Below are 288,358 nucleotides of genomic sequence, written 5' to 3' on the forward strand. Positions count from 1 at the left end.
CCTGGAGTGCTTAAAAACTATGTACAGAGATCTGAAGGATATTCTCTGCTTTATTGGAAGCCAGTGCAATTCTCATGGCACTGGAAGAAGATGACCTCCTTAGACAAATCAGATCCAACTTTGCGGCTGATGCCTAAACATTGCGAAATCTCTTTAGTTGAAATTCGGGTACTCAAAGTAGCAGTTCATTACAATAGTTGAGCCTGCTAAGAATCACGCTTCTCACAATCAGAGTCTTAACATATGGAGGCAACATTTGTAGAAGCTTCCTTAAACCTCCTAAAAGGGCAAAATAAGTGTTTTCGTGGCTCTCTAAGGTTAGCTTGTTGTCAACGACAACTCCTAAATTGTGCACTGTTTCTGATTGTTCTACTTCTGTTTCTTTAGTCAGTGGCCAGATATTTGAGGGGAGTTTCATGAGGTTTTTGAGGCTGGGCAACATAGAAATTCAGTATTATCCCCATTGATTTTTAATGAGTTACAATCTAGCCAATCTATAATATCACTATTGCAATTTTGAAAAGCAACCAAAGCATCGGTTTGTTACTTTCGATGGACAGGATCAGTTGGGTATCCTCAGTGTAGTTAGCCACCTTGATGTTACGTGACTTGATGAGAGTTATCAAGGGCCTCATATAGATGTTAGAAAGGATCTGACTAGGAGCTGATCCCTGTGGAGCTCCATGCTCAATGATTTTAAAGTCAGAGGAGTAGGGAAGCATCGAGACCACCTGGCAGTCATCTGACAAAAAGGAACTCATCCACTTAAGTACTGTCCTACTGATCCCTGGCCTGTGTTGCCAGTAGAATCTTGTTGTTCACCGCATTGAAAACAGCTGAGAGGTCCAACAGTATCAGCACTGCTGCCTGGCCACTGTCTACCCTCACCTGGAGCTCATCCATGGCCCGGAGCAGAGCAGATTCCGTACCGTGACCTGGTCTGAACCCGAACTGCTTCTCCTCCAGGAGATTTTGTTCTTCCAGATAGCAAGATTTTTACAGAAAATGGCAAAAGTGATACAGGTCTTTAGCTACTACGGACCAGGGGGTCGTCTGAGAGTTTCTTCAGTAAGGAGGTCATTATGGCCTTTTTCCAGGTTCGGGGAACCATACCAACTTCCAGAGTTTGAGTAGAAATGTTCAATATTGAAGGAAAAAATGATTCTGCCATATCCTTCCAGAATCTACGTGATAACAGGTATAGGGGTGGCGCAGATGTAGAAGACAATACTAGAGATCTGAAACTCTCATTAGTCTATGGTTAAAAAACTTCCAGCTCACTAACGTGGCTGGCATTAATATCAGCGGGATTAGAACTTGTTGTTCGAGGGGTAGTCCCTTTGTTTTTGATAATCTTTTTGATCTTGCTATCAAAAAGTCTGCATGATTGCCACATACAGCCTGAGAGAGTTCTATTACTTGCTTTGTACACTTTGGGTTAGTCAGTTCATGCATAATCTCAAAGGCCTTTTTAGCACTGGTAGGGCCTCCAAGAATTGCATTCCCATAATAATTGGATTTTGCCTTACAGACCTCCTACTTATCATCATTGAGTGCATTTTTTAGACATTTGTCCTCCTCTGAGCAGGACCTACTCCACTGTCTTTTCAATTTCTTGCAGGCTTGTTTGGAAGTTTTTTGGTGCAGTATAATATAAAGGGCATGGACGTCATTTACGGGTCGCCAGGGGTCACAGCTGCGACCCCTGGCTTGCCCCTCGCAGCCCCTGGAACTGCCTTTGTGACCCCTGGCCTTAGAGGTGGCAAAATCGGTGCCAAAAACACAGTGACAGCTCTTCCTTTTGGCCGTCAGTTGGGGCTTCATTCTCTTTGTTTCATCTCAATTTGTTTATTACACTAATAGTGAATAATATTTCATCATTCACTATTAGTGGAGTAGAAATATGGAGTACTATTAGCTGGAATGACCTTCCCTGGCAGCTGAGGTATGTAAAAAAAAAATATTTTAAATGTATGTTGCATGCATGCTTGTGTGTGTGTGTTTACGTTTGAGACAGAGTGTCAGTGTGAATGTGTATGTAACCATGTGTGTGGGAGTGAAATTGAAGGTCAAAAGGCATGTGATGTGACTTCAGCTACCCCTGGCATTTTGGTGAACTGACGTTCATGACCGCAGGGCTGAGGGTCTTTGCTGTAGTTTCATGTTTTTCAGGGGAATTTCTCTTGCAAATATTTTGCCAATAATATCCACTATAACTTTATAATTATCTTTTACGGCTCTACTAGAGTCACATTTTGTCTCTAGATCAAACAGTTTTCCTGTTGTTGATATAATTAATTTATGTAATGCCCTCCCTATCTCCCCTTGTTCAGTTCTATACTCTGAACATTTAACTTCTTGATATTAATGTGGAAGACCACTGATGCGTGGTCAGTCCAGCACATGGTTAAAATATTGTCCACTGCTATTAGTTCCCCCCGGACAAAAATGAGGTCCAAGGTGTAACCACCTTGGTGAGGGGCGCGATGCACTAACTGTCGGAGTCCTAGGATTTTTCCATAATTCTGATTCCCTGAAGGGGAGTGATAAGCCCGCCACACCCTGTCCACATATTAAAATCCCCTAAAATGGAAAAAATGGAATGAGTTAAGGTTAGATTGGAAATTTTTTCAATGAGTGCATTACATTTATACAGCACAACCACTGTTTCACAAGAAGAGTTTTGGAGCTATACGAATAGAAAGTGCAGATCTAACTCATCTCCTGAAACAAGAAAGTCTTCATTTGAGCCCTGTACACAATTTCTTGGTGACAAAGTGAAGCTGATCCGGTATAGAATTCCAAATGCAAGGTGCCAGAAAGGGAAACAATCTGCCCCCTGCTCTGGCTTTGTGCACTTTAGGAATGCATAACAGATTTTGATTGACAGAATGTAATACCCAAGCAGGAAGCAATTTATTTTTTGAATTTTTCCTGAATATACTGGGGGTTGTTATTATGATAATCCCAGTGTGTAATAATAAGTGCATTGAATTTGATTCTCAACTTGACCAGTTACTAATGCAATAGTTTCCGAATTTGCATTCTGAACGTGCTGGAGCTGGTTAACTAACTCCCTGAGAGCCTTGAGATAAAGTACATTGGCATAATTTAAGTCTAGTTGTGATAAACGCATGCACAATGTCTTTGAGGGTAGACAATGGAAGATATTTCAAGGTCTTTTTTAGAGTTTTTAGAAGTTAAAAGCAAGTGGCTGCCGTGGCCTGAACCTGAGGGGTAAATTATAAGGCCGTCTATAAATGAACCCCCTAGATTCTCATCGACTGATGTAGGGATGAGAGACTGGCCCTAGCTCGGTGGGCTATAGTCTCATGGAATCTAAGGGACAGGATGCACAAAAGTCTAAGATTTCCAATGTATCCAAATTTATATAAAGAAAACTACAGTGCATCCAGCCGGCAACTGCAGACACACGTCCTTGAAGATTATCGACCAAGGTGACATCAATCTGTTGGAGCCACAACATGAGCTGTGTGTCAGCTGGATAGGTAACGATGTTAAAACCCCAGCCTTGGATGATAAGCGCCATATAGATGTGAAACAATGTTGGACTTAATGACCACCAGATACTATAATCGAAGCACCAAGTACATCAGGCATACAAACATGAGCCCGCAGCAAGAACACAAGACCCTAAAACCTGATACACAACTGACTGTCAACCTCTCTGACTATGAGCTCTCCCCTATAGATCACCAAATCCTCAACCGAGGTCTGTCCTTTTGCCCCACTAACTCTTGGAACATTACTCAAACCAAAATTGACTTTTTTAAATTCATACGCCACCTTAAACTTAAATCATTTTTTTCCACCATCCCTTCTTCCTTTCTCTCCCATCCACTTCCCCCTCCACATAACACAAGTTATCTTTCAATCCAAGACCTTGAAGATATTGGTCTCCTACATAATCTGTCCAATACTGACGAACCTGACTTATCTCTTTCTCAGATAGCACAAGATCTAGACTTAGATACTAACAAATCTGATCCTTCTGATCTACGACCCAAATCCACTTTTACCCCTACCCTGCCGGCAGGGAACTCCATTGACCTTTTTTCGACAGCAGTACTAAGGGACCTGGACCGAGAGTATAAACACTATTGTGATAAACGCAAATATGTTCAATCCAACATTACTAAAGATCAATCATAAGCTCTCAAACTATTGAGCAACAACAACCAAATTGTCATCAAAGAAGCTGGCAAGGGCGGAAATATAGTTGTCCTCAATACCCATGACTATTTGCAGGAAGCCTACCGGCAGTTACAGGATAAGAAGTGCTATAAATTACTGTCACACAACCCAACACCTGAAATTCAACTGAGACTATCTGATCTTTTGGAACATTGGCACTCTCTTGAAATCTTGTCTAGCCAGAAAAAAAATAAATGCTCTTTACTTACAATTTCCTACCATTCCCACTCTATACCTTCTTCCCAAAATACATAAAAAAGGCCATCCACCTAAAGGTAGACCAATAATATCAGGTATCAACTCTATTTGTTCACAACTGGGCACCCTAATTGATAAGGAATTACAGCCTTTCATGACAAACTTGCCCTCTTTTGTCAGAGACACAAAAGATTTTCTACATAAGCTACAAAACATCGATTGGCAGTCTGATTATCTCCTGGTTACTATTGATGTTGTCAGTCTTTACACTTCTATAAAACACAGTGACGGCTTAGAAGCTGTTAGAAGATGCCTATCAACTAAGTCTGTTAAATATCTGGAACGTAACCTGATGATCATGGAAATGTTGCAATTCTGCTTAGAAAATAATTATTTCCGCGTGATGGTAACTTTTACTTACAACTTCAAGGTACTGCGATGGGAGCTAAATTTGCACCTCCATACGCCTGTATATTGATGGGTGCAGTAGAAAGTTACTGGCTATGGAATGACCTAACTGAACACTTGACTCAACATTTCATATTTTGGGGACGTTACATTGATGATATTTTACTGATCTCGCAAGGTCAGAAGGACCTTCTTAACCAATTTCTACAATCATTAGTCCCTAATAGATGGGGCATGGACCTTACCTACCAAATTTCTAACTCACTTGTAGAATATTTGGATCTTCTGATCTTTATTGAAGATGATAAGTTAAAGACAAAATTATTTCGCAAAATGACAGCAGCAAACTCAATCTTACATGCCACCAGCTGTCACCCTCCCAGCACTATCCGGAATATTCCCCAGGGAGAATACAAAAGAGCTAGACTAAATTGTTCCACTACACTTGACTATGACAACATTTCCACTCAAATGACTGAGAGATTATCCGACAGGGGGTATAATCGTCAATCACTCAACATCATCAAGGACAAATTACTTGGAATGGACCGTAACAAGCTATTAAATAAATCTCAAACAGTCACCATGAAACCTGTCATTCGGTTCATTACTGAATTCCACAATGGTTACCATAGAATTCGGAAACTTCTACGCAAACACTGGCACTTTCTACAAAACAATCCCTCTATCAACCAACATATAACCAACTTTCCCCAAATTGGCCTCAGACGGGCTCCCAATTTAAGAGACAAACTCTGCTCTTCATTTTTTTACAACCAGCCTTCAACCACATTTCTTCCTCCGCAACCTAAGGGCTTTTTCACTTGTAGCAAATGCTCAATTTGCAAATGGGGCCTTTAAAAAACTTCAACCACCACTATCAATGACCAATGTTTTTTCATCAAAGACTTTATAATTGCGAAAGTTCGAATGTTATTTATGCAATATGGTGTCCATGTCATCGAGCCTACATAGGCAGCACCACTCGCCCACTTAAAATACGAATCCAGGAACACTATCGTAACATTTTAAAACTTGAAACGAAAGCCCCATTGGTAGAAATTTTTTCGGAATTCCACCCTCATGAACGCTTCTTCACATTCTGTGGCCTCCGACGGATTAGACCAACCCCCTGAGGGGGCAACATCTCTTTACGTCTACGCAAGGAGGAAAGTAGACTTATCATCCGTTTTGACACTGTGAATAATGGACTAAATAAATACTATGAGTGGCACTACTGGCTATTGTAAAAACAGAGATATCTTATGACAGTCATCTGTAATTCTTTGGAAACTATGTACCAAGTTTGTCTGAAAATTTTGCTAATCCTATTTCTCATATCTGATTCTCTCTTCCTTTGGACTAATGTGTCAGGAATCCATTACACTTATACCTTATTCTGTATGCCTTTTTTTACCTACAGTTGTTATCTGTAAAATATGTTCCCCACGCTATACAAAGCCAGTACCAAGTATCACCAATATGGCTTTCTTTTAACCATAATACATTTTTTCTTTTCCTTTATAAATAACTCTCCTTTTTAAAGTTATCTAAGCCCCTTGGACCATTAAATAGACGGGCGCCCTCTCTGGGTACTCCCAAGATGGCGCCGTCTTTTTCCTGCTCTAGCGAGAGCTTAAGTCCTTTCTCCCTGTCCATACCCATCAACTTACATCGAGGTAGGACAAAAGGCAAATGATCCCCAGTCGCGTATACCTCATTTCGAACATAGTACTGCAGGTGATGGATTGGAATATTTTTACCGCACCTCCATCCCAAATATAAACGGGTGAGTGCATCTGTAGCGTTTCTTCTATTAGAAGGCTTAGTTATACTGCCCAGTAACTTTTAGTCACAATCCTTTTCTTGAGTTTCTAAAGAATCTAATATACCTAAATATAGATTTAACTCCGGAATAGCCGATTACGATGATGTAATTTTCTTGGTTATATAACCCCTAGGGCAATTTCTTTTGCCTTTTTCAACAGTTATTGAGTAATGTTATCATAGGATATGTTGTTATACATGCAATACATTACAGGATGTGATATATACAGTAATATTTGTGTTTCCAGATCAATAGCTGATCTAATATTTATATGACCGACTGTTTAACAATTTCCTCAACATTGCCTACTACAGATGGTATGTCTTTGACGCCTCTTGTGTATAGTCACAATCTTTATTTCTTAAATATTTTTCCTTCTCACCATACCATTATAGTGTTTTTTTACTTGCATGTCTCTTTTATATTCCAGATATCTCAAGTTACTCGCTCAAAATGGTGGCTGGTTTTCTCTTTAAGTATCCACATGGATACTGGCTAATATGTTTACCACTATCACATTTTGTTATTTTTCTTGTTATATTCGAATCGCTCATGAAGTTCTCTCATCATCTTCTTGATCACCTGACACAGGCCTATTCTTAATTTCTTTTTTGGAGCTGAGAAATAAATCTTTGGGACAGCATGACCGCCTTTTTAGACCTCGCATCTCTCTTGCATAAATTCTTGGGTTTTCCTTGCACAACTCATTTGCACAACTTTTTGGCTTCCCGTTAACTTCTATAACATACTTATACCAGACCTTATTATACTATCTAGTCTTATGTCATTTCTTTTTCTCCCCAGCCTTGAGAAAGCCCTGGCCTACGCGCCTTTTGGGTCAAAACACGTGTTGGCTGGCCTACTTTACATTTCCTTGGACTTATGAGTATCTACACTTCGTTTATGCTTTTTTGCCTCTCTCAAATAATAAAACTGATCTTGGAGCAACACTGACATTGATGCAAGTTTTGTTTAATGTAAACCCTTTGTCCTTATAAAGGACCCGGAGAAGAATAATCATACCTATCTAGTGGGCACCTCACCGCCATTTGACTTACGTTTTGTTGTTGGAGGACCAGGGTCCATTGTCTTCTGGTGAAGTCCCAACGCAACTATAAGGCATTTATCAGGGAGTCTTGTGGTTTTCTCGACCCTCTTTTTTTGTTCTTTGAGTTTGGACTTAATAACAAGCCTTGAGGGACCACACAGTGAATTTCTCTAAACTGAGGTGAATGGTTGCAAAAAAATGCTTGATGTCTGTATGAGAGATGGTATCGGAGCTAATTCCAGGCACTGCCCACTATCCCAGCCTTCTCCAATTTCTGCAGCTAAATTTTGAGGCACACTGTATCAAATGCGGCAAATAAATTGAGTAGAATGACCACAGTTTTTCTTCCCAGGTCCAGGTTATATCTAATATATTCTGGGACGACTCTTTGCTAATTCCAGAGCGGAAGCCAGACTGTGACACATAATGTTGTTCCTTTCAATGTGCCTGAATATCTGGTCATTGACAAGAGTTTCCAGCATTCTCCCCAGCAAAGGTAGTAGTGAGATAGGCCTATAGTTTCTCACAATTAGGGGTCAGCATTGTTTTTTTTCAAAAGTAGCACTACTGATGTCTTTTTCCAGGCAATTGGCACAAAGACCAGTTCACGGATATATTAAAGAGGGCATTAATCTGCCGATTGATGGTGGTAATTGCTAGAGTCAAGATAGGAGACAGCAAGCATCAAGGGGAACCCAGATTTAACTTTTTGAATAATTAAATCAGATTCAGCAAAAGTAATCCTCTCGAAGGATGCAAGTGTGGAACCCTCTTTTTCAAGCCTAAGGTCAGGGTTCAACCTAAAGAGGTGGTAATCTGAGCCTTCTGGAAGTTGATTACATTTTTTCTACTTTATAGGCTAGCAGCTCGGAGACAGGGATACTCTGCTCATTGGCCTCAGGATTCAGAAACGACTTACCCGTTTTAAAAATTGTTCATGCTGCATTCTCCAAAGCAGCGATTTGTTTGGCAAATACATTTTTTCGTTTTTTTAATGTTTTTGCAGCACCGCTTAAGAGCAGCTTTATAAACCTTTTTATTTTCAGTATCATAATTCAACCACCATAATCTTTCAAACTGTTTAAATCTGTGTTTTTTCAGACTGGGTGAGAACCATATTTCAGAGGGCATCTTTTGTTTCTTGTGCCTTTTTAGGGGGTACGAGATTGTCTAAACCTTGCAATAGGGTTGAAGTGAATTTCTGCTTCATATGTCCCCCTCAGGCACGTTTACCACAATATAAGAACACATCCGCATCAAGCTTGAATCAGGGATAGAATGCCAAGGTCTGTGGATTCCCACTGGCCTAGCTGTGTTGATCAGAGAATCAGCACAGGTCAAATGGAGGTGACTAAAAATGATCAGTCCAAGCTTATGGGAGGAGATGTCCAGTAACGAGAGGACGATAGTTATAGAAAATGAAGTCGAGAGTATTTCCACCTTTATGAATGACACTTTTGACAATTTGTTTCAAATTTAAGTATGCAATTGCTTCCTTGAACTGCGCAGCCAATCTACAGTTAGAGTCCTGCATATGCATTAAAAATGCACCCACTACACTAAAATTGGAGTATTGTAAATAAAATGGCGCAATTATGTTAGCAAACATTTCCAGGAACTTGGGAGATGATTTGGCGTAGGGGGTTATCACACCAAAAAGAGAGGAGTTGTCAGAAATTTGAGCAGAAAAGACAAGTCCCTCAGCTAATTCAAAGCCCCACACTTTTGTTGTACAGCATGAACATTTAGGCGGTCATTCTGACCTCCGCCGCCCGCCATGCGGTCACCGCCATTTGCCCGCTCCGCGGTCAAAAAGACCGCGGAGGCCATTCTGGCTTTCCCGCTGGGCCGGCGGGCGCCCGCCAAAGGAGCGCCCGCCGGCCCAGCGGGAAAGGCCCTGCAACATAGAAGCCGGCTCCGAATGGAGCCGGCGGTGTTGCAGGGATGTGACGGGTGCTGTTCCACCCGTCGCGATTTTCACTGTCTGCTATGCAGACAGTGAAAATCATGCTGGGGCCCTGTTAGGGGGCCCCTGCACTGCCCATGCCAGTGGCATGGGCAGTGCAGGGGCCCCCAGGGGCCCCATGACACCCGTTCCCGCCATCCTGTTCCTGGCGGTAAAAACCGGCAGAAACAGGGTGGCGGGAAGGGGGTCGGAATCTCCATGAGATTCAGCCCAGACAGGGGAAATCCGGCGGGAAACCGCCGGATCCCCTTTTCTGACCGCGGCTTTACCGCAGCGGTCAGAATGGGCAGGGAAGCACCGCCAGCCTGTTGGCGGTGCTTCCGTGGTCCTCCACCCTGGCGGTCGATGACCGCCAGGGTTGGAATGACCCCCTTAGACTGGTAAATTATAGCAACCCCCCACCGGTCCCTCCCACCTGATCCAGATGGGAGATAGAGTAGCTCTCGGTTATCTCCAAGGCAATATGTGGGCCGGAGCTGGCGTGTAGGCACTTTTCAGTTAATAATACAGCATCCTAACATTGTCAAGTAACATGTCCAAGATTTTCATTTCATGTTTAGGTAGGGATCTAACAATAATTAAACAAGTTCTTAGCTCAGGTCTGCCTTTATTAGGCTTCCCAGAAAGTGACAGGGTAACTCAAATTAGGTTCCTTTAGAACGAACTTGAAAAGACATGCCCTGTTTTGAAATAAGTGCGTTGCTGAATCACACCGACCTTGAGGGAGAGAGGCAATAAATCACCACAGCCGGCGGGTGAAGAGCTATCAGCATCCCCTTGCCATAGATTAACCTCAATGGCTTAGCTGGAGGAAAAGGGGCAGCATACCTCTCGCTGATGGATGCAGATGGGCTTGCCATTGGTGCACCAGTGGCATGCCTTCGCTGATCCCGACATTAAATGGGCAGGGAAATTCTACTTGCCTCACCCAGACTGCAACCACTAGAGCCAACCTTTCTTAAAATGGCATCGCAGTATGGAGCAACAGGTAACAAATGCTATAAAAAAACTACCAAACTACAAATTAGTCCCCTGTCCCTCTGGACCCAATACCAACAAATTTCAGTTTGAAAAACAAACAGGTTAAAATTAAAAACAATTTAAATGCAAAATATTCAAAATGTCTACTTTCATGCCGCTACTTTTATGCCACTGTGTTCACTTTCATGCCTACTGGCATTTTTTTCCCTCTGTTTTGATTCTGCAGCACACGTATAAAGAGGGAAAAAGCCTCAGGAGATTGTTTTTGTTCAGAAAGATGGTCCTTTCTGCACATCAACAACCCTGCCTGTAACGCAGACATCCTTGCAACATGGTTCGAGAGTGCCTTTGTTGGCGCTAGGCAGCAGTCTGTGTGCCAGCACAGGCAGAGAGCAGGAATGCACCATAACTTGATAGATATGCACATTCCTTCCCTCTCCCTTTCATGCAGTGCAGCAAGGTATTTTGCTGTGTTGCGTGAAATAATGATAAATATGGGCCTCAATGCCCCGCAGGGCATGCTGTCTTGTTTGCAGGGTTGTTGACTGTAACTACGCATGCCAATACCACGCATGCCTTTACAACGCGGTCATTACAAAACAGGCGTCTTTACTATGCATGCCTTTACCACACAAACTTTTACCACACTTATGCCATTACTACACATGCCTTTAAAATACAAATGTAAGTATTTTACAGGTACGTACAAACCACAGGCCTCTGGGTGCTTTGCTGGATTAGCGTCAGAATTTTTGCAAAGCGCCAGACTAGAATTAAAAATTCTGTTGCTAGTCCCCTAACTACTGCCATGCTGCACCTTATTGTAAGTACGGTGCACACATGGTGGCGTTAGGGGGGCGCTAAGGGGCGCAGGAAAAGTGGCGTTGCCCTGTGTGCAGTGCCATTTTTCTTAAATATGCTCCCAAAGCTTACAGGGACGTTAAAGTTAGGTTCAGAATTTACACGTTCAAAACCATAGAAATTCTGCTATGATAGTGACAGTTACTTCAAGTAACTATAACTCATGCCCTCAAGTAACTTTAGCGTGCATCCTCGCCATGCACAGTTTTCTCATCAATATTTGTACTGCAAATGTGACAGTGATATTATCAAAGATGGCAAAGAAGACATTATGAGTGATGTAATATCTCGGGTAATTAGCAGTGCATGACAAGGGCATGAGTTATATTTATCTTAGGGCAGGAATTATAGTTACATATATGTATATATATATATATATATATATATATATATATATACTGGAAGATGCAGGATCACAAGAAAACAACAGCCAGCCAGGGCAAAAATCTGGATCTCAAAGGATACAAAGAGCCACAAGAAAATGTGATATCCAAGAAAGAAGTGACTCAAACAGATGATCTACACTAAAGAACAAAAATATATTTCTACTACAACGTTTCAGCTTCCGCCTTCCTCAGGTAGTACAAGATAGTTTGCTCAGTGGCTGCATAGCTGACACTGGTGGATTTTCAAAAAGCATCATGAGTGAAGATTCCAATTGGAATGTGGAATCAATGCAGTCCTGAGAACTCTTCAGATATGCAGAAATCAAGTGGTATTGTCAGTGATGTTCAGTCCATCTGGTGAGGAAATTCGATTTTTAATACGATCGTATCGACCCGCCATTTTGTGGCCCGCCGCCATTTTATGTTGCCTTCACTCAGGCAGCACAGCGAACAAAGTCCATTCTGCCTTTTCTGCTTATTCTGCAACATGGTGTTCAAAACAGTCTTCTGCCTCTATCTTTACAAGGCTGGTATTAAGGTCTGACCGAGTACACTAATCCCTGTCTGGTTTTCTAATCCTTGTTTCAACTATCTGTAGGCTCACACTATTCTCCGCCGATCTTATCTTATCGTCTGGCCTTCGCTGTCCTTTGCTAGTATTCTCTCATTTCACAACTGTCCTCCAAACGCACACAAACTTATCGCACCACATGCAACTTCGTTGTGGATCGGTTAATGAATTAGTTCAAGGGAGGGGTGACAAACACAGCTGGAGGGGAGGCAACCTTAAGTCACTTGATACTTTGTTCTGTCTTGTTTTCCGACATTTCTATTGACTCTGTTCTATCTTTACATCATTCTTACTGGCTCCTTTCTATGTGTTCTGGGAGTGTATGTAGTTAATAAATGTTTTTATACGGTATATAAGATTGTGCGCCACAAAGTAAAGTGGCAGTCTCCTGAGAACATACCTTGTGTACTTCTTGGACAACTGTACTAGCTGCAGCTAATTAAATCTGATCTTTTACGCCTGACAGAGTGTCCCGTGTCTCTGTTAGTTGAGGCAGGTGAATCCAAGGAGATTTTAGGCGTACCCTGCGCCGCCAGGCCCAAAAGGTTCTGGTTCTTCAACTGGCGCCCAACGTGGGGCGGCTTCAGCGGTACCGGTTCTGCCTGAAGGTCGTGAGGAACCCCGCAAGAAAATTCTGGAGGAATCGCGAGCCACGTCAAGCGACCCCTGTATGTCGAAGTGGTCCGAAGGTCTTTTTCAGCGCGGTTACTCCTTCCTGACGGCTACTGACGACTGCTGCCCTGACTGCCGCCCTGCCTTGGCCCTTTCTTTGATGATGTATGGTAAAGCGAGACGATAGACGGGCCTCTGTTGGTGTAAGAAGACATCCTTAGTTAAGTATTTGGTGGGTCGCGCCCACAAATTTTGGTCTTTGTTTTGTCCTTAGGTCCTTAGATTTGGCCATTGCAGTGGCCAAAGCCGAGGGGTAAGTGCATTTGTGCTGTGTAAACTGAAAGTTTTACCCCCTTGATGTTTGTGAACAGCCAGTAAAAATCGTGAGATGTCTGGTCTGACTAAGTTTGGAAAACTTTGTTGCTTTGGTTGTAATAGGGACTCCCAGCTTGAGGACTCCTGTCCGATTCCTTCGGTTGGAACTCCCACATATGAGCTCTATTCTAAACATGGTGTTGGTCCTATTGCCTTTAATAAGACATGGACCCGATATACAAAGAAAGATGGTGTTTTAAAATGGCCAGAAAATGGTAGTTTCGAAACTGATGTGCTAGATAATTTAGAAGCAACGTTATTTAAAAGAAAAGCCCGGCCGGTAATGTTTGACTCTTTTCGCCTTTGGCGTAAGGAAGCCAAACAGAGAGAAATTAAACAAGCGAAACGAGATAGGAAAACACAGGGAATGACGATTATACAGGCTGCTCAGCAATTCAAAGATGATGAAATAGATAATGCAATGGAAATTTCAGACAGACAGCATCGAATGGCAATAGATAAATGCTATCCGACGTTGCCTATCTCTTCCCTTGATAAAAGAAAAGATTTTGAGGAAGATTCCTTAATGTCCCACTTATTGAAATTGCCTCCGCCCTATGTACAAGGTGCTAATGCACCCCCGATGTTACAGCCTGTTCAGCCGCCAGTTGTGCTTCCGCCTGCTCCAGCTTTTCCACATTTGCCTCCTCAAGTATTGCCTATGCCAGCTTTGCCTTTAACTCCTTTGCCTTCTGCTCCTTTGGCAATTCCTAATGCTCCTTTAGTTAATTCACCTAATACCTTGTCCCCTATCCTTATGTCAAATTCTCCATCTACGCGTAAGCGATTTACCGATACTGTCTCTGGTCTCTTATCACCTTTCTTTGAAGCTTTAAATGTGTCTCCAGCTTTTTCTCGAAGACAGTCTCGTAGTCAATTCCCAGACTCCGAAGAGCGAGAAAAATTGGACTCACTTGCTTGTAGATGGATCAAGAAGGGTCCCCAATATAGTACGTCTGATATTATGTCCACCTTTCTGCAATGGAATGCACCTACGCAGAGATATGTTTTTAAAGTTATGTGCGATACTCTCGCTAAAGAATGGGAGGATATGAATTTGGGTTCGGTCCCACAGGATCTGTTAGATGTTCAGGCTGACTTTGACAAAGGACTTATTGTGGGTCCTAAGGTTGAAAACGCTGTCAGAACACTTATTTCTTTCAGATCCCTATTGTTCTCACAGACTTTTCCTGATTCTGATCCTTCAGTTAGGACAGCACTGAAAAACTATCCCATGAGAGAGGTTTCTCCAATATGGAAGGAAGAAGTTGCAGCAGCAGGTGCTAATCCAGCTATTCCTGCGCATTTTCAGCGCATATGGATACATGTCCCCTGGAAAAGGTCTGAAGTTTTAGCACTTAAACAGTCACTACCAGATTCACGCAAAAATCCTGCTGGTTACTATAAAGAGTTGTCGCAAACAGTTGATGCATGTACTATGAATTTAGCAGATATTGACATGTTGATGGGAAATGTAGTTCCACAGACAATATGGGCTAAAATTCGTAGAGAGGATCACGCTCAAGAATTAGGCGGCGATTGGAACGCTATTATTGCCGCAGATAGAGGTCAAGTAGGTGGTGCAAAGCCCGACGCTTTGATCTCAGAACTCCCTGGTAGGATTATTACATTAATGAAAACAATGATGCCTGCTTTGAGAGTTAATTGGGATAAGCTAGCAGCATGTAAACAAAAGAAAGATGAAAGTGTTTCCGATTTCTTTACCCGATTTGAGGAGACATTCATTGATCACAGTGGTCAAGACATGGCTACAGAAGGGGGACAGCGATTATTTGTGGATAAGTTCGTATATAACTTGCTTCCTGAACTATCACACAAGCTAAAAGACTCCGAGAGTTCATGGGCAGTTTCTTCTTCCGCCCAGATATGGGCTACTGCACAATATTATGAAAATAGAGACAAAGAAGAAAGGGAAAAACAAGAGAAAAAGACGAAAGAATTAAAAACTAAAGTTCTCTTGCAACAGGCTTATCCTCCTCGTTATGTTCAGCCTCAGTTTCAACAGCCTCCGCAGTTTCAGAGGTTGTATCAAAAGCCTGAACCATTCATTCCAAGACCTTTGCTAGGTCCCAATCAATGTGCTTATTGTAGGGAGGAAGGTCATTTTAAGAACAATTGTCCGGCATTGTTGCAGCGTAATGGAGCAACATCTGCTTCACGAGGTCGTGGTGGTCTTCAGTCAGCAAATAGAGGTAGAGGTCGAGGTGTGTTAACCCAAGGGCAGCGTTCTTTTGTTCCTCCAAATTCCGGAAATTACTTTGACCAGCAAAATGTTAGGTCTACACAGTATTACAGTGAGGATCAGTATATTGAAGGAGGGAATGAAAGTCTTCATTTTGAATAGGACAGCCATGGACAAAGTAAGGGGGTTACGTCAATTCCAGTGGATCAGAATGGACCTTATGTTAATGTCACTACAATGGGTGTTTCAGAGCCATTTCTTTTAGATACTGGTGCCATGAGAAGCTCTATCATTCATTCTAAACTCCCTGGCGCACCTTTGTCTGGCTTAACGAATGTATCTGTAGGATTTTCTGGCGCCCCTGTTCGCAATCCAGTTTCTTGCCCTTTGCCTGTTTCAATAGGCCCTTATGATTTAGAAGCTCCGCTTCTTCTGACGAATGGTTGTGGTGAAAATCTGTTGGGTTTAGATCTATTAAAAAGAATGCATGCTACGATATATTGTTCACCTTCTGGTGTATACCTCACTCTAGGACAGAAAATGACTAGTCCAATGTACTTATCAAAAGATCAATTCCCACCTGAATTGCTTTCTCTTCCCGAAACGCTTTGGGCTACGGGTCCGAATGACGTTGGTTGTCTTGAGATCCCACCTTATGTTGTTACTCTTAAGCCCAATGCTGAAATGCCACGTATTCCGCAATACAGAATCTCTACTGAAGGTGAGAAAGCACTTCTGGAAATTGTCCATGATTTGATTCAGAAGGGTGTGGTTGAGGAAACGAGAGGAAATATATGTAACAGTCCTGTTCTTCCGGTTCTTAAACGCACTGATCCTTCTCAGCCTCCTGTTTATCGTTTTGTAATTGATCTTCGGGAGGTAAACAAGATTGTCGTACCGCAGTTTCCTGTAGTCCCAGATATCACTGCTCTGTTGACGATGATACCTTCTACAGCGACTTGGTTTTCAGTTATCGATTTAAAGAACGCTTTCTTTAGTATTCCCATCGCCGAAGAGAGTAGAGATATTTTTGGTTTTTCCCTCGGAGGCCGAAGCTTCCGGTTTAAACGCGCACCTCAAGGTTATTGTGAAAGTCCCTCTGTTTACAGTCAAGCTCTAAAATGTCATCTTGATGCCTTTTCCTTACCGTCCGGTGCCGCTCTCATTCAGTACATGGATGACTTATTAGTTGCCGCTGATTCAGAGGAGATTTGCAAAAACGTGACCGTTGCACTGTTGCGTCATTTGTTTGATCTGAATCACAAGGTTTCTCCTTCTAAATTACAATATGTCTGTCGCGAGGTGACTTATTTGGGTCATCTCTTGTCAAAGGAGGGACGACGATTGACCCCCGAACGAATTCAGGCAATTGCACAAATGTCAGTGCCATCCACACAAAGAGAGGTACGTGCCTTTTTGGGCATTACTTCTTATTGTAGACAGTGGATTCCGAGTTTCTCTTTATTGGCTAAACCACTGTTGGCGCTAACTTTAAAAGATACGCCTCAGCCTCTTCCGTGGACTGACGAGTGTCAGAAGAGTTTTACTGATTTGCGTATTGCTTTGTGTTCTGCTCCTGTATTGGGTACTCCTGATTACAGTAAGCCCTTTACGCTCTATGTCCACGAAAGAGAGGGTTGTGCATTGTCAGTCTTAACGCAGCGTTTTGGAGATCAACAGCAACCATGCGCATATTTCTCAGCTACGTTAGATCCAGTAGCTAAAGCATTGCCTAGTTGTCTTAAGGCGACAGCGGCAGCAGCAATTTCTATCCGACAGTCTGCTGGAGTAGTGCTAGATAATACTCTCATTGTTATGGTGCCACATGCAGTGGATACTTTACTAAATAGGACAAAAACGCAGCATCTTACGAGTGCTCGGTTGTCCGGATATGAGCTGACGCTTTTGGCTAGTCACATACACATCAAACGATGTAATACCCTGAATCCAGCTACTTTGTTGCCTCTTCCAGAAGAGAGAGATGTCTCTGAACAGCATGATTGTTTTCTCCGTACTGAAGAAGAGACTAAGGGTAGAATTGACCTAAAAGACACGCCATTGGTGAATCCAGATGGAACACTATGGGTAGATGGTTCTTGTTTCAAGCTCCCGAATGGAGATACAGTTTCAGCCTACGCTATTACTACTTTGCATACGATTGTGGAGACAGCACGCATTAGACATAATTCAGCTCAGGCAGCTGAATTGATAGCCTTAACTAGAGCGTGTGTGTTATCCGAAGGAAAAAGAGTAAACGTGTACACTGATAGCCAATACGCTTTTGGTGTAGCGTTTAACTTTGGGCGTTTATGGAAGGAAAGAGGATTCTTTACTTCCCATGGTACTAAGATACAACATGGTCAATTAGTGACTGAACTTCTTGAGTCACTTACAATGCCTACTCAGATAGCGATCGTGAAGTGTAGTGCACACAAAAAGATTGTGGACGATGTTGGTCGAGGAAATGCATTTGCAGATGAGGTAGCGAAAAAGACAGCCAGAGACAACACAAGTCGAATGTATGTTGCAGGTCCCGCAAACTGCGTAAGAGAAAAGGGAATGTGTGAAGATACAGTAGAGAGTGTGAAATCAATTCAAGGAGAGGCTACGGAGAATGAGTTGAGAAAGTGGAAGGAAAGTACAGGAATGTTAGATGAGATGGGATGTTGGGTTGAATTATCAGAACATCAACGTTGGCTGTTACCAGATGCTTATGTACTACCTGTAGTTACTATGGCACATGGTCCAGCTCACCTAAGTGCAAAAGGAATATGTAAACTTCTGGCTCCAGTGTGGCAAAATGAGGGGATCCCAAAGTGTGCAAATAATGTAGTAAAACATTGTATTGTTTGCTTGATGTACAATCCGGGAAAGGGAACCCCAACTCCAGCAGGTCATTTTGCTCCTCCAACATATCCATTTGAGGTGTTGCAGATCGATTATATTCACATGGAACGATGCAACAACCTCAAATATGTTCTGGTGGTAGTATGTGCTTTTTCTAGATGGGTAGAAGCCTACCCTCTGAAGGACAATACTGCTTTATCAACTGCCAAAATACTTTTGAAAGAATTCTTCCCTAGGTTTGGTTTGCCGCGCATTGTCTGGAGTGACAATGGGAGCGAATTTGTGGGTCAAGTCATGCAAAAAGTTTGTGCAGGTCTTGGCATAAAACAGAAGTTCCACGCGGCGAATCACCCACAGTCGGCTGGTTTAGTAGAATGCTACAATGGAACCTTGAAGCTTAAAATTGCTAAGGTGCAAGCTAGCACAGGACTTAATTGGCCTGATGCTTTACCATTGGCTCTTCTGTCCATCAGAACAGCAGTACACTCTCGTTTGGGGCTTAGCCCTTACGAAGTGATATTTGGTCGCCCAGCTAATGTATGGGGAGTTCCTCGCCCTAAGAAATACTCAGACTTGCCATACCCGATGTTGATTGACTACTTGCATGACCTTACAACTAAATTGCGTGTTCTTCATCAACAGGTTCAGAGTGCTCTACCAGAGGCTTCTACAGACCCAGGTCATTCCATCCGACCAGGTGACTGGGTCTGCACGAAAAATTTCCAACGACAGAGAAATTTGGAGCCCAGATGGAGAGAGCCACGCCTGGTTCTTTTGACCACAAGAACAGCAGTTAAAGTCGAAGGAAAGAAAAACTGGGTGCATGCCGTGCACTGCAAGAAAGTGCCTTTGCCCTTGCCTTTCGATCAGTGGGTCCGTAGAGGCATCAGTGACTCTGAAAGTGAGAAAGTTCCGCAATTTGTACCATTCAGTGATGCGCGTCTAATTGGAACACTTTCTGAGAAAGAGGACGACGACATCCTTCAAGAAGCAATACCATCGCATCGACGCTTGAACACGACAAATCCAGGAACATTGTTTCAAAACCAGACTGCCTCTGGACAGGAACGCTATAATTTGAGACCAAGACCAAAGAACTTGTAACTTTCTCTCCTATGTAGTACTCTATCCCGGTTGCAGGGTCACGGTAGGAGTCTTAGTCACGACCTGAGTAAGTGGCAATAGACCTGCAGGACCTCACAGTGTCATAGGACGGTAGATAATCGTGACTACAGTGATTGAGGAAGATTGCCGTGAGCATCCACTTAGAAAGATGGAGGCTACATTAAATAAAAGAGAAAGTAAAAATGTAAAGAATAATTGTAAAGAAATATGTAGTCGTTGTAGTATTGCTCTATGCGTCATTATATTGTCGTGTATTCTTTTGGCATCTGTAAATTGGATCATTATTACTCTGCAGCAAAAAGTTGTCTCTTCTCCTACCTCTACATCTTCTTCTACTATCTCTCCGCACCTATTTCACACTCTTCCCCAGCATGAACTCATTAGAAGAACTGAATACTTTAACAATTCCTTCGTCCAGTTGTTACATCAACATCAGTTAGTGATCAATACAACTGACTGTTGGGTGTGTGGACTCATACCACATACGGTAGAAAAAGGAATGCCATATTTAGTTCTTCCATTCTCCTATGAAGGTTCCGCTTGGGCTTATTTTGTCATTTTCAATAATGCATATCAAAGTAAAATTAAACAACCTGTCAATTCACATAGTGTTGGTTCAGATTTCAGTCATAGTTTATTGATAAAGGGAATGGTAGCTATGGCTAAAATCATGGAAAAAAGTGAAGCTTCCATAGATGAAAGAAAAGCATATACCAATTGGAACATAACTAATTACATTTCCAGCCTCAATGATAAGGTTGAGCAAGGAAAATCTCCTCCGATACGGGTCATACCCCAACAAGGAAATTTCTGTCTGCAAATAAATGGAAGAACTCCAAACACCGGACAAAGAGAAAGTTTATGTTCCCATACATATGTTTATTCAGCCCTGAATTCACCGCCGTTAGTACCATCTCAAGGTACATACTTCGTTTGCCACGATAGGGCTTATACATGGTTGCCAGCTGATTTTTCTGGTACTTGTTATATAGCCTTTCTTCTAGCCCCTACATACACCGCTCCTGCGAACCATCATAAAAATAGATATGGCAGAGGGATTGTGGATTCGAAAGACACAGCAGGACAAGAGGGAGGAGATTTCCTCAAAGGATTTCTTCCCTTCTGGGGTCCAATGGCCAACAGCAGAAATATAAGGCAATTGGTTCGTGTCGTAGAAACCACCATAGACATCACTGTAGGAGCTTTAAGTAACATTACAGCTGAACTACAGGCTGATCGTCTTATGACCTTGCAGAACCGTGTTGCCTTAGACTTTGTTCTTGCGGACCGTGGTGGAGTATGCAAATTGATCAGATCAAGTTGCTGTATTTTCATACCTAATGACGCTCCGACAGTATACCAAGCTATCTCTAAGTTACACATAATCTCCGAGTCGATTCATCAGGACGAAGGAGATTGGTCCTTTTCAGAGTGGTTTTGGGGATTACTGTCCAAATGGGGTTGGAAGGTATTGACATTCTTTGGAGTAATTGTAGCTTTTATATTCTCTTGTTGTCTTTGTATGCACTGCGGTCCTGCCGTCTGCAACCTATGTGCTACTGCATGTATTCCCAAACCCAAGTCACAAAGAGCAGAGAATATCAAAATGATGGTACAGCAACAGCTTGATGACCTCATGGCCATAGACATCGACTCAGATTAACATGAGTTTGTGTATCTTGCCTGAGTTCTGGCAAAAGGAGGGTCTGAGGAAATTCGATTTTTAATACGATCGTATCGACCCGCCATTTTGTGGCCCGCCGCCATTTTATGTTGCCTTCACTCAGGCAGCACAGCGAACGAAGTCCATTCTGCCTTTTCTGCTTATTCTGCAACATGGTGTTCAAAACAGTCTTCTGCCTCTATCTTTACAAGGCTGGTATTAAGGTCTGACCGAGTACACTAATCCCTGTCTGGTTTTCTAATCCTTGTTTCAACTATCTGTAGGCTCACACTATTCTCCACCGATCTTATCTTATCGTCTGGCCTTCGCTGTCCTTTGCTAGTATTCTCTCATTTCACAACTGTCCTCCAAACGCACACAAACTTATCGCACCACATGCAACTTCGTTGTGGATCGGTTAATGAATTAGTTCAAGGGAGGGGTGACAAACACAGCTGGAGGGGAGGCAACCTTAAGTCACTTGATACTTTGTTCTGTCTTGTTTTCCGACATTTCTATTGACTCTGTTCTATCTTTACATCATTCTTACTGGCTCCTTTCTATGTGTTCTGGGAGTGTATGTAGTTAATAAATGTTTTTATACGGTATATAAGATTGTGCGCCACAAAGTAAAGTGGCAGTCTCCTGAGAACATACCTTGTGTACTTCTTGGACAACTGTACTAGCTGCAGCTAATTAAATCTGATCTTTTACGCCTGACAGAGTGTCCCGTGTCTCTGTTAGTTGAGGCAGGTGAATCCAAGGAGATTTTAGGCGTACCCTGCGCCGCCAGGCCCAAAAGGTTCTGGTTCTTCACTGGATACAGTGATTTTAAACGGTACATCCAGAAATTTTATCTGATGTCCAGTAGTTCTTCCTTTAAAACATGATCCACAGGGAAAATCTTCAAATCTGATAGTAAATGGTCCACAAGGTTAAAATGGTTGGCTACAGGCTGGTCAAGTTTCTTGTTAATTATAATGCAGACAGTAAAACATGAAACCAAACAAAGATAATGTAGGAAACACTGTGTCCATAATGGTGTAACAGTGGCTATGATGAAGACAAACTCCCAACCACCTTTTACTTCGAAAACAAGAAGCATCTGTTGCAGGGTGGACCATAGCTGGATCCCAGTGGAGAACCCTAGTCAGCACACCACACTATATCCCCATACCCAACATTTATTGACTATTTTGGAAAACGAGCTCCCACTCATACTGTTGCATGGTCACCTACATAAACACACCCTTCAGAATTTGTGGGAGATACCACATATTGTTAAGACTCTGTCGTCCCATTTCTAGGGGGGCGCTGTAAGGGGACTGTCAGAAGCTTGGGAATCACCTTCAACACTTATCTAGAGTCCCTTGCTGACTCCTGTTTGTTTCTCTTTTCTCCATGGTACACTTGTATAGTACTACATTTGCTTCCTGGGACTGAAAATCCCATAATGCACAGCCTGGTAGTCAGGAAAGCCCGGATTCTGTTTCCTATTGTTTTCTATGGGAGAAGTCCAGTTGCCCCTTTTCACCGGATCCTCTCCTCCAGGACTTGCAAGTGTCTGAAACTACATACACCTGAAACCTCTCCTGTGCAGCCCAGCTTGGAACTGCTTATAAGCAGCCATTTCCTCAAGATCCCCGTCTTGAATTGGAGTTCGATTCCTTTGTGTTACAGACCCCTTGTCAGATGGTGTTCCAGTTTTGTTCCTGTGCTGTCCCAGCTTGATCCTGTTTCCTGTTTCTCTGCCCTGCTCCTGATTGATCCAGCCAGAGTCTGCCCCCTATCTCTTAGCCTTGTACCTGTTTGTTTCTTCCAGAGCCTGCTCCCTGTTTCTCTGCCCTGCTCCTGCCTTGTTTCAGCCTGAACCTGCTCTCTGTTTCCCACTCCTGTTTACTACTCATTCCTACTCCCTGTATTCCAGCCCTGTCCTTGCCTGTTCCAGCCAGAGCCTGCTCTCAGTTTCCCAGTCCTGTCTCTGTTTGTCCCAGCCAGAAGTTTGCACCCTGTTTTCAAGTCCTAGTCCCGCCTTTGCTTCAGCCTGAGCCTGTTCCTAGTTCTTGCCTGTGCCTCTTAGTTTGTTCCCTTCTGTTTCTGTTTCTTCTTGGTTATTTGTGTCTAGTAAGTGTTCTATCAGTCTTCACCAGTGTATAAGTGTCCTGCTTTGTTCTGGGGTTGGCTCCTGGTTTCCAGGAGGCAATTCCAGCCCCCATCCTTGTCCAGTGTTATACGTTGTCTTTCGTGCCTAACAGTGACAGTGTGCTATTGCTGTTTTTTCAGGAATCGCCACTGTGTTTCCAGTTGGACCCACAAGAGCGTGTCTTGTGTATGGAAGTACTTTCCTTGTCTGTGCTCTAGGGTCCAGAGACAGAATCACTTCGGCTGCCTCCTTTCTATGGGGCTGGCAGGGTGACTATCTGTAAGAGCAAACTGCACAGAGGCATTGACATTCCCTGTCACTGTGGGAGGTTCTGCGCCTTACTCTGTGTACAACCCCAGCGTGTTTGTCCATTAGTAATCTGTTTCCTGTTTGTTCAAACACAAGGGTTGCTCTGCTTTTACTTTCCTGTGCCTGTTCATAGCTGTCCTTTCCGTGTATGCCTTTAGCTGCTCTTCTTCCCCAGTATACTACCGCTTTAGAATATTCAGTGACCTCAAGGGGTGTCCCAACCAGAGTCCTGATCAGACCCGTCTGAAACCGTGACACCTATATATTATGGTCAGCCTTTGTTACTTCAGAGAATGTCTGCCTGATGTCTGAGAGGTAGGTTGTCATTTTCTCACCTGGAGTCCCTCCAAGATGAGCAAGACCTGTTGCGATGTTTCGCTAGGTCTTTGCAGTCTTGATCCATTTGTGACTCTAGGAGTCTGTGTCAATGCACGGAGGGGTATGAGGTTTGAAATTAATCCTTTCATCTGGCCACTGAAATATTTCCTCAGGTAAATCAAGGAGTAGCGTCTGTGAATGATACAGCATCCTGAGTTTCACAGGATATAGGAGCATATGTATCTAATGTTTAGCTCACTGAGGCTCTTCTTGGCAGCCTTGAAGGACTGACGTTGTTGTTGCACCAGTCGGGTGTAATCTGGGAAAATCATTATGGCATGTGATTGATACATTCTCTTATACTGTGTTCGGGCATATTTAAGGAAGGCATCTCTGTCCATATAGTTCAAAAGTTTTGCTATGACTGGTCTGAACCTGGCCCCCGGGGAGAGGCATTGCACTAGTTCCTCATGGGCTCTCTCAATTTCAAAGCTGGTGGAGAGGCTCCCTGGCAGTAGTAGATCTCAGAGCCATTGGTCAAGGAAACGTTCCATTGATGAACCCACTCACCCCTCTGGAAATCTGACAAATTGCAAGTTGTTATGGTGCACCTTTCCCTTTGCATCTTTCACTCATGTTTCCAATTTCCTTTTCACTGAGGTAACTTTAGCTACAGTTTGCTGCAAGGATGTGACTGAATCTTCCACGTTGAGACCCTGGCCTCTGTCTCTGTAATACTTTCCACTGCATTCCTAAGATATTGGTGGGGCAGTAAAACCTCTGAGCCCACTGTGCCTATCTTAGAGTCTAGGACATCTCAGAACTGAATAATAACAGCCAAGAGAGTGGTGTTGTCTGGAACTGAAAGATCATGTCCATCAGCCCCCAGCTGTGTCGGGTGCCCCCTGGTATTTATCAAGGGTACTCTGCTTGGCACCAGGCAGCATTTTGGGGGTCATTCTGACCCTGGCGGTAATTACCGCCATGGCGGAGGTCGGCGGTAGCACCGCCAACAGACTGGCGGTGCACCGCTGGGCATTCTAACCGCGGCGGTTCAGCCGCGGCCAGAAACGGAAAGTCGGCGGTGTACCGCCGACTTCCCGCTGCCCTTGAGAATCCTCCATGGCGGCGGAGCGCGCTCCGCCGCCATGGGGATTCTGACACCCCCTACCGCCATCCTGTTCCTGGCGGGTCTCCCGCCAGGAACAGGATGGCGGTAGGGGGTGCCGCGGGGCCCCTGGGTGCCCCTGCAGTGCCCATGCCAAGAGGGCCCCATGAAGAATTTCAGTGTCTGCTTTGCAGACACTGAAATTCGCGACGGGTGCAACTGCACCCGTCGCACCTTCCCACTCCGCCGGCTCCATTCTGAGCCGGCGTCCTCGTGGGAAGGGTGTTTCCCGCTGGGCTGGTGGGCGGACTTTCGGCGGTCGCCCGCCAGCCCAGTGGGAAACCCAGAATGACCGCCACGGTCTTTTGACTGCGGTACGGTCTTCTGGCGGTTCCCGCTTGGCGGGCGGCTACCGCCGCCCGCCAAGCTTAGAATCACCCCCTTTGTCTCTTGCCATAGTGCACAATTAGGTTAAGGCATCGCCTTCTTCACAGTGCATCTGGTGCTTCCACTGACCCGCCCAACCCCCACCTTAGTTTTGTGGGGTGGCACGTGCAGTCAGAATGTCAGGTCTCTTGTAGAGGGAGGTAGATGGATGATTGAATGGTCCGCACACTGCCGCAAACTGCACCAGATCCTGGTTTGGCCGTATCTGCAACAGGTATGTCTGCCCCTCAGCGTTGCCCCCTAATAGGGTCTTGTGTTGCAGGAATCCAGATGCCCGGGGAAACCCCCGCCATTTCCTCACCACCGCCTTCAAGGGCCCCACTGTCCACTTGTTCCTTTGTCTGATGCCTCATATGTGCCCTCAGAAGACCACGCATTCGCTGTGTAGTGTGTTCACCCACTGTCTGCCGCTGCGCAGATGTGGTGTATCAAGTAGGCCCCCCAATTTATCTTCTCTGGCTTACTTGGGTGGGGACAGCACCGCAAAATCGTGGGGGACTATCTGCCTGTATTCATGCCAGCATCCCTCTATTGCCAATTTGATGCGGCAGGCATGGCTGCGCATACCCGTGCCCAGATCAGGCCGCCACCCCCAAACATCTGATGGGCAGGTGGGTAATTGCAAGACTACTGGCCCCTATGCGGCCTAGGCCCATGCACACCACTGGCTTTGCTGTCGAGGCATCTCCACACATGGTCTGGCCCTGGCCTCACCTTCTGCATGTGGTCAGACGCCGCTGGCAACAAAGAACTCCAGGTGGCCCCCTAGCACTGCTCCCACTGTGCTCGTTTGTGGACCCCGGGTCACCACCTGTGCATGGGCCCTCCACGTTTCACTGGACCTTATGTGTCTTCCTCAGGGTATGTCATGGGCAAGTGTCCTCTCCGCGTGCCCGTCTACCGCAATCTCTGCAGGCCACTGTCTTCCCCCTGGGGCGTTCGAGTCCCCAGAAAAGAGCACTGTAGATACCCCCAAAACTATGGCGCAAATGATGATGCCACCACTGCCTGGCTGTGAATGTGTCGTGTAGGCTCTCAATATTCTAATGAGACTACAGAATTTTGAGCGGCAGAATCGCCTGCGGTGTGGGAGAATGAGTCTTACCCACTACAGGTTACGCCTGACGCCCTAATCCGGGTTCTGCTCTGGCTAACTAGCAGTGCCTCATCTCTACCCAAGGGCAGGGATGATTGGGCAGCCGAGCGCATGACATAGTTGAATTCTTAGGGAAATCGTGGTCACTCAGGTCTCATCCGTTTCTCTCAGTTACATTAGTCTCACATACACAATGAGAAACAGAGGCAGTATATGTTTCAATAAGGTTTTAATGAAGCAATTGCATCTTAGATAGCAAAGCATGTACTGCAATATCTAGGACGATACAGCATGACAAGATTAGAATTGTGACAAGGAGAGTGAAGCATAGAAATAGCGCTACCATGTTGTCACTAGAGTCAATAGACTAATTCCTACCTAGGCTATAATAACGCACAGCATGTTAAGCTCTAATTTTGCCCTTCAGGTTCCCCTGGGAAGATATCTTCCCCCATACCTGAGCAAAGGCCTTAAGTCTGCATAAGCAGCTGTAGCGAAGCGTTCAACAATCAGCATACAGTCATGGTTCTCTGGCTTTAATCTCCCTCTACCTTGTAAGGGACAAGGAAGTGTTTTATAATAAATAATAAACAAAGCTGAATAAAATATATCTAGGAGAAAGTGCACAGTGGCAGGCCTAGTGTGCTAAAAAAACATGCATGAAGGTGTTACTAAAATGGCTACACAACACCCTCCCCTTGTCGGTTGAAGGTGGTTCAAAAGCCTAAGTATATGTAAAAGCTACTAAAACTCAACCTAAGATATATATGTAAAAAATGTCAATAATGACAAGTTAAAAGGACACATGAGCATATATAAAAGGACAATTTAAAATGGTACCGTGGCGTAAAAAGGGCCGAATTTCAAGAGTCAGTCATTTTGAAAATTTCCAATTGGATCCGGGACAATGGAGGACAGGAAATCTTCCACTTCGGCAGGTGTTAAAGTTGGAAAGGCATCTCCGAGAAGGACCAAGGAACAGTTGTGTTCCATAGCCCGACCCTCAGCTGAGGCAGCAGCGTTCCTTGGTGTGCCCAGTAATGAGTTCAAAGCTGCATCCTCTAGGAAGGGCAGCTCATTAGCAGCTTTCCGTAGCAAACGCACCCTCAACGCGCATATCCGGTAATAAACCCTCAGCAAGAACATCAACAGATCAGCGTCTAATGAAAGCAAGCGCTGCGTAAAAAGGCAAACTTTCAGTGCATGTTCGAACGAGCACCAGAGGCACCAAAACACAGGCTGCACACAATGCAAAACCGGTCTGAATGACAGAGACCAGTCACACTCCAGTTCCTCCAGGAGTGTTGCTCCAAAGTACTGCATCATGCGTTCATGACACAGCTGCACTGGTGGAGCGCTTCATTCCTCCTTGTTGCGGTGGGACAGCCATTGTGCAGAAAAAGTAGCAACAGCAAGATGCAAACTGTTATAGCCAAAGTTATTGAAAATCCCCAGAAAATACTGGAAAATATTGAGTGAATGGCTGATGGTATTAAACCGAATATGAATGTGTGAACAAAACCAGAATCAACAGCCTTAAAGAAATTTTTGATTCCAGTAATACTGGACGCAATAAATATTCGGCCCACGAATTCACCAAAGTGTCTCGGAAAGTTGGTACTTAAAAGGGACTGTATCTCTGCTGATGACCTTGCCACCTGAAGTGCATAGGTCTTGCGTGCAGATGTGAGAGCCACATGTTTTTGAAACAATAAAGCTTTGAGCCTGCTCAACTTGCCAAAATTCACATTAGAAGTAGCAATATGGGGCCAGATGTCAGCTACCTCTTTTAGTCTAGTGGGAGGAAACAGTACGTTCCCGCAGCGTGTAACAATCTTGGAGACCGAAACAACATACATTTTTACGGTTTGCATCCCACAACACAGCTGCCATTTGAAAGCACCTGGAACGTAGGTCTAATCAAGGGGACTGGAACTCCCTTCAGATAACAAGCCAAGTTTGCTGCCAACGCACTACATGCCCCGTTCAAGGACAGCTGTTTACAAACCATTGAATGGCTGACAGAAGTCTCGCATTCACTACCGCTAAGACAGGATTCTTTCATGTCACTGAGACATTTGTATGAGAAGGGTAGCTCCCACACCTCATGGATGTAACTATCTCCCAGCCTTTCATATCTGCCTACCGGAATGTGTTTTAAACAGGACATGAATTGAAGTGTGGAAATAGGCAGATTAATGACCCCGTGTATTAACCACTCAGCAGATGGTATTTCAGCTACAGTAAAATTTTTCGATGTTTAGCATGACATAAGTTGCTTCTTTATTAGCCATTAGTTGCTGTTGTCACGTTAAATTAAATGTAGAAAATATGTCCCTTGCGCTAAAATGTAGCCAGAGAACATGACCAGCCTTCAGTGTTTGAAGTGTCCAACCCAACTGCATAACAGACCTTAGTTGACTCTTTCCATGGTGTAATGAAGACATATAGCTCTGTATTATGTCTATTCAGAAGAGACAATGTTATTTAAGGGGCATATCCAGTCGGACAGGGTACCAATCCCATTACCTGCAACAGCTAATGCCTTCTGTAAATTTTCCTGGTCTATTTGCCTCAACCGGACAGTAGCTTCTTGTTGGGAAAGCTTCCAAATTTCATTATATACATCATATAAGAAGCACTTTCCGTGTAGTTTTCTGGGGCCTAACAGGAAGTCCCGTAAATCAGTGTTATTAGACAGGAGACTGAGGTGTTCTCTAACCGCATTTACTGAGGAACTCTTTAACCGTTGCTGGCATAGTTTCCCTACACTGTATGTTGTTACTATACCCGCATGTTCGGCTGATATAAAGTGAGGGTCTGGCCTACTAGTTCTAAAACCCCTGTGGAGTTTATAAAATGTTTATGACACCCATTGGTATCTATTTGCCACAATAACCTCCCGCCAGGACGTGACAGTGAAACATTAAACGTGTCATTTGGACCCATTCATCGAGCTGATCTTTAGTTGCATTGATATATTTTAGCCATTTATGAAATTTTGCAGGGGCAGGAATACTGGGCGTGTTCAATTCCTTAATCTTTGCTAAGCCTAAACAACTTGTTTGTTGTACAGTTTCATTTAATAATATCATTTGAATAGGTATCAGGCATGCTCTAAACAAAGCTTCCTTACCCCGTATTTGCCAATGTCTAGTTTCCCACACACTTTTTAAGTCAATCGACTTCAGCCAATATTCATAGCCTTCTATAGTCAACCAAAAAACAAAGGAATCCAAATAAATACATTTTGTATTTGTTAATAATATACGTACATTTTCTATCGGTGGCAATTTAAAATAATATGACTCAACATTTTCAAAATCGTGCCCTGAAAAAAAAGCAAACTGTTCAGAGTGTGTTTTAGAGCTCCCTTGTGGTGGAGTTGGATAATGTTCTCATTGTGTGTAATTAAAAACAGTCTTTGGGGTACTTGCTCTGTGGATGAAGTGGTGCCCATAATAATTATAGCAAAACATATCACCATAATTCTCTCTAGAATGGTAAACATCTTTGTTTTCAAATACAGTGCAATACTGCAATTCGGTCATCATAGAATCAACTGTTTTCACATCCCAATCATCAGAAACAACTCGAGGTATTATTATACAGTTCATTGAAAGTTTAAACACATATGGTATTTGAATGACCTCTGTCGGGCCATATATATCAAATGTTACTTTATTCCCAAACAATCCCATCAGGAATTGGTATGGCACAAAAATTTGTATATTCACAAAAGATAAGTCTCCACAGACCTTGTGGGAAGAATAATGTGGTTTTAGGACCTCATCCACCAGTTCAACGGTCGATTTGTGAGGAAGAAAATGACCATGTATTAGTAAAAAGAATGTTATAACAAACCCTATCCAAAGCAGGAAAGCCAGTACAGTCAAGGAAAGACACAGATACTTCCATGGAAGAATAAAGTAAGTTGTTTTAAGCCAATTTATCAGTTTACGTGTTTTTTTACAGTTCAGGTGTTGAAGAGGCCAATGAGTCCGAAACGTTGTCTTTTATGTCGGCAAAGTATCCAGAAGCAGTTAGTGCAATAGCTGGAACCGTGTTTGTAGGTGGAGTGGGTGCTTCCCGTGGTGGTTCAGAACAAATTATGCCATCCGTCTGTGCTGAAGTTGTGTCAAATCGATCAGTTATTTCTGTATTGTTTGATGTCATTGGAACCAATGCAAGATCATTTTCCACCCTCCCCAAGCACGGAGAGGTGTCAGTGCTGTTGCTTACAACTTGTAGAGGCACTTCTTGACCAGTAGTGAGAGGGATTCGGGAACTACTGGCTATTCCTTTTGGTTGGGTGTGCAGGATCGGCCACATGGTGTAACTTGACATTGTTGATAGATACAAAGCGGTTTTCTTTAGCACCAGCCAATAGTGGTAGAATGACAGTTCTGGTACAGTGTTTTCTCAAAACTGGGACCGGTGCAAAATAGGAAAGACCAAACTCCTTTTTCACAGCAACCTTTTCACGTACTAGATCCCCCTCTTTAGGAATCCAGCCTGTAGACATTACAGGTACATTCTTAATTCCTGTTGAGGCAGCACTGGAAGAAGCGTTGTCATGACAGAACTGTTGCAATTCCTGTAAGACAGTGACACGTTCATTTATGTCAAAGGGTGTTTCTGCGGCCTCCACACCAGGACCATCAAGATCTGGAACATACAATTGAGTTCCGAACAGGCACTCATGTGAAGTACGACCCCATGGGGACTTTCTAGGCAGACTGTTAAGTGCTCTCTGGACTACATACAGGTGATTAAGCCAACTACGACCCGTACCTAAGTCTCTGGCTGTTAAGAAGTGCTTTCAATCACAGCTTAGTCGCTCCACAACACTATTTCCCTCAGGATGAAATGGAGACGAGTACTGAAGTTGGACCCCTAACAAAGCCATGGAGTCCCTGAATGCCCTTGAGGTGAAAGCAGTGCCTTGGTCTGAGTGGAAAGCCGCAACTGCATATGTACTGTTAAAGAATCGCAAATCTTTAATAACAGTCCGAGTGTCAGCTGAGCGTTGTGGCCACACCCATAGAAATCTGGAGCAGGAGTCAACAGCAACTAAGATGTATTTGTATGCATTGGCTGGTGTTATAGGACCACAATGGTCCAAGTACAGACATTGTAATGGTTTGTTTGAAATAAGGATGGATGTCTGCGGTAGGCATTTAGCAGTGCAAACTTTAATTTGTTGGCAGATGTCACCACAAAGGACATACTGCTTGGCCTCTTTGTTTAGGCATGACAACCAAAAACGGGCTTGTAACAATGATATTGTAGCTGCCACACCAGCATGGGCCGATGCTGCCCCCTCATGCGCTGCTTTAATCAACTCTGATCCTATGTCTTTGTTGGGAATTTCTCGAACCCCTACACCTGGTATCTTAACCTCAGCATTTAAGCAGCCTCCCATTCAGTAGGAATATTTAGCAGGAAATGCTTTTGGGTAGGACATACCTTCAGCCATACCTTTCATGGCCACCCATATGTCCTTGTCCGGTTTCGCACCTAAGCGGGTTACTGCAGCAACAGTGTCCGTAGGTACTACTGATTTTGCGGCTTCATCAGCTAATGTGTTTCCAGCAACGTGTATTCCAACACGCTGGTGTCCAAGTGAATGTACAACATGGACATTTGGTAGCGTTTCCTTCAGATCCGCTACTTTCCCCAACAGTAATCTTTGTTTAATGGTGTCCCCCTTAGAATCTCTGAACCCATTCTGGTGCCACTAATGCAGGTATTCATTGAAGGACAGGACACAGTAGTACGAATCACAGACAATCAGTGTTAGTTGTGCAGGAGCCATGTGTTCCAGTGCCATCACCAGAGCCTTTAGCTCTGCTAGTTGTGCTGTGCAATCTCATAGGGTTTGCGTGAACGTATGTTGGAGACAAAATTTATTATCCTCCATATAGCAGGTTACGACTCCGCAAGCAGCGGAGTATTGATACTTTGTGCCAATTGCAGGTTGCGCTGAGCCATCGGTGTATATGACTCTTTGATACTGATCAATAGGCAGTGTATTTGCAAGAACTGGGTATTCTAGTTCATATTGCAAAAATTCTTGAGTTTGTAGTTTTGGGTAAAAAATGTAGTCTACATCAGTGGCTGTCAAAGACGTGGCCCATTGTATCCGAAGTGGATGTAATGCTTTAGGGTTTGGAACGCTGGCTTTGGTGAAAGCCTCAAGGGCTGGATTTGGAGAGACGACAATAATGCGCTTGCCTTGGGCTAGAGGTCTTTCTTTAATGACAGCCATCTGTACAGCAGTGAGAATTTTCGCAGTGGGAGCAAAGCGTTGTTCTGCTGCTGAGTACAAATGTGCTTTGTATGCAATCTGGACAGTCTCAACCTCATTGAAAGTTATATAGGTGAAACCGATGGCATCAGCAATTACTCTGATGACCAGATGTGTTTTGTTGTCCCTTGTGTGTAAATGTTGTGCTGCAAGCATGTCTGTTTGCAAATATCTGAGGATGCGTGTGTGTTCGACTGTGCAATATTTACTTGAAAAGTCAGGACGTATTAAGTCATATAAAGGTTTTATGCGTGATGCACAATCAGGAATGTAAGTTCTGCCAAAATTTAGGAAACCCAATAGAGATTGTGGTTTTTTATTTGTATTTGGAGGTTGTAATTGTGCGCATTTTTCCAAGAATTGTGGCGCCAGGCTCTTTCCTTCACTCAATAGCTCATATCCCAGAAACAGGACGCTAAGGAAGGCTATATATTTTTTTTTTAATTGAATTTGTAGCCGAACTCGGCAAATCCCACAACAATGCTGGCTACCCGTCTTAAATGTTGTAGTAATTAATCATCCGTGAGCTAGATTTCATCTACATAGGAGAAGCTTCAGGGTCAATGTCATGCAAGATTGAAGTCACACAAGCCACGAACAGTCCTGGACTGTTCTTGTACCCCTGGAGTAAATGACAGAATTTTTTCTGGGAGCCTAGTGCGCTGAAACTTGTTAAGTCTCTACTCTCAGGCACTATATTTTGGCAGAAGAAACCACTGGAAATGTCCAGTGTTGTTTTGTCATTTTTACGCACTATGTTGTTCATCAGTGCTGTGCTATGTGAGTTTTTTATAGCATATGTCCGTGTATGACTGTTTAAGTGTATGCAATCTAAGACTATTCTGTATGAATGGTCTGGTTTAGCTACTGGGAATAAAGGATTATTCATTGGAGAGATGTAAGGTTCAATTACGCCCTGGTACTCCAGTTGTGTGAGAATTTCTCTCACGGGTGCTTTAGCATCATGTTTTATTGGAAATTTTTGGACAGTCGTGGTTCTCTGGCTGGAATCTCCTTCTAACGTGTAAGGGACAAGGAAGTGTTTTTATAATAAAACAGCCCATGTTCTAAGAAAATGTCCCTAAGCAAGGATGTGTGTTTTTCTATGAATACCAGAGACAAAACGTTTACCACGTTCACCAGCAATCTATCTTACTGCAGCCTTAAAAGAAGCACAGAGTGAACAAGAATGTCTTGTTTGAGAACGTAGTGCTGGCCTAAGCAAAAACACCTAGATAGAGGAAAATAAAACTAGACCGCAGAAGTGGTTATTGTTAAAATAATAAACAAAGCTGAATAAAATATATTAGGTTAAAGTGCACAGTGTCAGGCCTGATGTGCTAAAATAATGTGCATGAAACTCTAACTAAAATGGCTACACGACAAATGCTGCATATTTTATTAGGTATTTGGTAGCCTCACAAAGCTGTTCCAAAATGTGGGAACCATGATCTGTGTTCAGGCCGAAAAATAAGCATTTTTGATAAAACCTTCAAACTAGGGTCTAGGACTGAAGGAAAGCTATCAGGGGCACAAATTGTACCAAGCGCAAATATAAGAACAGTGAGTTTAAACTTGTTGAAATTACACCCACATGGGCCAAGTCCTGTTTCAAATTAGATGTTACTTCCTGGGAAGGACCTCCCGGCTGTAAGCATTAAAAGAGTGGGAAACTCATTTCATGCATACACTAAAGCTGATTCACACCATCTATCAATCCAGAGAAAAGAATCAATACCCAAGGCAGAAGGCATCTAAGAGGAAAAAGGCTTGAGCAACTTTTAGAATAAACTGTGTGGTACCACCAAAGATTCATAACACAACAACTGTATTTATAAACATGAACTATTTTGCTGCAATCAAAATCATTCACCAGTCTATTAAAACCTGCCTCTGAATCGCTTATATCTCAACTCTTCCCAAGTCATGTCCCACAACTGACTTTTTTAACTGGAAAACAAATTTCTATCCAAAATCCTTTTTATCACATTTAACTGATATCCTGCCCGTTCTAAAATAATCTTCTCTGCAGCCATTAACTCCAGTTCATTTCCACCTTCTTTTTTACCACTTCTTTCTGCAAATCCTTGAAACCATACAAAACCTGACCCTGCATCTTTGTCCCAAGTCAAGTCCCACATCTACCTTTTATTGAAAAACTAATTTCTATCCTAAATCCATCTTCTCACATTTTAGTCCACTCATATCTTGTCCATTCTAAAACATCCTCCTCTGCAGCTATTAATCCTAGTTAATTTCCAGCCTCTTTTTTCCCATTTCTTTCTAACAATTTGTAATTGGGTTGTTGGTTGACTGGGGTGTAACCCCAATCAAGCAACAGCCACAATCCCTTACAGGGTGAACCCCCAAAAAATCACTAAATTAACATGTGCGTAACACTGGGTTGCTTGGCACAAAAAACATTCAAGCTCAATTTAGAGGTAATGTGTAAAGTATTTATGCATTTATGCAGCAAACAAACATCAGGTGAAAACGCAACACAAAAAAAAAAAAACAATTAAGAAAAATAGAATTTGACACAAAAATGAGAAAACTCCAATCAGTAGAATCGATTTTAGTGAAAACTACTGCATAAAAGATCAAGGAGCTAGCCATGTATATTAGTCATGCAAGACCAGGCCAAAGTTGAAAGTTAAGGAAGACATTGATGAGCGCGGATCGGACACAAGAAGTGGCTTGTGACTAGTCAGCACTTACCTTCGGACATAGAAAAAATATTCAAAAATTTTTCTGAGAAGGTAAAGTTCAGCGGGGCAAGGCTGGGGGAGGTGTCCAAGGAGAGAGCGTCATCATCAGATGGCCGTAGGTTGAAGCCACAGTGAAGATTTCTATGTTCTGACTTAGTCATCTAAATGGAAGTCGAAAATCTGCAGCAGGACGAGGCAGAGGGCTATAGCGAAAGACAGTCCCACAAGGTCGGACACACTTTTGGCGAAGGACCACTGAAATGGGTTTGCTGAAAAGAATGTAGCGGGAGAAGCCACAAAGTCAACCGGCAATGTACCTCTGGCAGGTAGAAGAATAGGTTGGTCCCAGTCTCCCCCTGGTTCTCAAAGCAGTTTTTAGCAGCCTTTAAATTTTGACTATCTGGGCACATGAAGCAACACTTCCAAGTGTTCAGTACTGCAGAGGCACCACTTGGAGGATCAGGACTCGCTCAGGTTTGGTCCAAGTGCAGGTTCATGATGAAGGAAGCCTTTTGTATCCCTGTGGCTCTGAACAGGAGGCCAGAAAACTAGCCCTGGTGAGTCGCTCTAGCGGTCTTGGGACAGTTGAAGATCCAGGCCTAGTCACCAGACAGAAGGTAGCAGAGCAGCTGGAATAACAGGGCAGCAATCCAGCAGGGCAGCAGCCTTCAAGAGCAGCATTCCTTCAAGCAGCACAGCAGTATTTCCGGGCAGAGCATCCACAAGTCCAGAAGTGCACTAAACCTGGTACCCTGGTTCTGAAAGGTGGGAGAAGCTTCTAGACAGTGACTTGGAAGTGCATGGAATTTCCTGCCTCCCCTACCTTGGCTTCAAGCTTGCGAAATAACAATGTGGGCCTGTTAGACCCTTTGTGTGAAGGCAGACCACAGGCTATTTTGTTGTAAGTGGAGCTCTATTCCACCCATGCTGCCAGTAGATAGCCTATTTAAGCATGCCTGATCCCTCTATTATGTGACTCACTGTTACACCCAGTCATGTGACCCAGGCCAGGCACAAAAGGGCTAAGGGCAGAAAAATGCAAATTTTCTAAAAGTGGAATTTTTTTAAATCGTGATCAAAAACCTGACTTTACCACTAAATAGTGTTTTTCACCACAGTTCAAAAGACACCAAATGTGACAATGCTACTTGATTCTAATTGGACATTACAGCTTATGAAATATAATAAGGAATCTCCAATGTTATCCTATGGGTGGGTAGGCCTCACTGTAGGTAAAACAAATTTAGGAGTTTCTCACTACCAGGACATGTACAACTTAAAAGTACATGTCCAACCTTTTAATTTCACAGCACCCTTCCCTATGGGCTACCTAGGGCCTGCCTTAGGGTGGCATCTGTAATACAAGAGAAATGTAAGGCTTGGCGAAAGGATTTGAATGCTAAGTCAACATGGCTGTCTATAACTGCATTCAGGCTGCAGTGGCAGGCCTGGGACATGTTTTACGGTGCTACTTAAGTGGGAGGCACAATACGTGCTGCAGTCCCACTGTTAGCACTTAATCTACAGGCCCTGGTTAAATGGTATACCACTCTACCAAGAACTTACACGTAAATTAAAAATGCCAATTGAGCATAAGCCAATTTAACCATGTTTAAAGGAGAGGGTACAAACACTTTAGAACTGGCTGGCAGTGGTAAAGTGCAAAGAGTCCTAAAGCCAACAAAAATGAATTCAGCAAAAAGTGGAAAGAAAAAGGCAAACAGTTTGGGGGTGACCATGCAGAGAGAGCCAGGTCCAACAAAATCTTTGAAAACATTCTTTTTTAAACTCTCCTCATTCACTGACACCCACTACTCTTCCCAATTGTTGGCATAGTTGCACAGTGTTCTTGGCTGCATATGTCATCTACTGGAAAGTCTTTTTAGTTTCTCCAAGGCTCAGTCTTGGCCCTGCTGCTCTTAAAAATCTAAAAAATATTCTCTGGTTATCCCTACTACGCTGATGACTTCCAAACTTTTGCTATCCTCCTACACTGATCCCAATTTTCATGACAATCTTGTTCTGTCTTTCCCCATTCAGCCTCTGAATCTCTGCTCACACATCTGAATCCTACATCAATATCAAATGTGTTTTACCACTCCTTCCCACTGAGTTTGTCCCATTCATCTTCTTTTCTTCCTCACACTTTCTTTTTGATCCTTCATCCCACAATTTAGAAGTTATTTTGGATTCCTCTGTTGTTTCTCACTCCATGTCTTAAGTTGCTAGTACCTGGCAGATTCAGTGTTACAACATTGGTTGAATTAGTTTTCTCTTTATTTTTGATGATACAAACACCTTTACTTCTAGCCTTATCTTTTCCTATCTTGACTAGGATTCTCCTTTGTCATGGGCCTTCTAACTTAACCTGCCACCCTTCTTTCTATTTGTAACAAGTAAGTTACTTACCTTCAGTATTGCTCTATCTGGTGATTTTTTGTTCAGGTACTTTAAAATGGGAACTTCTGAAAAGACCAAACAATAACTTGAATAATGAAATTAGAAGAGTTCTTGTTCATATGGAAGGCTCAAAAACAAGCTGCAAGTAACATCATAATACAAATTAATATGGTGATACCTTATTCGCTCTGCAGCTGATGCAGATAATTGCATACGCACGTAGCAATTGTTTTCATCCATAGTGTCAATGTACTCATAAAGCAATTTATAATACACATTTGTTAAAAGATCTCCTGTAGAAGTATCTACATGCAACTATTTCTCACTCAGTGAATGCATACTATCACCAGTACGTTCTGTAATCATAGGTGCATCTGAAGACCTAATATTCCCAGGTAAGCTCTATCATATGAACAAAACAATCATTACTATAATGGTCACAACTAACACTTGTGCTACATATACCATTTTTATTTCTAGGTTCTATGGCTTCTCTCAATTCATACCGTCAACAGCGATAAGCTCATTTTAGACTCTTTCTTGTGCGAAACAGCACCAAGCAACTGTCCTTGCAACAAAGTTCAAATGTTAATTGCAATCTCTGTTAGTCTTCCTTGAGCCTGTTACGTGTTCTTCTAAATGACAACCCTACGATGAATGCCGCAGATTCTGACCTCGGTACTCTTCTATATTCTCTACAAAGTTTATCAAATGTCTCTAGTAAATGCACGGTTCAAATCCACTAATAATCACATCCAGGATATCATCTCTAAGTATGCTTAGTGGCAATGCAATTTCAAAGTTCAGTTCGGTCACAAATTTCTTTTCAAGGAGGTTCAACTAGATTCAAATTATTACAAAAGATTCCAAATTCTCTCTCCCAGTCATTGGCAGCAAAGTTTGTCCATTCAGGCGAGGAGTACCTTCAATAGCGTACCCTTGTTCTATTTAATCTCCAAACTACTGGCCCTTCACTATCACTTTCACTTTAGCCATACTCTTCAGTCTGCTCTGAAATTGTTTGTGGAACTAGTACATCAGGCACAGTCTGTTCTCCTTGCCACTGGTCTCCAGGCACAACTTGTTTTACTATAGAACTAGCTTGTTTGTCAGCATCTGAGTTTTGTACAGTCAGCCTCTTTGGAGGCGACCCTTCTGTACCAACTTCACCTGATGACTCACTCAGACCACCCTTCATGTGCTCTCCCGGTCAGTTGCTCGTTCTCAACGCCTTGACCAACCTGCTCTCTTCATCTCACTGTAACCAGCCCTTCAGGAACATGTGCTGTTGCATCACCAAAAGAACATAGGACTCGAAGTGTGTGCTGCATGACCCCAACTAGGGAGACCTCCACACTTTACAGCTGTCTTTGTGAGCAATATGTAGGAGGCTGGCCTGGCTTATAGTGGGTACCTTGTGGTACTTACACCCTGTGCCAGGTCCAGGTATCCCTTATTAGTAGAATAGAGGTGTTTCTAGCAGCTTAGGCTGATAGAAGGTAGCTATGGCAAAGCAGCTTAGGCTGAACTAGGAGACATGCAAAGATCCTACTATACCACTTATATCATATAGCACAATATCATAAGAAAACACAATACTCAGAGTTACTAAAAATAAAGGTACTTTATTTTAGTGACAATATGCCAAAGGTATCTCAGAGAATACCCTCACTAGGAGGTAAGTAATATACACAAGTTATATGTACACAAACCCAAAACAGGTAAGTAACAGTAGGAAAAGTAGTGCAAACAATGTAGAATCACAATAGGATGCAATAGGTGAACATAGGTCTAGGGGCAACACAAACCATATACTCCAAAAGTGGAATACGAATTACGAATGGACCCCAGACCTATGGAAGATTGTAGAGGGTCACTGGGACTGTGAGAAAACAGTAAGGGTGTCCTAAATACCCCACCCCAAGACCCTAGAAAGTCAGAGTAATGTTACCCTACTGCCCCGGAAAGACACAATAGTTGTGATAGGGGGATTCTGCAAGAACCACAAGCACCAGCAAAACACTGAAGACGGATTCCTGGACCTGAGGACCTGAAAAGGAAGGGGACCAAGTCCAAGAGTCACAATAGTGTCCAGGGGGTGCAGGAGCCCAGGAAACCCCGGATAAAAGTGCAAAAGGGCTGCCTCTGGGTGGAAAATGCCAAAGATTCTGCAACAAGGTAAAGGGCTAGGAACTTCTCCTTTGGATGGAAGATGTCCGACGACGTGCTGGATGTTGCAGAAGTGTTTCCACACAGAAATACAGCAAACAAGCCGTGCTAGCTGCAAGGGTCGTGGTAGAGGTTTTTGGGTGCTGCTGGGGACCAGGAAGGACCAGGATGTCGCCCCTTGGAGGAGGAGACAGAGGGGGCACTCAGCAACTCAGAGAGCCCCCGCAGAAGCAGGCAGCACCCACAAAAGTACCGGAGCAGGCACTTGGAAGTTCTGTGAACTCAGAGTCACAAAAGGAGGGTCCCACGATGTTGGAGTCCGACTCAGCGGGTTGAGCATGGCAGGACGGAGTGCTGGGGACCCAGGCTAGGCTGTGCACAAAGGAATCCTTGGAGAAGTGCACAGAAGCCGGACCAGCTACAAATCACGCAGTACACAGGTTTGCTGTCTGACGTGGGGAGGCAAGGACTTACCTCCACCAAATTTGGACAGAAGGGCCACTGGACTGTGGGAGACACTTGGACACAGCTCCTGTGTTCCAGGGACCAAGCTCGCCAGGATGAGAGGGGACCCAGAGGACCGGTGATGCAGTCTTTTGGTGCCTGCGTTAGCAGGGGGAAGATTCCATCGACCAACGGGAGATTTCTTCTAGGCTTTCATTGCAGGGTGAAGGTAGACAGCCCTCAGAGCATGCACCACCAGGAAACAGTCGAGAAATCCGGCAGGATGAGGCGCTACAATGTTGCTGGTAGTCATCTTGCTACTTTGTTACAGTTTTGCAGGCGTCCTGGAGCAGTCAGCGGTTGATCCTTGGCAGAAGTCAGAGAGGGAAGTGCAGAGGAACTCTGGTGAGCTCTTGCATTCGTTATCTGAAGAATACCCCAGAGGAGACACCCTAAATAGCCAGAAAAGGAGGTTTGGCTACCAAGAAAGGAGGTTTGGCTACCAAGAGAGGTAAGAACCTATCAGAAGGGGTCTCTGACGTCACCTGCTGGCACTGGCCGCTCAGAGCAGTCCAGTGTGCCCCCAACACCTCTGAATCCAAGATGGCAGAGGTCTGGGACACACTGGAGGAGCTCTGGGCACCTCCCCTAGGAGGTACTGGTCAGGGGAGTGGTCACTCGCCTTTCCTTTGTCCAGTTTCGAGCCAGAGCACGGCTGGGGGACCCATGAACCGGTGTAGACTGGCTTATGCAGAGATGGGCACCATCTGTGCCCATCAAAGCATTTCCAGAGGCTGGGGGAGGCTACTCCTCCCCAGCCCTTCACACCTATTTCCAAAGGGAGAGGGTGTAACACCCTCTCTCAGAGGAAATCATTTGTTCTGCCTTCCTGGGCCGGGGCTGCCCAGACCCCAGGGGGGCAGAAACCTGTCTAGGGGTTGGCAGCAGCAGCAGCTGCAGTGGAAACCCCAGAAAGGCAGTTTGGCAGTACCCGGGTTCTGTGCTAGAGTCCCGGGGGATCATGGAATTGTCGCCCCAATACCAGAATGGTATTGGGGTGACAATTCCATGATCTTAGACATGTTACATGGACATGTTCGGAGTTGCCATGGTGACGATACACATAGGTAGTGACCTATGTGCAATGCACGCGTGTTTAAGGGTGCACCTGCACTCACAAAGTTTGGGGAATTTGCCCTGAACGATGTGGGGGCACCTTGGCTAGTGCCCAGGTGCCCACACACTAAGTAACTTGGCACCCAACCTTCACCAAGTGAGGGTTAGACATATAGGTGACTTATAAGTTACCTATGTGCAGTGAAAAATGGCTGTGAAATAACGTGGACGTTATTTCACTCAGGCTGCAGTGGCAGGTCTGTGTAAGAATTGCCTGAGCTCTCTATGGGTGGCAAAAGAAATGCTGCAGCCCATAGGGATCTCCTGGAACCCCAATACCCTGGGTACCTAAGTACCATATACAAGGGAATTATATGGGTGCACCAGTGTGCCAATGAGAATTGGTAAAATTAGTCACTAGCATGCAGTGACAATTTTAGAAAGCAGAGAGAGCATAACACTGAGGCTCTGGTTAGCAGAGCCTCAGTGATACAGTTAGGCACCACACAGGGAACACATACAGGGCATACACTATGAGCAGAGGGGTCCTGCCTAGCAGGATCCCAGTGACACAAGGGCAAAAACAAAAATACATACAGTGAAAATGGGGGTAACATGCCAGGCAAGATGGTACTTTCCTGGACAATACCACCTGCAATGGATTCTTCCACCGTGGCTCCAAGCACATCTTGCGCATGTACTTCTTCACCATAACCCAGTCTTCGGGACTGAGGTCATGGCACTGCTCTTGGTGCAGCTGAGCTGTAGCCTCTCCAACCTGATTAGACACAGAACAAATCACATCAGCTCTAGTCCTTTGCAGTAATCAAGAACCATGTCATCCGTAATGTTCACAAGCGCATGTGCAAGCACAACTGATAATCTCATGGCTCTTCCCATGATGATTTCATGGGGAGACAGTCTCATTTTCCTATCTGGAGTACTGCAAAGACTCATCAACATAAGAGGCAATGCATCATGCCATTTCAAAGAAGTGGAAGCACACACCTTAGCCAGCCTGTATTTCAGCATCCCATTGACCTGTTCAACCAGACCTGAAGCCTCAGGTCGTTACCTGCAATGTAGTCTTTGCCCCACTTACAATGCAGCACACAATAATTTCAGGACCCATTATTAAAATGAGTTCCAAGGTCTGTCTCCAAGGAAGTCAGGAATCAAAAAAGTGGAACTAGTCTCTTAACAATAACTTTGCTGAGACTGTTACTTCTGTTAGTTGGAAAAGCTTTGACCCAACATGAGAAAATGCCTACAATCACTAAGACATACCTCAGTCCATTGTATATAGGCAGCTCAATGAAGTCTAACTGCATCCTGTTTAAGGGACCTCCCAATCTCCCTATACGACTCAGTATTACTGCAGTTTGTTTGCTTACATACATATGTTGACATGTAACACATCTGTCATGTAAAGCTTCTGCCATCAGCCTAAACCTAGGATTAAACCATGTCTGTCGAAACAATCTCACTATTGCATTGCATCCTACATGAGCTAGACCATGGTTATGTCGCACCACAGGTGGTAATGAGCTATCTGGCAAAACAGGTCTTCCATCATTTGAAACCCAGATGTCATCCTCCTCTCTTTTGAGACATGCTGCTCTAATCTAACCCTGCTATTCAGCTTCTGGCACTTCTTACTGCAACCTTTTAACTTCTTCCCATGTGTCTCCTGCAGTTAGCACGAAATTATAATTTGCCTCATCTTCCTTTATTTTGATATTCACCATTGAAAGTACAAGCATTTAAGGCACGATATCTGGCAACTTAATCTGTGAAGGTATTTCCAACAGACACATTGGCCGTCATTATGCTTCGGCGGTCAAAACAGTTGACCGCCGAAGTCACGCCGGCCAGGGGACCGCCATATTATGACTCCCGGCAGCTCTCCGTCATAAATTGGGCAGAGAGCCGCCAGAGAGCCATAGTGGCGGTCTACTGGAGGTCGTTCCCCTGGCACCGCCACTTCATCACCACACCGCCCGCTGTCTTATAACTTTGTAATCGGCGTGGCAGTGTTGTGGCGACAGGGGGGGTGCAGTGGAGCAGGCCCCATGGACACCATTCCCTTCCAGACGACCACCGCGAGCAGGTAAGGCGATCATCTGACAGGGGCGGGGTGAGAATGGGGGTGTGAGTGTGTGTGAATGGAGGGGAGGGTGTTTGTATGCGTGTGTGTGCATGTATCTGTGTGAATGTGTGAATGCGTGTCAGCATGCGCGGGAGGTGTCATGGACACGTGTATGTGTGTGAATGTGTCTGCGTGGATGTGTTCGCGTGTGTGTGGTGTTTGCATACGTGGATGGGGGCAGGGGTATGTACAGGGTTCGGGGCGGGGAGGATGGTGTCTACGGGGTTCGGGGATGGGAGTGGGGCTGTGGCTCTTTCGGGGGGTGGGAGAGTCACATACTGGCGACAGGAATGTTAATTCCTGTTTCCAGTATCCTTTCCGCCCGGGACTGCCTGACGGGGTGCCATGAGGCAATCCCTGGTGGAAAGGATACTCTTAATACAGTTGTCAGTATAAGGTAGACCACAGGGCCGAAGGTGGTACACCTTTGGGCCGGTGCTCCCACCGCCCTGGCGGTACAGACGATGAACTGGCTGCTTTGCAGCCCATTCACCGCCGTGGTCATAATTTTGCTTTCCTGCTCCACCACCCTGTTGGCGGTGTTACCGCCAGCGTGGCGGAGCAGGACCACCAAACTCATAATGGACATCATAGTCTCTTCCCTTGAGGTGTGCGGAGCATTTCACAACCACAGTCTGGGCAGGCAATTGTACTGCCTTCTGCAAATTGCACATTCTCTCACCATTTCCGATTGGAGAACTAGAGGAGGTCATAAACCCACTTTGCGACCATAACTGTCCGTAGTCATGGACAACACCAAAGATATACTGAATATCGGTGAAAATGGTTACCGTCAGCTGGTCTGAAACACAGCATGCTCTTGTAAGGGCAATCAATTCAGCCACTTGTGCCAAAAATACTCCTTGAAGCCAGGAAGCTTTGGCCACACCTGAGACATTATGGACTGCATATGCAGCTCTCAGGTTTTCTTCATGGTCTCTTAAGAACCATTGACAAACATCACATAATATGATTCAGAAAGCGGCACATCTTGTATGTCAGATCTTTTGAGAGTTATATTCGGGACTGCCAAAATAATCTGTTCTTACCGTGTCAACCAACTGCTTGCGAGATGCAGAGTCTTGGTTCGAGTCAACATAATTTCTATAGAGTAGGACCAAAAACATTCAAGGGATAACCCATAATAATGCTTTTGCACTGTTTGGTGCTGACACCCATGGTGACAACTGCTTTAAGACAGCTGGGCAAAGCAGAAGTTACTGGGTCAAGTGTAGCTGAAAAATAGGTGACAGGCCTGTGAGTGTTTCCATGTCACTGTGCTACCACTGAGAGAATGCAACCCTTCCTCTCACTGCAGTACAAAGTAAAACATTTGCTATTATCAGGTATTCCCAGTGCTGGGGAATGACAGAGACTTTCCTCAGCTCTGAGAAGCACACATGCAGATGTCATCCAATGGTACCGGATCTCGCACATCCTTGTGTGTCAGCCTCTTTAAAGGCTTGGCCACGAGGGAAAAGTTGAGAACCCAATGACAACAGTATCCCCCCCACAATTCCAAAGAAAATTCTGATTTGTTTCTGAGTGGTTGGCTGATTCATTCAAAATTGCTAACATTCTCTCTTGTGACACCTTTGTTGCATCTTTCTCAATATGATGTCCAAGGTATAAGACTTCCCTCTTACAGTACTGCTATTTGCTTGGGGATACTTTATGTCCATTCTCAGCTATGTGCTTCAACAGGGCAATTGTGTCTTGTCTGCAAACTTCTCATGGATTTGACACCACCAATAGGTCGTCACTACACTGAATCAAGACGGAGTGGTAGGGGATTTCTAGGGTCTCAAGTTTCTTTTTCAGAATCTGATTAAAAATGTATGGGCTCTCAGTATACCCCTGAGGGACTCGGCACCATGCCAATATACAACTGTCAAACCAAAACGCGAAGAGGAACCGACTTTCCTCATGCAACAGTATCCAGAAGAATGCTTGCCAAAGGTCGATGACAGTGAACCACCCCGCCTCACATTGAATCTGAAACAAATAAACAGCTGGATTGGGTACCAGAGGACAAGAAGGAACTACAATCCCATTTATCTTTCTCAGGTCCTGGATAATGCAGTATTTTCAACTGGGCTTCTGTAGTCCCATGATGGGAGAGTTACATGGACTCCCTATAACCTCTTTAAATATTTCTTGCTCAACCATGAAGTTGATCAATGAAGTAATCCCAGCAATGATTTCAGGTGTCAGATTGTATTGTGGGATTCTCTGATACTCAGCATTTGGCTTCACAATTATCCATACAGGTTCCACGCCTTTGATGAGACCTATGTATTTTCCTGAAGTCCCAGACTTCAGGTATCACTGTGTTCTCAGATCTGCAGGTAAATCATCACTTGCCAGCATGGGGTACAGTTTGACATATGGAGTTTGAGTCACAATTTTGAACACAACATCCTCGTCATGATTCTGTAGTTCTATGCCTCTTGGAGTGCAATAGATGGAGCAATTCAATTTACATAAGAGATTGCATTCAAGCAGACTCACAGGACTAGAATCACACACCACAAATCAATGAGTCTCTTCAAATGACCCTATTTTAACAAGTACAGCTTCTGTGGCTAGGCTAGTCAATTGTTTATTGGCAACTCCTAGAAAGCGGATTCTTTTTCCGCGAGTGGTAGATTGGGAATCTCTGCTGTTCTCACAGTAGAGTGGGTAGCACCTGTGTTAATTAAAAATGACACTGCACGGCCATTCACTTCACCATCCATGAATGGACCACTCCGGTCTACCTCTGAGGATGCACCAAGTACCCATTCCTCCTCCCCCTCAGGCACAGTGATTGTGAAAATTCAGAACTGTAATCATCATCTGCTGGTATCATGGAGTACTGTTGAAAAAGGTAGTAGTTTGCATTTCAGATCTGATTCTGATTGGACCTAGGAACATTTGCACTTTGTTGGGGCATCAGGGCTTGTGGAACCTGCATCAATTGGCCTTGGGGCACATTAAAATTGTGCCTTCGCCGTCCTGAGACTACAAAGATCCACCATCCTGTGTCTGATTCTTATTTCCCATATTATTCGGATTAAAAGAACATTCCCTTTTACAGTGGCCTATTTTGCCACACACATGACATTGATTAGTCTTTTTCAAAGTCAACACATCTACTCCTGTACTCAGGTCTATTGGAACACTTCATCCTCTTCCCTGCAGTTGCAATCCATTACCTCCTCGCATCATCAGAACTCCCTGCTGATACACTCCCTGCGTAGCACCAATATTCTCTATGAACTGTGGATTCTGACTCCTTTGTGTAGCTTTTATCTGTGCCACCATCAACTTTTCCTTCAATTTCTTGTGTTTCATCTCCAGTTCATTACTACAGTATTTCACATTTCTCAGAAATTCATCAATCCGTTTGCTTAACAACAAATCAAATGCTTCTGAATCACTGTATTAACTTCAGATTTCCATTCATGTACAAATACGAACACAACATGTCCTGCGTCTTTCACCTCAATAGTTTCTGTGGCGCTATACTGTTTGAACGCCTGTAACAACCTCTCATAGTAGGAATGTACTAACTCTTTAGACTCTTGTGTCGTTCTGTCAATCTTGACCCAATCAATATCTTTAGGGTACACTTTTAATTTGAAAAATAAAAACCGCCTAATACCTCTTCATCACTATACGAGATGGAGCGTTCATTTCTGGATTTCTCATGGGTTCTTTGTCAAGCCAATCCATAGGCACTTTGCACTCAAATCATAAATAACTTGGAACAACAATGTCAAACAAGGTGTTCGAATCCTCCCATAAAACTTTTAAAACCTTCACAAATTGTTCAACGTGCATGTAGTATTCCTCAGGTTTCTCTCTCAACTTTGGGAAATCATTTGTGAATGACGCAATATCACTCCTACTTCACGGTACATGAATATAACCCTCACCAGGAACTTCTCTCATAGGACGAATTTGGATATCTTTCTCATCCTCATATGCTCCAATCAGAGGCAGATCTAACCTTACTTTTGTTTGATTCCTTCTTTTTGACCATCTTTCTTCCTTTCTATCCAGTTCATTCCATTTTCAAATGTAGTCAATCAGTTCCTCAATCTGCAATTTCATTCCTGAAGGTCTCATGTGAGAAACAACTTGATAATTTTGGGTCCAGACGGTGGAGTCTTTCCTCCTCATGAGAAGGATGTGGTGGAGCATAGAAAGTAGGCCGGGTGATGGACTGGCTGAGATGAAAAGACTTAACCACCTTTGGAAGGAAGGAAGCTTTAGTGCGCAACACCACTTTGTCAGGGTCGACGTTGATAGTGGGCACTATCGACATCAGGAGCATCGACAATCGATCCTGCGCCGAGGAAGGTCTCAAGGGTGGGACCGGCGCAGGTGCACATCTGTGAGGGTATCCGGAGGGGACCTCGGTGGCCGGAACCAAAGCTGCTGGCGCGGAACCCAAAGACCCCTTAACCGAACCCTTTGGGCCTCAAGGCGCTGTATCGGGGTCGGTCCGCCAAAAGATGAGGCGCATGGCCTCATAGAACTCTTTAAGTTGGGCGGGGGGTCACTCTGGCTCCGGTAAACTCGGGAAGCGCGGAGCGGACCCAGACAGAGGCTCCGAGGAAAGAGGCCTTGAGCGTCAACGCTCCTCCCGCGTTGCGTCAGCCGAACGATGGGGTGAAGTCAGAGAGCGATGGGACCTCTTCGACTTCTTCTTTTTCTTACCTGCACCAAAAGATTTCGAAGACGATGAGTGGTGATGGCTCCGCTCTCGACCTTCATCTCGATCAAGACCGGGTCTTACGTGGAGTCGAGTGCCGGGCTGCCATGAGTTTGAGGGACCGCTCCCTCAAGGCCTTTGGGTGCACCGCCCAGCACTTGGAGCACAACTTCAGGTCGTTGTCCCGCTCGAGACACCACAAACAAACCTGATGTGGATCTGTCCCCGACATCATGCAGTAACAGTCATCGCACGGCTTGAAACCGGTCTTCGGGGACATCCTCGAAGCACCAAATATCTCACTCGAAAACTAGACAAAACGGTCGAAGTCGCTCAAAAAGAGACCAGGGAAGCTCTCTCCAGATCAGCATGGGGCACCAAAAGAAAAGAACTGACGTCACTGTGCGACAGCGGCGTCAATATACTACTCCCTATGACATCACGGCGACTACGACGCCAACGATGCCCGCAGAGTCGACCAACACCATCTACTGACGTGCAAGGGTATTGCTCAAAGAAAAATCTCCGGATCCAGTCTTACGCCTGGGGGAAATTCTAAGGTAAGGAATCTGCAATTAGAAGTCTCTATCAAATATATTGATTCACGTCCCTCTCAATCCTTTCAGGATGCAGCGAATAGATGTAGTGAGAGAGTGGGCCTGTCAGAGCAACAACCTGACTACATGAAACAGAAGAAAGACTCACCACGATCTTCAGCCAAAAAAGAAGACAAGGCCACACAACAAATGCCACAGTTTAATAAGAAAAAGGTGGGAGCACTGTCAATTAGAAATGCAAGTAAACTTGAGAACATTGCTTAAGAACAAGACGTGGGCTATGACGCTGCTGGACAGCGTAGCTGAAACCACAATATGTCGCCTGAGTCTGAAAGATCATCTGGATGCGACAGCAATTAGCAACCTTATTGCAGTCAAGCTTGCAGACAGGTACGTTCTCCCACCTGAGAGGGTTTATGATTTAAATATCCAAATTGGGCGAGGCATAGAGTGCACCATTAGTGTGATATTCTGGGATGTGCTTAGTTGTGACATCCTATTGGCCGAAAGGGACTGGCCACCTGAGCATTTCCATAAGCTCCCACATAGGGAAGATTTTGCCTTCTTTATCTGATCCTGTCCCAGAGGTGGTAAAACAAGCCTACGCTGTCAATTGGGCTTTGGCGCAGGCATTTGCACTATACTGCAACCATGTAGGTTGGGATAAGGATTCTGCTTACCATGTAATACTGATTAGGTCTACACCCCAGCCTCAGCCACAATATCCTGTTAAACATGAAGCCAAAGCTCCACTGAGGAAGATCCTCACTCAGCTCGAGTACCAGGGTGTAACTGAGCCCTGACTCTGCAATGAATAACCTGTTATTCCCCATTGCAAAATGCAACCATTCATACAGAATAGTCTTACTTACAGACATCTAAAGTCATACACGCACACACACAATACAAAATTCACACAGCACAGCACTAATTAACAACATAGTGCGTAAAAAGTATTTAAAACCTTGAATATCTCCAACGTTTTTTTCTGCCAAATCTTAGCACATGAACTGAGTGCATTCTCATTTGGCTCACAAAAATGCTTCTGTTGTCTGTCCCAAGGCTACAAGAACAGCCCAGGGCTGTTCTCAACCCCTGTAAAATAAATATCATAAATAAATATTATAAGATATTGATCCTGAGGCGTTGTCCTATGTGGTTTTATTGGGATAAGGAGATAGCTTGGCCTTCTGGCTTGCAGGCCTGTGTCCCATTCACCTAGTGGCTTTTAACCTACTTAGCCTGCTCTGTTTTAGCACATTTATTTACTCTCTCAAACATTCAAATGAAACCTCGGCCATCAGATCTCACTCCAATTGATACAGTTCCTCCCTGTGCACTTGAGATTCACTATACCGGCCTCCCACATTCACTCAGAAGAAAGTCCCTTTCTGATGGTACTGTCGACAACATCTCAAAACCAGTACCACAACACAGCAGAACAACAGAACAACAGAACAACACAGTGTTTTCTACACTTTTCTCATATACTGGGATCATAGGCCATGACAGACCCAATAATATCTCAACTTCTTTGCAATTGGTACCACATTCACTCAACAACTTGGAAATGTATCCGCAAAACATTTCCCAATCATTTCAAAACACCACAACCTCAGCATAAACAATTCCCTATTAATACTCACACATCCACTGAGTTGTAACGAGGATGGAACTCTATGAATCTTCTGATCAAAGCATAGGCTTAGAATTTTGGTTTTGACAATTTCATAATGGAACACCCTAACTCCCTATCTCCCTGAGGAAACCATCCTCTGGAACACCCTGACTCCCTCTCTCCCTGAGGGAACCAGACTTCTGTTACCACCAGATTTGATGGCACATTTATATGCTCTTCGCTTGAGGCGGCAGGTCTTTTATTCCCTGCATAAGGGTTAACTAGAAAGTTAGGTAACAACTCAACCATCAACAATGTGCAGTGTAGCCAATTTGGCCACACAACAAAGACCCAAATCAGAAAAAAATCACAAAAAAAGCTGAAGGGTTTTATTACAAATTAACACTTAGGTTGATGTAAACAAATCTCAAAAACATTTTGGGAACATACATAATAACTATAGGGTAGCCAAATCTCCTGAAGAAATTCAAACGTGTTAGCATAAGGCATAACAAAAATTTGGTTTCAGCGATACAAAACATCAGAACAAGATTTGATGCTCAGAAAACAATTGCCTGTCTTCCCTCTCAAATTGGTCCAAGTTAAAAGCATCTAACTAAATCAATCTATAAAGAGTAGGGAAGATCCCAAAAGTCAAAAAGCTTATGGCAAAAACAAATCTAGAAATCCATAGGGATGAAAAATAGCAAAGGAAGTTGAAGGTGCCAGCATTTCAGAAGCTCAACCACGAGTCTTCTTAAAGAGAGTTAAGTGTAAGCCTAAGCCACACTCAGCAAAGCATGGAGATAAAAGGGAAAGTCAGAGGTCTGTACCTCTCAAAGTCCATGGGAAAGTGCCCTAAAATCAATCTATGAAAACACTAGTTAATACCACACAATTCCGTTAGTTGACACCCTCAATCAGACCATTACAAGTTCCTTTGTATTCTCCTGTCCATGGTGTAACCTGCAACATTAGCATTCTATCCCAGAATGTTGCTGTCCTTGGTCCTCTAGACATTGATTGCATTATATACGAATAAGGGACAGTCATCTTGCACTTTGGGTCTGATTTAGAGTTTGGCTGAGGGGTTTACTCTGTCACAAATGTGAACAATAGCCCGTCTGCAACATTATGATCACGTTATAGTCTATGGAGATCGTAGTAACCTGTCCACCAGACTCTAAATTAGGCTCTTAGTGTCTATATGTTCTTTTTTCAAGGTTCTTTTCTCAGACTCTCTATGAGTAAAACAATAGGACATCTATTTGCAAACTAGCATGTCATGTGAATGCACCTGCAGCAAAATAACGTTAGCAGAAAATGAAGAATAATTTCTCATGTTAAAGAAATTCTGACCCAGTAATGTCAAACTTAAACATTATTCACTAATTCACATTTAATTTCATATTATACTGTGCACATATTAATTTCTACAATTTTGTGTCAGTTACATTAATTCACATGAGATTTCATGTTACAGTAAAAAATAAGTGCAACCATTGTAAATACATGAGTCTAAGTATGGTGAAGAAATACATTTCCAACATAAAACTATAAAACTTTGGAGCACACCTTACATAAATTGTTATAGTTTCTAGTACTATTACACTCAAATACACAAGGATGGTTATGAAAATCAATCAAGTCTTTATATATCACGTAAGGTGTTAAGGCACACCATATAAAGTTTTCCTAACACTAAAGTGAATGCACTTCATTAATGAATTTGAATGCATCACTTTATATTAGTATAATCTTAAAACACAATATATATGGTATGGCATGGTTACAAATAGGACATAATTGTAGTATCAGGGGTCACAGCAAAATCTCTGTTGCTTCACTTATATCCAGCCACACTGAGCAAGGTACAGTGAGGGCCAAATCAGTCTCGTCCATGAGGCAGCAGGCGTAAAAAAACAGAGAACAGGACTTCCTTCTCTTTGTGCAGATGAAGCCACAATGTGGTGGTGCATGAGTGTAGTGGGCCTTCAGGAGCCTTACTCCAAGGCTCCAAGTTGGTTCAAGGCTACCCAAAAAAAAAGCAGAGAACCCCTGCGGAAAACTGAGGGTGCCACAACAGTGGTATCTCTAAAGGAGTAAATTTCAGCTCAAAGTAATGGGTGGCTACAAACAGCACAGAGACCTCCAGAGGAGAAATAACCAGGCCAGCGCTCGTGATGTGTACTCCTACCCAGAAACACTTGAGTACTGGGTGGCCCAGGCAGATGCACTTCAGAACGTTTTTTGTGCATCGATGAAGCCAGGGTACTTCAAAGCCCAAGTTGACTGTGCTACCATAAATTAATAAAAGCTCTGCCAGCCTGTAGCAGCAGCAGCGGATCACCATGCAGGTCGAAGCAAGGCAGCCCACGCCAGGCTTTGCCTCTCTCATGCAGTATTCAGCAATGTAGAGCACGGCCTGGTCACCCCAACCCCTCCCAGCCCGATGAAGACACTAAGAGGTAAGTTATGAATGGGTTATAGTGGACTGGGATAGGCCAGTAAGGTCGCCAGCTATCCAACAGAATCATGTTTTAATATTTTACAAAGCCCCAGACACGATAACCCGGATTTTGTATAAAATGTTCAACATTCATTTTTGACACTGCTTTTCTGCCCTGGTTGACTGTGCTTTATCAGCCACTGACTATTGAAGCAGCTCTAGAACATATTTTAAAATATTTTATTCTTATGTATGTTGTTGTAAATATGCACTGATAAAAGGAAAAAATACTGGCATTTGGTCATTTTTACGTTTTATCCTGCAACTTAAAAGGGGCCTACATCCCGCCCCACCTTGGTTTCCTTGCTTTTATTGTTTCCTATTTTGGCCACTTTTCACTTTTCCTCCGTTTCTATTGGCTGTCACACTATTTTCTTGCATTTACCAATGCTTGTTCCAAGTGTTTTACTCTTATCAGTGTCCCGAGGTCCAAGTACTGTGTTCCTTCGCTTCGTTTCCAACCAAACGTCCCACACGAGACACCCCTGCAGCCGTGTTTGACTTTTTCTACATGAATAAGTGTCATTAAATGTGTCTGTGCAGCGCACAGAAGCGGCAGCTGCGCCCTGCTACATAGCAGAACGGAGCAAGTGTCCGGGACAGTCACTGAATGTTGTGCCTCACACCGGGGCTCAATGACATCGCAACAGCGCTCATCAGTGTCCCCGTGGCACGAGCAGGCCCCCACTCTATTGCTCCCTTTTGTTGCAAGGACAGCACTTATGTTTTTTATTTCCTTTGCTTTCTTGCTTTGTTTCTTGCTTGCTAATTATTCTACCCCTTGGAATATATCAGCTGCTACCCACGCCTTTTCAAGGCTAACAAAGGCAGTGTGGTGCAGTGGCCGTCTGCCTTCGGTCAGTGAGAGGGCATCGGAGCTTCTGAACTGCTCTGGGTGAGTCTCAGGTTGCAGTCGCTGTAAATTACCCGCCACCAAGGCCTAATCTGGTTCATTCATGCCTCGAAGCCACTCAGTTCCCTCCCGCACCTTCTGGACAGATCAGTTTACCTGCTCTCCTGGGAATATAGACATTATCTGACCCATCCTCGTGTGACGACAAAACACGCTGCCGGCAAGAACACCACCTGAGAGCAGCCTGCCTAGCCCAGCACAGAGAGTAAGCATCCCTGCCTAAACTTACTTTTATTTCGGATTAAAGCACATGCAAAAATGTATTCTATGGTATTGGACAATAGATTATCTTGAGTAATTAACAGAGTAGTCATTAAGCAACAATGGGGCTTCATATATGACCAGAACACTACTAGACATATTAGTAAAGCGATTGCCATGCTTGCTGGCGCCAGTACCTTGGGATATTGGGTGGTAAAACTCTGCCTGATGCTGAAAAAGTATTCAACCGAGTATCATGGAGATACTTAAGCCAGATTTGTTTCTCAAAAAAAATATATACAGAGCAAATAAGTTCTTTACATCTCCCAGAGCATGAACAGTTACCACGGGCCAGATCTCAAATATTATGAATACCACTCGGGGAAACAGGGAGGACTGTCTCATTTCCTCACTGCGTTTTGCAATCTATCTATAGCCGGTTGATTTGAATGTGTTAAGGACTAAGCCATCTGTATACATAAATGATGTAGCTGCCTATTCTCTAAAGCTCTATAGTTCTTGGAAATAATAAAAACTACAGCTGAACAAATTCGCATTTGTTAAACCGGTCAGCCTTTAGGTGGTCTCCCCGGATCCTTTTGCCTGCTTGCCTCCCATTTTGCTGAGTTCATTTTGTTGACCTTAGGACTCCGTGCACTTTACTCCTGCTGACCAGTGCTCACTTTCCTCAACATGGTTTGATTTGTATATATCTAATTGGCATATTTAATTTACTTATAAGTCCCTAGTAAAGTGTACAGAGACCTCACAGAGTAAACATTCTTGGGCACAAAAGCACCAATGTAGAATATTTTGTACTTACTAATCACCTGCCTGTCGGTTAGAAGATCTGTAAATATTATGTTTTGCTGTAATCTATCTATACTCAATGAGTATAGATGGACACCGTAAGGCCTGAAGGTTGAATACACAGTACCAGTAGTCGAAGCTGCAACTTGTAGGTTGCATCAAGGGTTCAGCAGTAGGTGCAGGACCCACCAGGTTTCTTACGATTCAAACAATTTTCCAAGCAAGGTAAAACAGATGAATGAGACTAATGAAACGTTTTATTATGGTGCAACTGTCTCCATTATACAACTATCCAGAGACTTGCACCATCTTAGCACTACACACAAAGTGCAACAATACCCACTCAAATACTGCTTGTTTTATTGACTTGGGCATGAAACTTCTAGCATGCAGATACCACACATGTGCCTGCAGTTTAAGCATTAACTCGCTAAGCTGTCGTACATGCAGTTATGACATGCACATGCTCAAGAGGAAGTCTCAAAGAATATGCCAATGGTAAAACATTTTGGGGGTCATTACAATATTGGCGGTAAAAGCCACTTACCGCCGTGCAGAAGACCGCCAACACACCGCCGCAGCTGCAGAATTCCGCCACGGTCATTATGACCCACAGCTTGGAATCCGCCAAAATCCAGTCACCCACACAAGTCCGCCACACCAAAGGTCAGTGATAAACTGGCGATAACAAAACCTCCACCGTCACGCCCACACTATCACGACACACGAATACACGCAGCGGTCTCTCAACCGCGGTATTCCATTGGCTTTACACACCGCCGCGCTCAAAATACACACAAATTTACAAAACACTACCACATTGGACAATTCAAAATACACACACCTGATACACATACACACATCCCTCCCACACATCCAATACAATATAAAACACACACCCACAAACCCTTACGTCAACAATTGTAACTGAAGGCCAGAGAGAGACACCACAAGAAACAACACTAGCATCCACAGGCACTCAACACCATCACTCACACAACATCCAAGCACCTCACACAACACACCTCTAAATATCACCCCACACATCACTACACACCCCACCCCACACATCACCCACACCACCCCATGGCACCACAAAGACACCCCAGGTTCTCTGAGGAGGAGCTCAGGGTCATGGTGACCCATGTCCCTGTGATTGATTAGGGAACTCCAAGTGCACAGCGTAGTGCAAGGGGCTTCTGTGTCTGTAGTGTCCACCAACAGTAGCGGTACTGCATGCACTCAACATGTCTTTCTTCTGTCTCCCCCCCCCCACTTTTTGTGGTCTCCCTGTTCTTGTGTGCATTATCATCATCAGGCGGAGGAGCAGTGGCACCACAGCAGGAGGGAGCTGCATCCCACATGGCCATGGAGGGCGATACAACGGAGTCTGAATTCACCAGTGGGAAGTGGGTGAGGGGAGCTCCACGGCGGGGACAGGAGCTGAGACCAGCGATACAGACTCCTCTCTCTGTGCCCACCGCATCTACAGGTACAGCCGCCACCCCCCCCCTACCAGGATCGCCCTCCCAGCAGCCCCTCAGCGTGTGTCCCGTGCCCGCTCACCCAGGAGGGTGTGCATCTCCTTCGCCCCAGGCACCTCAGCCCCTGCCCCTGTCACCCCTGCTGCCCTCAGTGAGGAGGCCATTGACTGCCTCAGGTCCCTAACTGTTGGGCAGTCTACCATTTTGAATGCCATCCAGGGTGTAGAGAGGCAGTTGCAACAAACCAATGCATACCTGGAGGGCATTCATTCTGGTGAGGCAGCCCATCGGCGAGCTTTTCAGACTCTGGCCTCAGCACTGATGGCAGCCATTGTCCCTGTCTCTAGCCTCCCCCCTTCAAATTCCTCCACCCAGACCCAAACCCCTGTACCTCAGCCTATCCCAAGCACACCATCAAACCAGCATGCACACACATCAACACACAAGGGAAGCTCTGGCAAACATAAGCACCACACATCTCACAGGCACTCACGCATCCATCATACACATGCAAACACACCAACATCCACTGCCTCCACTGTGTCCCCCTCCTCCAGGTCTCCCTCCTCCCTCCCTGTCTCTTTTCCACTCACACCTGCATGCACTACATCCTCAGCCACTACGTCCATCAGCAGCACACCCACCACCACACCCCGCTCACGTGCACTCACCACCCCCACTACCATTCACACATCTTGTGTCCTGTACCAGTGTGACTGTGAGCCCTCCTCCCAAACTACACAAACGCAGCCACACACCCACCCAACAGCCATCCACCTCACGACAGCCTCCAGCCCATGCACCTTCACCCAAAGTCAGCAACCGTACACCTCCTACAACCACTACCTCTTCCTCCACTCCAAACCCCCTCCATCTACCCGTCCCAGTGTTCCCAAAAAACGTTTACTGTCCAACCATGACCTCTTTCCCTCACCTGCCCCACCCCTTCAGTCTCCTAGGGCACGCCTCTCCAGGTCCCAACCCAGCACCTCAGCCACAACATCTGCGGAACGAGTGGTGCCAGTAGGAACTGGCTTCTGGAGTGCGCCAGGCAGCAGGGCAGCCAGTGTGGCAAGGAGCCAGAGCACGGACAGTCCCCCACCTGTAAAGCACAAAAAGTTGCCCAGTGCCCGGCGGGAGAGAGGAAAGAAATCAGCCACCAAAGCCGCTCCCAGGGGTACAGTTGGGAGTGTGGAGACAGCTGCGCCACCATCCAAGGTGGGAAAGGGGCACAATAAAACCGGCAAGTCTGGGAAAATCTGCACAGCGGACAAGACCGCCACCAGCACCGCTGCCCAGGACACCGACGCCACCAGCACCGCTGCCCAGGACACCACCGCCACCAGAACCGCTGCCCAGGACACCGCCGCCACCAGCACTGCTGCCCAGGACACCACCGTCACCAGCACCGCTGCCCAGGACAACGCCGCCACCAGCACCGCAGGCCAGTGAGCGCCAAAGATTCTGACGCTACTGCGGCCGCCACAAACTGGATGAAGCACTCTGGGCACAAAGCCCCCTCCAGAACCAGTGGAGAAAGACATCCACTACCTCAGTCCTTGGCAGGATGAAACACTCTGGGCACAAAGCCCCCTCCAGAACCAGTGGAGAGATACATCCACTACCTCAGTCCTTGGCAGGATGAAGCACTCTGGGCACAAAGCCCCCTCCAGAACCAGTGGAGAAAGACATCCACTACCTCAGTCCTTGGCAGGATGAAGCACTCTGGGCACAAAGCCTCCTCCAGAACCAGTGGAGTATCACATCCACTACCTCAGTCCTTGGCAGGATGAAGCACTCTGGCCACAAAGCCCCCTCCAGAACCAGTGGAGATTGACATCCACTACCTCAGTCCTTGGAAGGATGAAGCACTCTGGGCACAAAGCCCCTTCCAGAAACCAGTGGAGAATGTTATCCACTTGAGAGACTGTAGCTTTGCACTCCCCAGGATTGAACAGGGGCAACCCACCCACTGTAGAGACTTGAGAGACTGTGGCTTTGCACTCCCCAGGATTGAACAGTGGGCATGGAGCCCCCTCGTGGATCTGGCATTGTGCACTCGTCCAGCTGAGGTGCCCCCCCCCCCTTCCCTTCCCCCTGAGGTGCCTGTTTTATTTCTATCTGATGCCCCAGCAGTGTTCTCTCCGTCTTCTTCGGGTATTGAGTGTGGGCTTCGCCCATGCCTTTTGGGCCCAGTGGTCCACGGACTATGATCCTTGGACTTGTATTCTTGGTGTATATATTTGTTTATAGTGTGAATATCTTTATATATGTATATATTTTTGATTACTGTCTTTGGATATATTACAATCATTCGACTCATTTCCTTTTGTCCTTGCATTCTTCCAGGGGGGTTTGGGGTGGTGTAACTGTAAAGTATCATGATGTATTAGTGTGTGTGTGTTGTCGTAGGTGAGGGTGGGGGTGGGAGTGTTGCGTGTTGCTTGTGTGTGTCACAGTTTTTTCCCTACCCCCTCCCCTGTGTCGTAGGTGCAGTACTCACTGTGGTCTTCGCCACCGGCGTTCGTGCTCCTGGTAGAGGAGCAGGAAGATAAAGGCTGGAAGAATCTGATGTTCCGGTTCCATGGCCTCCTGGTTCCTCGTGGGATGTGTAGAGGTGAGCGTTTCCCCTTCCAAGTCCTGTTTCTGCCATGTTTTTTTTGCTGTGAATCCGCCCCTGAAAAGGTGGCGGATTGGCCTGTTGTAATTCAGTGGGCGGTACATTGTCCTCTGCTTGTCTGTTGGCGGTTACCGCCACGGTGTTTGTTTGTACCTCCTTGGCGGTCGGAGTGTTAAAGTGGCTGTCTATGTTGGCGGGTTCCGCCACGATCGTAATTCCATTTTTTTTTTCGCCAGCCTGTTGGCGGTTTTACCGCCGCTTGAACACCGACCGCCAGGGTTGTAATGACCACCTTTATGTTTTGCAGTTCAATAGGTGGATAATACTCGTAAAGTGTCTCTTGGTTACGTTAGAACTCTCTGAGGAAATGGAGAACCAAAAATGCAGAAGGGCAGATTTATTAACTTTTAGCACAACGCAGTGTAACACTTGTAATACTGCATTTATGGATGCTGTAGGAAATCTCCCAAGTAATGGGTCCATCAGGTGGTTGCATAGCTATTCCAGGATTGTGTCGACGCTTCCCTCAGCTCATAGAATAAAAACATGAATAAGAATGGGATGATTAAAATGTGTGTGTAGCATCTATCAAATGACACTTGTCAAACACCGAGAAAACTGATACGTATTTGTCAGTTTGCCATAGCACGCAATGTGTCATCCATTTAATAATTGACAACCATTTTGTAAATGTTGATCGTGTTAGCTGCTTTACCGGTTATTGAGTTGTTCACATTTTTTGAGGAAATGTAACAAAATGTTAGTTTTAAATGATTTCAGGAAGCAGTGATATTGTTGGAAAGGGACTTGGTTATGTTTTGCTAACTCTGCCTCTGAGACTCATATATGCTGGGAAGTCTACTTCATGGCTCTGGAGTTGAACCTTCGCTAATGAAATACATGTGCAGTTAGCTATAGATTGTGCTTTCGAATTTTCGTCAAGGTCAACTCAGTCTTTCACATTTCCAAAGCAAATGAATTGGGTGTCATTTAACCGAGTAATAATAGCTCCTGCTACAAACAGCGCTTAGACACTGCAGAAGTATGGCATAAAGCGCTAGATACATTTTGAATCAAGCAAAGATTGATTTAACTTAGCGTCCGTTTGCTGCAATTGAGTTAGTATTTCTTCTTTTTTTTCATTTTTAAGGTATTGGATGGGAGGCTTTACATGAGCACCAGATACTTTACACAAGTTCAGACTGATTTTTATTTTAGGGGAGATTAAGTGATCTGCCCAGAATCACAAGATGTTGAGGCAATGCAAAACTAGAACCTGCTTCTCAGGTTCCAAAGTCGGCATCTGTGCCCGTAGGTCGACATCCTTTCCACTCTCACCCATTTCTCCATTCAGACGGGGCACAATGTGTTTTTTCAAAAAGGTGCCTCAAAGTTTTTTAAAAATATAATGCGGCTATCCTTGACTGCATCACAGCTCTTTTATTTAGTTTTAGCTAAGTTGCACAGCGGCATGCGAATAGATCTCGCATAGGCGAGAACTACTGGCTTTGCGAATGCTTGTTCTGTATCTATTATGAGAAAAAGGTGAAAAAGCATCCTCAAAGGTCGGCTAAAATAACACCTAACGGGAAGGTACAACTGCTGGCAAAATGCGGTTTGAAAGGGCGGAGATAAGCAAACCTTGTTGCAATAATAAATAAATAACAAACAGATCCTTCATTTATGTATTGTTAGAAATCTAAATACTATACTTAATGGTGACTTAAAGTTGCCTCTCACGTAGCAATGTAAAATAAGAAAGGATTAGCCATTCTCAGAACAAAGAAAGCATCGCGGGGAGGAAGATGTTTTTCCTACTCTGCATGCAAATGGTGGAATGCGATGCTCAAACACCACAGAGCACAGCCAAACGTCTTATTATTTAGAAAATAACTGAAAACTTGGCTTTTCCCACTTTCCTCAATTAACTTTTTCTGTCACCTTTCTCTTTAAGGTTTTTGCCTGACAATAGCGCATCCACGCACTTTATAAAAAAAATATTATTATTATTATTACTATTACTAGCATTGGCAAAGTCAATACATCTCAGAGTGCAGGGGGAGAGGAATACCTGATGGAGATTTTGCTCGAAAACACACGCATCCTGCATGGCAAAGTAAAAGGAAGTTCTTGAAAAGTAAACACTGGAAGCAGAGAAGGCAACCAATCAAAAGAGAAGTAAAGAAGCAATGTCCCATGGAAGCGACAAAGACAAAATTGACAAGCTGTGACATAAATAAGAAGCAGGTAAATGAGAATTACAAGGAAAGGTAACTATAGTAAGCATTCGGCGGAGTCCGAGCTGCAATATGTTACATAAAAGACAGAGCATATGCTGTCACGTAGGCTTCGACTTAAAAACTGCTTTTGGAGCTACACTTATTATGCCTTGGCGCCCTCTGGTGCCAAAGCAGTATAAGTACAGTGAAAATCTGTGCTTTCTGGTTTCAACTGACAAGCAGGTTTTGTATTGTATTGGGAGTATATTTGGTTGCAAATGGTTTTATCGTATGATGAAACAACACAGTCCATTATGTCAAGACTGGCTTTCAGGCTGTACTTGGCCAGATTTTGACGGTTATGTACGGGTTGGGCAAAGGGAGAGTGGAAATCCTCAGGGAGACCAGGCAAGATCCTAATCATCACTCCCCAGAACCGGCGAGTGTGAAGCAGTCAGAGGCATGCAGCATTAAATTAGTGGAGGGTCAAACTGGCGAGAGGAAATCTCTTATGCCTAGAGCAACAAGTAGTTTTGGACTTCCTACTCAGAGCAGCTAAGAGGAAGATATTAAGGTTCACCGTGCTCACCCAAGCCAAAACTCTCTGAAATTAGATGTTGCATCAGGAATTATGGGTCGCCTGCAGCAGGTATTTGGCCCAGAGAAATCGGTTGGTTAACAGGTGGTGCAGACCACATTTTGGAGCAACTCATCACAAGAGCTTCAGCCATCTCTCCATTAAACTAAATTAAGGGCTCAGCGATTGATGGCTAAGCTCCAAATCTGAGTGGGCAAGTTTGTCCTTGATGTGGGCAACTCTACATCAGTGACTTCTACGGCAACCGCAAAAGATGCACCCATTTCAGTAGATGGCCCCAATTCTAACTCGGGTATAGATTCCAACCCATTGGCATTTGTACGACCGGGGATGAGGCCAGCATTAGTATAAAGATGGGGAGTAAATTGTCCAGACTCTCTAAGGACCTGAAACTTGTCAGAACCGAAAATGGCTTCCAACCTCAGTGCTGGCATTGTGATGAGGGAACAGCAGGTGAATCCTCCCTCGCCACCATCTGAGTTTTAGTTAGCACATTCTAATATCTTTCAGAAATCTGCTCCAGATCTGAGACAAAAATCAGGACTGAGTCTGGAACTTTCTGCCTCCTTTTAAGTGTTCTCTATAATATACTTGAATGTGTCCACTGCATATCCTCTCTGGCTCGTGTTTAGGTAGTCACCGCTCCCTCTTTCAAAATATTTACTATCCAATTCTTCTCCCTTTGGTGCTTCTTACTTTGAACCTTTCACTCAAAACTCAGGAAACCTCTGAATGCTCTCTCTTCTTATGTTTATGCTGTATCTAATTTGGGAGCCTTTCACTCTTCTAAAAAACAAATAATTTTTCTCTCACCTTTCTGGGAAACTTCCATCCAGTTTGTTTTCTATAGTTTTTTTGGGCAATGTAAAGGTTTTGCCTCTACATTAAGTACTGGTTTGTCTAGACAGGTTGCAAATGTCCCTAAGGGAAAACCGTCAAAAAGGGCCTTGTATGGCTCAGATAAGAAGAAAGAGGAAGACAATAAAAGGAGATCAGTAAAAAAAAACAAAAAAACTGATGTGCGCCTCTTGTCTTAGTTTATGGGTCCTCGTTGTACTTTACAGCACTTCATGGTGAAACCTGAAGAACAATTTATTTACCTTGTCACACTGTTTCTGCTGGATACTTTTATTCACCTGTGGATCCTTCACCATAAAATATCGCCCAGGTGCAAGACTAGATCCAGAGAATTTTCTAGTGATACTCCAGTGTGCAGAAAGGCATACAACTCCTTCCTGTCTAACATCCAACCCAGTAACGATGGACCAGAGCTGCATATGAACACCACCCAAAAACTCTAACATCAGTTTCTGATCTTTTCCATTTCTACTTCCTCATACTTCGAAAGACAATGCCCGGAGACTGTGAGCTTATCTTTAGCTAGGAACCTTTTTAGATGTTAAAGAAAGGCCACTCCACAGAACAGAGAGGGGAAAGGGCAGTGAGAAATACGCGGTTAGATAGAGTATACCCCGTAAAGAGCATTAACAGTGGTAAGTTAACACTCATGGATACTTTTAAATGTAGAAGCCTCACCTTAGAATAGATACCAAAGAAGTACTTCCCAAAGGTGGATGGTCTGAGGAGAGGGCTCAAAAAAACTCTTGCATACTAAGCAGGCAAAGTGTCTTTCCAGATGGACAGGTTTGTCAACTATCCACTAGGAGAGGGTCTTATGCACAGCCATCCCTTTTTTCGTTTCAGAAAACCTCACAAAAAGTAGATTGATTACACATGGACCATTGAGTGAACAATGTAAAAATTCAAGGGGTTCAACCGACGGAGCCTCTCCCCTTTCAAGGGGTGAGGGAAAGCAAAGAAAGTAGAGTGACCGACTACCTGAAAGGGAAGGGAGTCACAACCATACTCAAAAATATTTTTTCAGCACCAGTTTTTAAGGAAAGACGATGTATGGAAGAAGGTGTACGGTCAGACTAAACATGCTTGCAATTCATGTGATGAGCTAACATAACGACAGTGAGGAAGACACACAGCGATTACCATGCAGAAGGGGAAAATGAGTCTAAACAATCACAACTGGTGACCTGAACAAGGACGGTTGATCCAGAAAACGTAGAAAGGTCAAAGGGCAGAAAAATAACCTTTTACAGTTCCCACCACAAGGCCCTGCTGGGCTAACAACAGGAAAAAAACAAAATAATCTCCAACGGCTTTAATTGTAAGGGGGCAGTGTCCTCGGCACTACCCCAGGTCACAAGCTTGTTCCAGTGGCCCGTGGAGCTGGATTTCTTGTAAGGGTGTTTGGCAGCAAGAATGACATCCGCCACTTCAAATGGCAAGTCCAATCAGTACATTTCTGCTGCTCAGTCTCCACACATGTAGACGTGAGCTGTGGAGGTTCAGCTCAGGAGCGCGGCCCGTGGCTGAGATAAGAGGTGCTTCCGAGGTGGCAGCCCGTTTAGGGGGCAGAGTTTGATGCTCACAAGTTTCAGGTACCAGCTCTCTTTGGGAAATCAGGGCAATTAAATGACTTGGGCTCAGTTGCTCTTGAACTTTTTTAGAATTCAGAGCATGATAGGGAGCAGCAGGAAGGTATTCAGGAGTCCCTCTGTTTATTCCAGCTATAATAGGTCGCTCGACGAGGGCTCTAAGTGGAAACTCCAGTAGCAAAACTGTCGATAATGTATGTCCCTGAATGTGACAAATAGATCAAGCTAGGGCTCTCCTGCCTGGTCGCACACACCCTGCACCACCTCGGGATGCAGACTGGTGATCCGTCAGACGATGCCTTCTCAGTACTTATGCTCTGCGACCAGGAAGATATTCTGTTGTTCCAGTCACCTCTGCAATTGCAGGGCCTCCTGCCACATGGCCGAGGACCCCACTCCAGCCGACTTGGTGGCAGTGTTGTCCATGAGAACCTGTACTATCATGCCATTTATGGACGGCAGGAAAGCCTTCAGGACCAAACGGTTGGCCTGCAGCTCCAGTAGGATGATGTAGAGTTGGCCCTCTGGCTATAGACCAGAGGCCCCTGATCTTTACACCCTCCAAATGACACTACCCCTCAACTAAGAAGCAATGCATCTTTCGCAGTTGTCAGCTTAGGGTGAGGAAAGGACAGTGGGCTGCAGTAGGCCACATAGTGATCGGTCAATCACCACTGCAGATCTTGGGCAGCCTTCCTCGACATATATGGGCTTGGAAAGGTGGCCTTGATGCTGAACCCACTGGGTTTCACCATATGCCACCTGGTGTGGTTGACAAGGAGGCCCACAAGGCTAAGAAGCCCAGAAGCCTCACTGCTACCTTCACTGGGATCCAGGATCAAGCGTGATATATAATGATAATTGCACAAATGTCCCAGACTCGCAGTGGGGAAAAAAGGCCTTCAATGCCACCTTGCCCAAAACTGCCCAAGTGGAAGCCCTTTGAGGGTAACCGGTGGGACTTCGGCTCATTTATAGTGAACCCCAACAAGTTCTGTCATCATCCAGAGGTGGTCTACTACTGACGTCCACAAACCTTCCTTTCGCAGCCTGGGTAAGAGAATACAGAAACTGGAAATCTCTAAAGCTGGTTATGGACCTCTGCCTTCACTTTTATGAACACTCAAGGGTTGTAAACAATTCTGAAAGTAAGCACAGCAAATAAACCTGGTCCAATTCGAACTGGATGTAATGCCTTGGACAATGCTGGGTCGAAATATAAAATGCACATCCTGCAAGTCCAAGGACATCATCCAGTGTCCTATGTCCTGAGAAGAAAGGATCTGGGCAACATGAGTATTTGAATTTCTCCTTCCGCAGTAAGGCATTCAGGAGTTAAAGGTCGATAATAGGCTGAAGCCCCTAACCCCCTATTTTTCGTTTCGGGATGAGGAAGTAACATGAAAACAACTAATTTCTCTCCAAATCCAGTACCTATTTGATGGGCACTTTGAACAGTAAGATGGACAGATGCTTCTCCAAAATTGCATCTGGTGCGAGAGGAATGTGGGGTGGGAAGGAAAAGAAAAGGAGGCTGTAGGAAAGTACCACTGTTGGCATGGTTATCCCACACTTTTTGCCTAGTGTTGATGCCAACTTTGATTGAAAGTGTGCTTGGATCCTGCTAACCAGGCCCCAGCACCAGTGTTCTTTCCCAAAAACTGTACCTTTGTTTCCACAATTGGCACAGCCCTGGCACACAGTTAAGTCCCTTGTAAAAGGTACCCATGGTACCAAGGGCCCTGTGGTCAGGGAAGGTCTCGAAGGGCTGCAGCATGTATTATGCCACCCTAGGGGACCCCTCACTCAGCACATGCACACTGCCTTGCAGCTTGTGTGTGCTGGTGGGGAGAAAAAGACTAAGTCGAAATGGCACTCCCCTCAGGGTGCCATGCCCGCAAACCACTGCCTGTGGCTTAAGTAAGTCACCCCTCTAGCAGGCCTTACAGCCCTAAGGCAGGGTGCACTATACCACAGGTGAGGGCACAGCTGCATGAGCAATATGCCCCTACAGTGTCTAAGTCCATTCTTAGACATTGTAAGTGCAGTGTAGCCATATTGAGTATATGGTCTGGGAATTTGTCATTAGGAACTCCAGAGCTCCATAATGGCTTCACTGAATACTGAAAAATTTGGTATCAAACTTCTCAGCACAATAAACCCACAGTGATGCCAGTGTGAGATTTATTGAAAAATGCAGACAGACAGCCTCTTAGAGATGCCACCTGTATGTTAGCCAAACTGCTAGTGTAGGACTGACATGTCTGTGCCAGCCTGCCACTTTCAGACAAGTTTGCGACCACATGGGGCGAGTGCCTTTGTGCACTCTGGTGTCAGAAACACAGCCTGTCCTTGGTGGAGATGCTTCACACCTCCCCCATACAATAACTAACACCTGGTGGTGAGCCTCACAGGCTCAAGCCTTGGGTTACTGTGCCCCAGGGTACTCCAGCTAGTGGAGATGCCCGCCCCAAGAACAAAGCCCAACTTTTGGCAGCAAGTCCGGCGGTAAAATTAGGGAAAACAGGGAGGGGTGACCACCCCAGCCAGGACCACCCCTAAGGTGTACAGAGTCGAGGTGACCCCCCTCCCTGCAGAATCCTCCATCTTGGTTTGGAGGGCAGGGACCAATAGGGATAGGAATGTGTCCCTTCCCCAAAGGGAGTAGGCACAACGAGGGTGTAGCCACCCTCAGGGACAGTAGCCAGTGGCTACTGCCCACTGACCCCCTAACACACCCCTAAATCTAGGATTTAAGGGCCTCCCTGAACCCAGCTCACCAGATTCCTGGCAACCTACAAGAATGACTGCTAAGCTGAAACCCCCTACAGAGAAGAAGGAAGACGACAACTGCTTTGGCCCCAGCCCTACCGGCCTGTTTGCTGCTTCAAAGAACCTGCAAAAAGACCAGAGAAGCGTCCAGCGGGCCCAGAGACCTCTGCCAACTCCAGAGGACTGCCCTGCACCCAAAAGGACCAAGAACTCCTGAGGACACCGGCTCTGTCTGAAGAAACCTATAACTAAGGACTCCCACCTCACTCCAGATGCGTGAGTCTTGACCCCCGTGCACCTGACACCCATGGCCCAAGTCCAGGTGGTCCACCCAGCAAGAGAGGATCCCTAGGCGACTGCTAGCAAGTGCCCACCCTGGGTTGACTTCTCCACCCCTCCACAACAAAGCCTGCAGAGGGTATCCAGAGGACCACCCTGACCGCGAACCTCCGGACGAAGATTTCAAACGCCTAAGGAACACACTGCACCCGCAGCCCCCCAGGCCTTGGAGAAACCGACCCCCCTGTGCCTCATCATCCAGCAGGCGGCGCTTCTCCCTGCCCCACCGGTGGTGTGCTCGAGACACCCCCCTGGACCTCACCTGCAGCCTCTGAGGTCTCCTCAAAGACTAGCATTGGAAACCCGGCGTCCTGTTTGCACCCTGCACCCAGCCGCCCTGTGCTGCTTAGGGTGTGTGTTTGGAGCCTACTTGTGGCCCCTCCAGTGCTTTTCCAATTCCCCCGTGGTCTGCCCTCCGAGTCGCAGGTACTTACCTGCTGGCTAACCGAATTCGGAGTACCCCGTCTCCATAGGAGCCCAGGTTAATTTTGCTCAACTTTGACCTCTGCACCCGGCTGGCCCTGTGTTGCTGGCGGTGGGTGTTTGGGCCTAACTTGAACCCTAATCAGTGGACTTCCTAAAACCCAGAGACTGAAACTGTAAGTGTTGTACTTACCTGCAAACCAAAGTAACATTTCTTCTCCCTCCCAGGAACTGTTTCTGAAATTTGCAGTGTCCATTTTTAAAATAGCTTATTGCCAATAATTCAAAATCTGCATTACGTACCTATTTCAAATAAAGTACTGTTGATACCTGTGTGAAATACGAATCTTTTCGGGTACTTAACTGTAATCTGAATCTTGTGGTTCTAGAAATAAATTAAGAAAATATATTTTTACGATATAAAAACCATTGGTCTGGAGTTTAGTCATTGAGTGTGTGCTTCTTCTATTTTCTGTGTGTGTACAACAAATGCGTTGCACTATCCTCTGATAAGCCTAACTGCTCGACCACACTACCACAAAAAAGAGCATTAGTATTATCTACATTGGCTTCTGTTAAGCCTCTGGGGAACCCCTAGACTCTGTACACCCTATATCTCACTTTGATATAGTATATACAGAGCCAGCTTCCTACAGAGGCCATGCCCCCCCTAGGACAATTTGTAAGACACATTAAAGACTGCCCAGCCAGTAAGAAATCTGGGCCCTGCCTCCCTGAACCAATGAGGACAAGTTAAAGAGGATTGGTGGCTTTTGTTGCAGAGGAGGAGTTGGAGAACTGGTGCCCCTGTTGGCCTGTGCCATGTCTCCTAGTGCCTTATCCTCAGCCCCAAAAGAAAGACCTACATCTCCTACATTAATGGCTGGGATGGCTATCATTGTCTGTAGGCCAGGCCGCCTGGAGTAAGCCCTAAATTAGAAAAACTCATGGAATTTTACTTTTCAGGTCTCAACAGCTCGAATGAATATGCTGTGGCCCTACTGGCTTTAAACTGCTCCAGTGCAGTGTCTGCCTTCTCTCCAAAGAGATGAGGCCCATCAAAGAGTAAGTCCATCAGTGATACGTGCACATTACCAGAAAATCCTGATATCCTCATCCAGACTTGTCTGTGTGACAAAACACTGGTACAGACATCTCTGCCAATGTAATCTCTGGTATCTATCCCTGCATGGATGATGTACTATGTTGCACCCTTCCCATCATGTATTGTCTGAGCAGAAGAGGCCCTCTGGTACTCCGGGACTGCTGGCAAGATCTTGCTGTCCATGTCCCATAGGCCACGTGTACATTGGACTAACATATTTAATTTATGAACCACAGAGCCTGGCTGACAGAAGAAAACATTTGCTTCCCAAAAGCATCAATTCTTTTGGATGCTCTATCCGGCAGACTGGTCGGAAATCAGTTAAGAGTCACCTTCCTGACTGAAGCCTGTACAATCAAACTTTCCAGAGAAGTGTGCATGTGATTAAATCTGGATCAATAGGTGCAGGTCTGTGTTGCCTGGAATTTGCTGATTAACAAGCAGGCAAAAACACGTTTTCAGCCAACAGGGTATCAAGGCATCCGTGAGGATGTCCATGAATGGAAGCAATGGAAGCAGTATCTTGGTTTGCACCCTGTGCTGTCACAAGATCAGAGTCGGAAGCAAAAGTAAATGGAGCCTCTGCTAACAGCTGAGTCATAGGAGAGGCACTGAATTAGATTCAAATTGCATAAGGACTGGTTGCACTTTAGTGTTTTGATAGTGCAACATTGGTTGAGCTCCGACTTATGTCTGTTCATAGACCGACACAGATTTTGGCACGGGTCGTTTATCGGCGCAGGTGGAGTCAGTATTGATTTTGGGGTGACAGGAACCATGTGGATCTCTGGCCCAGAGTGTAAATAAGTATTGGACTTAGTACAGGTCCGGTAATAACTCCCACATCGACAGATTGCATCGAGGAGGACAAATCAACGGTAGCTCAACTGGAGGCCAATGTGGCTGCAGGGGACCTACAAGGGGCACCAGAGCGAGATGGAAGCACACTAAAATGTGCAGTTTGGCCTCCCTGAAGGCCTCGATTTGGTATGGGATAGAGAAAGGCTGAGGGAATTCTGGACACGGCAGCTGAGGTATAAGATCTGTGGCCTTGGGCTTCGAAGGAGTGACTCAAATCCTGACGCCTTAGTATCTTCTCTTTGGAACTAGTGTTGACAGGGTGCGCTTGAGTCCTTCTTTGTGCTTGCATTTGGACTTCAACTTACCTCAAGATTTTGACTAAGAAGTGGCGCGGTCGCTGGGACAGCCTCGTGACCGGGCCATGTGTGCAGATGGACGATATACTGCTTAGCATCTCGTTCTTCAATTGCCTTTTAGATGGGAAACATAGTTCCATAGCACAATGTATAAATGTTCTTTGAGTCATGAGAAGTTGACAAAGGGGGGATTGAAGCTCTGCATCTGTGTTGAAATACCTGGAAAGAAAGGAACGGACATTAGTGCTCAGAAGAGGCGCATATATGCATCTCTGCTCCCTCACACCCAGGGCAGTGATGAGGCAGTGTGGTGCCATACAATGCCACCGACCGGGACATGGTAGCATTATAGAAAATTCTCTGGATACAGTCTGGCACCTTGGGGTGAATCTAAGGGGAGGAATGTGTGGTTAGAAGTACCAATCAAAACAAGGCCCTACAGAGAATGGGAGCTCAGCAGTTCCCAGCACTTAATAGGATAAAAACTAAAACACCCAGAAAGCAACATGCCTCATAATGGGAACCTTACACTTGCTACTGTAGAGAAGGCTGAATAAGGCCAAAAAGGCATTTTGGAACCTGTACTAGTGGACAATTTCAAGGTCGAATGAGTGTTCAGGAGCAAGCTCCCCTGAGCCAAGCAGAAAGGTATAATTGGTGGCAGCCCAGTTCAAGGCTGCTACAGCACCCTGGTTAAGTACCTTGTGTAAAGCCCCAGAAATAAGTGACCCAGGGAAGTGCCCCATTCTAAGGCCTCAAGACATTGTGGACCTAAGTTTAGTGCAGAAGCAACAGGGATTCTTGGATAGAATCCTGGTGAGGGAGCAGAGAGCGAACATAATCAAACTAGCCCAGGCACTGCAGGGAGTAATTTCTGATGCAGCATGAGACAAACAGAGAAGTGGCATTCTGAATTTCTTTCTGGCAAGTAGGAACTTTGAGAGGAAGTTGTAGTATGACCCTTGAAAAAAATAAAATCAGACACATGGAGACCGATGCCTATGCAAGGGAAGTGAAGTGGTCACAGGACCGAAAAGTAGACTCAAGTCACTGCTGGCATATTTTGCAGACAAATTAGAAAGCCAGAAGACCCAAAAGGCTGGCAAAATGAACACAGCTAAAGGGTCCTAAGTGGAAAGGAGGATAATGAACATTTGGCAACAATATTTCCTCGCTTCGTGGGCAGGTGGTACTCGGGCATAGTGAGTTTCAAGGTAAAAATACACTATTTTAGGGTTGGGCAAAATATTTGCAGTCTCTTTAACCTACCCTATTGTAACAAAAAGTAAAGAAAAAACAACACGTAGGAGGCCAAAAGTCTGAGATGCGTTTAATGAAAAAAAAGCAAGCAGCCAAGCAAAACCACTGGTGACAAATGTCAATTCAACAGACAAGAGCATCCACTCAAAATCCAGTTGAAGGATATAATGCTGAATTCTATTCAATGTACAACGGTTTAGACCCACTTTACTCCCAAAACAAGTACACAGGAACATGTGACAGTAACTGTTACTTCAATGAAACCAGTAGGAGGCAAGATATTCTCAAGAGAAGAATGTAAGCTGTCCTTCAGGTTCTGATAAAAGATGCAAAAAATGCTGCTGAATTTACTACTCTCTGAAAAGCACTCATTTCATCACATACAGGAAGTGAGGCTATGATTTACTAGCAGAAGCAGAAAATGTGCAAGTGTACAACACACAATAAAGTGGCTTCTGGGCCTAAAAGAATCATAAAACCTAGCATGCATATAAAGGCTACTGATCACTTCAGATTAATACGAGAACAATAATCAAATCTTGATTATGCCATAGCCCAGTGTACATTAAGGCATACACGTGTAAAGAAGCATTGGCATTAAGACAACTAGTATATGAGGTTCTGCTTTTTCACTATGCGCCTGGAGCAAAGGGGACTTAACACAGTCACTGTTCCTTTATCCAGGAAGTGGCAGTAAGAAGTTTGCTTATCTACATTATAAAAAAAAAGTCTGAAAAATATCTGTTTAACATATGTCACCAAAACCACGCAAGGTAAGCTTAATATATTTGGTGAAACCTTTGTTGATTCAACTGTGAGGGAATGTATTACCAATGCTCATGCTTGCCATATATTATTATGAGTGGACTCTTTGCACAGATTCATCATATCACCCTGTAAAGTAAGACATAAAAGGACACAGATTTATTTTTGACTCCAGTTAAGACCACAGTCTCACTCAGGGCCTCCTTCATTTTCATATGGCATTAAATTGATGTGTTGAATACAAATGACTCATACAGTAAGTACATCAAACTGCAGTGGAGGGATTGCATTAAAGATTAAGCATGCTACTGCGAAACAATCCTAATGTTTTAACGTGGACATCCATCAGTGTTATACGTTTGCTCCAGTGTGCGCTTACTGCAGCCTTATTTTTCAGATTTCCGGTTTGGGACCTGTAATTGAAACGGGCCACCGTGAGGGTCTCCCATTCAACTTCAAATGGCCATGAACTCTCTGCACCTTTGTTACTGTAAGGGAGAAAGGCACAAAATGGTACAAACAAGCAAAAGGGCTTAAAAAACTAAATGAATGAACCATTAAAGTCAAACCACGAAAACATTTTCTTTATTAAAGTGCGCTCTTATAAAGACTAATCCAACAGCATCGGTTGGGGTTTGTGCAAAACTTCGAAAAAAGGGAAAAGGGAAGGGCTGACTCAAGGAAAATTGCCTGTGCATCCACCAGTAGACAAAACAATTTTACAAAATTAGGACTACTAAAACTATATATTATGAATCCTCAAAAACAACAGCACTGCTTTCACCTCACTGTAAACTCCCATACCCTTCCATTCTAGTGAAATTGTTTTACTAAATGTTTTGGTGTGGAAGCTTTCACATACAAATGAACAGCAACAGCTCTCAAAATGAAGGAAGGAAACAGAGTTAAAGTTTCCATATTAAATGAAGGACACCCCAAGTAGCATTTCCTGTGTATCGGTAGTGACTACACTGGATGCAGGAGCATTACAGTGGCTTCATCACACACCTCTGCACCACTGAAGGCCATGCTGAACCCTACAGGACACACTGTGCACCTTTACTATGTCTTTTTTTTTATTCTTTTAGTACAGGTGAGTTGTTCATTTCTGCTAAAGAATCGGGAGGACAGGGGAAGAAAGGAAGAGGTTTTACTTTGGGATAGTAATGGAGAAGAATGTTTGACTCCATTACAGTCAGAGAAACTGTTAGATCATCACTATGGTTTAAGAACTTTACAACACAATATGAAATAAACCACTTTATAGTCTGGAACACAAACATAAAACCATACAATTGAGTCAATTACTTCAGGAGTACCTGAGAGCATAACCAATCTTTGGTATTGGAAAGTTGTCTATGGTTTTAGGACCATTTACTTTTGTTGATCATCCTCTGAGGAGTACAATACTTTTAACACTATGTTAAGCATGCGGGCAGGACTTGACAGTTAAAACAGCTTTTTAGGGGGTGATAATTTATTTTTGGGGACATAATGACACATTTAGAATAAGCAACAGCAACAATGATTAGGATGCCTAAAGAAATGTGCTGTCCTCGCTTTCTAGCTATCCCTATGTGGCAGTCTAAGGGTGAGGGTGAACTGAATGGTGTACTTCCCAGGCCTCCCTGGTTGCTTTTCTTTTGCTCTGTTTCAGCTTGAGGTCTTCTATCTTCCCTCTAAGGTGGATGCCTTCTCTGTATTTGGGGCTCCTCTTCGACATGTTTGTGCAAAATGCAGTCTTCTGTTAAATGCATATATGGAAGACAGACCACAAGGAATGTCTATCATCTGAAAAGCCTCCTTTCTCCTACGGGAAGGAAACTTCACAAATGGATGAATGCATGATGAAAAAAAGGGGAAAAAACAACATAAAATTAAGTAAAACTAGACGGAAACGCTTCATTAACTCAAGAGACTGAGTAAAATGTAAAAAATGTAGTTCTGAGAATAAATTCTCTCAAAACAGTGACAATACCCTAACAGTGTTCCACAGAAGCTATGACGCAACTGACAGTACAAGGTCTGCTGGAATATAGAAACACATAAGTCCTTCAAAGAGCTGTGAACATCTTCGGTCTTGTTTACAAGGTTACCATCTCGATTCATTTTCCTTTTTTTAAATTCATGTTTTCTTGTTTTCCCTGGACTGTGAGGTCACATTTTATGCTGCACTGTTGCTCTGTGTGGACTTCCCTTTTAAATTTTATTCCAAAGACTACACAAAAATTCAGAACATACAGCCTCAGAGAGGTAATTGCATTTTTGTCTGTGTCCGATAATGGCAGATGAACACTTAGGTTTGTTGGGTTCATAAACGTGACGAATAACCTGTCAGGCGTACTACTTGTGCATAGGCTATAATGCCCATATAATGATGCACATTAGATATCCATCACTTTTGTGACAGAGTAACCCATCCTCCAAACTCTAAATAAGGCCCTCAGCAGTTTCACTTGTGTAGGAGTATTCTGGGTTCCCCACATTCAGGCAGCTATGTTCTAACATTTGAAACTGCCAGTGGAGTTCCTATGTTACACAGGTGTGAGCTTTATACGGTAAGATTTCAGATAACCTTAAAGTCATAGGTCTTCAGCAACATACCCTTCAGGTGATACTATTCATTCAAAAAGGTTTTGGTTTATGGCCAGAGTCAGAAATATCCAATTCATTGAAAAGACAACATTTTACAATGCTATACCACAAGGGCATAGGAGTAACGTTACATTGCTAAGTCGGCAATTAGTACCACTAAGTGGCACAACATAAGACACCTGTAACAATAATTCTACAGCACCGGTATCTTTCATAGATTCACATTCTCAAATCATTCCATGCCAGATGATTAGAAATGCTTAAAGAATGTGAACCTATAAAAGAGCCAGTGATGGAGGACATCACATTAATAAACACAGTAGTAGTGTTACACTCAAGGGTACAGGGATGAGTTGACATTCAGGGCCACAACGTTACCCTAACACTACAGAAACAGAGGTCATTTTACAAACAGAAAGAAATAATAATTTAAGGTCTTCGTGCTTTGAAAATTAGTCAGGGAAGTTCCATAACTTTGCACAGCACAAGAGATCTAGGGCCAGATGTAGCAAAACTAGGTTTTGCGACTCGGAAATTGCGACTCGGAGCGACTCGCAATTTCCGAGTCGCAAAACCATATGCAGAATGGTGTCTCAGACACCTTCTGCGAGTCGCTATGGGGTCGCAAAGACCCACCTCATTAATGTTAATGAGGTGGGTCGCATATTGCGAGTCCCTGCACTCACAGGGATGGTGGCCTGCTGAAGTCAGCAGACCTCCATGTCTGCGACTGCTTTTTAAATAAAGCAGGTTTTTTTTTTTTTTTTTGCAGCCCGTTTTCCTTAAAGGAAAACAAGTTGCAAAATAAAATAAAAAATTACGAAACCTTTTGGTTTCGGTTTTTCAGAGTAGGCAGTGGTCCATTGGACTACTGCCTGCTCTGAAAAACCCTTTTTGGCAACATTCACAAAGGGGAAGGGGTCCCATTGGGACCCACTCCCTTTTGCGAATGGGTTACCACCAGTGTGACACTGGTGGTAACTGCGAATTGCTTTGCGACCGCATTTGCGGTCGCAAAGCAATTTAGCATAGCTAATTGTGAATGAGCATCGCAAACGGCATTTTGCATGGCGCAAACTGCGACTTTCGCAGTTTGCACCATGCAAAATGCTTGCTACATCTGGCCCCTAGTAACTTAATAGTTTGATGTCTGATTAGTCACAGACGTCTCTGAGTATACCATTATCATTCATTATGTGATAAACAATTGTATGAAGTTACTAGTAAGTGATAAACCTTCTTTCTGAAAAGCCAGTTCTATATACTGTCACAGACATTTAATGGCCATTTGGGAATGTAAAATATGACAGCCATCATTTTTCAAATATTTTAGAAAGATATGGTCATTTCATAACCATAAGTGCAATAACTTTAAAGTCTAAGAGATCCGACAAAGTTGTTGTAAAACTTCAAGTCTAAAATGTGTTATCACAGCCAAATATACACTACTGTTACGCGTAGCCACATGTTGCAAAAATACAGTCTAAGATCCACAAAAGTGTACTGGGATGAACTCTTAAGTAGCAATTGGATTCTAACTTCACAATTGGGAGAACTTTTTCTGTCAGTGAACCAGTATCATAAGAGAATGACTGTGAATCAGCATGTAAACAGATCAGTGGTACATAGTTGTGTGGAAGCAGCCTATCGCTGTGGTTGAATCAAGGGCCACACAAACAATGCGGAAAGGACTTTCAATGGACACAGGTGTGCCACTGGTAAGGTGCCTAGGGCTCAGCTCCTTAAAACTACACCAGTGGCAGGACAGACAGGACCCCAAGGACAGACACAGCCTCAAGAATCTCAGCCCTTCAAAACTTAAGCTGTATTAGGTAACGGATGCGGCACTGGCTCTCTTTGTAGATGAGGTATTCACTCTGGTTGAAGTAAGAGTCCTTAAACTTCGGCACTGGGATTGGCTTCCCCTGAGGCACCACCACCTTCTTTCCATCCAGTTCAATCTCTTTATCATGTGCCGGGTCTGTAAGGAAAAAAGACAGAAAGCGTCACTCAAAAGTCCTTCTCTAATGACTTGAGATGCATTCTGCTTTTTATTTTTCCCTCCTGCTTGTGAGTTTGCGCAAGCAACTCTGTTGTCCTTGACAAACAATTATTTTATTGCCAATGCCCTTGCTGTTGCCAGAAGCAATCTGGTATCACAAAATGCCTGGGCCATATGGGGATACTAAGGTGTGGCTTGTTCTGAGAACCTGGTTGCCCTCCTTAAAAAAACAGGGTTCCCAACTAAACCTCCAGACAATGTTGTCTCTTGTCCCTCCACAATGCCAGTCATTAACAATTCCTCCATATTTTCATCCAAAGCACAGCCATCATAATCCCACGACCACACTATGCCCATAACAACAGAGCATTGCTCTATTTCATCTAGCAGTCCTTTCCCGGGGGAAAGCTGTACTCGTAATCCCAATGGGTCTGGTGACTCAAATTTCCAACCCATTGCAGGATACGAGAGTCATAACAGGGTCCCTAGAAATTTCACTACATGCCTTTCTTGCAGGTGGTTTACAACGTCAAGACATATCTCAAGATAGCTGCTGGGAAGGAACTTACCAGGTTCATTATGTCCTCGAGCAACTACGCTGTCAAATCCTTCGGGAGCTGCACGGAGCAAAAAGTCATCTCGGGTGATGTGATGCTCCTTTCCAAGAGCAACCTCATTTAGAAACATGATCCCAATTTGCTTGTTTGTGCACGCCACTGTAAAATAAAATGGAGAAAGGGAAAACAAGACAAGAGGAGTCGAGAAAAGAAGAACGAGAAAGTGGGCAAGCGATGGAAGGAAAGTGGATAAGAAACAGCAGGGTGGAGGGTGATAGAGGAATGCAAGGTAGAAAAAGAAAGTGTGAGAGAAAAAAGGAGGTGCATACAGGAGAAAAAGAGGAGTTAAGAGAACAGGAGACAGAAGAAAGGGAAGAAAAGAGTAGACAGGCAAAAGAAATAACTTGCATTAAATGTGTAGTGGTGCCATTGCTAATAACCACTCTGCCGGAATATGTTTGCAAACTTTATTATGATAAAGACCTCTGGGGTTCTTCCATCTTCAGCTACCTCTTGTCCCAGGCTCCAATATCTGCCCACATTTCCCAGGATAATTCTAGGACTAGAACCATATTACTTCCCTTCCCACATTCCAACATACCCCACACTACACATCCCTCGCTGAAATAATGAACAATAAACACAGTCCCACACAAGTTAGAAAGGTATGCATGCATATGAAGTTAAAAAACAATTAATACAGGTAATACCAAAACCAGAAAAAACATAAGTTCTATATGTCTTCTACAAATCCACAAGTGTCATAATCCTTCAACCACAAGGGCGGAGTTCTATACTGTTTTCCAGTTGAGTTATGTGACTCAGACTCTCCAGCCAATAAAGCTTTGCTAAAGTCAATGTTTTCCACATCACCACAAACTGCATCTACCTCTTCACCCTAACAGACAATCATCTCTTCAAGTACTGCTTATCTGCTCTGATTAGACCAAACATCCTGGAAGGACACCTCCGTACTTACATATTAGAAACGCCAAACTTTTGTTCCGACCACCCCCCACCATCTACCTCATTAGGGGTTTCTTCACAAACAGAAGCCAGTCGTTCTTCTCAAACTTCCAATCAGTTACAACAGTGCACCTTGCATCCAGTATTCCTGAGTTCTTACACTCCAAAAGTACACGGTTAAGATTCAACAATCTTAACATTAAACCCTTTTATCACTTAATCTGACTGCTTTCCCCAGAACATCTACAGCTTCCGTAGGGTAACAGATTTACTTCATCATGTACACTTCTAGTTCTATTCCTGGCATCGTCCACATCTATTTATCAGGTTTTAACAACATCCATGACTACTTTCAGTAAGAGGACTGCTTTATCTTGTAATCCCAAAAGGAGAGATACCAGTTGCTTAATGAGCACATACCCAGTAGGCCCACACAGATTTTCACATTTTTTTGTTCAACGCCCAATCCTTGTTGTCTTCAACTGCCAGCTCAATAAACCTTTTAAATGCAGCACTAATCTTCTGAATCATCTCTTTCTAGCTATCACTGTACAATGACGTGGTGCTAGATTTGATCCCAACACTTCCAAAGTATTGTTCATTGTGAACTGGACCCAGTTATCATTCAAGAAAACATTCAGCATGCACTCTTTCACGAAACCATGGTCCAAAAAAGATTAAACAAAATCTACAACAACTTTGTCACCACTTTGGCAATTGGCTAGTGCAAAAGAAGGTTAATTAATGCAAGGACACATTTCTGGGACATTCCAATTGGTCACAACATACCAAGGACCACATACCCTCATTAGTGCAAGGAATATCAAATTCACACATTGGAGGCTTTAAAGTTCTCCAAGAGTTATTGGTCATTAAACTTTGATTACACACTCTCCGGAACACTAAAACAACCTTTTGTCAAATTACTTCAATCTAGGAACACCAAAATGTCCTTTGTATCCCAGTTGAACAATGTTCATCCACAAGATTTCTGGTGCAAGCACTTTGCCTCCTCTCAAGAAAAATTAATTTTCCACTGTTAAGTCTTACCCCAAAATGGTGCCATGATACCTTCTATAGAATTTTTCAGCGACAAACCAACTCTCACATACTTCTTAATTATCTATATTATAGTGTCCGTATCCTACTCGTACATCCACACTTCCTTGCTTATAGCAGGAATCTCACGGACACGAACATAAACCACATGAAATTAATTCCAAAAGTTATCCATGCATTCTTTCAACTGTGTTGGTATTCTTGAAAGAAAATCAGCAACTATATTTTCTTTACAGAATGCATAAACCGCCTTCTAATAAAAATCTACTTTATGTTTAGTAAGTCATCTCAGTGGCTTTACAGTAGTGACTTTTGATGAGAGATAACCTCAAGGATTATTACAGAAGGTTAGATCACACCAATGATAACGGGGAGGTCTGCAAGTTGTGATTCCCTACAGTGTGTCTGGGGTGAACAGTCTGCAGTGATGGTGGAAAGAGGAGTCCACTATGCTGGGCTTGGCAACACCTCAACAGTAGAGGTCAGTGCTACTAAAGGGAGCAGAATCAAACCTACTTACTAGTGAAATGTTCTACAGGGTGGTACACCTCATGATGTGCTTGAACACGGACATATCCTGCAGCATGAACGCTTCTTTCCAGACACCACTTCTGCGAAGGGCTATTTTCTAGCACTGTAATTGGTATTGTAATCCAGAAATAAAGGCATGGGCCATAGCAAAACACTGCAAGGACTTCACTATTTTCTGTTCCTACTGTCATATAAATAAGCCATTTTTTAAAGATAAAGTTGGATGTGGTTTGTGTGCAGGATGAAGGGTGGAGTCTAATTAAGAAAAAAACACACGCCTATAAATCTCTAGCATCATCTTTCCTGCATTAACATGCTTTGTTTAATTCCACATCATCAGGCCCAGAACGCTTGCCACATTTTAACATAACGGTACAAAATGAATGGTTCAATCTCATTTATTCAGTTTCAGTTCCAGCCTATAATAGCACAGACCTTAAGCTCATGGCTGGAAGCCATATTCAGACTCTCTAGCAGAGACATAGATTCAATGTGCCTGCATCTATGGAAATTACCAAGCCTACAAGAATGGAGCTACTCACCTTTAAATATACTTACAATATTGCTACCCTTTAGCAACAGGTATGCTGTTAGTGGGCTGAGTAAAATGTGGAGGGAAACAGGTCTGTACGACACAGTGTACAGTATATGCCTCAGTAAACAGCATTCCTATTAGAGATGACTTAAACTAGATTTGGTGATTTATAAGACATTTCTGTTGAAGACCATTTCACTAGATCTTTTTAGCTATATTTCTCATTACTTTTTTAAACTATGTTCCTAAACATATTTCACTTCATTAAGTGTTTACTTCCATAATCTGTACCCTTCTGCAGAAAAACCTTGAAAAGGAAGCTTATCAAAGGAGGTGTTAAATACTGTATTGAAAGGCTGTTAATGGGCACGTTGTTATGTGTCTTGTGTCCTTGACTTAGGCAGAGAGTCCTGAGAAACCGATTCTCCTCCAGGTATTGCCTCACCATCCCGGCCTATGAAATTATGAAATATCCAGCACTGAGGACAAAAAAAGGCACTCAACATTAACAGCTGTACTTCAGCTTTACTCACGATGCATAGTTTCATATGTGGCCAGTCTTCCTGTCTAGTGAGGTGGTTAGAGAATGAGAATGAGAATGAAAATGTCACTTACCCAGTGTACATCTGTTCGTGGCATCAGTCGCAGTAGATTCGCATGTTTTGCAATAGCTCGCCATCTGGTGTTGGGCCGGAGTGTTACAAGTTGTTTTTCTTCGAAGAAGTCTTTCGAGTCACGGGACCGAGTGACTCCTCCTTTTGTCTCCATTGCGCATGGGCGTCGACTCCATCTTCGATTGTTTTTCCCCGCAGAGGGTGAGGTAGGAGTTGAATTGTAGTAATAGTGCCCATGCAATGGAGTGACTAAGTATGCACCTATTTAAGGTTGAGATGATACATATATAAATAGTTGAAGGTAACTTCCAAACTGCTACAGGCTCCCGGGGAGGCGGGTGGGCACATGCGAATCTACTGCGACTGATGCCACGAACAGATGTACACTGGGTAAGTGACATTTTCAGTTCGATGGCATCTGTCGCTGTAGATACGCATGTTTTGCATAGACTAGTAAGCAGTTATCTCCCCAAAAGCGGTGGATCAGCCTGTAGGAGTGGAAGTAGTCTGAAATAATGTTCTTAATACGGCTTGACCTACTGTGGCTTGTTGTGCGGATAACACGTCTACATAGTAGTGCTTGGTGAATGTGTGAGGCGTAGACCATGTGGCTGCCTTACACATTTCTTGCATTGGGATGTTTCCTAGAAAGGCCATGGTAGCACCTTTCGTTCTGGTTGAATGTGCCCTTGGTGTAATGGGCAGCTGTCGTTTAGCTTTAAGGTAGCAGATTTGGATGCATTTAACTATCCATCTGGCTATACCTTGTTTTGATATTGGGTTTCCTGCATGAGGTTTTTGAAATGCAATAAATAGTTGTTTAGTCTTTCTGATGTTTTTTGTTCTGTCAATGTAATACATCAATGCTCTTTTGACATCTAATGTATGTAGTGCCCTTTCAGCTACGGTATCTGGCTGTGGAAAGAACACTGGAAGTTCCACTGTTTGATTTAGATGGAACGGTGAAATAACCTTTGGCAAAAATTTAGGATTGGTCCTTAGGACGACCTTATTCTTGTGTAGTTGTATAAAAGGTTCTTGTATTGTAAACGCCTGAATCTCGCTTACTCTTCTTAGGGAAGTAATGGCGATGAGAAATGCCACCTTCCAGGTTAGGAACTGTATTTCGCAGGAGTGCATGGGTTCAAAAGGTGGACCCATAAGTCTAGTTAGGACAACATTTAGGTTCCATGAAGGAACAGGTGGTGTTCTTGGTGGTATAATTCTCCTAAGGCCCTCCATGAATGCTTTAATGACTGGTATCTTATATAGGGAAGTTGAATAGGTAGTCTGCAGGTATGCAGATATTGCTGCAAGGTGTATTTTAATGGAAGAGAAAGCCAGGTTAGATTTTTGTAAGTGAAGCAAGTAACCCACTACATGTTCTGGAGTTGTGTGTAATGGTTGTATTTGATTAATATGGCAGTAGCAAACAAACCTCTTCCATTTACTTGCATAGCAGTGCCTGGTGGATGGCCTTCTGGCTTGTTTTATGACTTCCATACATTCTTGGGTAAGTTGTAAGTGCCCGAATTCTAGGATTTCAGGAGCCAGATTGCTAGATTCAGCGATGCTGGATCTGGGTGTCTGATCTTTTGGTTGTGCTGTGTCAACAGATCTGGCCTGTTGGGCAATTTGATGCAGGGTACTACTGATAGGTCTAGCAGCGTTGTGTACCAGGGTTGCCTTGCCCAAGTTGGTGCTATTAATATGAGTTTGAGTTTGTTTTGACTGAGTTTGTTTACCAGGTAAGGAAGGAGAGGGAGAGGAGGAAAAGCGTAAGCAAATATCCCTGACCAGTTCATCCATAGGGCATTGCCTTGGGACTGTTTGTGTGGGTATCTGGATGCGAAGTTTTGGCATTTTGCGTTCTCCTTTGTTGCAAACAAGTCTATCTGAGGTGTTCCCCAGAGTTTGAAATAAGTGTTCAGAATTTGGGGGTGAATTTCCCATTCGTGGACCTGTTGGTGATCTCGAGAGAGATTGTCTGCGAGTTGATTTTGGATCCCTGGTATAAATTGTGCTATTAGGCGAATTTGGTTGTGAATTGCCCAACGCCAAATCTTTTGTGCTAGCAGGCTTAACTGCGTGGAGTGCGTCCCCCCTTGCTTGTTTAGATAATACATTGTTGTCATGTTGTCTGTTTTGACGAGAATGTATTTGTGAACTATTATTGGTTGGAAAGCTTTTAGTGCTTGAAAAACTGCTAGAAGTTCTAGGTGATTTATATGCAGTTTTGTTTGATGTACGTTCCATTGTCCTTGTATGCTGTGTTGATCGAGGTGTGCTCCCCACCCTGTCATGGAAGCATCTGTTGTTATTACGTATTGTGGCACTGGGTCTTGGAAAGGCCGCCCTTTGTTTAAATTTATGTTGTTCCACCACAGAATCGAGAGGTAAGTTTGGCGGTCTATTAACACCAGATCTAGAAGGTGACCCTGTGCTTGTGACCATTGTGATGCTAGGCACTGTTGTAAGGGCCTCATGTGCAGTCTTGCGTTTGGGACAATGGCTATGCATGAAGACATCATGCCTAGGAGTTGTAGTACCATCTTTGCTTGTATCCTTTGTGTTGGATACATGCGTTGTATGATGGTGTTGAAATTTCGAATTCTTTGTGGACTTGGAGTGGCTACTCCTTTTGATGTGTCTATTATGGCTCCCAGGTATTGTTGTACCTTGCGCGGCAGAATTTTGGATTTTGTGAAATTGACGGTGAACCCTAGTTTGAAGAGGGTTTGTATGATGTGATTTGTGTGATTTGAGCACTCTATTAACGAATGGGCCTTGATTAGCCAGTCGTCTAGATATGGGAACACATGTATTTGCTGCCTTCTTATGTGTGCAGCGACTACCGCTAGACATTTGGTAAAGACTCTTGGTGCGGTTGTTAATCCGAAAGGCAGTACCTTGAATTGGTAATGTATTCCCTTGAATACAAACCTTAGGTATTTCCTGTGCGATGGGTGTATTGGTATATGGAAATAAGCATCCTTGAGGTCTAAAGTTGCCATGTAGTCGTGTAGTTTTAGCAATGGCAATACTTCTTGTAGTGTGACCATGTGAAAGTGGTCTGATTTGATGAAAGTGTTCACTACTCTGAGGTCTAGGATTGGTCTCAGCGTTTTGTCCTTCTTTGGTATCAGAAAGTACAGTGAGTAAACTCCTGTGTTTATTTGTGTGTTTGGCACTAATTCGATTGCATTCTTTTGCAATAGTGCCTGCACTTCTATCTCCAGGAGATTGGAATGGTGTGTTGTCAAATTTTGTGCTTTTGGTGGTATGTTTGGAGGGAATTGTAGAAATTCTATGCAATAACCATGTTGGATAATTGCTAGAACCCAAGTGTCTGTAGTGATTTCCTCCCATGCTTTGTAATAATGACTTATTCTTCCCCCCACTGGTGTTGTGTGGAGGGGGTGAGTGACATGTGAGTCACTGTTTAGTAGTAGGGGTTTTGGGGCTCTGAAATCTTCCTCTATTTCTAGGGAATTGCCCTCCTCTATATTGTCCCCGAAAACCTCCTCTATACTGTCCCTGGTAACTGGACGGTGTTGCTTGTGAGGTGCTGGCTTGTGTGCTCTGACCCCGAAACCCCCCTCGAAAGGGTGTTTTACGGAATGTGCTGTAATTCCCTCTGCTCTGCGGGGAGTAGAGTGCGCCCATGGCTTTGGCAGTGTCCGTATCTTTTTTGAGTTTCTCAATCGCGGTGTCCACTTCTGGACCGAACAGTTCTTTTTCGTTAAAAGGCATATTGAGAACTGCTTGTTGAATCTCTGGTTTAAATCCAGACGTTCGGAGCCATGCATGCCTTCTGATAGTTACAGATGTATTAATTGTCCGTGCAGCTGTATCTGCAGCGTCCATGGAGGAGCGGATCTGGTTGTTGGAAATGGTCTGTCCCTCCTCAACCACTTGTTTTGCCCTATTTTGTAAGTCCTTAGGCAGATGTTCAATGAGATGTTGCATCTCGTCCCAGTGGGCTCTGTCATAGCGCGCAAGTAGTGCCTGGGAGTTCGCGATGCGCCACTGGTTTGCAACTTGTGCTGCGACTCTTTTACCAGCTGCATCGAACTTGCGGCTTTCTTTATCTGGGGGTGGTGCATCTCCAGATGTGTGAGAGTTGGCCCTTTTCCTAGCTGCTCCTACAACGACAGAGTCTGGTGGCAGCTGTGTAGTGATGAAAACCGGGTCTGTAGGAGGCGCCTTATACTTTTTTTCCACCCTTGGTGTGATTGCCCTACTTTTGACCGGCTCCTTAAAGATTTCTTTTGCGTGCCGGAGCATACCAGGGAGCATAGGCAGGCTTTGGTATGAGCTGTGGGTGGAGGAGAGTGTGTTGAATAAAAAATCATCCTCGACCTGTTCTGAGTGGAGGCTTACGTTGTGAAATTGTGCTGCTCTAGCCACCACTTGAGAATACGCGGTGCTGTCCTCTGGTGGAGATGGCTTCGTAGGGTATGCCTCCGGACTGTTATCTGACACTGGGGCGTCGTATAGGTCCCATGCGTCTTGATCTTGGTCACCCTGGCTTATGGTGGTGTGAGCTGGGGAGTGTGATGGAGTTCGTGCTGGTGAGACGTTAATCACGGGCGGAGGAGAGGGTGGTGGGGTAACTCTTTTCACCACTTTTGGTTGTGGTGTCTGTTCAGTTTGGAACTCCAACCTTCTCTTTCTTCTAATGGGGGGAAGGGTGCTTATTTTTCCTGTCCCCTGCTGTATGAAAATACGCTTTTGCGTATGGTCCACATCAGTTGATTGTAGCTCTTCCTCAAACCTATGCTTTTGCATTTGGGAGGTTAGCGAGTGCTCTTCTGTATAAGAGCCTGAAGCTGGGTCGCTTGCAGTTTGTTTCGGCACCGAAACCCTGTCTGCGTGTTTTTTCGGCTCCGAGGTGACTTTTTTCTTTTTCGGGGCCGAAACCTCTCGGCGTCGATCTTCTTCGGTGCCGCTGTCTCGGCGTCGAGCCGTGTCCACACCGGCATCTCGGTGTCGAGGCTTGTCTCCAGCACTTTCTCGGTCCCGAGAAGGCTGCGTGCCGGTGTCTCGACCGGAGTCGGACGATCTCGGCACTGTTTGGGCCTTTTTCGGTGCCGACGGTCGGTCACCGAATTTATGGGTGGAGCCATGGCCTGATGGCAGTGGCGTCCCCTGGGCCTTGTAAATGTTCCTCTGTGTGGTTTTCGACGTCTTACTCACGGTTTGTGTATCGTCGAATCCTTCGGAGTCCGATTCTTGGATCGAGAAGGTACCTTCCTCTTCCTGTTCCTCGAACTCTTGGTGGGCTGTCGGCACGGACGCCATCTGAAGTCTTCTGGCTCGACGGTCTCGGAGTGTCTTTCGGGACCGGAACGCACGACAGGCCTCGCAGGTGTCTTCACTGTGCTCAGGTGACAGGCACAGGTTACAGACCAAGTGTTGGTCTGTATAGGGGTATTTATTGTGGCATTTGGGGCAGAAACGGAACGGGATCCGTTCCATCGGCGTTCTTCAGCACGCGGTCGGGCCGACCAGGCCCCGACGGAGGATCGAAAAACTACCCCGAAGGGCACCGGAGCTCTTCGATCTTCGATGCGGTGTTGAATGTAAGTACGCCGATCCCGAACGCAACAATACCGACGAAAATCTTCCGAAATTAGCTAATTTTCCGTTCCGAAACTCGGAGCGACAGGAACACGTCCGAACCCGATGGCGGAAAAAAAACAATCGAAGATGGAGTCGACGCCCATGCGCAATGGAGACAAAAGGAGGAGTCACTCGGTCCCGTGACTCGAAAGACTTCTTCGAAGAAAAACAACTTGTAACACTCCGGCCCAACACCAGATGGCGAGCTATTGCAGAACATGCGTATCTACAGCGACAGATGCCATCGAACCTTTACTTATTAGCTAAGTAAATGGTTCAGTTAAAGGTGAGATAATTTTTTAAAAAACAGAAGGGGCTATCATCTCCCAGGGTCAAGAAACAATCCAACAGTTCTAACTCCTCAGTCTTAGGTGCTAGTCCAAAATTTATATTGGCTCTATTTACTACGTTATCCTAGGGGGCCAGGTCCAGGCCAGCTCAAAACTTCAACTGATTGGTAGCGGAAGCCGAATGATAGATTCTGGACCAAACTCTGATCTTTGGGTACCTTGGATGACCCTATCCAGTAAAGAATTTCTGGTTCTCCTGGTGTTCTTGGCTTACTATCTGGTCACGACCGTTCAAGCTGTGACACAGTCCACCAGTGTCGAGTGACCTAAGTCCAACCACCAGTTAAGGTCCTAGTGTTTGTAAGAGCCAAATAAACTGGTGAAGCAGTGCTCACTAGCTTTTCCTTCAGTGGCTCACGTCTCCGAATCCACTAGTTCTGCTCAAATTCTCCAATGATAGCGGCACCCACAGACACGAGTCACAAATTCAGTCAGTCTTTCTTTCAGGGCCAAGTGATACCTCAGGTATCCATAGGGCTAGGAAAATGTTTTAAGTGGTTTTCTAATTAGAACACTACACTTGGACATGTGAAGGACACCAGTCTTCTAGTCTTTTATGAGACTGAGGAAGGGGTACAAGCACCGTGCAGGTATGAGATGCATCTGGACATTACAGGCTCCCTACGCTCGGTAAAAGGAGGCACTGCTTCAACGCCATGACCCATGTAATGCTTTCAATGATTCCATCCTCCTACTCAGCTGTACTGTGGGCGCTTTGGCGATGCTAAGTACTCACAATTCAATGGTTTACCTAGTGGCCAGCAACACGATTGACCGGATAGCTGCTTGCGGTGCCTGCAGTTGCAGAAGAGTAGCTCCTCTACTCCAAGAGTGATCTTTCTTGGCGAAGTTGGTCCTAGCAATTGTCGATGGCAAGCAACCTGGCAGGGTTTTGTGCCATTCTTTGGTGTAGGTCTTCAGTTATCACTCACTTTGTCCTTCTTCCTCGGTTCCCAGTAGTCAAAGTCTTGACTTGATCTGCTTTCCTATTGTCAGGGGGTCCCCTAAATAATCAATTACGGGGTGTAACAAGTGGGCTACTTACCCTTGGGGTCACTACCACCCCTTAGAAGACCACTTCCTTTAGGGAATGGGCATCAACCTCTGCCAAAGTTCCTAATTCTACCACACAAGAGATTGGTGGAATTCTCCTTTTCATGTTCCCTTCAGGCTTCCCACCTTAGAGGTGTGGTAAGCATTTAAGTATAACACGCCTCCTGACTAGCTAATTTTTCCCACCTGTAGTGGTGCCAAATGGGCCACAGGGCAGGGGGCTGTCTTTCCCAGCTCAGGGATAGCTGGGGTCTGATATCAAAGGTGGCAGGGACTTTGAAGTCCCTGGTCTTGGTGTGCAGACTTACTAGCCATCCTGTTGGCGGAGATGATAACACCTCCTGACAGAGTAGGAATTGTTTCTGACCTCGGAGAGCAGGGGCTCTCACCTCCAGGGGGTCAGAAACATATCTGTGGTGACAGGCTGGATGATACCAGTCAGCCAGCACATTAGAGGACTAGTATGTTTTCAGCGGGCATCTCTGAGGTGCCCTTTGGGTGATTGTCATAATAAATCCAATACTGGCAAAACAATTGATTTATTAAGACGAGGTGTTTGATACCAAACACCATTATTTTCTGTGCACCCATCATGCAACTGGGTCACTCGTAATGACCAGCGTTCAGTACATGTTCTAAGGTGGCTGCCTGGTCACTCGAAATATCTAGTAATAGAACAAGACATCACAGGGGCATAGCTGCTCATGCACACATGCCCTCACATGTATTTTAATGCACCCTTCCTTAGGGCTCTCAAGGCCTACTGGAGGGGTGACGTACATATAATGCATGCAGTAACTTTGGCACGGCACATAATGAGTGTGCCATTTTGTGTTTTCACTCAGGGCTTGCACCCTGACACGCGGTCTGTGATATCAGGGCATATGAAATTTGTGTAGGGGTCCCTTAGCGTGGCATAGGATATGCTGCAGCCCTTAGGGACCCACTTAGGCCGTAGGTACCAGGGGTACCATTTACTAGGGACTTACAGGAGCACTAAAGTCCTGTGCCAATTGTGGAAAAATCTGACTCAAACATATCTTGTTTTAAGAAAAGAGCACTGACACGGAGGTCTGGTAACAGGCAACAGTGCACTGTCACAGTCGAAAACCAGCATCTAGTAGTTCTAAAGTGGGAGAGCATCTACAAAGGAGGCCAAATTCCTACTGCGACTCTAGCATTACAAGTTCTAGTTCTTGGGATTGATGGTGGTGCAAGAGAGGACCACCTGCTGTGAGTGAGTGAGAAATAGAGATGAACTCTCCCTCTTTACCTATGTGGCTACTACACAAAACATCATTTCCCAGACTAAATATTTTGGAAACAATTGAAGGGCCATAGTAACTCCAGCAGTCAGGAAGTTAAATTGGTAATGTGTTCCCCCACTTCTCACTATCCTTAGGTACTGGCGATGGGTCAGAAGTACTGGAATAAAGAAGTAGGTATCATTGAGTCTGAGTGTTGCTATGTAGTAACTGTAGAAACTGTGAGCACTTTTTAGAAGAACAACTATTTGTAACGCTCCAAACCCAACACTAAATTGGAAAGGTATGTACATTTATTCCAACCCTTGCACATCATGCTGATGTCAAAAATACACCCCACCCCCCAAAAAAAAAACGTTACTTCTTACATCTGTATATAAAGTCTGGGAACTCCAGGTTCTCCCTTGTCACAATAAATAAACAAACAAATAACAAACAACTAATCACTCGTCCCCCAAACAGACATCAAGACCACAAAATGATTTGTACCAATGTATATGAGGACTAAACAACACATCATTATTAAGTCAGAATACATATTGAATGAAATAAATAATAATGTAGCAATAGTGATGTGTTCAATTACTGTCAATGATAAGGCAATCTATAGTCTCACCACAGGTGTGGTCTGCAACGCAATCTGTCACATCATTTGTGAAGTCATAAGCAGTTCATCTGGTGGTAGAGGTCTGCTTTTCAAGACAGTAGTTGTGGTTTTTGCAGGTAACTGTACCTGGCCAACTTAAGACTGGGTCAGATTTATTACATATGGGATAAAGTACCCCCTGCCAAACTTTATAAGGATATTGCAAGTCACTGAGAAGTTCCATAACCATATAGAGGAATGAGGCCGAAGGTAATGGTAATGGAACTGGGGGTGCTTTATCCCTATAATACATAGTCACACCATCTCCTTTCCCACAAATCACTTAAAACTTTGGTGCATAGCTCTTTCATGTGAAAAGATAAACATGTTACCAAACATGAATGATAAAAACAAAACCTCTGGTGCAAATAAACACACCAAAGACCTGTTAGTTATTTGTTTCAAACAAATATTGGAAATAGTTCAATACAAGTCAGTTTTTAAAAGAAAAGTTGCACTAGCTAAGAATGTGTAGAGACATGCAGAAAGATTCTAACTTTTCTCTATCTAAGAGGTGCAAAAAATAAACATGTTCTCTCTGCTTGTCATGGTCAGTTACAAAAATAGAGCAGAAGAAAGAAAAGCAACATTTCATTTTTGTTCTTTAAACAGCTGCTTCAATTATGCTCCGTAACCTGTCCTATCACCTCGCTGCTGTCTCACGCGGCAGGCATTTTGATGTTAGAACTCAAATGTAATAACTTATAATAGTCTAGTTCTGTCGTCTTTTCTTTATAATCATCGACTGGGTGCGTCACAAGTCGCCGATTATAACAAAAACAGAGTCTGGCTTTTATTCAGGGATTACAGAATTCCATGTATTATACAGCCACAACTTCACTTAAAGAGTCTTTTCAAGGAAATTTAGGAGTATTTTTTTTAAGATACCTTAATGAGGTATGACCAGATGGAATCATAAATTATGCTTAATGAACAAGTTACTTACCTTCGGTAACAAGTTACCTGGTAGAAACAATGTCTAGTTGCAGCCTCCTTACCTTAGAATTTCACCCAGCCATCATTCTAGATCTGCAGATTTTTCTTGAGCAGTACCTCTGCACATCGCTAGGTGGCACTGATCAGCTCCGTGTCCGTCGTCGTCCGCACTGGATAGGACTTCCCGAGTCCCATATAGACACAGCCCTGGCATTCTGAGATCAGTTTCTTTTCACAAATTTTCATTGCAGAAGCGCAGAGCCATGAAGAACACTGACCACTGTTGCATCAAAACAAGGGCCCCGAAAGAGGTGTCCTTGACCCTAGTTCGCAAAGAGGAGAGGATGGGTGGGTCTGTAAGGAATCTGCAACTAGATAAGTGTCTCTAACTAAGATCATAGCAGAAAGTCCTGCAGGACCGAATGGGCAATGTACCCGTCCCTACGGACCCGACTGTCCAGGCAGAAGTGTTTTGCTAACTTTGTGCAGAGATGCACACGTTGCCACCTGACAGATATCAGGGACTGTAACACATTTTAATGCAAAGTACAAAACATATGGAGACGGTTCTCTTCTGCACTGCCCGACCTTTCTTCGCAAACACATAACCAACAAAAAGTTGATCATCCACCTGGAGCTCTTTGGTACGTTGAATGTACAACGCCAATGCTCTTTTTTTGTCCAGGCCGAGGGGGATACCTCCTCTTCGTTAGGAGGATGTGGGGTGTGTAAAAAGTAGGCAAGGTGATGTATTGCCTACATGGAAGGCCATAACCACCTTAGGCAGAGAAGGAGGCCCTAGTGTGAAGCACCACTTTGTCAGGATAGATGGAAAGGTAGGCTGATGTAATGGACACAAGGAAAGCTGTTTTTAAAGTGAGAAGCCTAAGAGGACAATTGTGGAGAGGCTTGAAAGGAGCACACATTAGAAACACATTCAAATCCCATTGGGGCACAATGAAAGGGGAAGGAAGAAATATATGAGTAGGGCATTTAAGGAACCTATTTACAATAGGAGACAAAGAAGGAAAGTTGATCAGGCAAACGTTAAAAAGCAGAAATGGCAGACAGATAACCTTTGAGAGTGCCCATAGCCGAGCCCTGCTGGACCAAGGAAAGAATAAACCACAGGACCTCAGATGGAGGGGTAAAAGGAGGGGGGCGGGGGAGGTCAGCAAACCTATCTGTGCACCATGCCACAAATGTCTTCCAACAGGCGTATACAGTTTTGGTGGGCAGACACCTGGCTGTCATGATTACATTACGGAATTCGGGCGGAAGGTCAAAAGCTGCCAACTGCTGCTTCTCAATCTCCACATAAGAAGGCAGAAACTGGACAGGTTCTGGTGGACAACCCTCCCTTGCTGCTGCAACACAAGGTCCTCTTAAAGGGGCAGTCTGACTGGAGGATTGATGGCCAAGCTCAGTAGCTCAGGATTCCGGACTCTTCGTGCCCAGTCCAGAGCTACAAGTATTACTTGGGTCTGGTTATTCTTGATCTTCTTGAGAACTCTGCGCAGAAGTGGTATGGGTGGAAAGGCATACAGGAAAAATTAGTTCCACTTGCGACAAAAAGCATCACAGAGTGACTGCCACCTTGGAAACTCCAACGACTATACTGCTGACATTACGCGTTCTCTGCGGAGGTGAACAGATACAACCAAGTCTCGCATCACTGCTTAAAGAGACCTTGGCCACATCCAGATGGAGACGTTATTTGTGAACGACTAAGCATTGTCGGCTGAGTTTTTTCGCTCTGGTGTTCAGAGACCCCACCGGATGTTGAACCACCAGGGAAATGCGCAGTTGTCCAACCATGTCCAAAGGTGCAAAGCCTCAATGAATGGAGGAGGTGCACCATAGTCTGGAGATGGGAGATGACAGCCTGGGTGAGCCTGCCTTCAACAGCTAGTCATCGAGATGGGGGAAGACTGAAAACACAGATCTGCGCAGATCAGCTGCGACCACCACCATCACCTTAGTGAACACCGAGAGGTGCTAGTAAGGCCCTAGGGGAGCAGGTGAACTGAAAGTTCTCATAGCCTACCATGAGCTGCAAGAAACATCTGTGGACAGGCAGGCCGGGGATATAGAAATAGGCGTCCTGCAAGTACAACGCTACCATTCAGTCTTCTGGGTCTAGGGCAGATCTAACCTGAGCCAGTGTGAGCATTTCGAACTTCTCCTTCTTGAGAAAAAGATTGAGGGTCTTAAGGTCTAGCATTGGGCAGAGGCCCTTCTCCTTTTTGGGTAGCAGAAAGTAGCGGTAATAGCAACCACAATCTACTTCTGGCACAGGAACCTTCTCTGTGGCTCTCTTGGCAAAAAAAGCTGTAGCTTCCTCTTCGAGAAATGCCAAGATAACCTCCGTAATCTGATTGTAGGAAGGTGGTATGGGTGGAGGGGCAGTCTTGAAGGGGAGGGGTTAGCCACTTCGGACTATCTGCAAAACCCAGCTGTCTGTCGTGATGGATTGCCAGTGGAGCGGATGATGGCGAATCCTGCCTCTGACTGGTCCCTGGTGGGGAAGAGTCAGATGCCAGAATAAGAAGGTTTGGAGGAAGCTACAGAGGAGGCGGCAGCGGAATGGCAAGACCGCTAGCTCCCTGATCCACGAGGACGGTGGATCCTACGTCCCCGCCCAAGCAGAAGCTGGGCAGCATTCGCAACACGATGTCTGGAGGGGAACAGACGCAGGTGGTCACCCCTGCTGTGCCCACGAAAGGGGCGAAAAGAAGACTGGGGGGTGCTGCTATGAGCCCAAAGACCTGGCTGTAGTACAAGAATCCTTGAAGCACTCGAGCATCGAGTCTGCTTTCTCTCTGAAGAGACGGGAGCCATCAAAGGGCATATCCTTGAAGTGCTCGAGCACAGAGTCTGCGTTCTCTCTGAAGAGATGGGTGCCATGAAACTGCATGTCTTTAAGCTTAGCTTGGACATCCCCCGAAAAGTCAGATGTCCTCAATCAAGTGTGGCATCTCAAGGCCATTGCTGAAGCAATCACTCTGCCCAGTGAATTGGTCGTGTCCAGTCCACATCAAATTGTCAACTCTGGTGCATCTCTCCCATCAGCAACTGCTTGGGAAAGTACAGCCTGGACCTCCTCTGGGATTTGTGACAGCACTTGCGCAACCGTATCCCACAGCATATTGGAAAAATGGCCCGAAAACCATGCAGTGTTCACAGAACGCAATGGCAGAATGGCAGAAAAAAACATCATCTTCCCAAATGTGTCCAGCCTTTTGAATTACCCATCTCGGCATGAGGAAGAAAACGTGCCCTGGGAAGTGGAGGGTTGGATGACCAAGCTCTCAGGGGTGGGGTGTTGAGCCAGGAACCTGGGTCACTCGGTAAAGGGTGATGGCAGCGGGCAATTGTCCTATTCGTAGGAGCTCCTGTGCTGGGTTTGGAGCAGGTACTCAGTAGGATGTCCGTAAGGACTTCATTAAACAGGAGCAGGGGTCTGAAGAGGAAGCCCCAGGCTGAAGCACCTCTGACAGGAGGTTAGTCCTGACTGCCACAAAGGCAATTCGAAGTCCAGGACCTCGACCAATCTCTGCACCATCACTAAATATGAAGCTCCCTCCTCCGTAGCCACTGTAGGGAGAGAGAGAGAGAGCATGCCAGTATATGTGGAAGTATCCAGTCCACTGGCTTCATCCGGGTTCGTACATAAGCCACTGTGTTTTGGAGCAGGTATTTTAAATGATCCAGCGACCCCTCCCATTCCTCACTGTAACCTAGTCCATAGGAATATAAGGCTCAGGATCCGCCATAGGGTGTATGGCCCCTGTCGGCGCCAGAGTTGGCGTTACACGACACCCATCCAGCTCCGTGTCAAGAGTCGGCAATGAGGATGGGGACAGCACCGCCTGGGGGCATGAGCGGCGCCGTGAGCATCGACATCAGTACTTGCATCGGGGAAGGTTGAATGTGTGTCCCTCATAGCCGAGGCTGAAGCCACCAGCATGGAACCCGAAGGGGCCCTTTTCAACTCCATCGGGCCCAAAGGCACACTAACAGAGTCAGACTGCCCAAAAATGATGCGCATTGCCTCATAAAACTCCTTAAGTTGGCCATGGTTTGCTCCAGCTCCCAAGATACTCAGAGAGGCGCAGAGTTGGCCCGGACAGGCCTCGATCAACTACGCTCCCTCATTTCGTGGGCCAAGGTGAAGTCGAATAACGTTTCGCTTTCTTTGTCTTCTTCTTATGCCTTGACTTACCCAATCTTCACGAGGACTTGGAGTGGGACGACGAAGAGGGGGGACTCTGCAAATGATCCAAGTCCTCCCTCTCGACTGAGATAGGGACTTAAGCAGAGCGAAGCGCCAGGCCACCATCAGCTTTAGACACCTCTCCTTGAAAGCCTTCAGATTCATGGCCAGGCACTCGGAGCACAACACTGGGTTGTGGTCGTGCTAAAGATATGAAAGGCACACAAGGTGCAGATCTGTCATGGACATCGCTCAATGGCAGGATCCACAGTGCTTGAACCCTGTCTTACGCGAAGACATAATCTACGCACCAGTAGTAGATGTACTCAAAAAAGCTTCAACAAAAGTTGAAAAACCCCCAGTCAAAAAGTGACTGAGAGGTAGTTCTTTCTTCGGATCTGCGTTGGCTGGTGCAAAAAGAAAGGAACTGACATCAGTGTGCCGGGGTAGCGACTATATGGGACCCACAAAGTCATATGCTACGCGGATGGTGCAGATGATAGAGCCGATCGATGCCACCTAACGGCACAAAGGGGTACTGCTCATGAAAAATCTCCGAATCCAGACTGACGCCTGGGGAAAATTATAAGGCAAGGAATCTGCAACTAGATGTCTCTTGCAGATAAAAAAAATTCAATTATTTTTCTTTATATGACGTTCAAATGCTATATAACCATCTCCCAAAGAGAACCTTGGTGACTGAACCCCAGACTACAGACATATACCAAGAAATGTTGCTATAGCTGCAAGCAAATTTTCCAAAGGCAGTTAAAATGGAAAATAGTAATTTTGCTCAGCCACCTATTATCAAACCAACACTCCCACTCTCCACACAATCTTCTCAGTAATTGACAGGGTGAAGCTTAGTTGGACACACCATGTGAGTGGCAAATTGTGGGTAGACTTATCAAATGGAGGCAAAATTATAAGTATATCCAACAAGTACGGATTAAAGGAAACTGGGACATAACCCTTACAATAGAGTTGCTTTTGCTGATGCTGTAAAATTATTATATAAGTTCTTTCTCAGACAGCTGCAAGTACAGATAAAACAGATAGACATCTCAAGCAGAGAAGGCAGTGGCACACTACAAACAAACACAATCACTGAAAAACTGTTCGACAACCTGACACTTCACCAAAATTCTACTGCGATTAAGCTAGGCATAATAGTGAAATTACCATATCCGGCTGACTTGCTGTTCTCTGAAGCAAAATAGATGCCTCTGCCCACACGGCCACCGGAATGTGGCATGATGCGCAGCCCACTCTTAAGAATAGCAGCCACTACTGCCACATTGGTTCCATGCCAAAGCAGGCGCCGATTGTCCAGATCATTGTGAGCTGCAAATCGACTGCCCTGGGAAGACAAACATAAGATATAATAGAAGAGTCTTTGCACAGCTATGAATAGTATGTGATAGCAGAATGTCACTCCTCAACCTAACATTAGACTTTAGTCACTAGCAAGAGTTACCAAGATGGCACAAGGGCCTGTTCAGGGTAAGAATCCAGTACAGAGACAAGATGACAAGGAGATTGATCCTGAGAAGACCAAGGCAGGTATAACATGAGACAGAGATTCGAAAAACAAGATTGACTTGAGTTGAAAGCGGAGTTTAGTACACTGTTCAGAAAAGGGTAGAAGTATGGTATGTTACAAACACCCTACAATTGGCCATTTTTTACTGAATTTGTAGTTCTAGGAGGATGCATGGTTTCCAAATACAGAGACAATAGTACTTTTCTAACCTTTTTCCTTTTCCAATATACACATGAATAAACTGCAAACTACCGGGAATGGATGTCGAACAGAGCTCATTAACAGTTTCTACAGTCTTTGAAGAAAGAACAACGATGCAGAATGTTGGGCACTGTGCTATTAAGAACAATGAGCTACCTGCAAACTGATTAGTGAGTAGGATGAGTCAAATATGGGGAAGGAAATGCGTAATAAAATATGCTATACTATTTAGCACTGCAATGTGCCAAGCACTGCAACTGGAATAATGGTGCCTGTAAGGAACCCCATGCTTCACTTTCAAGCCATACCAATAAAAATGTAAACGATAAATAAAACACACCTTTTTACAGAATAAAGCAGCAGTCTGAGATACTGCAAGCAAAGCATGACAAGCCAAGAGTATTGAGAAACAAGAAGGTCTCTCCTATTCTCTTCCACTGATTCACAAATTGAGACTTCTAGGTGAACTGGTCATCTATCCTGGTGGATGGAGGTGGTGTTGGGCTTTGATTTTATTGACCTCTGCTGCTATTACTAGTAATCATGTTTTTCCGGAACAGGATTAGCCTAGCTAAACTTAACTGTTGAAAAAAGATCGCAGTAGTCATTGGTTCTCCAGTTACTACTCAATCCCTGTGCCCCAAATAAGAATGATGAATTCTGCCAACTTTTCTTTTTAAAGAAAATATGTAACTACTAGCTAAACTACTCCAACTAACAGGAGGTACATTTTATAAAAAAAAGTATGCTGATGATGCCCAGCTGGTGTTTAAAGCCTATTTAAAAATCAGGCGGAGGACCCCCGGGAAGGATGGTGGAGTGCTAGCATCCAGTGAGTACTGCTTCGAACCCTGTGGAGAAACTAAGCCCAGACTGGCAACGTTGCAAGCCTCATACGTCTGGGCCCGTGAGAGGTCAATGGGTGTGTCTGCATGGAGAACTTGATGCAAACAGTATTGAAGTTCACTGGGTACCAAACCTGCATGGGTACCGGATGGCTGGCTAAATATAGGACAGTAGTGCTAGAGGACAGTGAGAAGTGAGGCAGACTCAGGAGGCACCAGCGAGCAGCACAAGGGAACCTGGACTCTCTCACAAAAGCCCCAATTAGGTAAGTGTGGGCCGGACTGCCCTCAAAAGCCTGGTGACAAAACAGTTTGCTGGACAGCCACCGGCCTGGTTCAAAATGCAGCATCTGACAAGGGAAGGTTGTGAAGCGGCATTCTGACAATTTCTTTTCCAGGGTATTAGAGCTTGGAGCTGCAATGGAATGGGCACGTCTTATGGAGCCTTCAAGATGGGTGAGGGTAGCAGGGGCCCACCTGCCTAACTTATATGGATACATAAGTCTACCACATGTAGGAGTCGAGTGGTTTGTGTAGCAGGCCCAGGAGCTACTGATGCATCACAGGGTGCGCAAGATGAGTGTCTCCTCTGTGAGCGCTGTGTGTCAGTGGAAGGCCGAGAGTGCTGTCTCTAGTGTCAACTGTCTTTTGTCCTGGGTGAGAGCTGAGAAAGACTGAACATACACAGCATAGAAGAGGACCTTGACGCTCATAAAGAAACTGCTGGGGTGTGGAGATGGAACCTGCGTCCCACTTCTGATAAGACAATAAAAACAATCTGTGCACCATTAACATCTTCACTGAGGTATCACTGGAATGACTGAAGTGCTTGGTCCCTCCCTAGAAGTATGGGAGGAAAGAGATGCAATGAGATCCTACAAAGCTGGAGCAATCACTGTAATACAAGGCTTTTCACCGTTCATCTGGCACACCACCACTTCCTTGTCGAAGCTGGACCTCATGAACACTGGGGCGCTCAGACTTGCCCACCTGCAAAAACAGATGAGAGCTAAAGGATGACCTCATGCCCAGAACTTATGGGCGCATGGGAGGCTGCACGATTGACAGATTCTGGAGGAAGTGTGACAAGGGCCTGGACCCTCGGGTGAATGTAGATATGACCTCATCAGATAACACCTCCACTCTGGGAATGATTATCTTTCATCAATTAATTCAGGCTTCCAAAAGCTTCACAAGGAGGAACTAGCAGGGCTGCGAGTAGAAATAACGCATATCCTCCAAGAAATGAAAGACCTGATCCATGAATCATAGGTTAGAGAACAAAGAATTCTGACTGGATTCAACTGGGACAATAAAACTATCCTTCCCCACTATGGTGACCTTATTAGAATCTCAAGTACAACTTATGAAAGAGAAATGTGAAGATCTCGAAAATAGGTCCAGGAGAGAGAATATTTGCATTACAACGTGAAAAACGAATATGAAAACAAAACAATATTTAGTGCTTCCTGGCAACGCTTTTCCAACAGAACCTCTAAGTACACCTACCAGCTTCCATTGCTATCTTCAGGGTGAACAGAGAAGGTAGACATTCAAAAGAAGCAGGAGCGCGAAACATGATTGCAAAAATGTCAGATCACAGACAAAAGGAAGAGATCATGGCCAAGTGTCAGACTAAGGGTGGTGCGTGATCTAGGGCCTGCCCCACGTATCTCAGTGGTTACCTTTCAGTCTCTCAAACCTACATGTGCCAAAACTAGATGTGGTAAAGCACATGACGCTGCTCCTGCAGCACATTGGTGGTTAGGCTACTGCGTTATTCATTAAACATATGCAATGGTGCCTTGTGTTGAAATACGTTTGGAAGATTGCCATACTAATCATCAGAGGGACGCATGAGACAAATGGAAAATGTCACTTACCCAGTGTATATCTGTTCGTGGCATGAGTCGCTGCAGATTCACATGCTTTGCACATCCCGCCATCTAGTGTTGGGCTCGGAGTGTTACAAGTTGTTTTTCTTCGAAGAAGTCTTTTCGAGTCACGAGATCGAGGGACTCCTCCCATTTCGGCTCCATTGTGCATGGGCGTCGACTCCATCTTAGATTGTTTTCCCCGCAGAGAGGGTGAGGTAGGAGTTGTGTATTATAGTAATAGTGCCCATGCAATGGAGTGAATATGTATGTACATAATGTATTTTAAAGTGATATATTTACAAATTTACAAATGCTCAAGATCAACTTCGAAACGGCTACAGGCTCCCGGGGAGGCGGGTGGGCGCATGTGAATCTGCAGGGACTCATGCCACGAACAGATGTACACTGGGTAAGTGACATTTTCCGTTCAATGGCATGTGTAGCTGCAGATACACATGCTTTGCATAGACTAGTAAGCAGTTATCTCCCCAAAAGCGGTGGTTCAGCCTGTAGGAGTTGAAGTTGTTTGAAACAATGTCCTTAATACTGCTTGGCCTACTGTGGCTTGTTGTGCTGTTAACACATCTACGCAGTAGTGTTTGGTAAACGTATGAGGCGTAGACCATGTGGCTGCCTTACATATTTCAGTCATTGGAATATTTCCTAGAAAGGCCATGGTAGCACCTTTCTTTCTAGTTGAGTGTGCCTTTGGTGTAATAGGCAGTTCTCTTTTTGCTTTGAGATAGCAAGTTTGAATGCATTTAACTATCCATCTAGCAATGCCTTGTTTTGAAATTGGATTTCCTGTATGAGGTTTTTGGAAAGCAATAAATAATTGTTTTGTTTTCCGAATTTGTTTTGTTCTGTCAATGTAGTACATTAACGCTCGCTTGATGTCTAATGTATGTAGTGCGCTTTTAGCTACAGAATCTGGCTTTGGGAAGAACACTGGTAGTTCTACTGTTTGATTTAAGTGGAACGGTGATATGACTTTTGGTAAGAATTTAGGATTTGTTCGCAAGACTACTTTATGCTTGTGTATCTGAATAAATGGTTCTTGTATGGTAAAGGCCTGTATCTCACTTACTCTTCTTAGAGATGTGATAGCAATTAGAAATGCAACTTTCCATGTTAAGTATTGCATTTCACATGAGTGCATAGGTTCGAAAGGTGGACCCATGAGTCGTGTTAAGACAATGTTGAGGTTCCACGAAGGAACTGGTGGTGTTCTTGGTGGTATAATTCTCTTTAGGCCTTCCATAAACGCTTTTATGACTGGTATCCTAAATAATGAAGTTGAGTGTGTAATTTGCAGATAAGCTGAAATTGCGGTAAGATGTATTTTAATGGATGGAAAAGCTAGCTTTGACTTTTGCAAATGTAGTAAGTAGCTTACAATTTCTTTAGCAGATGCGTGTAATGGCTGGATTTGATTATTATGGCAATAATAGACAAATCTTTTCCACTTATTTGCATAGCAATGTCTAGTGGTTGGTTTCCTAGCTTGTTTTATGACCTCCATACATTCCTGTGTAAGGTCTAAGTGTCTGAATTCTAAGACTTCAGGAGCCAAATTGCTAGATTCAGCGATGTTGGATTTGGGTGTCTGTTGTTTGTGTTGAGTTAACAGATCTGATCTGTTTGGTAGTTTGACATGAGGCACTACTGAGAGGTCTAGTAGTGTTGTGTACCAATGTTGTCTTGCCCAAGTTGGTGCTATTAGTATGAGTTTGAGTTTGTTTTGACTCAATTTGTTTACCAGATATACTGATCCTGTGGGTATCTGGATGCGAAGCTTTAGCATTTTGCGTTTTCTTTTGTTGCAAATAGGTCTATTTGTGGTGTTCCCCATCTTTGGAAGTAAGTGTTTAGTATTTGTGGGTGAATCTCCCATATGTGGATTTGTTGGTGATCCCGAGAGAGATTGTCTGCTAACTGATTCTGAATCCCTGGAATAAACTGTGCTATTAGGCGAATGTGGTTGTGAATCGCCCAATGCCATATTCTCTGTGCCAGGAGACACAACTGTGTCGAGTGTGTTCCTCCGTTTGTTCCGATAATACATTGTTGTCATGTTGTCTGTTTTGACAAGAATGTGCTTGTGGCTTATTATGGGTTGAAATGCTTTCAACGCTAGAAATACTGCCAGTAGTTCTAAGTGATTTATGTGAAACTGTTTTTGGTGAGTGTCCCATTGTCCCTGGATGCTGTGTTGATTGAGGTGTGCTCTCCACCCTGTCATGGAGGCATCTGTAGTTATTACGTATTGAGGCACTGGGTCTTGGAAAGGCCGCCCTTGGTTTAAATTTATATTGTTCCACCATAGAAGCGAGATGTATGTTTGGCGGTCTATCAACACTAGATATAGAAGTTGACCCTGTGACCATTGTGATGCTAGGCACTGTTGTAAGGGCCGCATGTGTAATCTGGCGTTTGGGACAATGGCTATGCATGAGGACATCATGCCTAGTAGTTTCATCACCATCTTGACCTGTATCTTCTGTTTTGGATACATGGCCTGTATTACTTTGTGAAATGCTTGTACCCTTTGTGGACTTGGAGTGGCAATCCCTTTTGTTGTGTTGATTGTCGCCCCTAAGTATTGCTGTGTCTGACAAGGCTGAAGGTGTGACTTTGTGTAATTGATTGAGAAACCTAGTTTGTGAAGGGTTTCTATGACGTACTTTGTGTGTTGTGAACACCGTTCTTGCGTGTTGGTTTTGATTAACCAATCGTCTAGGTACGGGAACACATGTATTTGCTGCCTTATGATATGTGCAGCTACCACGGCCAGGCATTTTGTGAAAACTCTTGGCGCAGTTGTTATTCCGAATGGCAACACCTTGAATTGGTAATGTACCCCTTGGAATACAAACCTTAAGTATTTTCTGTGTGAAGGATGTATCAGTATATGGAAATATGCATCCTTTAGGTCTAGTGTTGCCATGTAGTCTCGTTGTTTGAGCAGTGGGATTACGTCATGTAATGTCACCATGTGAAAGTGATCTGATTTGATGTAGGTATTTCATGTTCTGAGATCTAATATAGGTCTTAGAGTCTTGTCCTTTTTGGGTATGAGAAAATACAGAGAGTAAACTCCTGTTCCTTTTTGTTGAATTGGTACTAATTCTATTGCTCCTTTTTGTAGCAGCGCTTGGACCTCTAGTCCTAGAAGGTCCATGTGTTGTTTTGACATATTGTGTGTTTTCGGTGGGACGTTTGGAGGGAACTGGAAAAATTCTATGCAATAACCATGCTGGATAATTGCTAGGACCCAAGTGTCTGTTGTTATTTCCTCCCAATGTTTGTAAAATTCAGTTAGTCTCCCCCCCCCACAGGTGTTATGTGTTGGGGATTTGTGACGTGGAAGTCACTGCTTGTTTTGAGGAGTTTTAGGACTTTGGTACTTCCCTCTACTCTTTTTGAATTGTCCCCCTCTATATTGTCCACAAAAACTTCCCCGCTGATACTGGCTCTGATAAGTGGGCCTTGTTTGTGAGGTTGTGGGTTCTGTAGTTTGTCCTCGAAACCCCCCTCTAAACTGTGTTTTGCTAAATGTGCCTCTGCTCTGTGGGGAGTAGAGTGCGCCCATGGCTTTGGCCCTATCAGTGTCTTTTTTAAGTTTTTCGATAGCAGTGTCCACCTCCGGCCCAAACAACTGCTGTCTGTTAAAATTCATATTCAGCACGGCTTGTTGTATTTCCGGCTTGAATCCTGACGTACGCAACCATGCGTGTCTCCTAATGGTTACTGCTGTATTTACTGTCCTAGCAGCTGTATCTGCTGCATCCATTGCTGACAGTATCTGATTATTTGAGATACTTTGTCCTTCCTCCACCACCTGTTGTGCCCTTTTTTTAAACTCTTTGGGTAAGTGTTCAATGAAATGCTGCATTTCATCCCAATGAGCCCTGTCATATCTTGCCAGCAGTGCTTGCGAATTGGCAATGCGCCATTGGTTGGCCGCTTGTGCTGCAACCCTTTTCCCCGCAGCGTCAAATTTGCGACTCTCCTTGTCTGGAGGTGGTGCGTCTCCCGAGGTGTGAGAGTTTGCTCTCTTGCGAGCTGCCCCTACTACCACAGAGTCTGGTGTTAATTGCTGCGTAATATATACAGGGTCTGTTGGTGGTGGCTTGTACTTTTTCTCCACTCTTGGAGTAATGGCCCTGCCCTTCACGGGCTCCTGAAACACCTGTTTTGAGTGTTTTAACATTCCAGGTAGCATAGGTAAGCTTTGGTATTGGCTATGAGTGGAGGAGAGTGCGTTAAACCAAAAGTCATCCTCAATAGGTTCGGCGTGCAAGGTGACATTATGAAATGCTGCTTCTCTTGACACCACCTGTGTGTAGGCTGTACTGTCCTCAGGTGGCGACGGCCTCGTCGGGTAACAGTCTGGGCTGTTATCTGACACCGGCGCATCATAAAGATCCCATGCGTCGGGATCATCCTGACTCATTCCAGTATGAGTTGGGGATTGCATCAGTGGTGGAGTGGCTACCGGTGATGTGTGGGTTGATGGTGGTGGAGACGGTGGCGAAGTTGTTTGTTTTGCCACCTTTGCCTGTGGCTGCTTGTCCTTTTCTTGAAAGGCAAGTCTTCTTTTCATCCTAATTGGTGGAAGGGTACTTATCTTCCCTGTGTCCTTTTGGATGTGGAGCCTTCTTTGAGTGTAGTCTGGCTCCATTGACTCTAGTTCTTGTCCGAACTTATGTCCTTGCATTTGTGAGGACAGTCCCTGTTCCTCTGTGTAGGAACCTGATTTCGGTTCCGAGGCTGGATGTTTTTGGAATGGAAACCTTTTTGGTAGCCTTTTTCGGCTCCGACGACACTTTCTTTACTTTCGGCGTCCCGGTTTCTCGGTGCCGACTTTATTCGGTTCCGCCCTCTCGGTGCCGAACTTGCTCGGACCCGCTGTCTCGGGTCGAGGTTGCTGTGTGCCAGTATCTCGACCGGAGTCGGATGACTTCGACACATGCGTGCCCTTTTTCGGTGCCGATGATCGGTCACCTAATTTTCGGGTTAAGCCATGGCCTGTTGGCGGTGGCATCCCCTGGGCTTTTGTGGTCTTGTCGTGAGTTTTATGTGTCGACGTCTTACTCACGGTTTTAGGCGTTTCTTCGGGATCAAGCTCGTCCGAGTCAGATGCCTGGATGGAGAAGGTTTCTTCTTCCTACTCGAAGTGTCTTTGTCCTGTCGGCGCCGACGCCATTTGCAGTCTTCTTGCTCTTCGGTCTCTTAATGTCTTCCTCGACCGAAACGCTCGACAGGCTTCACAAGTATCTTCTCTGTGTTCTGGAGACAAACACAAGTTACAGACCAGATGCTGATCTGTATAAGGATACTTGTCGTGGCATTTGGGGCAGAAGCGGAATGGGGTCCGTTCCATCAGCCTTGAAGAGACACGTGGTCGGGCCGACCAGGCCCCGACGGGGGATCGAAAAAACCCCGAAGGGCCTCCGGAGCTCTTCAAAATCTCGGTGTCGATCTGTTGTAACTAACCCGATACCGAACGCAAACAATACCGTCAAATTTTCCGAGATTTTAACTATCTTTCCGAACCGAAACGCGGAGCGAAAAGGAACACGTCCGAACCCGATGGCGGAAAGAAAACAATCTAAGATGGAGTCGACGCCCATGCGCAATGGAGCCGAAATGGGAGGAGTCCCTCGATCTCGTGACTCGAAAAGACTTCTCGAAGAAAAACAACTTGTAACACTCCGAGCCCAACACTAGATGGCGGGATGTGCAAAGCATGTGTATCTGCAGCTACACATGCCATCGAACATATACATATATATGTTGTGCCTACACTCAGGTAGATGGGTATTATAGTAATTTACCTGAGTTTTACATGTTTATAGTGCCCTTTTTTCCTCTCCAGGCTGTTGTAGTCAAATAGACTACATCCCCAGCAGCAGCCATTTTGGGCGTGGCTGTCTTTTAAAACCTGCCACACCCTGCAATCTGTGTTCACTATTCCTTTGGAAGTCCCCAAGTTGGACCTCGCTTTCACTCCAGTTCTGCTTCCCTGGTCCATCTACTTCCTTTAGTGACTTCTTCTTCAGCAGGTCATCTGTTCCCAGGCTGACAAGACCTGGGATCCTGCCTTTGATCTCTCCAGATCCGCTCCCGATCGAACACACAAGTCCAGAGCAGGGCATGCTCTGCGCAGTAAGAGGAAAAAAACTATCTGTATTTTACAAAACTGAGTTTTCCGTATACGGTTGTATGGGTGTGTTGTGAGTGAAGGTAACATAAGATTTCAATAAAACTTGAAACGGAAAGAAGAATCCAGTGCACATTTTCTGTTTGTTTTGTGAGTGTATGACTCGTACGACGGCTTGTTTTTGATTTTTGTAGTTTGGTTTGGTTTCTTTTTGATCAATAGTGGCGCATAGAACATAAAACCAGGGCAAAAAGTATACTTCTGATACTAAAGTATAAGACAAGGTTGGAATTCTTACGGTTGATAATAAGCCAAACTCATGTACAGATTCAGTTGATTATGTAAAGTGTCTTTGCCTTAAAGTGCTTGGTCTAAAAGGAGAAAACTCCAAGCCTTAAGGAATTCTATAATCACACTTGACTAACTATGGTGTCAAGAGCGATGTCTGCTTTATTTGGTGTTTAACATTTTCTTTTACAGGTCTCCTTCCCGGCAGTCTCGTCCACTGATCCCTTCCCCCCACCTGGCTATACTAAGACTCTGCGTTATAAAGGCATTCAGAGTTGGAGTGCCTGGAGGTGGGCCCTTGTCGACATCACGTGCAGATCCTGAGGAAGAAGAGCTCAACCTTGACACCAAATAACATAGCCCTGCCAGTCTGAAGACAGCAAGGTTGGTCTGTATGACGGCCTTTTGGAAGCCACCCTGCAGCGTAGATGAGATTTCAAACCACTTCCGTCCAAAGTTAAACAACAGATGGTCAATACCCAAGGGGCTGCAGTCACATGGAAGGCCGCTTTTAAGTCAATTTACTATCCAGAGAAGGATTTGCAGATGCTCTGGATGACTCAAACGATAGGGGAAGAAAAGTTGGATGTGGCCAGTAGTGATGGGTTAAAGGGGTGCCCCAGGGTACACTCACAACCTCAACAAGCAATGAAACTGCAGAGACAAATAGGTGAACATTAAAGAAGCAGCATAATGTTCCTAAGAAAACCAACATACCCATATCTTTGCCTTGTGGTTAGCTTGTCCCAAGGAAGACCATGTTGGGTGCTGCATATGCTGGTAATCAGTGATTTAAAAAGGAGTGAGAGATCTTTGTTTACAGGCAAGCTAAGGGGGTGGTGAAATGTATGTTTACCTGTTTCATGGATCATGGTTTTGGGTTCTACGGAGCAGAATGAAAATGTCACTTACCCAGTGTACATCTGTTCGTGGCATCAGTCGCTGTAGATTCGCATGTTTTGCATAGCTCGCCATCTGGTGTTGGGTCGGAGTGTTACAAGTTGTTTTTCTTCGAAGAAGTCTTTCGAGTCACGGGACCGAGTGACTCCTCCTTTTGTCTCCATTGCGCATGGGCGTCGACTCCATCTTCGATTGTTTTTCCCCGCAGAGGGCGAGGTAGGAGTTGTATTGTAGTAATAGTGGCCATGCAATGGAGTGACTAAGTATGTACCTATTTAAGGTTAAAATAATATATATACAAATAGTTGAAGGTACCTTCCGAACTGCTACAGGCTCCCGGGGAGGCGGGTGGGCACATGCGAATCTACAGCGACTGATGCCACGAACAGATGTACACTGGGTAAGTGACATTTTCAGTTCGATGGCATCTGTCGCTGTAGATACGCATGTTTTGCATAGACTAGTAAGCAGTTATCTCCCCAAAGCGGTGGCTCAGCCTGTAGGAGTGGGAGTAGTCTGAAACAATGTTCTTAATACGGCTTGACCTACTGTGGCTTGTTGTGCGGATAACACGTCTACACAGTAGTGCTTGGTGAATGTGTGAGGCGTAGACCATGTGGCTGCCTTACATATTTCATGCATTGGGATGTTTCCTAGAAAGGCCATGGTAGCACCTTTCTTTCTGGTTGAGTGTGCCCTTGGTGTAATGGGCAGTTGTCGTTTAGCTTTAAGGTAGCAGATTTGGATGCATTTAACTATCCATCTGGCTATACCTTGTTTTGATATTGGGTTTCCTGCATGAGGTTTTTGGAATGCAATAAATAGCTGTTTAGTTTTCCTGATGCTCTTTGTTCTGTCAATGTAATACATTAATGCTCTTTTGACATCTAAAGTATGTAGTGCTCTCTCAGCTACGGAATCTGGCTGTGGGAAGAACACTGGAAGTTCCACTGTTTGATTTAGATGGAACGGTGAAATAACTTTTGGTAGAAATTTAGGATTAGTCCTTAGGACGACCTTATTTTTGTGTAGTTGTATAAAAGGTTCTTGTATTGTAAACGCCTGAATCTCGCTTACTCTTCTTAGAGAGGTAATGGCGATGAGAAATGCAACCTTCCATGTTAGGAACTGTATTTCGCAGGAGTGCATGGGTTCAAAAGGTGGACCCATAAGTCTAGTTAAGACAACATTGAGGTTCCATGAAGGAACAGGTGGTGTTCTTGGTGGAATAATTCTTTTAAGGCCCTCCATGAATGCTTTAATGACTGGTATCCTATATAGGGAAGTTGAATAGGTAGGCTGCAGGTATGCAGATATTGCTGCAAGGTGTATTTTAATGGAAGAGAAAGCTAGGTTAGATTTTTGTAAGTGAAGCAAGTAACCCACTACATGTTTTGGGGTTGCGTGTAATGGTTGGATTTGATTAATATGGCAGTAGCAAACAAACCTCTTCCATTTACTGGCATAGCAGTGCCTGGTGGATGGCCTTCTGGCTTGCTTTATGACTTCCATACATTCTTGGGTAAGTTGTAAGTGTCCGAATTCTAGGATTTCAGGAGCCAGATTGCTAGATTCAGCGATGCTGGATCTGGGTGTCTGATCTTTTGGTTGTGTTGTGTTAACAGATCCGGCCTGTTGGGCAGTTTGATGTGGGGTACTACTGATAGGTCTAGCAGCGTTGTGTACCAGGGTTGCCTTGCCCAAGTTGGTGCTATTAATATGAGTTTGAGTTTGTTTTGACTGAGTTTGTTTACCAGATAAGGAAGGAGAGGGAGAGGAGGAAAAGCGTAGGCAAATATCCCTGACCAGTTCATCCATTGGGCATTGCCGTGGGACTGCCTGTGTGGGTATCTGGATGCGAAGTTTTGGCATTTTGCGTTCTCTTTTGTCACAAACAAGTCTATTTGAGGTGTTCCCCAGAGCGTGAAGTAAGTGTTCAGAATTTGGGGGTGAATTTCCCATTCGTGGACCTGTTGGTGATCTCGAGAGAGATTGTCTGCGAGTTGATTCTGAATCCCTGGGATAAATTGTGCTATTAGGCGAATATTGTTGTGAATTGCCCAACGCCATATCTTTTGTGCCAGCAGGCTCAATTGCGTTGAGTGCGTTCCCCCTTGTTTGTTTAGATAATACATTGTTGTCATGTTGTCTGTTTTGACGAGAATGTATTTGTGAACTATTATTGGTTGAAAAGCCTTTAGTGCTTGAAAAACTGCTAGCAGTTCTAGGTGATTTATATGCAGTTTTGTTTGATGTACGTTCCATTGTCCTTGTATGCTGTGTTGATCGAGGTGTGCTCCCCACCCTGTCATGGAAGCATCTGTTGTTATTACGTATTGTGGCACTGGGTCTTGGAAAGGCCGCCCTTTGTTTAAATTTATATTGTTCCACCATAGAAGCGAGAGGTAAGTTTGGCGGTCTATTAACACCAGATCTAAAAGGTGACCCTGTGCTTGTGACCACTGTGATGCTAGGCACTGTTGTAAGGGCCTCATGTGCAGTCTTGCGTTTGGGACAATGGCTATGCATGAAGACATCATGCCTAGGAGTTGTAATATCATCTTTGCTTGTATTCTTTGTGTTGGATACATGCGTTGTATGATGTTGTTGAAATTTTGAATTCTTTGTGGACTTGGAGTGGCCACTCCTATTGTTGTGTTTATTATGGCTCCTAGGTATTGTTGTACCTTGCATGGCAGAATGTTGGATTTTGCGAAGTTGACTGTGAACCCTAGTTTGTAGAGGGTTTGTATGATTTGATTTGTGTGGTGTGGGCACGTTATTAACGAATGGGTCTTGATTAGCCAGTCGTCTAGATACGGGAATACATGTATTTGCTGCCTTCTGATGTGTGCAGCGACTACTGCTAGACATTTGGTAAAGACTCTTGGTGCGGTTGTTAAACCGAAAGGCAGTACCTTGAATTGGTAGTGTATTCCTTTGAATACAAACCTTAGGTATTTCCTGTGCGATGGATGTATTGGTATATGGAAATACGCGTCTTTGAGGTCTAATGTTGTCATGTAGTCATGTAGTTTCAGCAATGGTAACACTTCTTGTAGTGTGACCATGTGAAAGTGGTCTGATTTGATGTATGTTTTTAGTATTCTTAGGTCTAGGATTGGTCTTAGCGTTTTGTCCTTCTTTGGTATTAAGAAGTACAGTGAATAAACTCCTGTGTTTATTTGTGTGTTTGGTACTAACTCGATTGCATTCTTTTGCAATAGTGCTTGAACTTCTATCTCCAGGAGCTCGGAATGATGTTTTGATAACTTTTGTGCTCTCGGTGGTATGTTTGGAGGGAATTGTAGAAATTCTATGCAATAACCATTTTGGATAATTGCTAGAACCCAAGTGTCTGTAGTGATCTCCTCCCATGCTTTGTAATAATGACCTATTCTTCCCCCCACTGGTGTTGTGTGGAGGGGGTGAGTGACATGTGAGTCACTGCTTAGTTGTAGGGGTTTTGGGGCTTTGAAATTTTCCCCTATTCCTAGGGAATTGCCCTCCTCTATATTGGCCCCGAAAGCCTCCCCTGTACTGTCCCTGGTAACTGGATGTTGTTGCCTGTGAGGTACTGGCTTGTGTGGCCTGACCCCGAAACCCCCCTCTAAAGGGTGTTTTGCGGAAGGTGCTGTAATTTCCTCTGCTCTGCGGGGAGTAGAGTGCGCCCATGGCTTTAGCAGTGTCCGTGTCTTTTTTAAGTTTCTCAATCGCCGTGTCCACTTCTGGACCGAACAGTTCTTTTTCGTTGAATGGCATATTGAGAACTGCCTGCTGAATCTCTGGTTTAAACCCAGACGTTCGTAGCCATGCATGCCTTCTGATGGTCACAGATGTATTTATTGTTCTTGCAGCTGTGTCTGCTGCATCCATGGAGGAGCGTATCTGGTTGTTTGAAATGTTCTGTCCTTCATCAACCACTTGCTTTGCCCTCTTTTGTAGGTCTTTGGGTAGATGTTCAATGAGATGTTGCATCTCATCCCAATGGGCTCTGTCATAGCGCGCAAGTAGTGCCTGAGAGTTAGCGATGCGCCACTGGTTTGCAGCTTGTGCTGCGACTCTCTTTCCAGCTGCATCGAACTTGCGGCTTTCCTTATCTGGGGGTGGTGCATCCCCAGATGTGTGGGAGTTGGCCCTTTTCCTAGCTGCTCCTACAACGACAGAATCTGGTGGCAGCTGTGTAGTGATGAAAATAGGGTCTGTAGGAGGCGCTTTATACTTTTTTTCCACCCTTGGTGTGATTGCTCTACTTTTGACCGGCTCCTTAAAGATGTCTTTTGCGTGCCGAAGCATACCAGGGAGCATAGACAGGCTTTGGTAGGAGCTGTGGGTGGCGGAGAGGGTGTTGAATAGAAAGTCATCCTCGACTTGTTCTGAGTGGAGGCTTACATTGTGGAATTGTGCTGCTCTAGCCACCACCTGAGAATATGCAGTACTGTCTTCTGGTGGTGATGGCTTTGTAGGGTAAGCCTCCGGACTGTTATCTGACAAAGGGGCGTCGTATAAGTCCCATGCGTCCTGATCCTGGTCACCTTGGCTCATGGTGGTGTGAGCCGGGGAATGTGATGGAGTTTGTGCTGGTGAGACGTGAATTATAGGTGGAGGAGAGGGTGGTGGAGTAACCTTTTTCACCATTTTTGTTTGTGGTGTTTGGTCAGTTTGAAATTCCAGTCTTCTCTTTCTCCTAATAGGGGGAAGGGTGCTTATCTTTCCTGTCCCCTGCTGTATAAAAATACGTTTCTGCGTATGGTCTACATCGGTGGATTGCAGGTCTTCCTCAAACCTATGCTTTTGCATTTGGGAGGTCATTGATTGCTCTTCTGTATAAGAGCCTGAAACTGGGTCGGTTGCAGGTTGTTTTGGCACCGAAACCCTGTCTGCATCTTTTTTCGGCTCCGAGGTGACTTTTTTCTTTTTCGGAGTCGAAACATCTCGGCGTCGATCTTCGTCGGTGCCGCTGTCTCGGCGTTGAGCCGTGTCTACACCGCTATCTCGGTGTCGATGTATGTCTCCAGCACTTTCTCGGTCCCGAGAAGGCTGCGTGCCGGTGTCTCGACCGGAGTCGGACGGTCTCGGCACTGTTTGGGCCTTTTTCGGTGCCGACGGTCGGTCACCGAATTTATGGGTGGAGCCATGGCCTGGTGGCAGTGGCGTCCCCTGGGCCTTGACAATCTTCTTATGAGTGGTTTTCGACGTCTTACTCACGGTTCGTGGATCGTCAAATTCCTCGGAGTCCGATTCGTGTATCGAAAAGGTTTCTTCCTCTTCTTGTATCTCGAACTCTCGGTGGGCTGTCGGCGTGGACGCCATTTGAAGTCTTCTGGCTCGACGGTCTCGGAGTGTTTTTCGGGACCGGAACGCACGACAGGCCTCGCAAGTGTCTTCACTGTGCTCAGGTGACAGGCACAGGTTACAGACCAAGTGTTGGTCTGTATAGGGGTATTTGTTGTGGCATTTGGGACAGAAACGGAACGGGGTCTGTTCCATCGGCGTTCTTCTACACGCGGTCGGGCCGAGCAGAACCCGACGGGGGATCGAAAACTACCCCGAAGGGCTCCGGAGCTCTTCGATGCGGTGTTGATTCTAACTACGCCGATCCCGAACGCAACAATACCAACGAAAATCTTCCGAAATTTAGCTGTTTTTCCGTTCCGAAACTCGGAGCGACAGGAACACGTCCGAACCCGATGGCGGAAAAAAAACAATCGAAGATGGAGTCGACGCCCATGCGCAATGGAGACAAAAGGAGGAGTCACTCGGTCCCGTGACTCGAAAGACTTCTTCGAAGAAAAACAACTTGTAACACTCCGACCCAACACCAGATGGCGAGCTATGCAAAACATGCGTATCTACAGCGACAGATGCCATCGAACAGGGGCGTTACAGAAAGTGACGGCGTCTCTTTATGAGACTCTTTTGGTTACGTAACATTATGTTTTTTTGTTTAGGTCAAAGGGAGTTAAGTTAGTTTGCCTGAGGATTATGGGTGGTCTGAGGTGGAGGAGAGATGGACTCTGGTTTTGCCAGCCTAGGCATTGAAAAACAAGAAGGGGAGCAAGGTGGGGCACTGTAACTCCGTAAGCAACAGTCATTAGCTGCTGCATTCAAATTACAAACCATGAATGTCAAGGAGATTAATGCCACATATAAAAGACAGAAAATATGGCGAGACAGTATTTAACAAGACCCAGACATTGCTTTGCTTCATTAAATGCACAAGCTACCCACATAACCACTATAAATAAAACATGAAACATACTCTAGGCAGCTTTGAGCAATGGCAAATTCCAAAACCAAGGGGGAAGCAAAATTCTCAAAACACCTGTTGAGAGGAGAATTCAGGCAAGTGAAAAAGGATCCAGGCAGTCAATTTATCCGACCACAGCTCCAGGTGAGCATGATGACTCTCACGTTATGGAATGTTTCAGCCCTCACATTCATGAAGATTCCTTTGTAGCGGGGAGTCTAGGGACAACCCTTGGTGAATACAACAGGGGACATCATATTGGGAGGCGATTTTAATATGGTTTGTGAAATCTCCCACAGAAAGGAGATAGGGGCTGTGGCAGCTAAGATTCCCGGCACATGGCAAACCCTAGTAATTAAGATCATTCTTGCTATACCTACATCTACAGAACATACCACCAAAGAGGCAGAAAAGGGAGCAGCATTCATGGTTATCTACTCTGAATTATATACTGGGGTGGGGGGAGTAAGGGAGGGGGCAGATAATATTTGGCAATACCTTGAACAAGTTCAGCTCCCTGACAAACCTTACTCAGGTGTAAGGGATCTGGAGAGTCCGTTAGAACTAAGTGAGATCTAGAGGGCTTTGCACTAGCGTTTTATGAAGCCCTCAACTAAGTAAGCATCTAATAAACTAACTTAACAATTTTGCTAAGGGCATGATGCCTACAATGAAAGAGGAAGATTTTACTCTAATTCCGAAACCCATAGAAGATCTCATGGGCTGGGCCTCTTATAGGCCTGCAGCACTTTCAAATACAAATGTCAGGCTATACACTAGAATTTTGGCGTGCCGTTTTGACAACTGGATGGCGTACTTTCAGAATTCTGAAAAGGTGGGCTTTATCAAAGATATGCAGGGGGTCAGAACACTAATTGTGCGCTTAGTGGATAAACATAGCAGGAAAAAGGTCTCAATGGTACTTCTAAGGCTGTATGTCAAAAAGGCATTTGATAATTTGAGTTAGGCTTTAAGGCCTGTGTTCGGCTAAACTGTAGGAGATCACCCCCTTGCGGCTTACACCTTGTATGGGGCATAGTTGTCTACTCTCACCGCTTCTTTTTGCGCTGGTGTTTCACAGATAGGGACCATGCACTCAGTGCTCATTTCACCGTGGACGAGAGATGTTCAATCAAGCGAGCATGTTTTTAGACGCTTAGCAGGGGTGCTTTAATCTGTAACTTAGTGGAATCTTCCGGAATTGTTCAGGGTCTGATGTACTGGAAATGGATATGTCTTCCATTTTTTGTTGTTCTGAAGAGGCCGGTAATGAGAAGGCCGAAACGCAACGACATATATAATTGGATGAGTCAAGCTTAATTGGAATATGGAAATGAGATACATTCATAAGGCATTTGCGGACTGGAATATATGAGAGGACATTGGTCTATCTTATGGGATTGCAGTGGAAGACTACCTATTTAAAGGACTGCACTTGATTCAAAGGTGCAGTCTTTGGAAGGAAAATAGTAGTGGAATACTACACTTTATGTTTTAATATTTTTCAATGTAAAACTGTGTCTTGTGTTGAGATTTAAATGTATTTATGTGTTACTGAAAATATATCAAGACCTTGGAAGGTATCCAAAAGTGAGAGCATAGTAATTTTTTCCGGGTTAATATATGTGCTCTGTGATAGATAATGAAAATGTCACTTACCCAGTGTACATCTGTTCGTGGCATCAGTCGCAGTAGATTCGCATGTTCTGCAATAGCTCGCCATCTGGTGTTGGGCCGGAGTGTTACAAGTTGTTTTTCTTCGAAGAAGTCTTTCGAGTCACGGGACCGAGTGACTCCTCCTTTTGTCTCCATTGCGCATGGGCGTCGACTCCATCTTCGATTGTTTTTCCCCGCAGAGGGTGAGGTAGGAGTTGAATTGTAGTAATAGTGCCCATGCAATGGAGTGACTAAGTATGCACCTATTTAAGGTTGAGATGATACATATATAAATAATTGAAGGTAACTTCCAAACTGCTACAGGCTCCCGGGGAGGCGGGTGGGCACATGCGAATCTACTGCGACTGATGCCACGAACAGATGTACACTGGGTAAGTGACATTTTCAGTTCGATGGCATCTGTCGCTGTAGATACGCATGTTCTGCATAGACTAGTAAGCAGTTATTTCCCCAAAAGCGGTGGATCAGCCTGTAGGAGTGGAAGTAGTCTGAAATAATGTCCTTAATACGGCTTGACCTACTGTGGCTTGTTGTGCGGATAACACGTCTACACAGTAGTGCTTGGTGAATGTGTGAGGCGTAGACCATGTGGCTGCCTTACATATTTCTTGCATTGGGATGTTTCCTAGAAAGGCCATGGTAGCACCTTTCTTTCTGGTTGAGTGTGCCCTTGGTGTAATGGGCAGCTGTCGTTTAGCTTTAAGGTAGCAGATTTGGATGCATTTAACTATCCATCTGGCTATACCTTGCTTTGAAATTGGGTTTCCTGCGTGAGGTTTTTGAAATGCAATAAAGAGTTGTTTAGTCTTTCTGATGTTTTTTGTTCTGTCAATGTAATACATTAATGCTCTTTTGACATCTAATGTATGTAGTGCCCTTTCAGCTACGGTATCTGGCTGTGGAAAGAACACTGGAAGTTCCACTGTTTGATTTAGATGGAACGGTGAAATAACCTTTGGCAAAAATTTAGGATTGGTCCTTAGGACGACTTTATTTTTGTGTAGTTGTATAAAAGGTTCCTGTATAGTAAACGCCTGAATCTCGCTTACTCTTCTTAGGGAAGTAATGGCGATGAGAAATGCCACCTTCCAGGTTAGGAACTGTATGTCGCAGGAGTGCATGGGTTCAAAAGGTGGACCCATAAGTCTAGTTAGGACAACATTTAGGTTCCATGAAGGAACAGGTAGTGTTCTTGGTGGTATAATTCTCCTAAGGCCCTCCATGAATGCTTTAATGACTGGTATTTTATATAGGGAAGTTGAATAGGTAGTTTGCAGGTATGCAGATATTGCTGCAAGGTGAATCTTAATGGAAGAGAAAGCTAGGTTAGATTTTTGTAAGTGAAGCAAGTAACCCACTACATGTTCTGGAGTTGTGTGTAATGGTTGTATTTGATTAATATGGCAGTAGCAAACAAACCTCTTCCATTTACTTGCATAGCAGTGCCTGGTGGATGGCCTTCTTGCTTGTTTTATGACTTCCATACGTTCTTGGGTAAGTTGTAAGTGCCCGAATTCTAGGATTTCAGGAGCTAGATTGCTAGATTCAGCGATGCTGGATCTGGGTGTCTGATCTTTTGGTTGTGCTGTGTCAACAGATCTGGCCTGTTGGGCAATTTGATGCAGGGTACCACTGATAGGTCTAGCAGCGTTGTGTACCAGGGTTGCCTTGCCCAAGTTGGTGCTATCAATATGAGTTTGAGTTTGCTTTGACTGAGTTTGTTTACCAGGTAAGGAAGGAGAGGGAGAGGAGGAAAAGCGTAAGCAAATATCCCTGACCAGTTCATCCATAGGGCATTGCCTTGGGATTGTTTGTGTGGGTATCTGGATGCGAAGTTTTGGCATTTTGCGTTCTCCCTTGTCGCAAACAAGTCTATCTGAGGTGTTCCCCAGAGTTTGAAATAAGTGTTCAGAATTTGGGGGTGAATTTCCCATTCGTGGACCTGTTGGTGATCTCGAGAGAGATTGTCTGCGAGTTGATTTTGTATCCCTGGTATAAACTGTGCAATTAGGCGAATTTGGTTGTGAATTGCCCAATGCCAAATTTTTTGTGCTAGCAGGCTTAACTGCGTGGAGTGCGTCCCCCCCTGCTTGTTTAGATAATACATTGTTGTCATGTTGTCTGTTTTGACGAGAATGTATTTGTGAACTATTATTGGTTGGAAAGCTTTTAGTGCTTGAAAAACTGCTAGAAGTTCTAGGTGATTGATATGCAGTTTTGTTTGATGTACGTTCCATTGTCCTTGTATGCTGTGTTGATCGAGGTGTGCTCCCCACCCTGTCATGGAAGCATCTGTTGTTATTACGTATTGTGGCACTGGGTCTTGGAAAGGCCGCCCCTTGTTTAAATTTATGTTGTTCCACCACAGAAGCGAGAGGTAAGTTTGGCGGTCTATTAACACCAGATCTAGAAGGTGACCCTGTGCTTGAGACCACTGTGATGCTAGGCATTGTTGTAAGGGCCTCATGTGCAGTCTTGCGTTTGGGACAATGGCTATGCATGATGACATCATGCCTAGGAGTTGTAATACCATCTTTGCTTGTATCTTTTGTGTTGGATACATGCGTTGTATGATGGTGTTGAAATTTTGAATACTTTGTGGACTTGGAGTGGCTACTCCTTTTGATGTGTCTATTATGGCTCCCAGGTATTGTTGTACCTTGCGTGGCAGAATTTTGGATTTTGTGAAATTGACGGTGAACCCTAGTTTGAAGAGGGTTTGTATGATATGATTTGTGTGATTTGAGCACTCTATTAACGAATGGGCCTTGATTAGCCAGTCGTCTAGATATGGGAACACATGTATCTGCTGCCTTCTTATGTGTGCTGCGACTACCGCTAGACATTTGGTAAAGACTCTTGGTGCGGTTGTTAATCCGAAAGGCAGTACCTTGAATTGGTAATGTATTCCTTTGAATACAAACCTTAGGTATTTCCTGTGCGATGGGTGTATTGGTATATGGAAATAAGCATCCTTGAGGTCTAAAGTTGCCATGTAGTCGTGCAGTTTTAGCAATGGCAATACTTCTTGTAGTGTGACCATGTGGAAGTGGTCTGATTTGATGAAAGTGTTCACTACTCTGAGGTCTAGGATTGGTCTCAGTGTTTTGTCCTTCTTTGGTATCAGAAAGTACAGTGAGTAAACTCCTGTGTTTATTTGTGTGTTTGGCACTAATTCGATTGCATTCTTTTGCAATAGTGCCTGCACTTCTATCTCCAGGAGATTGGAATGGTGTGTTGTTAAATTTTGTGCTTTTGGTGGTATGTTTGGAGGGAATTGTAGAAATTCTATGCAATAACCATGTTGGATAATTGCTAGAACCCAAGTGTCTGTAGTGATTTCCTCCCATGCTTTGTAATAATGACCTATTCTTCCCCCCACTGGTGTTGTGTGGAGGGGGTGAGTGACCTGTGAGTCACTGTTTAGTAGTAGGGGCTTTGGGGCTTTGAAATCTTCCTCTATTTCTAGGGAATTGCCCTCCTCTATATTGTCCCCGAAAACCTCCTCTATACTGTCCCTGGTAACTGGACGGTGTGGCTTGTGAGGTGCTGGCTTGTGTGCTTTGACCTCGAAACCCCCCTCGAAAGGGCGTTTTACGGAATGTGCTGTAATTCCCTCTGCTCTGCGGGGAGTAGAGTGCGCCCATGGCTTTGGCAGTGTCCGTATCTTTTTTGAGTTTCTCAATCGCTGTGTCCACTTCTGGACCGAACAGTTCTTTTTCATTAAAAGGCATATTGAGAACTGCTTGTTGAATCTCTGGTTTAAATCCAGACGTTCGGAGCCATGCATGCCTTCTGATAGTTACAGATGTATTAATTGTCCGTGCAGCTGTATCTGCAGCGTCCATGGAGGAGCGGATCTGGTTGTTGGAAATGGTCTGTCCTTCCTCGACCACTTGCTTTGCCCTATTTTGTAAGTCCTTGGGCAGATGTTCAATGAGATGTTGCATCTCGTCCCAGTGGGCTCTGTCATAGCGCGCAAGTAGTGCCTGGGAGTTCGCGATGCGCCACTGGTTTGCAGCTTGTGCTGCGACTCTCTTACCAGCTGCATCGAACTTGCGGCTTTCTTTATCTGGGGGTGGTGCATCTCCAGATGTGTGGGAGTTGGCCCTTTTCCTAGCTGCTCCTACAACAACAGAGTCTGGTGGCAGCTGTGTAGTGATGAAAACCGGGTCCGTAGGAGGCGGCTTATACTTTTTTTCCACCCTTGGTGTGATTGCCCTACTTTTGACCGGCTCCTTAAATATGTCTTTTGCGTGCCGGAGCATACCAGGGAGCATAGGCAGGCTTTGGTATGAGCTGTGGGTGGAGGAGAGTGTGTTGAACAAGAAATCATCCTCGACCTGTTCTGAGTGGAGGCTTACATTGTGATATTGTGCTGCTCTAGCCACCACCTGAGAGTACGCGGTGCTGTCTTCTGGTGGAGATGGCTTTGTAGGGTATGCCTCCGGGCTGTTATCTGACACTGGGGCGTCGTATAGGTCCCATGCGTCCTGATCTTGGTCACCCTGGCTCATGGTGGTGTGAGCTGGGGAGTGTGATGGAGTTTGTGCTGGTGAAACGTCAATCACGGGCGGAGGAGAGGGTGGTGGTGTAACTCTTTTCACCACTTTTGGTTGTGGTGTTTGTTCCGTCTGGAACTCCAACCTCCTCTTTCTCCTAATGGGGGGGAAGGGTGCTTATTTTTCCTGTCCCCTGCTGAATGAAGATACGCTTTTGCGTATGGTCCACATCAGTTGCTTGTAGCTCTTCCTCAAACCTATGCTTCTGCATTTGGGAGGTTAGCGAGTGCTCTTCTGTATAAGAGCCTGAAGCTGGGTCGCTTGCAGTTTGTTTCGGCATCGAAACTTTGTCTGTGTGTTTTTTCGGCTCCGAGGTGACTTTTTTCCTTTTCGGGGCCGAAACCTCTCGGCGTCGATCTGTTTCGGTGCCGCTGTCTCGGCGTCGAGCCGTGTCCACACCGGCATCTCGGTGTCGAGGCTTGTCTCCAGCACTTTCTCGGTCCCGAGAAGGCTGCGTGCCGGTGTCTCGACCGGAGTCGGACGATCTCGGCACTGTTTGGGCCTTTTTCGGTGCCGACGGTCGGTCACCGAATGTATGGGTCGAGCCATGGCCTGGTGGCAGTGGCGTCCCCTGGGCCTTGTAAATGTTTCTCTGTGTGGTTTTCGACGTCTTACTCACGGTTTGTGTATCGTCGAATCCTTCGGAGTCTGAGTCTTGGATCGAGAAGGTACCTTCCTCTTCCTGTTCCTCGAACTCCCGTTGGGCTGTCGGTGCGGACGCCATCTGAAGTCTTCTGGCTCGACGGTCTCGGAGTGTTTTTCGGGACCGGAACGCACGACAGGCCTCGCAGGTGTCTTCGCTGTGCTCAGGTGACAGGCACAGGTTGCAGACCAAGTGTTGGTCTGTGTAGGGGTATTTATTGTGGCATTTGGGGCAGAAACGAAACGGGGTCCGTTCCATCGGCGTTCTTCAGCACGCGGTCGGGCCGACCAGGCCCCGACGGAGGATCGAAAAACTACCCCGAAGGGCACCGGAGCTCTTCGATCTTCGATGCGGTGTTGAATGTAAGTACGCCGATCCCGAACGCAACAATACCGACGAAAATCTTCCGAAATTAGCTAATTTTCCGTTCCGAAACTCGGAGCGACAGGAACACGTCCGAACCCGATGGCGGAAAAAAAACAATCGAAGATGGAGTCGACGCCCATGCGCAATGGAGACAAAAGGAGGAGTCACTCGGTCCCGTGACTCGAAAGACTTCTTCGAAGAAAAACAACTTGTAATACTCCGGCCCAACACCAGATGGCGAGCTATTGCAGAACATGCGTATCTACAGCGACAGATGCCATCGAACATCATATTTATAATTTGTCCCTACTATATGGTATTTCCATGTATATGGGAGGTCGAGCCCCTAGCGGATAGAAGTACGAGACAAGGTGAAATCAAAATGTTTAAATTTGGCCCGGATAAACATAAGATCTGCTTATACGCAGATGATGTTATGTCCTCACTGTCTGATGTGTTGTACTCATAGACTGCAACCCTGGAGGAACTTGGCAGGTTTGAGGCTGCCTCAGATTTAAAATTAGTAAGCACAAATTAAAGATGGTGGGACTGCAACTTTCACAGGAGGATCAGCAGCGGACTGGAGACTGCTATCCCGTCCTCTGGGTGAGACATTTGCTCAGGTATTTTGGAAACCAATTTAACCCAGAGTTGGACAGTGGCTGATTAGTTCTCTGTAAACAAATATAGAGGGACCTCAAACAATGGAGCTCAGAATCTATTTCGTGGGTGGGTGGATTCACTCTGATAAAAATAAAACTAATGCAGAGGATGCTATTTCTCGTCTAAGCACTGCAGGCCCCCATCCCTAATAAAGTTGCATGACATTCAAAGAAAGGTTGTTGATCTTGTTTGGGCAGGCTGTGGGCCTTGCATAAGTAAGAGGTTGCTGATGGGATCTCGTAAACGAGGAAACCTGAGAGGCCCCAACATCCTATACCATTACTAAACACCACATCTTAGGCTCACTGTAAAACGGACTGCTAAGGAGAGAGATAAGAAGCTAATGTTAGTGGATTGGGCGATGGCTGGGTTTCTGCTTTGGGATCTAGCCTGGTTGCCACTATTTCAAAGGCCAAAAATATGCATTTGCCTACCTCAATACAATTGTGCTAGAGATCTGGTACAGATTAACAAGAAAGGGATCGCTCACTTCCTTCCCCTTGCCTAATACCACAGAATTTATACCAGGAAAGCAAAAAGCACTTCTAACAAGATAGTGGGCGGCAAATTGTAGAGTTCTATCAGATTTTATTTTGCATCAACACATTAGAACGATTACAAAATGTAAATATTCATTCCAACCTGCAGGATACAGATAGGATGCAATACCTACAAATACGGCATAGGGCTGTGGATCCTCTGTATCTTAAAAACAGACCGACAGCCATGAAGGAGCTTACATCCATGGAGAAATTTGTCTGTATGCACCCAGGCAATAGAGGTATTAGGCATGTATAAACTGTTGGGAGATGCAGAGACTTATTCTCAATGACATTATTCAGTGCCGTGTGATGGTGCCCTACAGAGGGAGATTTCTGCCAGAGACTGGGCTCCAGAGCTGTGGAGGGATTTGCCCAAGAGCTTTTAAGTGGCTCTGAACAGGGATAGCATCTTACAAAGTTATGGTTCAATGAAACATGACTTATGAAATACTGTGAACAATCTATCTTAATGTAAACAGATGTTAGAGATGCCAAGCGGAGACTATGTTACACATTTGATTGAGCTGCTCAGTACTTAAGACTCTCAGGAAAACAGTCCTGTGCCATATTAAAGAGGTCTTGGGGTACCCAGTGCCTGAGGAGCCAGGGGAGATACTCCTGCATTTGGGAGCAGAATCTGAGGAGCAATTACATGTAAGCCATAAAACTATTTTTGGCACATGACAGCTGAAGACAAGGCACAGATCCCTCGCACTGGAAGAATCCTCCAGCACTGTACAATAGATACAATAGTTTCACAGACTTTAGCAGACTTTTGCACTACAAAAAAATACTTATGACAGACAACAAGATGGAAAATGCATTTAGTGAAAGGGGGATCTGCTGATCAGACACCTGTTGCAAGTTAAAAACACCCATAGCTCCAGTGTGGTTACGGGGCCTAAGACTCTTTGGGCCATGAACACTGTTCAGACAATGCAAAGGAAAGTGGCACCAATAACCACATGGCAGCCTATCATAAATCTATTGAAAAGATATACATAGTTTGTATCTGACCTTATACACTGAGCCAAGACTACAATGGGCTGGCTGGGGTGGAGAGGATGGGTTATGGGAGAGTTGACCGAGTGTAGTTGCGTTCTCAGATGTGCTTTTTATCTCCTACAAAGGGAGGGCACATAAGGTCATGATTCCTCTGTTATGTTTTCTCTCTTTTCTATTTGGTAAACGTCTGTAAAAAGGCATTAGTTAAAAAAATATAATAAAATAAAAAAAGTCAGGTAAAGGAAAATGGGTAGCTGACTGACAGAAATATGCTAGATTGACCTCACCATAATCTGGTGGTGGATTGATAATCAATTTGTTCCCAGAATTCCTAGCTACTATAAATTCCATTCATCGATTCTAATGGGCAAATACCTCTGCATAATGCTCTAATTTAATCAAAGCTACAATGCAGAAACCTTATTTACCTAATAGCTCTTGCCAAACTCTTCTACAAGCTTCAGCAAAATGCCACAGCCAGGTTCAATACTTTCCCCCATACAGTTAAGCATGAAATAGTATTCACTATGTGAACACTCACAATCGTATATGACAATAGTGCACAGCAATGTTTGGTTTGGGTGACCAAATTTGCAAGAGCAAACCGGAGAGGGGAATGACAGAACTGGGAGCAATTAAATATCTCAAAAGGCATGTTGCATCTTTTTCCCCACACTGTATATGAAACTGGTCAGTCATCCCACAGGTGTGCTATACCTTCATTAATTTGAGAACCAACAACTGGGGGGAAATCCCTTAAAACGTCTCTGCCTGTCTTAGTATACCTTATTGTGTTCAGTGGCAATTATATTTTACAGATAAGCCCTACTGGCAGTGGAGAGAGGGATGAGAATTTTGTGATGAGGATTCTAATAATATTATCTAAACAGGCAGAGCAAACCAAGAGATAACAGAACTGAGACCATCAAACACATATAAAATACTTACAAGGACCAATAATGCCATATAATGTGATCAAACTAGTGTGCTTTTGGGGTCAAAATTCTTATAAAACACAGTGCCAATTTATTTTGGGTTGTTGCAGTTCCTAAGTGCTTGTCACTGGCCACCTGACACATCCTAGAGAAGAGAGTATTTAAAATTAGTCACCCAGGCCTGAAGTGTCTCTAAACATATGAAGAACATGGATGTACAGGATAGAAGCAAAACTGAGAAAGTAAGTTCCCAATAAGTTGATGAGAAAAATCATTGCAGAGAAGACTTTGCTCAAACATTTCGGCTATTAAAGTTGTTCAGCACAGCTGACCCAACACCAAAGGAGAATGGCTTAAAATATGTAGCACCAATCAGGCTGTTGAATGTGAAATGGAGTATTGTGGTAAGTAATGGACAGGTTACTTACCTTTGGTAATACCTTATCTGGTAGAGACAATATCAAGTTGCAGATTCCTTACCTTAGAACCTGCCCCAGGCATCAGTATTGATCCAGGGATTTTTCTCGAGTAGTACCCCTGCGAGCAGTTAGGTGGCGTTGATTGGCGTCATCCGCAACCTGATATGACATTGCGGGTTCTATATAGGCGTAACCCGGCGCGCTGAAGTCAGTTTCTTTTCACAATTTTCCACGCCAGAAGCGCAGAGCCATGAAGAACACTGACCACTGGGGCATCACAACTAGGGCCCTGAAAGAGGAGTCCCTGTCCCAAGAAATCAGCTCCTAGAGTGGGGGTGATGGGTGGATCAGTAAGGAGTCTGCAACTAGATATTGTCTCTATCAGATAAAACTTTACCGAAGGTAAGTAACTTGCCCATCTGATAGAGACATCTGGTTGCAGATTCCTTACCTTAGAAGAGATACCCAAGCAATACCATTCCCAGAGGTGGTCCTGAGAACTAAGATCATACTAGAAAGTTGTGCAGGACCGAACAGGCAAAGTGCCCGTCCCTATGGACCTGACTGTAGAGGAAGTAGTGTTTGGTGAACATGCAGAGATGCCCACATTGCTGTCTGATAGATTTCAAGGACTGAAACTCTGCGTGCTAATGCAGTGGCCGTAGCTTTAGCTCTGGTAAAATGAGTGTGCAAACCTTCTGGGATTGCTTCATAGCCAGTGAGTAGAATATTTTAATGAAAAGAACGACCCATCTGGAGATGGTTCTCTTCTGCACTGCCCAACCTTTCTTCGCACCACATAACGAACAAAGAGTTGATCATCCACCCGGAACTCTTTGATACAATCAAGGTAGAAGGCCAACACTCTTTCTGGGTCCATGTGGTGGGGCCTCTGCTCTTCCTTAGAAGGATGGGGAAATACGTAAAAAGTAGGCAAGGTGATGGACTGGTCTACATGGAAGGGCATAATCAATTTCAACAAAAAGAACGCCCTAGTGCGAAGAACCACTTTGTCAGGCTAGATGAAAAGGTAGGGTGGCTTAGATGACAATGTCTGCAGCTAACACACCCTATGGGCAAATGTAATGGTCACATGGAAGCTGTTTTCAAAGTGAGAAGTTTGAGAGGACAACTGTGGAGAGGCACGAAAGAAGTGCACATTAGGAACATCAGAACCAAAATCAAATCCCATCAGGGCATAATGAATGGGGAAGGAGGAAACGTATGTGTAAGCCCTTTAAAGAACCTTTTTACAATAGGAGACTTAAACAAGGAAGGTTGATAAGGCAACAGTAAAAAAGCAGAAATGGCAGACAGATAACCTTTGACAGTGCCCATAGCAGAGCCCTGCTGGGACATAGAAAGGATAAACAACAGGACCTCAGAAAGAGGAGCAGAAAGGGGGTCAACAAACTTGTCTGTGTACTGTGCCACAAATTTCTTCCAATGACAGGTGTATAACATTTTGTGGAGGGACGCCTGGCTACCAAGGTTGCATTACAGACTTCGGACAGAAGATCAAAAGCTGTCATCTGCTGCTGCTCAATTTCCTTGCAAGAACGTGGAGGCTGGACAGGTTTGAGTGGAAAACCCTCCCCTGCTGCTGAGACAGAACATCCTCTCAAAAGGGAAGTCTGATCAGAGGGTCAATGCTCATGCTCAGTACCTCGGGATACCCGACTCTTCATGTCGAGTCCGGAGCCATTACCTAGGCCCGGTTGTTCTTGATCTTCTTGAGAACTCTGGGCAGAAGTGGTATGGACAGAAAGGTGTACAGGAGGCCTGAGTTCCACTCAAGGCAAAAGCGTCACCAAGAGATTGCCTCCTTGGAAACTCCAACACGCAATATTGCTGACATTGCACGTTTTCTGCAGAGGCAAACAGATCTAACCAAGGCTCTCCCCACTGCTGCGCCATCTCCGGATGGAGACACCATTTGTGATCAATTAAACATTGTCAGCTCAGTTTTTCCACTCTGGCGTTCAAAGAGCCCACCAAAGGTTGAATCACCAGGGAAATGCCCTGTTGTTCCAGCCACATCCAAAGGCACAGAGCTTCATGACAAAGGGTCCATGACCTCACCCCACCCTGCTTGATGCAGTACCACACAGTAGTGGTGTTGTCTGTGAACACTTGCACTACCTTACTTTTGAGAGAGGGAAGAAATGCTTTCAATGATAATCTGATTACTCAGAGCTCCAAAAGGTTGATGTGGAGTCTGGAATCAGCCAGAAACCAGACGCCTCTGATCTCTGCTTCTCCCAGGTGACTGCCCCATCCCAGGAATGACGCATCTGCCACTACTGCCAGATCCAGTTGGGGAAGGGAGAGGGATCTGCCTCTGACCCAATAGCAGTTTGCTAGCCACCACTGCAGGTCTAGTGCAGTCCCCTCTGAGATCTGGACCATGTCGGAGAGATTCCACTGATGCTGCGCTCACTAGAACTTCAGATCCAACTACAGAGCTCACATTTGCCACCTGGCATGTGTCACCAGCAGAATGAAGGACGCCATGAGGGCCAGCAGTCTCAGAGTCATTCTCAGAGAAATCCAGGATAGAGACTGAAACATGATTATCATAGCCTTAATATCCTGGACTCACCAGTCTGGAGTATAAGCCTGAAACTGCACTGTGCACAGAACAGCTCAGATGAAAGGGAGTGTCTGAGAGGGAGTCAGGTGTGACTTTGGCACATTTATAGTGAACCCCAGTGAATACAGGAGGTCCACAGTAGTCTGGAGGTGGGAGACGACAGCCTGGTGTGAGCCTGCCTTCAACAACCAGTCAAAGAGATAGGGGAAGACTGAAATCCCGGACCTCTGCAGATGAGCTGTGACCACCGGTATCACCTTGGTGAACACCTGAGCGGCGCCGATAAGGCCAAAGGGGAGCACAGTGAACTGAAAGTGCTTGTGGCCTACTGTGAACTGCAAGTAAGGACGAGGATATGGAAATACACGTCCTGCAAGTTCAGTGCTACAATCCAGTCTCCTGGGTCCAAAGCAGATAGAACCTGAGCCAGAGAGAGCATTTTTAATTTCTCCTTTATGAAAAAGAGATTGAGGGACCGAAGACCTAGGACACGGCAGAGATCCTTGTCCTTTTTAGGTACCAAAATGTAGCAGCAATATCAACCACGACCTACTTCTGGCACAGGAACCCTCTCCATGGCTCCCTGGTCCAAGAGAGCCGTAACTTCCTCTTGGAGAAGAGCTAAGTGATCCTCTGTCATCCAATCGTCTGATGGTGGCATGGATGGAGGGGTATTCTGGAAGGGGAGGGAGTCCCAAGGGCTTGAAGTTGGAGGCCAAGAGGGAGGGACTCTGCGACCGATCCCGAGACCTTCCTCTCAACCGTGATCAGGACTTGCGTGGAGTTGAGCACCGGGCCGCATCAGCTTTAGTGACAGTTTTCTCAAAGCCTTCAGATTCATGGCTTGGTACCTGGAGCATGACTTCAAGTGGCAGTCATCCTCCAGACACCAAAGGCACACAAGGTGTTAATCCGTAACGGACATCACAAGATGGCACGATTCACAGGGCTTGAACCCAGTCTTACACAGACATCTTCGATACACCAGAGTAGATATACTCAAAAAAAGCTTCAAAAAAAGACCAGTCAAAAAGTGACTAAGGGGTAGCTCTTTCTTCAGATCAGCACTGGCTGGCACAGCAAGAAAAGAACCGAAGTCATCACGACGGGGTAGCACCTATAAAGAACCCACTACACCATATCCAGTGCAGACGATGATGGACGCAGAGCCAATCAATGCCACCTAAAGGCGCAGAGGGGTACTGCTCGAGAAAACTCTCCGGATCCAGACTGATGCCTAGGGGACATTCTAAGGTAAGGAATATGCAACTAGATGTCTTTATCAGACATAGGTAATTTGTAGGATAATCACTGGATTAGCGATACCTAGATCTATATACCCAGGTTGGAACCTCGTAGTCTAGGATGATTATTCACTGTATGCCCATCCTTTCCCTCACATGGTATGCTGTCCAGGATATATTAAGCATTTACTTGACCTGGGCTGTAAGCAGTTCCAAAGGCTGAACATGGATCCTGTCCCCGGGTTCTTTTTGTGTATAGGGAATGTTGATTTGCAGCTTTATGTTAAATGAGGATGGTGGCCAACGATCATTAACAATCATGAAGTAGGGTACTGTTAAGCTATTTTGTATTTGCAGATTGCCAGCATCTATGGTGTTGTTGATGAAGGTCATATGAATTGGGCACTGGCTGAATAACTGCTGATTTAACTGCTGACAAAGCAACCAGTTGGTTGACAATTATAGGAGCAATCCACAAGGAGGGAGTCCTTGATGATGCCACCAATCACCACTGACTATGTTGTCAGTTGTATGAAAGTGATGGTCAGCTCTAGGTGCCATCAGTTGTGAGGTTGCCAATGAAAAGGCTGTTACCAATGCTATCACTTGTACAACTGACTTCTAGAAATCTACAGGAACAGGATGTGTGGCTAAGGAGATGCAGATGACATACACTGTCAGGCAGGTGACAAAGGCATCATTGCCAAGGTAGGTAACACTCTTGCAAAGACAGTTTTGCTTGAAGATGACAGGAGGACCATCATTAGTGAAGAAATAGACAGGAAAGATGCAGGTGATGTGAAAAACAACATTTCTGTGCCATTTTGGGTGACAAGCGCTAGTTAGTACTTTTCATGACTTGTCAGGAGTGGGCTTTCACAAAAGAAACAGTTTTTCTCTTTAAAGTTACTTTGGGAGGCACATCTTTAGAAAATGTGAAATCTAGCAATTCTACAGGGAGTGCAGAATTATTAGGCAAATGAGTATTTTGACCACATCATCCTCTTTATGCATGTTGTCTTACTCCAAGCTGTATAGGCTCGAAAGCCTACTACCAATTAAGCATATTAGGTGATGTGCATCTCTGTAATGAGAAGGGGTGTGGTCTAATGACATCAACACCCTATATCAGGTGTGCATAATTATTAGGCAACTTCCTTTCCTTTGGCATAATGGGTCAAAAGAAGGACTTGACAGGCTCAGAAAAGTCAAAAATAGTGAGATATCTTGCAGAGGGATGCAGCACTCTTAACATTGCAAAGCTTCTGAAGCGTGATCATCGAACAATCAAGCGTTTCATTCAAAATAGTCAACAGGGTGGCAAGAAGCGTGTGGAAAAACCAAGGCGCAAAATAACTGCCCATGAACTGAGAAAAGTCAAGCGTGCAGCTGCCACGATGCCACTTGCCACCAGTTTGGCCATATTTCAGAGCTGCAACATCACTGGAGTGCCCAAAAGCACAAGGTGTGCAATACTCAGAGACATGGCCAAGGTAAGAAAGGCTGAAAGACGACCACCACTGAACAAGACACACAAGCTGAAACGTCAAGACTGGGCCAAGAAATATCTCAAGACTGATTTTTCTAAGGTTTTATGGACTGATTAAATGAGAGTGAGTCTTGATGGGCCAGATGGATGGGCTCGTGGCTGGATTGGTAAAGGGCAGAGAGCTCCAGTCCGACTCAGACGCCAGCAAGGTGGAGGTGGAGTACTGGTTTGGGCTGGTATCATCAAAGATGAGCTTGTGGGGCCTTTTCGGGTTGAGGATGGAGTCAAGCTCAACTCCCAGTCCTACTGCCAGTTCCTGGAAGACACCTTCTTCAAGCAGTGGTACAGGAAGAAGTCTGCATCCTTCAAGAAAAACATGATTTTCATGCAGGACAATGCTCCATCACACGCGTCCAAGTACTCCACAGCGTGGCTGGCAAGAAAGGGTATAAAAGAAGGAAATCTAATGACATGGCCTCCTTGTTCACCTGATCTGAACCCCTTTGAGAACCTGTGGTCCATCATCAAATGTGAGATTTACAAGGAGGGAAAACAGTACACCTCTCTGAACAGTGTCTGGGAGGCTGTGGTTGCTGCTGCACGCAATGTTGATGGTGAACAGATCAAAACACTGACAGAATCCATGGATGGCAGGCTTTTGAGTGTCCTTGCAAAGAAAGGTGGCTATATTGGTCACTGATTTGTTTTTGTTTTGTTTTTGAATGTCAGAAATTTATATTTGTGAATGTTGAGATGTTATATTGGTTTCACTGGTAACAATAAATAATTGAAATGGGTATATATTTTTTTTTGTTAAGTTGCCTAATAATTATGCACAGTGAAAGTCACCTGCACACACAGATATCCCCCTAACATAGCTAAAACTAAAAACAAACTAAAAACTACTTCCAAAAATATTCAGCTTTGATATTAATGAGGTTTTTGGGTTCATTGAGAACATGGTTGTTGTTCAATAATAAAATTAATCCTCAAAAATACAACTTGCCTAATAATTCTGCACTCCCTGTAGATAGATGGTTTACTTTTTGTGCCTACACTTTAGAAAGAACTAAGGGGACACTTTGAATAGAATCATCCCTTGAAGAGGGGGCATCCACTGTTCCTAACCACCCTGAAGAAATAAAGACAGCCTCCTTCCCCTGTAATGCAGAGTCTAACATGAGACATTCTTGCAAATCTCACAGTGAAAAGCCTTTGCTTAGGTTACAAGCAGTACAGATGCTGATAGTGTGGATTGTTGCTAAATGTCTTTGTTTGGACACTTGTGGAACAGGCCATGAACTGAAATGTTTTCCTTCAAAAGGGGTGTTTGCCATGGTGAGGCAAAAAAAAATTCTTCTGGAGACAGGAAAGAACAAGAAACAGCTGACAGCAAGGTGTAGGTTAAGCTATGGAGGTCAAAACAAAAACAAGTTTTGATATAAAACGCTCTGAGAAAGGGATACAAGACAGTCTTTTCCAGGCCCTCCTCACACTCCACATTAAGAAGAAATCCAAGCTAAGTTGGCTACTTATGGTACAGGAGCACTCATCTCACTCACCCTTGGCTAAAGTTTGATTTGAGTAGTTCCATATGAGAGGCATGTACTACTGAACAAACAACACTGGTTTGTCAGGGGGTATGTTAATCGTGTTAACCAGGTATTCCAAGCCGGGAGACCAGGAACAACTACACCATGTGAAGCTATGAAAGAACCAATGATGGAGACTGATGAACTCTCTACGTTAGGCTTTTTACACAATGGCAAGCTGCAGCTGTCTGAATGCCCAGGCCCTTTTTTGTCTTTTAATCACTGCAAGGTAAATCAGGTGAAGATAAACATTTTTTGTAAATCTTTGCATACTGAAGATGGCAAATTAACTCAGAGTTTGCTTGCAATTAAAAAGATGGAACCAGGTCTTACCCTTGTCAGGAGGTTTCTTTGGGGACTCCTCTACATGTGATTATTTGATTCAACCCCTGACTTACAGTACTTTATTTGAACTAGTGGATTCAGTTTTGGCTTCTGAAGTTCCTTGAACAAAGTACTTTAAGACAACATTCAGTAAAGTTCTCCTCTTGTTGTATTGCAGTGTTCCCCAGCTCTTACCCAATGCTTCAACAGTGGTTCTTAAAGAGGCCTTCCTTTGACAAACCCTACTTGAATGGATTATTGTGACTGATAAATCAACTCCGACCGTTAGAGAACATACTGGATACAGAAGAGATATCACAGAAGTAAAATGACTCAACAAGGAAGGGACACGTACGTCTAAAATTGGTGGTACCGTAACAGAGGCAGCTTGCAGATCCCCGACTCACTTTGAAGTCGGCTTCAAATGACAACTGTTGCGAACTGAAGACAGACTAAAGAGTACTGGAAAGGACCAAACAAAATTGCTTCATATGTGATGCCAACATTAAAGTTCCTTATTCCAAGCAATGGATTAAGGAACACATCAATATGGTACAACAGAAGGAAAAGTGAATCATAATGTATCTCCCTCCAACATGAATACTGTCCTACCCACTACCACAACTGAGGTGGCAGTTATGCACATACATTGTTCAGTGTTTTTGAGTACTCTGTAGTGAGAACATGATTTGGAAAGGTTACCGGGCAACGCTGGCTTACCTCCATATCACGGTTCACCTTCCATATGTTCAGAATTTTGAGATTTCTGTAGGTAGGTCCAGTGGCATCCACATAAGTTTCAATAATCTGTAAGGTAACAGACGGGGATTTACTGTAAGATTACAACAAAAACAGAACAATTGGAATTGCATCTGTAACAGGTTTATGACACATATTGAGAAACACAACCAAAGGGAAAGAAAGAGCTGATTGGGTGACATACATCTCAGGATGATGTGGGAAGTATAGGTCTTACTGCTGCAGACACTTCACATCTTGAAATATTGCCATGGTGAACCAGGTGTTGAAAGATTAACACCATGTTTTAGAAAGCCATGAAGTAATAACAGTTATTGTCACTAGCATACCTTGAATTCTTCTGATGATGGAGGCACAAAAGAAAGGTCACATTTCAGAAGCATGTAGTCCTCATCCAAGGGATGAGGAACTTCCTGTTCCACCATTTCCTCTTCCTCCTTCTTAACTTTATTGGCTTGGAGACTTTGGGCAAGTTCAATATCAGCCAGTACCTACCAGAAAACAGATCACAAAATTGTTGCCACTGAAAGGAAGCAATGGAAAGGTGACGCGGCAAAGGGATTAAGTATGATGGTGATAAGTGAGCTGGAAGAGGTGGGCATGTGTTCCTGTTTCATATGTTGCCCTCGTGGAAGTGCTGTTAAGGATATGTTGCCTTGTGGATGTGCTGCGAGAGGTCTGTATACAGCAGAAGTTGTGTGTAGCTCTGTCACCTTATTTTAAGTGACTGCAGGGGTCAGAGGAGGGGTTTGTATTGTGTGCACACATACATTGAGTTCAGCCTTAAAATGTAAACATAGTTTGTGTGTGTGTGGTGCCCATCTGACATATAGTTAGGTGTATGGCACCATTTAGGTGACTTCACAGAGCTGTTAAGCACCTAGTGATGTTCAGTCAGGTATGCATGGGACCTTTTGGATCTGACCTGAAAGGCTTGTTAAACAATAAACAAGGGTGAGCTCAGTCTTCCTTGACTGTGCACTGAAGGGGTTTGCAATCCAACAATTTAGGTGTTGAACTTAGAATGTGTCATTTATTGTTGGAAGCCCTTAGTGTGTGAACACATGATGCACTGTGATTTAACTGCGGACAAAAACTAGTTGATTGACAATTATAGGAGCGATGCACAAGGAGGGAGTCGCTGATGATGCCACCAATCACCACTGTCGATGTTGTCAGTTATCTCAAAAGGGACTGCTAGCTCCTACACAACTATGAGAGTCAGTTCACCTAGACTCTCATAGTTGTGCAGTGACGTGTAGTATGAAGCATCTGTAAATATCTATGCATTATGCATTCCCCTGTGGAAGTGCAGTGAACTGGACTAAAACACCCCCAACAGATTTACTGTAAGGTATTTTTGTGTAGTCTAGTCCACATGTGCACCAGGGGATCTTTATGCTCCCGTAGTTATACAATACTCTGCCTAAAGCCACATGCCAATATATGCGCAGGGATTGTGGTTCAGCCTGTTCCAATGTTCATGTTTCGTTAAATAGCTGCCCTATTACTCTTTAATATCTGAAGCCAATCTCTCCAGGATGCCAGTTCGATTTTTGCTTATTTTTATCCCGTCCCCTTCAATTTATACTCACAAGCAGCATGTCCTTCTTGGCTTGGACGACTTCTGCTGTGTTAATGACAGGTGGCCTCGTGCGCCCAAAGTTATGAGGGACAATGGTGTAGAAGCGAGATGAGAGCTCCTCCAGATTCTTCTGGGGTGCATTGCTCTGAAGTGACCGTTCAATCTCCTCCAGAGCCTCAAAACCCTTGGCGATCTGTTGTTTACTTAACTTCCCCAAAGGCATTTTCTTCACATCTGAGGGGAAACAGTAAGAAAAGAAAGGACTTAAGCGAATAAGAATGTACCTTTTGAGATGAGTGGTAGGAGTAAGTGTTTAAACAGGTGGAGTATAAAAATACATTCACTGGAAAAACATCTTTGGAAAGCTCAACATTAAAAAACACATTTTAATTCTATGAACAAAAACTCGACTTCAGATTCATTTGGTAAACAGATGAAGCATTGCATATTCCAATTTTTATATCGTGAATTCAGCGTACTGGCATTTCTGTGGCTTTGTTACCTCAATTTTCGGCCTAAGGCCATGTCTGTGTCTGACAAGCTAGTCTTTCTTTTAATCCTTAGACCATAAAGTTCGGTAACAAGGTGAAAGCGTATTCTGTGCAGTTGAACAAAAACAAACATGACCAATTACTTTTAACAAGGTGATTTGCTCTTGCTGCCCAATTTTTCATCAACCCGCACACCAGCTGATACACAGAAGGTCTGACCTTCCTCTCATAAAGGGGGGAGGAAGCCTGCATGGCTAGCTAACCATTGTTGTTTCTGTAACCTCAAATGATGCTCTCCATTAACACTCTAAAACAGTAAACCAAAAACTGCAGCACTACAAGGAACACCACAAAGGGACAGGTTTAAGATAAAGGACGGAGACAGAATCATGTGTAGATTTCTTAGGATCTCAATTTCCTCGATTAATGTCCACACAGAGCACTGAAATAACAGGGCTTCTGACCTAGACCACTAACCAACCTAAGAAACATGTTACTCATAAGTAACAAGAGTTATGTGGCTTGAGACTATGCTGGATTCACATGATGTGCATTATTATTCTGCCTTCTATTGGCTGTTAAAATACATCTTTTATTTGCATGGTTTTCCCCAGGAAGAATGTTCCCGACTCCTGGTGATGTCAGCTGTTAACCAACAGTACTCGAAAGATAATCCAGCATTTTCGGATTTTTTCCTTGGTGTTTATGTGTGAAAACCGTATAGAGTTCTCCCTCTTTCTTTTTTTGTTGCAAGCTGCTTCACTTACCAAGGAGGCAGGAAGATAACATGTGAATCTAATATACCCTTAAGCCACAAAGCAAATGCTTTTTTAATACCTCTTTATTGAGTATTAACATAAAGCGTGAAAATCATAATCAAATATGTTCAAGCATCAACCAGTACCCTATTAAGAAGTAGAAACATACATAAATAATCTCAGTGAGAGGTGGAAAATGATGCAGCAGTTAGTATTAAGAAGGAAAACGTTACTTACCCAGTAAGCATCTGTTTGTGGCATGCATCGCTGTAGATTCACATGCTTAGCATTCTCCTGCCATCTAGTGTTGGGTCTGAAAGTGTGCCAGTTGTTTTTCTTCGAAGAAGTCTTTCGAGTCACGAGGAAAAGTGACTCCTCCTCTTAGTGATAATGCGCATGGGCATCAACTACACTGTTAAGATTGTTTTCCCAAAGGCGGGTGTGAATGGAGAGCAGATTAAGTGTAAGTAAAGAGATGTCCATGCAAATGAGAATGTAAATGAACTATTGTCCAGGGAGGAGGGTGGGTGCATGTGGTACTTCAGCACTACAAGCCACAAACAGATGCTTACCGGGTAAGACACATTTTCAGTTTGATGGCATGTGTGGCTGTAGATGCACCTGCTTTACATAGACTGTAAAATGGTGCCCTCCAAAACCGGTGGCTAATCTGTGGGTGTTGCAGTTGTTTGAAAAAGTGTGCGTTGCACTGCCTGACCGACATTAGCTTGTTGGAGAGTTAAAACAGCCACACGGTTATGTTTAGTAAAGGTGTGTGGTGTAGACCATGTATCTGCTTTACATAAATCAGTTATAGTAATATTGACTAGGAAAACCATTGGAGCCCCTATTTTGCTAGTAGAATGTGCTCTAGGAGGTGAAGGCAGTATTCCTTTGGCTTTAATATAAAATGTGTGTATACATTTAACTATCCACCTAGCAAGGCCTGATTCAGAAATGGGCTTTCATTTGTGAGGGGAGCTAACTGTATATCCGAGTGAAGTCATGGCAATGAAAAAAGCGACCTTCCACAATATAAACTTGAGGGAACAATTGTGTAATGGTTCAAACAGTGGACCCATAAGTTTTTTTAGAACAATGTTAAGATTCCATGCAGGGGCTGGTGGAATAACTCTCTTAAGATCTTCCATGAAGGCTTTAATGACTGGTACCTTAAACAAAGACAGATGCTGTATGATTTGAAGGTAGGTAGCCAATGCTACTAAATGTAAGATTATGGATGTGAATGCAAGGCCAGAGCGCTATAAATGTAAAAGGTAGCAAACAAGGTTTTGTGTGGTTGCTTTAAATGGGTTGACACCGTTATTATGACAGTAACAGTCAAATCTCTTCAATTTAGCTGCATAGCATGCTCTTGTAGTGGGTTTTCATGTTTCTTTAAGAATGGTCATACATTCAGGTCGAAGATTTAGGAATTCTACGACCTCAGGAGCCAAATTGCTAGGTTGAGTTCCTTGGGATTTGGGTGCCTGATTTCTCCATGGTTCTGAGTGAGAAGTTATGTGTTGAGGGGAACTTCTTGTAAGGAACTTCTGATAGTTCTAGTAGCGTTGTGAACCAGGGCTGTTGGGTCCATTTGGAAGCCGCTAGTATTATGGTGTAAGGTTTTTTTTCCAGAGCTTCTGAACCAGAAATGGAAGAAGAGAGAGAAGCAGAAAAACGTAGGCAAATATCCCTGACCAGTTTATCCATAGAGCACTGCCCTTGGGTTGGGGGTGTGGGAACTGGAGAGGAAGTTTGGGCATTCTGCATTTTCCGCAGTTGGAAACAGATCCATGTCTGGAAACCCCCACTTCTGGAAGTAAGGGAGTAGGACTCTTAGGTGGAGTTCCCACTCGTGGACCCTGGTGTTTGGTATCCCAAAGACCTTGGACTGTGAGATTCTGTAGATGAGCACCCCAACCAGTCTAGGATGCGTCCGATGTCAGTATGATATAGGAAACACGGTCAAGGAAAGGCCACCCTTTTAACAAGTTGTTTGTGTTCCACCACAGCAGTGTGGCTGTCCATTAACAATAGATTCTCTAACTGAACCTGTGACTGTGACTATTGTTGTACTAGACATTCCTGCAACGGATGCATTTGTAGTCGTAAGTTCGGCACTATGGCGATGCACAAGGCCATCATACCCAGAAGTCACATGACAGTTCTGACTGTGACTTGTTGATTGGCTTGGAAGCACGGTATTAGCATCTGAAAGTTGTGTATTTGTGCTGCATTGGGATAGGCTAATCCCATCTGTGTGTTTAGAATGGCCACTACATTCGGCTGGATCTGTAGAGGCTGAAGGTGAGATTTTTGGAAATTGATAGTGAAGCCTAGTTGATGGAGAAAGTCTGTGGGAGAGAGTGGGAGAGAGAGAGAGAGAGAGAGAGAGGGAGAGAGAGAGAGGGAGAGAGAGAGTGGGAGAGAGAGAGTGGGAGAGAGAGAGAGGGAGAGAGAGAGAGAGAGAGAGAGAGAGAGAGAGAGAGAGAGAGAGAGAGAGAGAGAGAGAGAGAGAAAGAGAGAGAGGGAGAGAGAGAGAGGGAGAGAGAGAGAGGGAGAGAGAGAGTGGGAGAGAGAGAGAGAGAGAGAGAGAGAGAGAGAGAGAGAGAGAGAGAGAGAGAGAGAGAGAGAGAGAGAGAGAGAGAGAGAGAGAGAGAGAGAGATGGCTTTGATAAGCCAGTCGTCAAGTTACGGAAACAATAGATGTGTTGTCTTAAGTGTGCAGCTACTACTGCTAGACATTTTGTAAATACCCTGGTAGCAGTTGTCACTCCAAGTGGAAGGATTTTGAAATGGTAATGCTCGCCTGCTTTCAGAAATATGAGGTATTTACGATGTGCTGGGTCTATAGGAAAGTTAAAATAGACATCCTTTAAATCCAGGGCTGAAAGGAAGTCGTCTTGTTGAAGATGTGGAATCACATCTTGAAGAGTGACCACTTGGATATGCTCTGACAGGATGTAGTGATTCAAGGGACGTAGATCTAAGAATGGTCTTAGAGATTCGTCCTTTTTAGGGATCAGGAAGTATAGATAGTTTACATGTAGGAAGGTGGCTCTTTATATAGTGGACCAAAATGAGGTACAACTGTGCAAAGAGTCCAAGCAATCCCCTGGTATCACAGAGACACAAATTACATCCCAAATGCTCTTTTTGGATAGTGTGGTCGAGGAATTAGGCAGATCAGAGGGTAGTGCTAAGCATGTAATACACACACTCAATACAGAAATCCAACACTAATTTATCAAAATAACTTTATGTAAACTTTGATACAAAGATCACTGGAATCAGGTGAGTACTTTTTGAGCTATGAATTTTTATGGTTTTCAAAAGTCTACAGTGCAATTTTTGGAGCTGTAATGTTATCCTATGAGGGAAACATATACTGCATACTGGTACTTAGCAATGACTTACAGGACCAGTCTTCTGGAGTTAAGGTAAGTACAAAGGAAGGTCGAAAACAGTACCAACAGGACACTTCAGGAGGCAAAGGGGCGTCTGGTCGCAGAGGCACTTTTCCCAATGTTATCCTGTGGGGGAAACACAGACACTACATTTGGGCACTAAGCAACAGCTTACAGGACTGTTCTTCTGGACCTGAGGTGAGTACAGGGCATTCGGACTGGATGACTGACCAGCCTGAGTTGCTGCAAGGGGTCCATTACCCCAGGTATAAGTGCAGGGAGCTTCTGGGTGGGGTCAGAGTCTGGGGACTTCGGTGAAGTGGCAGGACTATCCTCCTGGGCTCCAAACAGTCTTCTCCTGACTTGTTGGTCCCTCGAAGGTCTGATGACCAATGGGGCAGAGTTCCAGACTTTACAAGCAGTGCCTGTTGATGCAGGGAAGCAACTCCTCTGATCAAAAGGAGATTCTTCTGGAGATTGGAGAAGCACTGGCAGTTTTCCGGGTTTCTTGAAGTCTACACAGCAGCAGGATGAGTCTGATTCTCCGCAGGGGTCGGGTGCAGCAGGCAGGCTTGCAGGGTTGGCGCCATATCACTCTGAGGATCTGGTATCAGGGGGTCCCATAAATACTCAATTTATGGGGGTTAAGGGGAATAAAGGGTAGCAGCCAATGGGCTACTTACCCTTTGGTCACTACACCCCCTAGATGAGCACTTCCTTCTTGAAGTGGGAATCACCCTGTCCCAGAGTTCCTAATTCCACCACACTCAAGATGGTGGAATTCCTAATTTTGTGCTAACTTCTGGCTGGTTATCCTAGAGGTGTGTCCAACCTGCAAGTGCAACATGCCTCCTGTATAGCTAATTTTCCTGCTTGTCCAGGTGCCAAATGGGCCCTTGTCATTGGCATCCCCTCACCTCTTGAGGAAAGAGGGAAGCCAGATTCACATACCAAAGGCAGTGGGCTCTTTGAAGCTCCCTGCCTTAGAATTATAATTTGCAGATCATCCTGTTGGGAAGGGTGTGGAACAATCCTGCCAGAGCTTTGTTCCTGACCGCCCGAGGCTCTCACCCTTTGTGAGGGGTGGGATGGGGGGGAGGGGGGTTGTGATGTTAGAAAATCATCTGTGGTGGCAGGCTGGTTAGAACCAGTCAGTCACTACACTAGTAGTTGGTAGGCTTTGAATGGGCACCTCTAAGGTGCCCTCTGGGTGCATGTATAATAAATCCAACACTGTAATCAGTGTGGCTTTATTAATATGAGGTGTTTGATACCAAAAACCATTGGTTTCAGTGAAGACAGTTAAGCCATTACGTAGCCGTTTTGGCCAGTGCCAAGAACATACCTTAAGAAGGCTTCCCTGTACACTTGTACTGTTGGAAATTGGACTGGCCAGCACAGGGGAATATCTGCTCATGCAGATATGTCCTTACATATAATGTAATGCACACTGCCTTAAGGCTGTCAGGCCTGCTGTAGGGGTGACTTACAAATATTACATGCAGTGTTAGGAGATATGGCACACAAGTGTGACATGTTTTCACTTTGTTTAGAGCACCCTGTCACGCAGCCTGCAGTTGCAGACTGTATGAGTTTGGTGCTGGGTCCCTTAGAGTGGCACAAGCTATGCTGCAGCTCTTAGGGGGCCCTCTTTACTATCTATGCCCTAAGGACCAGAGGTACCATGTACTAGGGACTTACAGAGGTGCTCAAGGCCTGTTCACTTGGGGATCAAATTGTAGGAAAGAAGCACCTTTCTAACATAGTTACTCCCTACTTTTTTGCTGGTGTCAGTAGGTTTAGACTGTTGTACACTTGGATCCTGCTAACCAGGACCTCAGTGTCAGTGTTCTTGCCCCTAAATTTAGTCTGTAAGAAACCTTTCACCCCACAATTGGCATACCGATGCACCCATGTAAGTCCTTAGTAAGTGGTACTTTGATGCACAGGGCATTAGTACACCAGGTATAAGGTTTGCCTTATATCATGGTCACTGCGATTTGTCCCTATAAGTCACCCCTTAGGTAGGCCCTTCATACCAAGGGCAGGGTGCATGGTTCTCAGTTAGAGGCACCCCTGCATGAGCAGAGGTGCCCCTACAAACCCAAGACAAAATTTTCTGGGCTTTGTAAGTGCGGGGAAGCCATCTTAAGGTATGCAGTGGACACTGGTCGACACAAGATGTCCAACTACATAACGGCGTCACTGAACCTGGGCATTTTTGTTATCAAACATGCTGGAATCATGCAACTACACCAAATCCAGTGCTAGTTGCACAATACCATGCACTCTGGGGGTTCCCTCGGGGATTCCCAATGTCTGCCTATACAGCCTTGCAGGGTCTGCATGCCAGCGTGTGCGGCTGCTGACCAGACACTGTTCTCTCCTCCTCTTGCTGAGCCTAACTCAGGAAGAGGAAGGCAGACAAATGATTTCCTGAAGAGGAGAGGTATGACCACCTCTCTCTTAGAAGTAGGTGACACTGGGGGGCTGGGGTAGGTGTGTCTCTGAGCACCACCAGACTGCTTTGAAGGGCTCATTTGGTGCCCTCCATGCATAAACCTGTTTACTCCAGTGGAGGAGCCACTGGATCCGGCGCAAACCCACACAAAGGGCGTGGAAGTGACCACCCCCGTCCAGCTCCTCACCTAGGGAGGTGCACAAAGCTCTGTCAGGTGGCTACTTGATTCTGCCATCTTGGGAATAGGATGAGCAGGGGCCCCGGGGAGCATTTGACTGGTTAGTCTAGATGGGTGATGTCTCCAATAGGTGGTTCACTGCAGAAAGAGTCCAGCCCCCTTTTTAGGTTACTTAAGGGCTCACCTGAGGGTGGGACCCCAGATTCGCCTGCAAGCCTTCAAGATCTTCCTGCAAGTCTCCTCTGCAAGACACTTATGCAACCTGGACACTTGAACCACTGCTGTTCTTCGCTGGGACTGAGAGCAAGACTGTAACCAATAGGAGGGCTCCTACTGCAACTTTGTTTCCAGTTTCTGCAAGACTTTTGCAACTCTGTGGACGTGTATCCTACAGAGTCACAAGGACTCTGCCTGAACTTAGGAAAGCAAGAAAGAATCTCCATTGGAGTGAAGGAGTCACTCCTCTGCATCCACAGGCACCTCAAGGTAGATGACCGGTTTGTAGATCCTGCTGTCCCATACTCTTTAAGGTTCTACAATACAGGTGGTGGTTTTGTGGCTCTCCAGAGGTCTGACCTGTCTTCTTTGCATCCGAGACGTCTGTGGTCTCTTATTGGAGATGCTTGGCTGGACCCTCTGTGCACCATGTTTGTTTGTCATTGGCAAGGCTTGTTGGCTCTTCAGTGTCTGCTGACCGCTGACACCTCTGCAATCCGACGACTGGCGTGGAACAGCTCGTGGACAACTCCTGGGATCCTTCTGCATTGCCTGGACTCCACAACTGCATTTCTTCCACTACCGCCCAACAAGAAAGCATCTCCAAGAAGGGTGGGCATTGCCCCCTGCACTGCCTGGGCACCCCTGGGTGGTCTGGACTCTGTCCTCTCTTTCCTTAGGTCCTCTTCTCCCAAAATACACGCTTGGATTCCACTGACCTCATCAACGGGTCACGACAGCTGCTGGACACCTGAGGTCTACCACTGACTTCAACAGGAAGTTCCGACATAAATTCACCCCTATGCACCTGGGCTCCCTGGTGTTAGTACTCCACTTCCCTGGGTATCCATGAGTGGGGGCACTCTCGGACATCCCTTGTCCCAACAGGTTTCCTCTGGGTACTCTGGCAAGGGTCCCAAAATGAGAAAACTCCAACTGTGACTTCCTCATGTTATCCTATGTACAATGACCAGGGATTTCTACTCCACGCATGGGCGCTTGGTGAATCCTATCAAGGCCTCTAAAAATCTACTCGCCTAGTCAGTATGGCAAGTCATATTTTATCAGGTTGAGCTATTTTTATGACCTACTCGCCCCTTCTGGTGAGTTGACAAAGAACAGGTGTTCTGTTCAGTCAGAAAGTGGAGGAGCATTAAAGATGCATTTAAATCTTATTCTTGTCACATTTGCTCGGTGTTCAGAGACAGAGGACAAAAGTCAGTTTGTCTTACAATTAATTTTCCTTCGCACTGCAGAGTTCCAGGATTTTATCATGTTTTTCCTAACACACATTTAAACAGTTAAGTCTACTGTACAAACATTTCCAAAATATATTTCAGTAGTTGTGAAAGCCCATTGTTTGTACTTTTGTGTGATGAAAAAAACTATTTTAATAGGATGAAAACAAATCAGAACACTTTACTTGGTTATGTGTACAGAATAATTATGTTTTCTGAAACCCAATTTTCACATATTGTAAATACATTACATAGTCTTATCGGTAAAGCTGCAAGTTGGTGGGAAGGTTTTTGGCCATTTCTTGGAAATGTCCGGTCTATAAATCACAGTATGCAACCACATCATGCTTCAGTATGAAAATGTCACTTACCCAGTGTACATCTGTTCGTGGCATTAGTCGCTGCAGATTCACATGCTGTGCATAGTCCGCCGTCTGGTGTTGGGTCGGAGTGTTACAAGTTGTTTTTCTTCGGAGAAGTCTTTTCGAGTCACGAGACCGAGGGACTCCTCCCACTTCGGTTCCATTGCGCATGGGCGTCGACTCCATCTTAGATTGTTTTCCCCGCAGAGGGTGAGGTAGGAGTTGTGTATGCTAATAATAGTGCCCATGCAATGGAATAAATACGTATGTACAAAATTAAGGTTTAATGTAATATATTTACAAATGTACAGTACAAATGTTGAAGATCTACTTCTAAACGGCTACAGGCTCCCGGGGAGGAGGGTGGGCGCATGTGAATCTGCAGCGACTAATGCCACGAACAGATGTACACTGGGTAAGTGACATTTTCAGTTCGGTGGCATGTGTAGCTGCAGATACACATGCTGTGCATAGACTAGTAAGCAGTTATCTCCCCAAAAGCGGTGGTTCAGCCTGTAGGAGTTGAAGTAGTTTGAAATAAAGTTCTTAGTACGGCTTGACCTACTGTGGCCTGTTGTGCAGATAACATATCTACACAGTAGTGTTTAGTAAATGTATGAGGCGTAGACCATGTTGCTGCCTTACATATTTCGGTCATTGGAATATTTCCTAGAAAGGCCATAGTTGCACCTTTCTTTCTAGTTGAGTGTGCCTTTGGTGTAATAGGCAGTTCTCTCTTTGCTTTAAGATAGCAGGTTTGGATGCACTTTACTATCCATCTGGCGATACCTTGTTTTGAAATTAGATTTCCTGTATGAGGTTTTTGGAAGGCAATAAATAGTTGTTTTGTTTTCCTAATTTCTTTTGTCCTGTCAATGTAGTACATTAGCGCTCTCTTGATGTCTAATGTATGTAGTGCTCTTTCAGCTATTGAATCTGGCTGTGGGAAGAACACTGGTAATTCCACTGTTTGGTTTAAGTGGAAAGGTGAGATAACCTTTGGTAAGAATTTTGGATTTGTTCTTAGAACGACCTTATTTTTGTGTATTTGAATAAATGGTTCTTGTATGGTAAACGCCTGTATTTCACTTACTCTTCTTAGAGATGTGATGGCAATGAGAAATGCAACTTTCCACGTTAAGTATTGCATTTCACAAGAATGCATGGGTTCGAAAGGTGGACCCATGAGCCTTGTCAAGACAATGTTGAGGTTCCATGAAGGAACAGGTGGTGTCCTTGGTGGTATAATTCTCTTTAGGCCCTCCATAAACGCTTTAATGACAGGTATTCTAAATAGGGAAGTTGAATGAGTAATCTGCAGGTAAGCAGATATTGCTGCAAGATGTATTTTTATGGAAGAGAAAGCTAGATTTGATCTTTGTAGATGTAGTAAATATCCTACTACATCTTTTGGAGATGCATGCAATGGTTGGACTTGATTATTATGGCAGTAACAAACAAATCTTTTCCATTTACTTGCATAGCAGTGTCTAGTGGATGGCCTTCTAGCTTGTTTTATGACCTCCATACACTCTTGTGTGAGGTTCAAGTGTCCAAATTCGAGGATTTCAGGAGCCAAATTGCTAGATTCAGCGATGCTGGGTTTGGATGCCTGATCTGTTGTTTGTGTTGCGTTAACAGATCTGGCCTGTTGGGTAGTTTGACATGAGGTACTACTGACAGGTCTAGTAGTGTGGTATACCAAGGTTGTCTTGCCCATGTTGGTGCTATTAGTATGAGTTTGAGTTGGTTTTGACTCAATCTGTTTACTAGATATGGAAGGAGAGGGAGAGGGAGAGGGGGAAAAGCGTACGCAAATATCCCTGACCAATTCATCCATAGAGCATTGCCTTGAGATAGCCGGTGTGGGTACCTGGATGCGAAGTTTTGGCATTTTGAGTTTTCTTTTGTTGCAAATAGATCTATTTGAGGTGTTCCCCAAATTTGGAAGTAAGTGTTCAGGATTTGGGGGTGAATTTCCCCATTCGTGGACCTGTTGGTGATCCCGAGAGAGATTGTCTGCTAGCTGGTTCTGGATCCCTGGAATAAACTGTGCTATTAGGCGAATGTGGTTGTGAATTGCCCAATGCCATATTTTTTGTGTTAGGAGACACAACTGTGTCGAGTGTGTTCCCCCCTGTTTGTTTAAATAATACATTGTCGTCATGTTGTCTGTTTTGACAAGAATGTATTTGTGGGTTATCATTGGTTGGAATGCTTTCAACGCTAGAAATACTGCTAACAATTCTAGGTGATTTATATGAAACTTTCTTTGATGTACGTCCCATTGTCCTTGGATGCTGTGTTGATTGAGGTGTGCTCCCCACCCTGTCATGGAAGCATCTGTTGTTATCACGTATTGTGGCACTGGGTCTTGGAAAGGCCGCCCTTTGTTTAAATTTGTACTGTTCCACCATAGAAGCGAGATGTATGTTTGGCGGTCTATCAACACCAGATCTAGAAGGTGACCCTGTGCATGTGACCATTGTGACGCTAGGCACTGTTGTAAGGGCCGCATGTGCAGTCTTGCGTTTGGGACAATGGCTATGCATGAGGACATCATGCCTAGGAGTTTTAATACCATCTTTGCGTGTATCTTTTGTGTTGGATACATAGCTTGTATCACCCTGTGAAAATTTTGAACCCTTTGTGGACTTGGAGTGGCTATCCCTTTTGTTGTGTTGATTGTCGCTCCTAAGTATTGCTGTGTTTGACACGGCAGAAGGTGTGACTTTGCATAGTTGATGGAGAAACCCAGTTTGTAAAGGGCTTGTATAACATAATCTGTGTGGTGTAAACACCTTGTTAGCGAGTTGGTTTTGATTAACCAATCGTCTAGGTACGGGAACACGTGTATTTGCTGCCTCCTGATATGTGCAGCTACTACTGCTAGACATTTTGTAAAGACTCTTGGCACTGTCGTTATTCCGAATGGCAACACTTTGAATTGGTAATGTATTCCTTTGAATACGAACCTTAGGTATTTCCTGTGCGAGGGATGTATCGGTATATGGAAATACGCGTCTTTTAGATCGAACGTTGTCATGTAGTCTTGCTGTTTCAGTAGTGGTATTACGTCTTGTAACGTGACCATGTGAAAGTGGTCTGATTTGATGTAGGTGTTTAGTGTTCTGAGATCCAATATTGGTCTCAGACTTTTGTCCTTTTTCGGTATTAGAAAGTACAGTGAGTAAACTCCTGTGTTCTTTTGTGTTTTTGGTACTAATTCTATTGCGTCTTTTTGCAGTAATGCTTGAACTTCTAGTCCTAGAAGGTCTATATGCTGTTTTGACATATTGTGTGTTTTCGGTGGGACGTTTGGAGGGAGTTGGAGAAATTCTATGCAATAACCATGTTGGATAATTGCTAAGACCCAAGTGTCTGTTGTTATTTCCTCCCATGATTTGTGGAACTGGCTTAGTCTCCCCCCCACTGGTGTTGTGTGAAGGGGTTGTGTGACTTGTGAGTCACTGTTTATTTTGAGGGGTTTTGGGACCCTGAAACTTTCCCCGGTTTCTTGGGAATTGGCCCCCTTTGTATTGGCCTCGAAAGCCACCCCTTTGATATTGTCCCTGGTAGGTAGGTGGTCTTGTTTGTGAGGTGCTGGCTTCTGTGGCTTGACCTCGAAACCCTCCTCTATAAGTTGTTTTGCGAAAAGTGCCAAATGTGCCTCTGCCCTGCGGGGAATAGAGTACGCCCATGGCTTTGGCTGTGTCAGTGTCCTTCTTCAATTTTTCAATTGCAGTGTCCACTTCTGGGCCAAACAATTGCTGTTCATTGAACGGCATATTGAGCACTGCCTGTTGTATCTCAGGTTTGAAACCAGATGTGCGCAGCCATGCGTGCCTCCTTATTGTCACAGCAGTATTTATTGTTCTTGCGGCTGTATCTGCTGCATCCATAGAAGAACGTATTTGGTTGTTGGAGATATTATGCCCCTCTTCAACCACTTGTTTCGCTCGTTTCTGGAATTCTTTGGGGAGGTGCTCGATGAGATGTTGCATCTCGTCCCAATGGGCCCTGTCGTATCGCGCTAGGAGTGCTTGCGAGTTGGCGATGCGCCACTGATTTGCAGCTTGTGCCGCAACCCTTTTCCCAGCTGCATCAAACTTGCGGCTCTCCTTGTCCGGAGGTGGTGCGTCGCCTGATGTCTGCGAGTTGGCTCTTTTACGAGCTGCTCCTACGACTACTGAATCTGTTGTCAGTTGTCAGTTGTGATGTAATAAAAGCAGGGTCTGTGGGTGGTGCCTTGTATTTTTTCTCCACCCTTGGAGTTATTGCTCTGCTTTTAACAGGCTCCTTGAAAATCTGTTTAGCGTGCCTTAGCATTCCCGGGAGCATGGGAAGGCTTTGATAATGGCTGTGGGTGTAGGACAGGGTGTTAAAGAGGAAGTCATCCTCAATAGGCTCCGAATGTAGAGATACATTATGAAATTCGGCTGCCCTAGCTACCACCTGTGCATATGCTGTACTGTCCTCAGGTGGTGAGGGTTTAGTTGGGTACGACTCTGGGCTATTGTCCGATACTGGAGCATCATAGAGGTCCCATGCTGCCCGATCATCCTGGCTCATGGTGGTATGAGCTGGTGATGGTGGTGGAGTCTGTGCCGGTGATACATGAGTTGACTGGGGTGGAGAGGGTGGTGGAGTTGCCCTCTTTACCACCTTTGCTTGCGGTGGCTTGTCTTGTTGCTGGAAGTCAAGCTTCCTTTTCCTTCTGATTGGGGGAAGAGTGATGATTTTCCCTGTACCCCTTTGGATAAAGATCCGCTGTTGCGTGTGATCTACCTCTGTAGTTTGTAATTCCTCCTCAAATCTGTGTCTTTTTAGTTGGGAGGAAAGTGATTGTTCCTCTGAGTAGGAACTGGTTTTTGGTTCGGTTGGCGGGTGTTTTGGCACCGAAACCATGTCTTTAGTTGTTTTCGGCTCCGACGAGATCTTTCTCTTTTTCAGTGTCTTGGCCTCTCGGTGCCGACCATCTTCGGTGCCGCTATCTCTGTGCCGAGCAGCTTCGGTGCCGCTGTCTCTGTGTCGAGTAGCTTCGGTGCCGCTATCTCGGTGTCGAGCCTTTTCTGCACCACTCTCTCGGTCCCGAGAGTGTTGCGTGCCTGTGTCTCGACCTGAGTCGGACGACTTCGGCACCGGCTCGCCCTTTTTCGGTGCCGATGGACGGTCACCTACTTTATGGGTTATGCCATGGCCTGTTGGCAGTGGCGTCCCCTGGGCTTTGTCTGTTTTCTCGTGTGATCTTTCTTTCGACGTCTTACTCACGGTTGGTTGATCGTCGACGTCGAATTCTTCGGAATCCGAATCGCGGATGGAGAAAGTTTCTTCTTCTTCCTCCTCCTCGAATCCTTGTTGTCCTGTCAGCGTTGAAGCCATCTGCATCCTCCTGGCTCTTCGGTCCCTGAGTGTTTTTCTCGACCGAAACGCGCGACAGGCCTCACACGACTCTTCCTTGTGCTCGGGGGACAGGCACAAGTTACAGACCAAATGTTGGTCTGTATAAGGATATTTACTGTGGCATTTAGGACAGAATCGGAACGGGGTCCGTTCCATCAGTCTCGATGTTGCACGCGGTCGGGCCGACTAGGCCCCGACGGGGGATCGAAAATACCCCGAAGGGTTACCGGAGCTGTTTAAGGCTCGGTGTCGATTTGCCCTAACTATCCCGATACCGAACGAAACAATACCGACGAATTTTCCGTTGATTCTGACTAACTTTCCGACCCGAAACACGGAGCGAAAAGGAACACGTCCGAACCCGATGGCGGAAAAAAAACAATCTAAGATGGAGTCGACGCCCATGCGCAATGGAACCGAAGTGGGAGGAGTCCCTCGGTCTCGTGACTCGAAAAGACTTCTTCGAAGAAAAACAACTTGTAACACTCCGACCCAACACCAGACGGCGGACTATGCACAGCATGTGTATCTGCAGCAACACATGCCACCGAACATATATTTATTAAAAGTGAGTGTTTAGACATAAACTGAGCAACACTCCTGCCTTGATGGCAATGTTATTAGTAAACTAAGAGGCAAGTAATGGATCATGTGTTCTTCTCAAATATGAGGGTATACTCTCATATGTGACAATGAAGAAAAAGGAGACTCTATAAACTAAAATATTTGACTAGGACCACACAATTTGAGAACCGTTTACAGGTCAAGTACATTACAGTTATGGTCAAGTAGATTATTCAAGTTACTCGACCGCCAGGTCTAGTAACATTTTTATGATATTTCAAGGCCTGTAACTTATCTTTGGGGTTTTAGTACTTCCTCAACCCTAAGGGTCCTTGGGTGGTAGTTTGGTTGGTAGTGATTTTCACATTCCATGTTTTTTTAGTATATGGTTTGGTCCTCCCAATAGGGGCCCATATTGTTTTATGCTTTTACTCACCTGCTTCTAAGTATTTTTTTGTATGTCCATATCTCCGGTTAGGAGATACACCAAAGTTAGATTAGCGTGTGTGTTATAATAATTAATACATTATTTTTCTAACACTGGTGGGATTCTTTCATGTGTGTACATCACTGACTGACCTGTACGGTATTTGCAACTGCTTTACACCCTCCTGGATAAGCCTTAGCTGCTTTCCACAGCTACCCCTTTGACAGCTCTGCTTATCTAGAAAATCCTACACTTTCACTAAGAGTTGCTTGGACTCAGTACAAGGTGGCTTACCTATAGGTGTACACCATACACTGAGCCAGCCTCCTACACAAGTGACCAGTTGTCTTGCTTTGGGGAAGGAACATTGGCACGGGGGACCTGGTTAGCAGGAACCTAGCTCACTTCAGTCAAAGTTGCATCAAATATCAGGCCAAAAGTGGGGGGACGACTGCAACCAAAGTGCAAGATTCAACTCCTTGGCATTTGGATGCCTGATTTGACCATGGTTCTGAATGAGAAGGTCCAAGTCAAGGGGAAGCTTCTCATGAGGAACCACTGACAGTTCTAGCAGAGTGGTGAACCATGGCTCTCTGGCCCATGTGGGCCATCAGTATCTACGAGAGAGACATTTGCCTGAGTTGCAGATCAATATACAGAAGGAGAGGTGGAAAAGTGTAGGCAAATATCCCCGACCAGTTCAGCCATAGAGCATTGCCCTTGGATTAAGGATGTGGGAACCTGGAGGTGAAGTGCGGCCATTTTGCGTTTTCTTTTGTTGGGAATATGTCTGTATTTGGAAATCCCTACTTTTCGAAGTAGAGTAGTAGGACTCGAGGGTGGAGTTCCCACTCATGGACTTGTTGCTACATCCTGCTGAAGAGGTCGGCAAATTTGTTGTGTGTTAAATGTTGTGGCAAATGGATCAATGGCAAATTGCCTGTGAGAGACAACTGTAGAGAATGTGTCTCCCCACCCCAGTTTTTCCACATAATGCATGGTTATCATGTTGTCTGTGTGTATGAGGACTACTTTGTTGATTAGATGAATTATGAACACCCTGAGTGCTATCTGAACAGCTAGAAACTCTAGATAGTTAATGAGTAGAGTTTGATGTGTGTGATCCCAAGGACCGTGGACTGTGAGGTCCTGGAGATGAGCACCCCACCCAGTCAGAGAGGTGTGCTGCTGTGAGAATGATATGTAATACAGGGTCTAGGAAAGGTTGCCCCTTCAAAAGTTTGGTTTTGTTCCACCACTGCAGAGAGCGATAGGTGAGGCTGTCTACCAACACTAGATCCTTTAGACAACCCTATGCCTAGGACCACTAGCCTGATAGACATTCCTGCAAAGGACTCATGTGAAGACGGGAAAGTTTTACGATGGCAATGCAGGAAGCCATCATTCCTGGAAGCTCATGACACATTTTACTGTGAATCAGTGATTGGGCTGAAAATATGAGAGCTGCGTCCGAAAACGTTGTATCCTTGCTGCATTTGGGTATGCTATTTGCGACTGTGTGCCGAGAATGGACTCTAGATAGGGTTGTGCCTGAAGTGGATTTATGTGTGACTTTTGGAAACTGAATGTGAAACGTGATGAAGCAAGTCTATGATGACTTGAGTATGATGCAAACACTGTTTGAGGGTACTGGCTTTGATGGGCCAGTCATCTAGGTATGGGAAGACATGAATTTTCTGCCTGCGTAAGTGAGCTGCAACAACTGTGAGGAGATTTGTGAACACCCTTTGTGCTGTTGTGACCCCCAAAGGGAAGCACTCTGAATTGATTATGTTGTCCTGCTATCACAAACCTGAGGTATTTGCAATGTGCTGCGTGTATAGGAATGTGAAAGAAGGCATCCTTTAAAAATAGTGCTGATAAAAAGTCGCCTTGTAGAAGCAGTGGGATCACATCTTGAAGCATTACCCTGTGAAAATGTTCTTATATGATGTAATGATTTAAAGTTCTGAAATCTGGGATAGGTCTTGAGGAGGAGCCCTTTCTGTGAATGAGAAAGTAAACTGAATATACTCCTTTTCCGATGGTGTAAAGCAACTGGCTCTATTGCTCCTTTGGCTAGTAAAGTCTGCACTTCCTGCTTGAGGAGAATGACATGTTCCTCTGAAAGTCTGAGTGTGAGGGGGAACGTCTGGAGGTGTGGAATTGAGCTTCAGACAGTAACCATGTTGAAAAATATCCAAACACCTATTGGTCTGTTGTGATATTTTGCTAGTGATGGAAAAAGAGCCAAAGGCGTCCTCTTACAGGATTTTGATAATCGGAGGGAAAGTGAAGAGAGTCACTGCTTGGGACAGTGGAAGAGTTTCTAGGTGAGGTTGTTTTTCCTTGATCCCTACTGTTGTTTTCCCTATAGGAACCCTTGGAAAATCCTCTATGGAAGGAAAAATGAGGTTGGCCTTTGTGGTAGGATAATTAAGTCTCTGCTTCTCAGCAACATGCTTGTCAGAGGCATCTTCCTTCTCAGGAGATGGAGCATCATGAGCAGCTTGTGAGAGGTTTTGGAGGCTGTTTTATATTGTGGCCTACGAAAGGCAACACAAGAGGCAGGGGTTTGGAACACTCCCATGAACCTGGCCACTTTATTATCCTTCTTCTTCTCCTCCTCAAACACCTGAGCGACTTGCGGGCCAAAAAGGTGCTCTTTGTCAAATGGTACGTTTAACATTGTTTGCTGTACCTCCTATTTAAACCCGGAAATGCGCGGCCACGCATGCCTGCATAAGAGGACACTAGTGTCTATTGTAGATGTGTCCACTGAGTCCAACGTAGAACAAATACAATCCTGTGAAATTAGATGACCTTCACTAACAATGTCTTGTCCTCTTTTACCCGTGTTCCTCTAGAAAGTACTGGAGAAGCTCCTCCATTTCATCCTAGAGAGCACGATTGTTTCTAGCAAGCAGCCCTTGTGTATTGGCGATACACCAATGGTTGGCTGCCTGTGCAGCAACATGCTTGTCAGAGGCATCAATGAGCTGGCTCTCCTTCTCAGAAGGAGGAGCATCATGAGCAGCTTGTGAGTTTGCTCTTTTCTTGGTGTTAGAGACTACCAAAGAATCTGCAGTTATTGGACCTTTAATAAAAACTGGATCAGATGAAGAAGCCTTATGTTTCTTTACCAGACGCTGAGTTATTAAGTCGGCCTTAGCATGCTTCATCATGCCTTTAAGCAAGGGAAGATATTGTGTGGCTCTGTGAGATGTTGTCAGGGTTTGGGAAGATAATGTGTGGCTCTGTGAGATGTTGTCAGGGTTTCAAAAAGAAAGTCATCCTCAATTGGTTCTTTATGTAGGGGCACCTAATGTTATGTGACTGCACTCCCAAAAAGTTCCTGAAAGGAAGAAGTATTGTACGGTGGGTGATGGTCTAGCTGGATAGTCATCCAGGTCAGTATCTACATATGGATCACCATCATATTGAGACCAAAGGTCGGTGTCTGTGGGAAAAGGCACTTTATCATCTCCTTTATCTTGAGTGTCATGAAATGAGTGAGGTGAGTCCTGTGGCATGATGTCGAGAAGGTCACTTTGAGAGGGATTCGCTGAAGGAATAGGTGGAGGTAGTGGAATGACTAGTGGTGGTGATGGAGGCAGAGGTGGGTGAATATCAGCTGAGTCTTGCTTGGTAGGAGGCGTAGGTGTGTCAAGAGCCTCTTGAAAAGTAAGTTCTCGTTTGGAGGACGTAGTGACGACAGCTGTGACCAAGACTCGTCCCATTTGGGGCTGAATATGAAGCTGCTGCTTCATTTTGTGGAGGACAGGCTCGAGGGAAGTTGTCGGCTCCGTGGCTGTAGTTATTTTCACTCTTTTCGGCATTGAGATGGTCTTGACTTTCGGTGCAGAGGCGGGCAGTAATTTCTTCGGTGCCGAGTGTGATGCAGAAGCTTTCAGTGCTGAGACGGGTGGTGTTCGTCTTCGTATTAAAGCTGAAGACTTAGGTTTGCTTTTCGGAGCTGAGCTCAATGGCAGGGCGTCCAAATTTGTTTTTCGGTGCCTGCCATGGCCTGGAGGCAGTGGCGGCCAAGTAGCCTTCGCTTCTGTGCTGGGGAACTTTTTAGTCAGACCAGGGGGACTTTTAGTCACAGTTGGTTGAGCTGGAGGGATCTGTTGCATTTCGAGGATTGCATCGACCTCCAAGACCAAATCCTCTATCAGGCCTCTTCCTCGGCCGCTAAGGCCTCTTGAAGTTCCATTTCCTGTTCCAGGTTCGGTCATGGTGTCCTGGAGTCCAAAGATATCCGGCGAGTCCCTGATTTCCTGCCGCTGCGTTCTGCGACGACGGGCTCTATGATTTTGCAGGGTTTTTTTTTCAATCAAGACTGGCAGGGTTTTCAGTCCTCCTCTCTATGTTCCTGCAACAAGCAGAGGTTGCAGACCTGATGCTGGCCGGTCCGCTGGAACTTTGATTGGGACCTAGGACCGAAACAGAAAAGAATCAGTTCCAGGATTTCGTTCTCATGAAGATAGATGGAATTGAGAAAATAGCAGCTCAAAGGGACTGTATCGAAACAAGTCGATCCGATGGACAGTTTCTTTGGTCCCGGAAAGCAGACAGTGGGAAATACGCATGAGAAAGACAATACCAAAGGTATGGAAGGGTTCCCTAACGGAAGGGGCCTATAGATGGACTTGAACCAGAGCTTGGTAAACATAAGACCGGACCAGACGGTGGAAGAAAACAATCTAACAATGGAGTTGATGCCTGTGCGCATTACCAGCAAGAGGAGGAGTCACTATACCTCGTGATTCAAAAGACTTTTTGAAGAAAAACAACCTGCAATCAACCTTCCAAACCCAACACTAGATGGCAGACGTATGCAGAGCATGTTTATCTACAGCCCCACATGCCATCAAACATATAATTATTTTGAGCAGCCCCGCATATAGCCCTAATATAGTCAAAACAAGGACACTGTTGATTGTTACTGATGGCTTCGGGTATCAAAGCATTTCCGCTTTGCTGAGTAACACTTCCACTTAGAGGGTCTAATACGTTTGATGTCAGTGAGTCTTACTGACTCCACTAATGGCCGATGCCCGAAGTAAAATCTTTGTATTTACAAGAGACACTTCTGGAGCCAATGTCAAGATGGAGGACTAATGCACAGCACATGGTTAGATATAATAGATTCAGCATGCAGAAAAGTTACAAAGTAACCAACAAATGTTTTGTAATCAATGCAACAGTCAATACATTCCAACACCCATCCTACCATGAGAATACATGATGAAGGAGGAAACACTGCATCCCTCAAGGCTGGGCTGTAACCACAGCCATCACCATATGCAGAAAGCAAGTAGTAACAGAAAGTCAGGGAAGATTGACAAATGATAAGTCCGTAAAAGTAGATACTCAATTGTGGTGTTTATGATTTGAGTGGGCTCTTGACCGATGACCTCAGCCCACAAAACAGTAAAATATTAATGGAATATGTTATAATCTTGCTATCTTCTTCCATATATAATTTCTGCAAATTTTGTATGCTTTCATATATGCAGATGTTCATATATATATATATATGTGTGAACGTTTGTCATGTATTAATATTTAGGTATTAGAAATATGTAAAGGTACGTTGGTAAAAAGATTCTCATCACCATTTTTTCATGTGCAAGTTTAAAAAATAATTGCTAAGCATACATTATGAAGCAATGGCTACCATTTCAGACATTTATTTACAGTTGCCAGTAGAAGCCCCCTGTGTTCAGCCAGTTAGCACAATTAATATAGCGTGGGACTTGGACAGCTGAGAATGTGCTGGTGGTGGCCACAGATATATCACTGGAGAATGGTACAGGGATATTTGGGTAGCATTCATCATTATGGTAGAATAAAATGTAAGGTTTAGTAAACAGATTTTCTCTAATAATGGGAGCACTCTTGTTTATTTTTTTTCTACACCTTTGATAACTCTTCAATAATCATTACTATAATTGTTACAGACTGCTTTATACATGTCCACATTGTTTTCTCCAGAATTATGTTTTATCGCACTCACCACATAATCCATCATCTGCTACGAAATTTACCGATTTCGTCAAAAAGATGATTTTGTTTCTACATCGAACAGGTCAAAAACTACTATGAAAAAGGCAACATGATGGGGTCACCCAGTGGCAGACACCTTGCATGTATTAGCTGCTCACCTTTGTTTCTGATTGCTGTGTTCAGTTGTTAAATAGCTACCTAAAAGGTTACATGTTTGCTTAGATAGCTATAATGTATTTAAAATGTCAAAACACCAAATTAATGCTGCTAAAGAATGTGTCACATTATGCTAAATAATTAGTTTTTTCGTGTTGTATAATTTACTGAACAGACCACATAATTAGGCCCGTCTGTGAGCATAACTGCACTGACTCTACCTATATACCGAGATTAATGTATAATACATGCGTATGATACACCCTAAGTCTGACTTCTTGGAACATGTAATAGAGGCCATTAATATACAGATCCCTGGTAGCTCTCTGGGAGTTCTGCTGTATTCTTAGTCCTAGTGCATACGGCGTAATAGCTCAAAGAAGAGGCTAGTAAGAGCTAGCCTGTTCTCTACACTCCACAACCCATCGGAATCCCCAAGGATAGGCAGAATGATGAATCATCATCACTACTTTGCAAAACATTTAATCTCAACAACTACTGAACAGATTTACACCAAACAAACAAAAGCCCAATTTCTGACTAACGTTTTACTTTAATGCTAAGTTTGATGTAAAGCCATTCAGTGCTTATTATGATGGGCAATGTAAACTGCTGTAACTTAGGTGTTATGGTAGGGCACATCAGCGATCTGCATATGACTAGATAACAAACAAGGATAAGAACATGCTTGGAGCACTGTTGAAGACTGGGTAATGGACAATACGAACAAGTTCCTTACCTTCAGTAATGCTTTTTTTCTGGTGGTTAGAGTATATATCTGTGGGTTCCTCACCTTTGAATGTCCTAATGCACACCAGCATTCCATGGAAACTTCAACGAGGATGTCATAATGCCACTGCTCTGCATCCGAATCGCATTACCTCATCTAAGCCATAAGAAGCCCATGTCAGCATGCTGACGTACGTTTTTTTTACCCATTATTTTTTCATGCCTTCAGGCAAACGGATGAAACTAACAGCACAGATGCAAAAGCATATGGCAGACTTCAAACTAAAGACATATATATATATATTTGTAAAGAAAAAGAAAAAAAAAACAATGTACAAATTACTTTGCTTTTGTCATAGGAAGACAAGCAAAGGGGAAGTGGGAGTGTCAGTGAGAAATCCAAAGGTAAATAATGTATCTACCAGGAAAAGCGTTATCAGAGATAAGTATCTTATTAATCTGATGGATACATCTACCTTTGGATTCCTTACCTTTTTAATAGAATCCCCAAGCAGTCCTGCACTACGAGGTGGGTACCCGTCTGCTTTTACCAAAAGATCTCCCAAAACAGAACTTGCAAAGTGACCATCCCTCATCACTTCAGAGTCTAATCAATAGTTCTTTGCAAAAGTGTGGTGGGAGGCCCAAGATGCCGCTTTACAAATGTTAACTACAGGGACACCTTTAGATAAAGTAGAAGTAGAATACTTAGCTCTAGTAGAATGAGCTCTAATACCTTTAGGTGGTTCTTTGTTAGCCATGGTGTAACAGATCTTTATGCACAGAAAGATCGATCTGGACAATGTCCTCTTATGCACTGCTTTTCCTTTCAGCTGAACATCCAGCCAGAGATCACGAGCTCTATCCACATCAAAGCTCACAGACCTTTAAGGGTTCAAACGATGAACCCTTTCCTCCTCTTTAGATGAATGTGGAGGAAGATAGAAAGAAGGAATGGTGATAGACTGTCCCAAGTGGAAGGGAGTAGCCACTTTTGGTAGGAAAGCAACCCTGCTTCTCAATACCAACTTATCTGCTCAGAAAGTTGGAAGGGAGTTTTCAAACTTAATGCTTGCAATTCACGAACACGTCCAGTCGACATTATGACAACCAGAAAAATAGTTTTGAAAGTAAGTAGTCCCAAAGGGCAACTCTGTAAGGGTTTAAACGGAGTACACATAAGACAAGTTAGTACAAAATTAAGATCCCACTGAGGTATAATAAATGGGGTGTAGGGTATTTATTAGTAAGTCCCTTAATAAACCTTAACACTATAGTCAGCTTAAACAGAGAAGGTTGGTCAGGTAAACAAAGCAATGCCGAAAAGGCAGAGAAATATCCCTTAACCGTTGCAGCTGCACAACCTTGTTGCGCTAGGGGAAGCGCAAAACGTAAAATAGCAGACAAATGGGCTTTTAACGGGTCAACTGAATTTTCTTCACACCACTTTACAAACCTAGCCCATCTGCCAGCATAAACCGACTTGGTTAAGTGTCTTCTGGCAGATAAAATAACATCCAACGCATCAGCGGGAAGAGGAAAAGAAGTCAGGTTGACCTGTCCAGGCAAATAGGTGCAGACTCTGGCAGTGGGGGTGTAGAATCTGCCCCTGTGACTGCAAGAGGAGATCTGCCTTTTGAGGGAGACGGAGCAGAGGGCACAGTGAGAGGTGAAGAAGGTCTGTGTACCGCACCCTTCAAGGCCAATCCGGGGCTATTAATATGGCCTGGGCCTGGTCTTGGCGAATCTTCCTCAGAACCCAAACAATCAAGGGAATGGGGGGGGAGGGGAGGGAGAGACCCAGTACAACTGAAATGCGTTTCTCAGTGCTTCTTGCATCACATACTGGAGGCAGAAGAATGACAGACAGTGAGTGTTCTTGTGAATGGCAAAAAGGTCTGAGGCGTCCGCATAACCAGAAAATGTGAAGTACCACTTCCGGATGGACACACCACTCATGTTCAGCTGAAAAACATCAACTGAGACTGTCCGCGTGCACCTTCAGAACTCCAGCAAAGTGATTTGCTATGATGCAAAATCTTATGGTCCTGAGCCCAGGACCAGAGTTGTAGATCTTCTCTGCAGAGAAGATACGGTCCTACTCCTCCCAGTTTGTTGATGTACCACATCACAGTAGTATTGTCTGTTAAGACCTGCACTGACTGATCACATATGGAAGGAAGTAAGGCCTTGAGAGCCAGACGAATCACCTGCAATTCCAATAGGTTGATAAGAAACAATCTTTACTCTGGAGACCAAAGTCCTTGGATCTCCAGATCCCCCAAATGAGCTCCCCATCCTAGAGTGAAGGTATCCGTTATCACTGTGGCCACAAGTGGTAGAGGGTGAAGGGGCTTCAATTGAGACAGATTGCAAACACACCCCACCATCGAAGATCCACTTTTAGTGTTTCTGTAGATCTTGACCGATTCTTTGAAACGTGTCCCCCAGTGCTCCCTGCATTGGATACTGAAGGCAGAAGAATGACGGACAGTGGGTGTTCAGTTCAAACCACTGCCTTGCAGAGGCACCAATGGTGGGCCCTCATATGACAGCGTGAATGAGTGACTAACAGGAGAATGCAGGAGGCCATCAGACCTAGCAGGTGTAAGACCTTCAGGACTGGAACCATAACTCCATTGCAAAACATTAGAATCATAGACTGAATCTCCAGAATCCACTGAGGAGCGGCATAGGTTTGATTCACTGTAGTATCCAGTACTGCTCCTATGAAAGGGGTGCGCTGAGAGGGCTCTAGGTGAGATTTGGGCACGCTGATGGAAAAGACCAGGCTGAACAACAACTGCATCATCAACTGCAAGTGGTGCAACACCAACTCTGTAGTCGTGGCTTTAATCAGCCAACCGTCCACGTAAGGGAATACTGGTATTCCCCACCTTCTGAGATGTGCTGCAACCAAGGACATCACCTTCATGAAGACTTGAGGCACGGAAGTGAGTCCAAACGAAAGGATGCAAACTGATAATGTTGAGATGCCACTGTGAAACAGAGATACTTCCTGTGTGGGATTACAGAACGAGGATGCGAAAATACACATCATCAAATCGATAAAGACCATCCAGTCTTCCTTCTTCAGTGCATGTAGCACTTGTGCAAGGGTCAGCATCTTGAACTTTTCCTGTATGAGGAACCAGTTCAAAGTCCTGAGGTCTAGAATCAGCCACAAACAATCGACCTTTTTGGATGTACTGTGAATAGCATCCCTGACCCCGTTTCTGCTCTGGAATCAACTTTACAGCGCCCTTTTGAAGTAGGATTTAAACCTCCTGTTGGAGAAGCAGAAATGTTCTTAAAATAGGCCAACCATCCTCCCACTGGACAGGTATGCTCCAAGATGGTGGAATAAGGCTGCTTTCCTGTGAATTTGACGGGGGGAGAAGAAGATGATAGCTGATGGGCAGCTCGACGCTGTCCACCCTGGCCCTGCCGTCTATAACTCATACAGAGGGGATTGGAGGGCAGCTATTGCTATTATTGGTGCTATTGGCTCCTTCCACGAAAGGAAGCATTTAGGCCAAACCCTGGGAACCTTTGACACTGCCTATAATCTTTAGTCTGTGTTTGAAGACCCATAGATCTCACCATCGAGTTACTGTCCTTAAATCTCTTCAAGACAGAATCTGCTTTGGCAATAAACAGTCTAGAACAATCCAATGGCAAATCCATTAAGGGGGCTTGCACATCCAGTGAGAAACCAGAACCCCTTAGCCATGCGTGTGTCCTTGTAACAACTGAAGCCCCCCACTGGCCTAGCAACTGAATCAGCCATATCTAAGCCCAACTGAATGACTTGGAGGGCAGCTGCCTGAATGTCGTTAAGAAATTCTAAAAAATGTCCCTGAACTTCTTCAGGTAACTCTGGGACCACCGCCTTGGCTGATTCTATCAACACATGGATGTATCGTCTTAATAAACAGGGTGCATTGGTGGACTTCAGGGCCGTGCTACCAGAAGAAAACACCTTGTTTGAAGATTGCTCCACCCTCTTTAACTCTCTATCGGCTGGAGATGTTGGAAAAGACCTAGGAGTTAACTTTGGGAAACAGGATGCTTGCACCACTGACGCCAAAGTCTTTTGAAGATCGTCTTCCACTGGTGATGGTATCACCTTCCTTATAACTGGAGGGGGACAGGAATCATGGGCCATCAGCATAAATGGCAGGAAGGGTGCCTGCTGATACTGCTTTCATGTGGGTTACAGGCCTTTGGCCTCGAGGGTGATGCCAGAGCGACCACTGGAGATGGAGTCGCAGACAGCTCACCCCTGTCTTCATGAGTCTTCAGACCGGGGGACACTGACTTCAGAGAGTCAGCACTTGAAGAACGACACCAGGAACCATGATGTCGCTTCTTCTTGTGCTTCGTCTTAGTTGACTTCTAAGAGTGAGGAGACAGCGACGCCGATCGAGGACGAGACTTCCGACTTCCTTTTTTCTCCTTCCTTGCCTTGGCCATAAATAGCTGTGCCTCTCGTACTTTTACTCCTTGAGATTCATCTTCTGACATGAAGAACATGTGTCCACATTGTGGTCCGAGCTTAGACACCAAAGACAGTCATCGTGAAGATCCGTGATCGACATCTGACATTCCCTGCATGGCTCGAACAGTGACTTCCTCGGAGGAGGAACAACCTTGCAATAACATTGCGACAACATTGTTGCAACAACATTGCGATTTCTGGAAAGAATGTTGCAACACTCTTAACAATATGGAGAGCCTAAGAAAGAACAGTTACACATTGAAGGCACGGAAAAAAGGGAACTGAGGTCAGCACGCCAACAAGAGCTTCTACTGGCTCCTATGATGTCACACAGAATCGTAGGTAGAGCCGTGGCATTAATACGTCCTTGTCGATGTGGGAGAGCTGAAAAGAAAATTTTATGTGGAATGCTAGTCCACTGGGAAATTCAAAAAGGTGAGGAAGCCACAGGTAGATGTATCCATAAGAATGTAAAAATAACTGCACAGTTATGCAAGACCATATGCAGGACAACATTCAAAGAAGCACAAGATGCTACTTAAGACCAGACAAGGTATTTATTTTAACAAGTTTGTGGAGCTACAGAAGTGCGGCCAGGGGCCAACACAGCAGTAAGATTATGATGCCATAGAAGATTGGACAATGCATAGCATACTGAAAAGTTTATGTTAGAGAAGCACAACATTCTCTATTTTTTTCCAAAAAGACCATGGCTGCGAAATCACAAATGGTACGGATGGAAACAAAACACGTTGAAAGAAATTGTATCTACCACTATTATCATTACTTCAAAGCAAAGCCCACAGAAAATCATGTCTTTTCTCCAGTATATCCTTTTTTACACGTTGGCTGGTCCAGCAGCAATTAGTAAACTGTTTTTAACCGTGCAGGTCATGTATGATAAATAAGCATGTCTCAGAACCAAAGTGTGCTGTGGAATGTTTTCAAGAAATGTACTTTGCCAAATAACATTCCAAATAAGATTCTCATTTCAATTACAATTGCTGTTTTATTTTTTTTTTAAAGCATGAAGTATGAAAGCCTACTATTAGAAAATACCTCAACATAAATAACAAATACAATTAATTATAAATACTAACACCAAATATTATAAAATTAAAACAATTATACAGTTGCATTAATAATATATATATGTATATATATCTATATATATATATATATATATCAAACCAAGGCCCTTTCAGGCTTAGAGTGACGCATAAATTATGCAAAAAACAAAGGAGAACTCTGGGAAGTTCCCAATTTTAGGTGGAGAGCTGCTCTAGTAAGGAGCACATTGCAACACCAGCGACACTCTAGATTTCCTCACCTCAAATGTCTGCTTATATAGCAAAGTTTTTATGCATAGGATCAGCACAGTGCTATCCTTGCCGAGCTAGATAGTGACAAAGTATTTTGCCATTTGTACAGCAAAATCTTTAAGCATAGGATTGACATAGTGTCATCCTCGCCGAGCTGTAAAATGACAAAAGCCATTTACCACTCCAGGCACAGTATTACAGCTTTGGACTGGTCAAATACCGTCCAAGCCAACCTGGAATGAGTAAAGCAACCCCTGACACGTGTTTCGCTCTCATTAGAGCTCTTCAGAGGGATATAGCTTTGTCCAGACACAAGGGAGCACCAGTATAAGTAAACCAAGGCCCTTTCAGGATTAGAGTGACGCAAATTATGCAAAAAACAAAGGAGAACTCTGGGAAGTTCCCAATTTTAGGTGGCGAGCTGCTCTAGTAAGGAGCACCCTGCAACACCAGAGACACTCTAGATTTGCTCACCTCAAATGTCTGCTTATCTAGCAAAGTTTTTAAGCATAGGATCAGCACAGTGCTATCCTTGCCGAGCTAGATAGTGACAAAGTCTTTTGCCATTTGTACAGCAAAATCTTTAAGCATAGGATTGACATAGTATAAACTTCAAACTTAAATAATAAAATAATTTATATTAAACTAACAATTTAAAAATGAAAAATCAGCTAAAAGAAAAATGTAACTTGGAGGGGTCAAACTACTCCCACTCCAACCTCATCAACAGTAGGGAAGTGCTGGACTTTGGAGGGGTTAGATTTACTATTGCCACTCCAACTTAAGCAACAGTAGGAACAGTGTTTGACTTGGTGGGATGGGGGTATTGAATTTACTGTTCTCACTGCAAAATAAGAAACAGTTGAAAAAGTGTTGGACTTCAGAGGGACTAGATTTACTATTCCCACCCCAATGTAAGCAAGAGGAGGGAAAGTGTTGGCCTTTGGAGTGTTCATATTTACTACTCTTACTCCAACCTGAGCAACAGTAGGGAAAGTGTTCGACTTTGGAGGGGATAGAATTACTACTGCTACTCCAACATAAGGAACAATTGGGAAAGTGTTGGACTTTGGAAGGGTCAGACCAACTATTTCCACTCGAACATAGGCAACAGTATAGAAGATCTTAAACTTTAAAAATATAATTTTCTCCATCCTAAATTATTATAAAATGTAAGTTATTTCTATAAATGTATAAAAATAATTTTAAAATTATATCATTTATATACATTATTAAAAGCTCAAATCCTGAAATTTGAAATTAGCATATAGAATTACACATAAAATTATATTAAGATTGTATCAATTGAAATTGAGTTTTAAAAAATCGATTTAAGGTACTTTCCACCCTATTAACCTAAAATTCCAACAAACACAAAAAAACTACACTAACAAAAAAAATACACATCACTTAAAATTATAACTCTATAAAATCGTACAAAAAACACAATATAATTAATACTCAAATAATTAAAAAGCAAATCATTAGCATAATCTTTTACTTACAAATAATAAAAGCATTACCATATTTATAAAAGTATTTATTACACTTTAACAATTACGTTATCAAAATAGGTTAACTTATGAAAAATAATTATTTAAAAAATATTTTAAAAACTTAGCATTTAAGTCTCCTACAAATCCAAAAATGTGCCCAAAAAATAAAAAGTGTCAAATGTATTACCAAAATAACACACTAAAATTTTTTTACCGTGCTTAATAGTAAAATAACTTATAACAGAAAACTAGTAGAACTCAATTAAATACTTTAAAAATAGTATGCACAACTATATTTTAAAAACAAAGTATTAAAAGACTTAAAAAATATTCTTACCTTGTATAGTCAGTCATTCAACATTTTTGATATCATAATATTTTTTACATCGTGATATTTATGACTCATGATAAGTTTGCACCAATATTTTGGCAGAATACCCATGCGCACGTGTAGTGAAAATGTTAATAGTACAATTTCCTAATTTCACATCATGGTGTGTGTACAACATGCATACCTTGCTTCACAAGCTGGCCCAGAATCAATTCCTCTATACTCATGAAGTTAACATGTTTTTCACATTTTCCATTTCCTTTTTGCCTTTTAATGAGTTTTTTGCATAATATTTTTTCCTACGTCTCCTTCTTCAATTTAATTTTTAAAAAAAATAAAATTAATCACCTTGATAGCCTCTATGACACCCAAGTAATGGGCACTCCCTCCATTATATTTATGGTACCCACCTATGTGTGTATTATGACATCTAAGACCTTACTTGTGACTCGTGTGGCGCCGCATATCTGTGCATGTCTTACATTATTGAACACACTAGATCCTATTTATGTCCATGATTTTCAGTGCACATTAGTGTGAATATCGGTTATCCACACGTCTTCACCCAGAACCCTGAGTCTCACCTATATTCATGGTCTGCATGGCTTCCTTGAACATATCATTGCTGAAGATGAGGGAGACTAGGTCTTGTGTGGGTTTATCCAGGGTACAAGGTCGAACCTTCTTCTTAACTTTCTGCAGCTGCCCATCAACTGTGTCCACCTGAGGGAGCAAGGAAAAGTTTTAGGCACTCAAATACACATCAATGCCTGACGAATCTCATGTAGTTCTGAAGTGTGATGTATTTTTTGTCTAAATTACGTATATATATCAGGGGTGTAGAATTCCTATAGCCCAACACCCAGGACATATTGTTCAGGGTCAAGGAAAACAGTTGTTCATGTTGTCCTTGGAACAAGTAGGCCCAACCCCCAGCAGCACAAACCCATATTATTTGTATACATATGTTAACGCTGTTTGAACTTGTATTTATGGTTCCTTAATGCAAAGCCTTTTTTATTAGGGTGAGTGTTCTAAATAATTGTTGTAAGCACGGGCAGGGGGTCTAGTAAATAAAAAAGAAAAAAAGGGTGCGCACTTTTGAAAAGAGTAATAATATATGAGGCTACGCATAATGCTCCCAGAATGCTCTCGGATTAGATGCAAATGTTTACAGAAGCTTGTAAGCAAGATCAAGAGTATTTTTTGCTTTTAAGATAAAATATACAGAAAATAATGCTACTAGGAAAAATACGTTTTGCTAACATGCTGTGAAATTTTAGGTACCATTTTTATAAGCATCATTTAGTAAAATGTGTTGATGCATGCTAGTATTTCCCAAAAAATATTCATAATGGAAAATCAGTGTAACCAGTATAAACACAATTCTGGTATACGTGAAAATAAACGAGTATTGGCAAAGCCAACCAATCCCAACAATTGTGGTCAGTCTTTTGGTTTTGTCAATGTTTGTCTTGTTTTGGCATGGCATTTTAAAACGTTATTGTTGCGGAGACTGCCAGGCCATCACCACTGTAACAGACATTGGAAAACAACAAATATTTTTTGGTTTAAAAAAAGCACATGTTGCCACTGCAGTTCCTAGCACTGAACAAAACTATGTCTGCCAATATGCTCCTTGCAAAAAATCAGAATGCTATAAATCAATGTAAAGCCAGCCAAGAGATGGATAGAGGGAGAATAGCATTTTAAGAAAAACAAAACGTCTTGGTTAACGCCAGACCCAGTTAGGGGCTCAATTCTTAAGACAAAAAAGTGCATCCATGGCATATGTCTTTGCATTAGTGAGGGAATTTGGATTTCACAAATTCACAAGCATTTACAGAAGTAGACCAGGAAATCGTACTCTTACAAAATATTTGTGAACTATATTTTAGCATGAGAAATATGCACGTGTAGATTTGCTCATGGGAAAACCTATTGAGCATTTACAAGTTCACTTTCCCTCCAACCCCTTTTTTCACAACCCTGGAAGAACTTCTAATTCTGCCCTTGTCAGGAATACATTTCCAACCTTTATAAGTATGGGGAAAGATTAGTGAAGAGCTGATAAAAACCATTAAAAAATGCAAGCTAGTAGATTTGCACAGATTCAAGGGCATTCCAACCCTGGACTATTGCTTATTGCTTCCTCCAGCCCCAGTATGTAGATCTGCGGAAAGTTGCCGAAATTAGGAAATTGCTAGTATTCAAGCCCTACTATATTACTGGACCTGGCATATTCAGAGACACTATTATCAGACTTCTTATATAATGAGATTGCTGCCATAATTTGTTTCCACACTACATGGCACCAAAGGGGACAGGTAAATTTATGAAGCAACCTGTTCCATGAACAAGTACATATTTGAATAAATTCCACATCCCTGTATATATATATATATATATATATATATATATATATATATACATACATACATATACATACATACATACATACAAACACACACACACACTCACACACCTTATTAATGGCATTGCCCGGTATTTGTTTAAACAGTTTAATGCCAACCTTTTGGCAATCTGCCAGTGTCCTGCACAGATAGTCCTTTGATTAACCAGTCAAAGAACTAATTCTGATTCCACTCCTAAAACAACCTCTGACCAGCTGATACACGTATCCGAGTCAGACGAAACCAGGCTTAATAAAATATACTACAATGGCATTCACCAACAACCAATGGCACACTACCTTCATTAATTCTGGACCAAATGTCATGATGTATACCAGCCGAAGGAAGACACCACTTGTCAAGTTACCTCTCCCCGAAAGGACCCACAGCCATGACCTATTTTCACATTGAACAGTTTCTGCATCATGTACCCACACACACTGAAGGAAGTCACTATCTTTCATTAGTCCCTACAATTAAGTACTCACTGTCTTGCCCTGTGAGTTGACCACAATCCCCTTCTCCTGGCTGAGGACTTTAAAAGGTATTTGCACAAAAGCCGGGGAGAGGTTTTAGAAAACATTTGGGAGCCCCAGTGTGACTCACCTTGACAGAGACCTCCGCTGCTTCTTGCTCCTCTTCACCTCGCTGCACTTCAATCATCGTGTACTTCCCAGGATGCTCCACAAAATTTTCTCGGTCAGCCCAGTTATTCTTGGTTTTGTCCTTAAACTTCTTCTCAAAATCTTTCTTAGCAGCATCCAGAGAGTGAAAAGGCATCAGCTTTGACTGCCCAACCTCTCCCTGTGTAGCCAAGGAAAATGAAACAAATAGTGTCAAAAGACTACCAAGTACCCAACGTGCTGTAGTACATGCAAAATTAAACAAAGCCCAAAGCAATACAGATGCCCAAATCCCTGTGCGTGCTGATCCTGGTTTAGGGGAAGAGAACATTTCTTTATCATCAGTTAGTAGCATGTTCATATAGTTATGCACTTAAAGACTTGTAAATGCACAGAAGAGCTTTGAAAAATTATTTTATAGCAAACTACTTATGCTGATTGCTGTCTGGGTGCATTTCTCAGTCTCTTTAAAGGGGGTTAGTAGACAATTTGTAATGCAGAAGTGTCCTTAATAAAACACAACGTTTGTCTGAGGGAGCAATGTGTGCTGTAGACCGACAACTTTCAATATAAAGGACTAAAATAGAGATTACAATAACGTGTAGTGAACAGCCTCCCCTCCAGAAAGTTTTCAAACTTTCTAGCTCTGTGAAAGAGCCCTTGCAATGGTGGTGATTTTTTCTGCAATTAATTATACTAGGCATCAGTGCAGGTCTTTCCCTGTTTTAAAAATCTATTTTCGTAACAAGTCACTTTTTTCCTATAGTAGCGTTGCGAGTAGTTATAGAAAGCAAAGCTTATTACCAAGTTTTAATGGCATAGTGCTTATCAAACATATACTGTGCAAATATTCAGAGAACTGCATACATGGTAACAGTGATAGTTAATCTTCCCATTCAGATTCTCTGCATATAGGCCTGCCACCTTAGGTTAGGCATGGATGTTTGAAACGTGGGTTTCTTAGAAGAACCCCAAGTCACAAGACCTGCAGAGACTCGACTCTGTCCACAATGGAATAGCATACTGGCTCCATCTCAGATTGATTTCCTGTTCAAAGGGTGAGTGGTGTATGTGGAGTGGAGTGTCCAAGACAGTGTGCAGTGTACATAGTAAAAGATGTTAAAGTATATAGAGAACATCTGTAAACATTTCTTGCTTCCGGGGAGGAAAGTGAGTGCATGTGAATTTAAAGCACACATGCTACGAACAGATGATTGCAGGGTAAGGTTTTCCGTTCTGTGCATGTAATTGTAATTCTATAGCGATTACTACCCCAATGAGGCATCAAAGCGATTTTCGGCGAGTAGCAAGTTACTCTGGAACCCAAGAGGAATTAATGGTGGATTATTATAGGGAAATATAAGTACAGTATTTTTATTAGTATGAGTTAATTTGAGTGGAGGATATTTGAGTTTGTTAGTTGGATTGACTAGAGTAATGGAGGGATAGAAGAGGGAAGAAACCAGAAGTGATAATTGGGAGTGAATAGTCATAAGGTGAGGCTTGGGATGAGTAAAAGAGAATCTGTGGAAAGGGGTTAGGGAGATCATAGTAGTAGAAAGGGTTTTGGATGAGTCAAAGGTGAAATAAATGAGGGAGAATTTAGTAGGGTTGTTTGGAAGATCATAGTAGGAAACTGAGGTTCGGGGTAAGCTAGATGCAGTAGAGGAGGGAAGAGCTTAGGCAGGGTTATTTTGGAGAACAAAGTAGTAGTATGGGTTTTCTGTGGTTGTAGATACACATACTTTGTACAGACTAAAACAGTTCTGCTTCAAAGCAGTGGCTAGGGAGCATAGGATGAAGATGTTTGAAAAGGCTGAAGACAGCTGGGCCAACTAAAGCTTGCTGACTTTGAAGGACATCAACACAGTCATGTTTTGGGAAGGTATGTGGAATTGATCAAGTAATAATCTTACAGATGTCTATTTAAAAAAAGTTACCCAGAAAGGCTAAAGCTGCACCCTTTTAGTGTGCAGTGTGGACTCTACAGGGCACGGGTAGTGTGCACTTAGTCTTGGTATAGCAACTATGAATACACTTAACTAACCGCCTGGAAATACCAGCTTTAGAAATGGAGAGCCCTGGTGAAACTTGGCAAAGGTCACAAAAAGTGATAAAAAAGTTAAGTAGACTTTCAGAATCGGTTAGTCCTATGACTGTAGCAGATAAGAGCTCTCTTAACATGAAGAGCGGAAAGTACCTATTCTGTCACAGACTCTACTCGTGGGAAACAAAATACAGAAAGTTCAACGTTTTGATTCATGTAGAAGGGTGCAACATCCATAGGCAGTACTTTGGGGATGGTCAGAAGAACTACCCTGTGCTTGTGTACCTGAATGAAGGGTTCTTGTTCTGTCAAAGCCTGAAGCTAATACATCTATGGGAGGAAAGTGTGATCACGAAACCGACCTTCCAAGACAGGAACTGTAGTTGGCACAAGTGCATGGTCTAAAACAGGATACAGTGAGTGAGAACTACATTAAAGTTCCACGAAACTGCTGAGGGACTGTTTTGAAGGTATTACACTCTTTATGTCCTTCATAAAGGCTTTAATGATTGGTATCCTAAAACGGGAGAGTGCTATCTGGTTTAGAGGCACGCTGTGATTGCTATTAAGTGCAGGTGTATGGATGTGTAGGCAAGGTCTGCCTTGTACAAGAGTAGAGGGTAGGATGCACTATCATGTAAAGACAATTTAAGATGATCTTATTGGAAATGCATTAATGCTTGAACCTTTTCCACTTTGTGGTGTAAGTGGCACGAGTAGTAGGCTTAAGCGCTTCCAGCCGGATAACCACACATTCCTCAGAGAGGTTTAGATAACCATACTCTAAAACCTCAGTTGCTAAACTGCGAGCTTTGTTTTAGATTTGTGTGTCCGAGCTGGCCCTGACACTGAGTGAGAGGTCCGGTGTATGTGGGATCTTCTCGTGAGGGTTGACTGACATCTCCAGAAGCATGGAATATCAGGGTTGTCTGGCAAAAGTTAGCTCTACTAGGATAAGGGTCATGGACACCTCCTTCATCTTCCTCACCACAAAGGGAATGAGGGGGAAAAGCATAAAGGCATAGGCAATTACCACTGACCAGTTCATCCATAGTGCGGGAACCTGAAGGCAAAATTTGGGGGGTTTTGCTTCTCCTGGAGCAGCTAATAGGTCTTTTGTTGAGATCACACTCTGTTGGAATTACTTGTGGAGTACTTGAGGGTACATTTCCTACTAGTGGCCTTGGTGATGCACCCTGCTGAGCAGATCCACAAATTTGTTCTCTATTCCTGGTGAATGAATGTTCCACCAACAAGAGAAATGTTGTTGTGGATTGCCCAGTGCCAAACGTATTGTGCTAATGCAGAAATCTGTGGAGAATGTCTTCCCCTCTGCTTCTGAATATAGAACATCGCTGTCTTGTCTGTTGTTACTAGTACTGTCTTCCCAAGGGAAGAAAGAGCACTTTGCGGGCTAGCCTGATGGCTTGGACCTTTAGGTAGTTTATCTGGCATCCCTGGTGCTAAGGAGTCCAGAGGCCCTAAACTGTCAACTTGCCGAGGTGAGCTCCCAGCCCATGAGGCATCAGTTTTGAGGGTCACTAGCTCAAGGGGGTTTAGAAAAGGTCTAACAAACAAAAATGACTTGTTCTGCCAAAGCAGATAATGCAGGACCCTGCTTTGGTGGACAAAGCAAACACGGAATCCTTCTAATGCCCGTCCTCTTAAGTCCACTGCCTTGTGAGACATTCCTGTAGGGGGTGCATGTGCAATCAAGCATAAGGTACAACTACTATGCATGGATGGCATGTCTGAAATAAAGTCAGCAGTTATAGGAATGATTTAGCTTGATTTAGACTTGCCAGTTATTGCATGGAAAGACATGGCTCAGTCTGCTGTGGCTGGAAATGCAATTTCTTTGCACTGATCATGAAACCTAGATTGGAGACTACTTTTTGAGGTGCATTGCTGCTCCTCCAGATCAGCCAATCATCTAAGACATGAATAACATTTCTGTGTAGGGGCACTGCTACAACTGCTAGGCACTTTATGAATACTCTTGGAGCTGTACTGACTCCAAAAGGTACTACCTTGAATTGGTAGTATCAGCCACTTGACAGAAGTGAAGGAATTGATGGTGGGCTGGATGGAAGTGGGTGGGGAGAAGGCCGGGGGTCGGGTATGCATCCTTCAGATCCAGCACCGACATGAAGTCACCTTGGTACAGCAGAAGAATGACGTACTGCAGAAAGATTGCATGGAAGTGTTCGGAAAGGATAAATGTGTTCAAAGGCCAAAGGTGGGCCAGAGTGAGCTTTCGTTTTTGGGGATCTAAAGTCCAGGCAATTATCTCCTATGCCTTACTGCTGTACAGCTACCAGTTCAGTTGCGCCTATTTGGATGAGCAACTGAACCTTTTCCTCCAAAGATGAAGGTGAACGTGGTCTGAACGCCACTTGTGACAGAGGGTGAAACGTTGTGAGAGGGAATGTGAAATTCGAGGCAGTAAGCTTCCCACACAATGGAAATTACCCAGAGATCTCAGGTGGGACATTCTCTATGAGGTTAGAAGCACCTAAGCCTCCCTCCGACAGGTATTCGTTGGTTTTTTTTGGGGTGGGGTTGAAGGGAGAGGTACTTCAACACTGAAGGGTATGCTTAATTAGTTCTGCTGCACCTTGGGCCTATATCCTGACACTCTAAGCCAGTTGTGCCTGCAAAGGTGGATGCTGATATTGATGTCAGTCACTGCATTGAGGGCACACCTGATACTGGCATTACTATTAGTTTTGCCAACAATTCTTAGTTTTGTGACCAATTATTGTCCCCTTTTCCGGTGGGCCACTGGCAGGTGCTCTATGAACTCGTCCATCTCCTCCCAGAGGTAGGTATCTGTTGGAAACTGGGTTGTGGTTGCAGTAGTCCCCCCACTATTTGCCTGGTGTTTGATGCAACTCTGAATTAAGTGCACCGGGTTCCTGCTTAACAGGTCCCCAGTGCCAGTGTTACTTCTCCTAGAAGAAGATTCTTGGCCACAAGTAGCCAGGCCTTTAGCAGCTCTGTAAGACCCTAGTAAGTGATACCCCTGGTACCTAAGGCTTATGTACTAAACAGGGTCCCTAAGAGCTGCAGCATAACCTGTGCCTCTCCAAGGGACCCAGCGCCAAATTTGCGCAGTTTACCACTGCAGGCTGTGTGGCATGCTGCTCAAAAAAGTGAAAGCACAACACTGCACACTGTTTGTGTGCCAGGTCCCCTAAACACTGCCTGTAATATGTGTAAGTCACCCCTACAACAGGCCTTTCATCCCTAAGGCAGAATGCATTATCTTACAGGTGAGGACATATCTGCAATAGCAGATATGACTCTGCTATGTCTTTGTCGATTCTTAGGCATGTTAAGTGAGCAGGGGAAGCCATTTTAAGTACCTCTGCTGGACACTGGTCCTTATGTGTTCCCCAGGTACATGATGGCTTCACTGAAACTAGGGATGTTTGGTATCAAACATCACGTATTAATAATCCCTCACTGATTCCAGGGATGGATTTATTAATACATGCACCCAGAGGGCACCTTAGAGGTGCCATTAAAAATCTACCAACTGCTAGTGTGCCCACTGACTGTTTTTTACCAGCCTGCCCCCAAACAAACATGTCTCTGACCCCAAAGGAGAGAGCCCTTGCTCTCGGACGGTCATGAACAAAGCCTGCTCTGGCAGGGGTGTTACTTACTCCTTCCAGCAGGACGACCTGCAAAATTGCATTCCAAGGCAGGGGGCTTTAAAGAGTCACTGCCTTTGGTATGCGGATCTGGCTTCCCGCAGAGGTGAGGAGATGCCAACTCCCTGACCCAGGGCCCATTTGGCGCCTTGACAGGCGGGAAAATTAGGTATGGAGGAGGTGTGTTGCACTGCCAGGCTTGACACACTCCTAGGGTGATCAGCCTGACGTGAACACAACCTTAGAAATTCAACCATGTTGTCTGTGGTGGAATTAGGCATTCTGGGACAGGGTGATGCCAACTTCCCAAAGGAAGTGTTCATCTAGGGAGTGTAGACACCCCAAGGGTAAGTAGCCCATTGGCTACTACCCTTCACTCTCCTTAATGCCCCTAAATTCGGTTATTTTGGGTTGACCCCTGATACCAGGAAGACAGATCTTTGCTGGACACAAAAGAAGGAGTGGACAAAGAAGCCTGCTGACCCGAGAACCGAGGAGCACGATTGACTTGGTGCCAACTTGCCTGTTGTACCCGATCCTTGAAGAGCAAATGACCTGTCCTTTGCAGCCTCCAAGAACCTGGAAGAGCTGCCAGTGAAGTGCAAGACGAAATCCCTTAGAGCAGAGGAGTTGCTTCCCTGCATCTGCAGGCAACCAAAGAAAAACTGTTAGGAACCAGGACCGTCAAAACCCTGCACCAGACAGCAACACTGTACCCAAGCCTCCTAGCCTGAGCTGAAGTGGGCCAACTGTGTCAATGTGGTTCCCAGAACGTCCAGAGACAAAGCCCACCTTGAGTTTGCCCACAGTGGAGTTCCCAACAGCATTTGCAAAACTTTCTGAAGACCCCCCCTCAGCCACCTCCAGTGACGGAGACCCGACAGTCCCCTGCACCTGTATGCCCCACGACCGAGGAGAAGACAACCTCTGGTGTCCCTGAGACTCATGAGACCTGAGCCCACTTGTTGGTTTAGTCAGCAGGACCCCCAGTACACATCTGCAGGCCCCCCCTACAACGACCAGTGACGGAAACCCGACAGTCCAAGAAACCTCTTTACCCGGACACCCAGGACCGAGGTGAACAGGACTACTGGTGTCCCTATGTCAGGGCATCACAAGTCTTGAACTCCCCTGGTGGTTCACTCAGACTGGACTCTGAGTGTAACCTTGCAGCATCTTTGTGACCGGACCGATCCCCACTGACTTACACGGGGCACCCAACGCCGAACTGCACCACTGTGCCCAGCCATCCCAGTGCTGTAGGAAGTGACTTGCTAGTGTGGCCCAGGACCATGTCCTATACTTACGTTAAGTGCAGAAGATTGGTCCTGTAAGGTGCTGTGAAGTCACTTTTTGTTGTATATGTTTTCTCTCCAATAAGGTAACATTGCAGCTACAGAAAAATGCAACTTTTGCGAACTCTAAAAATCTATGGCGGTCATTACAACATTGGGGGTAAAAGCCGCTTACCGCCATGCAGAAGACCGCCAACACACCGCCACGCCAACAGAAATACGCCCACACTATCACGACACACGAATCCACGCGGCGGTCTCTCAACCGCGGTATTCCATTGGCGGTAAACACCGCCGCGCTCAAAATACACACACTTCTACAAAACACGCCCACATTGGACAATTCGAAATACACACACCTGATACACATACATACACCACTCCCACACACCCATTACAATATAAAACACAAACCCCCATATCACCCACAAACCCTTACGACCAGTATTACAGAGAGAAGGCCAGAGAGAGACACCACCATCCACAAACTAGCATCCACAGGCACACAACACCATCACCCAAACAACTTCCACGCACAAAACACCACACACCACTACATATCACCACACTTATCACCACACACACAACCCCACACATCACCTACACCACCCCATGGCACGGCAAAGACCGCCCAGGTTCTCCGAGGAGGAGCTCAGGGTCATGGTGGAGGAAATCGTCCGGGAAGAGCCACAGCTATTTGGAGCACAGGTGCAGCACACCTCAATTGCAAGGAAGATGGAGCAATGGCAAAGAATAGTCGACAGGGTCAACGCAGTGGGACAACACCCAAGAAATCGGGAGGACATCAGGAAGAGGTGGAACGACCTACGGGGGAAGGTGCGTTCCGTGATCTCAAGACACCACCAAGCGGTTCAGCGGACCGGAGGCGGACCCCCACCTCCTCACCCACAACTAACAACATGGAGGAGCAGGTCTTGGCGATTCTGCATCCTGAGGGCCTCGCAGGAGTCGGTGGAGGAATGGAGTCAAATCTTAACTATTACATCCCCCACCCCCTACTGCATGTTATCACATACCCCCACCCTCATCACTCCAACTCCTCACAAATGTACCAATATCACAAACCACACATCCCAACACCAAGCCCTGCATGCAACACCAACGCATGGACACCCATCACTAAAGCATGCCCACTGCACATACCCATACACCGTCAATCAGCTGTGTGTCCACCACTACAGGGAACCCAGGATAACCCCCCACTCCAACAACAACAGGGACCTGGGGGCAGTGGCAGTGGGCACACGGTCCAGGGGACGGAGGCCCAGGAACACAGGGGAACTGGGAGGGCTGCTGTGTAACAGGGGGCGGACAGGCCAAGGGAACCCACTCTCAACGAGGCCCTCTCCTCCATCATGGGACCATACCACCACTCCCAGGAGACGGTGGCAACGGTCCTGGCCAAGTTTCAGGAGACCCAGCGCATGCAGGAACAGTATTTGGGCTTCAGGGAGGAACTCAGAACCATCAGCTCCGCCCTGGGCACCATCGTAGGAGTGCTGAAGGAAATACTCAACACCAGGAGGGACACTGTGGCACTAAAAGGGGCCCCTGACACTAGGGTGGACGATGAACTGCCCACCACCTCCGCCGGCGCTAGTGGACAGGACGCCCTGCCACAGGACCACCACACCAGCACCCCACCCCCTGCAGACGGAGAACCACCCCGCAAACGGTCCCTGAGATCCAGGAACAAGACAGAGCACAATGCCAAGACCCCCGCCCAGAAATGAGACCACCCTGGTTGTCATCCCACTGTCCCACTTTGTTACCCTGTCCATATTGAAACTGCCCCAGCTCCACTTCCTATGGGCAATGCACCTGTGAGACTAATAGACTAGACTCTGCCATGGACACTCCTCCGCCATCACCCCTCACCATTTAACTTCCCCCTCCAATATTTTGTATTTAAATAAACACACGTATAGCACCAAAATATCTGGAGTCTGTCTGTGATTTGGAAATAGTGTATTTGCAATTACAGTGACAAAATGTTCTTGAAATAGTAATGTCAACATACCTATGTCACACAGCTCTAGTCCATGAGGAATCTAAGCAGATGACACACGTTGGGACCCACACCTGTGAAACCGTAAGGGAAAGTGACAACTCCGTGACCATACACTGGGTGAAGTCGACAGACAGGATAGAGGTAGAAGTGTAAAAGTGCATGTAGTAGGCAGGAATGTAATCTCACATGTGTTTCACTGGAAATATTGCTGAATGACTGCGTCCCTGTTGTCCATGTCTTCTTCCTCTGCTTCCTCCTCATCACTGTCCACAGGCTCCACAGCTGTCACAACACCGCCATCTGGACCATCCTCCTGCAGAAAAGGCACCTGTCATCACAAAGCCAAGTTGTGAAGCATACAGCAGGCCACGATGATCTGACACACCTTCTTTGGTGAGTAGAATAGGGATCCACCTGTCATATGGAGGCACCGGAACCTTGCCTTCAGGAGGCCGAAGGTCTGCTCGATCACCCTCCTAGTTCACCCATGGGCATCATTGTAGCGTTCCTCTGCCCTTATCCTGGGATTCCTCACTGGGGTCAGTAGCCATGACAGGTTGGGGTAACCAGAGTCCCCTAATAGCCACACACAGTGCCTCTGGAGTTGACCCATCACATAAGGGATACTGCTATTCCGCATGATGTAAGCGTCATACACTGAGCCAGGGAACATGGCATTCACATGGGAGATGTACTGGTCTGCCAAACATACCATCTGTACATTCATCGAATGATAACTCTTCTGGTTCCTGTACACCTGTTCACTCCTGCGGGGGGGTACCAATGCCACATGTGTCCCATCAATGGCACCTATGATGTTGGGGATATGTCCGAGGGCATAGAAGTCACCTTTCACTGTAGGCAAATCCTCCACCTGAGGGAAAACGATGTAGCTCCGCATGTGTTTCAGAAGGGCAGACAACACTCTGGACAATAGGTTGGAAAACATAGGCTGGGACATCCCTGATGCCATGGCCACTGTTGTTTGAAATGACCCACTTGCAAGGAAATGGAGCACTGATAGCACCTGCACTTGAGGGGGGATTCCTGTGGGATGGCGGATTGCTGACATCAGGTCTGTCTCCAACTGGGTACACAGTTCCTGGATTGTGGCACGGTCAAACCTGTAGGTGATTATCAAACCTCCATTGTCAACAGGTCCACCAGCGGTCGGTACACCGGAAGATTCCGCCATCTCCTCACATGTCCCAGCGGACGGTGCCTAGGAAGGACAACAGTGAGCACAGAGTCAAACAACTCTGAGGTATGTACCCACAGCTTACACAGAACACGAATCCTAAACCGAAAATTGCCCTGTATGAGTGTTGAGGCAAGGCCTAGGTATGTGTGACGCAGTTAAAAATAGAGCCATGTGGGCCCCTGAAATGGCGGCTGCCTGACCTGTAAAGTGGGACAATGGGATATGAGGTAACTGCGCTGGCGTTGTACACCGTCGCGGTAGGCGGTCGAAGACCGTGGCGCAATGCTGCATTGGTTAACATTGGACCCTATGGGTCCCAGGAGCCAATGACGATGTACGCCGGCGGTGATGGTACGCACCGCCGCGGACGTGACCGCCATTTTCTATCTGTTCAATCACTCAATACCTGATCTTCGACAGGAGAGGACCTACACTGCAAGTGCTGCTGTGACCTCGATCTGGAAGAGACAATGGCTCGTGCGTCTGGGGAAAGTGCCCCTGCCTTCACATCGGAGGAGTTGGAGAAGCTAGTCGATGGGGTCCTCCCCCAGTACACGCTACTCTACGGTCCTCCAGACCAACAGGTAAGTACACAGTGAGCATGCTGTATGGGCTATGCCTGTGTGGAGAGGGCTGGTTGTAAGAAGGAAGGGGGCAGAGTTCTGAGTGCATGAAAGACGGTGGGTGCATGTGCCACATTGCAAGGGTAGGGATGGGGGCCACTCACTTTGACGGCGCAGTGGGAAATGACTTCTCTTCTTCCCCTGTACATTTCATGTAGGTCAGCGCCCACCAGAAGAAGGATATTTGGCGTGCCATCACCAAGGAGGTCCGTACCCTGGGGGTCCACCACTGACAGAGCACCCACTGCAAGAAAAGATGGGAGGACATTCGCTGCTGGAGCAAGAAGACGGCGGAGGCTCAGCTGGGGATGGCCTCCCAACGTGGGAGGGGTGCCCGTCAAACCATGACCACCCTGATGTACCGAATCCTGGCGGTGGCCTACCCGGAGTTGGATGGGCGCTTGAGGGCATCACAGCAGACACAAGGGGGCGAGTACACTCTCATTCAGCTGACTTAGCGCGCAGTGGAGGGGTCTGGGTGGGGGAGGAGGGCTGTGGGTTTCCCTAGGCTAGGGCGAGTTCCGTAGGCTAGGCCCCTTTGTAAGGCATGGCCCTGTGGCCCCCCACCCCACCTCTGTAGATTGCCAAGTACAGCTATTCATGCACCTGTGTCATCTATATGTGCAGATGTCGTCCATAGCCTTGGAGGCCATTTCCCAGGAATTGCACTGTAGAGCCCAACAGCGAGACGTAGTGCAGGGGGCTGCTGTGTCTGTCTTGTCCACCAACTGTAGCGGTAAGCCATGCGCTCAACATGTCTTTCTTCTGTTCCCCCCCCCCTTTTTTGCAGTCTCCCTGTTCTTGTGTGCATTAGCATCATCAGGCGGAGGAGCATTGGCACCGGAGCACGAGGGAGCTGCATCCCACATGGCCATGGAGGGCCACACTACGGACTATGAATACACCAGTGGGACGGAGGGCGAGGGGAGCACCACGGTGGGGACAGGAGCTGAAACCAGCGACACGGACTTGTGGTGGCGGCAACATCTGTGCCCCCCACTACTACAGGTACAGCCCCCCTACCAGCACCGCCCTCCCAGCAGTCCCTCAGCATGTGCCCCGTGCCCGCTCACCCAGGAGGGTGGGCATCACCTTCGCCCCAGGCACCTCAGCCCCTGCCCCAGTCACCTCTGCTGCCCTCAGTGAGGAGGCCATTGACCTCCTCAGGTCCCTCACTGTTGGGCAGTCTACCATTTTGAATGCCATCCAGGGTGTAGAAAGGGAATTGCAACAAACAAATGCATTCCTGGAGGGCATTCATTCTGGTCAGGCTGCCCTTCATCGAACCTTTCAAACTCTAGCCTCAGCACTGATGGCAGCCATTGTCCCGGTGTCTAGCCTCCCCCCTCCTACTTCCTCCACCCAGACCCAATCCCCTGTACCTCTGCCTATCCCAAGCCCACCATCAGACCAGCCTGCACAGACCTCACCACACAAGGGAAGCTCAGGCAAACATAAGCACCACACATCCCACGGGCACTCATGCAAGCATCACACACATACAGACACACCAACATCCACTGCCTCCACTGTGTCCCCCTCCTCGTCGTCTCCCTCCTACCTCCCAGTCTCGTCTACACTCACACCTGCATGCACTACCACTACAGCCACTAAGTCCCGCGCCAGCACACCCACCGGCACACCCCATTCATGTGCAGTCACCACCCCACTACCATTCACACGTCCCGTGTCCTCTCCCAGTGTGTCTGACGCCCCCTCCCAAGATACACAAACGCAGGCACACACCCAACAGCCATCCACCTTACAACAGCCTCCAGCGCATGCACCTGCACCCAAAGCCACGAACCTTACACCTCCTACAACCACCACCTCTTCCTCCACTCCCAAACCCCCGCCAGCTACCCATCCCAGTGTCACCAAACAACTTTTCCTGTCCACCCTTAACCTATTTCACACCACCCCCGTCCAACTCATAGGTCCCGATCTAGCACCTCAGCCACAAAATCAACGGGACCAGTGGTACCTGTTGTCACAGGTATGTGGAGTGCACCTGCCACCAGGACAGCCAGTGTGGCACGGAGCCAGAGCACAGCCAGTCCCCCCCCCTGTGAAGCACCAGAAGTTGGCCAGTGCCCGGCGGGAGAGGGGGAAGACTCCAGCCACCCAAGCCGCTCACAAGGGTCCCGGGGGGAGTGTGGACTCAGCTGTGACTCCTCCCAAGGTGGGGAAGGGGCAGAAGAAACCCGTAATGTCTGGGAGGAGAAGACCGCCATCATCCCCGCTGCCCAGGAGGGCACCGCCAGCCCCACCGTCGCTGCCCAGGAGGGCCCCGCCAGCCCCACCGTCGCTGCCCAGGAGGGCCCCGCCAGCCCCACCGTCGCTGCCCAGGAGGGCCCCGCCAGCCCCACTGTCGCTGCCCAGGAGGGCCCCGCCAGCCCCATCGTTGCTGCCCAGGAGGGCCCGCCAGCCCCAGCATCGCTGCCCAGGAGGGCCCCGCCAGCCCCATCGTCGCTGCCCAGGAGGGCCCCGCCAGCCCCATCGTCGCTGCCCAGGAGGGCCCCGACATGAAGGACCGCCAGCCACAGCCCAGCTGGGCAATGAAGGACCGCCAAGTCAAGCACCGCTGAACAGGGCAAGGACCACCAAGTCAGGCACCGCTGAACAGGGCAAGCACCGTTGAACAGGGCAAGGACCGCCAAGTAAAGCACCGCTGAACAGGGCAAACACAGCTGAACAGGGCAAGGACCGCCAAGTCAGGCACCGCTGAACAGGGCAAGGACCGCCAAGTCAGGCACCGCTGAACAGGGCAAAGGACCGCCAAGTCAGGCACCGCTGAACAGGGCAAAGGACCGCCAAGTCAAGCACCGCTGAACAGGGCAAGCACTGCTGAACAGGGCAAGGACCGCCAAGTCAAGCACCGCTGAACAGGGCAAGGACCGCCAAGTCAAGCACCGCTAGCTCATGAGTGGCAGGGGCACTGACGCAACAGGGACCGTCACGGGGTGAGTGATGCACTCTGGGCACCAGTCCCCCTCCAGAACCAGTGGAGACATGCATCCACTACCTCTGTCCTGCACAGGGTGAAGCACTCTGGGCACCAGTCCACCTTCAGAACCAGTGGAGACATGCATCTACTTCCTCTGTCCTGCACAGGATGAAGCACTCTGGGCACCAGTCCCCCTCCAGAACCAGTGGAGACTGTTATCCACTTGAGAGACAGTGGCTTTGCACTCCCTAGGATGGAACAGTGGGCAAACCACCCACTGTAGAGACTTGAGAGACTGTGGCTTTGCACTCCCCAGGATGGAACAGTGGGCAACCCACTGTAGAGACTTGAGAGACTGTGGCTTTGCATTCCCCAGGATTAAACAGTGGGCAACCCACCCACGGTAGGGACTTGAGAGACTGTGGCTTTGCACTCCCCAGGATACATCTATGGGCATGAAGCCCCCTCGTGGATCTGACGTTGTGCACTCATCCGGCTGAGGTGCCCCCCTTCCCTTCCCCGAGGTGCCTGTTGTATTTCTATCTGATGCCCCAGCAGTGTTCTCTCTGTTTTGATCTGGTATCGTGTGTGGGCCTCGCCCACGCATTTTGGGCCCAGTGGTCCACGGACTATGAATGGTGCAATACCTGGACTACTAATCGTGGTGTATATTTTGTTAATAGTGTATATATGTATATTTTTGCATTCTGAATTTTGATATATTACAATGGTTACACTCATTTCCTTTTGTCTTTGCATTCTTCCGGTGGGCTTGGGGGGGGGGTGTAACTGTGATGTATAGATATGCATTGGTGTGTGTGTTGTAGTGGGTGTGGGTGTGGGTGGGGGTGTTGCGTGTGTGTCCCCGTTTTTTCCCTCCCCCCTCCCCTGTGTCGTAGGTGCAGTACTCACTGTGGTCTTCGCCGCCGCCATTGGTGCTCCTGGTACAGAAGCAGGAAGACTATTGCAGGAAAAATATGGAGTTCCGGCTCCATGGTGTCCTCCTTCCTCATGGAGTGGGTAGAGGTGAGCGTTTTTCATTCGAAATGCCTGTTTCCGCCGTGTTTTTATCCGCGGTGAATCCGCCCCGGAAAAGGTGGCGGATTGACCTGTCATAATAGTGTGGGCAATACATTGTCCTCCGCCTGTCTGTTGGCGGTTACCGCTGAGCTGTTTGTTTGTACTGCCGTGGCGGTCGGAGTGTTAAAGTGGCAGTCTTTGTTGGCGGTTTCCGCCACGGTCGTAATTGCTAAATTTTTACCACCGGCCTGTTGGCGGTCTTACCGCCGCTTTAACACCGTCCGCCAGGGTTGTAATGACCACCTATATCTCCAAAAGTGCTCACTTGATTCCAGTAATCCTGGTATCTAAATTTATATAAAAGAATGCCTTATTTTGATAAATTGTCTGATTTCTTTATTGAGTGTGTGTCTCATTTACTGCCTATGTGTGTGGATTACATGCTTAGCACTACCCTCTGATATCTCTAACTGCTCGTCCACACTACCACAAAAGACAGCTTTTCGGGTGTCATTTGTGCCTCTGTAATTCCTCTAGGGTTCACACACTGTCACCTCATTTGAGTCCACCAAATATAGAGCCAGTTTCCTACACTATAAAGGAGACCCACTGTAAGGAAATGCCTCCTTGGCATGGTTGCCCCCTGACTTTTTGCCTTTGCTGATGCTATGTTTACAATTGAAAGTGTGCTGAGGCCTGCTAACCAGGCCCCAGCACCAGTGTTCTTTCCCTAACCTGTACTTTTGTATCCACAATTGGCAGACCCTGGCATCCAGATAAGTCCCTTGTAACTGGTACTTCTAGTACCAAGGGCCCTGATGCCAAGGAAGGTCTCTAAGGGCTGCAGCATGTCTTATGCCACCCTGGAGACCTCTCACTCAGCACAGACACACTGCTTGCCAGCTTGTGTGTGCTAGTGAGGACAAAACGAGTAAGTCGACATGGCACTCCCCTCAGGGTGCCATGCCAGCCTCTCACTGCCTATGCAGTATAGGTAAGGCACCCCTCTAGCAGGCCTTACAGCCCTAAGGCAGGGTGCACTATACCATAGGTGAGGGTACCAGTGCATGAGCATGGTACCCCTACAGTGTCTAAACAAAACCTTAGACATTGTAAGTGCAGGGTAGCCATAAGAGTATATGGTCTGGGAGTCTGTCAAACACGAACTCCACAGCACCATAATGGCTACACTGAAAACTGGGAAGTTTGGTATCAAACTTCTCAGCACAATAAATGCACACTGATGCCAGTGTACATTTTATTGTAAAATACACCACAGAGGGCACCTTAGAGGTGCCCCCTGAAACTTAACCGACTGTCTGTGTAGGCTGACTAGTTCCAGCAGCCTGCCACACCAGAGACATGTTGCTGGCCCCATGGGGAGAGTGCCTTTGTCACTCTGAGGCCAGTAACAAAGCCTGCACTGGGTGGAGATGCTAACACCTCCCCCAGGCAGGAGCTGTAACACCTGGCGGTGAGCCTCAAAGGCTCACCCCTTTGTCACAGCCCAGCAGGGCACTCCAGCTTAGTGGAGTTGCCCGCCCCCTCCGGCCACGGCCCCCACTTTTGGCGGCAAGGCTGGAGGGAACAAAGAAAGCAACAAGGAGGAGTCACTGGCCAGTCAGGACAGCCCCTAAGGTGTCCTGAGCTGAGGTGACTCTGACTTTTAGAAATCCTCCATCTTGCAGATGGAGGATTCCCCCAATAGGGTTAGGATTGTGACCCCCTCCCCTTGGGAGGAGGCACAAAGAGGGTGTACCCACCCTCAGGGCTAGTAGCCATTGGCTACTAACCCCCCAGACCTAAACATTTAGTATTTAAGGGCTACCCTGAACCCTTGAAAATTAGATTCCTGCAACTACAAGAAGAAGGACTGCCTAGCTGAAAACCCCTGCAGAGGAAGACCAGAAGACGACAACTGCCTTGGCTCCAGAAACTCACCGGCCTGTCTCCTGCCTTCCAAAGATCCTGCTCCAGCGACGCCTTCCAAAGGGACCAGCGACCTCGACATCCTCGGAGGACTGCCCCTGCTTCGAAAAGACAAGAAACTCCCGAGGACAGTGGACCTGCTCCAAGAAAGGCTGCAACTTTGTTTCCAGCAGCCTTGAAAGAACCCTGCAAGCTCCCCGCAAGAAGCGTGAGACTTGCAACACTGCACCCGGCGACCCCGACTCGGCTGGTGGAGATCCAACACCTCAGGAGGGACCCCAGGACTACTCTGATACTGTGAGTACCAAAACCTGTCCCCCCTGAGCCCCCACAGCGCCGCCTGCAGAGGGAATCCCGAGGCTTCCCCTGACCGCGACTCTTTGAATCCAAAGTCCCGACGCCTGGGAGAGACCCTGCACCCGCAGCCCCCAGGACCTGAAGGACCGGACTTTCACTGGAGAAGTGACCCCCAGGAGTCCCTCTCCCTTGCCCAAGTGGAGGTTTCCCCGAGGAATCCCCCCCTTGCCTGCCTGCAGCGCTGAAGAGATCCCGAGATCTCTCATAGACTAACATTGCGAACCCGACACTTGTTTCTACACTGCACCCGGCCGCCCCCGTGCTGCTGAGGGTGAAATTTCTGTGTGGGCTTGTGTCCCCCCCGGTGCCCTACAAATCCCCCCTGGTCTGCCCTCCGAAGACGCGGGTACTTACCTGCAAGCAGACCGGAACCGGGGCACCCCCTCTCTCCATTCTAGCCTATGTGTTTTGGGCACCACTTTGAACTCTGCACCTGACCGGCCCTGAGCTGCTGGTGTGGTGACTTTGGGGTTGCTCTGAACCCCCAACGGTGGGCTACCTTGGACCAAGAACTGAACCCTGTAAGTGTCTTACTTACCTGGTAAACCTAACAAAAACTTACCTCCCCTAGGAACTGTGAAAATTTCACTAAGTGTCCACTTTTAAAACAGCTATTTGTCAATAACTTGAAAAGTATACATGCAATTTTTATGATTTAAAGTTCCTAAAGTACTTACCTGCAATACCTTTCGAATGAGATATTACATGTAGAAGTTGAACCTGTGGTTCTTAAAATAAACTAAGAAAAGATATTTTTCTATACAAAAACCTATTGGCTGGATTTGTCTCTGAGTGTGTGTACCTCATTTATTGCCTATGTGTATGTACAACAAATGCTTAACACTACTCCTTGGATAAGCCTACTGCTCGACCACACTACCACAAAATAGAGCATTAGTATTATCTATTTTTACCACTATTTTACCTCTAAGGGGAACCCTTGGACTCTGTGCATGCTATTCCTTACTTTGAAATAGCACATACAGAGCCAACTTCCTACACCCACCAATTTGGCAATACACCAATGTGTGGCGCCACAAGTGCTACTGACTTCCCTCCACATCTTAGACTCCTTGTTAGGTGGGGATGCGCCTCAAGTGGCCTCAGCAGAGGCCTTCTTACATGCAGTTTGCCTCAGCCTCTCAGCTTTGTGTGGCTTGGGAGTGACCTGTGCAACCTGAGCACAAATATGCAGCACCTTTGGCTTGAGAAACTCAAGCTCCTCTTCGGTGTCAGAGCGGTCAGAGAAGCGTACCTCAATATCTTCCCGATGCTTGGCAAGGTGGGTTTCCGGAGAGGCCTTGCTCTTCCCCCTGGGTGCTCGGCATATGAACAGGCCTGAGGTTGTCAGGCAACTACAACAGCAATTGCCTCTGCATGTTGTGGTGTGCCCACCGATGTTGAAAAATACAGAGGAAGGCAACACAAGGGTCGCAGGATGTCTTTACATACTGTAGACTTTGTTGTGGTCATCCCAGGGTTATTTTGCATTACACTTAGGACAGAAGTGGAATGGTGGTCCATTCATACCGTTATTCTTGGTGCATTCTCAAGAGTTTATAGTTAAAGTCTGAAGAAAATAGATGCATAGAGGCATCAAGGTCACCAGTCAATGGTTCAGGAAATCCACTGAAGCAAAAGGATGCCTCCCTCGATGCAATAGGTTATTTTCCCATGCAAGACTCAGAACTGAGTTGTTTTGACATGAAGCAAATCAAAGAATTCAAAACCCAGAGAAAGTAAACGCCTCGACTTTGGAACAGAGTATTAAACCATCCAAACCCAATTGAGGAAGAAACCAATCTGAGCTAGAGGCAATGTGCTGTTTAAATGAGGACAAAGAGCGGAGTCACTACCAATCTTGTGACTCGAACTTCTCTGAAGAAAAACAAGTTGCAAACATCCAACAATAGAGGCAATAAAGGGCAGGAGTATGCAAAGCAGTTGTGTATCAACAGTGACACATGCTAAATACACACACACGCAATTATATATTAATTCACTGAAAAAACAAATGTTCCAGTAACGTTATAGTTAGATTAGCTTTTCAGTGACAATGTAATGTTTGAAAAGTAAAAAACAACTGAATTTTGTCAGTTTTCTCATCAATGATTTCATTGGAAATGTTGCAGTGTTATTATCAATGTCATGAGTAATGCAACATGTGGGATAGCAGTGTATGGCGAAGGTGCGAGTTGTAATTGCTTTAGAAAACTATAACTGGGTTGAGATAACTATAACTGGTGAATTTCAGTGGTTTTGTACATCTAAAATGTTATGCAGTCACTGAAATTCTCTATAATGTTACTTTGTTTTTTTCAGCGTATGTCTAGGATTTTTAATATAAAGTAATATTTTGTTACCATACGAAATGCCAACATCCCGCAGGCAAAAACAACAACACGCTGAGCATGGTCAAAGGCCATGCTTGGCATGGAATTGGCCGGAGGGCCTGGTCTGCGGCCAGGCTCTGCATCTAACCCATTAGCACAGCCACTTCCTCAAGCCACTTTGGGCCCCAGGGACCACATCCTCCTAGGCTTTTTTTGTTTTAAAACAGGAGGGGGTGCGCGACCACCCTCTCCAAGCCACAAGGGGAACCAGGAGACCCAAAACCCAAGGCCTTTGAGGAGAGGGGGCGCATGGCCTCTCCCCAAGCCAACAGGGGCCACTAAGGGGGCCCATGCTCCGGGGCATTACTTAAATATGTGCGCTGGGCATGCAACCCCTCTCCCAGAGCCTTAACAGGATCCAAGAACCCCATCCCTGGGCTAAATTCCATAAAAAATGGCCCTCTAAGACCCCACCTCCAGGCTTAGGGGGTCAGGATAGCCCTATATTGCCCCGTTATGTCTTTTTTTCACCTTTTTCTTCAGACAGGGTCTTAAGGTGGCTGCCGCCGAATCCTGGTTGATGTGGTGGCAACCGATCGGATCTCTCCATGAGATCTCTAGGCTCTACAGGTACTCCGAGGGGGGAGATATACAAAGTGTTTGAGCATTAATTGCTCAAAAACTACTTAACAGATTTACACCAAATCACAAACAGCACTCTTTTGGGATCAAGGTCTAGCTTATTGTCAAACTTTGTGCAAATCTTGTTAGTGGTTTGGGCTTTAGATGACTAATGCTCCTGTGGAAAAAAATGAATGGGGAAAATGCGTTTTGGTACCCTCCTTTTTCTCTGCCCCTACTTAATGAATCCACTCAAAACTGTCCAGTTAGGAACTGAGGTGGAGGAACATTTTTTTGGAAAGTTTTGTGAAGATTCGTCAAACTGCGCCCAAGTATTTGGGAAATCAAAACCTGCTATTTCTATGGAAACATGGTCCTAACTATAACTACCCACTGGCAACCACCAGTGAAACTTCCATGATGTTCTGAGCAAAACTTCACAAAGTTTATGAAGTTGAGACCTTTTACCCTTTACATCAATATGCTTTCAGTGAACTAAATAGGTGATGCACTCACTATAGGGATCACAGAGAAATAGAGCCTGTGGTTAAAGCAGCAACTGAGGAAGCTGAATTAGTGCTACACACTACATAAGACTAACAGACTGAAAAACTGTATTGCACCCTTAATGATGGCATATGGCAAAGGAAGTCTTCAAATGTATGAAGGGATGGCACTCGACAGTGATGAAAGATAATATGCCCACAAACCACTGGCTGTGGTGGCAGATGGTGGAGGAAGCGATTTTTAGAGAGAAGGGATTTACTCACCCTGCAGCCTCATTAATTTCAGAAGTTACAGGTAGCCAAAAGGTTAATAGATGAAGTTGTCAATCGAAATAAGGGATGATACTTATTGCGTTCACTCGGGTTTCAGCATTTGCAGTGCTCCTTCCCCCTACCCAACAGTGTCAAGTGGTTGTAATCTTAGGTGCCTGGGCAGAAGAGTACTCACCACGCGTCCCCAGCGGTTCCAGCAACTGTGCAAACCTCCCTTCACAATGAGCTGGATGATGTAAAACTTGTTGTTGTTATGCCCAATGTTGGTCTGGTTCAGCATGCAGTCATAGTCCTCATACACCTGTAGAAAAGAGAGAGAGGAGTCATGGATACGTGATGTTGTAGATAGTGGCAGAAATCCTCACTGTGAAATCTAAAGGAGACAAGCAAAACAAGCAGGACAAAATACTGAGATCTTAACATTACCTCTTCTATGTTGGGATGTGTCTCTGCAGCCTCTACCTAGAATGGTACTAATATACAAACAGACTGTAAAATGCAGTAAGTGCTTCTTTTGAATGTTTCAAGTATTTTAAAAAACAACAATAAACAGCCCTGGGTCAGTGACTGAAAGCAGTTTCCACAGCCCAAATTATAAGAAATATTAAGATGTGCACAAAGTGCTGTTTATGTAAAAGAAAATGCATCTGTTGAGTTATCGTGAATGCCTCTGTAGCTCTAGTTCTGCTTGGGATTGTAAAACTCATTATGGGAAGGCCTGAATTTGCAAAGAACTTTGGCACACCCTTTGAACAGAGTATGTCCTCACCTGACATGTGAAATCAGTGCATAATAGAAGATGTGGAATTATATATTTTCGGTTAAATTCAGTGCCTGAAAAGTTATTTACTTGAATTCCGTGGTCATTGTCAATCATCAGAGGAGATTTTTTTTTTTTAATGGTGCTGTTCAGCGTGCAACTCTCTAAGTATCTCTAGTCAAGTTCCTTCTTGAGTCATATATACACATGTGGCTCAGTTAATCACAAAAAAACATCAACCTACAACAAACATCATGTGTTTACTGCAGCCAGACCACTGAAAATATCAGCAACTGGTAAGGAGTTCTGACAAACTGCTATCTTCACATCAGAACTGACAATACTCAACATTTAGGTCGTTCCATTCTAAAAACAGTAAAAAGGAACCAAAGAAAGTAACAACTGGTGACATCAGAGGATCACTCATTTTAACAAGGGGCGAAACCGTAGAGATCAGAGGATGTCACCACGTTTAGTTTGGATTTAAAACATTGTTATCTTACAGCTTCCAGATAACAGGAAGGATTAAGTATGCTGAAGATGAGCATAAGTGGTAGAAGAGGGTCTGAGAACTCTGCATCATATTGCCTCTCAGAGAAAAAACAAAGCCTCAAGTGCATTGTTTACCAAAACTCGCAACTCTCATTGGAATAGGAAGCTCTCCTCACAGGTGGGCTATTGAATTTATTTATACTGCAGTCCTTGGAAGGTTAAAGATGTGGATTTAGGGATCGAACAAGATGCCAGAGTGAAAGCACTTAGCCTTAAAGTTTTTCACTGAGTGCAAATTCTTCACACCTCCCACTAGTGTGCATCAATGCTGTGAGGTGAGTTAGAAGACAGTTCCCAATAAATTTTGGGATTTGTCTCTCCAGCAACCTCATAAGTACGAAGAAAGTGGATGTACTCTTTGTATGCTCTACTTTTATTACCCAGAGGAGAAAACGAGACACTACATGTACTTTCTGGTGTTCTGGCCCCTGATGTGGAGCCTCTACATATTATCTGGCTTTTTTAACTAAAATTGAAGTGGATATTCTCTAGCTCTCTTACATTTCAGTAGAGGGAAAATCTGTATGTAATCTCTTACATCCTTGGAGGTGGATAGACTCTACATGATCTGAACCCTCTTACCGTGGCCGTTGGAACCCTATTGATTCTCCAGTTCTTGTAGCCCTGAGGCATACACGAGCAACTATGTAGTATTTGGTCTTCTTATTTCTGTGGTGAAGGCAAACCTCTATATCCAGCTCCTTTACCTTTTGAAAAAGTGGAGGCTCTCACATCCCAGAAAAGGCAGAGGTGCTGGGTATATATATCATCTCTCTTACACCCAAGGAATTGGAGGGTCACTAATTATACTCTAGCTGTCTCATCTCTATAGGGAAGTGAAGACTCACAGCCTGGTCTCTAGTGCTCTTACTTGCCTGGAGCTGTGTAAGCTCTGCCTATTGTTTTGTTCCCTTGCCTCTCCAGGGAAGTGGAAACTCTCTCTCTCTCTCTCTCTCCATCCCCTTCTCCTAGCACTCTTACCTCTTTGGTAGAGAATGGACTTACAGCTATTCTCCGTCTTTCTGGGAAATGAAAGCTCTATACCTATTATTTTGTTGTTAGGATGAAGGTTTTACAGTTGTGAGGCTTTGTATTCTCTGGCTCTATGTATTCCCCAGCTCTCATACCTTTAGTGGAAATGGACACTCTCTGCCTAAGATATAGTTCTCTGACCTCTATGGAGATTAGGTGGCCATCTCCCCATCCTCTAATTCTTACTTATCCGGGGACTTTGAGATGCTTTATCTTTTCCCCAGCAATCCTACCTCCCTCTGTATATGGAGGCTCTCTCCCAATTCTATGGCTCTCTTATTTGTCATGGTAATTGAAGGCGTTCTGCCTACTAAGTCCCGCTTAACTCTCTTGGAAAAAGGGACTCGGTGCATACTGTGGCTCTCTCACTTCCCAGGGCAAAAGCTTAGGCATTGCCTCCATTCCACAGTCTATTTAAATATGCATCAGGTTCAGAAGGGCACATCTCAGACCCTACTGGCGACAATAAACCAGTTTTCCTCACGTAAGCAGGGCCCACATGTCTCACTCATCCTTTTCTTATTTACTGCCACTACTTCCAATGGCCAACTATAGTTTAGCTCTCAAAGGACTGTCCTTTCACTAGCCCTAGGAGGGACACACTATAACTGAGTGGGTTGTCTTTCACTTAACAGTAGGTGGGGTCCATATTATTTTTAGTGGGTTGCTATTTTGCTTTATTTTCTGAACGCTGTTTTACACTTGCCTCTGGTCGAGTCCTCAAAAGGTCCTGTTTGTGTATTACAACTGCTGAGTGGAGTGCATGCAACCTCACTTTGCACCTCCAAACCTTTGTGGATCCCACAAAGCTCTCAGGGGTCTGCAAATCTTCCTCCTGGAGTGGAAGCCTTAGGAAACCCTTATTGGAACATACCTCCTTCCGCTTTTGTTCATTCCAAAACAAGCAACATACAAGGAGTTAGTTTCTCCTCCTCAAGAAAAACATCTGCAAAACCACCACTTATAATCATGCCGACTCTATAATGGGAGATTCTTTTTTACTAGCACCTTACCTTCTTTAACCATTGTTTCTCCCTAAACTTTTATTTGTACTATCTTTTCACTTCACCATACCTCAGCCCCATTTCGATTTTACTTCCTACCCTGACTCAGTGGACCACTCCATGACTACCAACCAATTCCACCACTCAGACTTTAGGTCAAGTGGTTCCTCTTACTCTCATGAAATTGACAATGCAGTTAGAAGGCTGGAGGGTTCAACTAGAACGTGAAGTTACACAAAAAAAATAGAGTCGTTGAAAGACAGTCAAGAAAAACATAGAAAAAACATACAAGCGCAAAGTAAAAACCCAGCAACAGCAGAGGACCTGTACACAACTACTAAGGATGCCAATATGTTTCACTACTCAACACATTCTGGAAGAACCATGACAAACCAAACGAATACTTCAAAATAATTTCCTAACTTTGCGTCCCAGACGTCAACTTCTGGAACACAATCTCGAAAGAAATACAGATAAACAGCAATTGTCTTGACTTTTGAAGGGCAATAAAGACCTAGCTGTTTCCTAAAAGAAATTTCTAGTGGGTGCAACTTACAAGAGCCACTATACTCTGTGTAAACCAACTGTGATTCTACTCCTTCCACTTTCGCCATACATCATACAATATTGTGCCGCGTAATGCCTACAGTGTCATGATTGGAGAACACTTCTAAACCTCAACCACAACAGCCCTACGTGTCTCACATAAGCAATCCTCAACAAACATTCTTTCAACCTTGCATAACAAATGAAGTATACATAAATGTACCGCACCTCGGGGCTTGCAAGGGTAGGAAAGTGTTCTGTGAATGTCAAAAATAGGCCCTCACCTCTCCACCACTGAAAGGATATGCGGAGTCCACCTTTGCCTTCACAGCCTGCTTAGGGGCAGATTTCAGCGCTTCCAGGGCAGAGCGGAAGTTGTCTGGCTCCTCCTTTTTCACCTTTTTCACACTGTCGGGCACCTTGGCTTTGGTTGCCGTCTTCCGCTTCGGAGCCATTGTTTCGAACTGGAAAAGGAGGCTGACCTGTCATGGGCACAAATGGGAGGTTCTGGTCAGGGAAAGTCCAAATAAAAGAAAAGATTCTCAACGCCCCAAATATCGAACACACTGCTGATGAATCTTTAAATTAAATAGTAAAACTCCTGCAGAAAGGATTAAAGAACTGGAACACAGGGCTGTATGCAGGTTCAAACAGGTCCCCGGTCAGGAGGCACAAGTGCAGAGAAAGGGATAAAAGAATGAGATGCGATGACTAGAATGATGCCGCCTGAAAACAACACGCTCGCCATTGTCTGGCTGATACTTGAGCAGTTCCTAGCAACGCTTCAAATACCACCTGCACTGTATGTTATCACAGGCAACGCCACACTAATTACTGGTTTCCTAGTGATGGATTTTGTTTTTAGGTAGAAAAGTGGATTCTGAAGATAGATAAGGGAAGCCAGACCCATTCTGTCTGTCCACTACCTGCCTCTTGTTCAAGAACCAATGCCACTCGGTTTGATCTTTCCTTGCACATCAGTATCCCCTGGGCATCCTGCTGTAAACAATCCAAACGCACTTATGTGAATTATAGGCACAAACGTAGTACTTATAAATTCCTTTGGCATTTCAATTTGCTCATGCGAAAAAGGAGTTACAAAAGTCGAGTATGGTTTCTAGGCCTTCATTTGTAAACTCTTGTGAATTCATGAAAGCTTGAAATCTGTTCCAAAGCGAGGTCATTCAACTATGGGTGCACTTAGTTGACTTTCTCTAAGAATGGGCCTCCTATTTTGCCTTCAGTGGTTTTACACTGATTTCCTATCGGCAGCGAGGCTCATCACTGGCTCAAAAAAAAGAAAAAAAAGATCCTAGCTCCCCTGACCTCCATTTCTAAAATGGGCACCCTATGAGGCCAGGTTCCATCTCAAAATTGCCTGTATGACCCATAACGTGCTACACCACGACACCCCTTATCTGTCCCAGATATTGGCATTATCTGGTGAAAACAGAACCTCCAGAAAAACAAGTTCCTTACTATTTAAGCCACTAAAAAATTAAAAAAAGAACCTACAATTGATCCTTTTCCAGAACGGCCCCTAAAGCTTGGAACTCTCACTCAGACAACAGGTGCAGCCCTCCATCTTCAGAAAAAAAAGTAAAGCTTCTACCAGACAACATATTTCTCTCACATTGAGGCCATTCCTCTCTCTCCTCAAGCACAATGCTTATCTGCCTGTGTGAGGCTCCGTTTATCACGCCCGTCCACATCTCCGAGATCCATGCAGTGTGTCCGTTGCCCACCTCCTACCCACTGCCCTGACACTTGTCGGATTCTGCCGATGCCAGCATTTCGAATGACTATGTGTGTTGGTTCTGATCTTATTATTCTGACTTTATGTAACTTTTTGCACCATGATCTACTCCACTTACTTGTACATAACATATCGTTTAATTCTTAACATCCTTTCATTATTATTGTAGAGTGCTCGGTCACCTGAAACAGTTTTGTTTGGACTATATAAAACTTGTTAAATAAAATGAATACAAATATTTTTGTTTTAAAAAAGTTGCACCCTTCAAACACTTTCAAATAAAGGATGCCTTAAGAGAAATGTTATTTAAAGTTGTTCTCCAAAAACTGCACAATAGTTTAGCAAAACTGCCTTTCACCTTCAAACTTTTTTTTTCAAATTGCAAATATTATTTGGGTACAATTTTATTTCGGCAATGACAGCCAATCTAGCATCCATTCTTCTGTAGATATATGCATGCAATGTAGGGGTATTATTTGGGAAAATGATAAATAACCACAAATGGTTGCATTTTGCTTACAAATCTACATATACTGGTGCGGTAAGCCGAGCTTACGGCTCGCTGTTTTTTCCTACAACTCTTGCCCTAATAGATAAGGCTTTGCTTTTTATAAAATAAATGTACCATTTGGGACATCTTGTACATGTGGGTGTTTGTCTGACCAGCAGGCACTCCTCTTTCCCACAACCCTACTGCGGTGCCGTAAAATGACAGACAAAACGGTTGTGTTGCCACGAATTGGACCTACTTGTACAGTGAACAAACTATACATGAAAACGTGTTGTCCTTCATCCCAAACAGTACGTTCTGGGCATCAAGCGGTAGGAAGCCTACTCATCATCAAAGACTACATTCTTCATATGATTAGATCTAAATTTATGAATCTGTTCCTAAATAAACTTGTGGTTTATATTATACACCATTTTCACGGGCCATCAGTGGAAGGTCTCCAATCTTATTTCATCCTCATGGAGAAGTGTCCCCCAGACCATGACACAATATTGATGGAAAGGCCTGTGATGCCTTTCCTTGCGGTACTAAAGCAGTCAGTGTTTACTTGACAATATCCTGTCTGGAGCTGCCACTTACCCCTCTGACACAGGAAAACAGTACTATTTCTCTCCAACTGGATTACTCAATTTCTCGCGGACATTTGACTCTCCCTACCCAGTGAGGAAAACAGTCGAGAGATAGATGGCAGTAGAAACTCAGATACCTTATGCCACAGTAAATAACACTCAATACCTTCAATATCCAGTCAGTGCCTTAACCATAGACACACAAAGAAAAGAAGGTGCCTTTTAATCTCGCCACAAATCACAACAACATAGTTTCGCGGAGGATTCCCAGACTTAGGGCTGCAGGGAAAGGAGCAACATAGCAGTGAACCCAGTTTATTGAGAAATCTTTCCTACACACCCGTTCAGGCCTCATGTCCAGATGATGTAACAAGTACCGGTCAAGTAGGCCTTAACATATCATCTTGACGTGAGGAAGACAGGAAGCCAGAAACAGTCTACCTTATTTGAAAATTAAAATAGTACTCCAATCCTGGATAACAGCATCTTCCTGATGTTCTCACATTTTTCCAAGCAATGAAGCAGTCACAGGTCACATATGTTTATAGTGGTTTCAGGATTGTAGTTGGGAAAGTCAGTATCTGCCAAGGTTGCTTTGGGAAGCAGCAAACACAAAGGAAGTCGGTTTGAGTTTCATTCAGACAAGGGAAACTCTATCTAGTCTTTTCTCTACCAACCAAATAAATCAGTTTTCTGGGTGGAAAACCTTGGAATGAATGTGTGCCAGCTGCTATCTCAAAGATGGAGAAGGGCAAAATATACATATACAAACGTACACAACGACACTTTCCTCTGGGTTGCAGGTACAAAGGCCTGTGCCCATGAAATATAAATTAGCAGTGATTCTGCTAATAACAGCACGATCTAGGGTGAGGGGGCCTTTATTTGGGAACAGTGGTACACTTTAGTCATCAGAGACATCTCTGACAATAGCAAAGAAAGCAAAAGGAAGATGGAGTACCTCCGTCAGACTTAGGTGACTGTCAAATAGAACAAACAAGCACTGTCGACGCCAACATGGCTCACCCTTTCAACCTATTTGTTGTCTTTGCCAATGTTTTTTGTCAATGCCTTTCGGCATCAGAAAAAGTGAACATCGGCATGCAGAGCTGCTAAAATCTTGACAGCTGTTGGAAGCATACCCTGAAGCCATCAGCTATGGCTGCACATTCCTGATCCAAGGTTAGTCTACCCCCTTACGGATTGTAATACGTGATGATCAGCCGTTTACATATACATCTCTAAAGTGTGTGCATTAAGTGATTATGTAATCTTAGTATCCAGAAATCTGTCAATCATGATAGGCGGTGTCGATGTTTTTTAATTCAGCTCTGAGATCCTGTGAGGAACACTTAGGAAGGCTTTCAACCACTGACCCTTGTTTGCTGTGCGCTCCTGTGGGTGTGGTGCCTGTCTTTCAGCCAAGCACCTGTCAGCGTGCAGCCGTTGCTGCTCTTTCACACCAGCGTGCTTTCCACCAGGAAATACCACAGTGAGCCGAACAATACTTCAACCAGTCCAACCGAGTGCGCGCGTGCGACTAATAGCAAGAAAATATGCTTTTCGTATCGTTTTAGTTTCCGGATCAGAGACCCGAAACAGGTACTCGATTACTTATTTATGATATCCCGGGTCTGGTTCCTTAGTATATATTTCAGGGTCTTTCTTCGACAACTCTTTAGAGCATTGTTTACGTTTCATTCCCACAAACATTGCTTCAATAAGTGTTGTGAAAACACCACCCCAGTGTCAATCACAGAGAGTAAAACACCACAGAAACCAGGGCGGTGTGGGTGGCAACACCCACTAAGGTGTAGGTACACCTCACCCATGCCCCCTCCCCCGACATAAACGAGGTCTAGTTAGAAAACATGTCCCTTTTATCCCAGGAGGACTGAAACTCTGACAGGATGCAGGCCGGGTGATCGAGCACTTCCGTGCACACGCTTCGTCCATCGGTGCGTCCTAGCAGCTTACCCCAAGCCCAGTGCTTGAAATGGAAAAATTAAAGAGCAGGTACTCTGTCCAAGAGAACCTGCTTGTTTCTGAGAAGTGCTGGTACTCTCCAATTAAAAGTATTACGATTTTCTCGAGGTGTGCCGGTACTCCCCCTCTCAAAATAAAAAAGTGCCGGTACTCAGTACCGGACAGTACACCGGCCCATTTAAAGCACTGCCCATACCACGAACAGCGCATCTGCGAGGTTTCTTGACACACAGATGCCTCTGAGAGGTGGGCGGAGTTGGAGATGAGTCACTTGCACACTGGCTCATCCTCCTGTGCCCCACTTTCCAACATCTGGGAACTCCGATTAAACAGGCCTGAGTGCAGAATCAAACTATAGCTCTCCCCTCCTCCGGCACACACTTTATGGGACGGCATTTTCTTCAACAACAATGTGGAAAACTCGTGCACTTTAGTAACCCAACTGCTAAACCCCGAATAGGCCTTGCACTGGCACATTTGATCTAACAGACCGTCAAACCAAGGGAATGGAACAACAGGCAAAGCATTAGTAGTATGTGAAATGCGGATCGGAATGAGGCATGACTCACCTGTCTGAAGCGCCGTTACAATGACTCTTCCGCGCCAAGCCCTGGGAGCACTTCAGCTGCTGCCTGCGTCTGACAGGCCGATGGAGCCGCGGGAGACGGGAAGGCAGCTCGGCACAGTGTAATCAGGGCAAGTCTGTGCAAGCCTCTCTGCGGACGTCCCTCCTACCACCCTCGCTCCTCCTTCTCGGAACTAGGCAGCCTGACCTTCCTTCTCGTCTCCAGGCTCCACCTCCACTCTGTTCTTTTTCTACGTCCTGTCTTCTCGCTCGCAGCACGGTTTTCTCCCGTGTCTTCCTAGTGCCACCCCGGCGGAACTGTCCGCTCGCTGTTCAATACAAAAATACTTTATTGGCAACAGAAACCTAGCAGGCATTGCTGAAGTATACATGCGAGGCACCGTACTGGAATTGGAAAAAAAGACTCGAAATTAAATTGGTATTCAAAGTTTGACAACATAAAGCGGACGATAAACAAAGGCTGCATTTCAAAATAGTTTATGGGGTTAATCTGCCTGCTGCAGAGATATTCGTGTCACAGCAAATCTCACAGGATACTAATAATGATAAAATAGTGCTAGCGCGTCTGACCTTAATAAGTAAACTTACAAGTGGACGCGAATAGGTCGATTAACCTTTTGACTCGCAATTAAGATGTTCTTACTACAGTGCCAGTACATATCAATAACAAATACACAATAATCAATAATCATTAGCAATCAATAACTAATAATCAATGGAGTCCGTAATTGTCACACATCATGACCTTTTAGTCATGAATAACCACACGTTTTAGTAAAAGTTAGAATATTTATTTCCCTATATTAACAATGCTAAGGTCATGTAGATTAATCTCAAAATCAAATGAAACACATACAGAAACAATACAGGCTGTCCAAAGCGGCGGAAGAAACGTAATCTAATCAAAGCTTGAACTACAACACATTCTAAAGTTATGGTGCAAATCAATAACAAAGTCAACTGCGTCAAAGTAATTACGTACATTAAATTTAGCAGAGAAATTCATCAAACATTAATCCCTGTTATCATGATTTCATTAGTGAGGATCCCTAACTAACATCAGATTAGCATCAGCATGTTGGGCTTCATACAAAAAGATTTAGGGCCAGATGTATCAAACGGAATTGCATTCGCAAACGGTGCGATTCGCAGAAATCACCCGTTTGCGAATGCAAAAACGTGGTCTGCGATGCATGAAAGGCATTCGCAGGCCAAAAACAAGGAAGCGCAAAATTTGCGTTTTTTTGCGAAGCGACATGGTTTAGCGTATTACCTTGACTTCAAGTAACATACGTGTCACTAGGACATAGCAATACACATGAGTCAGACATGAGCCATTAACAGTGTCGCACTATTGTCATCATAGTTTACTGTAATTCTACATGTGAAGGTAGTCCCCTGTGGCCCTCAATGTCACTTTTTACAACCACGCATCCCACTTGAGTGCGCAGTGGCCTCGCCGGCACCTCTTGTTTCAGGCTCACAGGCAGTACTCTGCATGGCACTGCGACGCCTAGGATCCATCACGGGCACTACAAGACTGCTGAGGCTAGATGACCGCTCAGTATCCCCAACTCCCAGTTCGCTGGGTGGAGCACTGCGTGCTGTCAGCATAGAGTCCAGAACGTTGGTAATTTGCACCAATCCCTGGGCAACATCCCGACTGCTATGTGCTATCTCCACTTGTGCGGCCACAGCACGCCGTGATATCAGGGCAGTAGATGTAGCTAGACGATTTACAGATCTGCAAAAGCCACTGAACATATCCATGAATTGCCTTTCGTGCCTGCGGTGGCTGACTCGCTCATGCCTGATCTCAGTACAGAGTTCCTTAATTGCATTTGTCAGTTCCTTGGTGTTCTCCACAGCTGTTTGCTGTCCCTCATGCAGCTTGCAGATGTTTGTATTCAGACACTCCAACTGCTTGTGCAGCCCCCCCACATTGGCATTGTGTGACTGCAACTGCCTGTGCATTGCCCTCATGTTTTTGTTTTGCAAGCGCTGCACTTTGAGCATGGATGCTTCCAAGCCCCCAAAAAATGATGGGCCCTCACCTACATCTATTTGCTGTGTGCCTGCATCGTGAGGCCTCCTGCGGGGAGTTGAGTGGCGCTGGGGCAGAGACTGCTGCCTTCCGGTGGATCTAGCTTCTGGGGATGGAGTGTGGCCTTCATCACGCATGTCATCGGAGTCCTGGTTCAGATCGTGGAGAGGTAACACCCTTGCCCTGCGTCTGATTGGTGCTATACACAATGACTCGCTGGTGTTGGAGTCGGACAGAGGCTGTGTTTCTGCATCCCCCACATTGGCACATTCTGCTGCTGCTGGGCCTGAGCCATCTGCAACGACAATGTGCAGCATGTCATTTATGTATGTATCACCAAATGTGGCACAACGTTATTATATGTACACTTACATCGTATCACTATGTACTGGGTGTTTTGTTCTTCTGGGTGTCGCTCTACTACATTGCATTCTCTGTGCTATTTTCAGCTCTGGGTTGTGGACTACCACTCCCATAAGGCATTGTTTTGCCGCATGTAAGATGTGGAATGGACTACTTATCACAATGCTTTGCACTAATTGCTATTTTCTAAGGGGTATTTGTACATGCACATGTGGGGTTACGTTTCATTATTGGACTTACCTTTACTGGTGCTGGGTGTGCCGGACGTGTCAATGTCAGTGACCCCACTGACAGCTTCTGGAAGCAGTGTCGACTCCACCAGGTCTTCCATGGGGGTGGAGGGTGTCTGGGTGGATGGTCCGCCTCCTGTGCTTCTTTAGCCTGCTGGCCACTCTCTCCTTGGCACGGGAACGCAGGTCGTACCACCTCTTGCGTATTTCTTCCACTGAGCGCTGCGCAACCCCCACTGCGCAGATTTTGGTCTGGATGTCAGCCCAGAGTTTTCGCTTGTCACTCTCTGGTACCTGGAGTGAGCTCTTCCCAAATAGCCGGTCATGGCTCCTCACCACCTCCTCAGTGAGCACCTCCAGTTCTTGCTCACCGAATTTCAGCTTCCTCTTCCTCTCTCCCTTCTCCTTCCCATTACCAGCATTGGCCATGTTGTTATCAGGTCCTGGCTTGCTCACAAACTTGTTCCCTGGGGCTGGTCTGTGACTCTCTCTGACTGCTCCTGTGGGTGTGGTACCTGGAAACAGCCTGGGCTGACTCACTTCCTGCTTGGGATGTCATCAGGCTGTGCCAGGTGTCCGTTTTCGCAAATTGCGATTTTCAAATACCGAATCGCAAATATTTTTGAGATTCGGTATTTGGTCCTCGCAATTTGCATTAGCGATTTTTAAGAAATCGCTATTTCCGACTTGCAATTTTGTTACATGGCATTTTGCGACTCAGAAATAGCGATTTCTTAAAAATCGCTATTTCCGAATCGCAAAAGGCTTTTTTCAGACATCTGGCCCTTAGTAACACAAATTTGGAAAACATCTAACTATGGCTCTATCAAAACAATGCAGTTGTTACCTAGAAAGGAAAAGCAAATATGCATAATAATCAACAGTCTGGGTCATAATACCTATCCTCAATGTGGATCAGCAAGAAGAGTCAGTCTTCATCCTCAGGTCGTCAGTCGATCAGCAAGGCATCAGGATTCAGCATCAATGTTCAGAAAACGCAAAGTCTCTAAGCATTAAAGTTAAGCACGACTCTTGTCAAGACGCACAAGAAAATATTAGCCTTTCGGCCAGGAAGAAAAATGGGCAATGGGAAATGTCTGCTGTCTGTGCAGTCCCGTTAAGTCAAAACTAATAAAACTACTTCCCAAATCCCTATTGGTCAGTTAATCGCATGTTCACACGTTGTCCAATAAAACTAAAACTCCAAATCTATGAATTCTACTATTACTCCGTTCACATGTCGTTGATTGGTTTGTCTTGCAACGTCCTCATCATCCAGCTTGTCAGGTAACAATATTGTTGCAGCTTCCACTTCAGTCAGTATCTCCATTGTTCTCCTCCTGAGAAAGTCAGTCTCTCACTCATTACACACAAAATGTTACATTAATAGAAACAGCATCTTCTAACAGTCAGTTCTCATGAGAAAGGTTTCTCAGCTACGAGCACATAATGCAAAATGAAAAATCACAGTTTAACTCTCTAGGACAGCCATTTTATTAAAACATTAAGAAATACAGCTTTAACATGAGGCCTGGCAAACTAGGCCAAGACATTCGCTAAGCTAAGGCCTACAATAAATAAAGCTAGAGCATACTGCATAACCTTTAATATTACATTTTACTACATTAGTCAAACATATATTCAACATTTCACAATTTTAATTCATTAGTAAGTATCCTTTGTGAACTCTGGCGGCCACTCATCTTAATCACATTTTCAAATTCGTGCATTATTTTTCTACGTTATTACATTTTCTACACAAATCAGGTATTCAAAATACATGCACACTTGTTAATAATTTTTATTAAAACACCTGCACTAGCAATCCCTCCTCTGATGACTAAGTGTGTCATCACACTAACTACCACCCACACAATTATTGCACCAGCTAAAATTCTGTCAATTCAATCCCTTCATACTTTTGTTTCCCCTTTGAATTTTCCCTGTACAATTTTTCCCTTTTCTTTTCTTCCCTCTTCTGATTATTATTTGACTTTTTCAATTTAATTATTTTGCACAATTTATACAATCCCCATATTTCAATTAAGCAAACCACAACAATTAATATTATCTGCTATATTTTCAATAGAATCCCATTCCAACTGTTGCTGAGACAATTTCCCACTGAAGCAAAACCTTTGCCAATCTTTTCCCAAAAACCTGGTTCTTTCAATTTTTTTTAAAATCACCACTTTCATTAGTCAGATTAGTAAGTAGGCCTCTAATTTCTTTACTGTTATTAGGAATATTTAAACAACAATGCCTAGAATTAATCATTCTACAGACTCCACCATCCTTTGCTAACAGAATGTCTAAAGCAAGATGATTTTGAAGAGTCATAGCTCTATCAGCAGCTAACTCAGTATCTATCAGGAGTATGGCCCCTGAAAAGTTTGTCAGCATGTTATCCACAATAGTAGACAACTTTCAAATCTTTATCGAATTCAGAATGACTCCCACTGAAGGAATCACTGCTCCAATATACCTCCCACTATACCAGAAGATGATTCCCTCCTCTGTTTCTTATGGTGTAATTCAGTCACTTTTGGAAACTTCTTCAAATCCTCCATTTGATAAATCTTTGGGAAAAATATCTCCAAATAACATGTCCCATACCATCCTCTTGGGAGATGGTAATAAGCATTAAGACCACAGATGTAATAAATCTTAGGTATAGCAGGGTCCTGTCCATCCAACATAAACGTCGATTTACTCTTAAACAAAAACACATGCCTATATTCACTCGTTCCCACAAATAAAGTGTCAGTGCGCAATTTAGGCCTATATATACAAAGTTTCCCTACGTGTTGTGCATCTAAAGCTAATTTCCCTCGCGTTTTTATTGCACTATAAGCATAATCGTCCTGTGAGTTTTTTTCTCTAAGCCTTCTCTAAATTTTCCTTTAATGCCTTTCTCCTGTCATAAGTGTGATCTAAGAAGCTTTTCTCTAAAGGTGTAAGCAAGCATGTCAGATTACTTCTATGAACATAAGCTGTGCCAAACGTCAATGTTGGTTCAAATACACCTCTAACTATTACTATGTCATTATCCTTAGCTACTCTACTCCAATACCTAATTATAGGAACAAATGAGAACACAACATCATAATTTGAGTAAAAGTACTGTATGTACTCCTGGTTATAAAATCTTGTTAGTAGCAGACTACAACTTATTCCATAAGTTAGTGGTAAGCTATGGCAAGTAACTCCTTCCTCGACTGATGAAGGAATCTGCGTACACACATCACAATTCTTCACATCCATCGTCTCAACATACTCACTCAACAAATGATAGAAAACATTAGAAGAAAGTTCTCCTTGCTCATTAGTATCATTAGTATCGCTATGCGAATATTTCTCATCTAACCTAAACTTCTCTATTGCCGTTTGTGCAGTAGTTGTCTCAAAAGCAGAAGTATGGTTGGATTCATTCTCATCATGAACAGACATACCAACAATCAACACCACAAACAGTATCCCACACATAAGCGCCAAACCAATACGCATACATTTACAGCGCCTATTATTCCTACCCTGTTGACTAATGTTACTCATGATCTGCAAAGAATCAGAAAGCAGAAGAAAATTTAGAAAAACGTGCAACAAAAATCAAAATAGACAACTCTTCTTTTAGCGATTAATTACAGTTCTCAGTCTCGATTCCAGGATCCCTTGTCTAAAATCAGTTAGCAGCTTTGTCAAAATCAGTTTTTAAAAGTCAAATCAGGTTATCAATGTCTCTTCCGGTTACTTTCAACGGTCTCTTTTCCAAAATTTTATTGGATTGTTTCAACAGTTAAGTTCATCAGCTTCCTTTAAGGGTCAAAATACTGACCTGGAATGTCTGTATCAAAACAAAAAGACCAAAACTCTTTCTGCCATTCATTCGTAGTTGCATATGCCCATTCAGGACCCACGCATCTTCGACTTGCTATTCTGTTTCTTTTCAATTTTCGATCACCGTTCAGTTCTCCTTCCCTTAGATCCTCTCTCCTTGTGGTATCTATGTCTTTCTCTATGGTCACTTCTTTTCCTCTTTCTATTTGCGACTCCGGACACTTATCTCCTTTCAGTGAATCTTTTCTCAGTGTTCTCTTCAGTGTCAAACTTGAACCTTCTCCTTGTTCTGCGTTTTTTTTTTATCTTGACGGACCTGTAATTGGTGCAGGAGGAGTCAGATTACAGTGACTTTGATGCACCTCAACTCCTTTTCCCTCTGGGTCTGCAATTTCTCTGTTTGTCTCTCAAGATTGTCTGCTTCTGGGAAAGCCCTCCTCTGACTAGGCTCTCCTGCTGCCTCAATTGAGATAGGCTCTCCTTATCCTCCTGGAGGAATTCTCCTTCGTCTCTTACAGGAGTGAGTGAACCGTCCTTAACAGGTTCAGATCCGGCCTCGATTTCCCTTCGATCTCTTTCCGGCTCTGAGACTTGTTTCGCTGTTGTTGGTACTCTCAACAATTCTTCTTCCTCATGATCCAGTGGACATGCCACTCTCTTCGTGTGACTTGCATGAATCCATTTCGGAATTCCAGCACACTTCACAGCCGTGGTAGTTGTCAGAACTACCTGATAAGGTCCCTTCAACGAGGCTCCAAACACGTTTTCCTCATGTGTTTCCGGACCACAACCCAGTCTCCCGCTCTCAGATTGTGCCCTGGGTCATGGATCGGTGCAGCGTGGTGGCTTCAACCTGCTGAGCAAAAGAAGGAACCACATCAGCCAGACCTTTGCAGTAGTCCAACACCATGTCATCTGTAATGTTGGCAAGTGCATTTGCAGGCACCGCTGGTAACCTCATTGCTCTGCCCATAAGGATCTCATGCAGCGACAATCCTGTCTTACTGACAGGTGTGTTTCTCATTGACATCAACACCAAAGGCAATGTGTCAGGCCATTTCAAATTCATGGACACACACATCTTTGCAACTCTTGACTTCAAGGTACCATTCATCTGCTTCACTAGTCCTAATGCTTCAGGGCGGTAACTACAATGCAACTTCTTCTCTATGTTCAATGCTGCACACAGTAATTTAATTACTTCATTGTTGAAGTGACTTCCCATATCTGATTCTAAAGAGATAGGAAATCCAAAACGAGGTATCAGTTCCCTAAGCAGTAGTTTCACTACTGTGAGACTATCATTTCTCGTGTGGGGTAAGTTTTAATCCAGGGACTAAAGATGCAGACAATCACCAACACATATCTTAAACCTCCACACACAGGCATCTCAATAAAGTCCATCTTCATTCTGCTGAATGGACCTACCGCTCTTCCTATGTGGCTAAAATTAATCACTGTCCCCTTCCCTGCGTTTAGTTGTTGGCAAATGACACAACAATGGCAACTGCTTCAGCAGCATGTCTAAACTTTGGGTTGAACCAATCATGTTTGAACAACCGAATCATTGCATCCCTCCCAATATGTGCTTGACCATGATCGTACCTCGCCATTTGAGACAACAGGCTATTTGGCAAAACCAATTGACCCTCTTCTGAAATCCACAATTCATCTTGTCCTTGCACACTTTCATTTTGCTCCATGAACGTTTTTCCTCCCTGTCAACATTATTCTGAAACGTTTTCAATTCTTCCAAAGTGTCAGTTATTTTCAATGCATAGCTCGTACAAGTTTCATCTTCTTCAGGTAACAGTTCCCACTTGTCTTTGAACGACATACAGTTCAATGCACAAAACCTTGCGACTTGATCCGCATATCCATTTCTCAACGACACAAAGTCCTGCGTCTTCAGATGCATTTCACCACGGCAATCTTTTCAGGCATTTAAATAGCATGTAACAATTCTTTAATTCTCTCACCATTTATCACTGGTGAACCAGAAGAGGTCAGGAAACCTCTCTGTGACCACAACAGGCCAAAATCATGGACTATTCCAAATCCAGACTGGCTATCCGTATAGATTGTAACTTTCAGCTGAGCAGAAACATGGCACGCTGTATTAAGGGCTACCAGTTCCACTGCTTGAGCAGAATACACTCCTTGAAGCCAAGAAGCTTCCAAAGTACCAGTAATTGTGCACACAGCATATCCTGCTCCCAGCGTCCCTGTATTGTTTCTCAGACAAGAACCATCAACAAAGATAATTTGGTCATTTTCTTCCAATCGGGTATCTCTAATGTCAGGTCTCGGTTTTGTGCACAAGTCAGTTACTTCAAGACAATCATGCTCAACATCTTCCACTTTTTCAATTTCAACATTTTCACTTGGAAGTAAGGTTGCTGGGTTCAGCACTGTACATCTTTTCAATGACACATTTGGTGACCCTAATCCAATCAAATATTGCACCAATCAAATATTGTGTTTTCGTCCATGAAAGTAGAATCTCAATAGAGTGAGGGACCATTACAGTTAGGGGATGTCCCATCACAAAGCCTTCACATTGTGTAAGACTCTGACCAACTGCTGCAACTGTGCGTAAACGACCTGGAAAGGCTGCTGCAACTGGGTACAAAGTACCTGAAAAATATGCTACTGGGCGGTTTACACCTCCATGGACCTATGTCAAGACAATACAAAGAACATGCATCACGCTCATGACAGAACAATGTGAAAGGTTTCGTGTAATCAGGCATACTCAACGCTGGAGCCTTGCACAGACTCTCCATCAATTCAGTGAATGCTTTTATTTCAGCCTGGTCTAACACTATGGGATCAGTGACTTCCTTATGAGTCAGCTTCTGCAATGGTCTTGAAATGACTGAAAAATTTGGAATCCATTGGCGACAATAGCCTACCATCCCTAAAAACATCCTGACATCTCTCTGTGTAGTCAGAGGATTTATCTGCAATATGGTTGTAATCCTTTCTCTGGATATCTTTCTTGAGCCCTTCTCAATCTGGCTACCCAAATGTTTCACCACTTTTTTGACAGTACTGCAATTTAAGCGGAGACACTTTGTGACCATTCTTTCCCAAATGGTTCAACAGAGCAATCGTATCATACTTGCACTCGTCCCTTGTTTTGAACGCAATCAGCAAGTCATCAATGTACTGCACCAAGGTCGATTGGAAAGGCAATTCCAACGACTCCACATTCTTTTTCAAGATCTGATTAAACATTGAAGGTGACTCTGAAAACACTTGAGGAATTCTGCACCAGCAAAACACTTGATCCAGGAATTTGAAACAAAAGAGAAATTGACTATCCTCATGAAGAGGCACAGAAAAAAGGCTTGTGACAAATCGATGACAGTGAACCACTCAGCATCACATGGAATCTTAAACATTATCACAGCTGGATTTGGCACAACGGGACAACATTTGACCACAATCTCATTTATTTTTCTCAAATCCTGAACAATTTAAACTTTCCCACAGGACTTTTTCAAACCCATTATCAGTGAATTACATGGACTGCTCAATACTTCCTTCAGAACCCCTTGCTTTACAAAGTCTGCAATTATCTGAGCTACTTTCATAAGGACATCTTGCGGCATGTAGTACTGTGGAAGTTGAGGAAAAACTGCATTTGGCTTCACAGTAACTTTAACTAGCTCAACTCCCTTTATAAAACCTACTTCTTTACCTGTCAAATCCCACACTTTCTCCTTAACCGTTCCTTGCAAATCAGGATGAAGCTCTTTCACTGTGAACATCGGGAAAAATTCAATCAGAGGGTACTCCTCATTTGTAGTTTCACACTCTATCTCTGGGGCTTGGTCATCTTCATCATCACTATTCGTCTTGATCTCAATTCCCTCAAGTTATCGAACACTTCGTTTTACACAGCAAGTCTCTTCCTAGTAGGGATACTGGACTTGAATCGCAGACTAGAAATTTGTGCAATCCCTGAAAGTTGCCAATCTCATCCTGAACTGGATCTGTAATTGGGTTGGTCAAATACTGGTTCGCTACTCCCACAACCTGAACTGTTCTACCTGAAAGGGGCAAATTTGGAACTTCTGCACTTGTCACTCAAGAGCGTGTAGCTCCTGTGTCAACCAAGAATGAAACATATTGTGACCCATAAACTTTCCCTTCATATAGGGACCTCTTTGATCTACTTCTAAGGAAGTTGCAAGCACACACGGCTCCTCATCTGAACTGTCAATCATCCATTCATCATTTATTTCATTCTCACTGTGTAACGGGAATTGGTGCACTGTGTTACTACTTTGGTTGTGCCTCACACCTGTGACCTGTTGAGAAAGCATCATCTGTTGCTCTTCCATCAGGGCTTGAGGTATTTGAATTTGCTGTCTAGGTACCAATGGAACCTGCTGTTTCACTGGCTGCAACTGTGACGTTTGTGCACGTGGCATTTGCACCTGCTGCATGGGCTGAAAATTTTGCACTTTATTCACATTACTCTGACAATTTGGAATAGGACCTCTCACTCTCGGTCCTCTCACTTTCTGGAATGAATTGATGTCATTACTCTGCTGAACGACACCTTCCTGCACCATCATTGGACACTCCCGTTTCCAATGTCCAACGGCTCTGCAAATGTGACAGGGCAATAACTTCTTCATTACCTGCCCATCATTCTGAACCACTACAGTATTCAAGTCTGGACCACAATTCATATTTACTCCACGACCTCTACCTCTCATCTGCAGCTGAAACATCATGTTTCCCTGCTGCTGCGGCAACTGCTGTGGAAAATTTCCTTGCACTCCTGTTTGAGCTGCTTTAATCTGCATCACCATCACCTTCTCTTTCAACTTTTTCTGCTTCAACTCAATCTCATCACTACAGTATTTTGCATACTACAACACCTCATCAATCGGCTTTGCTTCCCAACAAATCAAATGACTCTTAATCATCTGGCTAATTTCAGTTCTCAACCATTCTGCAAATCTGAACACAAAATTAAGCATGTCTTTCGCCTCAATTGACTCTGTACCATTATAATGCTTATCATAGTATGCATGTATCAACTCCTTTGCTTCCTGAGCTGTCCTAACAATCCTCTGCAAATCAATATTCTACCGCAAAATTCTCATTTTCAAAAACTCAGTCACCTTATAGTAATATTTCATTACCTCAGGAGATGGTGCACCTGTATTTTTGTCTCTCTCCGGTTCACTTGTTGGCCACTCTACACTCCTCTTACACTTGATCCGCAGATTAGCTGGAACCACTATCTCTAGTAATGTGTTAAAGTCCTCCCATAGGCACTTTGCAAGTTTCACAAACCTGTCTGTCTGTCTTTTGGATAATCATTTGTAAATGACAGAATGTCACTTCTACTCCAGGGGACATGAACAAATTTTCCCCCTGGAAACTCTCTCATTTTAAAAGTTTCACTGGATCTTTATCCTGCTGCACATTTGCATTCAGCTCCAAAGAATCCCTTTTTCTCTTGTCTCTTTTCTTTACCCATCTGCCTTCCCAATTGTCTAATGCTCCCCAGGTTGGAGCACTTTGAAGCAATTTCTTAAGGTGTGCCTTCATTCCGGCAGATCTCATGTGTTCAAAATCTTTAGCCTCAAAATCTAATCTGTAACTCCTTTTCAAATGCTTTGTTTTCCCTATTTCTATGCCGTACTTCTCTGCCAAGTCTGCTAGATTCTGATGTACATTGCTCACTTCTCTCGCAATCTTCGGGCACAAATATCTAAATTCTGCTTCTGTATAGGATTCTAACCTATTCACCCCTTGCAATTAAATGTTACTTGCTTGGACTGGTGGCACCTGCTGTGAAACTACATTCGGGGTCTGCGGTGTCAATAATTTCAAACTCTGACTAACGTTTGGCCCTGCCATAGTGTCTGGAAGTGCTACAAATGGACTAAGGTCTAACAATGATCTGTCCCACAGGAGAGACTACCCAAACATTTTCATTATGTCCTCCCCTCATTATTCTCTGGTTCATTACTCCCTGTTCACCTAAAGTAGGTTTCTTCTGTGCAAATAGGGGTACCACTGGACCAACAGTAATTGATAGCGATATGGCATCTGGGGCTGTTCTGGCACTTATGCTCTGTGGGAGAGTAACTCCCATATTTTGATTCATCATCAGAGTCATATCTGACTGTGTCCCTGTTACTGGAGTAAATCTTGGCATTACCTGCGGCTGCAGTTGGGGCAGTAAAAGTGGAGTTGGTTCTGTCTGAACCAACATCGGTCTCGGGTAAACCTGTTCCACAGGCACTATTAAGTTCGAAGTCCTTTCCATAATTTGTACATCAGGATAAATGCTCTGAACCTGTGGCAGTTTAATCTGGTTTTGTGCTACAGGAGTAGTAGGCACATTAAGACCACTCTGCATCGCATTCTGTGTCAGGCTAGCATTAACCTGCATCGGACTCGTTGTCTCATTAACCTGTGTTGGGGCTGCTGGATTAGCACTGGTATTCAGACCACTTTCATGTACTGTATATGGTGGTGGGTGATCTCTCAATATGTGTGTGTAATAAACTCATCATCATCCAATTCCTCCTCTACTGTTGAAGACTTTCTAGCCTCCTTACACTCGGACGGACTTCTGTTAGTCTTCCTAGTAGCTTTCCTTCCTTCCTTCTCATTGTCCTGCGTAATTGCCAGTAACAACTTAATTCCGTGGAAAGTCTCCATCATCCAAACTCTCTACACACTGTCCCATCTAACCTCCGCTAGAGTCGTTTCTGCCTTTCTCATCCTCCTCTCGAATTTCTGTTGCTGTTGCTGTCTAGCTACTAACTCCCAAATCGCTAATGCCTCAAACTGTGCTAGTCTCGGAAGGGTCTTCAATTCATATAGCACCATCCTTAAATGCTCCAAAACCTTCAAATTGAACATCCCATTTGTAGGAAACGCTAAATTCCCATCGATCTCTGTCAATCTGCACCACAGCTTTAGCCAAAGACATGACGCGACACCCTTCTCTTCCATTATAATGTAAGCCAGTGTGCCTTCTGGTGGTGTAGCCTCGCCTACACTCATTACAATGTACATCTCTCCCCTTAGGGCACTCTTTAAAGCTTTGAAAAATGCTGTCTTTTCAACCCTTTTTGCTATTCAAAATCAAATCAGGAAGTGACTTTTAATCCCAAGATTCCTTTCACCTACGTCCTCAACCAATTGCCTCTCACGGATGGCTGCCAATCTGTGCGCGACCCTTCTCACTAACCGACCTATCCCAAAGCGGATCCAATGATGTCACACTCACACGTACTGCAGCTGACAAAGTCTTGAGGCTTGTCCTCCTAGACTCTGATTCACACAAACTCAGTCGAAATTTTCTTTCACTCACTTTACCCACACTCTGATTTGTTGACCACGCCCGATCAACCTACTAAACCAAACATAAAACCAAGTGTCTCGTACACTTTTCAATATACTTCGGAGTCTTAGACCATGCAGGGTCTGTTTAGCACAAAGCGCCACACACATATGAAGTTTGATGACTTCCCTACTCTTACACTGCGGAGTACGCACACTCCTTCTACAACTTCATTTGGAGTACACAAACTCCCTAAACCCTCACAGACCTCACATTTCACCTGCGATTTGCATAAGATGTGCAAGCACAACCTACTTTGTTCACACTGTCACTAGAACGCCAGGAACACCCTCAAACAACCATTGTCAGGATCCAGGATTCTGGGAAAGTCATTTCTGGACTTTAGAGAACATTTTCTCTCCAATTAGCATCATTGAAAAATAAAATCTAAATCTCAATAATAATGAACTCTCAAAGGGCCCACTCATCAAGCTACTACCATCTCTGGAAACACCTGTTACTGTGTACCACAAGTCTATGATGAGCTCTTAAGGTGATTAACCATTGGTCTCTCTTACCGTCTCTGTTCGTCTGTTATTCTATACCGGACGTCTATGGTAAGCTCTTAAGGAGACAAACCATCCTCTGCTACCATCTCTGCTAGCACATCTGACCTTAATAAGTAAACTTACAAGGGGACGCGAATAGGTTGATAAACCATTTGACTCACAATTAAGATCTTCTTACCATAGCAGCAGTACATAATCAATAAGCAATACACAATAATCAATAATCATTAGCGATCAATAACAGTAATAATCATTGGAGTCAGTAATTGTAATACACCATGACCTTTTAGTCATGAATAACCACACCTTTTAGTAAAAGTTAGAATATTTATGTCCCTATGTTGACAATGCTAAGGTCATGTAGATTAATCTCACAATCAATTAAACAAATACAGAAACAATACTGGCTGTCCAAAGTGACGGAAGAAACATAATCTAATCAAAGCTTGAACTACAACACATTTTAAAGTTATGGTGCAAATCAATTACAAAGTCAACTGCGTCAAAGTAATTACGTACATTAAGTTTAGCAGAGAAATTCATTAAACATTAATCCCTATTATAATGATTTCATTAGTGAGGATCCTTAACTAATATCAGATTAGCATCGGCATGTTGGGCTTCATGGAAAAATATTTAGTAACACAAATTTGGAAAGCATCTAACTATGGCTGTATCAAAACAATACAGTTGGTATCTAGAAAGCAAAAGCAAATATGTATAATAATCAACAGTCTACGTCATAATACCTATCATCAGTGTGGATCAGCAAGCAGAGTCAGTCTTTGTCCTCAGGACGTCTGTCGATCAGCAAAGTACCAGCATTCAGCATCAAAGTTCAGAAAACGCAAAGTCTCTAAGTGTTAAAGTTAAGCACGCCTCTTGTCAAGACGCCCAAGAAAATATTAGCCTTTCGGCCAGAAAGAAAAATGGGCAACAGCGGTGTCTTCTCTCTGTGCAGTCCCGCTAAGTCAAAACTACTAAAACTACTTCCCAAATCCCTATTGGTCAGTTAATCGCATGTTCACACATTGTTCAATAAAACAAAAGCTCAGAATCTATGAATTCTACTATTACTCCGTTCACATGTCGTTGATTGGTTTGTCTTGCAATGTCCTCATCGTCCGGCTTGTCAGGTAACAATATTGTTGCAGCTTCCACTCCAGTCAGTATCTCCATTGTTCTCCTCCTGGGAAAGTCAGTCTCACATGTATTATACACAAAATGTTACATTAATAGAAACAGCACCTTCTAACAGTCGGTTCTCACGAGAAAGGTTTCTCAGCTACGAGCACATAATGCAAAATGGAAAATCACAGTTTAATTCTCTAGGACAGCCATTTTATTAAAACGTTAAGAAATACAGCTTTAACATGAGGCCTTGCAAACTAGGCCAAGACATTCGCTAAGCTAAGACCTACAATTAATAAAGCTAGAGCATATTGCATAACCTTTAATATGACATATTACTACATTAGTCAAAACATGTATTCAACATTTCACAGCATTAATTCATTAGTAAGTATCCTTTGTGAACATTGGCGGACACTCATCGTAATAACATTTTCAAATGCGTGCATTATTTTTCTACGTTATTACATTTTCTACACAAATCACTTATTCAAAATACATGAACACTTGTTAATAATTTTTATTAACCCCTTCTGTGCCGCAGACGTAGTGGTTACGTCCTGCGGCACAGTGCTGCTGTGCCGAGGACGTAACCACTACGTCCTCGGCACACAGCCCAGAGGGAGCGCTCTCGCTCCCTCTGTGTGCTTCCCCCCACTCCCCCAAAGTCAGGGATGGAAGGGGAAGCCCTTCCCCTTCCACCCCCGACCCCCCCACCCCCCCATAATGACGTCAGCGCGCGATCGCGCGCTGACGTCATTATGGGGATTTCGCCGCCCAGGAAGCCATTTGCTTCCTGTGCGGCGAACGGAGAAGAGGTAAGAATCTCTTCCCGGTGGGTGGGGGGTTTGGGCTAAAGAGGCACCGGGGGAAAGGAAAGGCTTTTCCTTTCCCCCGGTGTCTCTTTGAGCATTCCTGCTGCCCGATCGCATTGCGATCGGGCAGCAGGAATGCCCACTAGACACCAGGGATTTTTTTTTGTTGTTGTTCTTTACTGTTTCTTGTTTGCGGGGAGCGGCCCCTTGGGCAAGGGTCGCTCCCCTTGTGGGGGCAATTAGTTACGGCCATTTCTGCCCCCTTGGGGGCAGATTGGCCTACTTTTTAGGCGGATCTGCCCCCAAGGGGGGCAGAAACCACTGGATCACCAGGGATTTTTATTTTCTGTGCATTTATGTTGGGGGGGGTGCCCCCTTGGGCAAGGGGCGCCCCCCCAAGGGGGCAGAGAACTGTTGGCCTTTTCTGCCCCCCTTGGGGGCAGATCGGCCTATTTTTTTTAGGTCCATCTGCCCCCAAGGGGGGCAGAAGCCACTTAGGCACCAGGGATTGTGTGTGTAGTGAATGGGGGGGCGCCCCCTTGGGCAAGGGTCGCTCCCCTGTGGGGTGCATGTCCTTTAGGGCCATTTCTGCCCCCCTTGAGGGCAGATTGGCTACTATTTAGCCAGATCTGCCCCCAAGGGGGGCAGAAAACACTAGATCACCAGGGTTTTTTATTTTTATGTGTATTTATGTGGGGGGGGTGCCCCCTTGGGCAAGGGGCGCCCCCCCCAAGGGGGCAGAGAACTGTTGGCCTTTTCTACCCCCCTTGGGGGCAAATCGGCCTATTTTTTTTAGGTCCATCTGCCCCCAAGGGGGGCAGAAGCCACTTAGGCACCAGGGATTGTGTGTGTAGTGGATGGTATTGACCTGTTGGCCATTTCTGCCCCCCCTGGGGGCAGATGGGCCTATTTTTCTAGACCCACCTGCCCCCAAGGGGGGCAGAAGCCACGTAGACACCAGGGATAGTGTGTGTGTGTGTGTGTGTTAGTGGATGGGGGGGGGCTTGGGCAAGGGTCGCCCCCCACTTTGGGGGCACATGTACCCAGGCCATTTCTGCACCCCTTGGAGACAGATCAGCCTATTATTTTTAGGCTGATCTGCCCCCAAGGGGGGCAGAAACCACTAGAACGCCAGGGATTTTTTTTTATGTGTTTATTTTTGTGTGGGGGCGTCCCCTTGGGCACGGGCGCCCCCCCAAGGGGGGCATTGACCTGTTGGCCATTTCTGCCCCCCCTGGGGGCAGATGGGCCTATTTTTCTAGAACCACCTGCCCCCAAGGGGGGCAGAAGCCACGTAGACACCAGGGATAGTGTGTGTGTGTGTGTGTGTTAGTGGATGGGGGGGGGGCTTGGGCAAGGGTCGCCCCCCACTTTGGGGGCACATGTACCAGGCCATTTCTGCACCCCTTGGAGACAGATCAGCCTATTATTTTTAGGCTGATCTGCCCCCAAGGGGGGCAGAAACCACTAGAACGCCAGGGAATTTTTTTTATGTGTTTATTTTTGTGGGGGGGCGTCCCCTTGGGCACGGGGCGCCCTCCCAAGGGGGGCATTGACCTGTTGGCCATTTCTGCCCCCCCTGGGGGCAGATGGGCCTATTTTTCTAGACCCACCTGCCCCCAAGGGGGGCAGAAGCCACGTAGACACCAGGGATAGTGTGTGTGTGTGTGTGTGTGTGTTAGTGGATGGGGGGGGGCTTGGGCAAGGGTCGCCCCCCACTTTGGGGGCACATGTACCCAGGCCATTTCTGCACCCCTTGGAGACAGATCAGCCTATTATTTTTAGGCTGATCTGCCCCCAAGGGGGGCAGAAACCACTAGAACGCCAGGGATTTATTTTTATTTGTTTATTTTTGTGGGGGGGGCGTCCCCTTGGTCACGGGGTGCCCCCCCAAGGGGGGCATTGACCTGTTGGCCATTTCTACACCCCCTGGGGGCAGATGGGCCTATTTTCTTAGGCCCACCTGCCCCCAAGGGGGCAGAAGCCACTTAGGCACCAGGGATAGTGTTGTGTGTGTTTTTTTTGTTTTTTTTTGTTTGAGGGCTGTCCCCTTTGGCAAGGGTCGCTCTCCATGGGGACACAGTACTAAAGGTATTTTTTGGCTTCCTTGGGGCAGACAGGCCTATTTTTTTAGTAGGCCCATCTGCCCCTATGGCAGAATCCACTTAGGCACCAATTTCTAAAATGTTTGATGGTGGGGTGTTTGTCAACTGAAGAAGTCTTTGCATTTGTGATAAAAAATGTTTTCCTCCTTTTTGTTCTAGTTCAAAGCTTTTGCTTTATTTGCTGTGGCTCCTTGCGGTTTTGGCGGTGGTTGACCTGCAGTTTGCACAGTTGCATGTTTTAGGTAAGTAAAAACAATTTACTCCAAAGGAGTATTGTTGCCATGCATGAATGACATGTTTGTAGGGGGTGTACTAAATGCAGGATTGTGTGTGAAATTGTCCTTAGGTTTGTGCACAATGATATTTGTTTTGTCTTATTTCTAATTTGCCTTTCTTTCTTTCTTTTTAGTGGGATATCATTGGTGATTGCTGTGTAGTTGCTGGTGAATCAAGCTTTTTCAGGCAAGTGAGCGGTATAGTTTTTGAGTTTGTAACTCTTACTAACAAAGCTACACTTTGTTACTTGTCTTACACAGTGCTGGTTGTTGGTGGTGAATTTGTCCAGTTACTTTTAGCAGGAGAGATCATGGCTAGCCGCAGGATGACCGCTCAGCAGGTGGTTGGTATGCTTTTTGAGTCACAGTCTGATCATGACTATGAGACGGACTCTGCATCTGAGGCAGAGGAGGAAGTCAGAGATTCTGGCAGTGATGTTTCTGTTGGAGGGGAATCTTCTGATGATGAAGCCACACTCAGTGCAGATGAAGGTTCTGTTTTAGAGGAGGACATTGATGTGCCAATAGTGCAGCAACCTGGGGCTGAAAGGTTTCCCGTTAGAAGACCTGATGTCTGGGTTGCCCCAAACATGGAGCAGCCAGAGTTGCCTGCCTTTACTGGTCTCCCGGGGTGTAACGCCAATACAGAGAACTTTATGCCTATCAATTTCTTTGAGTTATTCATGGATGATGTGTTTTTGGAAGAGATTGTTGAGCAGACTAATTTGTATGCGGAGCAGCATTTGAGGGACAACGCTGCTAGACTTAGGCCACACTCTAGAGCTGCCCAGTGGATTCCCACAAATTTGGAGGAGATAAAAAAGTTTTTGGGTTTGACTTTTTTGATGGGGTTGATAAGGAAGCCGTCACTGGCTTCTTATTGGTCTACTAGTCCCTTGATGGCAACAGCTATATTTCCAGCTACCATGAGTCGTAATCGGTATTTGCTTCTTCTTAGGATGCTGCATTTTGTTGACAATGCATTAGCCTTGCCACGAGATCACCCAGATTCTGACCGTCTTTTTAAGATTAGGCCTGTCCTTGATCATTTTGTAGATCGGTTTTCGGAGGTCTATGTTCCAGGCAAAGAGATAAGTGTGGACGAGTCTTTGGTCCTCTTCAAGGGTCGTTTGGTTTTTAGGCAGTACATTCCTAGCAAAAGGGCACGATATGGAATTAAATTGTATATGCTGTCTGAAAGTAGGACAGGATATGTGTATAGTTTCCGTGTGTACACTGGTAGGGATTCCAATATTGACCCCCCTGGTTGTCCTCCCACTTTTGGAGTTACTGAGAAAATAGTGTGGGATCTTGGTAGACGACTGTTCAACAAAGGTCACCATTTGTATGTAGATAACTTCTACACTGGTGTGCAGTTGTTCAAGGAATTGTTTAGAGTGGACACAGTTGCTTGTGGCACAATCCGTTCTAACCGGAAAGGCTATCCAAGGGAGCTTGTCTGTAAAAAACTTGAGAGGGGACAGTGCTGTGCCTTGCGGAACGAGGAGCTGCTAGCTTTGAAATTTTCAGACAAAAGGGATGTCTACATGCTAAGTACCATCCATGATGAGAGTACTTCCCCTGTGACTGTTTGGGGCCAGGTTGCTGAAGTGCGCAAACCTGTGTGCATTTTAGATTATAATAAGCACATGGGAGGTGTAGATAGAGTTGACCAGAGGTTGGAACCTTATACTGCTATTCGTAAGTCTTATGTTTGGTATAAGAAGTTAGCACTTCACCTCTTCCACTTAGCAACCTTCAATGCTTTTATTGTGTTTAGGGATAGGTCTCCAGACTCAAAGATGACATTTGTGAAATTTCAGGAGTCAGTGATAGAGAGCCTTATTGTGGTGGAACAGGCCAGAGTTCCTAGAGAAGCAGTGGTGGAGGATGTGGCTAGATTGAAAGATCGCCACTTTGCTGAGCACATTCCTCCCACACCCAAAAAAGACTTTCCAGCTAAGAAATGTAGAGTGTGTTTTCGAAGAGGTATCCGGAGGGAGTCTCGAATGTACTGCCCAGATTGTCCTTCAAAGCCTGGGCTGTGTGTCGGTGCTTGTTTTAAGAATTACCACACCCAGAAGAATTTCTGGGAACAACCATGAGTGTAAACTCATGTCTGTTTTGTATTTTCATGTGTTTAGTTTCATGGTTAGCATTTCTGTCATGTTCTTAGTTAGAGCTTTTGTGTTTGTTGTTTTGTAATTCTTTCTACTTAGTTAGGGGTTCCTCTGTTTAAAAAAATAAAAAAAATATGATGCCATTGTGTGTGGAGTGGGGCTTGGCTGAGACTGTACATATTGACTTGATGTTGGCTACTGCAACACACTGCCAGCCAAACACCAGTCCACACACTCCCATCAGCTGGTGTGATTGTTGTATCAGGCATGTGGGCGTATGTAAGTGATGGGCCCTTGAGTGGCGCTGTCTGTCGATGTGAGTGTTGTAATGTGCTGGGCCCGTGGCTGGCGGTGTGAATGGCCTTGTGTGTGTCATGTATGAAAGTTGTGTGAATGGACTGTAAAGCGGTTGGTGCCTTGTCGCGGCTTTACAGCTCACGAGCTGTGAGTCATTGGTTCAGTTTTTTGCCTTTCAGTTACTAACAGTGCTTTTCATTTTTGTGAAAGCTCTTGTTAGTAAAATTTGATCCACTGAACCATCACTCACCCTCGTGCCAAATCCAACCAGTATGTGTGGTAAAAATGACCAAACCTGCTCCGCTGTAATCAGGCGTCGCAGCACACCTATGACACGCTAGGTGCCTCAGGTGGGACCCCGATGATGAAGCATGCCACCAACTTGGTTGGTGGGTGAGGGGTCTTTTTCACATAACCTAAGTGTGTTTCTTTTCAAAATTTTAGTGTTTGGCACATCACGGACGTATGTGGGCACATCAAAACGATATATTACAAAACTACCTGTGTTTGGGGGGGGAGAGGGCACCTATGTTTTTGGTCCTGTGTGCGGCCTTCATCTAGGGAAACCTACCAAACCCAGACATTTTTTAAAACTAGACACCCCAAGGAGTCTAGGGAGGAGTGGCTTGCGTGGATCCCCCAACATTTTCTTACCCAGACTCCTCTGTAAACCTCAAAATGTGCTTAAAAAAAGCATATTTTCCTGACTTTTCTTCGTACGATCACCACTCCAGCACAAAATTCCTACTCCCCAGTGTTCCCCTCAGTCTCCCAAATAAAATGACACCTCACGTATGTGGGTCCCCAAAGCAGAGTCAGTCTAAAGATGTATAAAAGAATATGTCCTTATAAACTCGCAGTACTATCCCCTGTATCTCTACAAGTTTTGGGCCTTATTCTGTTGGAGGCACCTGGCCCACCCACACAACTGAGGTATCATTTTTATCGGGAGACTTGGGGGAACGCTGGGTGGAAGGAAATTTGTGGCTCCACTCAGATTCCAGAACTTTCTGTCACCGAAATGTGTGAAAAATGCGTTTTTTTAGCCAAAATTTGAGGTTTGGAAAGGATTCTGGGTAACAGAACCTGGTCAGAGCCCCTCAAGTCACCCCATCTTGGATTCCCCTAGGTCTCTAGTTTTCAGAAATGCACAGGTTTGGTAGGTTTCCCTAGGTGCTGGCTGAGCTACAGGCCAAAAACTACAGGTAGGCACTGTTTTCAATGAAAAAATGTGATGTGTCCACGCTGCGCTTTGGGGCGTTTCCTGTCGCGGGCGCTAGGCCTACCCACACAAGTAGGGTATCATTTTTATCGGGAGACGTGGGGGAACGCTGGGTGGAAGGAAATTTGTGGCCCCTCTCAGATTCCAGAACTTTCTGCCACAGAAATGTGAGGAACATGTGTTTTTTTAGCCAAATTTTGAGGTTTGCAAAGGATTCTGGGTAACAGAACCTGGTCCGAGCCACACAAGTCACCCCATCTTGGATTCCCCTAGGTCTCTAGTTTTCAGAAATGCACAGGTTTGGTAGGTTTCCCTAGGTGGCGACTGAGCTAGAGGCCAAAATCTACAGGTAGGCACTTTGCTAAAAACAGGTCTGTTTTCTGTGATGTGTCCACGTTGCGCTTTGGGGCGTTTCCTGTCGCGGGCGCTAGGCCTACCCACACAAGTGAGGTATCATTTTTATCGGGAGACGTGGGGGAACGCTGGGTGGAAGGAAATTTGTGGCTCCTCTCAGATTCCAGAACTTTCTGCCACAGAAATGTGAGGAACATGTGTTTTTTTAGCCAAATTTTGAGCTTTACAAAGGATTCTGGGTAACAGAACCTGGTCCGAGCCCCGCCAGTCACCCCTCCTTGGATTCCCCTAGGTCTCTAGTTTTCAGAAATGTACAGGTTTGGTAGGTTTCCCTAGGTGCCGGCTGAGCTAGAGGCCAAAATCTACAGGTAGTCACTTCGCAAAAAACACCTCTGTTTTCTTCCAAAATTTGGTGGTGTCCACGTTGCGCTTTGGGGCGTTTCCTGTCGCGGGCGCTAGGCCTACCCACGCAAGTGAGGTATCATTTTTATCGGGAGACTTGGGGGAACGCTGGGTGGAAGGAAATTTGTGGCTCCTCCCAGATTCCAGAACTTTCTGCCACAGAAATGTGAGGAACATGTGTTTTTTTAGCCAATTATTGAGCTTTGCAAAGGATTCTGGGTAACAGAACCTGGTCCGAGCCCCGCCAGTCACCCCTCCTTGGATTCCCCTAGGTCTCTAGTTTTCAGAAATGCACAGGTTTGGTAGGTTTCCTTAGGTGGCGGCTGAGCTAGAGGCCAAAATCTACAGGTAGGCACTTTGCTAAAAACAGGTCTGTTTTCTGTGATGTGTCCACGTTGCGCTTTGGGGCGTTTCCTGTCGCGGGCGCTAGGCCTACCCACACAAGTGAGGTATCATTTTTATCGGGAGACGTGGGGGAACGCTGGGTGGAAGGAAATTTGTGGCTCCTCTTGGATTCCAGAACTTTCTGCCACAGAAATGTGAGGAACATGTGTTTTTTTAGCCAATTTTTGAGCTTTGCAAAGGATTCTGGGTAACAGAACCTGGTCCGAGCCCCGCCAGTCACCCCTCCTTGGATTCCCCTAGGTCTCTAGTTTTCAGAAATGTACAGGTTTGGTAGGTTTCCCTAGGTGCCGGCTGAGCTAGAGGCCAAAATCTACAGGTAGTCACTTCGCAAAAAACACCTCTGTTTTCTTCCAAAATTTTGGTGGTGTCCACGTTGCGCTTTGGGGCGTTTCCTGTCGCGGGCGCTAGGCCTACCCACGCAAGTGAGGTATCATTTTTATCGGGAGACTTGGGGGAACGCTGGGTGGAAGGAAATTTGTGGCTCCTCCCAGATTCCAGAACTTTCTGCCACAGAAATGTGAGGAACATGTGTTTTTTTTAGCCAATTTTTGAGCTTTGCAAAGGATTCTGGGTAACAGAACCTGGTCCGAGCCCCGCCAGTCACCACTCCTTGGATTCCCCTAGGTCTCTAGTTTTCAGAAATGCACAGGTTTGGTAGGTTTCCCTAGGTGGCGGCTGAGCTAGAGGCCAAAATCTACAGGTAGGCACTTTGCTAAAAACAGGTCTGTTTTCTGTGATGTGTCCACGTTGCGCTTTGGGGCGTTTCCTGTCGCGGGCGCTAGGCCTACCCACACAAGTGAGGTATCATTTTTATCGGGAGACGTGGGGGAACGCTGGGTGGAAGGAAATTTGTGGCTCCTCTCGGATTCCAGAACTTTCTGCCACAGAAATGTGAGGAACATGTGTTTTTTTAGCCAATTTTTGAGCTTTGCAAAGGATTCTGGGTAACAGAACCTGATCCGAGCCCCGCCAGTCACCCCTCCTTGGATTCCCCTAGGTCTCTAGTTTTCAGAAATGTACAGGTTTGGTAGGTTTCCCTAGGTGCCGGCTGAGCTAAAGGCCAAAATCTACAGGTAGTCACTTCGCAAAAAACACCTCTGTTTTCTTCCAAAATTTTGGTGGTGTCCACGTTGCGCTTTGGGGCGTTTCCTGTCGCGGGCGCTAGGCCTACCCACGCAAGTGAGGTATCATTTTTATCGGGAGACTTGGGGGAACGCTGGGTGGAAGGAAATTTGTGGCTCCTCCCAGATTCCAGAACTTTCTGCCACAGAAATGTGAGGAACATATGTTTTTTTAGCCAATTTTTGAGCTTTGCAAAGGATTCTGGGTAACAGAACCTGGTCCGAGCCCCGCCAGTCACCCCTCCTTGGATTCCCCTAGGTCTCTAGTTTTCAGAAATGCACAGGTTTGGTAGGTTTCCCTAGGTGGCGGCTGAGCTAGAGGCCAAAATCTACAGGTAGGCACTTTGCTAAAAACAGGTCTGTTTTCTGTGATGTGTCCACGTTGCGCTTTGGGGCGTTTCCTGTCGCGGGCGCTAGGCCTACCCACACAAGTGAGGTATCATTTTTATCGGGAGACGTGGGGGAACGCTGGGTGGAAGGAAATTTGTGGCTCCTCTCGGATTCCAGAACTTTCTGCCACAGAAATGTGAGGAACATGTGTTTTTTTAGCCAATTTTTGAGCTTTGCAAAGGATTCTGGGTAACAGAACCTGGTCCGAGCCCCGCCAGTCACCCCTCCTTGGATTCCCCTAGGTCTCTAGTTTTCAGAAATGTACAGGTTTGGTAGGTTTCCCTAGGTGCCGGCTGAGCTAGAGGCCAAAATCTACAGGTAGTCACTTCGCAAAAAACACCTCTGTTTTCTTCCAAAATTTTGGTGGTGTCCACGTTGCGCTTTGGGGCGTTTCCTGTCGCGGGCGCTAGGACTACCCACGCAAGTGAGGTATCATTTTTATCGGGAGACTTGGGGGAACGCTGGGTGGAAGGAAATTTGTGGCTCCTCCCAGATTCCAGAACTTTCTGCCACAGAAATGTGAGGAACATGTGTTTTTTTTAGCCAATTTTTGAGCTTTGCAAAGGATTCTGGGTAACAGAACCTGGTCCGAGCCCCGCCAGTCACCACTCCTTGGATTCCCCTAGGTCTCTAGTTTTCAGAAATGCACAGGTTTGGTAGGTTTCCCTAGGTGGCGGCTGAGCTAGAGGCCAAAATCTACAGGTAGGCACTTTGCTAAAAACAGGTCTGTTTTCTGTGATGTGTCCACGTTGCGCTTTGGGGCGTTTCCTGTCGCGGGCGCTAGGCCTACCCACACAAGTGAGGTATCATTTTTATCGGGAGACGTGGGGGAACGCTGGGTGGAAGGACATTTGTGGCTCCTCTCAGATTCCAGCACTTTCTGCCACAGAAATGTGAGAAACATGTGTTTTTTTAGCCAATTTTTGAGCTTTGCAAAGGATTCTGGGTAACAGAACCTGGTCCGAGCCCCGCCAGTCACCCCTCCTTGGATTCCCCTAGGTCTCTAGTTTTCAGAAATGTACAGGTTTGGTAGGTTTCCCTAGGTGCCGGCTGAGCTAGAGGCCAAAATCTACAGGTAGTCACTTCGCAAAAAACACCTCTGTTTTCTTCCAAAATTTTGGTGGTGTCCACGTTGCGCTTTGGGGTGTTTCCTGTCCGGGCGCTAGGCCTACCCACGCAAGTGAGGTATAATTTTTATCGGGAGACTTGGGGGAACGCTGGGTGGAAGGAAATTTGTGGCTCCACCCAGATTCCAGAACTTTCTGCCACAGAAATGTGAGGAACATGTGTTTTTTTTAGCCTATTTTTGAGCTTTGCAAAGGATTCTGGGTAACAGAACCTGGTCTGAGCCCTGCCAGTCACCCCTCCTTGGATTCCCCTAGGTCTCTAGTTTTCAGAAATGCACAGGTTTGGTAGGTTTCCCTAGGTGGCAGCTGAGCTAGAGGCCAAAATCTACAGGTAGGCACTTTGCTAAAAACAGGTCTGTTTTCTGTGATGTGTCCACGTTGCGCTTTGGGGTGTTTCCTGTCGCGGGCGCTAGGCCTACCCACACAAGTGAGGTATCATTTTTATCGGGAGACGTGGGGGAACGCTGGGTGGAAGGAAATTTGTGGCTACTCTCAGATTCCAGAACTTTCTGCCACAGAAATGTGAGGAACATGTGTTTATTTAGCCAAATTTTGAGGTTTGCAAAGGATTCTGGTTAACAGAACCTGGTCCGAGCCACACAAATCACCCCATCTTGGATTCCCCTAGGTCTCTAGTTTTCAGAAATGCACAGGTTTGGTAGGTTTCCCTAGGTGGCGGCTGAGCTAGAGGCCAAAATCTACAGGTAGGCACTTTGCTAAAAACAGGTCTGTTTTCTGTGATGTGTCCACATTGTGCTTTGGGGTGTTTCCTGTCGCGGGCGCTAGGCCTACCCACACAAGTGAGGTATCCTTTTTATCGGGAGACGTGGGGGAACGCTGGGTGGAAGGAAATTTGTGGCTCCTCTCAGATTCCAGAACTTTCTGCCACAGAAATGTGAGGAACATGTGTTTTTTTAGCCAAATTTTGAGGTTTGCAAAGGATTCTGGGTAACAGAACCTGGTCCGAGCCACACAAATCACCACATCTTGGATTCCCCTAGGTCTCTAGTTTTCAGAAATGCACAGGTTTGGTAGGTTTCCCTAGGTGGCGGCTGAGCTAGAGGCCAAAATCTACAGGTAGGCACTTTGCTAAAAACAGGTCTGTTTTCTGTGATGTGTCCACATTGCGCTTTGGGGTGTTTCCTGTCGCGGGCGCTAGGCCTACCCACACAAGTGAGGTATCATTTTTATCGGGAGACGTGGGGGAACGCTGGGTGGAAGGAAATTTGTGGATCCTCTCAGATTCCAGAACTTTCTGCCACAGAAATGTGAGGAACATGTGTTTTTTTAGCCAAATTTTGAGGTTTGCAAAGGATTCTGGGTAACAGAACCTGGTCCGAGCCACACAAATCACCCCATCTTGGATTCCCCTAGGTCTCTAGTTTTCAGAAATGCACAGGTTTGGTAGGTTTCCCTAGGTGGCGGCTGAGCTAGAGGCCAAAATCTACAGGTAGGCACTTTGCTAAAAACAGGTCTGTTTTCTGTGATGTGTCCACGTTGCGCTTTGGGGCGTTTCCTGTCGCGGGCGCTAGGCCTACCCACACAAGTGAGGTATCATTTTTATCGGGAGACTTGGGGGAACATAGAATAGCAAAACAAGTGTTATTGCCCCTTGTCTTTCTCTACATTTTTCCCTTCCAAATGTAAGACAGTGTGTAAAAAAGACGTCTATTTGAGAAATGCCCTGTAATTCACATGCTAGTATGGGCACCCCGGAATTCAGAGATGTGCAAATAACCACTGCTTCTCAACACCTTATCTTGTGCCCATTTTGGAAATACAAAGGTTTTCTTGATAGCAATTTTTTACTCTTTATATTTCAGCAAATGAATTGCTGTATACCCGGCATAGAATGAAAACCCACTGCAGGGTGCAGGTCATTTATTGGCTCTGGGTACCTAGAGTTCTTGATGAACCTACAAGCCCTATATATCCCCGCAACCAGAAGAGTCCAGCAGACGTAACGGTATATTGCTTTCGAAAATCTGACATTGCAGGAAAAAGTTACAGAGTAAAACTTAGAGAAAAATGGATGTTTTTTTCACCTCAATTTCAATATTTTTCTTTTTCAGTTGTTATTTTCTGTAGGAAACCCTTGTAGGATCTACACAAATTACCCCTTGCTGAATTCAGAATTTTGTCTACTTTTCAGAAATGTTGCGGTTTATGGGATCCAGCGTTGGTTTCATGTCCATTTCTGTCACTGACTGGAAGGAGGCTGAAAGCACAAAAAATCGTAAAAATGGGGTATGTCCCAGTAAAATGCCAAAATTGGGTTGAAAAATTGGGTTTTCTGATTCAAGTCTGCCTGTTCCTGAAAGCTGGGAAGCTGGTGATTTTATCACCGCAAACCCTTTGTTGATGCCCTTTTCAGGGAAAAATCCACAAGCCTTCTTCTGCAGCCCATTTTTCCAATTTTTTTTAAAAAAATGAAATTTTCACTGTTTTTTGGCTAATTTCTTGGCCTCCTTCTGGGGAACCCACAAAGTCTGGGTACCTCTAGAATCCCTAGGATGTTGGAAAAAAAGGACGCAAATTTGGCATGGGTAGCTTATGTGAACAAAAAGTTATGAGGGCCTAAGCGCGAACTGCTCCAAATAGCCAAAAAAAGGCTCGGCACAGGAGGGGGAAAAGGCCTGGCAGCGAAGGGGTTAAAACACCAGCGCTAGCAATAGCACTGGCGGTTAATACGCTTGCTGCAGAGTAGTCACAGGTTTGCCTCATAAAGTAGCAGAGAGGGGTAATGTGTTTCTTGCAGAGTGCACTGGGTAACATGCAGATCACAGATTTTTAGGTCCAAGTCTGTCTGGTGAGAACATGTTTCTTCCTCTAGATCAGGATTACAAAACGCTTGCACCAAGGTGGATGGAATCTTTGGACCCAGTGAAGTGTGATAGAACCAAACACATCCAATCAAATCTCATCCATACAACAACAACTTTAAACATCATTACCAATTTGGCCATGGAAACAAAACTCCAATCAATTAAAATTTTCAAAGCTTTATTACAACCACAAAGCCATGTAAATAGTGCTTAAAACTAAGTCATAAATATAAATGAAATCCATAGGCTGACCAAATATGCAAAAAAAAATTATCTACTTAACATCAATACCATTAGACATTCCAAAAGAATTATGCAAACAAGCAATGATAAAATTGCAAGTTGTTAGGTGATGACACCAGTCAATGCTCAAATTCAAAAGTCAACATGTCAATTTTTATGAGGAAGGCTATCAAAACTCAACATACCAATTTTTTGAGGATGGATCTGAAATAAAATCAATTTTTAGGAGGATGGTTCTCCCTATTGCTAGCATAAATTAGGACAAGCAAGTGTGGGAACGGGCTAACACTTGGACATAAAGCAAAAGAAAAGAACACAAACATAATTTGGGAAAATCATCTATCACGGGTTAGATTAGACAAGCTAATAAAAATCAAACCAAGCAAGTGTCAGCATGCTAAAGTAATTAAAATTAAGCAAGCTGAAAAATAACATGCAATTTTATACCTCTCCCGGAAACAGTTTTCAGGTTAAATTTGTAAACAGAACACATATGATCCAGCAGAATGCATCAGAATCATCAACAGGAAAAATGCAGAACACAAGCTGCTTATGAGGAACATGCATAGGACAAGTTAACAATTAAATTCAAGGGGCATTAATAATACAAAAGCATAGCGGGACTCGGTTGGAGGACTTAACAGCAAGGGAAGCAAGAGCTGACTACATAGCATGAGAGCAACGAGGGAACTGGCTAAAAGTTTCAAAAGTCTCTGCCTAACTAGAAATGTCCAATGCAGTTTGATTGGTCCACTGTGCCGAGCCATATTGCGTAAAATGGCAAATGTCCAGTGAAATTTAGAATGCCCATTAGGTTTGCAACATCTCTAAGTTTTCCTAAGGTAGGTGCAAAGTCATCTCGCCTTCCGTCCTTCCGTGTGACACTGGCAGTAACTAGTAACTCTGTACATTAGTTGATACATTCCAAAATCTTCCCATGGCTGACAACAGTTTTCTCCTTTCACATGAAAACGGATGGTTAAACAATGGTGTCTGTCTGAATGTCTGATTCGTCAGTGCTTTCGATGTACCAGTTCCTAGGTCAAAACCTTACACATAATACAATGGGACTCTTTACTAAAAACATGTGAAACAACCTAATGGAAAAGTTCAGGTTAAAGGGAAAGAAATGATTCATCCTTTTCATTACTGCAGCAAATGTGAAACTTCAGGCCTAGTTATGCTAACACAAGAAATCATATATTATAATCATGAATATCACACACAAATTATGAACACTCAAGAATATATCTCATTACTAATATATTATAAAATATAAAAATCATTTCAAAATTAATGACAATCTTTGTTAAAACATGACATTAAGTATTAGTGAGACGTGCATTTATTCTTCTCCAAACATGTAGGAAAATGCCACTGTTGGCATGGTCACCCCCCACTTTTTGCCTAGTGTTGATGCCAGCTTTGATTGGAAGTGTATTGGGACTCTGCTAACCAGGCCCCATCACCAGTGTTCTTTCCCTAAAACTGTACCTTTGTTTCCACAATTGGCACAGCCCTGGCACACAGTTAAGACCCATGTAAAAGGTAACCCTGGTACCAAGGGCCCTGTGGCCAGGGAAGGTTCCTAAGGGCTACAGCATGTATTATGCCACCCTCAGGGACCCCTCACTCAGTACATGCACACTGCTTTGCAGCTTCTGTGTGATAGTGGGGAGAAAAGACAAAGTCGACATGGCACTCCCCTCAGAGTGCCATGCCCACAAACCACTGCCTGTGGCATTGGTAAATCACCCCTCTAGCAGGCCTTACAGCCCTAAGGCAGGGTGCACTGTACCACAGGTGAGGGCATAGCTGCATGAGCACTATAGTGCAGGGTAGCCATACTGAGTATATGGTCTGGGAGTTTGTCATTACGAACTCCACAGCACCATAATGGCTACACTGAATACCGGGAAGTTTGGTATCAAACTTCTCAGCACAATAGACCCACACTGATGCCAGTGTGGGATTTATTGATTGATAAAATGCACACAGAGGGCATCTTAGATATGCCCTCTGTATGTTAGCCCAACTGCTGACCGGTCTGTGCCAGCCTGCCACTTCCAGGTGAGTTTCTGACCACATGGGGTGTGTGCCTTTGTACACTCTGTGGTCAGAAAAAAAACCTGTCCTGGGTGGAGGTGCTTCACACCTCAGCCTGCAGGAACTGTAAAACCTGGCGGTGAGCCTCAAGGGCTCAAGCCTGGTGTTACAGTGCCCCAGAGCACTCCAGCTAGTGGAAATACCCATCCCCGGACAAGCCCCACTTTTGGTGGCAAGTCCAGAAGGATAATCAGAAAAACAAAGAGGAGTCACCCCCTCAGCCAGGACCACCCCTAAGGTGTCCAGAGCTCAAGTGACCCCCTCCTTGAGAAATCCTCCATCTTGCTTTGGAGGGTTAGGACCAATAGGGATAGGGATGTGCCCCTCCTCCCCAGAGGGAGTGGGCACAAGGAGTGTGTAGCCACCTTCAGGGACAGTAGCCATTGGCTACTGCCCTCTGACCCTAACACACCCCTAAATTTAGTATTTAGGGGCGACCCTGAACCCAGCTCTTCTGATTCCTGGCAACTGCAAGAAAGAAGGACTGCTGAGCTGAAAACCCCACAGAGAAGAGAAGGAGACAACAAATGACTACCAGCCCGTCTCCTGCTTCGAAAAGCTGCAAGAAAAGAAGCAACATGTTCTACAGGACCAGCGACCCCTGAAAAGCCTCCAGGGGACTGCCTGCATCACCGAGGACCAAGAAACTCCAGTGGACAGGGGACCTGTCCAAAAAGAGGACAAAGAAAGCATCTTTAAAGGGAGTCTCACCTCACTTCAGAAACGTGAGTCCAACTACTCTGCACCGGACGCCCCCGGCCTGTGTCCAGGGAAACCACCTATCCAGAGAGGATCCCCAGGAGACTCTGACGACGTGTCAACCTCTGACGACGTGTCAACCCTGTAACCCAGGCACAGTCCCATACCACCACAGAGCCTCCCCCCTTAGGAAACACCAACACAGTACCAAAGCAGCAGGCCCATACCTTTGTCCTCAGGACACGTCAATCAGCAGTGTGTCCACCACTACAGGGACCCAAGGCCACCCCACAAACACAGGACGATCAGGGACCTGGGGTCAGTGGCAGTGGGCACACGGTTCAGGGGACAGAGGCACAGGACAACAGGGAAGCTGGGAGGACTGCTGTGCGACAGGGGGAGGACAGGCCCAGGGAACCGACTCTCCAGTAGGCACTCACCAACATCCTGGGAGCATACCATCATTCCCAGGAGACGATGGGCCAGATACTGGAAAAGTTGCAGGAGACCCAGTGGCTGCAGGAGGGACAGTACCTGGGGATCAGGAAAGACATGAAGGACATCAACACCACCCTGTCACCACTGCAGGGATGCTGGCAGACATGACCAACACCATGAGGGATTCAGTGGCACACCAGTGGGCCCCTGACACTAGACAAACCGATGAACAGCCTTCCACCTCCTCTGCCGCTAGTGGACAGGAGGTCCCGCCACAGGAACAACAGGCCACCAGCACTCCAACCCCTGCAGAAGGAGAACTACCCTGCAAACGGTCCCTGCGATCCAGGCAGAAGCCATAGACTATTGCCAAGACCCCTGCCAGGAAATAAGACTCTCCTGATTGTCACCCTTGTGTCCCACTCTGTCACCCTGTCCACCTTGAACTGCCATTGCTCTACTTCCTATGCCCCCTTGGACAATGCACCTGTGATACAAATAGACTGGACTTTATCCTGGACATTCCTCCACCATCACCTCAGCCCATTGCACATCCCCCTCTATTAGAACTTAAACAAACACCATTTGAATAAATACAAATATGGAGTCTGTCAAATGATTGAACTATGCATTCGTTTAACATAACACTGCAATACAACTGTACAGTAATGTATACAAAGGAATGACCTGTAGTTGGCTGCAGTCAACACACCAGGACCGATAGTGGGGCACAAATATCTGAAAATAGAGATGCCAAAGGGTACAGTAAGTGGCCATAGAAGTGGGAAAATCAGCCTGCCAGTGACAATGTCAAACACAAAACTGTCAATGTAAAGTGAAATTACAGTGTCTTACCTGTGTGTCATTGGAAGTATTGTCAAATAATTGCACTTCTGTTGTCCTCATCCTCATCCTCTGCCTCCTCATCTTCACTGTCCACAGGGTCCACTGCTGCCACACGCCCATCTCCAGCCTCATCCTCCTACAGAAAAGGCACCTGGCGACGTAAGGCAAGGTTGTGCAACATACAGCATGCCACGATGATCTGGCACACGTTCTTGGGTGAGTAGTACAGGGATCCATCTGTTAGATAGAGGCAACAAAACCTGGCCTTCAGGAGGTCGAATGTCATTTCTATTATTATTCTTGTTCGCCCATGTGCCTCATTGTAACGTTCCTCTGCCCTTGTCTTGGGATTCCTCACAGGGGTCAGTAGCCATGAGAGGTTGGGGTAACCAGAGTCACCTGCAAATATCGAGGGACAACTGTTAGCCACACACTAACCCTTAGGGCCCACACACCAACACCTACAGGGTGAGAACCAGGGCTCACCTATTAGCCACACCCGGTGTCTCTGGAGTTGAGCCATCACATATGGGATGCTGCTATTCCTCAGGGTAAAGGCATCATGCACAGACCCAGGATTCATTTCCATTGACATGGGAGATGTACTGGTCCGCCAGGCACACTATTTGCACATTCATGGAGTGAAAACTGTTTCGATTTCCGAATACCTGTTAATTTCTCTGGGTGGGGAGGGGAGACAAATGCAATATGTGTACCATCTATTGCCCCACTAATGTTGGGGATATGTCCCAATGCATAGAAATCAGTTTTCACTCTGGCCAAATCCTCCACCTGGGGGAAAAGGATGTAGCTGTGCATGTGTTTAATCAGGGCAGACAACACTCTGGTCAGCACTATTGAGAACATTGGCGGAGACATTCCTGCTATCAAGCCCACTGTCACTTGGAAGGAGCCAGTTGCCAGGAAATGGAGTACTAATAGGACGTGCACAAGAGGGGGAATCCCGGTGGGTGGACAGATAGCAGATATCAGGTCAAGTTCCAATCGGGCGCACAGCTCTGTGATTATGTCCATGTCCAGTCTATTGGTGAGGATAAAGTGCCTGTCCTCCATTGTTGCCAAGTCCACCAGGGGCCTGTACACCGAGTGATGTCTTCATCTCCTATTCATCCACATCGGTTGCAATCTAGGGGGCAAATGGTGAGCAGCTGGTCAGTATTCCATTTTCCAAACACTACACTGCATTGCATGTTGGGACTGTAACAGTATCTTGTTGGATAGGCCCAAATGGTGCCTATGTGTACTGTGACGCAGTTAGGTGCATGGCCTCCCCCCCCCAAAATGGCGTCCGCCTGTCCTGTCTGGAGGGACAGGTGGAAATTAGGTAATTCCGCTGACGTTGTGAACCGTTGCGGGAGGCAGTCGAGAACCGCTGTGCAACTCCTCATTGGATACCATTGGACCCTATGGGTTACAGTGGCCAATGGTGATGTACGCCAGGGGTGACGGTATACACCACCGCAGATGTGACTCCCATTTTCTATCTGTGCACTCACTTGCTACATGACCTTCAACAGGAGAGGACTTACACTGCAAGTGCTGCTGTGACCTGTGTCTGGAACCGACCATGGCACGTGTCACTGGGGAAAGGGCCCCTGCCTTCACCGCTATGGGGTTGGAGAGACTGGTGGATGGGGTCCTACCCCAGTACCGAATGCTGTATGGGCCTCCAGACCAACAGGTGAGTACACTGTGAGCACGATGCATGGGGCATGAATGCATAGAGTGCTGTGTGTGAGGGCCTCGTGTAGGGGGGGTTTGGTGGAAGGGACCTGGGCAGCGTGCTGCATGTATGGTGGGCAATGTCTGTGCGTAAAGGGATGTGAGGGCTATGGTGGGCCATGAGTGTAACAGGCAGGATGGTCTGACTGATACCTTTTCCTATGTGTATTTCTCTGCAGGTCAGCGCCCATCAAAAAAAGGGTTTGTTTGCGTGCCATCGACAAGGATGTGTGGACCCTGGGGGTCTACGGCAGGCGGAGCACCCACTGTCGCAAACGGTGGGAGGACCTGAGACGCTGGGCATGGAAGACGGCAGAGGCCCAGCTGGGGATGGCCTCCCAACGAGGAAGGGGTGCCCGTCGAACCCTGACCCCCCTGATGGCCCGCATACTGGCAGTGGCCTATCCGGAGCTGGATGGGTGCTTGGGAGCATCACAGCAGCCACAAGGGGGTGAGTACAGTACCCCAATATACTATTTGCTCATGGTGGGGCGGCATCCGGGTGGGGGATGTGGGCCTGTGGGTGTCCCCAGGCCAGGCCGGACATTGCAGGGTAGGGCCCATGTTTGTCTGGTTCTGATGTCAACCTCCTCCAACCAAGCTAGAAGGCATCCACTACTGGGCAGGTGTCTGTGGGTCTCAGGTATGCTGCAATTGGCGTTAGGTATCCCTGTCCATGGGCTGGTGACTAGCATTGTGACTGTTAGTGCATTGCCTAGTGCATAGGGCTGTTCCCTGTGTGTGTCTGTGTGTGTGTGTGTGTGCTGTGTTCGCCTTCCTGTCCTTATGTGCATTAGCATCATCTGGCGGAGGGGCAGAGGCACCGGCGATGGGGAGAGGTGCATCCCCCAGAGCCCAGGAGGTAAAATCCACCGACGGTGAGGGCACCAGTGGGACAGAAGGGGAGGGGAGCACCACAGCGGACACTGGAGGGGACAGTTCTGACAGTGATACCTCCTCCTATGTAAGCTCCCTGGTGGTGGCGGCCACCTCTGTGCCCACCCCAACTACAAGTACAGTCACCACCCCCGTACCAGCACCGCCCTCCCAACGGCCCCTCAGCGTGTTTCCTGTGCCCGCTCACCCAAGAGGGTGGGCATCTCCTTTGCCCCAGGCACCTCATGCCCTGCCCCAGTTAGCCCTGCTGCCCTAAGTGAAGAGGCTATTGACCTCCTGCGATCCATCTCTGTTGGGTAGTCAACCATTGTGAATCCCATCCAGGGGAATGCATCCCATTTGCAACAAATAAATGCATTCCTCGAGGGCATTCACTCTGGCATGGCAGCCCAACAGAGATTAATCCAGGCTCTGGCCTCCTCCCTGATGGCAGCCGTTGGCCCTGTTTCTAGCCTCCCCCCTCCAACCTCCTCTGCCCAATCCCATTCTAACCCAAGCACACAGGCAGACCAGCATGCACCCAGGACAACACACAGGAGTGGTTCAGGCAAACACAAGCACCACACATCATCTCACAGGCACTCACACAAACACCATCCACATGCAGACATACCAACATCCACTGCATCCCCCTCCTCCTTCTCCTCGTCCAACTCCCTCCCAGTAGCGTCTACACTCACACCTGCATGTACTACATCCTCATCCACTTCCACCATCACGCCTATCACTACATGCCCCTCACTGGCAGTCACCATCCCCACATCCATACACACGTCCCCTGTGTCCTCTCCCACTGTGGCTGTGCCCCCTCCTCTCAAAGTACACAAATGCAAGCACTCAGACACCCAACAGCCATCCACCTTACAACAGCATCCAGCCCATGCACCTGCACCCAAACACAGCAGATAGACACCTCCTACAACCACTTCCTCCACTCCCAAACCTTCACCCTTTTCCTGCCCCAATGTCCCTAAGAAGTTTTGCTTCTCCACCCTTGACCTCTTTCCTACCACTCCCCCCTGTCCTTCTCGTCGGGCCAGGGTGGTCGGAACGCAGGCGAGCACCTCAGCCACCCAGTCCACTGCCACAATAGTGTTGCCAGCTACTGCAGGCGGGAGAGTATCCCGGGCACCAGGCATCAACACTGACAGGGTGCCTCCACCAGGTGCATCAAGGAAGGGCAAGGAGGCACCATCAGCTGCAAGAGGGAAGGGCAAGTGGCAATCCCCGGCTGCTGCCAGGAAGGGCAAGGGGCCTGCACCAGCAGGCAGGAAGGACAGGAGGCCTGGTGCAGGGACTCATTCCAAGCCCCCACCACCAACCATGGTGGTTCAGCCGTCCGAGGCTGCAGGGGAAGGGCTGAAGCTTCCCTCCACCACTGCCAGCACTGCCACCAGCACCACTGCCAGCAGCAGCAGCCCCAGTGGGCAGCCGTCAGAGGCTGCAGGGGACGGGCTGGAGCCTCCCCCAACCACTGCTAGCTCTGACACCAGCCCCAACACTGCCACAACTGAGCAGCCGTCACCACCGGCGGACAGTGTCTAGTCCTCCCTCCATGGGCTGTTGTGCGTCCTGGCCCCTGCAAATACTGTGGGTCTGACACCTAGGTGAGAGACTGTGACCTTGCACTCCCCAAGATCTGCATCACAGGTTACAAGGCCCCCTCCAGAACCAGTGGAGAAGCCATCCACTCACCCCATCCTCCCCAGGATGAAGCTCACAGGGCACAATGCCCTCTCCAGAACCAGTGGGCAAGTCACCCACTTGAGAGACTGTGGCCTTGCACTCCCCAGGACCAAGCACAGGGCATGTTGTACCCTCCAGAGCATGTGGGCAAGTCACCCACTTGAAAGCCTGTGGCCTTGCACTCCCCAGGACAGAGTAATGGGCATATTGTCCCCTCCAGAGCATGTAGGCAAGTCACCCATTTGAGAGACTGTTGCCTTGCACTCTCCAGGACAAGTCAGAGTGCAAGTCACCCACTTGAGAGACTGTGGCCTTGCACCCTGCAGGACAGAGTGATGGGCATGTTGCCACTGTAGGACCAGTGTCGTTGTACCATCTTCCGGCTGAGGTGCCCCCCATTCCCCTGAGGTGCCTGACTATTTTCGACCTGATGCCCCTGCAGTGTTCTCTCTGTGTTGTTGCATGAGTGAGGTGGGACCTTGGACTTTGTGATGTGGCCCTGTGTCCCACGAACATTGAGGACCGGGCAATGTCCCTTGGTTTGTGAATATGTATTAACCTTTTTATTTGGATGCACGTATTACTACTATATTTATCTTTTCCACTCTTTTTACTCTATTGTAGTTGTTACTGCATCTGCTTGTGTGTATGGTGTTGCGTGTTGCGTGTGTGTGCCACTCTCTTTTTCCTCCCCCCCCTCCCTTGTGTGCTAGGCGGCAGTACTCACCGTGGTTGCCTTCACTGGCGTTGATGTTTGTAGTGGAGCAGAATGTAGAAGAGCATGGGGAAGAGATGCAGCTCGGGCTCCATGGCAGCGTGGTTCTTCCTTGAGTCTCCAGAGGTGAGTTGTTTCCCTTCTGTGCAGTGTTTGCGCCAGGCTTTTGATGTTGTTGGTACCGCCCCCGAAAAGGTAGCAGATTGGTGTGTCATTATACAGTGGGCGGAACATTGTCTTCCGCCTGGCTCTAGGCAGTTACTGCCGTGGTGCCTGTTGATTTCGCCCTGGCGGCCGGTGTGTTAAAGTGGCTGTCTGTCTGATCGGTTTCCGCCGGGTCATAATTTCATAGTTATTACCACCGGCCTGTTGGCAGTATTACCATTACCATATCACCGACCGCCAGGGTTGGAATGAGGGCCATAATGAGTAGCTCAGAGGATATGGTGATGGAACTCAACCTCACCCCTTACCTTCATCTAGGGATGACAGAGCCTAGGTCCCTCTGTAAGCTAAGAAAGATAAAAACTGGTTCCAACCCTACCAAGGTCAAACTCCAGGAGCTCTTGGCAGAGTACACCAGGGACCACCTTTCTAAAGGGGAAGACCTCCCCTCAGATGGGGAAGAAGTTGGAGATCAGGAGGTAGTACTTCCCTCCTCCTACCCTAACTAGGGAGACCAGGGTTCCAAGACCCCTGTCTCCACAAATCAGACTCAGTGACTCTGGTTCTTCTACAGGGAAGTCCAGTCCCTCTGTGAACATTGAGGGCAGCCTCAATGAGGAGGACATCCGTTTAGCAAGGATAGCCAAAAGACTAGCTTTGGAGAAACAGCTCCTAGAATTAGAAAGGGAGAGAGCAGAAATGGGTTTAGCATCCATACATGGTGGCAGCAACATATATAGGGTCAGAGAGAAGACCAACACACTAAAAATCCCCAAAGGGATTGTTTCAAAATATGAAGAAGGTGATGATATCACCAAATGGTTCACATCTTTTGAGGGGGCTTGTGCAGCCAGAAAGCTAAACAGATCTCACTGGGGAGCTCTCCTTTGGGAACTGTTTACTGGTAGACTCCTCACACTCTCCGGTAAAGATGCAGAATCCTATGACCTCATGAAGGCTACCCTGATCGAGGGCTTTGGATTCTCAACTGAGGAGTACAGTATTCGGGTCAGGGGGCTCACAAAACCTCAAGCCAGTCCTGGGTTGATTTTGTTGACTTCTCAGTCAAAACACTAGATGGTTGGATAACTGGCAGTGGAGTGCATGGCTATGATGGGCTGTATAGTTTATTTATGAAAGAACATTTGTTAAGTAACTGTTTCGATGACAAGTTGCATCAACATCCGGGAGGCGTAGGTCGAATTTCTCCCCAAGAATTGGGAAAGAAGGCAGACCACTGGGTCAAGACAAGGGTGACCAAGACTTCCACAGAGGGTGACCAAAAGAAAGGGGTCACAAAGCCTCTCCAGGGGAAGGGTGGTGAGACATCCAAGGACAAAACTAAAGAGTCTTCTCAAGGGCCCTAAAAACCTGCTCAGGGGGGTGGGCCCGAGCCTCTTCATAGTCCACAAATGGATATAAGGGTAAAAACTTTGATCCCAAAAAGGCCTGGTGTCACACTTGTAGACAGCATAGACACCTAACTGGAGACAAGGCCTGTCCCAAGAAAAGACCCACAACTTCTAGTCCATTTAGCACTGGAATAGCCAGTCTCCAAGTGGGATCAACAGTGTGCCCAGAGCAAATCAGGGTTCACAATGAAGCTACTTTAGTCTCTGAGGGTGGGGTGGATATAGGGACACTAGCTGCCTGGCTGCCTACCATTCAAAAATACAGGCAACACCTCTTGATAAATGGGACAAAAGTAGAAGCCCTGAGGGATACAGGTGCCAGTGTCACCATGGTGACAGAAAAACTGTTTTCCCCAGGAACGTATTTGGCTGGACAAACATATCCAGTTACCAATGCTGACAATGAAACTAAGGTCCATCCCATTGCAATGGTGACTTTAGAATGGGGAGGGGTTACTGGCCTGAAACAGGTAGTGGTGTCCTCTGCAATCCCAGTAGAATGTTTTCTAGGGAATGATTTAGAGTCCTCAGCATGGGCTGATTTAGAACTCAAAACCCATGCAGCCATAATGGGTATCCCTAAACTGGTGTGAACAGGAGCACAGGGAAGACCACAGAGTGAAAAAGAAGTGTTGGAGCTTGGAATAATGGCCAAACCTTCCAAGAGAAAAGGTAAGAAGACTGGGGGACCAGCCTCTATACAGCACAAGAAACAGGACCTCTATTCCTAGGAAGATATCCTATCCACTGGGGGAACTCCATGGAGCTGGAGCCTTACCAGGTACAGCTCTTGGGCCCAGGGGGACCCTCAAGGGAACAGCTTGTGCCAGGGAAAGAAGACTTGTCCCACTGTTGAAGGCCTGAGACAGCAAGCTGCTGAACAGGAGAAATGAGATGTCAGTGGCTCCCACTGGGTCTATTGGGAGGATGGATGCCTTTACACTGAGGCAAGAGATCCCCAACCTGAAGCCTCTAGGAGAGTGGTAGTACCTCAGGAGTTTAGAGAGTTTATCCTCACTTTGGCCCATGACACCCACTTAGCTAGGCATCTGGGACACATCAAGACATGGGGCAGATTAGTGAACCATTTCTATTGGCCTGAAATGTCCCAGAAAGTAAGGGAGTTTTGTAGCTCCTGTGTCACCTGTCAAGCGAGTGGCAAGACAGGTGGTCATCCAAAGGCTCCACTTATTCCACTTCCAGTGGTAGGGGTCCCCTTTGAAAGGGTTGGTGTGGACATTGTGGGTCCACTTGAACCTCCCACAACAAATTCATACTGGTAATAGTGGATCATGCTACCAGGTACCCTGAAGCAATTCCCCTTAGGTCAACTACTTCCCCTGCAGTAGCCAAGGCCCTAATTGGTATATTTACCAGAGTGGGTTTCCCTAAGGAGGTAGTTTCTGACAGAGGTACCAACTTCATGTCAGCTTACTTCAAACACTTGTGGAATGAGTGTGGGGTGACTTATGAGTTCACCACACCTTATCATTCACAAACCAATGGCCTTGTTGAAAGTTTTAACAAGCCATTAAAGGGCATGATCATGAGGCTCCCTGAAAAACTCAAAAGGAGATGGGATGTCCTCCTGCCATGCCTGCTTTTCTCCTACAGAGAGGTGCCACAGAAGGGGGTAGGGTTTTCCCCCTTGGAGCTTCTGTTTGGCCATCCTGTAAGGGCACCACTAGCACTTGTTAAAGAGGGCTAGGAGAGGCCACTCCATGAGCCTAAACAAGATGTGGCGGACTACGTGTTTAGATTTCACTCAAGGATGGCTGAGTACATGGAAAAGGCATCCAAAACCTTGAGACCAGCCAGCAACTCCATAGGTTGTAGTATGATCAAAAGGCAGCAATGGTTGAATTCCAACTAGGGCAGAAAGTCTAGGTTCTGAAGCCTGTGGCTTCCATAGCAATCCAGGACAGATGGAATGGCCCTTATCCAGTGCTTGAGACAAAGAGTCAGGTCACTTACTTGGTGGACCTGGGCACTAGCAGGACACCCAAGAGGGTGATCCATGTTAACCGCCTTAAGCTCTATAATGATAGGGCAGATATAACCATGCTAATGGTTACTGAAGAGGTTCAGGAAGCAGATAGTGAACCTCTCCCTGACCTCCTCTCAACTGACCCTAATGATAGGACAGTAGATGGAGTGTTCTATTCAGACACCCTCTCTGCCCAACAGCAAGCTGACTGCAGGCAAGTCCTGCAACAGTATGGTGAGCTCCTCTCTTTGACCGCTGGTCAGACACATCTGTGTACCCAAGATGTGGACACAGGAGACAGTTTACCTGTCAAAAACAAATATTCAGACAGTCTGACCAAGTCAAAGAGAGCATCAAAGTGGAAGTCCACAAGATACTGGAGTTAGGGGATAATTTAGCATTCCGACAGTCCCTGGGCTAGCCCATTGGTCTTGGACCCCAAACCACATACCGAGGATGGAAAGAGAGAAATTAGGGTTTGTGTGGACTACAGAGGACTCCATTTTGTCACTAGGATAGATGTTCATCTTATACACAGAGCAGATGAGCTGATTAACAACTTAGGTGCAGCCACATTTCTGAGTACCTTTGACTTAACTGCAGGGTCAAATCAGGATGGCATCTGGAGCAAAAGAGAAAACAGCATTCTCAACACCTGATGGGTGTTATCCGTATACTGTTATGCCCTTTGGCTTAAGGAATGCCCCTGCCCCCTTCCAAAGGTTGGAAAATCAAGCCCTTGCTGGTTTGGAGTCCTTTAGTGCAGCATATCTAGATGACAATGCTATCTTTAGTTCCAACTGGCAGGATCACCTGGTCCACCTGGAGAAGGTTTTGCAGGACCTGCAAGCAGCAGGCCTCTTTATCAAGGCATCCAAATACCAGAGAGTGCAGGGAACAGTTGTATACGTGGGCCACCTTGTAGGTGGAGGCCAAGTGCAACCTTTACAACCCAAGATCCAGACAATTTTGGACTGGGAAGCTCCAAAAACCCAGACTCAAGCCAGGGCATTCCTTGGCTTGACTGGGGATTACAGGAGGTTTGTGAAGGGATATGGGTCCATTGTGACTCCCCTCACAGAAATGACCTCTAAGAAAATGCCCAAGAAGGTAAACTGGACCCTAGACTGTCAAAAGGACTTTGACACCCTAAAAGATGCTATGTGCTCAGCACCAGCCCGAAAATCTCCAGATTATTCTAAACAATTTATTGTGCAGACAGATGCCTCTGAACATGGGATAGAAGCAGTCCTATCCCAAACGAATGATGATGGCCTTGACCAGCCTGTTGCTTTCATTAGCAGGACGTTACTCCCCAGGGAGCAGCATTGGAGTACCATTGAGAGGGAGGCCTTTGCTGTGGTTTGGTCACTGAAAAAGTTGAGCCCATACTTGTTTGGTACTCATTTTATTGTTCAAACTGACCACAGACCTCTCAGATGGCTCATGCAAATGAAAGGAGAGAACCCTAAACTTTTGAGGTGGTCCATATCCCTACAGGGAATGGACTTTGAAGTGGAACACAGACCTGGGACTGCCCATGCCATTGCAGGTGGCCTTTCCAGGTTCTTCCACTTAGAAAATGAAGACTCTCTTGGGAAAGTTTGGTCTCTTCCTCTTTTATTTTGGGGATGGGGGTTGTGTAGGAAAATGCCACTGTTGGCATGGTCACCCCCCACTTTTTGCCTAGTGTTGATGCCAGCTTTGATTGGAAGTGTGCTGGTACTCTGCTAACCAGGCCCCAGCACCAGTGTTCTTTCCCTAAAACTGTACCTTTGTTTCCACAATTGGCACAGCCCAGGCACACAGTTAAGTCCCTTGTAAAAGGTACCCCTGGTACCAAGGGCCCTGTGGCCAGTGAAGGTCCCTAAGGGCTGTAGCATGTATAATGCCACCCTCAGGGACCCCTCACTCCCTGCATGCACACTGCTTTGAAGCTTGTTTGTGCTAGTGGGGAGAAAAGACAAAGTCGACATGCACTCCCCTCAGAGTGCCATACCCACAAACCACTGCCTGTGGCATAGGTATGTCACCCTTTTAGCAGGCCTTACAGCCGTAAATCCGGGTGCACTATACCACAGGTGAGGGCATAGCTGCATGGGCACTATGCCCTACAGTGTCTAAGTCAATTCTTACATATTGTAAGTGCAGGGTAGCCGAACTGAGTATATGGTCTGGGAGTTTGTCATTACGAACTCCACAGCACCATAATGGCTACACTGAATACTGGGAAGTTTGGAATCAAATTTCTCAGCACAATAAACCAACACTGATGCCGGTGTGAGATTTATTGAAAAATGCACTCAGAGGGCATCTTAGAGATGCCCAATGTATGTTAGCTCAACTACTAGTGCAAGGCTGACTGTTCTGTGCCAGCTTGCCACTCCCAGATGAGTTTCTGACCACATGGGGCAAGTGCCTTTGTGCACTCTGTGGTCAGAAACAAAGCCTGTCCTGGGTGGAGGTGCTTCACGCCCCCTCAAATGCTCAAGCCTGGTGTTATAGTGCCCCAGTGCACTCCACCTAGTAGAGATGCCCGCCCCCCGGATGAGCCCCCACTTTTGGCGGGAAGTCCAGAGGAATAATGAGAAAAACAAGCAGGAGTCACTCCCTCAGCCAGGACCACCTCTAAGGTGTCCAGAGCGGAAGTGACCCCCTCCTTGAGAAATCCTCCATCTTCCTTTGGAGGATTAGGACCAATAGGGATAGGGATGTGCCTGCTCCCCAGAGGGAGTGGGCACAAGGAGTGTATAGCCACCCTCAGGGACAGTAGCCATTGGCTACTGCCATCTGACCCTAACACACCCCTAAATTTGGTATTTAGAGGCGACCCAGAACCCAGCTCTTCTGATTCCTGATGACTGCAAGAAAGAAGAAGGACTGCTGAGCTGAAACCTAGCTGAGAAGAGGAGACAACAACTGACTCGGCCCCAGCCCTACTGGCCCGCCTCCTGCTTCGAAAAGCTGCAAGTAAAGAAGCAACACGTTCTACAGGACCTGCGACCCCTGAAAAGCCTCCAGGGGACTGCCTGCATCACCAAGGACCAAATACTCCTGTGGACAGCGGACCTGTCTGAAAAGAAGACAAAGAAACCATCTTTAAAGGGACTCTCACCTCACTCCAGAAGCGTGAGTCCAACTACTCTGCACCCGATGCCCCCGGCCCGTGTCCAGAGAAATCACCTATCCAAAGAGGATCCCCAGGTGACTCCAATGATGTGTCCACTGTGGGCTGACCTCTCTGTACCCCCACGACGATGCCTGCAGAGGGAATCCCTAGGACCCCCCTGACCGCGACTGCCCAGGACGAAGATGTCTGACACCTGGAGAAGCACTGCACCCCCAGCCCCCAGGCCCGAGAGAAACTGACCACTGGTGTAGCAACGACTAGCAGGCAGCCCTCACCCTTGCCCAGTCAGTGGCTTGCCCGAAAGGCCCCCTTGTGCCCTGCCTGCACCGCCTAAGTGACCCCCGGGTCCCTTCATAGAGTTCTATTGAGAACTTGACACCCTTTTGGCACACTGCACCCGGCCGCCCCATGCCACTGAGGGTGTGGTTTTGTGCCTACCTGGGGCCCCTCCAGTACTCCTCCAAACCCCCCTGGTCTGCCCTCTGACAACAACGCGGTTACTTACCGGCAAGCAGACCAGAGTACCCCCTGTCTCCATAGGGGCCCACATTATTTTGGCTCCTGTTTGACCTCTGTACATAACTGGGCCTGTGTTGCTGGTGCTGGGTGTTTAGAGTTACCTTGATTCCCCAATGGTGGGCTACCTATGCCCAGATTGAACCCGTAAGTTTGTTACTTACCTCAAAAACTGTACTTTACTTACCTCCCCCAGGAACTGTTGAAAATTGCGGTGTCCACTTTAAAAATAGCTTTTTGCCATTTTAAAGAAAACTGTGTACATTGTTGAGCCCATTCAAAGTTCTAAGTATTACTGTGTAAAGTACCTTTCATTTAATGTACTTACCTGCTAAATTAATCTTGTGGTTCTAGAAATAAATTAAGAAAGTAATATTTTTCTATATAAAAACCGATTGGCCTGGAGTTAAGTCATTGAGTGTGTGTTTTCACTTATTGCTTGTGTCTGTACAACAAATGCTTAATACTACCATCTGATAAGCCTAACTGCTGGACCATACTACCACAAATAGAGCATTAGTATTATCTATTATTGCTTCTGTCAGGCCTCTTGGGGAACCCCTGGACTCTGTGCACACTATATCTCATTTTGATTTAATATATACAGAGCCAGCTTCCTACAACGCGTATAACTTTAAACTAATAACTCATGTAGATCAACATAAATCATTTTTATTTTCTACTCATAATAATTCATCCTAATGATTAATTATTCAGAAACATTATTATAAATCAGGTTAGCATTTTAATAAACTCAAGTATGCACAACGTCTGCCATGGTAAATACGATACACACCTGTGGTAGTCACAATGTCAACCATAAAAAAAAATGTGTTCGCTTTAAATTACAAATGAGTTTATCTCAGTTAGGCTTTTAAATGCGAATATAGAGTCGCCTAATGCTGACTTCTGTGCCATTAATGTATCTCCTCCATAAGGGGGGAGGAGCGTCACCTCCTGGCCTGCCGCAACCACTGCAAATTCTTTCACAAGGAAGGGATAATAAACTGTGTTTATTATCCCTTCCTTGTGAAAGGGTCGGGCATTGGGGGTGACGAGCAGTGGGCAAGTGTGCAAACACACATACACACAGGGCTCTCTCCAGCTATGTTGCTGGGCTGGATAGAGCCTCCACAGGCTCCCATTCTGCTTTGAGCAGTGTCAGGATTGGCCACAGGGCAAGCTGGGAGCCTGTTCCTGCGTGCAGCAGAGGAGAGGAGTGGAAGAGCGGCGCAGCACGGAGGCAGAGGTAAGTTTTAATATATATATTTTTTTTAGATGTTATTAATTCCACTCCCCCGTGCCCCACCGCTCCAAGGAATCCCCGCAAGCCGCAACTGCTAATAATTCCTTCTCTGACGGCAATTTATGCCGTTACAATGAGACAACTCAAAGCCTGGTTGTCTGATGATGTAATGGTCTTGGTCTGCTGAAATTCTCAAATCTCTTCAGGATCTTGTAATACCTGCGCCTCGTTTTTTTCTCCATCTCAATTCCTCCCTCCTCTGTTTATTCTTAGCTCTCTGTGTTTTCAAAAAATGATATGCTTTGTAAAGTTCAAGTGCAACGATAATGCACACAGTCGCAATCAATAAATGTTTCAGGATCATTCTCACAAATCCCTTTCCTAAAGCTCCAAGCAACGATCCAACATTCGAAAATCCTTTACCCAGGGATTCCCAGACATTTGTATCCTTCAAATCTTTGAGGTCACATTTCAGGTCTGTTATGTTCGATATGAATCTACTTATCTCCTCACGGTTATCAGGTATAAAAGTACCGCAAATTGGGCCTGTAGAACTTTGCAGACTCCGCCTTTCTTTACTAATAAGATGTCTCACACAAGACAATTTAGCTAAACCATTGATCTCATAGCAACCATTTCTGTATCCAGTAAAAGCATAGCACCTGCATAATCAGTTGACATTTTGGGGGTCATTCTGACCCTGGCGGCCATGGACCGCCAGGGCCAACGACCGCGGGAGCACCGCCAGCCAGGCTGGCGGTGCTCCCATGGGCATTCTGACCGCGGCAGTACAGCCGCGGTCAGAAACGGGAAACTGGCGGTGCCCCGCCGGTTTCCAGCTGCCCTGGGGAATCCTCCATGGCGGCGCTGCAGGCAGCGCCGCCATGGGGATTCCGACCCCCTTACCGCCAGCCTGGTTCTGGCGGTTTTGACCGCCAGAACCTGGCTGGCGGTAACGGGTGTCGTGGGGCCCCATAACAGGGCCCCACCAAGATTTTCAGTGTCTGCCAAGCAGACACTGAAAATCGCGACGGGTGCAACTGCACCCGTCGCACCCCTTCCACTCCGCCGGCTCCATTCGGAGCCGGCATCCTCATGGAAGGGGGTTTCCCGCTGGGCTGGCGGGCGGCCTTCTGGCGGTCGCCCGCCAGCCCAGCGGGAAACTCAGAATTACCGCGGCGGCCTTTTGACCGCGCAGCGGTATTCTGACGGCGGGACTTTGGCGGGCTGCCTCCGCCGCTCGCCAAAGTCAGAATGACCGCCTTTGTCTACAATAGTTGACAACTTTCTTATCTTTATATCATTCAGAGTCACACCAACAGATAAAATCACTGCACCAAGAATATCACCTGTAATCTCTACTGCATTAGCTCCTCTTTTTGTCCTGGAATTATATTTCCCTTTCCAAGCTGGATTGTAAAGTTTCTCCACATTGTGGATTTTCCAGAACAATTAACCCTAAATAACATGTATCATACAAACCTTTTGGCAGCTTGTAATAAGCATTCCTTCTATATATAAAATAAACATCTGGTATGGCAGAATCTTATCCGCCTAAAAGTGCAAGTACTCTTAAACAAAAACACGTCTACATTCACTAGTCCCTACAAACGTATTATCATTCTTTGACTGTATCCTATATATACATTGCTTCCCTACATTTTGCCAATCTAAAGCTAAGCACCCTTGCGTATCACCACTTGAAAGCTGTGTAGCATCTTCCTGCCAATCCTGTAAAACCATTCCCTTTCTATCTTGGTTTTCTTTGCCTTTCCTCTGTCATCTACTTGATTTATGAAATCCTTCTTTACTTGAGTGAGAATGCATATCAGATTATTCTTATGAACGTAAGCAATGCCAAAGTTTAGTGTAGGTTCAAAGAAACCTTCCACTATGTCAATGTTGTTTTCCTTAGCAATGTTACTCAAATACTGATTAAAAGAGGCACAAAAGAAAAGACAACATCATAACTAGAATAAAAATACTGACTATACTCTTGATCATGCAAACATGTTAATAACAAGCTACAGTTAGTACCCTAAGTCAAAGGCAGGCCATGGTATGTAATTCCTTCCTGTACAGATGAAGGAATCTGAGTACACACACAACAATCACAGGCATCCATTGTTTCAATGTATTCAAACGGTAATCTGTAGTATACATTAGAAGACAGATCTCCCTTCAAGTGGTCAAGATGAAGCAATCTTTCGTCCCCATGCAATTGATCTTGCTCTGTTTGTTTCTCCATACACTGGTTTAAATGTGCTCTCTAAATTGACTTTCACTGACACACTCAATACAGCGATTTCTAATATACTCACAATCACACACTATTACTAAACCAATACACACATAATTAAATTTACTCTGTTTACCTTGATCCAGATTCATGGCTAATCTAAAATCAGACAAAAAATACCAAATTCTAAAAATCTAAACAAAATTAAAATCAAAATCAAAAATCAAAAAATATGTTTTTTCCCTAACATGAGCAAAGCAATGTAAAAAATCAAAAATACTCCAAAGTCTTTTTGCACTTCTTCACAACAGTTCTTGACCTTCTAGAAAGTTCATCAAGTTTTAGCTAACAAGATTTTCAAAGAATTCAAAAGGAATGTCTCTAATAAATTACTGTTTGTGAATCACTGATTAGCACTTCTAGCAGATAGTGCCTCTGTTCATCAATTGGCAAGGTTATTTAAAAATTCAGCTCTAGTGCAATTTCAAATTCCAAAATAATCTGCTGAATACACACGGTCAAAAGAAAAGGCAACAAACTTGTTCTCTCATTCATTTGGAGCAATGTAAGTCCATTCGGGTGCAGAGTATCTTCTGCTTAGCACCCTTTTTCTCTTTGAGCTCCTTGTTGCACTGTTTTCACTGTCACTTTGATCTGGTTCATTATCTACTTCAGCTACTGTTAGAAGTACATCAGCAACTGGTTCTGGACTTTTTGAGGGCCACTGGTTTCCTCTTACATTTGCGTTTCATGCACTACTGCTACTGCAACATTTGCTGAGCTAGCAGGTGTCAACTGACTTCGACTTGGCTCTCTTGCACCTCCAACAGTCTTTGATGCGCTCAGACTCTCACCATTTTGTGCAGGCTCTGCAGCAGCCACTTCTCCAGTCTTCACAGTTTGACTAACCTGGACCCCTTCACCCATCGAGTCCAACCCTCAAGGAACAGGCACTGTATCTTCACGAGGACATGGAACTTTGTGTGTATGGCTTGCGTGGATTCAGTTCAGAAAAACAACACACTTCCCAGCAGTTGTGGGTACTAGAAGACCCTGGTAAAGGCTGTTTATAACATGGCTGTAAGCATGACCTTCTCACATGCTTATTGACAAGCACAAAGTCACCAGGCCTCAAGTCGTGACGTTGCTCCTGTGGCGGCTGAACTGTTGCTTCCTTGACCTGATAAAACAAAGAGTGAACCACATCAGTTAGTCCTTTGCAATAATTCAGCATTAAGTCATCTGTAATGTGTAATGTCATGACATTAAACGTCATAGAGTCTGAAGGTTGAAGGTGAGCAACCAGGAAGAGGTATACTGGATGGGGAGGAGACATGGAAGATAAAGATTTAAGGGAAAAAAGGACAGGGAGGGGATAGAGATACATGTGCAGTGAACGAGAATAAAGATACAAGAACCATCTGTGTGTCCTATCCTTCCTTTGCTTGTGACTACAACATTACAATTGGTGACAAGGAGTAAGGAGCGATGTGCTGTAACACCGTCTACTACTATCATGCGAAACATGAGGTTGGGATCCCACTCGGATCGCATGATGATCAAGTAGGACAGTGGGACATCGGGACCCCAACCCGATCACGCAAACACCCAAAAATGTACAGCAATGTTGGGAGCCCGCCCCAGATGCACGAACACCAAGAAGCTCAGTGAGATGTCAGGAGCCCACCCGGATCACGCACAAGTACGATGGAATGCAGCCACCACAACAGTGAAGCAGCACAACCTGCAGCTCCAAGGGAGAAGAGAGCAACAAACACAGTGATTCCAGGAGCCCACCCTGGTTGCGTGTAGCTCTACACAGAGCTACAAATACCTGCCACCAACTCCATTCACCAGTGGTAAGCTGACAACTCACCGTTTTCCCCTGCTGCTGACTTCTTCCAGGCCCCTGTTTCTTGCATGCTAACAACCTCTTGCGAGAAGTCAAAATCTCGCGGTGGTCATTCTGAAGTCAGGCAGCTCCACCAATCCTCTGCAGAATAACCCTGGTGGCCATCTTAGAGTAAGGCATCCAACCTACCACCACTAAAAACAACAGAAAATCTCAAGCACCTTGTCACATATCAATGTCTAAAACCTGACACTTCTAGATCCCTCCAGCACCTGCAAGGAGTAAGTCAAGAACAAACCACGTACAGCGTCTCTTACCATGTCAACTTCCCTATACTCCACTTAACGAGCTGACCCCAATGTCAACACATCCACGTCTAACACCACTCTGCCCAATGCAGCACACACAAGAACCAGGTATGGGGCATCCTTCTTATGTCCTCAGAACTGCTAGCACCCGTGTCTGTTGGTGGTATGGGCCTTCGCTGGCAAGTCTGGCTAGAAGACTTTGAAAACTTCATGAAAGGGTCACAAGGCAACAACTCATAGCACTGCGAAATCTAATCGGCAAAGAAGTAGGCCAAATCATCAAAGAATTGCTAGCTGAAGTAGCATCATCGTATCAAAATGTGCGGGAAGCACTCAACAGAAAATGTCTATACAGATGAAATATCAGCTATGAATGCTACACCTTCAACTTGGCTTCCCAGGTAAAAGATGAGCCCATGGGGGAATTCATATCACGTCTCAAACGTCTGGCCCGCTACTGCACCATTGATACCTTCCCAACTGAAGATGCACTCAGGTTACGAATAATAGAGGGATGTTAATCTGAATCCCTTCATCGATGGCTCCTAAAAAAGCTATTCACTTGATGAAATAGAGAAAATGACAAAAGTAAATGGTCAGGCAGAAGAGCATGGAAAGAAAATGGTGGCAGAAAAAGTTGAGAAACAAGAGCAGGCCTTTATAATTCAAGCTTGTCACAAAGAATCAAAGTCACCCAATAACAGACAGACATCCAAATCCACAGTCTGTCATCATCATAAGACTGCCATTCATCACAACTCCAAACAAACTGGCAAGAGAAGAGAACGGCAACTAAAATGTTATTATTGTGGACAAGAATTCCCACATACTGAGTCTTGTCTTGCATGAGTTACAGATGCCACTGGTGTGGAAAAGATAACCATTTTGAAAAAGTTTGCCATGCATCCCAAAAGGAGATCCAAAGAAAATCTCTGGAATCCAGATCTCGCCATCAGGTAAAAGCAGTCTGGTACCAACGAGATAACTCCACAAGTTTCTCACGATCAAGCTTGTGCTCACACCCCACGCACGGGTCTCAATGCTCTGTCTCTCGAGAATCACGACCTTTCACACCAGTGTCACAAGACAGGGACGAATATGTCTACATGCAGACTAAAAAAGTGTTGAAGATTGCACATCCAGATGTGCACTCACACAACAAAGTTCGTACTGGGCAGTGGAGCATCCCTCAAATATATCTTTGACCCAGAATACAACAAAATGAAACCCAAACCTAAACTACACAAAGCAGTGGTGCGGGTATACACCTGGATGTCCAGAGAACCGCTACCTTGCCTAGGACAATTCCAAACCTCACTCACATACAAAGGCAGAACTGTGCAAGCGCACATCTGCGTCATGGATGGGCCAGTAGTTGCTGACTGTCTCCTCAGTCTCCCTACCGCTGAAAGACTAAAACTGGTAGAAATACTATATCAAGTAGATGATGAATCTGACATTGTAAATAAATTCCCAAAACTGTTCACAGGACTTGGCGAACTGTCCCACTTTCAAGTTCGTCTTCACATCAATAAACAAGTGACAACCATAGCTCAAGATCATAGGAAAATACCCTTTCACCTTTATCCGACAGTGGAAGATGAGCTACAAGATCTTTTACAGGCTGGCATCATTGAAAGGCCATTTAGACCAAATCCCTGGGTGTCTCCAGTGGTCGTGGTCCCCAAAAGAGGATCAGAGGGCAAAGGCGCCTATGTGTGGAAATGAGGGTTCCAAATACTGCCATTGAACGGGAAAGACACCCAGGGCTCCATATCAGTGACATGATCACAGCACTAAATGGAGCAAAAAGCTTTCCCAAGTTGGATCTCAACAAGGGATGTCACCAGCTGGAATTGCACAAGATGTCTTTATAAATCCCCACATTTTCAACACATCAAGGACTATTCAGATACAAGCACCTCAGCTTTGGCTTCTCATCTGCAGCTATAATTTTTCAAGAAGCTATGAGAAGGGTTATCAGCCAAATTCCCAATACCCCTGACTGCAGCGATGATATCTTAGTATTTGGATATTCTATCAAAGAACATGACAAAGCCTTGGACTGTGTGTGCCATGCACTCATGGAAGCCAATTTAACAAAGACAATTGTGAGTTCCACAAGTCTAAGCGGGAATTCTATGGACACAACTTTTTGAGCAAAGGGATGAGCCAGACCCTAAGAAGGTATCAGCCGTGAGTAACATCCCTCGCCCCAGGGATGCTGGCGACATCCGCTCATTTCTAGGAATGGCCATTTACTGAGCTTGTTATATCAGGAACTACGCAGTTATCCTCTTCGCATGTTGACAAAACAAGGCCAATCCTCCAAGTGGTAAAAAAAAGTGTGGACAAGCCTTCAACACTATCAAACAGCTAGTAAAATCAACTAACAACTTAGCCTATTTTAATCCACGTAGAAAGACAGAAATCATCATGGATGCCACTCCTGTAGGTCTAGGGGCCATACTAGCACAATATGACAAAGACAGCGATCAACAACACATTGTGGCTTACACTAGTCGCAGTGTAACTGACACCAAGAAAGCATATTCACAGCTGGAGAGAGAAAGCTTGGGCGTAGTTTGGGCATTGGGCATCTTCATATATGGAAAAAACTTCACATTGATCACAGACCACCAAGCTCTGATAACAATCTTTGGAAATCCTCATGCAAAAATGCCCCCTAAATTGAGCGACGGGGAATTCATCTTCAAGAGTACACTCACACCATAAACCTGGTAAGGCAGCCAATCCTAAGGACTATGGGGGTCATTATGACCCCGGTGGTCAATGATAATGTGCTGGTAGTACCGCCAACAGGTTGGCGGTACATACCGCCACATTATGACATTGGCTGCAGCCAACCCGCCAATATACCACTCCGACCGCCATGTCGGTAGCAGCCGCCGGGCCGGATATAACCATCTCCAGTCTGGCGGGCGCTATTGTACCACAGGTGGCATTTTCACACTGCCTACCGCCATGGTTTTCGTGGCGTTCGGGATGCCACAAAAACCATGGCGGTAGGCCCTACCAGTGACAGGGAATTCTTTCCCTGTCACTGGTAGGAGGCTCACCTACCCCACCAAACACTCCCCAGATGCCCCCCACAACCCATCCATCCATGCTCCCCCCTTCCATTCCCCCACCCCTCCATTCACGCACACTGGCAGACACGCACCACGCATACATACACTCACTCACACAGGCATACACGCATTCATTCACGCATGCATCCATTCATTCTCGCACACATCCGTACACACATTCACACTGACACGCAAACATGCATTCACATTTCTATTCATACACGCATTCTCACACATGCATATACACATGCATACAACACTACACACACATTCGCATTCACGCACACACTCACACATTCATGCACACAAACCCCCCCCACACGCACACACAACACCCCCTTCCCCTGTTGGAAACCCTACTTAACTGCATCCAGGGGGTCTTCCGGCAGGGGTGGGACGCTGCTACCGCCAGCAGCGCCTGCGAGCAGAACCTCGCCAGGCTGTATTATTTGTCATAATACAGTTGGTGGTGGTCTACTGGCGTTGCACTGCTGGTGGTAGCAGCGCCATCTTAACAGCATCCGCCAGTATGGCCACAGCAAATTTCCGCCCTTCTTGTGGTGGAAATCCGGCTGTGGTCATAATTTGGCAGACGGATGTTAGCTGCGGAGATGGTCTTTTGGCGGCCGTCGCCACGACGGTAGGCAGTATTTACCACCAATATTATAATGAGGGCCCATATGTCGCGACACCCCAAGACATCACATAACAAAAGTCATTCACTCAAAGAGGAATATATTAACTTTGTCATAGATCAAGCAAGGCCTCCTGCGGTCCTGCTAGAAGCCATCACCGCGGCAACTGCAGGTGATGCGACGTTGCAAGAAGTAACACATCGCATTCAGATAGGTACCTGGAGTCATCTGGATAAACACCAAGTCAGATCTTTCATTAATAATCAAAGAACTGATTTCCTTCAGACATGTAAAGGAGGAACTAACAGTTGCTAAAGACGAGTTAATACTCAGGGCTAAAATAATTGTCATTCCAATGAAACTGCATCAAGTGGTGGTCAGCTTGGTGCATGAAGGTCAAACAGGCATTGTGGCCACCAAAAGGGCATTACGTGAATGAGTCTGGTTCCCTGCACTTGACTCACTAGTGGAAAACACACTGAAAGACTGCCCTCAGTGTCAACTTGTGAGTTGCCAAGAACCACCTCCACCTCTGCAGATGTCTGAAGTGACAAAAGGGGTATGGCAACACATGGCTTTAGGCTTCTTCACCCTGTACAATCAGGAAAATATATCCTTGTCATAATGAACTAATACTCCAGATTTCCGATTGCGCAACAAGTATCGTCCACAAGAGCTACCAATACCATAGCAGTGCTGGTTGAAACATTTGCAGCACGGGGCACCTGAATTTGCTGACCAACGTAACTTCACATACAAGAAAATCACTCCCATGTGGCTTCAAGCTAATGGGATGGTAGAGAGGTTTATGACCACCTTAAAGAAAATTGACCACCTTAAAGTAAACTGTACAAGAAGCTGAACTATCGAGGTGAGATACTCAATTAGCCTTAAATGAAGTTCTGCGAGTCTACAGAAATGTACCTCACAACAAATATCCTGCCACCTTGATGCTTGTTTGTGCTGTGCACACGAGAATACTGAGCTGGGACGACACAACTGGTCATGTTCCACAAGCCTCTGACCATGAAGAGCTGAAAACAACAGACCAATGTAAGAAAGAAAAGATGAAAAGGTATGCTGATGCTTGCCGAAAGTCAAAACTCTTGCTTATACAAGAAGGAGACTGGGCACTTGTCAGGCAAGAAAAGAGGAAGAAGACTGACAGTAGATATAGGCGGTCATTACAACATTGGCGGTAAAAGCCGCTTACTGTCATGCAGAAGACCGCCAACACACCGCCACGGCCGCGGAATTCCACCACAGCTATTATGACACACATGTCGGAATCCGACAAAATTCAGACACCCACACAAGTCTGCCACACCAAAGGTCAGTGATAAACTGGCGAAAACAAAACCTCCACCATCACGCCAACAGAAATACGCCCACACTATCACAACACACGAATCCACGCAGCGGTCTTTCAACCGCGGTATTCCATTGGCGGTACACACCGCCGCGCTCAAAATACACACACATCTACAAAACACCACCACATTGGACCAATTCCAAATATACACACCTGATACACATACACACACCACTCCCACACACCCAATACAATATAAAACACACACCCACATCACCCACAAACCCCTACGACCACAATTACAGAGAGAAGGCCAGAGAGAGACACTACTATCAACAAAATAGCATCCTCAGACACACAACACCATCACCCACACCACTTCCACGCACAAAACACCACACACCACTACATATCACCACACACACCACCCCACATATCACCTACACCACCCCATGGCACGGCAAAGGCACCCCAGGTTCTCGGAGGAGGAGCTCGGGGTCATGGTGGAGGAAATCGTCCGGGTAGAGCCACAGCTATTTGGATCACAGGTGCAGCACACCTCAACTGCAAGGAAGATGGAGCTATGGCGAAGAATAGTCGACAGGGTCAATGCAATGGGACAACCCCCAAGAAATCGGGAGGACATCATGAAGAGGTGGAACGACCTACGGGGGAAGGTGCGTTCCGTGGTCTCAAGACACCACCAGGCGGTGCAGCGGACTGGCGGCAGACCCCCACCTCGTCTCCCACAACTAACAACATGGGAGGAGCAGGTCTTGGCGATTCTGCATCCTGAGGGCCTCGCAGGTGTCAGTGGAGGAATGGACTCTGGTAAGTCAAATCTTAACTATTACATCCCCCACCCTCCTGCATGCTATCACATACCCCCACCCTCGCCCCCACCCCTATCACTCCAACTCCTCACAAATGTACCAATATCACAAACACACATCCCAACACCAAGCCCTGCATGCAACAACAACACATGGACAACCATCACTAAAGCATGCCCACTGCACATACCCATACACCCCCCTAACCCACCATCACACAAGCTCACACACAGGAATGCCAGCACTGGGGTACACGGTCACCCACCCATTGCACACCATGACACACACAGATGCAATAATCATGCCTTTACACCCCTGCAGGACCACTACCCAACGTCACCAGACAGGAGGGTCCAGACATCACCACTCCACCCACAGAAGAGGCCCACAGTGATGACAGCACCTCTGTCCACCTGGATCTAGATGACCAGCCCGGACCATCAGGGGCCTCGGGACAGTCGGTTCCCCTCACACAGACACAGGCCACCACAGACCTTCCCCCCTCTGGAAACACCAGCACAGCACCCACCCAGCGGGCCCATACCTCCGTCCCCAGGACACGTCAATCAGCTGTGTGTCCACCACTACAGGGAACCCAGGCTAACCCACCACCCCAACAACAACAGGGACCTGGGGGCAGTGGCAGTGGGCACACGGTCCAGGGGACGGACGCACAGGAACACAGAGGAACTGGGAGGGCTGCTGTGCAACAGGGGGCGGACGGGCCAAGGGAACCCACTCTCCATGAGGCCCTCTCCTCCATCATGGGAGCATACCACCACTCCCAGGAGACGATGGCAACGGTACTGGCCAAGTTTCAGGAGACCCAGCGGATGCAGGTGGAACAGTATTTGGGGTTCAGGGAGGAACTCAGAACCATCAGCTCCGCCCTGGGCACCATCGTAGGGGTGCTGAAGGAAGTACTCAACACCAGGAGGGACACTGTGGCACTACAAGGGGCCCCTGACACTAGCATGGACGATGAACTGCCCACCACCTTCGCCGGCGCTAGTGGACAGGAGGCACCGCTACAGGACCACCACACCAGCACCCCACCCCCTGAAGATGGAGAACCACCCCGCAAACGGTCCCTGAGATCCAGGAACAAGACAGAGCACGATGCCAAGACCCCCGCCAAGAAATGAGACCACCCTGATTGTCATCCCACTGTCCCACTTTGTCACCCTGTCCATATTGAAACTGGCCCAGCTCCACTTCCTATGCCCATATGGGCAATGCACCTGTGAGACTAATAGACTGGACTCTGCCATGGACACTCCTCCGCCATCACCCCTCACCATTTAACTTCCCCCTCCAATATTTTGTAGTTAAATAAACACACCTAAAGCACCAAAAGATCTGGAGTCTGTCTGTGATTTCGTAATTGTGTATTTGCAATTACATTGACAAAATGTTCATGAAATAGCAATGTCAACATACCTATGTCACACAGCTCTAGTCCATGAGGAATCTAAGCAGATGACACACGTTGGGACCTACACCTGTGAAACCGTAAGGGAAAGTGACAACTCAGTGACCATACAGTGGGTGAAATCGACAGACAGGATAGAGGTAGAAGTGTAAAAGTACATGTAGTAGGCAGGAATGTATTCTCACCTGTGTTTCACTGGAAATATTGCTGGATGACTGAGTCCCTGTTCTGCATGTCTTCTTCCTCTGCTTCCTCCTCATCACTGTCCCCAGGCTCCACAGCTGCCACAACACCGCCATCTGGACCATCCTCCTGCAGAAAAGGTACCCGTCGTCGCAAAGCCAAGTTGTGAAGCATACAGCAGGCCATGATGATCTGGCACACCTTCTTTGGTGAGTAGAATAGGGATCCACCTGTCATAGGGAGGCACCGGAACCTGGCCTTCAGGAAGCCGAAGGACCGCTCGATCACCCTCCTAGTTCGACCATGGGCCTCATTGTAGCGTTCCTCTGCCCTTGTCCTGGGATTCCTCACTAGGGTCAGTAGCCATGACAGGTTGGGGTAACCAGAGTCACCTAATAGCCACACACGGTGCCTCTGGAGTTGACCCATCACATAAGGGATGCTGCTATTCCGCATGATGTAGGTGTCATGCACTGAGCCAGGGAACATGACATTCACATGGGAGATGTACTGGTCTGCCAAACATACCATCTGTACATTCATGGAATGATAACTCTTCCGGTTCCTGTACACCTGTTTACTCCTGTGGAGGGGACCGAAGCCACATGGGTTCCATCAATGGTACCTATGATGTTGGGGATATGTCCAAGGGCATAGAAGTCACCTTTCACTGTAGGCAAATCCTCCACCTGAGGGAAAATGATGTAGCTCTGCATGTGTTTCAGAAGGGCAGACAACACTCTGGACAATACGTTGGAAAACATAGGCTGGGACATCATTGATGCCATGGCCACAGTTGTTTGAAAAGACCCACTAGCAAGGAAATGGAGCACTGATAGCACCTGCACTTGAGGGGGGATTCTGTGGGATGGCGGATTGCTGACATCAGGTCAGGCTCCAACTGTGTACACCGTTCCTGGATTGTGGCACGGTCAAACCTGTAGGTGATAATCAAATTTCTTTCCTCCATTGTCGACAGGTCCAGCAGCGGTCGGTACACTGGAGGATTCCGCCATCTCCTCACATGTCCCAGCGGACGGTGCCTATGAAGGACAACAGCGAGCACAGAGTCAAACAACTCAGAGGTATGTACCCACAGTTGCCTGTATGTGTGTTGAGACTAGGCCCAGGTATGTGTGACGCAGTTGGTAATTAGGCCATGTGGGCCCCTGAAATGGCGGCTGCCTGACCTGTAAAGTGGGACAATGGGATGTGAGGTAACTGCGCTGGCGTTGTACACCGTCGCGGTAGGCGGTGGAAGACTGCGACGCAATGCTGCATTGGTTAACATTGGACCCTATGGGTCCCAGGAGCCAATGACAATGTACGCCGGAGGTGATGGTAAGCACCGCCGCGGACGTGACTGCCGCGGACGTGACTGCCATTTTCTATCTGTTGAATCACTCGATACCTAATCTTCGACAGGAGAGGACCTACACTGCAAGTGCTGCTGTGACCTTGGTCTGGAAGAGACAATGGCTCGTGCGTCTGGGGAAAGGGCCCCTGCCTTCACATCGGAGGAGTTGGAGAAGCTCGTCGATGGGGTCCTCCCCCAGTACACGCTACTCTACGGTCCTCCAGACCAACAGGTAAGTACACAGGGAGCATGTTGTATGGGCTATGCCTGTGTGGAGAGGCTGGTTGTAAGAAGGAAGGGGGCAGAGTTCTGCATGCATGAAAGACGGTGGGTGCATGTGCCAGATGGCAAGGGTAGGGATGGGTGCCACTCACTTTGACGGCACAGTTGGTAATGACTTCTCTTCTTCCCCTGTACATTTCATGTAGGTCAGCGCCCACCAGAAGAAGGATATTTGGTGTGCCATCGCCAAGGACATCCGGACCCTGGGGGTCCACCACAGACGGAGCACCCACTGCCGGAAAAGATGGGAGGACATTCGCCGCTGGAGCAAGAAGACGGCGGAGGCTCAGCTGGGGATGGCCTCCCAACATGGGAGGGGTGCCCGTCGAACCATGACCCCCCTGATGTTCAGGATCCTGGCGGTGGCCTACCCGGAGTTGGATGGGCACTTGAGGGCATCACAGCAGACACAATGGGGTGAGAACACTCTCATTCAGCTGACTTTGCACGCAGTGGAGGGGTCTGGGTGGGGGAGGAGGGCCGTGGATTTCCCTAGGCCAGGGCGAGTTCCGTAGGCTAGGCCCCTCCGTAAGGCATGGCCCTGTGGCCCCCCACCCCACCTCTGTAGAGTGCCAAGTACAGCTATTCATGCACCTGTGTCATCTATGTGTGCAGATGTCGTCCATAGCCTTGTAGGCTATTTCCCAGGAATTGCACTGTAGAGCCCAACAGCGCGATGTAGTGCAGGGGGCTTCTGTGTCTGTCTTGTCCACCAACGTTAGCAGTAATCCATGCACTCAACATGTCTTTCTTCTGTTCCCCCCCCCCTTTTTTTGCGGTCTTCCTGTTCTTGTGTGCAATAGCATCATCAGGCGGAGGAGCAGTGGCACCGGAGCATGAGGGAGCTGCATCCCACATGGCCATGGAGGGCCACACTACGGACTCAGAATACACCAGTGGGACGGAGGGCGAGGGGAGCACCACGGCGGGGACAGGAGCTGAAACCAGCGACACGGACTCGTCCTCCGATGGGAGCTCCCTTGTGGTGGCGGCAACATCTGTGCCCCCCACTTCTACAGGTACAGCCGCCACCCCCCTACCAGCAACGCCCTCCCAGCGCCCCGTGCCCGCTCACCCAGGAGGGTGGGCATCACCTTCGCCCCAGGCACCTCAGCCCCTGCCACAGTCACCCCTGCTGCCCTCAGTGAGGAGGCCATTGGCCTCCTCAGGTCCCTCACTGTTGGGCAGTCTACCATTTTGAATGCCATCCAGGGTGTAGAAAGGCAGTTGCAACAAACCAATGCATTCCTGGAGGGCATTCATTCTGGTCAGGCGGCCCTTCACCGATCCTTTCAAACTCTGGCCTCAGCACTGATGGCAGCCATTGTCCATGTGTCTAGCCTCCCCCCTCCAACTTCCTTCACCCAGACCCAATCCCCTGTTCCTCTGCCTATCCCAGGCACACCATCAGACCAGCCTGCACACACCTCACCACAGAAGGGAAGCTCAGGCAAACATAAGCACCACACATCCCACAGGCACTCACGCAAGCATCACACACATACAGACACACCAACATCCACTGCCTCCACTGTTTCCCCCTCCTCCTCGTCTCCCTCCTCCCTCCCAGTCTCGTCTACACTCACACCTGCATGCACTACCTCTACAGCCACTACGTCCCGCACCATACACCCACCACCACACCCCGCTCACGTGCAGTCACCACCCCACTACCATTCACGCGTCCCCTGTGTTCTCTCCCAGTGTGTCTGTGACGCCCCCTCCGAAGATACACAAACGCAGGCACACACCCACCCAACATACATCCAACTCACAACAGCCTCCAGTGCATGCACCCTCACCCAAAGCCACAAAACGTACACCTCCTACAACCACCACCTCTTCCTCCACTCCCAAACCCCCTCCAGCTACCCGTCCCAGTGTCTCCAAACAACTTTTCCTGTCCACCCTTAACCTATTTCCCACCACCCCCGTCAAACCCATAGGTCCCGAACTAGCACCTCAGCCACAACAACTCCGAGACCAGTGGTGCCTGGTGTCACAGGTATGTGGAGTGCACCGGCCACCAGGACACCCAGTGTGGCACGGAGCCACAGCACAGCCAGTCCGCCCCCCCCCCCCGGTGAAGCACCAGAAGTTGGCCAGTGCCCGGCAGGAGAGGGGGAACACTCCAGCCACCCAAGCCGCTCCCAGGGGTCCCGGTAGGAGTGTGGACTCAGCCGTGACTCCTCCCAAGGTGGGGAAGGGCCAGAAGAAACCTGGCAAGTCTGGGAGGAGCAGCACGGCGGAGAAGACCGCCATCATCCCCGCTGGCCAGGAGGGCCCCGCCAGCCCCATCATCGCTGCCCAGGAGGCCACCGCCAGCCCCATCGTCGCTGCCCAGGAGGCCCCCGCCAGCCCCATCGTCGCTGCCCAGGAGGCCCCCGCCAGCCCCATCGCCACTGCCCAGTAGGCCCCCGCCAGCCCCATCGTCGCTGCCCAGGAGGCCACCGCCAGCCACAGCCCAGCTGCCCAGGAGGGCCCCGCCAGCCACAGCCCAGCTGCCCAGGAGGGCCCCGCCAGCCACAGCCCGGCTGACCAATGAAGGACAGCCAGGCCCAGCCCAGCTGGGCAATGAAGGACCGCCAACTCAAGCACCGCTGAACAGGGCAAGAACCGCCAACTCAAGCACCGCTGAACAGGGCAGGAACCGCCAACTCAAGCACCGCTGAACAGGGCAAGGACCGCCAACTCAAGCACCGCTGAACAGGGCAAGCACCGCTGAACAGGGCAAGAACCGCCAACTCAAGCACCGCTGAACAGGGCAAGCACCGCTGAACAGGGCAAGAACCGCCAACTCAAGCACTGCTGAACAGGGCAAGGACCGCCAACTCAAGCACCGCTGAACAGGGCAAGAACCGCCAACTCAAGCACCGCTGAACAGGGCAAGGAACGCCAACTCAACCACCGCTGAACAGGGCAAGCACCGCTAAACAGGGCAAGAACCGCTGAACAGGGCAAGCACCGCTGAACAGGGTAAGGACCGCCAACTCAAGCACCGCTGAACAGGGCAAGAACCACCAACTCAAGCACCGCTGAACAGGGCAAGGACCGCCAACTCAAGCACCACTGAACAGGGCAAGTACCGCTGAACAGGGCAAGAACTGCCAACTCAAGCACCGCTGAACAGGGCAAGGACCGCCAACTCAAGCACCGCTGAACAGGACAAGAACCGGCAACTCAAGCACCGCTAACCCATGAGCGGCAGGGGCACTGACGCAACAGGGACAGTCACGGGGTGAGTGATGCACTCTGGGCACCAGTCCCCCTCCAGAACCAGTGGAGAAACACATCCACTACCTCAGTCCTTGGCAGGATGAAGCACTCTGGGCACCAGTCCCTATCCAGAACCAGTGGAGAAAGACATCCACTACCTCAGTCCTTGGCAGGATGAAGCACTCTGGGCACAAAGCCCCCTCCAGAAACCAGTGGAGAATGTTATCCACTTGAGAGACTGTGGCTTTGCACTCCCCAGGATGCAGCAGTGGGCAAACCACCCACTGTAGAGACTTGAGAGACTGTGGCTTTGCACTCCCCAGGATGCAGCAGTGGGCAAACCACCCACTGTAGAGACTTGAGAGACTGTGGCTTTGCACTCCCCAGGATACATCAATGGGCATGGAGGCCCCTCGTGGATCTGGCGTTGTGCACTCATCCGGCTGAGATGCCCCCCCTTCCCTTCCCCCTGAGGTGCCTGTTGTATTTCTATCTGATGCCCCTGCAGTGTTCTCTCTGTTTTGATCTGGTATCGTGTGTGGGCCTCGCCCATGCATTTTGGGCCCAGTGGTCCACGGACTATGAATGGTGCAATACCTGGACTACTAATCTTGGTGTATATTTTGTTAATAGTGTATATATGCATATTTTTGCTTACTGAATTTTGATATATTACAATGGTTTCACTCATTTCCTTTTGTCTTTGCATTCTTCCGGGGGGAATGGGGGGTGTAACTATAATGTATAGATATGCATTAGCATGTGTGTTGTAGTGGGTGAGGGTGGGGGGGCGTTGCGTGCTGCGTGTGTGTGTCCCTGTTTTTTGCCTCCCCTGTATCGTAGGTGCAGTACTCACTGTGGTCTTCACCGCTGGCATTGGTGATCCTGGTACAGGAACAGGAAGACTATCGCAGGGAGAATTTGGAGTTCCTGGTCCATGGTGCCCTCCTTCCTTGTGGAGTGTGTAGAGGTGAGCGTTTTCCCTTTGAAATTCCTGTTTCCGCCGTGTTTTTATCCGCGGTGAATCTGCCCCGGAAAAGGTGGCGGATTGGCCTGTCATAATAGTGTGGGCGGTACATTGTCCTCCGCTTGTCTGTTGGCGGTGACCGCCGAGCTGTTTGTTTGTACCGCCGTGGCGGTCGGAGTGTTAAAGTGTCTGTCTTTGTTGGTGGCTTCCGCCACGGTCGTAATTCCAAAATTCTTACAGCCGGCCTGTTGGCGGTCTTACCGCCGCTTTATCACCGTCCGCCAGGGTTGTAATGACCACCATAGTGATTGCCCATCACAAGTGACTGCTCTCAAATGTACCGTGACCACAGCTGCTTCTGACAGCAAGGTAATAATAGTTCTCACTTTAGAAAATGTGACTCAGCAGCCAATGAACCAGTGAACACCTCAAACAATGACAATCAAGAACTTAGTCAAGGCTTAACAGCCATTTACAACCCTCAAGCTCCTTGTGACACACTGAAACCATTCAAACTGAACACGATACACCGATCACATCGGTCTCAACAGAAACCAATGTGTGAAATTTAGAGAAGACTCTCTCCAGTGAGATTTTCATGTAGTGGGGGTGTAGGAAGCTGGCCTGGTGTGTGGTGGGTACCTATGGTACTTACACCTTATACCAGGTCCAAGGTTCCCCTATCAGTGTAATGTAGGCAGTGTCTAGAAGCCAGGCTCTCTAGAGGTAGCTGTGGATGAGCAGCCAAGGCTTATCTAGGAGACATGCAAAGCTCATGCAATACCACAGTAGTCACACAGCACTTACACACATGAACAAAATCACTCAGTGTTACAAAAATCAAGGTAGTTTATTTTAGTCACACAAAATCAAAAAGTACTAGAGAGGCAACCCTCCAATAGGAGGTAAGTAACACACCAAATATGTACAGTAGTTATAAGCAATAGGCTTAGGAAATGATAGAGAACAGTGCAAATGCAAAAAGACAATAGTGACCCTAAGGGGAGCCCAAACCATATACTAAATAAAATGGAATGCAAACACAGGACCCCCAATTAGGTAAGTGGAATGTGTAGAGGGGAGCTGGGGTTAATAGGAAACCCCAGAGGTAAGTACCACAGTGCCTCCTAGCGACCAGGAAGAAAGGAGTAAGTTACTGGATTTTCCCCAAACCAGGTAGGAAAAGAAGAAAATGCAACACCCAGACAAGACTGCAAGAAACCAGCTGTGGATTCCTGAAGAGGAAGACATGTGGAAGAAGGGGAGCAAGTCCAGAAGTCACAGGAGAGTCCAGGAGGAGTAGAGATACTACCTACCCAGCTGTGAATGCAGGAGTTGGTCGATGGTAGGACGAAGATGGTCAGGAATGCAGCCCTGGAGCAGGTGAAGAGTTCCTGGAGGATGCAGACGACGTCCCATGCCAGATGGAAGGTAGCAGTCGATAAGTGGTGTGTATAATCCACCAACAAGCCTTGGCAAAGGCAGAAGTTGTGGTGAAGCAAAAATGGAGCTGCCGGGGACCAGCAAGGTCCAGGAGGACTCAACGGGGGGTTCTAGGGAGACCCTCAGCAAAGCGGAGGGTCCACAGAAGAAGAGTCAGCCCCCACAGGAGACCCACTGGACGAGGAACCAGGAGTCGCAGAGTAGCCCATGCAGCACAACTGGAGAAGGGTCCCACGCCGCAGGAGAAGCACGCAGAGGCTGTGTGTCTCAGGAAGGAGTGCTGGGGGCTGGGGCTACATGGATCCTGAAGATCCCTTGGAGGAGATAGAAACAAGCATATCTGGGGTTGTCAAAACTGGAGAATACATGAGCATGGTCTGCCTCTGGTTAAGATTCTGTGCAGATGCTGTAACATTAGGTATTGATTCCATTTGAATCATCCCTGCACTTGATACTATCTGTTTCCAACTAGGGATGTAATATGCTGTGCTGTACTAAGAACTGGAACTGCTGGATAAATCGCAGGCACTTGTGCCACTGAAACAACAGGTAAACTTGGAACTACCTGAACTAGGCTTTGTGAAACTGGAGTTGTAGGCACACTCTAAATTACATTCTGTGCTGTCCTTTCAATCATATGGTATTGCAGAGGATGATACATCAAAAGCTGATTTGTTTTGTCTGTCTGCTTTTTTTTCGTTTTAGGTCTTGTACTCCCAACATCTTTTTCTGTTATAGCTGGAAACATTTTTACCCCCTCTAGCATGTCTGATCTCCAGATTTCCTGTTCATCATCCCATCTAGCTTCTGCCAATTTCTTTTCTGCTCTCCTCATTCTACTCTGAAATTTATGTATTTCCCTTTGTCTTGCTATTAGCTCCCAAATAGCAAGAGCTTCAAATTGTGCGGGTCTTGAAGGAGGCTTTAATTCGCACAATATTCTCCTCAAGTTTTCTAAAATCCTCAAATCAAAGGTTCCATAACATGGAAAAGGCAATGAACCTTCTTTCACTGTAATTTTACACAATTGCTTAATCCAAATGCATGCCGAAACTTGTCTCTCTTCTATCACCTCATATGCTGGAGTTCCCTTAGGTGTTGTTGACTCAGCCTCCCTAACTGGAATAAACACATCTCTTCTCAGCGCACTTCTTAAAGCTTTGAAACATTCCATTTTTGCATGGATTTCAATTCACAAATATAAATTCTTAAAGAACCAGGAAGTAATTTTTCCCACACTCCTTTTCGCAAGCTGTCCTGAATCAATAGCGATGCAATAGTGTTCACCAATACATGGGCTGCTTTCTCGTTAACTGACCAATCCTAGCACGGACTAAATGAAGTCACACTCACTCACTTAGCAGCTGCAAGTCACTTCACAACTGTCTCTTACACTACTACGCATACACAATCTAAATGCAAAATTTTGCAAGCAGAAAATCAAAAACCTGTCTGCTCACTACAGGGAGGACCCAAACACTTTGAAAGCAGTACAAACTACATTTCCGACTGTGGTTTTCGCATTTACAGAAGTGAAACTCAACTAGCAAATCTCACCCTGATTGATACGGATCCTCCACAAGTATTCAGGATTCACTTAATACCAACCAGCAATTCACACTCACTCAAGGAAAACTACTGGTGTTTTCAATGGCGCCCAATGACCAATACCTCACTGCAGACAAAAAATTAACCAAGTGTCTCTCTTCTTACACTTGTGTGTCACTCCGGAGTCTTAGGCCATGATGGACCCGCAAACAACAACCATGTGAGAAATTTAGAAAACAAAGCGTCACAATCACTTTGAGTACGATGACTCCTCAAACACCTCACAACATCACACTTCACCACACATTTAGCAAATGCTCTGCAAGCGCAAAACCCTACTTATACAAATACCGAACATTTGCAACAGAACGCTGGAATTTCATCAACCCCTCAAACTACACAAAGGACAACTCTATTCATGGTTCTCCCCTTCTCATGGGACAAAACCATTAATATGCTACCAAGAACTGAGAGCGCATTTTCTCCTACAGGTCAAGATTCGAAAACACTTGCACCAAGGTCGATGGGATCTTTGGACCCAGTGAAGAGTGTGGTAGAACCAAGCACATCCAATCCAATCTCATCTATTCAGCAACAAATTTAAACATCATTAACAATACAGCCATGGAAACAAAACTCCAATCAATTAAATGTTTCAAAGCTTTATTACAACCACAAAGCCTAAGTCATGTAAATAGTGTGTAAAGCTAGGTTATAAAGATAAATGAAAATCATAGGCTGACCAAATCTGCAAAACAAATTGAATCTACTCAACATCAATACCATTAGACATTCCAAAAGAATTATGCAAACAAGCAATGATATAGTTTGCGCAGCAGGCACAAATTTCACATTGTTGTCAAGCACTAACCTGTTCGCCCCATGGAGACACAATTTTGACTAAGCTGCTTGTTCTAAATTCCACCTAGACGCTGCGTGGCTCCCACTTAAATACACATGACCGGCACCGCAATGTCCCAGGGGAAAGGGGATGGACGAGAGAAGGAAATAGACACTGGAGTTGCAGGGCTGGATCCAGATGTCTAGTGATGGTTCTTGGAGAGCCGGTCTTTCCTATGATAAATTACACGTCAGACAAATAAATAATATCTCATAACGCATGTGTACTGTACTGTTAAACTATGATGTGAAAGCTATATGTACCTGTTGGGGTCCCCTTTCCCACTTTTGATGGCTCTCCCTCTCTCTAGTACTTTTCAGAAACAATGTGGATTACCTGTAATTAAGTAAGAGCCTTGAACCTCTTTTACTGTCTATAACTACTCCCACTGTGATCCCAGATTAGTCCCTCCTCACCTCAATTAAGCCGATCTAGATGTTCCTTGACCTTCAGTGGATATCTTGCGTGTTTCACCTTGATGAGATTTCCCAAGATGCTGACTCACTCGACTCATAGATATTTACATAGGCAACAATAATAAGAACAAACTCTCAGGGAAATAGATTCTCCAGATATTCATGGGTTGATCATTGTACTGTGCTAGTATTGCGAGGAATGCAATTCATTGTTTAAATCACACTGAAAAGCTGGTGTTAATATCAAGGATTATGGTTCACGTTCTATTACTATGAAAACATAGGGTTAATTAATAGCGTTCAACTTCATGAACAACCGGCTTATCACTGTTACATCACAGCGTAATTTTGAGCATGGCAAAGATAAGCCTCAACTTCGTTTAAGCTCCAAACACAGAGGCCCTCATTATGACATTAGCGGTAAGTACTGCTTACCGCCATGCTGACTGACGCCAACATACCGCTGCCACAGCGGATTACCACCACCCATATTATGACCCACACATAGCAATCCGTCACTATACATCCACACACACAAGTCCGCCAGACCAAAGGTCAGTGATAAACTGGCGGTACCAAAACCCACACCGTTATGCCAACAGAACTACGCCCACAGCATTATGACCCACGAATCACCACGGCAGACATTCAATGGCACTAAACCATTGGCGGTACATACCACTGCGCTCAAAAACACCACATTGGACAATTCAAACTACACACACCTGACACACATACACACACCACACCCACACCACTATAAAACACACATCCACATTACCCACAACCCTTTACCAATACAAACAAGTGCCACAAGAGAGATAGCAAGACCACAGACAAGACCACAGACACACACCACCATCACCTATACACCGTCCACACACCCCAATACAGCACCCCACACACCCTCACCCATACCACTCACAATTCACCCATGGCACCGCAACGGCACCCCAGGTTCTCTGAGGAGGAGCTAAGGGTCATGGTGGAGGAAATCATCTGGATAGAGCCACAGCTATTCGGATCACAGGTGCAGAAGATGTCCATTGCTAGGAAGATGGAGCTATGGCAGAGAATCGTGGACAGGGTCAACGCCGTGGGACAGCACCCCAGAACAAGGGATGATATCAGGACGAGGTGGAGCGACCTACGGGGGAAGGTGCATTCCACATCAGCAAGACACCAAATAGCTGTACAGAGGACTGGTGGTGGACCCCCACCTCTTCCCCCACAACTAACAACATGGGAGTAGCAAGTCTTGGCAATCATTCATCCTGAGGGCCCCGCAGGAGTAGGAGGAGGACTGGACTTTGGTAAGACAAATCTCCATTACTACCAACCCCCCTACCAGCATGCCATCACAAACCCCCACCCTTACACTCACTCCCATCACTTCACCACCTCCCACATACCCCACCATCACAACCCACTCATCCCAATGCCAATCCCTGCATGCAACACCAATGCATGGACACCTCTAACAGACCTGCATGGACATCCATCATTAATGCATGCACATTAGAGATAATCACCTAGCCCACAAAATCACTACTCACACAAGGCAATGCTGACAGCAAAATAACAACCATACAGGGAAACACACCCATGCACAAGATGACACACACAGAAACAATAAAACTGCATTTACATCCCTAAAGGTCCCCCACCCAAAGTCACCGGAGAGGAGGTGCCAGCAACTTCCAGTCCACCCCCAGAAGAGGCCCACAGTGATGACAGCAGCTCTGGACGCCTGGATCTGGATGGCCAACCTGTCCCATCAGGGATATCCGTTAACCCAGGCACAGTCCCATCCCACCACAGAGCCTCCCCCCCTCAGGAAACACCAGCACAGTACCCACCCAGAGGGCCCATACCTCTCTCCCCAGGACACATCAATCAGCAGTGTGTCCACTACTACAGGGACCCCAGGCCACCCCACAACCACAGGACAATCAAGGACCTGGGGTCAGTGGCAGTGGGTACACAGTTCAGGGGACAGAGGCACAGGACAACAGGGAAGCTGGGAGGACTGCTGTGTGACAGGGGGAGGACAGGCCCAGGGAACCGACTCTCCAGGAGGCACTCACCAACATCCTGGGATCATACCACCATTCCCAGGAAACGATGGGCCAGATACTGCACAAGTTGCAGGAGACCCAGTGGCTTCAGGAGGGACAGTACTTGGGGATCAGGGAGGACTTGAAGGACATCAACACCACCCTGCTCTCCATTGCAGGGGTGCTGGCAGACATGGCCAACAGTATGAGGGAGGCAGTGGCACACCACCGGGCCCCTGACACTAGCCAAACCGATGAACAGGCCTTCCACCTCCGCTGCCGCTAGTGGGCAGGAGGCCCCGCCACAGGAACAACAGGCCACTGGCACCCCACCCCTTGCAGAAGAAGAACCACCACGCAAACGGTCCCTGCGATCCAGGCAGAAGCCAGAGAACATTGCCAAGACCCCCGCCAGGACATAAGACTCTCCTGAATGTCACCCTTGTGTCCCACTCTGTCACCCTGTCCACCTTGAACTGCTATTGCTCCCCTTCCAATGCCCCCTTGGACAATGCACCTGTGATACAAATAGACTGGACTCTATCCTGGACATTCCTCCATCATCAGCCCAGCCCATTGCACATCCCCCTCTAATCATTAGCACTTAAATAAACACCATTTGAATAAATACAAGTATGGAGTCTGTCGAATCATTTAACCATGTATTTGTTTAACAAGCTTTAAACACTGCAATATCACTGTACAATAATATATACATAGGAATGACCCGTAGTTGGCTGCAGTCAACACACCAGGAGCGATAGTGGAGCACACATATCTGAAAATAGAGATGCCAACCAAAGGGTACAGTAAGTGGCTATAGAAGTGGGAAAATCAGCCTGCCAGTGACAATGTCAAATACAAAACTGTCAACGTAAAGTGTAATTACAGTGTCTTACCTGTGTGTCATTGGAAGTACTGTTGTATTATAGCACTTCTGTTGTCCTCATCCTCCTCATCTTCACTGTCCACAGGGTCCACTGCTGCCTCACGCCCATCTTCAGCCTCATCCTTCTGCAGAAAAGGCACCTGGCGACGTAAGGCAAGGTTGTGCAACATACAGCATACCACGATGATCTAGCACACCTTCTTGGGTGAGTAGTACAGGGATCCACCTGTTAGACGGAGGCAAAGAAAACCTGGCCTTCAGGAGGCCGAATGTCCTTTCTATTATTCTTCTTGTTCACCCATGTCCCTCATTGTAACATTCCTCTGCCCTTGTCCTGGGATTCCTCACAGGTGTCAGCCATGAGAGGTTGGGGTAACCAGAGTCACCTGAAAATATCGGGGGACAACTATTAGACACACACTAACCCTTATGACCCACACCATACCCATACACCAACAACCCCTGGGTGGGAACCAGGGCTCACCTATTTGCCACACCCGGTGCCTCTGGAGTTGAGCCATCACATATGGGATGCTGCTATTCCTCAGGATAAAGGCATCATGCACCGACCCAGGATACTTTGCATTGAAATGGGAGATGTACTGGTCCACCAGGCACACTATCTGCACATTCATGGAGTCAAAGCTCTTTTGGCTTCTCCCGGGGGGGGGGGGACAAATGAAATATGTGTACCATCAATAGCCCCAGTAATGTTGGGAATATGTCTCATTGCATAGAAATCAGCTTTCACTGTGGCCAAATCCTCCACCTGGGGGAAAACGATGTAGCTGTGCATGTGTTTAATCAGGGAAGACAATACTCTGGTCAGCACTATTGAGAACATGGGCTGAGACATTCCTGCTGCCAAGCCCACTGTCACATAGAAGGAGCCACTTGCCAGGAAATGGAGCACAGAGAGGACTTGCACAAGAGGGGGATCCCGGTGGGTTGGCAGATAGCAGATATCAGGTCAGGTTCCAAATGGACACACAGCTCTGTGATTGTGGCCCTGTCCAGTCTATAGGTGAGGATAATGTGCCTGTCCTCCATTGCTGCCAAGTCCACCAGGGGCCTGTACACCAGGGGATGTCTCCATCTCCTATTCATCCGCAGCGGTTGCAATCTAGGTGGCAAACGGTGAGTAGCTGGTCAGTATTCCATCTTTCCAAACACTACACTGCATTGCATGTTGTGACTGTAACACAATATTGTTGTATAGGCCGAAATGGTGCTTATGTGTACTATGACGCAGTTAGGTGCCATGGCCTGTCCCCCCCTAGAAATGGCAACCGCCTGTCCTGTATGGAGGGACAGGTGGAAATGAGGTAATTCTGCTGACGTTGTGCACCGTTGCTGGAGGCAGTCGAAAACCGCAGTGCAAATCCTCATTGGATCCCATTGGGCCCTATAGGTTACAGTGGCCAAAGATGATGTACGCCGGTGGTGACGGTACGCACCGCTGCGGACGTGACAGCCATTTTCTATCTGTTCACCCACTTGCTACCTGACCTTCAACAGGAGAGGACCTACACTGCAAGTGCTGCTGCGACCTGCGTCTGGAACCAACCATGGCTCGTGTCACTGGGGAAAGTGCCCCTGCCTTCACCGCTGCGGAGTTGGAGAGACTGGTGGATGGGGTTCTACCCCAGTGCCGAATGCTGTCTGGGCCTCCAGGCCAACAGGTGAGTACACTGTGAGCACGATGAATGGGGCATGAATGCATGGAGTGCTGTGTGTGAGGGCCTTGTTTAGGGGGGGTTGGGGTAAGGGCCCTGGGCAGCGTGCTGCATGTATGGTAGGCAATGTATGTGCGCAAGGGGATGTGAGGGCTATGGCAGGCCATGAGTGTAACAGGCACGACGGTCTGACTGATACCTTTTTCTTATGTGTATTTCTCTGCAGGTCAGCACCCATCAAAAAAAGGGTATATGGCATGCCATTGCCAAGGACGTGCAGACCCTGGGGGTCTATGGCAGGCGGAGCACCCACTGTCGCAAACGGTGGGAGGACCTGAGACTCTTGGCACAGAAGACAGCAGATGCTCAGCTGGGGATCGCCTCCCAACAAGGAAGGGGTGCCCGTCGAACCCTGACCCCTCTGATGGTCCCCATACTGGCGATGGCCTATCCGGAGCTGGATGGGCGTTTGGGAGCATCACAGCAGCCACAAGGGGGTGAGTACAGTGCCCCAATATACTACTTGCACGTGGTGGGGTGGCATCTGGGTGAGGGATGTGGGTGCCCCTAGGACAGGCCGGACATTGCAAGGTAGGGCCCATGTTGGGCAGGGTCTGATGTACACCTTCTCCAACCAAGCCAGTAGGCATCCAGACAGCAAGTGTCTGTGGGTCTCAGGTATGCTGCAATTGGCGTTAGGTATCCCTGTCCATGGGCTGGTGACTAGCATTGTGACTAGTGCGTAGGGCTGTTCCCTGTGTGTGTGTGTCGTGTACGCCAACGGTGGTGTTGTTGCCGCCATTGACCAAGTGTATCCTTTGTCTCTCTCCCCCCCCTTTTTGTTTTATCAACCTGTCCTTTTGTGCATTAGCATCATCTGGCGGAGGAGCAGAGGCACCAGCAACGGGGAGAGCTGTATCCCACAGGGCCCAGGAGGCTGAATCCACCGACGGTTAGGGCACCAGTGGAACGGAGGGTGAGGGGAGCACCACGGCGGAGACTGGAGGGGACAGTTCTGACAGTGATGCCTCCTCTGATGGAAGCTCCCTGGTGGTGGCGAACACCTCTGTGCCCATCCCAACTACAGGTACAGCCGCCACCACCTGTACCAGCCCTGCCCTCCCAGCAGCCCCTCAGTGTGTTTCCTGTGCCCGCTCACCCAGGAGGGTGGGCATCTCCTTTGCCCCAGGCACCTCAGGCCCTGCCCCAGTTAGCCCTGCTGCCCTGAGTGAGGAGGCTATTAACCTCCTGCATTCCATCTCTGTTGGGCAGTCAACCATTGTGAATGCCGTCCAGGGGCTGAAGCCCATTTGCATCAAACAAATGCATTCCTGGAGGGCATTCACTCTGGCATGGCGGCCCAACAGAGATCAATCCAGCGTCTGGCCTCGGCTCTGATGGCAACTATTGTCCTTGTTTCCAGCCTCCCCCCTCCAACCTCCTCTGCCCAGTCCCATTCCCCTCAACCCCAACCTACGCCAAGTACACAGGCAGGCCAGCATGCACACAGGACAACATACAGGAGTGGTTCAAGCAAACACAAGCACCACACATCATCACACAGGCACTCACACAAACACCATCCAGAATCAGACATACCAACATCCACTGCCTCCATTGTGTCCCCCTCCTCCTCCTCATCCACCTCCCTCCCAGTAGCGTCTACACTCACACCTGCATGCATTACATCCTCATCCACTACCACCATCACGCCTATTACTACACACCCCTCACTGGCAGTCACCACCCCCACTTCCATGCACACGTCCCCTGTGTCCTCTCCCACTGTGTCTGTGCCCCCTCCTCCCAAGGTACCCAAACGCAAGCACTCAGACACCCAACAGCCATCCACCTCACAACAGCATCCAGCCCATGCACCTGCACCCAAACACAGCAGACAGACACCTCCTACAACCACTTCTTCTTCCTCCACTCCCATACCTTCACCCTCTCCCAGCCCCAATGTCCCTAAGAAGCTTTTCCTCTCCACCATTGACCTCTTCCCTACTCCTCCTCCCCCCGTCCTTCATGTCAGGCCAGGGTGAAGAAAACCCGGGCAAGCACCTCAGCCACCCAGTCCAAGGCACAGTAGTGTCGACAGCTACTGCAGGTGGGAGAGGATCCCGGGCACCAGGCAGCAACACTGATAGGGTGCCTGCACCAAGTGCATCAAGGAACCACCAGCTGCGACTAGGAAGGGCAAGGAGGCACCACCAGCTGCGACTACAAAGGGCAAGGAGGCACCACCAGCTGCAGGTGTGAAGGGCAAGGGGCAATCCCCGGTTGCTGACAGGAAGGGCAAGGGGCCTGCACCAGCAGGCAGGAAGGACAGGCGGCCTGGTGCTGGGACTCATTCAGAGCCAACCATGGTGGTTCAGTGGTCCAAGGCTGCAGGGCATGGGCTGGAGCCTCCCCTCACCACTGCCAGCACCGCCGCCAGCTCCGCCACCAGCACCACTGCTAGCAGCAGCAGCCCCAGTGGGCAGCCGTCCGAGGCTGCAGGGGATGGGCTGGAGCCTCCCCCCACCACTGCCAGCACCGCCACCAGCACCACTGCCAGTAGCAGCAGCCCCAGTGGGCAGCTGTCTGAGGCTGCCGGGGATGGGCTGGAGCCTCCCACCACCCCTGCCAGCACCGCTGCCAGCACCGCCACCAGCACCACCACCAGCACTACCGCCAGCAGCAGCAGCCCCAGTGGACAGCCGTCCAAGGCTGCAGGGGATGGGCTGGAGCCTCCCCCCACCACTGCTAGACCCGACACCAGCTCCGCCACCACTGAGCAGCCGTCACTGCCGGCGGACAGTGTGTAGTCCTGCCTCCATGGCTGTTGTGCGTCCTGACCCCTGCAAATCCAGTGGGTCTGACACCCAGGTGAGAGACTGTGACCCCTCCAGAACCAGTGGAGAAGCCATCCACTCACCGCATCCTTCCCAGGATGAGGCACACTGTGCACAATGCCCCCTCCAGCACCAGTGGAGAAGCCATCCACTCACCCCATCCTTCCCAGGATGAAGCTCTCTGGGCACAATGCCCCCTCCAGAACCAGTGGAGAAGACATCCACTCACCCCATCCTTCCCAGGATGAAGCACACTGGGCACAATGCCCCCTCCAGAACCAGTGGAAGGAGCCATCCACTCACCGCACCCTTCCCAGGATGAAGCACACTGGGCACAATGCCCCCTCCAGAACCAGTGGAGAAGCCATCCACTGGAGAGACTATGGCTTTGCACTGCCCAGGACCAAGCAATGGGCAAACTCCCACTAGAGAGACTGTGGCTTTGCACTCCCCAGAACCAAGCAATGGGCAAACCACCCACTAGAGAGACTGTGGCCTTGCACTCCCCAGGACCAAGCAGTGGGCAAGTCACCCACTTGAGAGACTGTGGCCTTGCATTCCCCAGGACATCGCACTGGGCATGTAGCCCCCTCCAGGACCAGTGGTGTTGTACCATCTTCCGGCTGCGGTGCCCCCCATTCTCCATCCCCCTGAGGTGCCTGTGTCATTTTCAACATGATGCCCCTGCAGTGCTCTCTCCCTGTTTTTGCAGGAGTGAGGTGGGGCCTTGGCCTATGTGGTGTGGCCCTGTGGCCCACAGACATTGAGGACTGGGCAGTGTCCCTCCATTTGTAAATATGTATATATGTTTGCAATTTAATGCACTTATTCATGCTATTTTATCGTATTACACTCACTTTCTTCCAATCATTTTGTCTTTGCATCATTCCTGAGGGGTACGGGGTGGATGTGTAATGTTACTGCATCTGGTTGTGTGTATGGTGTTGGGAGTGGGGATGTTGCGTTTTGCGTGTGTGTGTGTCACTCTCTTTTTCCTCCCCCTCCCTTGTGTGCTAGGCAGCAGTACTCACTGTGGTCATCTTCGCTGGTGTTGGTGTGCGTAAAGCAGGAAAAGGTAGACGAGCATGGGAAATATGTGCAACTTGGGCTCCATGGCATTGTGGCTGTCCCAAAGGACTCACCTAAAGGGTGCTGTATCTAAAGGTGAGTCCTTTGATTTTTTTGTTCTGTTTCCGTCGTGCTTTTGATGTCGTTGGTACCGCCCAGGAAAAGGTGGCAGTTAGGCTGGTCATAATGCAGTGGGCGGTACATTGTCTTTCGCCTGGCTGTTGGCGGTTACCGCCATGGTGCTTGTTGCTACCGCCGTGGCAGTCAGTGTGTTAGAGTGTCTGTCTGTCTGAGCGGTTTCCGCCGTGGTCATAATTCAATTTTTGTTACCGCCGGACTGTTGGCGGTATTACCACTGCTTTATCACCGACTGCCAAGGTTGTAATGAGGGCCAGAATGTTCTGCAAACCAACAACAATTTGAAATAATGCAAATGCCACTTTGAACTCTGCGATAATAACCGTATTCACAGTACACCGGATCACTAACAACAATAGTAATACATGAAACTCAGAGATAATAAAAGTATATTGTTTTCATAATTATTGTTCAACAGAAATTCCTTTCTGTGGTATAATACAAGCAACTACAATAAGTGTTACAGCATGACAAGCGGTGAACTTCCCAATGACCTTAAAACCCAAAGATGTGCCATTTTAGGTGCATCGCATCCTGGAACATTCGCTTATCAAGTTTCAAGTCAGCAAGTTTCAAGTTTTAACAATAAATGTTCTTAAATCATGCGCAGCGTATTACCGCCTTTTTAAAGGTTAATTCCCTCGGTCTCTTCTTCTTCCATAAGCAGCCTCCAAGATGCTGGACAGAACAGAACGTGAAGTTTAGGAGCGGAGGAGCAGAGATTCCTTCTCTCCAGCCGGTGAAATTTACAGCAAACAGTTCACTCAGGCTGGGGTGGTTTAAATATCTGCTGCATCCAGTCACACCCAGTCTGAGTCATAGGGAGCTACACCCGTTCTCAGTCATAGGGATGCTGGAGGCTTGTGCAACATGTGTTCCCAAACAAACATTAGTCTCTAACAAACATTAGTTCCAACAAGCATTGGTCTCTGCAAACAAGCACTGGTATCTGTAAACAAGCATTGGTCCCTGCAAAGGCAAATGTTCAACTCAGAATTTTTTTACTGGGTCATATCCAGGTTTGAAGGCCCAGCAGTCGTTTGGTGGTGACATGGGTCAATGCTTAAATTCAAAACCCAACATGTCAATTTTCATGAGGATGGTTATCAAAACTCAACATATAAATTTTTATGAGGATGGTTCTTAAAAATCAACACATCAATTTTCAGGAAGATGGTTCTCCTTGTTGCTATCACAAATTAGGACGAGCAGGTGTGGGCTAACATGCGGACAAAAAGCAAAAGAAAAGAAGACAAAAATAATTTAGAAAAATCTCTATCTTGGGTTAGATTAGACTAGCTAATAAAATCAAAACAAAGCAGGTGTCAGCATGATAAACTAATTAAAATAAAGGAAGGAGGGAAAACAAGATTGCAATTTTATACCTCTCTGGAATCAGCTTTTAGGTTACATTTGTAAACAGAACATGTCAGATCCTGCAGAATGCATCAGGAACATTGTCAGGAAAAATGGGGAACATGAGCTGCACATCAGGAACATGCATGGGACAAATTAACAATTAAATTCAATAGGGCTTAATAATACAAAAGTATGGAGGAACTTATTAAGGGGACTTAACAGCAAGGTAAGCAAGAAGGGACTACATAGCATGAGAGCAATGAAGGAACTGACTAAAAGTGTCAAAAGTCACTGCCTGTCTAGAAATGAACAAGGCTATTTGATTGGTCCACTGCGTAGAACCAAATGTCTCAAAATGACAAATGTCCAATGAAATTTAGAACACCCATTAGGTTTGCAACATTTCTAAGTTTCCCAGGATAGGTGCAAAGTCATCTCTCCTTTCACGTGACACCGGCAGTAACTAGTAACTCTGTACATTAGTTGATACATTCCAAAATCTTCCGATGGCTCACAACAGTTTTTTACTTTCACGTGAGACCAGATGAATAAACAATGGGGTATGTCTTAATGTCCAATTCTCCTGTGCTCTCGATTTACCAGTTCCAAGGTCGAAAGCTTACACATAATATAATAGGGTTCTTTACTAAACATGTGACACAACCTAATGGATAAATTCAGATTAAAGGGAAAAAAATTATTCAGCTTTTTCATTACTGAAGCAAATATGAATCTTCAGGCCTAGCTATGCTAACACAAGTAATACTGCGCATTAACGTAAGCATGATTAAAACATACAAATTATGAAACCTCATGAATATATCTCAATAATAATATATGATAAAATACGAACAGCATTTCAATATTAATTGCGCTCTTTGTTAACACATCACATTAAGTATGACTGAGACGTGCATTTATATTTTCTGCACACGTATAACTTTAAACTAATAACTCATGTAGATCAACAAAAGTCATAAGTATTTTCTACTCATAATAATTAATTCTAATGATTAGTTATTCTCATACATTATAATAAATCAGGTTAGCATTTTAATAAACTCAAGTGGGCACAACGTTTGCCATGGTAAGTACAATACCCACCTATGGTAGGTTATGTCCACCATCAGACAAAACGTGTTCACTTCAAATTACAAATTAGTTCATCTTAGTTATGCTTTTAAAGGCAAATACAGAGTCGCCTAATGCTGACGTGTGTGCCATTAATTAGAAAAAAATTCACTCTAATTCTGGTTTGCTTACTACTTCTAGTGGGCACTCTGAAATCTTCCCTGGGAATCCATTTTACACATTCCTTACTAATGACTTTGTGGTTGTAACTCACAGTTGGTTGCTTTCTATTCGCTGGCTTTATTTGCTTTAGGGTGTCCAGCTTGAGCCCCCAACTGGAGCATCCCATGTTTAGTGCACCCTTGGATCATGTTGAGCATTCTTCATCCCTTGCATCAGGACCACTCCATAGGAATCGATTGCAACACTGATCAAGTGCCTGGAACCACTTAAGGACAGCTTCTTCTGTGAAGGTAACTGTTCTTGAAGACCTTGCTGGTCCTCCTGACTAGTTCATTGCTGGAGTTGCTCACCCCAAGTACTTGTAACTGACTGCATTGACAAGTAAATACATTTTTTAAAAAGTTTCTAAGTGTCCAATTCATTGACTTTGCAAAGGCTTGTTTGTGGTTGAGCGAAATTTCTTTGATTTGATATTGCTTGTGAAATCATTATCTTCGGAATCCACTGGTGGATCTTTTTCGTTCTAGTGTATAAATTCTTATAAAAGTACAGTCTATTTTTTATTAATGGGGGTCGGATTTCTTGAGTGACCTGTCAATTTCTTCTTTATTTCTTTTGGTGCTATTTAAATGCTTTACTCTCTCTGTAAGCCTTACTGCTCAGTGCCATAGTACTAAAGGGTCGATCTGAGGGTTTTATAAATGAAACCTACGGGACCTAAAGGGGTTGGTAAGTTTATTACTGTAGTGAAATATGTGTTTTGACCGCCGACTTTGTGTTGCACCACTTTGCACCTGGATTAACTGTCTAGTGCTCACTAGTTAAAGACTACAATTTGTGTTCAGTTTAGCTTTAGATGCATTCCGCCTATTGACGTTATCGTAGCATTAGACCCTGCCATAATAAAAGCTGCCCGTAATTTTCCACATTGTAAACTGTGCATTTTGTCTTGTTTTCGTGCTTTTTCTCACCAAGGGCTTTGGTTGATAAGGATGTACTCAGATGGCAGGGAACGGCCTTGTTTTGACTTGACATCTTGGGACTGTGGCCAAACCCCAACGTGTTATTTTCAAAGCATACCTAAACTAGCCAGCAAGGTTTTTTTCCAGAAAGCTCCTTTGTTTTTTTAAGATATAAAAAGACCCAGTGCCACAGTGAGGGTTGGGGTGGCCTCAATCAGGATTCCGAAGTCGAATGCCTGATATAGAGTTCCCGTGAGGGAGGAGACCTCTCTTTCTCTCAGTCGAACGGGGTCATTGGCCTGCTGGCATGAGAAAGATGAAGCACCTGACAGGCCCTACGGTGATGCATTTTTTATTCACTATTTGCTTTGCATTATAATATAGATATATATATTTGCTGTGAATATTGCAGTGGAGAATCATTTTGGTATGTTTTCATTTCATTGCTGTGACTATTTTTAAACATGTGCTTTCAACATGCTAATCTCTTTTTAGAAACCTTGCATAGTGAAATAATCAATGTCTTCTTTGGATTAAGAAGTACATTCCAGAGATTTTTGTCAGCTCGGTCATTAGTGAAAAGCAAAACAATGACATGATGAGGCCACAACCACACCAAATCATACACCCAATTTCCTCACAACTCTAATCTACACCTCTCTAACTACCCCACTCTACTTCTCTCCAGTCTACCCTACTCTACTCAATCTAACCCAATCAACTCTACCCCACTTCACTCGAATCTACATCACTCCACTCAAATCTATCCACTCCTCTCCAATCTAACCCACTCCACTCCAATCATGCCCAATCCGCTCCACCCCAATCTACTAAAACCCAACCCACTTCACCCCATGTACCCCACTCCATTTCAATTTACCCCACTCCACTCTCCACTCCAATGTATCCCACTCCACTTCAGTTCGATCTAACCAACTCTGCTCCATTCCAATCCACCTCAACGTACCCTACTTCGATCTACCATAATCTACCCCACTTCACTTTGATCTACCCCACCCCACTCCAATTTTCCCCAGTCTACCGCTTCTACTTCGCTCTAGCCTAACCTACCTCACTCAACTTCACTCCAATCTACCCCACTTCAATTTATCACACTCCACTTGCATACACATAGTCACAGCAATGAAATGAAAACATACCAAAATGATTCTCCACTGCAATCTACCACACTCTACTTAAATCTGCCTCATTCCAATTCAATCTCACCTACTCCAACCCAATCCACCCCACTTCACTCTGCCCCACCCCAAACTACCCTACCCCTATCTACCCCACTCCAAACTGCTTCACTGCAATCTACTCCACTCAACTCCAATCTTTCCCTCTTTATCACAATCTTCCCCACTCCACCCCATCTCAATTTACTCTGCACCACTCTATCCCATTCCAGTCTTCCCCACTCCACTGCAATCTACCCAAATCTACCCCACTCCAAACTACCCCATCCAATCTATTCCACTCCAATCTACTTAACTCCAATCAATGTATCCCACTCTACTTCAATCTACACCAATCTAGCCCACTCCATTTCTATCTACCCTACTCTAATCCACCCAATTTACCCCCTCCACTACAATTTATCCCATTCCACTCCCCACTTCCCAAATCTACCCCAACCCACTCTAACCTACCCCAATATGCCACACTCTACACCAGTCCACCACAATCTACTCCACTCCACTGCACTCCAACCTACCCCAATATACCATACTTACATTTAACCCACTCCACTGCACTCCAATCTACCTCAGTCTTCCCCACTTTCCTCTAATTTACCCCTTCACACTTCAACCTACTCCATTGTACCCCAGTTTACTCCAATCAACTGAATCTACCCCAATTCAATCTACCCCACTCCTATCTATACAATTTACCCACTGTGCCGCCCCAATCTACCCCACTCCAATCTACCCCACTCGTATCTACCTCATCTATGACATCCTTATTGTTTTTGCACTACACAGTTTTACCAAATGTAATGGTCATTTCAATTGAAATGCTTTGTCTGTAATGTCAGTGTGCTACCACACCATGCATACACCACTGTGTGGCACTCTACTCTGCAACTTTCCACTCCACTGCACTCTACTCTGCAGCACTCCACACCACTGGACTATGCATCACTGCACGTGGCTGCACTGCATGTGGTTGAACTGCATGTGGCGTCACTGCTCTTTATGCATCTCTACTTTACACCCTTCTTTTCTATGGCAGTGCACTCTATTCTGCACCACTCCAGCTCACACCACTTCGCTCCACTCTGACATGATTTACTCTGCGTCACTGCACTCTACTGTGCACCACTCTAATTTGTGTCACTGCATTCTACAACATTGTATTGTATGCCTCTGAATTCTATACCGCTGCACTCTACGGCTCTATAAACTGCAACACTGTACCCCAATGTACTCTACACCAGTGCACTCTAATTAATGCCCTCCACACCACTGTATGCCTGTGCACTCTACTGTAATCTGTACCCCTCTACGCCACTGCACTCTGTGCCACTGCACTCTACTCAACATCACTGCACTCTGTGCCACTCTATTCAACATCACTCTGTGCCACTGTACTCTACACCAATGCCCTCTACTCTGCAACTCTGCACTTCACACCACTTTACTCTGCACTACTGCATTCGATGCCAATGCACTCTATGCCACTGTACTCTGCATCACTCGACTCTACACCATTGCATTCGACTCAATGCTACTGCATTCTATGCAATGCCACTGCCCTCTACACCATTCTACTCAACACCACTTCACTCTACAACGCTGCACTCTGTAATACAGCACTCTATGCCACTCTACATTCCTGTAGTCTATGCCAATGCACTCTACGCACCTCTACTCTGCATCACTCCACCCTACGCCACTGCAGTCTGCAGCACTCCTCTGTGCTCTACTCTGCACCACTGCACTATATGCCATACCAGGGCCACTGTAACTATGTGATTTGCGGCAGTGGTGATTTTCACATTATTATAGATTTGCCACATTTGCCACATAATCCCTCATCTGACACACAATCTGCTGATTTTAACAAAAAAAATGTGTTTCTAGCACAATCAGTTCAAAAGTTATTAAAAGCACAGCGACACATGTTGCAGCATTGTGGTAGGCCAATTCCAAAGGTTAACTGGTCACCTTTCCTTTGTTTATTGCTATAATTTGGTGTTAAACTAATTCTCAGGGAGTGTTAACAAGCTTAAAAATGGCAAAATAATGAAGTAAGACTATCACAAATTGTGCTGCATTATGCCACATAATTTTCCTATTCATGCTGCATAACTTATTCAAACCTGCCACATAATTTGGCCCCCTGCTGCATAATTACAGTGGCCCTTACTCCACTCTACCCTACCCCACTCCACTCCATTACACAACACTAGTCTACACCACTGCATTCCACAATGTATTGTATTCCGATGAGTTCTATGCTGCTGCACTCTAATGCCACTATATTCTGCAACACTCTAAGCCAATGTACTCTACAACACTCCATTGTACGCCACTCTATATGACTTCACACTAGGCCACTGCAATACAAGACACTCAACTCCACTTTTCGCCATTCCACTCTATGACACTCCATGCCACTCTCCTCTACACCATTACATTTTAGCCATGCTGAACAGCAGTCACGCAGGTGTGCAACATGGCTAAAACACATTGCCAGAGCCAATAGCTCTTGCATAGGCAAGACCTATTGGCTTTGCCATTGCTTGTATTATTTCCAGTTCATAAATTGCTGTCCCTCTATTACATCGAAGTTAGCTAAGGACTGGCATCAAGGACATGCATGAAAACAGCAAGGCATTGGTTTAGAACCTTGTTTTTTCACAATGTCATTTTATAAGGCTTCTAAAAAGGGTTCCTTTGGCCCATCACTCGCTGTCTTCTCTATCATACCCTGTTCATTGATTTACACACCTGCATGATTTATTGACAATGTATAATGCGTGTACATGATTTGAAGCAATTTGACCCCCTCCCCTGGGATGAGCAGTACTATACAATATTCAAAAATATGGATTAGAAGTGCAATTTAAATTGTTATCTGTGCAACAAATCATCCAAACCAATACTTATGACATTCTTACAGTGCATGCAAGTACTTGCTAAGTGATAACATGCTTTGTGTTTCTGCTTCCCCTTGGCTGCATTGGTATCTAGGTGACAGGCTCCATATAGCTCCCAGCTAGGATCATACTCAAACAATTAGAGGGCTGATGGCCCTTTAAATTCTGCCTTTATTTTTGGACCCAGAAGGAAGAGAAAATAAAAAAGCCCCATCACTGCCCTTAAATTGCTGCTGAGAATGGAAAGCAGAACAGGTGTTGGCATGGCTGAATGTGTCCAGGTATCGGAAAATTACACCAGCACAAATAAGGCACATTTCACTCAATAACATATGACAGCTATGGTAGCTGGAAGGATCCCCCTCATTTCCTGCACTGATGGGACAGATACAGTACCAATGTTGACATTGCCTTTCCAAATCATGCTGCAAACCAACAACAATTTGAAATAATGCAAATGCCACTTTGAACTCTGCGATAATAACCGTATTCACAGTACACCGGATCACTAACAACAATAGTAATACATGAAACTCAGAGATAATAAAAGTATATTGTTTTCATAATTATTGTTCAACAGAAATTCCTTTCTGTGGTATAATACAAGCAACTACAATAAGTGTTACAGCATGACAAGCGGTGAACTTCCCAATGACCTTAAAACCCAAAGATGTGCCATTTTAGGTGCATCGCATCCTGGAACATTCGCTTATCAAGTTTCAAGTCAGCAAGTTTCAAGTTTTAACAATAAATGTTCTTAAATCATGCGCAGCGTATTACCGCCTTTTTAAAGGTTAATTCCCTCGGTCTCTTCTTCCTCCATAAGCAGCCTCCAAGATGCTGGACAGAACAGAACGTGAAGTTTAGGAGCGGAGGAGCAGAGATTCCTTCTCTCCAGCCGGTGAAATTTACAGCAAACAGTTCACTCAGGCTGGGGTGGTTTAAATATCTGCTGCATCCAGTCACACCCAGTCTGAGTCATAGGGAGCTACACCCGTTCTCAGTCATAGGGATGCTGGAGGCTTGTGCAACATGTGTTCCCAAACAAACATTAGTCTCTAACAAACATTAGTTCCAACAAGCATTGGTCTCTGCAAACAAGCACTGGTATCTGTAAACAAGCATTGGTCCCTGCAAAGGCAAATGTTCAACTCAGAATTTTTTTACTGGGTCATATCCAGGTTTGAAGGCCCAGCAGTCGTTTGGTGGTGACATGGGTCAATGCTTAAATTCAAAACCCAACATGTCAATTTTCATGAGGATGGTTATCAAAACTCAACATATAAATTTTTATGAGGATGGTTCTTAAAAATCAACACATCAATTTTCAGGAAGATGGTTCTCCTTGTTGCTATCACAAATTAGGACGAGCAGGTGTGGGCTAACATGCGGACAAAAAGCAAAAGAAAAGAAGACAAAAATAATTTAGAAAAATCTCTATCTTGGGTTAGATTAGACTAGCTAATAAAATCAAAACAAAGCAGGTGTCAGCATGATAAACTAATTAAAATAAAGGAAGGAGGGAAAACAAGATTGCAATTTTATACCTCTCTGGAATCAGCTTTTAGGTTACATTTGTAAACAGAACATGTCAGATCCTGCAGAATGCATCAGGAACATTGTCAGGAAAAATGGGGAACATGAGCTGCACATCAGGAACATGCATGGGACAAATTAACAATTAAATTCAATAGGGCTTAATAATACAAAAGTATGGAGGAACTTATTAAGGGGACTTAACAGCAAGGTAAGCAAGAAGGGACTACATAGCATGAGAGCAATGAAGGAACTGACTAAAAGTGTCAAAAGTCACTGCCTGTCTAGAAATGAACAAGGCTATTTGATTGGTCCACTGCGTAGAACCAAATGTCTCAAAATGACAAATGTCCAATGAAATTTAGAACACCCATTAGGTTTGCAACATTTCTAAGTTTCCCAGGATAGGTGCAAAGTCATCTCTCCTTTCACGTGACACCGGCAGTAACTAGTAACTCTGTACATTAGTTGATACATTCCAAAATCTTCCGATGGCTCACAACAGTTTTTTACTTTCACATGAGACCAGATGAATAAACAATGGGGTATGTCTTAATGTCCAATTCTCCTGTGCTCTCGATTTACCAGTTCCAAGGTCGAAAGCTTACACATAATATAATAGGGTTCTTTACTAAACATGTGACACAACCTAATGGATAAATTCAGATTAAAGGGAAAAAAATTATTCAGCTTTTTCATTACTGAAGCAAATATGAATCTTCAGGCCTAGCTATGCTAACACAAGTAATACTGCGCATTAACGTAAGCATGATTAAAACATACAAATTATGAAACCTCATGAATATATCTCAATAATAATATATGATAAAATACGAACAGCATTTCAATATTAATTGCGCTCTTTGTTAACACATCACATTAAGTATGACTGAGACGTGCATTTATATTTTCTGCACACGTATAACTTTAAACTAATAACTCATGTAGATCAACAAAAGTCATAAGTATTTTCTACTCATAATAATTAATTCTAATGATTAGTTATTCTCATACATTATAATAAATCAGGTTAGCATTTTAATAAACTCAAGTGGGCACAACGTTTGCCATGGTAAGTACAATACCCACCTATGGTAGGTTATGTCCACCATCAGACAAAACGTGTTCACTTCAAATTACAAATTAGTTCATCTTAGTTATGCTTTTAAAGGCAAATACAGAGTCGCCTAATGCTGACGTGTGTGCCATTAATTAGAAAAAAATTCACTCTAATTCTGGTTTGCTTACTACTTCTAGTGGGCACTCTGAAATCTTCCCTGGGAATCCATTTTACACATTCCTTACTAATGACTTTGTGGTTGTAACTCACAGTTGGTTGCTTTCTATTCGCTGGCTTTATTTGCTTTAGGGTGTCCAGCTTGAGCCCCCAACTGGAGCATCCCATGTTTAGTGCACCCTTCCAAGTACTCGCTTTCTGTAAACAGGCCCTTAAACCTTGTACTTATCTTGTCACATTTGTTGTGCATTGAAAGACAGAGGTCCAATGTCAGGCTCTGTCTTCCGAACGAGTTTGTTATTTACTTTTCTTTGTCTGACTTCAAAATGAGAGAATGTATGTGACAGTCCTGCTGAGTAGCCATGCCAGAAGATGTAGGATGCTGTCCTATAGCACAACTAAAATGAACTGTTTTGATATTTCTGAGTTTATCTGAATTAGATAAGTACAATTTAAACACATTTTCTTTAAATTCTGAAGCATGATTGCTGGACCTGGCCCTTTTTGCAGGGTCGTCCCCAAACTTTGTGCCTCCTTCCTTCTATTTTTTCTGACCTGTTTTTGTTGGCTTTCGGACTCTGGGCACTTTGCCACTGCTAACCAGTGCTAAAGTACATATGCTGTCTGTCTGAACTGTATTGGTAATTGGCCTTTCCATGATTGGCATATTTGATTTACTAGTAGTCCCTAGTAAATTGTACTAGAGGTGCTCAGGCCTTGTAAATCAAATGCTACAGGTGGGCCTCCAGCACTGATTTTTCCACGTACATGAGTAGCACTGTAAACATGTCTCAGACCTGCCACTGCAGTATGTGCAGTTATTAACTGCCAGTTCAACCTGGCAAGTGTATACACTTGCCAGGCCCAACCCTTCCCTTTTACTACATGTAAGCCACCCATAAATAAGGCCCAATGAAGGTCCATCTGCAGGGTGCAGTATATTTAAAAGATAGGAAATAAACAGGTGTGTTTTACATGTCCTAATTGTGAAATACTGATAAATTCATTTTTCACTACTGCAAGACCTATCTCTCCCACAGGGTAACATGGGGATTGCCTTGAAATATCTTTTAAGTGTCATTTTCCATTGGGAGCAGATAGAGATAAGGAGTTTGGGGTCTCTAAACTCACAATTTAACTATACGCCTTTTAGTGAAGTTAGGGGCATATTTATACTCCGTTTGTGCCGAATTTGCATCGTTTTTTTCGACGCAAATTCGTCGCAAAACTAACTCCATATTTATACTTTGGCGTTAGACGCGTCTAGCGCCAAAGTTCATGGAGTTAGCGTCATTTTTTTGCGTGAACACCTTCCTTGCGTTAATGATATGCAAGGTAGGCGTTCCCGTCTTAAAAAATTACTCCCAGGCATGTGCGTGGTATTTATACTCCCGGGCAGAAATGACGCCCGGGAGTGGGCGGGGCAAAAAACCCCGCATTTGCGCCTCTTTTTAACGCCTGGGTCAGGGCAGGCGTTAAGGGACCTGTGGGCTCAGAATGAGCCCAGAGGTGCCCTCCCATGCCCCCAGGGACACCCCCTGCCACCCTTGCCCACCCCAGGAGGACACCCAAGGATGGAGGGACCCATCCCAGGGAAGAAAAGGTAAGTTGTGGTAAGTATTTATTTATTATTTTTTTTGTGGCATAGGGGGGCCAGATTTGTGCCCCCCTACATGCCACTATGCCCAATGACCATGCCCAGGGGACGTAAGTCCCCTGGGCATGGCCATTGGGCAAGGGGGCATGACTCCTGTCTTTGCTAAGACAGGAGTCATGTTAATGGGGGATGGGCGTCGTAAAAAAATGGCGCAAATCGGGTTAAGGCGATTTTTTTGCCTCAATCTGACTTGCCCCATTTTGAGACGCCCATACGCCATTTTCCCCTACGCCGGCGCTGCCTGGTGTACGTGTTTTTTTTTCACGCACACCAGGCAGCGCACAATTTACCCCTTCACACTTCAACCTACTCCATTGTACCCCAGTTTACTCCAATCAACTGAATCTACCCCAATTCAATCTACCCCACTCCTATCTATACAATTTACCCACTGTGCCGCCCCAATCTACCCCACTCCAATCTACCCCACTCGTATCTACCTCATCTATGACATCCTTATTGTTTTTGCACTACACAGTTTTACCAAATGTAATGGTCATTTCAATTGAAATGCTTTGTCTGTAATGTCAGTGTGCTACCACACCATGCATACACCACTGTGTGGCACTCTACTCTGCAACTTTCCACTCCACTGCACTCTACTCTGCAGCACTCCACACCACTGGACTATGCATCACTGCACGTGGCTGCACTGCATGTGGTTGAACTGCATGTGGCGTCACTGCTCTTTATGCATCTCTACTTTACACCCTTCTTTTCTATGGCAGTGCACTCTATTCTGCACCACTCCAGCTCACACCACTTCGCTCCACTCTGACATGATTTACTCTGCGTCAATGCACTCTACTGTGCACCACTCTAATTTGTGTCACTGCATTCTACAACATTGTATTGTATGCCTCTGAATTCTATACCGCTGCACTCTACGGCTCTATAAACTGCAACACTGTACCCCAATGTACTCTACACCAGTGCACTCTAATTAATGCCCTCCACACCACTGTATGCCTGTGCACTCTACTGTAATCTGTACCCCTCTACGCCACTGCACTCTGTGCCACTGCACTCTACTCAACATCACTGCACTCTGTGCCACTCTATTCAACATCACTCTGTGCCACTGTACTCTACACCAATGCCCTCTACTCTGCAACTCTGCACTTCACACCACTTTACTCTGCACTACTGCATTCGATGCCAATGCACTCTATGCCACTGTACTCTGCATCACTCGACTCTACACCATTGCATTCGACTCAATGCTACTGCATTCTATGCAATGCCACTGCCCTCTACACCATTCTACTCAACACCACTTCACTCTACAACGCTGCACTCTGTAATACAGCACTCTATGCCACTCTACATTCCTGTAGTCTATGCCAATGCACTCTACGCACCTCTACTCTGCATCACTCCACCCTACGCCACTGCAGTCTGCAGCACTCCTCTGTGCTCTACTCTGCACCACTGCACTATATGCCATACCAGGGCCACTGTAACTATGTGATTTGCGGCAGTGGTGATTTTCACATTATTATAGATTTGCCACATTTGCCACATAATCCCTCATCTGACACACAATCTGCTGATTTTAACAAAAAAAATGTGTTTCTAGCACAATCAGTTCAAAAGTTATTAAAAGCACAGCGACACA

At 45.6% G+C, this 288,358-nt stretch overlaps 1 protein-coding gene across 1 annotated transcript; it reads right to left on the reverse strand.

The window, feature by feature from the left end:
* Nucleotides 1-71,798: 71,798 nt before the first annotated feature.
* On the reverse strand, nucleotides 71,799-197,464 carry PARP3 (poly(ADP-ribose) polymerase family member 3). Its single transcript, XM_069206751.1, has 11 exons — nucleotides 197,145-197,464; nucleotides 192,038-192,235; nucleotides 188,035-188,160; nucleotides 167,000-167,197; nucleotides 164,564-164,702; nucleotides 133,935-134,158; nucleotides 132,669-132,830; nucleotides 132,301-132,387; nucleotides 96,639-96,816; nucleotides 77,673-77,819; nucleotides 71,799-77,082 (listed from the first exon to the last, which is right to left on the reverse strand). Exons 2-11 carry the CDS (start codon nucleotides 192,206-192,208, stop codon nucleotides 76,913-76,915), a joined length of 1,602 nt encoding a protein of 533 aa, XP_069062852.1. The 5' UTR covers nucleotides 192,209-192,235; nucleotides 197,145-197,464; the 3' UTR covers nucleotides 71,799-76,912.
* Nucleotides 197,465-288,358: the final 90,894 nt, after the last annotated feature.

Source organism: Pleurodeles waltl, chromosome 9, assembly GCF_031143425.1.
Source record: "Pleurodeles waltl isolate 20211129_DDA chromosome 9, aPleWal1.hap1.20221129, whole genome shotgun sequence".
In the NCBI taxonomy this organism is placed as follows: domain Eukaryota; kingdom Metazoa; phylum Chordata; class Amphibia; order Caudata; family Salamandridae; genus Pleurodeles; species Pleurodeles waltl.

Bases quoted from the DNA above. Each gene is read 5' to 3' on its own strand.
- PARP3 (XM_069206751.1), bottom strand. From the start codon at position 192,208: ATGGCTCCGAAGCGGAAGACGGCAACCAAAGCCAAGGTGCCCGACAGT. The intron at 188,161-192,037 runs GTGAGGGCCTAT...TCTTTTCTACAG, and splicing joins ATCCTTTCAGTGGTGGAGAG to GTGTATGAGGACTATGACTG. The intron at 77,083-77,672 runs GTAAGTTCCTTC...TTTTCCTTACAG, and splicing joins TCGAGGACATAATGAACCTG to ACCCGGCACATGATAAAGAG.